This window comes from Pantherophis guttatus, chromosome 4 (genome assembly GCF_059756535.1).
Source record: "Pantherophis guttatus breed Tessera chromosome 4, ASM5975653v1, whole genome shotgun sequence".
Taxonomy (NCBI): domain Eukaryota; kingdom Metazoa; phylum Chordata; class Lepidosauria; order Squamata; family Colubridae; genus Pantherophis; species Pantherophis guttatus.
Window position 1 is genome coordinate 122,111,031 of NC_142066.1, and position 288,358 is coordinate 122,399,388.

At 41.0% G+C, this 288,358-nt stretch overlaps 1 protein-coding gene across 3 annotated transcripts; it reads right to left on the reverse strand.

The window, feature by feature from the left end:
* Positions 1–28,672: 28,672 nt before the first annotated feature.
* Positions 28,673–208,988, reverse strand: HDAC9 (histone deacetylase 9). 3 transcript variants are annotated; one of them, XM_087892713.1, is made up of 13 exons: positions 208,737–208,988; positions 201,027–201,089; positions 84,090–84,331; positions 82,104–82,251; positions 80,104–80,230; positions 78,551–78,669; positions 70,573–70,632; positions 66,107–66,238; positions 64,125–64,237; positions 49,272–49,388; positions 48,596–48,776; positions 47,532–47,749; positions 28,673–31,751 (listed from the first exon to the last, which is right to left on the reverse strand). In XM_087892713.1, exons 1-13 carry the CDS (start codon positions 208,861–208,863, stop codon positions 31,437–31,439), a joined length of 1,962 nt encoding a protein of 653 aa, XP_087748839.1. In that variant the 5' UTR covers positions 208,864–208,988; the 3' UTR covers positions 28,673–31,436. The 3 variants fall into 3 exon arrangements, with proteins under 3 accessions (XP_087748839.1, XP_087748840.1, XP_060541665.1); XM_087892714.1 differs by lacking the exon at positions 70,573–70,632; XM_060685682.2 differs by lacking the exons at positions 66,107–66,238; positions 70,573–70,632; positions 208,737–208,988 and having other exon boundaries at positions 201,027–201,107.
* Positions 208,989–288,358: the final 79,370 nt, after the last annotated feature.

The following is a 288,358-nucleotide window of genomic DNA, read 5'->3' on the forward strand; positions in this document are numbered from 1 at the left end:
ATGACTGATCATCCTTTAACATGAATCCTTTTTTAAAAAAAAGAAAATTCATCTATGTAAGTACATATCAGTGTATGTAAAAATTCAGCAAACTTTCAAACCTATGTATTGTTTGAAAATAAACACAGTCTGATGTTAAGGGAGCAGAGGAAAAAATTGAAACTGATTTGAACTAAACTATAATTTCTTGAACTATTTTTGTCTGAAAACAGTTCTTAGGTTTCTCTTCCTATAAAGGAAGAAAATATTTCAGATTTTTTTCATATATTCTTCACTTTTTTCATTCTGATATGATTGCCACATTCTCCCTGTAATGTCCTTGACTGACTCAAGAGCGCTGAGAGGTGGACAAAGCAAAATTGTTTCCAAACAAGCACTGCAATTGAATATAATTAGCTGCTTTTGTGTGCGCTTTTGGTGTGCGCTTTTGAATTTAGAGTGGCTATTATTTCCATTCAGAATCAGAAAGTAATTATTTGAAGGTTTCAATCCTACTCTGTAGAAATTGGAATGTTATTCCGTATTCACATACAATTAAATATATTCACATTAAACCATGGTAGTTAAGGTGTCCGGTACGATTAGTTAAGATATGCATGTTTATATAATTGCCCATTGTTCCTACTATTGCTCCCTCTTGTGGCTGAATCAAACCAATATATTTAGATAACAGCCTGTTTCAAGGCTATAATTTAATTATTATTGATGTGTTCAGACTTGTAGACATATACAATATTGAAATCCCACTGCTTTACAATAAAGAGATATTAACCATTTATTTTTGTTAGACAACAATTCTCAATGCACAAATAGATACCATAATCAACACCTTAGCTATAATCTTATATGGAAGGGGTAAGCAAATTTCTTGGAATGTCAATTTACTTTAGCTCCAATCAGCATAACCAATGAAAAGCACTCATAGACCAAAATATCTATCTATCTATCTATCTATCTATCTATCTATCTATCTGTCTATCTATCTATCTATCTATCTAACTATCTTTAACTAAAATAAAATCTTATTGGACGAAATGAAATAAAAACTTACTTTGGAGTTATGCTTAGTTGATATAAGTCCTTTTACATACTTACATAGAGAGGACTGAAAAACAGCTGATATGATTCCCATCTCCAAAAAAAAGGGGGGGGGGAATGGACCCTGGAAACTACAAACCAGTCAGCCTTACATCAATACCTGGGAAAATCCTGGAAAAGATAATCAAGCAACGGAGCTGTGAACACCTATTGGTAGAAACAAGCAAAGCTATTACTAGAAGTCTATTGCGTTCTCTGACAAAGGAACTAAATTAATGAATCAGCAAAATGCTGACGACATAGTATACTTGAATTCAGTAAGTATTTGACAAAGTATACCACATCATACTTATTGGTTAGGTAGAAAAATGTAGGAAAGGTAGCATCATCACCAGATGGATTTGTAGCTGTCTGACCAACCACACACAATGTGTAGTTTTCAATGGAACTAATCTATATGAGGAGAAGTATATAGTGACTACTTCAAGGTTCTGTCTTAGGCCTAGTACTTTAAAAGATAGGCTCAAGAAACAGAAGGAACTTGACTGACTTGAATACTGGGCACTATTCAACAAAATGCAATTCAGTTGTGAGAAAAGTAAGGTTTTACACTTAGGCAAAAAAACCCCAAGTGCACAGGTATAGAGAATATGGTACCTGGCTCAGCAACAGTAACTGTGAGGTTTTAGGCATCCTAGTAGACAACTACTTAAATACGCGCCAGCACTATGCTGTAGCTGCCAAAAAAAGGTAATGCAACCCTAGATTGTATCAACAGAGGGATAGTATCAAGATCAGTGTGAAGTGTCACACTGATAAGACCACACTTGAAATATTGCATCTAGTACAAGATACAAAAAAAGATGTTGAGACTCTAGAAAGAGTGCAGAGAAGAACAACAAAGATGATTGGGAGCTGGAGGCTAAAATATATAAAGAACATTTGAAGCAACTGGCCCTGTCTAGTTTAACAACGACTAGGGTAACATGATAGCAGTCTTCCAATGTTTGAGGACTGTCACAGAGAAGAGGAGCTCAACCTATTTTCCAAAGCACTTGAGGCAGGACAAGATGTAACAGAAGTATCTAACAGAAACTTATCAAGGAGAGATCCAACCTAGAACTAAGAAAATTTTTCCAGTGGGAACATTTAATCAATGAAATGGCTTGCCTCTAGAAGTTTTATTGCTCCATCAATGGAGGTTTGTAAGAAGATATTGGACAGCCCTTATTCCAGAATGGTATAAAGTCTCCTGCTTGAGCAGGAATTGGACTAGAAGACCTCCAATGTCCCTTTCAACTCTGTTATTCTGTTATATATTTGCACTCTTTTATTTTGACTCATTATGTTTCAAGTTTATTTTCCATTAAAATATTTCACATTTTCTCTTAGTGTGCAAATAACAATAACAATGACCACAAAAGTATCTGAAATGAGATTCTGGTAAATACTATGACATGTGTTCTGATAGATTTAATTTGTTTAAACTGAACCTTTAACTGATTAGCATCCATATCCTTTCTGGATGATCTCTGAATTGTACTGAAAAAGTTCTAGCCAAAATACAAAACATAAAGAGGCAGATATCTCTAAGGGTTCTTTGAGTTGCTTGTAGTATTTACTATATGATATATACTTACTTCCTTGACACTGTTTTGTCAGAATACAGTAATTATCATTAGGGCAGGCAGTGCTCCTTGTAAGACACTGTGCTACAAATAGAATAGAAACAATTGAAGCCCCTGATCCTTTCATTTCTTAGAAAAATGCTGCTTTACTTGAGTCCAGGCACAATCTGGTAGCAGTGATTGTGGGGAGCCTAATTGCTTATTCCTTGGAGGTCACTTCTAGAATAAATGTTAGTCTAATTAATATGTTCAAGCTTTTCTTTGCCACACTGAAACATATTTCAAGACTGAAATTAACATCTGTCTGTGAAAAAGAGTTTCCATGATTTTTAGAATAGACTTTGTGATCAGTTAACTTTCTAGACTTCTTTTCTGTTTTGCTCATAATCTTCTTTATTTCATCTCTTTTGTTTTACTTTTCTTCTATAATTATCTATTGGTTTAAATTTAGCTTTGCTAGCCTCCCTATTTTCTTCTGAAATATTTTTCCTCTCATGTTAGTCATCATTATATAATACTTTATTGTGGATATGATAATGCAATATACAGTTATTTTAATGACCATTCAAAGTTACCATGGCACTGTAGTAAAATGAATATTTTACCACTTTCTATATAAAGGTTTTATATAATCACTGCCAGTGCCAGAATTCTCTACTAAATAATTTACAAATGCAACATAATGATTTATTTCATTCTTTTACTGAACTTTGTAACAATCACTTGTAGGATATAACATCTTTTATTGAAAATATGAATATTGGTTATTGATCTAATAATTCTGTATCTGTTCCTATATGTTGTTATGACACAAAATGTTATCAGATTCAACTTCCCTATTATTTTAACCATAATTACAACAGTAGCAGAAGAATAACGGAATACCAGAATTGGAAAGGGCCTTGGAAGTCTTCTAATCCAACTCGCTGCTCAAGTAGGAAACTCTAGGCCATAACAGACAAATGGTTGTCCAATCTCTTCTTAAAAGCTTCCAGTGTTGGAGCACTAAGAAAAATATGGCCAAATGAATATAAATAGCTGTAGAAAATACACTGATGACATAACTGCCATTTGTCACTTCAAGACATTTTTTTCCTTTGAAGATAACATTGTATTTACAGTAAGCCCTAAGAAGCCCTAAGAAGCCTCCTACAGGATATTCCATTATCTTATATCTTTTCCTGTCTGAAATCGTCATTGCTTGTGTCAAGATCAAGGCAGGCATTCCCAACAGATATAGTCCAGAATACAATCTAAGAACAAATAACTGCCCCAAAAAATGGATGAAAAAACTCCTTCCTTCCTTCCTTCCTTCCTTCCTTCCTTCCTTCCTTCCTTCCTTCCTTCCTTCCTTCAAAAAACTGTGGCGTTAGTATTTTCTTTATCATTCACCTTTAGGAAAGTTTTAATACAAACAGATTCCATGTTCAAACTCTGAATTGGCCCAATGAAGAACTGAAATAATCCAGCAGTTTGCCATTTCTTGCCCTTTGAACACCTTGGGGCCACCTCCCACTCTTGAACTTTTATGTCATTAAAGAGAGCCAATTAATCATGGGAAGGTTAAGAATTAACAGCCACTGGAACTGATTGTCTTCCAGGCTCTTTGGCTTTTATCTATTATCCCTGGCAAACAAAACTTCATTTCACTAGAACTGGAAAAGCTACTGACTTCTTTGCCCAGGAATGTAACTCTCCTACTTAAGACATCCAGATCCTCTGCTGAAAACTAAGGTGGGCTGAAGAAAAAGGTCATCATTTCATCTGCCTTTCTTGTGCCTGATGTAGTGCTGTTTTCACTTGCAAAATAGGAAAGTGCAAACTGTAATTTATTGCACTACCAGCAATTCAAGATGTTTTGCTTGGATGCTGAACTTGTAATTGGTCACTGGCTTTCCAGCTGCTCTTGCTTTTGTTGGCTGGTACCTTCACATTGCCTGATTTTCATTCTGTAAATTTGCATTTAAGAACAATTTAATGACACTTTAATTTTCTCTGGAATACTTAAAGTGAAGCATCCCTTTCTCTTTATGGCTACTACAATTTCTGAACTTGCCTTTTTTTTAAAGTTGGAAAAGGCCACCTCTTCTGTCTCTCAGACACACAAAAACACTTCCTTTGGATCAGTTTAATTCTTTTTTATTTTTGTCTGCCACGAATTTTTTAGCACGGCATGCCTGAGTAGCGGGGTCACTCCAGTAGGACAGCAGTAGTCTCTTCCATTGCCAAATGAGATGCTTGCATTTATAGTGGACTGCAGAGTCCCAGGCTATGACTGAATTTTATTCCCTTGGAAAAAGATTCTGCCTGCTCTTACAGCAACACCTGCTGGACATACAGGAGGCTGTGCCTGGACTTGCCCACTCAGAAACCACAAAAGAAAAACCTGATTATGCCTCCCTACATTAGCATTGTGTCAGATGGATACTAAAATCCTCTCCCTTTAGAAGAAAGATTTATCTGAATAAGTTTCTGCAGCGTTAGCTCCAAGCTCAGATTGATAAATTTACATTTCTGTAAATAACCCAATTTATCATACATGCATAACAAGCAGATGGACTGAGCTCAGCATTATCCTTTTTTAAAATCACCTTTTTAAAAAAAGCGCTCACAACTAATTCTTGTTTGTTCTCTTGTAAGCTGTTTTAGTTCTTATCAGTAGTAACTTATCCAGGTGTTTCTCTACTATCAGCCTTATTAAAATCTGCAACACAAATAGAATTCATGTTCATTTGCCATAGTGAACCTTTTTTTTATCTCAATTTTCTTTTAGCTTTATCACTGTCCTCTTTTATTATAATGTCAGGTTTTGATGAACAGCCAGCAAAATTTAACAATCTCACAAGGAACAGTTTGATTAAATTTGTTCCTAGTGTAGGAAGTTAGCACCCACCCCTTTCCTGGAAGAGTGAAATATTTTAGGAAATATGAAAAAGGCAGAATATTATATTTCTCTGGGATAAGCATGTTTTGAAGCAGCTCCCATCTTCCTGCCTCCACCCTTTGTCAATGGGCCATTAAGGCTTGGGCCAGTCTATTCTACATAACAAAGATCAACCTCCTTCAGGCAGAGCCATAGTAGGAATTGCCAAAGATCCAATAAAGTTAGGATTAGCCCTCTACACAATAGCAGCAGAAACTCACCACATGTGACCTGGGAAGCACATGTGACCATCAGCCAGCAAGGCTAGCTAAAACCCCCACCCCCTGGGAGTCTGACAACCAATCAGGATACTCTTTCTGGGCCCAGGAAGTTCAGAGCCAGGGAGAGCATAAAAAACCCAGGGACTCACTGTATCTGCCCCTTTTTTCTGTTCAGGAACTCAAGCCATGTGATCCTGTCCACCATTAAACCATCTTTCCAAGCAGTCTCCATGTTTCCAGTGTCTGTTTCCCCACTTGGAGCAGAACCCAGAAGGATATTTCTTCCAACACTAGTTTAGTAACAATGTCTGTTAACCTTCTCATTTATTCCTTTATAGTTGCCTACCTGCCTTCCTCTTATCATGATCTTTGCACTGAAACCTTTTTGTTAAATTTATCATTTTGTTAATCTAAATTTTGTTTAAATTTAGATTAACAGATCACAGTGACAAATCTGAAATGAGAAAGTTTCACCTGTGGTAGCTATGTTCAATTTATACATTTAACATTTTATTTATTTGTCTTGCTCTGTTCTTATCTTATATTCTTTATCTTATTTGTTTTCTCTAAGGCTGGACAACAACCAATATAAACTACACAGAACTTTTGTAGTTTCATTATACAGATGATACTAGCAAAACCATATTACTGGAGTAAAATTCAATCATAATAGAGTTGGAAAGGACCTTGGAGGTCTTCTAGTCCAAACCCCTGCTCACGCAGGAAACTCTCTTCTTAAAAACCTCCAGTGATGAAGCACCCACAACTTCTGAAGGCAAGCTGTTCCACTGGTTAATTGTTTTCACAGTTAGAAAGTTTCTCCTTAATTCCAGGTTGCTTCTCTCCTTGATTAGTTTCCATCTATTGTTTCTTGTCCTGCCTTCGTTCTGGTGCATTTGGAAAATAATGTGACTGTCTCCTCTTTGTGGTAATCACTCAAATACTGGAATACTAATATCATGTCCCTCCTTGTCTTTCTTTTCTCTAGACTATCCAAACCCAAATCTTGCAATTGTTCTTCATGTGTTTTAGTCTCCAGGCCTTTAATAATCTTAATTGCTCTTTGCACTTTTTCCAAAGTCTCAATTGTAGGTATTGAAGAATCTGAACTATTTTATTATAAAAATAAATTTCCAATCCTGATGAACAGTGAAGACATGAGTAATAACCAGCTAAATTTATGTACAATATCTGCTATAATGTTAGGGAGCAAAAGTGGTAGAGTAATGTTATATGATTCTAAAGTAGTAATTCTGGCCCTTCCCCCATTTTAATAATTTCCTTTAAATTAACAACTTTAGAATTTTCAAACTCCAATGCATAAAATGGTAAATAAACATTTCAATATAAATATGCATACTAATATATTTACACCTATATAATATATATTTACCCTATATACTTTATTCTCTCTCTCTCTCTCTCTCTCTCTCTCTCTCTCATACACACACACACACACACACGTGTGTGTGCATATATATGTGTGTGAGTATGTATGTAGGTATAGTGAATATATATTATATAGGTGCAAATATATCCTTCATAGGTACGGAGCATAGTATAGATAGTTTTAACCACGAGCTAATCATGAGTCCAGATCAGTGTTTCGTAATCTCAGCAATTTTAAGAAGGATAGATTTCAACATGCTGGCTGAAGAATTCCTGGATTTTAAAGTCTATACATTTTAAAGTTGCTGAGACTGAGAAACGTTGATTTAGATTGTTGTATATAGCTGAAAAAAAAGAAGCATATTTGACTTCAGGGCAGCTTTCAGGGGAAGACAAGAAAGTCAAGATGGTATTTGACTTCAGGGCAGCTTTCAGGGGAAGACAAGAAAGTCAAGATGGTAGCTGCAATGGCATGATCAAAGCCCCACACCTTTTTATATGCATCATCATACCATTTAAAAAGAAGAGGCAATGGAATAATGAGAACCATCCTGACTTTTCTAACCTGTCTTTGAAGATGCCTGAAACATTGATTTAAACACATAATTTATACATATATTTCATGATGCAACATTTGCCAGGAGGAATTTAGGATTTAAAGATACTTTAATGCATGTTGCATTTTTTATGTATACATTTGCCAAGACTGAATAGTAATGATAAAAATAAGAATAAAATATTTAGAAAGATCGCTCAGCTATCTACTTTATTGCAAAGAACATAGAGCAGTAAAAATATTTGGATTTCATCCTTACCTACCTCCTACTTTACATACAAAGTTGTTTTTTCTGTTCTTAACAAGCTGTAGACCAGATTTCAGAACTAAGATTTTATGAAAAAATGTAATGGAAGCAGCAAACATTTATATTCATGAATATTAAAAAAGCCTTTTTATTAACACAACTAATGTTTTTATTTATAAACAGTTAAAAATAATTTCCTATTCTTACTATCTGCATGATAACATTGAAAAATCTCTCTGAATTTCTTTGAGTAGTAGATAAAAGATACACAAGAAATGGCAGAGTCACATTTCCTTCTTTAAAATAGGCTTAATTAAAAAAAAACAAAACAGGAATTTAATTTAAACAAACCCAACTAGTTTGTGTAGAAAAATAGGCAGGGTGGATCATCTGTATTGATGTCTGGCATGCACTGAAACAGCTATTACTTAAAGTACATGACCAATTCATAGCATGATCACAAATCATAGGGTGTTCAAAGCAGCCAAACCATTTCCAATGCTTTGAGCTCAGCAATGAAAGATGCACAGAACCTTTACATCTGCTCAGTATTTCTCATTGTTGCCATTCCAATGAAGGACTGATATAATTTGGCCCTGGGGGGGGGGGGGATGAATTTTTCAGAAATTTTCTAGTTCTTCAAGTAGCATTTTACAAATAAAATCATTTAATTTATCTCTAATCTGGATTCCAGTTTTCAGTCTGAGGTGTGAAAAATATCAGCTGTTTGTCAGATTTCATTGAATACTTTTTTAATTTTTGCTGGCCTTGAGAAAATAATGATGTTTTTAACAAGGAAAGATTATTGTCTGCAACTGCCCTTAGATCTGCAGTTAAGTCACATGAGTTTAGGAAAATAATCGATCATTTTCTTAAAGAAATTCTCTGTGTTTGTTTTTAATGTATTTTGAGATATCTTTGATTTGAATAAGTGCTACTCATTCTTGCTTTGGACAAGGTATGCAAATGAATGGTTTAGTTTCAGAATTAAAAATATTATCCATAGACTCTTGTCTAGGTTTTGAGTTTGGAGATGCTGTGGCATAGGTGCTCTGGAAAAGGGAACAACTGACTCAGTTGGTTTATCAGTTTTCTGAGTAGTGTGAAACATGTGTTGAAATACAGGAACAAAGTTCTGGGGCATTGTTGTATGGTTTTAATTATTGTTATAGTTTTTGCATCGTTTTGATATTATTTTTAATTCACCTCACAATATACTCTATATAGACTATATAGACTGGTATTATAAATCAATCAATCAGTTAATCAATTATTAGGCTGATTTTGTTTACTTTGGGAGTTAGGACTGTTAGGTTACTAGATTTACTGCTTGCTTTCTTGTCAGTGGCTGTGAATTCTTCAGAATTCTTCCTTCTCTCTGTCCCAAGTTAATGACTAGTTACAACATCATTAATAATTACTATTATGCCTTTCATAAGTTATATCTGTCATTTACAATTATTAATGTAATGGATCTTGAAAACTTGCTGATTGTAAATATCTGGATGGAAAGGAACATCAGAAAAATGGAAGGAATATTATTGGGTAAACTTTCAGCCTGAGGTGGTGTTTTCCCCTGGACTCTTAATTGTAAATTCTTTATGAATTTACAGAGTCATTTATTTAGTAATTACTTCCAGAGTCAACTAGTGCAGCAGTTTCTTTGTGGGAAACTGCAACTGTTCAAGGCAGCATTGGAAATCATACCTATAGGTTTTGTAGCAATCAGATTGCTGAATGAAGCCAGATATTCTGAATATATTAGACTTATTTAACTGCATTAACTTAATAAAATTTTGTGCTTCTTTATAGATACTACTTTTAATGTCTTAAAACACCAAAGAGCTTGATCTTGTGGTGGTTTAAGAATTCTGTATTCCATTGCAGTTCTTAATAGGAACTAATGCAAGATAAGGCAATTGGGGTAAATCCTAACTTTTCCCATAATAAATGATTGAAGGCAGGAAAGGCCTTGGATCCCATGTACAATTCTGTATGACAACTCTCTTTCATTCCTTTGAGTCACAGCACTGATGAAAAACAAGATGATAGTCCTGAGATTGAAGTGAGGAATCTGAGAGAGTCTCCAAAATTATACCTCCTTTGAACCTGGAACTCTTTCTTTTGTATGTGGAAAAAACCAGTGGGTTATAGTCTTACACAGAATTAAATAAACCATTTCAGTATGTTTACTGTGAAGTGTGAAACAATGCAGAGGAAATTCTACTATCTTATCAGAATTGGCCCTGATCTTCTAATTTGATTAATCTTGCAAAATGTTCCTACCACATACACATTATCTAAATCTCCCTGCTTTTAGATATACTTCATATTAAGGCAACCCAGTATGAAAATGATACTGAGTGCTTAGAGGTAATATCCATATGGGGCTCATTTGACACAAAATCTCTTCAGTTATTCCTTTTGTTTCATCGAACAGATCTTTGGAGACCTTGCCTGTAATTTGATATTGTCTTAATTAATATTCTACAATCTGTAGTCTATATGTTGTCTAGCTTTTGAAAAAGGGCATAGGATTGTTGAAAATAATGATGGTATCAATTAGTGCGATACAGTTTGCTGAAGATTTGAATGAAGTTTTAGCTGGGATGACATCAAACACTTAGCTTCTGTTGAAATATAAGCATGAAAATAACCAATGTAATTTATGTTAAGTAGCAGTTGGAGGTAAATATTCATATTGAAGGTGGTCTTGGTTTTTTTCTCTCTCCATTTACCTCGAAGCCAAATACCACAGTCTAGAAACCACCAACCAGCACAGGCTCACAGTAACAAGATATTAATAGACCATAGAAAAAATAACATAACCTTATATTATGCTGCTAACTGCACCTACTCAGTAAGATTTTAAAATCTGAAGTGATTGAAATACAAGAAAAAGCAATGAAATATAGATTATTTAGAAATCTGTATTCCCATTAAATAAGTCCCATTAAATCGGTTTTTAATTTCATGAGACAATATTTAATTGTCTAGTCTCTGCTACATAGAATATTAGACCACTTTTATCAGTTCTGGAGACAATGCAGAATGAAAAACAAGATTATATTTAAGAATGAACTTGTCTAAAATTGCATTTTTCCATCTATCTATTTCTTAAGTAAAGTGTGCAGATTTTGTCTTACCCCTCTAATAATATGGGCTTGCATAAGTGAGTCCTAAGTTAAGACAGGTGTGTTTTCATTTCATGGTACAGAGCATTTGCAGTTTATGCTAGATTGTCTAAAACGTGACTCACATGTGTACAAGCATGTAGGTAGTGTCAGCAGTAGGTGAGTAAAGCCATTATAGATTTCCTTTAAGCATGACATGATCATATGGAGACTTCATGAATGTGGAACTGGAACAAAAAGTAAATATTGCGCTAATTGCATTTCCATACCTTGATTTTTAAATGTATTTATTGAATTTCTATCCATCAACCGAGGCATGGCAATTTGGATTTATGAGCATTGTTCTTGCATTATAATAAGCATAAATTATTATAAAATTGAAATTACATAGCAGGCAAACATTCATAACAAAATGTATAATCTCTTCTCTCCCTTCTGTGCAAGCATTATATTTACTTTATACTAATTTATGCTAAAAAAAGATATTTTGGGAGAAAAAATAGTTATCAGTGTCCTTTAATCCAGGAAGGGAACATTTCACTAAATTTCCCATCAAAAGAGATCTATAAAATCTTACACCTTGCAATTGTTTAAACATTCTGCAACTAAATAAAATAGTTACTAGTTAAATACATTTTTCAAAGATCTCAAAAGAGTAGAATTACAGAAGCATTACAGATTGTAGCACTGCACTTGAAGAAAAGTCAGAAAGGCCCATTAAGCCAGTGATTTACTAGGATAAGATGGTAAATGCATAGCTTTGTTCTCCTGGGCAAACCACGAGTCCCAGTCAAAGTTCAAAGATGCTGTTCTGGGTCAGAGCAGGCATCTCTTTTCTTTTTAAGAATTACAAGCATTTTTTATTCAAGGTAACCCCACAGCTGTATTAAGCTGAATTGCAGCCATAGCCTGTAAGCTTATGAAACTCTTTATGCGTGTGTGTGTCTGTTTATGTTTCAGATGCAAAAAGAAAAAGAAAAAAGAAAATCCAAACCAGATTGGGCACTTGGGAAAATACTGTGTTAATTTCCTCCAGTGTGATTCATGCTGGTTGTCCAAATGGAGTGAGGTCTTGTTGAAAGGATTTAAAAGTAAGCAACCATCTCAAAAGGGAAGCCAAACCAGTAGTAAGAGTCTCTTTTTGGAATACTTAGCAATGTGGTTCAAAATCATGGTTTCCTCCATCTTAGGCAACCTTCCCTCTAAAGAAAGAATACCAGTCCCTACTTGAAATTGCCATGATTTGGCCTTCTGTGATTCTTTTTTAAAGGTGATAAACCACATGAGGCTTTTTTTGGACAGAACTGCCTCACATCCCCATAGAATTTGGCTTCCCCAAAGCTCCACTTCTCCATATCCAAGTATTTAATTTTGTCCTCTATCCAAAACTTGGAGGTTTGGATTTATCCATTTTCCCAGACAGTTATCATTGGCTAGCTCATCAAAAATCTTTCCTTGAGTGAATTTGAGCCACAGAACAAATACACCACCTATCAAACCAAAGGCGCCCTCATTTCAATGCAGCTCATCAGGCAGCCAAATACTCTCATACTGTTATGCTTAGTAAAAGCAATAAATCTTGGATCCTGCTTGTTACCTTCAGTACATAAACTCAGATATTTCAATGATTTCAACAAAGCCATCAGTTATTAGAAGAATGTATTTAGGTGTATATTCTAAAAATCAACTTCTTTTACTATTTTATTGTTTTCTTTTAAACCTTCCAGGATTATATTTCATGCTATTTATCTCATCCAGTCTACACTTTATTCTTAAATCTATAAAATCCAATTGTTTTGTTTTCTGGGGCTGCATGTGTGCTCTTGGTTTTATATATATTGAAACCCATTGGAAACAGAAGAACTTAAGTACATGTATCAGACTGTAGAATTTTATTATTGCAAAGCTTATTTATTATTAGGTGGGTTGCTTAAGAGTCAAGTTATATGCAGGCCTGGAGAGGGGTATTCAGTGGGGTACTTAAGGGCTCTGCCTTTACCCCAATGTTACTCAGTATTTTTATAAATGACTTACAGAAATGATGGAAGGGAAATTTATCAGATTGGAGGAATACACAAATATGGAGGGAGATCACTAACACTTTAGAAGAGAGGTTCAAGACTTGAGATTCAAATGGATTTTAGGCTTCAGCATTGGCTCTATCAAAATAATGCAGTTTATTGTTGTGCCCTTTAAAAGGAAAAAACAGTTGAGTGGTTCTTAGCTTGAATCAATAGAGTGCTGTTCTGCCAAATTTGTTTATGCAATCTCAGGTTGTATCAACAGATATATATAGTGTTGAGATCACAGGAAGTAATAGTTTGATAGTGGACAGATGTACCATTGGTCAAAGCATTTGGACTACAATACAAAGAAAAAAATGAGAAACCAGAAACAGCATAGAGAAAATTGATGAAAATAGTAAAACACTTAAAAGCTAAATCATTTTTTTTTCTTTTAGCAACCCTGCAATCCCTTGCTTCAGGATGGAGTCAGGCCAAGTAATTGGAGCTGAGCAGTTATTGGCTGGATGCCCTTCCTGATGCCTATGCAGAGTTTGCAGCAGACAATTATTCATAACACTCAGAGAGAGAAATATCTCTACTACCTAGGATTGAACTCACAGTCTCCTGAGTGTGAGGCAATGGCTGTACCTCTAGGCCACAACACTGCTCCAGGGCTAAATCATATAAAAAAGATTATAGAGTACATTTAGTTTAAAGAAGAGGCTAATGATAAGGGGACACCTATTACAGTCGTCAAATATTTAGAGGGCTGTCACAGAGAAAAGGAAGGAGATTTACTCTCCATAATTGAGAAGAGAACAAAAATCAGTGGGTAGAAGCTTTACAGAGAGAGATCCAAACTCAAAATAAAGAAGAATTTCCTGATCATCAGCGTTATTAAATAGTGGAATATTTTTCTGGTATCAGGGCTGGTCTATTACTGAAGTTTTTAAGCAAAGGTTGGGCAACTCTTTATTTGAAATGAAGTAATAACCAATGTATACAACTGTAGTTATCTGCTACCTGGATATTTGAAGAAAGCGTTTAACATGGGCCTGACATTTTTCAGGCATCAATCCATTGTCAAAACAATTTGAAACTAAATCTGGATTTCACCCAAGCATTCATACTCAGCATTCTGATTTCTAAAAATGACAGAGGCTTCTTTTCTTTTTGAGAGATCTTTTTCTTGTCACAACATAGGTGGAAAATATCCATTCCAAGCAGAGATTATAAATATGTATTATATTAAATATATTATATTAATTCAATTTGTATGCCGCCCCTCTCCGAAGACTCAGGGCTTAAAATTGTTCTTCTAGTCTTTGCTTCCAGGGGTGGATGATATGTATACAAGTACAATATCTGGAGAGCCACCAGTTCTTTCTCTAAACCAAAGAATGAGGCAAAATATAATGATCTGCTTTCTTTTCCTGCAGTTGATCAACACTATGTTCAATGTCTTCAAGAGACATTGAAGGTTAGAGATCCAATTTGCTCTAGTGGTTAAGATACTCAAATAAGAGCTGAAAAACCTGATTTCTGGTTCTCCTTTAACCATTAAAGCTACCTGCTGACTGGATAGGCCAGTCATTCAACCTATATCATAAATTATTATTATTAGGAAAATAGGAAGCAGGAACATTACATATGTTGAGCATGCTGGCATGTTATAGGTTCCATCAGCCAAGGAATGTTGACTAGCGTAACGAAATGTGCCTTCTCTGCTATAGCCCCTGCCCTCTAGCATTCTCCCTGCAGAGATCAGATTGACCGTGACTCTGCTGGCCATTTTGTAAGGTGATGAAGTCTATCCAGTCCTGGGTCACCAAATGGGCTATGGGTCCCATTTCTTGGCCATAGTAACATCCATAATTATGATGCTACTTGTTATCAAATATATTTACTTTTGTATTATTTTAATGTTTTAATTGTTTTTTATTTGTTTTCATGCTCTGTGATGTACAGTCTGTTACCCAGAGTCATGTATTGAGAATTGGCAGCTATAGAAATCAAATAAATAAATTTTCTGTTCTGAGTTGACCAAAATAACAAAGGGTTAAAAATCAGATAAATAATTAAGGTCAACTAGGAAGCAGAGGCACATTTACATGTCCAATCTCTTTATACTGTATTTGTTTTAATAGGGTCTGAATAAAAGAAGTTTCCGGTTTAGAATCTGTTCTTATTTCACAGGGAACCTCACATGGCCTTTGACCTTCAGTGACAAATGAGTATTTCCATTAAAAAAAAACAACAAAAAAACAGGTGTGATGGAAAAAGCATTTGTCATTTCCAAAATATTTTGGCACCACTGCCAATGAACTCTATTAGTGATGTTTTGTGGCACCTAACACAACAGTTCCACATCTTTGCTTACATTCCATAAAGTTATTGATGCATTAGTTTACCACTAAAGTAATTTGATATCCAAATGTCAAATGAAGGCTGCTTTAGGTATTGGTTATCAGCCCAAAGCAGAATCATAGGCCATTTGGTACAACTGTTTGTTTCTATTTTACGGAAACATTTTTTAAAAAACGCTTGTGTGGCAATTTCTGAAAAGTTATTGCTAGGAGAGTCCAGGCCTTTCTTATTATTTTAACATATTTTCATCAACCTTTCTAAAAACTGGTGAACCACAAAGAAGGTGGGGAATTGCAAACTTCAAATGAAGTTTCAATTATATATCATTTTAAAGTATAGATCTTTCAGCACAAATAGCTTCCACAGATTTTCAGCATTAGACATAATATTCATAAATATTTTTCTTATAGAATAGTTGGTGCAATGGATTTACAACACTTGGACTCTATGTGTCAGCTATTTGGATGCAGGAGAGCAAATGTTACATGTACGTCACCAATGATTTCTTTGCACACCATTCTTCTGCCTTGTATAGTTAGTCTTCGACTTACAACCATAATTGGACCCCAAATTTATGTGGCTAAGTGAAGTTGTTAAGTGAATTTTGCCCCACTTTACAACCTTTCTTGACACAATTGTTAAGTGAATCACAGCAGTTGTTAAGTTAGTAACATGGTTGTTAAGTGAATCTGGCTTCCCCATTGACTTTGCTTATCAGAAGGTCACAAAAGGGGATCACATGACTCTGGGTCACTACGAACCGTCATAAATATGAGTCAGTTGCCAAGCATCTGAATTTTGATTATGTGACCATGGAGATTTTGCAATGTTGTAAAAGTGTGAAAACAATCATGTCACTTTTCTCAGTGCCATTGTAACTTTGAACAGTTACTAAATAAACTGCTGTAAGTTGAGGACTACCAGTACTACATTTCTTCCCTATATAACTGATTACTGATACTATGGCTGATAATTCTGTTCTCATCAAAGAGTGCGATGGGCTAATTGCAGCTTTATTAAGTTTATTAAATGGTTGGACTCTTCAACACTTAATTATGGCAAGATTATTATTGGTTAATCTTTAGTGAGATTCACAGCCTTTGAGGCTGGTTAATAGCTCAGCAGCTCGAGTCCTAACCAAGGACCTAGGAACTGTTAAGGTATCGTCGGAGGATGTAAGCTATTCCGACTAAGGTGGTTTTTTTGTAGAGTCAAAATGTTCAAGTCCGGCAAATTTAGAATTTCTAAATAGCGGGGTAGCCCTTTGGGTATTGCTCTAAGGGCTCCAATTACAATCGGGACAACACACGATTTCTTTTTCCACAGTCGCTCAACTTCAATTTGCAAGTCCCGGTACTTTGTGATTTTTTCTTGCTGCTTATCTTCAATCCGTGCATCACCAGGTACTGCAATGTCAATGAACCATACTTTTTTCTTTTCAACTATTGTTATGTCAGGTGTGTTGTGGACCAAGTGCCTGTCAGTCTGAATCCTAAAGTCCCACAAAATCTTGAGTTTCTCATTTTCTAAAACTTTCTCAACCTGATGTTCCCAGTGGTTTTTGCTGTACTCAAATCCAAACTTCTGGCACAATTTCCAGTGAATGATCTTAGCAACACAGTCATGGCGTTGTAGGTAGTCAGTTTGTGAAATTTTGGTGCAACCACTGATCAGGTGGTCGACTGTCTCATCTTTCTCATTGCAGAGGCGGCATTTGCTGTTGGTGGTAACATGTTGAATTTTTGCCTTTATGCAGTTTGTGGCTACGGCTTGTTCTTGAGCTGCCAAAATAAAGCTTTCTGTTTCTTTTTTCAGTACTCCTGATCTTAACCAGTTCCAAGTTAGTTTCTGGTCAGCTTTGCCTTCAATGCTTTTCAAGTATTGGCCATGCAGAGCTTTGTGTTTCCAATTTTCAGCTCGCTGCTCAATTACTTCTTTCTTATATTCTGCTTTTGTTTTAGTTGTCTTTAACAGGCCTCCTTTATTTACTTCCTTAATCATTGGTTCTTCACTTTTCTGGATGTAATCATTCAAGCTGCATTTTCCTTCTTCCACAGTCTGCTTTACTTGTAGGAGTGCTCGACCATCCTCTGCTCTTGGTAAATATAATCGGTCAACATCACTTTTAGGGTGCAAGGCATGATTCATTGTCATAAGCTTCCTTGTTTTTCTGTCCAAATTGTCTAACTCCATCTGGGTCCAGTCAATTATTCCTGCAGAGTATCTAATCACAGGTATAGCCCAGGTATTTATGGCTTTTATGATGTTTCCTCCTCAATTTGGACATTAATATCTTACGAATTCGCCGAATGTACTTGGCTGAAGTTAATTCCTTGACTTTATTATGCATTAAGTCAGAGGCTTCTAAAATCCCCAAGTACTTGTAGCCGCCTTCTGATTTTACTGCCTTTATCATTTCTTCGTTCTCTAGTTCTATTCCATCCTCTTCTATGATCTTGCCTGCTTTGGTTGCTATTGTTGCACATTTGTCAATTCCAAACTGCATACCAATGCCTTGGCTGAATTCTTTTCTGTTTTCAATTAATAAATTCAGTTCAGCTTTTGTTTTACCAAACAGCTTCAAATCATCCATGTACATCAAGTACGAGATTTTCAGTCCTTTCTTTGCAAGTTCGTATCCACAGTTCATCTTCTTCAAAATGATTGTCAGTGGTAGCATTGAGAGTATAAAAAGTAGGGGTGAAAGGGAATCGCCCTGGAAAATGCCTCGTTTAATTTCAACTTCACCCAGTTCTTCTTTATTAGCCATAAATTTTGTTTTCCAGAGGTTCATTGAAGATTCCATGAATTTTTGTATGTTGCTGCTGATGCCTAAGATTTCCAGGCATTTCTTGATCCAGCTATGGGGAACTGAATCAAACGCTTTCTTATAGTCTATCCAAGCCATGAATAGGTTGGTTCGTCTTTTCTTTGAGTTCTTTAGGATTAGCTTGTCAATCAGCAATTGATCCTTTGTTCCTCTTGAGTTTTTGCAGCATCCTTTCTGTTCTACAGGAAGCAAGTTATTTCTTTCCAGGTATCCACAGATTTGGTTTGCAATGATACCAGTAAGAAGCTTGTATGTTGTTGGCAAAGAGGTGATTGGCCTATAGGTTCCAGGGTCCTTTCCTTTTTCTTTATCTTTTTGGATCAAAAATGTCCTTCCAGTTGTCATCAATTCATCATTTTCAGGTGTTTTTAGGATCTGGTTCATCTTGGTTGCCAATGTGCAGACTTGTAAGTGCCTTTAACCAGAAGCCATGCAGCTCATCCGGTCCAGGTGCACTCCAGTTCTTCACTTTTCTTGACTGTCTTTGCACCATTGCTTTTGTTATTTTCACATCTTCCATTTTATGCACTTTAATAGAGTCCTCAACCTGTTTGATCCATTTTGCATTTCTGCTGTGCTTCTTGTTGTTTTTCCACAAATTCTTCCAAAATTTCAGAGCTTTCTCTTTATCAGGCTTTTCATTTGTTGTTACTCTGTCTCCATTTTCTAAATTCTTATAAAACTGGTGCTGATTTTCTCTGAACTGTGAGTTTTCCTTGAACTGAGATACTTGGTTTTCATACCTTTTAATCTTTTCAGCGATGGCAACAACCCTCTGCTTCAGCTCTTCAATTACTACCGCAATCTCCTTATTCCTCAGATCGTAGCAAGATGATGATGATGATGATGATGATGATTAAAATTTTTATACCGCCCTTCTCCCGAAGGACTCAGGGTAGTGCACAGCCAACACTAAAACACATAGATATAAAAAATTTAAAAGCAATTTAAAAATATATTAAATAATTTGGCCCCTGTCTTATTAAAAAACTAAAACAACCATTAAAATTCATGTTTAGGCCAGCCCAGCTTGTTGAAACAATAAGATCTGGAGGGCACAGCGAAAAGTGCATAGGTCAGGGATCATCTGTATCTCCGGGGGCAATTCATTCCAGAGGGCAGGTGCCCCACAGAGAAGGCTCTCGCCCTGGGGGTCGCCAGTCGACATTGTTTGACCGACAGCACCCTGAGGAGTCCCTCTCTGTGGGAACGTATTGGCCGGTGGGAGACTATTGGTAGCAGAAGGCGATCTCGTAAGTACCCAGGTCCTAAGCCATGGAGTGCTTTAAAGATGGTAACCAACACCTTGAATTGCACCCAGAAGACGACCGGGAGCCAGTGTAGCTCACGCAGGAGAGGTGTTACATGGGTGCGCCGTGTCGCTCCCATAATCACCTGCGCGGCCGCATTCTGGACCAGTTGGAGCCTCCGAGTGCTCTTCAAAGGGAGCACTCGGAGAGTGCATGTAGAGAGCATTACAGTAGTCCGGACGGGAGATTACGAGGGCTTGACTATTCCATGCTTCTTTGCTCTTTTCAACTTCATTTCTATTTTGGGTAGTGAAGGTACATCTTTCAGAGAGTTTGGGAGTAAATAAGTAATGGAATATTTTTGTTTTTGTTTCTGAAAATGAACAGAACCAAAATTAGCCATAAGCACCCTTTCTCTCCCCTCCCCCTCTAGTTAATTCCTTCCTTCCTGCCTGCCTGCCTGCCTGCCTGCCTTTTCAAATTGGTCTTGCAAAAGAGTTGAAATTTATTTATTTAATTGATATGCTCATCTCACTATAGGTAGTCCTCAACTTATGAGCACAATTAAGTACAAGATGTATGTTGTGAGATATTTATCAAATGAGTTTTGCTCCATTTTACAACCTTTCTTGACATAGTTATTAAGTGAATCATTGCAGTGTTAAATTAGTAACATGATTGTTAAGTGAATCTGGCTTCCCCATTGACTTTGCTTGTCAGAAAGTTGCAAAAGGTGATCACATGACCCTGGGACTGTCATAAATATTAGTCAGTTGCCAAACATATGAATTTTGATCACATGACCCTGGGGATGTTGCAAAAGTCATAAATGTGAAAAATAGTCATAAGTCACTTTTTCCCGTTGTAACTTTAAATGGTCATTAAAGGACTTGTTGTAAGTCGAGGACTACCTGCATTGATTTACACTTGAACATCTTGCTTTTTAAATTAGATGAAGGACATGGCACATTAGACAATATACTATACCTAATTTCCTTCCTCAATGTTTTACAAATCCTATAGTTCTGGAGTTTAGAATAATATGGACTTAAAAGAATCATCTAGAGCAATACATCCAACTTCCAAATTAAGGCATTTCTTATTTATTTATTTATTTATTTATTATATTTCTATACCGCCTTTCTCCCGTAGGACTCAAGGCGGTGTACAGTCAAGAAAAATATAGACACACAAACATCATAAAATTGCTACTTAAAATTATTACTTAGTTTGGTCAATCAAATAAAACCCAGAATTAGATAGCATTTAAAAAATCATTCACATGTTCGTATGTTTAGCCCCGCCTGTTGGAACATCAGGGTCTTGAGGGCACGGCGGAAAGCACGGAGATCAGGGATATTCCGTATCTCCGGGGGCAGTTCATTCCAAAGGGTTGGAGCCCCCACAGAGAAGGCCCTCCCCCTGGGAGTCGCCAGTCGACATAATTTGACTGACGGTACCCTGAGTAGTCCCTCCCTGTGAGAACGAACTGGTCGGTGGGAGGATTTCTTGACTGATTGCCCTCTATAATCACCTTGGACATGACCCTTTCCTCATCTGCTGACACATTTTCATGAAAGAGACGCAAGAGAGGTTAAATAACAAAAAAATGTCATATTATACAGTGCTATGCACATTTCAATATCATATTACATGTTGTCCTTGATTTATAACAATTTATTTGGCGACCATTCAAAGTTACAATGGCACTGAAAACATTGATTTATGACTGTTTTTCAGTTACGAACTTTGCAGCAACCCCATAATCATGTGAACAACATTCAGATGCTTGGCAACGGGTCCATATTTATGACCATTGCTGTGTCCCAAGGTCATGTGATCCCCTTTTCTGACCTTCTAACAAGTAAAGTCAATGGAGAAATCAGATTCATTTAACGACTGGGTCACTAACTTATCAACTACAGTGATTCACTTAATAACTGTAAGAGGAAAGGTCATAAAATAGAGCAAAACTTGCTTAACAAGTGTTTCACTTAACAACAAAAATGTTGGGCTCCATTGTGGTTGTAAATCATGGATTACCTGTATATAAAGGCCATTGCTTGCATTTCAATCTTGTGATGCTTAGTTAGTCATTGTGGCAAAATTGTTGGATTCTATAGACAGCTTTGCCTACCTCCTATTAATAAGTAATTCTGGTAGATTATTCATAACATAACATATAACATATCTAAGCAGGATGAAATAATGACAATCATTCAATATGCACTTTATCATATATCTCCAACTGAACGGAGAAATTAAATTTAAAAAGTTCAAAGAAAATTGAATTCCAACATACTATTGGAATTAATGGAAATTACAAGTATGTCTAACATTCATAGTTTTGCTTGTATTTTTCTAGCAAGCTTTTTTCTAGCTTTGCTAGAAAAGACTATGCACAAGAATTTTTGCATAGGAGTCTTCTTTGCACCTACTCCATAAGTGAGTAAAAGTAAAAGTTCAGAACTTTCAGCTCTGCTTTACTCCTGTTCACATATATCATGCAAGTTATTTTAATATTAAACTTTTCAGTAAGGCCTGATTTCCTTTATTAGGTGAAAGACAATGGTCAATAATGGAGTGATACAAAAGGTTCCAGGTTCAGTCCCCATGGAAATCATTTTAAACTTGGAAGAGCTGCTATCAATCAATCAATCAATCAAAAAATATAGGCACTTTCCTCTATGCCTGTAGATTAGTTCAAAGCTCTCTCTCTCTCTCTGTCTTTATTATTTTGCCCATTAAAGATGATGCCACAAATGAAATAGTATTCCCAAACCACCAAAAAATATTCAAAACTTAGTTCATTATAAGGAAACAATTATAATAGATCCCACTTCTCTCTCCCTCTCTCTTTTTTTAATGTTTTTGTTCCATTTGTGCCACGCTAGCAGGGAAGTCTAAAATAAACCGTGATTCATGTCTTTAATTTCTGCTAACAAAGCTCATTTCTAACCAGAACACATTTTCATATAGCAAACCTCAGAAATGTGACAGTTCATCTTCTTATCCTTATGTTTCCCTTTTAGCTCAGCAAGGCCAAAATGTCCTGTCCTTTCCTTTCCTTGCTGGAAAACAAAAAGAAATCAAAGCCAAATGGCAAAAAATGCAAACTTTGGTTAAACAAACAGTCGGTATTTCAGTGTTTTTTATCCACAGCCTCCAGAGCAACTAAACAAAGCCAAGATATTGTCCATCTCTTTGACAGACAAAGAGCCTCACAGGTCCAGAATGACATGCCTGGGGCTGGCACATGATTGGAGTAATTAAATTAAATAGCAGGAAACATGTTTTCCATATGCCATTGCCTGGCCACACACAAACTGTAACAGTAAAACTTTTATACTAGATTAGACTAGGAAAAGTAAAATCATTTGAAAAATGTAAGATGCTCACAAAAGTGAGAAAGTTACTATCTGAACAATAGAATTTCTTCATAATTTCCCTATCATTGTGTTATGAGTATCAGATTGTTATGCAATGAACAGAGTTTATCAAAAAGTTTGAATGTTGGGATTATTCACATTTGCTTCAGAAGTATAAATGATTACTATCAATGTAAGAATGAGATTGAAGAGAATGTACATTTCTTCTTAAGGGCTAGAAGAGCTGTGTGGGATCAAAACCAAGCCCTAGCTAAATCAATAGTCTTTCTTGCAATGATCAGTCAGATGATAAACAGAAGCAATAAGTAGAAGACTACTAACCTGCTCTTGTAATTGTTGTAAATTCAGAGATACATGCATAGAATCTAAACCTCTGTGCTTAGTCCACATATTAAAAGACTAACCTACTAGATCTACATATGCAAAAATAGTATGCAACTCAGTTGGTTTAGGCCTCCCATACAAGGGCAGTCCACTGAACTTATACTTTATTATTTAAAATGATCAACTGATACTTTTCATCCAAGTACAGCATCCATTAAATAACCCAAGGATTTTAATGGATAAAAAAAAAGTTGTCACTGAGAGGCAATGAAAAAAATGGGTGGAAGAACAAAAATGAACATTCTGTCATGTGACAAAGCCCTACCTAACTAATTGTCAAATCTTCTTTTGAACAATCCTCAAGTTTGTTATATCACATTTGATCAGACAATTGAACATGAACATTATGACAGTACAGCAATTCACTTGATAATATGCTTTTAATGAAAGATTTATTCCAAGTAATCATGTATGTGCTTAGACTCCATGCAAGACAAATCTGCTTTTTCTGTGCCTTATCTTTATCTAAGGACATTCAGATACTTTGTCAGCCTATGAACACAACTGTACAATCTTGTACGCTGGTTGTTGGTTATCTCACATTCATCCAAATTTCACATGCATTTCATCATACCCACATGATGTTAGCAATTCCCTGATGTCTTGTATAAGAATGCCAAAAGCTACAACAATTCATGCTGAAACTTCTCTAAATGTGTGATTTTATGTGATCAGAATGATTCTTTAAAGTGTTTATTATTTCTTTTTGAACTGTGAAGCATCCAGGATGTGCTTTCAAATACCATTGGGCAGCCTAGGGTTGCTAATCAGGATGTAGCATTCTGATGAATCCATTGCTAAAACTAGTCCTTATTTTTAATAACACATATGCATATAAATTTGAATAACATACCATATTTTTTGGAGTATAAGACACACTCCCACCCAAAAGTGGGTGAAAATTTCTGTGTGTCCTATAGATCAAATACGGACCTGTTTTTGGCTTCTTGAACCCTCTGCACATCGTGTTTTCATGCTTCCCGGCCCCCAGAAGCACTCTGCAGTGCTCCGCACGTCCCGTTTTTTGCTGAAAAAAGGCAAGTTTTTGGCCTCCCGAACCTTCTGTGTGTCACGTTTTCACCCTCACTGGCCCCCAGAAATACTCTGCAGTGCTCCACACATCCCATTTTTGCAAAAAATGGACGCATTTTCACCTTAACCCCCCGCATGTCGCATTTTTGTCCTCCCCCATCCCCATTTGGGTGTGTTACTTTTAACCCTGACACCCAGAAGCACTCTGCAGTGCTCTGCACGTCTTGTTTTCACTGAAACCCGGCACGTTTTTGCAAAAAATGGGCACGTTTTTGGCAAAAACAGGATGCATGGAGGGTTCAGGAGACCAAAAATGGGCTTGTTTTTGGCCTGCAAAGTGCTTCTGGGGCCCGGAGAGGGCGAAAACTGAATGCCCAGAGGCCAGAAACTATTTTTAAATTGTTTTCTTCCTCTAAATCTAGATGCGTCTTATAGTCAAAAAAATATGGTATGTACTATTTATATTATTTTCTCGTCCATAATCTAGATTCTCCTCTCAGGTTTACAGACTTATACTTCTAGGTATTGTGAGTGAAAGAGATGAGCACTATGCTATTTTCAGTATCCAAAATAAAATAAATAAGAAGTAGTCCTTTCTAAGATGTCTCCCAGTTCCCAAATTAGAAACAATGTAGATCTAATACAGGAACCACTGTAGATATCCATAAAAAGAAATTTAAGATTTCTAGGACCATAGAATTTCAAATGCTATGGGGGAACTTGACAAATCCTGTGACTAGAATTAACATGGTAGACTACACACATACTTTCTTCTTAACTGGTTTCTTATCTACACAAAAGTGTGTGCTATCACTCCATTACATAAAGACTCAATTGTAATCTGAGGCAGTAGCTTTTCAGAAGGACCATACTATACAAATTCTTGATGAGTAGGTTAGCCCTCAGCCATACAATATATTTATCAGCACTTTTGGATATTTCCAGTGACACTGCCAACAGCAGGCTGAAATAATTTGTCACTGTTAGATTTGCTTGGCAATAAAATATTTTTTAAAACCCAATTCGCATGTGTGCTGGTAAATAATATAGCTGAATTCACGAGAGTGCCAGATTAGATCACTGGTAAATTTTGAGGCCGCATCAGCCAAAATTTCTATTTGTAAGGCACTCTTTATCCTTGTTGATCACAGTGGTAAGGCAATATTTAAAAGAGTAATATAGCGGGAAGAACATTTTTCAAATAAGTAAAGTTTTAATATAAACAGGGATACATTTTGAATTAAAAAATAGCTTGTCTCTCTATAACATTTATTTGCCCAGTAATTCTTTTATTGAAGCACTTACAAATACTTTCACATCATTCAGCAACAAATAGGTGCACATAGATGAAAATGTTGGCAATATTTATTTTTATTCTAAAAATAAATATTGTTGGCTATGCCAGTGATACATGAACTGTGTACTGGGCACTTTTAGCCCAGAAACATGTTTAAGGTCAGCCATTCAGTGATGCAGTTCACATGAGATTAAGATTTTTGGTTTCAGTGAAATTTCAAACGAATCTTTTCACTCTTGAATTTCATTGAAATCTTTCAGATGTATGCCTTAAAACACAGTGAAGAAAGCTTTACATTTTAAAAATGAAAGCTACACAAATTTCTATCCATAGCTTTATATGATTTCTGAAGAATTATGGGTGGTGCTATTACACCTGTGGTTGGTTCCATTTTACATTGCCACTATATAAATGAAATTTGTAATATTCATATAAGACAAAGTTGTTTGATACAGAAGAATGGGTGAAATAATAAAATTAATCCTGGTCTGTGGAATGGCATTGTCCCGTTATATCTGGAAAGTACTGTATACGCGCCCTGAATGTGTGTCCTCCACCTATGTCAAGTTTCAGGCGAAAACCATTTCTATTCTCTGAAATGTCCTTTCATTTCCTTTTTTTTTATATATATATAACTTTTATTAATATATTCTATACACTAATACACAAATAAAATATACAATCCTGCCACCATGGTATAATATGATTACATTGTCCATAAGTATAAAATCATTCCTTTATATATACATATTTGCCACCATATATATATACATCATCATATATCTATTCTATCCCACCTTTTCTGGACCCAATCGTACCATACTTTCCAACTGTTATAAAATTCTGAATCTTTTTTACCATTGATCAATCTAGTTAGTCTATCTGATTCCGCACACTCATTAATTTTATATATTATTTTCAAATCTATCCGTAAGTATTGATTTTTCCACTCCTGCGCATACGCTAATCTTGCTGCAGCAATAATGTGAATCAACAAGAACCATATATCTGATTTAACATTCAAAGATTTCATTTCCTTTCTTGATATTCAGAATGTTTGCTCCCAGCAGCTATGTGAAAGGAAGAAAACTTGCCAAAGTTGGAATGAGTTGTTTCTCTCCTCTGTAGAACTTTTGGTTATGTATATTCTGAAGATGCGTATTGGTTCATATTCTAATCTTGTAACAGAGTTCTTATTCCATACACATGTCTATCGCATATGCTTATTCATATAATCCATGGAATATGTATAGGCATATAGGAAATATTTCCTGAATTTTGTCAAAATAATTAGTTCAGCATTATTATTGCTATTTTCCTCCACATGCATTAGTGATTTCCCCCTCCCCCACTACCATTTTGTTCAGATTATATATTTTCATGACGACTAATAATAGAACTATTAGATATTAGTTCTACCATTAGAATAGGTGTTTTGCTGTGTGTTCAAACACAACTCTTTTGCATTATTTTAAATTAAGTATGCCTTTTTCCTTGGATCCAGGACAGACATAAAGAATTGATACATAATTCCAGGACAAGACAGAGAAATTTTCAGGAATTGTGAACAGGGATTATGTTTGTATTCCTGGGTGAAGGAAACACCTTTGACCTTCAAGCAGTGGTGAAATCCAAACTTTTTTACTACCGGTACTGTGGCTTTGTGGGCGTGGTATGGCTTTGTGGGTGTGGCTTTGTGGGCATGGTAGGGGAAACATACTGTAAAATCTCCATTCCCACCCCACTCCAGGGGAAGGTTACTGCAAAATTCCCATTTACTTCTGATCAGCTGGGACTTGGGAGGCAGAGAATAGATGGGGGTGAGGCCAGTCAGAATTTTTACTACTGGTTCTCCAAACTATTCAAAATTTCTGCTACTGGTTCTCCAGAACTGGTCAGAACCTGCTGAAACCCACCTCTGTTCCAAGCCTCAATTTTATTCATACCTGAAATGCTTAGAGTTACTTCTAATTGTTGTCTTCCTTTGTACGTATGATACACCAATAATAGAAAAAGGAAGTGTGTGCATGTGTATGTATGTATGTGGACAGAGTATACAGGCAGAGAAAAATCAAAACAAAATCCAGAATGTGACTTTCCTAGATAGATTTCAACAAGCAAAGTCAAATGGGGAATCCCAGGTTGTTTAATGACTTGATAATGCACTTAACAACTGCAGTGATTCATTTAATAACTATGACAAAAAAGTCCATAAAAGTAGACATGATTCATTTAACTGCCTTACTTTGCAATGGAAATTCTACTTCCAATTTTGATAGGTGATGACTCCATGTATTGTGTCTGCAGGTATATATATACATTAACTATTTCATTCTATTGGCAGTTCCAGTGGAAATGTTCATTGTAGTGTAATTATCTGGGTAAATAAGACCTGGTCATGACTAACTATTTCTATTGATTTGAATGAAGTTGAAATATTACCAATTTATGCTATACTGGAGGTGTTAGTTGTTAATGTGTGATTTTTTTAAAATAAGGTTAATATTGTCACCTTGTATTTGTTAACTGCAAATTCCTCAGGATTACCATCAATTCTGTAATATTTCAAGACCAAATAAATCACTTCCATACTAATTTTTAAAACATTTGGAGTCAAACCATATCCATGGGTCAAAACTTTGAATGACTAGAATCAAAATTCGGGAAAACTGGTGTTTACTTATACTACATTTTTCAAGATGATAAAATGGTTAATCCACAAATTAAGACAAATGTGATGAGGATAAAATGAACATAAACAAATAATTTTTCCATATTTTTTACAATGTGCGATGGTTAATGTGGGATCACATAACAAACCAAAAATAGACTTTGTGTAATTTAAACTGGAGAATAAAATCATGGTTCTAAATCCATTGTTTGAACAGTAATAAGCAAATGTATTGCCAATATCAAATAAAAAGAATTAACTTTAAGAATTAATCAAATTTACACAAAGTCAAGTAGGTGAAAGGAAATCATTTGAGAAAAAAAATCTTTATTTATGAAAGGAATATATAAATTTATATTAGGCAAAATAAGGAACATACAAACAAAATATTTTACAACATGAACAAGAAATCACCAAAAGTGTAAATTATAATAAGTACAATATATTTTAAATGTGGCAATAAAAAATAAAATTTCTTAAACTCAGTTTTCCCTTTTCACTGGTTTCAGGTAATTTCTGAAAAAATTAAATGGCATAGAAATTCATTGGCTAGAATGGGATAAGTTTTCTCAACTGCATTATAAAAATACATTTCTTTCTTTCTAGTTACATGTATTTTTGAAACATTTTATAGAAAACCTATGTTCAGGTTCTTAGCCAAATAAAATATAGTTCAAAAATGCAGTTTTTCTGCCTCTCTGAGCTAAAAGACTATAAGAAAGAAACAAAAATATGTAGGATCAGAATATACTTTATATGCCTTCTTTATGTTATTAACATATAACATTATACATATTATATGCCTACTTGAGGATTTCTGTTCAAGAAATAATAGCTTCCAAAGATGTATTATATTCTAAAATTTCATAATGGTCTATCTGTACATAATATTGATGGAAATACTGTAGCTGGTCTCTACTGGAAAAAAAAATCTGTTCCCAAAGTTCAACAATGAATTAACAGCTTCTATCCTCTCCTCCTCCTGTAGCACATATTTAAGAAATTGAATGGTGGAGGTTGAATGATGGAGGACCTCCACCTGAATAGTGGAGTTTTCTGTTTTAGATTTAGTAAATGAAACTGCTTGTGGGAAGCCAGATACACATATTGAGAAGTGGGGGGAATAGCACCAAATAAACAATCCAAAGTCTAAAGAAAATAATAAACCAATATATGTCACTGGAAAAGGCAACAGTTGTGGTATAGGTATATAGTTTAGAATTTAGAATTGTTTCACAGATTTTTTGCTGTGCTTACATATGATAAATTAGGTAAATATCTACATTTGTGATAAGAAATAACCTGGATGCATATAAATCTTATGCTATGAATTTTATCCACTGTAGGAAAATAATCAATTATAAACACATTGTATTTGCCTGTCTATCTTATGTGTATAGGCATATACATTTATATATGCACACTCACATGAAAAATGTTAGTCTGTACACATTGCAAAATTTTATAATGGTTTTTTTAAAAATAAGGTTAAAATGTAAATACTACAAGCTTATATTGGAAAAACATTCTTCATTTGGCAAAATACCCTTGTTAAAAACTATACTGAATCTTAAAATACCTTAAAATATAAACAATATAACATAAAATTCAAAATTCACTCCAGGTCAGTCCTGAACTATGCATAAGAGGATGTTAATACAATGAATCTTTAGCTAAACAGAAGTAAACTACAACAGAGTAAACATATCAAAAGGAAATAGAAAAGGAAATGTTTCACTGGAAAACTTCCTTAACAATTTCCCTATTCACCATGCTATTTTCTCTTAACATAAATCAACTTACAGAGTGCCTTTACAAAACAGAGAATAAAACACTAGCCTCTGCTTCTCTTTGCTCTGTTCTTACATTCCAAGTGCATGAATTACTTGGACTTCCTGTTTCCACAAGGCACTTCTGTCTACCTCCACACCATTATTATTCTTCAGGAAAAAAGAAGTGACTGATATAGCTGAGTTAAGTCAACAACTGTTTGTACTACATATCAAATTATCTCAATGATATAGCATTTGAAAGGATCACAATCCTTTTGGAGGCACAATTACCTACAAATGCATGCATGCCTTAGGGGGGAAAATATTTTTGGCATATTAGTGTTTGTATTTAAATATTATGTGCTTTTATTCATAGTTCTTAAGAAAAAAACTCCCAATGATATTGCTGTTTTATCATATTTTATAGTTCACATATGACTAGAAATCTGAATAATCACAGATGCATCTATGCTTTGCAGAATGTCCCCAGTTTTTTTCAGGGACTGATATTCTGTGTAATGAATGGTTGTTGCCTTTTAAACAAAGAACAAAGTGGCATACTGACACTGTCATTAGTATGTAAACTTTTCTGCTACAGTGTGTGCTGTGCTGTCACTTGAGAACAAGTCAACTAACAAGAAAAGATCTAATAACTTAAAAGTTAGGTTCCTTGCTACAAATACCTTCAAATGGAATAGAGAAAAGAATGCTTTTAAAAAAAAATTCACATAAAGTTAATGAAAATGGAGAGGAAAAAAATTCATTTTAAAAAGTACATTCAGTTTTCTTGTATTAGTTTTCTACATTGGTTCCCTCATATTATATACAAAGCTCAGATCACTGGTATTTGGACCAGTATCTGTGTAACAGATTTCTCTCCCTTTAACAGTGTGTAGGACTACTATTGTACATATACAAAGTGAATAAATTGTACATTAGGCAATATCAAAAAAGGCTTAGAGATAGGCAAGAGTGAGTATAAAAAGCACAAATCTCAGGTTTGGTCAGTAGTCACTGATCTCCACAGAAAATTTATACAACAATGAGTTCCTTTCTGCTAGATCTAATGAGGCAGAATCCACTATAACTAATATGACTTCTACTGATTACTAAAAGGTGTATATACAACCGCAAGAATTATTTAATTTAACAAGCACCTTTTCGCTATACTTAAAGTATGGGCACATCTATGTTCTTAATTATGCTGAATGTTAAATTGCATAACTCTTGGGGATTCTGAGGATGGAAAAAATAATAAACATTCTCTTTATCAGGAATTTTAAAATGTTAACATAATTGTACTCAAATAATCACTTTAATGATAAAATCTGGAGCTAAATCTGTGCCTATTACCTGTTGCATAAAAGCAGAATGCTCCCCAGATTCCATTTGCTGATTTTGAATATCATCATCACTGTCCTTTGGTTCCTCTTTCACCTTCACAGCTCCAAAAGGTTGTCCCAAGTTGTGCAAAGAAATGCTACTGCTGTCATCCCTAATGCTGACACCAACAGGGACAGCTCCTTTTTCCTGCATCAAATGCTCTCCTTGAAGTTCTTCTTCAGCTTCTTCCAAACTGCCAGGTTGTTTTAATTGTTCTATGGACTTAGAAAGCATCTGAAATACAGAACAGGAATTGGTTAAACAGAGAAATATAAAGATGAAAAGCCACTTGGCTCAATTTTTTACAATGGAATTAGATGAGCAATTTGTAGCACAATAATTTCATAAAAATAAACCACTTTAGATCTCTCAAATATAAAGTGGAGTGGACAATAAAACTGAAACTTGTATATTACAGCAAAATACACATTTTGCAATTGTTGCATTGAAAAAACTACTAGAAAAAACTGTACAATAATGTACCCTGTTTCCCCCAAAACAAGCCATCCCCTGATAATAAGCCCAATCGGGCTTTTGAGCACATGGCAATAAGGCCAAGCGCTTATTTTAGGGTTCAAAAAAATATAAGACAGGGTCTTATTTTCGGGGAAACACAGTATATGTGAGAAATTCATTACAATATATACCCAATTATATTTTCAATTTCATTCACTACTGGCTTGCTCATGGGTGCACGCAACGTTTCTGCACATGCGCAGAGACGTCCAGGTAAAAATGCTTTCTGGTGGTTTGCCATCTCCAACTGGCTAAGATAACTAGCAGGAGTAACAACATATCTAATAGAGTCTGGAGCCAGAAACAACAGAACTTTCCCTAAATCTGCTTGCTTCTTGATGTCCTCTACCCTCTGTCACAAGGTTTGTTTTGCTTGGTCGTAGTCAAACTATGATTTAGAGTAAAATAAGCTTAGTAGTTGTGTTTTCAAATTCTAAATATTAATTTTATTTTAAATGTACTATATTTATTGGATGGTTTATAATAAATATAGTAGCTTTAAAATACAGTGTAGAGTTTTTTGATCTTCTGTCTTTACAAACAAATGTGTAGAGACAACATCGGGAATAATGAAAAAGGATTAATTAGTGTGTGTTTGATTAACATGTTAGATAAATTTCAACACCTTTTGTAACAACTCTGAAGGAGAAAACAGATAATTATTTTTCTATTTAACTTCCTACTAGTTAGCAATATTTATATAAATGTTCCATTAACTTTATCATAAAGTTATCAGAACACTCCCATAGTTTTCAGATTGCATCACTGTCATTTCTTAAATGATAACAAACTGACATTGGCTTTTTTAAATTCTTTTTTTCATTATAAGTGAGCTCTTTACAAAGTTGACAGTCTTGGGCTGTTGATATTTATGTTTACTAGTTGCAATTATATATGATTGAATAAATGAAGAAAATGCAAGAAGAAAATTAAAAGACTGGTAATAATTTCAATTGGGACCCCAGATTTGCTTCTGAAAACAACAGCACATTTGGGTAAGAGCAAGGAATAGCAGCATATTGATCTTTTCCAGTGTGATGATAAAATTCAAGATAAAAGCTATACAAGGAAACACACATTCTCCAATTGCCTCCAAAACTACTGAAATGGATCAGGTATGTAAAGAAACTAGCTGCTTATCTTCAGAATGGACAAGATATTCAGACATTTGAAACATCTGTTGCTGAGCCACCAGAAATGGTTGCCGCTGACTGGTCAGTTGAAAAATACAAGCTAAAACATCTGTGTGACAGATAATCATCTACAGCTACATGAGTCACTGATGCTGGACCATCTGTAAAACATTCCATATGCCAGTTGCTCGACATCAGGTGGGTTACCCTTAAAGAGAATCCAAGAGAGAATGAGATCCAGATTACAGCGCAGTTAGGAAACATATTTATTTCCTCACTGTACTCCTTATGCATGCTTTCAAGTTCAAAGCGGGATTTTTTTTTCTTCTGTGATGCATTATAGTGCTATTCTTGCAGACCTGATAAGGCAGATGTTGCAACCCTCATGTGACATCTGGCATAGTTCACATAAAGAGCACATTTACAACAACTGTAGCACTGATACATGAAATAAATTCCAAGCTTTTTTTGTAAACCTACATAAAAATAGATTTATATATGCAAGTGAATTTTCAGAACATGTGCACATATAAATACACTCACATATAGAGAAAGTAGGCACTGATGTCTGTTTCATCAACCCAACAGTAATATTTTCTCAAGAACATGTTGTGCATCGCTGAAGAAATTTAGATCATTTTTCTGCTGAAATATCCTTTATTGTTTTGTTTTGTTTTGTTTTTAAATAACATTTCAGCTTCACCAAATGTAACTGACTACTTCCTTTCCATGAAATTGTCACAAGATGTTTCTAGCTCCCAGTCAGAAATTCAGGGGGAGGAACCCATATGGCTGTGGAAAACAACTGGAGATCAATCTAATTTTGTAAAAGTAGGCAGGAATCAGGGATGCATTTATTTCTTTCCTAGCAGCTGTAAAGGACTGAGAAACTGACAATTCAAAACAAGCACAAAGAAAAAGCTGGAAAAACCTTTCAAAATCAAGAGTGCATTGTATTTGACCAAAGAGGCCAACCAAGCCATTAGACAATCCCTAGAAAAAAATAAAATCCTATATTCATAAAATAGAGCAGTGTTTCTTAATCTTGGAAACTCCAACAAGATGTGTAGAATTCTCAACCAGGATGAAAGTCCACATGTTTTTAAGTTGCCCAATATGACCAATAGTGGGACATGGCAGGTGACAGGATAGGTCAAGTTATTGGTCTCAGCTCCTACTGAATAATACCCCAAAGGTTATTTGATTACATAATTTTAAGATATGTTTGACAATTGAGAATAAAGCATAGAAATTTTAGGATATATATTCCTAGATACTCAGTAGGAGGGAAAAAAATCATGACCCTCCAAAAGATTTTAGAAATCCTCATTATCATTTGAAGCAGGATTCGCAATGTAAAGTTTATAGTTGTCTTCCTGCATGTTATCTCAAATATACAGATACAGGCTATTCAAGGCTTATTATTTAAATCTTATTCAATATTCAGAACAGCTACAAACAACATACAAATATTTTTCTTAACAGATGCCCAAGGGAAAAAAAATCCTCTCTTAATCATTATACAAGGCCAACTGTTAAGCTACGTTTTATTGTATGTATAATATTTGTGTTGTGCGTACTAGTACATATGTAGCTAAGTAGAGATAGACACTATCTTAACATTAAAGTGAGAAAATTCAAAATGATACATTGTATCAGTAGACAATAAAGATCTTCATATGCTTCAAAAATGATTTGGAATAAGGAGGTTGCACCTTCTGCAAACACACTTGTAATACCATTTATTAAAGCCGCTCAACTTTTTTTTCCATGTGTGCCTGAAAAAAATATGCAAAGTTGAATCTTTGTTAAGCTGAAATTATCAGGCAACATCAATAAATAATGGAAAAGTGCTGTGTTCGTTATCATATAGAGCAGTGATGGTGAATCTTTTTGGCGTTGCATGCCAAAAGTCCGAGTGCCCTCACGCTATCGCGTGCCAGCACCCACAATGCAATACACATCTGATTTGTGCATGCGCACATGACCCTCTCCCGCACATGCACATATGACCTACCCGCGCATGCACGCTGTGCATGCATACGCACCCCACATATGCGCCTCCACTTTTTCCAAGGGGGCCGGCCGCCTCTTACCGAAGGACAACCAGATACTGAACTATTCCCTGGAGACACAGCCGTTCCCGGCCCGCGGCCAGCGCTCTCATCCCCGCCATGTGCAAGCTGGGAAAGCTCCGAACACGCGCCCTTGCCTGGGCTCCTCCCCACTGTGTGCTGGGCTTCCCAGCAAGCCCCCTGCAGCAACATGAGAACTGCCTCCCCCAGGGGCAAAGGGGTGGTGGCTGCAAGGGACTTCCCTGTTTACCCGCATGAGCAGGCTTCTGGCATGGCCCCAGGCCTGGGAGAGGGGAGGATTGAAGCCCCAGCACACCCATCCTTTCTGCTGCCACCCCATTACTGCCAGCGCTTCTCACACTACCGTTTTCCATTCAGTGGCAGGAGCAGCCAGCAGCAGGCCTGAAATGCAATGCACTTTTTTGGCCTCTCCATTTTTGGATTTGGAGAGGAAAGGGTTTTCGGGCAGCAGCACTGCGATCCTCTCCCCGAATCAAAAAAGTGCATTGTGTTTCAGGTGGCAGATCTGGCCAGGAGGAAAGAGAAGGTGAGTCTGTGGAGAAGGAGAAGAAGGGCATCTGGCCAGCCGCGTGCACCGTTTTTGGATTTGCCAGAAAATGCTTTCCTCTGTGGTTCTCCGGTGCACATTGCAGAACTGCGCACCTTCCTCCTCCTTCTCCGCAGAAGGCCAGATCAACTGCCTAAACACACTGCACTTTTTTGTTTCAGGGAGGGGATCTCAGCGCAGTCGCCCGAAAACCCTTTCTTCTCCAAATCCAAAAAACGGCGGCTCCTCCTCCTCCCCCTGCCAGCCTCACCGTAAAACTTGAAGTTTGCCTTATGGGGGTGGGGGGAGAAAAAGTCCTGGTTGGAGGGGGAAATCCTCTTTGCAGAGACAATGGTGTCTCCTCCTCCTCCCCCTGCCAGCCTCACCGTAAAACTTGAAGTTTGCCTTACAGGTCGGGGGAGTCCTGGTTTGGTGGGGGGAATCCTCTTTGCAAAGACAATGGTGGCTCATCCTCCTGCTGCTGCCAGCCTCACCGTAAAACTTGAAGTTTGCCTTACGGGGGAGGGGGGGAAAAGTCCTGGTTGGGGGGGAATCCTCTTTGCAAAGACAACGGTGGCTCCTCCTCCTCCTCCCCCTGCCAGCCTCACCTAAAACTTGAAGTTTGCCTTATGAGGGAGGGAGAAAAGTCCTGGTTGGGGAGGAATCCTCTTTGCAGAGGCTATGGTGGCTCATCCTTCTCCTGCTGCCAGCCTCACTGTAAATCTCAGGGTTTGCCTTACGGGGGGGAGAAAGGTTCTGGGGTAGGGGGAACGTCCGTGGTGCCAGTGACTGCAGCCACAATCTGGAGAAGCCCCGTTGGAGCCGGTCAGGCAATTTCCAGCATAGTCTGCACTGGCGGGGCACAGGGCTTGCCTACATAACTTTGCCAGCAAAGAGCCAGCGGCAGAGGGCTGTTTATGCCAGCAAAGAGGTAGTGGCACAGGCAAACTTATGTAGGCAAGCCCCATGCCCCAGCTCCGTCTGTCTGCAGAGCTGAGCGTCTGGTATCCTGCTTCTCTTGCGCTGGCCACCACCTTGCACACGGCTGATTGGCTCTCCAATGGGGCTTTTCCGGAGAATGGCTGCAGTCACTGGCACCACAGATGTCCCTCCCACCATGACCTTTCTCCTGCCCCTCCCCCCCAGTAAGGCAAATCCTGAGATTTACAACGAGGTGGCGGGGGAGAGGAGGAGGAGTTGCATTTACAAAGAGGATTTGCCCCAACCAGGACCTTTCTCTCCCCCCCAAGGCAAACCCCGAAATTAAGAGCGAAGCTGGCAGGGGGAGGAGGAGGAGCCACTGCCTTTGCAAAGAGCATTCCCCTCTTTCTCCTCCCCCCCCAATAAGGCAAACCTCGAGCAGAGGCAGCGCTGGTTTACCGGCATGAACGGCCTCTAACGTAGATCCGGGGAAGCGGCTGTCAATGGCATGGCCGGTATGCATGCATGCTAAGAGAAGCTGCCCAGTGGGCATGCGCGTGCCAGGAAATAAACTTCTGGTTTCAGGTGCGCGCATGCACATCAGCCACCTAGTCTTCTGGTTACTGCAACCATGCGTGTGGGACTATCAGCTGGCCAGCTGATCTTCTGGTTTCTGGCACATCCGCATGCGTGAAATCCTGCTGATTGTCGCATGCACATGTGCACCAGTAACCAGAAGACTAGCTGGCCAGTGTTTATGCATGCGCCAGAAATCTGGAAGAGGACTGGGCACCACTGTGCATGCCATGCAACATGGCTCTGCGTGCCACCTGTGGCACGCGTGCCTTAGGTTCGCTATCACGGATATAGAGCCTGAAGCACTCTTTTTTTTTCTTTTTTTTCTATTGAAAAAGTTTTTCAAATACAAATTTTCCCCCTTTCCCCCCCCTCCTCCCTAACCCCCCCTCCCCCTCCGCTCCCCCTGTGGCTTCTCCAAAATAAAACCCAAGTTAATAACAGATTATATAATACTTTACCATCCTTTTGTTCCACCCCCCATATACTAACCCTTTCTTTCTAACAATATTATTATATCCCCCTTATACTATACATTTCAAAAACAACATTCAACTGTAAGATTATATAATAAATTCTAATTTAGCAATTTCATCTATTCAACTCATAATCTATCCTTCTAACAATATCATTATATCCCCCTTATACTATACATTTCAAAACAACATTCAAAGCAACTTTCAGCTGTAAAACTATATAATAAATCCTAATTTAGCAATTTCAACTCATAATCTATCCATTTCCTCCTCCCCCATACATATATCTCTTAATTCGAATCTTTTACGTATATTGATATAACATAACATCCCTTCTCCTAAACTAAACAATCAGTAAACTAACCTGTCTCCACCCACTTTCCTACAGGTCTACATACATAATATTTTCAATATCTTTATTCTTCTGCCCATTCCACTTAAAAAAGAATTTATTTACATATATATACAGTATATATAAAATCCTTAAAGTTTAATTAACTTTAAATTTGTAATCCATATGATATCTTCTGTAATGTCTCTCAACTGGATTGTTAATTCCATTACCCATATTAGGGTAACGTCACATCCTAATTCCAACAGTATGTTCGGTATCTTCAATTACCATCTGCCCCCATCAATAGTAAATGTTTTCATATATAAAAAACCACCCGAGTGACTTTATATTTATATTCCATATAGTGTCATCTATAATGTCTTCCATCTAGATTATTAATTCCAACCACCGTGTTGGGGTAACAGCCAGATCTTCTGCATGTCCCAATCCCATAGTTCTCTTGCCTTATAGCTCAGCATAAACGTAATCCATTTGTCAAAGAATCCAAAATAGAAAATTCCAATCCACTCAATTTATGGCCATCTTCACATCCCAAGAGTACAGCACTGCAGAGATCTGTCACTCTCCTCAAGATAATATACACCAATACTTTGCCTCAACTAAATTTCTAAATATTCAATCAGCTCTTAAGTAACTGGCATTACACTGTTGTTTGGTCTAAAATTTTTTATTTTTGTAGGACCTGCTTCTTCTTTTCTTAACTTTTTGTGGCTTAAATCTCCATCCTGGTTTCCTTTCTATAAGTTGTATATCAACTGTTTGGTTTCCATGCTGGTCTGTAGCTTGGTAAGTCATCACATTAGAATCCAAGGCTGCCTCTCTTATATTTATAGGTAATCCAACTGTAGCCTCTGAAGGAGAATCCAGAAGCGGCTCATCCACAAAAGCCTCTGTAACTTGTTGTTTTTCCGTTACCTCCACCTCCATCTGCTTAGCCTGAATTTCAATCTCTTGTTGATTTTGCTTTTCTTTATTCCCCTCGTGTATTATACGTGGAGATGTTAAACCCATTTTAAAAACCTTATAGTAAAATTCTTCCGCTTTTTCAACAGTATTTAGTTGATATCGTTCTCCTTGATATCTCAATATTATACCTACTGAGACATCCCACCTGAATGGGATGTTTTGTTTCTTTAGTTCAGTCACCAAAAATCCAAAATCCTTTCTATCTTTTAACATCTTGGGCTGTAGTTCTTTGAATATCGAGATCTTCCTTCCATGCATTTCAAGAGTGGAGTTGAAAGACTTTTGCACAATATCATTTCTTATTTCTTTATCAGTAAAGTAAATCACCACATCTCTAGGCAGCTGCCTTTGCTTTGCCACCCAAGAATTAACTCTGTAGGCCTTATCAATCTTGCAGGATACATCTTCAGGGCTAACCTTTAAAATCCCAGCCAGAATTTCAGCAGACATCTTTCTCAAATCTTGTCTTTTATCTTCCTGTATTCTCCTAATTCTAACCACAAATTCCATGAGTCTGAATTGCATTATTGTGGCTTCATTTTCAATCCTTTGTTTTATATTATCTACATTGTAAGTCTTATAATCAGCTTCCTTTATTTTTTTAAACTCTACTTCTGAGCTTTTTTCTTGAATCCTTATTAAATCATTTTCAATTCTTTGTATTTTATTATCTAAATTATAAATCTTATCATCAACTTCCTTAGAGTCTATTTTTAAATTTATAATTTCATCCATCTTCAAAATTAGTTCTATGAAACTTTTCATATGTTGCTTCAGAATATCATACTTTTGTTGAACCAACTCTTTAATTTCCTGTCTAAAATTTTCAAGATTCAAATTCACAGTCTTATCATGTCTTGCCATCTCCTCCAAAAGAAATTTCTTTAGGTCTATGAAGCCATTCTTCTGCATCTGCAAACTCTCAACTTGTTCATGCGATTTATAAATGGGAGAGGGCCCCCCCCCCCATGGCTTGGTTATCTGGCTTTGTCAGTTTTAGCGCCATCCTACCACACAACAGATTTTTTTTCTTTTTCCTTTTAAAGAGAAAAAGTTCTCTCGAAACAATATCAATAACAAGTCTCTAAGAAGGAAGAAACATGAAATAAGAGTTTTTTCTCTTCACTTCTAACCAGCACTTTTGCTAGGTACTTTGTAACTTTGTAACGTTATAAACTATTCAAACGGAAGGACTTTTGCTTTCAGCTTTTCTCAAGCCTCGACCAGTCGCCATTTTAAACTCTCCCTTTTCCTCCTTTCACTCTTCTTTAATTTTAAAATCAGTCTTGGGGTTAGAATACTTGCAGTTTAGGATCCCCGATCCGGATTTCATCCTGCTTATTCAGATGATCTGTTAATTTCGTTGATTGGTCTGGTCCCAGTGCCTAGCTCTGCAAAAAGGCAGAGTTCTCCCGAAGCCCGGAGCAGCGGCGAGCGGAAATAGGGAGCCACAACCTGCTTCGTCCCCAAGAGTAAAAAAAGAACTCTGGGGACTTCGCAGAGGGCTCTACCTGCCCTCGCCAGCTCTATCTCACATTTCCTTTAGGAAATGGAGTTTTTCGAGCCGCCTTTCAGATGTAAAGGCGGCTCTTTACGGGCGACGGGGCTGACGGTCTCAGAGGACCGTCTGGAGGCGGCGGAAGCCAGACCGGAAGCCCTGAAGCACTCTTTTTCAATCATTTCTGAAGCATTCACAGTCCTGGCAATATCTATTCTAATAATTAAATACACATTTTTCTAGTTGCAGAAATTAGGCATTAGCTCTTAACACTTTTTAACACTTTTTAGACTGTTCAATACAAGTCCATCTAAAATATGGAACAAGAATCAAAACTTTTTCATCTATTATCTTGTATATTCAATTAATAATTCAAATGTAAAGGTTTCAATATAATTAACTTTTAAATAATTATGTTGAGGAATGTTCCCTGACAAAAATATAATTGAAAATATATGTTTTCATAGAAGAGGCAAACTGTAGGGATCTGGTTTATGTTTAGAGATAGTGAGTTAAAAATGCCACTCACAAATAATTTAACACAACACACACACACACACACACACACACACTTCCCCAATCACACACATCTTCTGTCTACATATTTCTACATTTGGAAAACATTGTTGTATTCAACCTACCTATACTTAAATTCATACTTTGCTTCTTGATCTTTATTCATAGCCTCATAATAGGAATATTATATTATTTTATAAAATCACTCAAAATAGGTCTAGATATATTATAATTTATAATCTTCCACACATCTATAATAATTTAAAATTATATGAAATTTATTTCTATTATCTGTTTTGAATATTTTTAACAGAAACATGTGAAAGTCCCATAGAGATTCTCAGTCATCCAGGTCATGGTTGTCCCAAAGGTGCTTTTTCAGGAGGCAACTGGATTTTCTTGTTTTTTCTTTGAAGATGTTTCACTTCTCATCCAAGAAGCTTCTTCAGCTCTGATTGGATGGTGGGGAATGGAAGGACTATATTCCTTGCAGACATCTGGTCTGCATCCTTTTAGGGGGTCACAAAGGGGAACCTTTAGAGAAACCTCCAAGTGCTTCAACGATCCTCTAATAGAATGCAAATGACCAGCTCTCTCCAAGGAATATAAATCCTTCCATTCCTCACCATCTAATCAGAGCTGAAAAAGCTTCTTGGATGAGAAGCAAAATGTCTTAAAAAAAATAAAAAATAAAACAAGAAGTCCAGTTGGTTCCTGAAAAAGTACCCTTGGGAAAAGAAACATGTGAAGAAATAGAAACAAAAGGTAGGACAGATATCTGCAATCAAGCCAGATTTAAGGAATTTGGAATCTTATTCATCTTAATCAGAATTATTTTAATATTTTTAATTGAAAAGAAGTAGACGTTGCCTTTGAAATGAATATAGGGTTAAAATATGGAATTGTACATACTGAAATTTAATCTTCAAAAAGAAGTTTAACTCCTAATTTATGTGAGTGGAAAATTGGTCTTTTAATCTGAATTTGAATAATCATTTATTTAAAAGTCCAAATATAATATAAGGATTATATAAAGAAATCTTAATGTACAAGCTATTTAGATGTACAAGCTGATCTAGAAATAGTTCTTTAATAAAGAATATATAGTCTATTTGAATTAATGATTAGATTAAAATTTATAAATTTAAATCTTCTTTCTTTATAAAGCAGTGTTTGCAAATTATTAAAATGCAAAAAAAATCAGATTAGTAATATCTGAACAATTTCATTTTTATTTTTTGTATCCCAGAAATTACAAGGAATTTGCATGCCCATCTAAACCAGGGGTGCCAAACTCAAGGCCTGTAGGCCAGATCCGGCCTGTGGAGTGCTTAGATCTGGCCTGCGGGGCCACTCTGGAAACAGTGAAGGACTGGCCTGCGGTAACTCTGCCAGCAAAAATGAAGGTCAGGGGCCTGCACGTGTCCCCCCAAGCTCTGTTTTCTCTGCCTGAGGGTTAGCAAAACAAACTAAAAGCAGAACAAAACAAAAGGAGAAATACTTTCTCTTTTGCATTTGAGCATCCAAGAAGGGACAGGAAAGGAGAAAAGGAAAGAGGAAAGACAAAGAAAAAGATGGGAAGATGGGAAGAGAGCAAAGAAGAAAAAAGGAAAGAGGGGAATGAAGAAGAAAGGAAAAGGAAGGAAAAGGAAAAGGAAAAGGAAAAGGAAGGAAGGAAGGAAGGAAGGAAGGAAGGAAGGAAGGAAGGAAGGAAGGAGATTATAATGAGAGGGAGGGAGGGTCTAGGGGAAGTCCTGCCATAGCAGGAGATTAAATAGCCATGTAGATATTCAAAAGAACAAAACGACCAACTAATAGGAGCAAAATAAAGGACTGTAGAGATAAATTAGGCTGCATGCTCTCTGCAAAGTACTCTAAAAAGCATGACATAAATTCCTAAGGGACATAATTTATACTAGTCAGTTTAGCTAAAAGCAATATTATGTACAGATCCACCCATGCATTTTATCACTTCTGATATTAAGCAGCTGTTTATTTAAATAATGAAAACATAGTTTTTTAATTTTGGCTGTTCACCGCCCTGAGTCCCTTCTGGGAGAAGGGCGGTATACAAATTAAATAAATAAATAAATAAATAAATAAATATAGATTTTTCTTCTTTCAACCTGAATAAAATCCATTAAGAGAAATTGTCTTAAGTAAAAATTAATATTTTATAAAAATAGCAATACCAAAGTAAATATTGCTATAATAATTAAAAAATATCTAGTATAGATGATTAAGAATCATGTGAATTACAAGATGGAATAATTATTTATTGATAACCTTGACTTCTTTACAATTAAGAGTTCTATACCACACTGTAAGATTGCAGTTCACTTCAAGGATTAGGAATCTGCCATACCATTCTAAGGCTTTGGGATAACTCTACAGATATGAATGTTGTTATAATCTTGAGGATGGATTTTTGCAATTTACTCAAGGCGTTTTCCTGACAAAAGCCATAAACTGTAACTTTAGCTGCTGAGTCAAGAACAACTATTTGTGTTTGGTACCTATTTTATAGACATGTGTGATACATGTCTTCTCTAGATTTATGTTTGCTTTAGACTGACAATAGAAGGACTAGGTTGTCAGATTAGGAACACCATCATTGAAGAATTATGTTATAAATTATAAATTATGTCATATTTGTATCTTATAAAAGGGCAGATTTGTTCGAAGTTTTGTTGTTGAAGTGCTCTCAAACTATGGCTGAAACTCAGCTCTACCTCTCATTTTACTGTAGAACTCAGGCAGATGTTTGAGTTAGACAAAGGCAAATAAATTGGAAGTTAATTTGAACAAATGAGGTGCTCTGGATAGGGAAATGGATTAATCTGGATTTTTTTAAAAAAAAACCCAGATCTTTGGTAATAGGTATCTGTACTCCCTTTGAATAATAAATAAATGAATAATTATAAGTGAATAATTTAGAGTTGTCCTGAATTCAACTCTAACAGAGAAACCTCAGGAGGTCAAAAATAGTTTTTAGCAATGTCGACTAGGTATTTTTGCCTTTGCAGATAATGTATAAGTTTCAGTTGAACCAGAATACAAATTTTAATTTCATGTGATCTGGAACTGATAGAAATAAATCAGGAAAAGAATATTGGAATTCTATAAATACTGATTTAGAATACAATCCAGTGTACGGTTCTAGGGGAAAAAACGGAAAAATATATGCTGGAGATTTTTCATTCAAATCTACAGAATCATCCTCAGTTCTGTCAATTCAAGGATGCATGCAACTTGAAATTTACAACAGTGGAAATTTGTAGCTTAAAAATAAATAGATAGAAAGTTTATAACAGGATTTAAATTGGGTAATGATGTGGAAGAAATTGAATAGAATGTACAGTACTTTTTTTCTTTTTCTCACAATATGAGAAAGTGAATCTGAATCAGAATTATCTGTGAGATTGGCAAAGCGGGTCAGAGTGCTAGGAATATTTCACTTTTTTCCTAAAGGTCATGACACATAGAAAGGGCTGGGGCTTGAGGTAAGTTAATGCTTTCATCATCCTGACAAAAATAGTGAAAGTTTATAAATGCCACTAAGCTGAATGGTATGGATTTTAGCAAATGAAAAAGAATATCTGCAGAACATCTAGTTTCAATCATAAGCTATACAGATCGCTATCAATTTTTTTAAAATGACAAAATAATAAAATAAGAACTAATGGTTATTAGTCATCCTGACTATACTTTACGCCCTAGATCAGAGGCAGTATGCCCCTTAATGCTAGGTACTAAAGTAGTAAAGCACTATAGTAATGACTGCTTGAAAGCTTACTTGGGGAAAATAGTTGGCTCCTGGGGAAAGCAAATATGGAACCTGGCAGATTTTATTTTTAATATTTCAGATGACTGAAAATAGTCTAGTGTGCATGGTGTGAGTAGGAATGGCATCTTTTACATCAGAGATACTTGAAACAGTAAAAGTTCTGTTGCAGTGTCAGCCTTTTGATACCTGTGACAATTTATTTAACTGGAACTGCCATAATTCTGTTCTTTTTATTGGGCAGAATGGAGTTCTAAAAATTATGATCAAAGGACTCTAGAAGGAAACAAGCTGTCATCTTGATATAATTATATTAAATCTGGCAACAGCAAAGTATCTTTAAATAGGAAGCCGAGTTCAGGTTTCCACACATCCATTTTTCAGAAAGTGAGGGCAAGACTCTCTGCTGACTTCTAGATGAGATGTCAAAATTTGCATCTCAGCTAAAATGTTTTGAGAAGGTCACTGTATTGCATCCCATAGGTATAAACCTCCAATGAGAAGGGATACTGTTTCTTACATCAAAACCTCAGTTTCTGACAAATGACAGAAGAAACTATCTGGGGTTTTTTTTTTCTTTCACTAAACTGAAATATTGCTAAATTGTTGCTCCAATTTACTTGTAGAATAGTATAATAGAAATATTCCAGAGAAATCTGAATTTTGGGTCTCTGTTAGTTTTTGTAGTTATCATTCTAATAACTGTGTTGGTTTATATCTGGAACTGATTATAAGAGAAGTATAATTGATTCAAAATACAAAAATATTCTTACTGGGGGAAATTTATAATAATATAGTTTTCCCAGTTTTTATTAATAGAAAATAGTAGGCTTCATTATTAGAACTACCTTAGCTTCCTGCTTCAAACTATAAAAACCAGGAGATATTATTTTGCATTTGGCAGACCATGTTGCATTTCCAGATGGCAGTATATGGCTATGAATGTCTGTGTGATATAGTGGTTAAAGTACTGGATTAAGGCTGGGAAGATTCATATTCTAGTCTTCATTTAGGCATAGAAGCAGTCTAGATAAGTCATTCTTCCCCAATTCTTGATAAGAAAACTATAAAGTATCCATCAACTTTCATTAAACTAGCATGGTTGGTTATATTGCAGCCCAAAACCTTCAATGAAGACATTTTTATTCTGGTTTAAATGATGATAATGATCTTAATTGATTAATATAACAAAATAATAACATGCCTGAAAACATAAGAAATTAATATCAATTGAAAACCATTTTTATGGAAAAAACATGAAATGCAGCTAATCATTATGCTATATTCCTTGAGAAAAATATTAGAGAGATTCTGTCTTTCAAACAGTAATAAAAGGTTGCTTTTCTTCAAGCAACTGCACAATGGCAAAATATATTGAAAACCTAGGATCTTCAAGATATACCTATGCCATCTTATTTAAACATATGGAACACATAGTAAATGAAAAGCCCAGTAGAGTTGAAGTTGAGTAATCAAAACATCCAAGTTGAGAGAGGTTAACATGCAAGGATCAGATCTAAACTTTGAAGTTCTCTAGTCTTCATTTTTCTTAATTAAAATGAGATTTATTAATCAAACCACTGTATAAACTATATAGTTAAAATTCAGGTTGTGTTTCTTATTTGACTGGGAATTTTAAGAACATAGAATAATAGGAATGGAAGATAACCTAAGATAATCAGCAGCTCAAGGGAGAAAATTACCTAGTGAGATGAATATAACATATTTTGAAATTATTTTTGTCATATGATTATATCTACTATCCAAAAAGAGAGAAAAATAATTTGTACTCAGGAATCCTAGAAGTTGCCTAAATAAACTCCTATAAGAATAAACATATGATGTGTTAAAATCATGAAATAGATGTATAAAATACATTACAAAATGTTCTATCATTCAAAAATATAAAATGATCATACAATAGATAAATGATGACAATGAATAACTATATTCTGATCATTAAGTGCTTTTTAATCTTTTTAACTGTAACTTTTAACTAATTTTTAATCTTTTTAATTGTAACAGAAATTGTATAGGCCTAAATTAAGTGCCAATGAGTTTCTACATTTTAGAATGGGACTACTTGTTAATTTCTATTTTTTAATTTTATGCCATGTTGTTGTAAATTAAAATAACTGTTTCTGTTGTGTAACATTATGCATAATGGCCTGTTTAGAAAATATATAGGCTGTGTATGAACTCTCAAATTTCAGCTTAATAAGTAGAACTATAAATTAGCCTTGGATTTCATGCTGCTGTTTCCATTCTCCCTACTTGCCTACATGAATATAAAGCAAAATTCTCCCATTAATGTGATTTGAAATCCTGGCTTGTTTCAATACTTACAATTGTAATTTTCTTGTTTAGATGAAATAGAAAGTGATGGTTAATTGAGTTCTGCTCTGCTTTCAAAAGCACTTGCAGACAGAAGAGCATGGTTGCAGAAAAGATGTGTTAATATTTTTATATCATTAAACCAAAATACTGTTGTATAATCACATTCACAGAAAATTCTGATACTTGGCAATGATTTTTTAAAAATTGTGTAAAGGTACCTCTACTGTAAACTGAACTTATATCTAGCCATTTTTGTCTTGAATATATGTGTATTACTTCACTCTGCTATGTACTGCACTCAAATAAAAACTTACTTTGTTCATGTGAATTTGCTGCTGGTACTGTTTCTGCTTCTCCAGAAACTGCTGATGCTGTTGTTGAATGACAAGTTGAGCCAAGGTGCTCTGAGGGAGGGGAGCAGACTGAGTTCTATTTAGTGGCCTATGTCGAGGTAACTTATGTCCAGCTCTTAGGCCAGGTGAGACACTTTCATTGGTTGCCAATGGTGACTGTGGATGAAGAGGCCCTGTACCTGCAGGTCAACAATATACCTCTCATCAAAAGAAAAGCCAATGAAATGTAAGACTATCATTATCGTTTTTCATAAAATTGAACTAATTAAATTAGGCATGTGTGATATTTGAATCACCAATGTACATTTTTCTTTCAAACTGAACAAACAATTTACTGCAAACATCAAACTGAATTTAGTATCGGCAATTTGATTTATCATAGAGACTGCACATATAAACACTTGATTTTAGTGCTCAAATTAATTAATTAGAAATGATAGAAATGATTACACAGTGATTACATTAATATTTTTTTTAAAAAAACAATATAAAAGTTAATGAGTTTGATGAAAGCATAATCCTGGTAAATAAAATGTAAAAACTTCATACTTCTGTCCTTTGTAAATCTTTTAAAAGATTTGAATAACCAGACTGCTGATCCTGACAATTAATATATATTAGAAATTATATGGAGACAGTTCTTTAGCTTGGAGAAATATTTTTTGCTATTTATGATTGCAATGGACTGGTCTTGGATTTACTGGAACTGGGTTTTTGGGAGAATAAGATGGATTCATGCCTATTTTATATTTTAAGCATTGTATGATTCAATGATAATTGTATTCTATTTTGTACCTAAAATTGGGGAAAAAACACACTTGGCAAGAAACTAGGCCATTTAGGTCAGAGTGTATTTTAGGGGCAACATAAAAGCAATTTAGGGTTTGCAGGTGAACTCTGAACTGAAGATTGTTTATCCTTGAGATAATAGATGTTGGGTTAGTTCAAGGCAACTTCCTATTTTTCTCTACAATTGAATTTTTGGTTAAAAATAAAGTCTTTTCCAATAATTCATTCATAATTACCTCTGGGTAGAAGTTTTTGCTGCCTCATTTTCTCCTTCAATAGCAAATGTTGCAAGATAGCCTGATGGCTATAGTTTGGCTTTCCCTCTGGAACAATGGGCTGAGGACTTGAAAGTGAACTGATAGTCCCTCTGGGGGACTGCATCTCATTCTTTTGTTTTTCTGCAAATGATGATGATACCTAGAGAGCAAATGAAAAAAATATTAAAAAAGACAACTTCCAAATTATATAATTAAAAAGTGAACAAAGAAGTTTTATTATTCCCATGGCACAAGATAATATTTAATATAGAGATATGCAGGTAAAAGAGGTATCTTCAGCCCTTCTTATCATTTAGCATTTCATATCTCTATCAATTCCCCCAAATTTACTCCTTGTCAGACAAAGAAGCTGGTAAAAGATAAATACAAAAAGTGGGAGTCAAAAGAATTAAATTGCCTTGGCATATACATAAGTTGAAAATTAATAGATCTATGATAATTTGTTTCTTTACTTTGAAATAACAACAAAATTATTGAGGGAAAATGTAAAATAAAGACTGTCTATTTCAACAGTATATAATTTTTTTCTTTGAAATCATTCTGTATTATTTTAACTCTGCCTTGAAATAACAACTTGAGAGTATCCTAACACATCTCAACTAAAGTCAACAAAACTCCTAAACCAGTCACTTACTGTGAGTGGTGGTTGTACTGCTGGAAGTCCTAAAGTGATATTAGGTAAAGAAGGAGATGCATAGAGATTCAAAAGGTTCATTGATTCTTCATTGATGAGAATGCAGTGTTGTGGAACCTGTGGAAATTTTTTAAAAGAAAAGATTGTGTTTGGCTCTTGTTGGACAAACAAGAAGAAATAGTTCCTCTTTCACACTAGTGGTATTCCATTGAAATTCTGATAATGAAAAACTTTGTGTCTTAGAACACAATTTCACAATTACAGGTAGTAATTTCAAACCATTGGAACATAGAATGGAGAATTAATCCACAGCCTACTTGAAATTCTGAGTTAATCGCCAGTATATCTGGACTGTAATAGCTTAATAGGTAAACCTTCACATTACTTTTTGTTTATTCTGCTTGCATGGAACAGCAAACCCTAGCAGAGTTGCCAAGTATTTTGTTGGCACCTGGTGTGCTGAATGTGGCTGGGAGATAATAAATACTGCAGTCCTGACATTAGCTGGGAATTACTACTTTTTCTTCTTCATCTATAATGGTAACACTATTTATCTAAGCTTATATATTGTGCATTGGTTATTCTGTTCCAATTCATTCCATATAAAGTATATGGCTCCTTAATTTCGGATATCATCCAAAATATTGAAATTAGATAAGGTATTACTATTTTTCTTTCTATATATCTGAGATAATATAACATGCCCTTTCATGATTTAACATGATATTTACTATATCTAAACAGTTTCTAAGTAGTTAGTCACTCTACATCAGATAAAGCATGAAACTTACTTTTCTGGGCATGCTTTTCTGACAGTTATTGCAAGTTCTTAATGAAAATGTTAATTTTGCCCTTTCCTTTTCAGAAATTCATGTTCTTCAACATGGGTCTACTATACCTTCTAGAATTACTTTTTTTTGTTGTTATTGTTTAACTCTTCCCTCCTTCCCAGATTTTTTTTACACAATAAGAGCTGCAAAAGGTCTTACTGGACTTTGGAACTCTGGCAGGATATGGTCCTCAAGGGAACAACATCCTTGAAAAAGAATACCCTCTGTAACAGTATGACACAGGGACTGCTTTCTTCCCAAACAAAAAGCATATGGCACTCCAATAATAGACCACCTCTATGAGGGATCCTGTGTACTCAAGCTTTGACTAAAATAAATATAATAACTTGTCAAGCATGTTGTGTAGAGCTGTAGATTTTCCTCTGGACAAACCTGGGATATCAATTAACGTTGGAAAATACCTAGAGTTAATACAATGCAACCTCAGACCATCAGTAAAGAATTGAACAGCACAAAAACACAGGATGTTATTCCAAAACATAACCTCCCTATAGAGTTTGTTTGGAGACTAAACGTATCATTGACATCATAAAGAAATTGTCTATATAAGTCATCTATTAGAATTGTACTGAAAACACGCAGCAGTGTAAAATATTTTTAGTCATGTGTACGTGAAAATAAAATAGAAACAACAACAATATATATACAAATTATATGCTAGGGCATGACAATAACAATTCTATGTGAAATGCTGTTTATATTTTATAGAAGTTGGAAGCATGCAAGTGGTACATTAACTTGTGAACTGTTCTTTACTCAATACAGTGTATTGAATATTTTTTTTATTTCTTTATATTTCACAACGTGTGTATATACTTTTACCTATATTATTTAATGTATTTTTAAATGCCAAGATTTAGAAATATATGATTAATGATATTTAAAACTAATCTTTAAAGCTTGCATGTGTCATTAAAGTATATCATTAAAAATCATTTTTATCATTAAAATACACTTGGTATTATTCTATTGGTATGTGTTTAATTCAAAAGAAATCATAGTTTTCTGTCAGTAATGTTTCATAATAGTATTCTGAAATGGTGTAAAGAGCAGCATAGCAATATCCAGTGGAATGAATGGTTATCCTCTGTGGTCAGTTGGTCCAGGAAATGTCACACAACTTGTGAATGGTAAGGAGCCATACATTTTGTTTTCTTGAATAATAGAGATCAGAAAAAGCCACAAAATGTCAGGCCCAATGAGCAGGGAAGAATTCAGATTAATTATTACATGTATCTTTAGGCAAGGTCTGTGGGTCCATGGTAAAGCACATACTGATTCAAAATATCCCAAGTTCAATCCCTAGCATGCCTATGTAGGGCATGTTAATATTCATGACAGGAATCCTGGAATACTGTTTCTCAACAAAAGTTATAATAAGATGGGCAATTATTTGACTTGGTATATAGAACTTTCTTTCATTCCCATCTGATATGATTTTTACTGCCAAATCAGATTCTCCCACCAGTTTTGACCATAGACTGATAATTGGATGTTTATACAGAGCATAAGTGGCCTATCGTGAAGACCTTTAAAAAGAAAGGTTTTCTTGATCTTCCTGATCTTTGAGGAGTTGCCATTTAAGAAAGAAATCTAAGATGAAATTCTTATGTAGTTCTTAATTTAAAAAAAACCAATACATAATAAGCTACAGCAAACACACAGAATACTTCAATAAAATAGGTTGTTTCTATAGTTGCATTTAAATACTGAAGCATTTTCTGTTTGGGGAGCTGAAATGGTAGGCAACGTTAAACAGGCACCAAAATCCAAGGGAATTCCCTTGTTGTGCTTGCAAGATTTAAAGTAAAGTTTCCTTAACTGTCTAAAAAGATAAGCACTCTCAGACCAGTTTCTTCTCAATTACTGAGGCCATTGATGAGGTATGGTTAGGATACATGGATCTACAGATATTTTGTACGACTTCTCTACAGAACATTCCCATGTTTCCTGAGAGTTCTTAGTACAATTATATACAGATAATTGAAATAGCTACATATTTAAATAAGTATAACTCTGGTCTATAGAAATTATATAACATATAATACTACAAAATTTTATAAAATATAATAGTAGAACACTGGGGTGAGGTAAGAATTTAATTTGCTATTTATAGGCATTCCTGCAATAAAATAATTTAACGATGTGGATGCATGCACCTAAAACTGTGAGAGCTATTTCTATTGTTATAAACAATTATGTTTCTCCAATTTATTATCAATAGTTCCACTTGAAATAAATAAATGCTTTAAAAAAAACTAATTTCACTTTGTTTAAAATACTGTAAACCTGAAACTGATATAATCCAACTATCCTAATACAATATATAAATAAGCAGATAGAAAATATTTCCATACAATCAAAATATATTTAAAACAACAATGGAATACAGAAAAATATTTATACTAAAGCAGATCCCTTGCTGAATGTGGGTTACTATTCTCTTATCTCTTACTTCTTAACCAGCAGGTATGTAGTATTTTACATCAAAATCCTTTTTAGTCTACAGGTAACAGAGCATGTACACCATTATTTTACCTATTAAATGATGATCTTGTTCCCTAATTAACATTTCAACAGCAGAATAAATATCATATAATAGTAAATTTGTGTGTTTTAATATTCACCCAAAACATTCTTTTTAAAGACTGCAAACATGTTTTCCCCACTCCAATATGTTTTAAAATTAGATTATGAGAACCTATTTTTTCATTAAAGTTGAGAAAGTCTCTTCCATTTTATTGCTTAATATGACGAAACATATAGCAGAATCTTTCCAGAAGGCATTAGTGCTCAAAAATTAACAGATCATTCAGCATTATTTTCTTATCCGAAATAAACTTTCTGTGTTGAAAGTACTGCTGTATAGATTAGTGTATTTTGAGATTCTATATTTTTAACTTCCTGGAATCTTATGCAGAGCTTTATGACTCAAAAACACCACATGTTAGCTATCAATGTAACCTTTTAGGGAAGGGGATTGTTCTGGGCCAAAGAGAAGCTACTTATCAGTGTGAAGAGGTCACACGCCTGCCCTTGGATCAAAGTTCACACATACAATTAATTCGTTATTAGAAAAAGTCACTGTTGGAGACTGAACTGGGCTTTGCAGCTTCAGAGGTTATTGTCCTGCCAATGACCTGAAGAATTATTCCTTTAGCTTTCTATCTGACAAATTACTTTCCCTCATGCTATTTTTTTAATCAAAAGATTTCACAGGTTGCAATCTTACAAATGTTTTTCTATTTCATTTTATTGAATTTAGTAGAAATCAACATAATGCAAGTATATGCAAATTACATGCTAAATAGTAGATTTCACAGGGAAATAGTTTTTTTAATTAAGTTTTAATGTTTTTTTGATGCATGAATCCAAGTCCAGAATGCAGCTAAATACAATTATAATTAATACAATCATATGTTTAAGAGTTACTGTAAATAGTTTGCCTGATGGTAACAAAAATATGTCAGCTTCCCAATTCTTGCCTATCATGTGTCTTCCTATTCTTTTTAACTGAAATGTCAGCCATTTATTTTACTATCTTCTGCATATAAGGAAGTGTTTCACCAAAACAAAAAATCCCTTTATACTAATGGGGTTTAGGCCCTTTTCTTTCATTTATGGAAGAGTTTGGTAATCCCCATCCGTTTTGCAGAGCAACAGGAAATGTCACTAGATTGCCTTCTTGTTAGCATATCATTTAATTATTTTTATATATGAATGTTTATTTTCTCATAATTTAATTCACATGGCAAGGAATATATGATTGCATGCAACAGATCTCAGGTTCAATTTATAGTATTTTCCAAATTTTGAGTGAAGTTTCTAATATAGATGATTCTAAAAGAAATGAATAAAAGACATCAAATTTGAATTGAATTCTTGCCTTCTGATCAACATGTGATGCACGTAATATCAAGTACTTTCTCATTCTCATTCTAGTTTTAGATTGTGTGAGTGTGTTGAAAATATAGTTACAGAGCAAGAAGCTGCTTCGAAGAGGTGTTAAAAAGTGTTTCATTAGCTTTGCAAAGCAACTTACAACTCAATTCTTTTCTAAATTGGTTCTCTAGAAAAGGATTTTGATAACTCCACATTATCTTAAATTATTTAACCAACATTTAGTAGTCCACTTACTAACAAACAACTTTCATCCTAACTACGCACATACACCTATAGAAATCTATAGAAGGATGAGAAGGCTGTTTCAGTGGCCACATCTGAACTGTCTCTTCCCTAAAAGGCTAGATTAGCATAGTAAATGGCCTTTCATCAGTTATGATCTTATTTAGAATTATATGCAATGTAAATTTAATTTGAAAGTTGATTTTATTCTATCAACTGCACCTGCATATTTTGTGATTTTCTAATCATTCTTTTGGGGAGTGGCAGATTATAGTACGTTACTAGCTATCTTGAACAATATCTAAATATTATGGGATATAATATTCAAATAAATAAACATTAACTTCTTATCATACAAACATCAAAGTTTTTTACTGGGGATGTACAAAATTTGTTGGAGTAGTGAAATACAATTCATAAAAATGAAATAATTGGCAAATGTAAAGCATGTTTAAAAACTTGTGCCAACATTATCAACTAGGAATGCAAGAGAAAACAAATGAACCTTTATGCTGGTCAAGAAAGCTAATAAATATCATGTTGATTCTGAACTGAGCTGAGAGAATCAACTAATAAATATAATGCCTTTGATAAAGCTGAATATTTTCATTTCCCTAATTCTATGAAACCGAAAAACATTTCCTCCTGAACTTCAGTTACTGGCCTTTCAATACCACTTTCATTTTATAAGTATTTTAAAATCAAGAAAAAATCAAGGTATACTTGAAATGATTTCAATGTCACTTTTCTCAGAATTTATAAATAGTGCAGACATACTATAAATTAAATTTAAAGCTACACTGATATATTAAATTTGAATGTAAATCAAATAATTATTAACTGTACAACATATTTTGAGCCATAAATGAATATCAGGAAAAATATTATAATTTGTCAGTGAAAATTATAATGTAAAGGGAGTTTTTCTTTCATAATTATTTTATATAAGGGAATCGGCAGAATATACTTCAAAATAAATCAACTATTAAACTAATTTTCTAAAGAACAAAATAAATAATTTTCATGTTCACACATAAGCATTGCTTGATCACTCTGCACTTAGTCAGACAAAATAAAATAAAATAAAAAATCTAAATTGGTTTAAATCAATTTAGATATTTAGATTGCACACGTCTATAATTGAATATACAGTATATGGTTATGCTTTGCATGTAAGCTTCTAAAAATGTATATGCTCTAAGACACGAGAATGGACGTTGGTCTTACCTGATACATCCTTTCTCTGTCAGGAGGAAACGGCAGTCAGGCTGGGTAGATGCTCCGTCTAATGCATATGACCGAGTCTGCCAATCAAACTGGCTCCGCCCTCCTGGCCTTCTCCAGTTGTTCGGTGAGGGCGAAGGTGCAAACCCATGAGACATGTCTTCCTGAAATGAGAGAGAATTAGAAAACCACCCCTCCCCGGCCTAGTGCCCGGATTGGACTCAGCAGGGTGGGGCTCACTGCCGTTTTCCCCTGACAGAGAAAGGACGTATCAGGTAAGACCAACGTCCATTCTCCTGATAGGAGGGAAACAGCAGTCAGGCTGGGGACATACCAAAGCTCCATGTCCTCCAGGGAGGGAGAGGTCCGGATCTGGTCGCTGTCAAGAACTATGAACCGCCTGAAGAACCCGCCGTCCAAAGGCTGCATCCGCAGATGCAAAGGAGCCCACCTTATAGTGTTGTATGAACGGGCTTAGGCTGGTCCAAGTGCAGACCTCCTCCAGAGATGCCTGAGTGGACCAGGCCGTAGAAGTGGAGGCGCTCCTGGTCAAATGCACCGTGATGTGGCGTGGCACGGAAATGTCCAACTGACGGTAGGCCACAGCGATAGTGGCCCTGATCCACCAACCCAAAGTGGGACCTGCAACGCGGGAACCGATTGATGCCGGCTGGAAAGCAACGAAAAGAGCTTCCATCTTGCTCCATAACAGCCGTCCGGGAGTTATAGATCCGCAGAGCAGACATCCAAGGTGTGTCAGGAGCGTTCCAACTGGTGGGATGGGTGGGGAAAGAAATTAGGGAGCACGAGCTCCTGAGCTCGGTGGAAAGCTGAGTTCACCTTGGGCAAGAAGGCCGGGTCGAGGCAGAGGATGACCCTGTCCCTGTGAAAAATACAGAGGTCCACACGGATAGAGAGGGCAGCCAATTCTGAGATACGACGAGCTGAGGTAATTGCAACTAGAAATGACACCTTAAAGGACAGTAAACGGAGGGATACCTGACAAAGTGGTTCAAACGGAGGAGCTGTGAGAGCATTGAGGACCTTGTTGAGGTTCCAGGTGGGGAAGCGATGAACTATCGGAGGGTGCAGGTTGGAGGCCCCTTGGAGGAAGCTCCGGATGACGGGATGCCTGGAGAGAGATTCGGTTGATCCGCACGCCAAAACTGATGCTATAGTGGCCACCTGACGCTGAAGGATGTTCGGTGCCAGGCCTTTCCCAAGGCCATCCTGGAGGAAGGATAACATGTGGGCAATGGAGGCAGAAGTAGGGGGCACCAAGGCCCTGGAGCACCATAAGGAGAAGGAGTGCCATGTGGCGTCATAAATATGCGTAGTAGAAGGGCGATGTGAGGTCTGAATGGTGGAGATGACGTCCAACGGTAGCTTGGCAGCCTTCAAAATGAGCCGCTCAACCGCCAAGAGGTCAAGCGGAGCCACTTGGGGTCCGGGTGGTGCAGCGCCCCTTGCGTCAGGACCATCTTGGAGTCCGGGATACACCAATGAGGAGCTACAGACAGGGATATTAAGTCCGCATACCACAGCCGTCTGGGCCAATGTGGAGCCAGGAGAATGAGCTTGCTTCCTTGTCCAGCAGCTTCCAGATCACTCTAGGAATCACCGGAATCGGAGGAAAGGCATACAGCAGACCAGTTGGCCACCGGCTGCGAAGAGCATTCGTGGCCTCGGCCCCAGGTTCCGGATACCTGGTGAAATACCGGGGAACCTGATGGTTGACAGGAGATGCGAAAAGGTCCACCAACGGAGTCCCGAACCTGGCTCTTATCTCCTGAAATAGATCTGGTGAAATGGTCCATTCCCCTTGATCCACCAGGTTCCAGCTGAGGGCGTCTGCTTGGATGTTTGCAGAGCCTGAGATATGGCCCGCCTTGATTGAATTCAGGTGGGACTCGGCCCACGCATCTCCGCCATGAGGGATTGTAACCTGGGTTCCCCCCAACTTGTTGACGTGGGCCTTGGTGGTGGTATTGACCATGAGGACCAGAATGTCCTTCCCCACTACTTGATCCTGAAAGTGGACAAGGGCCAGACGAATGGCCCACAATTCGAGCAAGTTGATATTGAGGAGGCTTTCCCGTGCAGACCACTGACCTTGGGCCATGTGATGGAGGAGGTGAGCACCCCATCCCATGAGGCTGGCATCGGTGGTGAGATGTAGCCAAGGAGGTTCTCTGAAACAAGAGCCCCGAAAGATGGCAGTTGAGGTCCACCACTGCAAGGAGTGGGTCACCTGGTCCGGCAGTTTGGGCCGTATGAGAGAGGTGTCGCGTTGGTCCTTTTGGAAGGGTAGCAGGAGCCACTGAAGTTCCCTGCTATAAGTGAGTGAGACCACGGTGTGATGCCAAAGGTAGACACCATCTTGCCCAATAGGCGGGAAAGCTCTAAGACGGTCGCTGAACCGGATGACAGACATTTGTGTGCTAAGGAACGAAGGCTATCCTGACGATTGGGTGACATGGAGACAATGGATGACTCCGTGTCAATAAGGGCCCCCAAATGCAAAATACGGGTGGATGGAGAAAGATGACTCTTGGGCCAATTAATAGAGAAACCATGGTTCTGCAGTGTGGAAAGGACCGTGGAGAGATCCTCATGGGCCCCAGAGAGAGAAGACGAGAGAACTAAAATGTCGTCTAAATAAAATTGAATTCGGATAGAGTGAGTACGAAGATGGCCAATAAGGGCCGCCATAATCTTCATAAACACTCTAGGGGCCGAGGAGAGGCCAAAGGGAAGGGCCTTATATTGATAATGGTGACCCTGGAAACAGAAACGAAGGAATTAACGGTGTGCGGGCCATATGGGTACATGGAGGTAGGCCTCGGTTAAATCTATGGAAGATAGATAATCCCCCAGGCGGACGGATTCAAGGATGGAGGAAAGGGATTGCATCTTGAACCGACGATAGATTATATACCGGTTCAAGGATTTGAGATCTAATATGGCTCGCCACCCGCCCGATGACTTCTTGACAATGAAGAGGCAGGAGTAGAATCCCAGGCCTAGTTCGGCACAAGGAATGGGCTAAATGGCCTCAATTTGGAGCAGGTGATCAATGGCGGCCGAAACTAGCTCCCTCTTGGCTCTGTCATGGGATATAAGACATGGGATAAACCGGGAAGGAGGGAGGGAAAGGAATTCTAAAGAAAGGCCAGAAGAGATGGTGCATAAGACCCAGGAGTCATCTGTGGAGGACTCCCATTGGGTGGAGAAAAGGGACAGGTGACCACCAATGGGAGGAGTGGAGGGAAGTTTATCTGGGCCTCTTGTAGAAATACCCCCGCCCCCCGCGAGGGGAACGCTTGGGTGGAAACCTAGACCCTGGTCTAACCTGAGATTCTTGGTGCGATCTGGCCGTAAAGGGTCGTTGAAAATGAGGCTGGTAAGGTTGCGAATCGGAGGCTTGAAAGGACTGGTACCATGAGGGAACCAGATACCATGAGTCACCGCATCTGGAGGCTGGAGGCAGGACCTTGCGTCTATCCTCGTCTCAATGAGAGGGTCCAATGACGGGCCGAAGAGAGTGCCAATTGAATATGGAGCGGAAGCAAGTTGCCATTTGCTGTGCATATCCGCCTGCCAATTGTGGAGCCACAAGAGATGGCGTGAAGCAATGTTGGAATCAAGAGCCCTTGCCAAAAAACGAGTGGCATTGAGCGTTGCATCGGCCAAGTATTTCAGGGCAGCTGAAATTTTATTCAGGTCTTGGTGAGATCTGGTGTCGGACAGAGGAAGATGACTCGGAGTTGTTTCAGCCATAGCAAGGCAGCTCTGTTGAAAAACGATGCCGAGGTGGATGCCTTGATGGACCAGGCAGTAGCCAGGTAGCCTTTGGGAAGTATCTTTTTGGCTCGTTTGTCCTCCGGACGAAGAGAATCCTTGGCCGGACCTGTAGCATGTGTAGTGTTGGTAAGAGCTGGGAGGATCCACAGTAGGAGGGTGGAGAAGATCTGACAGAGGAGGCGCCGAATTGTAAAGGTGCTTGTCCAATCCGTTGGGGCTGGGTCCCGCCCCAGGAAGGGACCATTGACGCTGAAATACGTCAGTAAACAGCTTTGGGGCCGGAATGGTCTCAGGGTCAATGGTAGGTTCCGCGAACATGGCCGTTGCTGGGTCGCTCAACGAGGAGGCAGAAGCAACTGACGGAGGTTCTCCGAAGGGGGTAGTGGCTATAGCTTTGAACAGAAGTGAATGGAAAACTTGAGGCCTGAAAAGGCCTATGAGCGAAGGCTGGTCTGGGCCCAAGCCCTCATCATCAGACCAGGCCTGATCGTGTAAGTCATCGGCCTCAGAGCCAGACGCTAGGTCAGCTGAGAATTGGTAGTCTGCCTGATACTGTTCTGAAAGTGAATCCTCCAGATCCCTGGGCTGGACTTGTTGGTGAGTGCCAGGGGAAGTGGGTACAGTGGCCGGAGGAAGGCACTGAGCCAGGCTCTGCCTGATTGCCCTGGCTATGATGGCCTCCAACGAATCCGCCATGGCAGGAGGCGGAGGGACCGGAGCTGCTGATGGAAGTGAGGCAAGAGCTGTCATCGGACCTTGCTGTGAGGGGGGAGCCGGATCAGGCAGAGTCTGGAAAACTTGGTGGCTATCTGAAAGTGGCACAGAGGAAACCACTGCTGCAATGTCAAGGGATAGATCCCTAGCTGACCTGGTAGAGGCAATGTCAAGATTGGCGGTAGAAGGTCTGGATCTAAGGCCAGGATCACTGGGAACCGCCTGTGCTTGAGCCTTGAGAAAGGCTTTCTCAATTGCCTTATGTCTCCTTTGATCCTCTTTGGAGGAAGAGGAGAGGGAGGATGCTGAGGCAGGCTTCTTTCCCCGTGCTTTTTTAGGTGGGGGAGGTAAGTCTGAGGTACCCTCAAGGGGATCGCTGAGGTGCCTGCGTCTCCCTGAAGCGTTCTGGGGTGCCGTAGGAACGGACCGCATGGCGGCCGCCATTTTGAAAATGGCCTGACGAGCTCGCGCGGCAAAAAAATCTGAAGAAAACTCACCGCCGGCTGCAGAGGAACGGCACCGGACCCGATTCAGCCTGGTAATGAAGGGCGCAGGTCCGCAAAGTCACTAGCCGTCTGGCTATTAGCGCGACTAGTGCTCTCAGCGAGGATCTGCTCGAGCCAAGGCTGGCTGCTAGGCAAAGGCCTTTGAAACGCAGCCAGTTGGAGCCAGTTTGATTGGCAGACTCGGTCATATGCATTAGACGGACCATCTACTCAGCCTGACTGCCGTTTCCCTCCTATCAGGATAATCAAGGAACATATATTATTTAATAAGTTTCTGGTCAATTGTAGTTTATCTTTCTATCAGAAATGTTTCATTACATATACCGTAAATTACTCAACTAGAATACCAATAAAATTGTTTAAAACTGACCTATCTGCTTGTATACGTAATAAAATAATTATAACTTTGGGTTTTAAATTTCTGGCAAATTTTCAATTTTATTTTCCTCCTATTGCATCAATGTTTAGTTAAAAGAAACACAGTATAGCTGAGACTAAAAGATGTTTATTTTAATCAGAATCAGAATAGAGATGGAAGGGACCTTAGAGGTTTTCTAGTCCAATCCCCTGCTCAAGCAGGAAATCCTATACCATTTCAGTGATTAAGCACCCACAACTTCTGAAGCAAGCTGTTCCACTAGTTAATTGTCCTCACTATTAGGAAGTTTGTCCTTAATTCCAGATTGCTGCTCTCCTGGATTAGTTTCTCTCCATTGTTTCTTGTCCTGTCCTCTGGTGCTTTGGAAAATAAATTGGTCCCCTCCTCTTTGTGGCAGCCTCCCAAATACTGAAATACTGCTATCATGTCCTCACTAGTCTTTCTTTTCATTAGACTAGCCAAATCCAAATCCTGCAATGTTTCTTCATATGTTTTAGTCTCAAGGCCTTTAATCATCTTAGTTGCTCTTCTTTGCATTTCTCCCAAAGTCTCAACATCTTTTTTGTAATGTGGTGACCAAAACTGGATGCAGTATTCCAGGTATGGCCTTAATTATTAAAGACAGACTGCTTTGGTATCCCAATATTTTAGATCAGGGGTGTCAAACTCAAGGGCCCTTAAATCTGGTCCGTGGGGCCAGCTTGGAAATATCAAAGGACCGGCCTCCAGTACCTCTACTGGCCAAAACGGGCTGCAGAGGGTGCAGGCGGCCCCGATGTAGCCCATTTTTGGCCTCCCTGGCCTCCAGCAGCACTCTGCTGGGCACAAATGGGCTGTGTGGGGCCTCCGTTTTTGACCGGCAGAGTGCCCCAGGAAGCCGGGGAAGCCAAAAAGGGCTGCATGGGGCCTCCATGCGGCCAGTTTTCAGCCGGCAGAGTGCTGCAGGAGGACTGGATTACAATTATGTGGCTTCAGTGCCTGATCTGCATAGAAAACAAGCAACATCCTATGTTAATACTAGAGTTTAATGCCAAATTGCCACATACTGTAGGTCCATTTAATCTACAATCAACAATCTATAATTGACAGCTACTATCCTGGAAATTTTACCTCTGCTGTTAGATCTTGTATTATCATGTTATTTATGTTATTGTATTTTTATTATTAGTTGAATAATAAAAATACAATAGTATAAACAGCTTTTCTGCCTGGAAAAATAATTTACTATTAAACAATAGGGTATAAATTTAGAAATAAAAAATTTAGTGGAGTATGAAGAATAAGTAATGTTTGCCAGTAATATCTGGTAGAAGAGATAGGAAAATGGTTATAGTAAAGAACTGTGGAAAGAAAGAAGAGAAGGGAATGACCCTGTGTCAAATGCCCACCATGGCCATGCCCACCCTGGCCACGGCCACAATGACTGCACACACCTGGCCAGACTCCTCCCCCCCCTCCGGCCCTCTGATGTCTCCCACCGGCCGGTACGCTCCCATAGAGAGGGGCTCCTCCGGGTGCCGTCAGCCAAACAATGCCGACTGGCGGCCCCCAGGGGGAGAGCCTTCTCTGTGGGGGCACCTACTATCTGGAACGAGCTCCCCCCAGAGATACGGAGGATCCCGGATCTGCGCACCTTCCGCCGCGCCTTAAAGACCTTATTATTTCACCAGGCCGGCCTGGCCTAATTTTCCCCCTCTTTTATAAAAGATTTTTAAAATTTTAAACATTTTTTAGTATTTATATATTCAATTTTAAATTGGTTTTAAAAGTCTGGGGTTTTAAATTTGTCGGGGCCAAAATTATTTAATTTGATTTTATTCTATTTTTTAAATTTTGTATTGTATGTGTTTTTATTGTTTGGCTGTGCACCGCCCTGAGTCCTTCGGGAGTAGGGCGGTATAGAAATCTAATAAATGAAATGAAATGAAATGAAATGATGTCAACCATACCCCTGATGTGGCCATCAATGAAATCAAGTTTTTACACATGTATCTGCCTTTAATCTATAGGACAGCTTTGGAGCAGTTAGTAGCATCAAAATCAGAAGATGGCAATCCTAGTGAGTTACAGTTGTTCTCCTGTGCTTGAATATCCAATAAGCATTTGCTACTATTTCACCCTAGATGTTATGGAAAATCATGCTAGTGGTTTCCTTAACATTTAAATATAGACTATTCACCTACATCTAAATATTGGACAAGAAGTCCACAGATATCCAGCAAAAGGCATTATCCATCCATCCACACGTACCTACATGTTCCTCCAATTATGTTTGACTTTGTGATACTTAAGTCTCCAAAACAATAATAAGATTAAAAATTAAAACATAAGAACTGAATAATTTCCCAAGTCCCAAGAAACAATAATAACTTATATATACAATCACTTTCCCAGAAAAGACATAAACAACCCTCCAGATTCAAAGTTTTGATCCATTGAAAAAAAATTAAATCTTATTTGCAAATTACAAATTTATGTAATTACAAATCCAGGTACTCCTTGACTTACAACTTTATTTAGTGACCATTCAAAGTTACAACAGCACTAAAAAGTGACTTATGACCATTTTCACATGGCTGTTGCAGCATTCCCATCAAAATTCAGATTCTTGGCAACTAGTTCATATTATTGACAGTTTCAATATCCTATGGTCATATGATCAATTTTTGACCTTCTGAGAAGCAAAGTCAATGGGGAAGCCAGATTCGTTTAATAACTTTGTTATTAATTTAACTGTGATGATTCACTTAACAACTGTGACAAGAAAATCAGGCAAAACTCACTTAACAAATGTCTCACTTAACAACAGAAAATTTTAGCTCAATTGTGGTCATAAGTCAAGGACCACCTGTACAGTTGCAGTGCAGACACTCTGAAATTGGAAGGAATGCTGTTCCAAAGATGGATGACAAGCCAGCTGAAAACATCCAAAACGGAGATCTCTGAAGATGACACTGGCTAAAGGTAGCAACCCAGAGAGAATTTTATTTTTAGATTTAAAAGGATAGGCAGAGTGTACTGGAAGAACCACAAAGAACTTTAAAGGTGACAATCATCTCCGAATTCATCTCTGAATTGCATCCAGAAACAAAATTATAATCTGTGTAGTTCTGAACAGATGCATGTTAGATGATAAATCACCTGGTATCCATAATTACTTAAGCATTGCATTTTGGACTTGTAGTTTTTGGTATCTTAAGGTTAGTGCTGTCATCCAAATACCAGATACATAAAACCATTATTTTCTTACCTCGGCTGAGGAATTCAAAGGCAATACTGATGTTTCATTCTCTGTATTTCTTGTAGGACCATTACATGGAGAACTTGGGCCTGATCCTGGAGAACTGCTACCAACTGATGATTCTGGAATGTTGGTAAAATAAATATAAGTATTATTGGTCATCAGAAAGTTTAAGCTACAACAGAAAATAAGTTGCCTATACAATGTACGGTATTCTTTTATTCATGTCAAAAAAAATTTTTACTTCATAATGTTTTCAATACACAAAAACCCACAATTTATTATTACTTGAGCAATATTTTCCTCCTTCCAAGATGGGCAAGTTTCTCAGTGGTAGGCAAAATACTAAAAAAAAGTTCCTAATGAGTAAAGGAAAAGGAAGTACCTTTGGCTGCATTCTCTGCTGCCTCTGTAAAAGACCAGCATGATAGAGATACTGGACTCCCAAAGGTCAAGATAACATGTCATCAATTCATGAGGCCTGCTGCCATTCCTAGGCTGTTTGGATAAACCCCTGGAGGACTCAGTTGTGAACTGGCCTTTATATGAGCAACTACTAAAAAACAATACCTCATTTGCAGTTCAGTCAGTGAATTTTAAGGGAAAAACAGGAATCTTCAAAACTTTAATATAGTATCTTAATGATTTTATCATACTTTGTTTTGCTATAGAAAGCTCCTCTTTTTTAAGATTACATGGTGAGGCAAAACAATACACCACTGTTGAAGAATAGATTAAAGTGTCTATTAAAGTTCTTGATGTAGACAAAGAAAATATATTTTATGAATATACATACATAAATGTATATACATATACATATACATACAAACACACACACACACACACACACACACACACACATGCACACACACACACACACACACACACACACACACATGTTATAGAGGTTTGGCATAGAGGTATGCCAAAGCAGAATGATATGTTTATATATACTATTGATCATGCAAACATAAAATGCCCTTTTTTATATAAAAAGTAAATAAACAGATGGCTCATAAATACTATCTTCAAAAATAATCTTGATGCTAATGACAAAAAGGCACACAATATCATTTGGTTCCTTTAAATTAGCTATTTACTAAGGTGGTGACTGAAATTATTGAGAATTGTTTCAGATCTCATGCAAGCACAAACATGGTACCTCTCTGCTATTCATTAAAGGAACTTTTATGATCTTTTCCAGGTTTCTACACAAACTACAAAATAAAGAATAAGTTTATTTAAGAATAAACTTATTAAGTGACTTTAATAGCACAATCTTTTTCAAACCTTGCATGGAATCTTGGAAAAGTTTGGCCATTTTTAACATTTATATAACTGGAGTTACTGTGGTTCATTTTTACATAAGATATAAATCATTTCTTGTGAATAACTTTTTCTAAATCATTTTTCAAAAGTGAACAATTCTTAGAATTTACTCTGATTTTAAATTTATCTTCCAAATAGTGATCCTCATTAAAAGAAACCAGTGGGAGAAATAATACAATAAGAACTAGTGTTAATTAAAGTTAATTAACTGCCACATAGCACCCCAGACTTAACTGTCAATAAGAAGGACAAAAAAGTCTGGATAGTGAATGTGGTAATACCTGGAGAAAGCAGAATAAAAGAGAAAGAACTGGAGAAGGTAATAAAATACAAAGATCTGCAAACAGAAATAGAATGACTATGGCAAAAGAAAGGAAAGGTAGTATCAATATTACTACCTTTGGGTGAAATCCCAAAACAACTGGAGTACTACATAAACACCATTGGATTGACAAAATCACCATAATCAATTGCAAAAGGCAACTTTACTTGGAACATATTCTGAGATGATATTTTAACCCATCAAACATCAACATCTGCCTATCCCAAGTCCTTGGGAAGGACTCCACAGGTAGATAAAAATGCCAAATCCAGTCTGGATATCTGGCTGACTATGTAATAAACTATAATAATAATTAGATATGATATTTCTAGTTCATTACCTGTCATCTCAATTAATCTTTTCTTCAATGAGCAGACCATTGTTCCATCCTTCCTTCTGAGTAAAGGGCTGCTTCTTCTTTCTGTTACTTTTTGTTTTAACTTGGAGCGAACTTTCAAATTGGGTTCGGAAGCTGAGAATAAGATCACAAAATCTATCATTACAGACTACAAACCTGCAAAGCTTCCTTTTTTGGACCTGCTGCCTTTCCAGGTTTGCAAAATTTGCCTACAACTTCCGACTTAACAACATGGTCATTGAACAAAGTTATACAAATTATTAAATAATAGTAGGTTCACATATAAATGTCTGAACCACTATTTGAAACCATGGTTTAGTTATCTGTTTACATATATGGCTTAATGCAATGAATGATAATTCACTTAGTTTGTATTTACTCATCTTATTTCTGGTTTGTTATTGTCTTCTGCTGAATCCTCAATAAATCTACAAATACTAATTTTAAAAGAAAACCACCAGCAAAATGCAAACAAGTCATGATTAGCTTGTTCTTTTGCAAAAATGTTGGCTTCTTGGACTCCTAATCATCTCTTTAAATCATAAACAGAAGAGTTTGATTTATGAATTATACCTGTTTATATAAAACAAACGTGGTTGACATGGTGTTTTTAATATTACTTGAAATTTCCTTCATCTTTCACATTTGCCATGTAGATAGGGCTGAAGGAAAATGGAATTTAAAATATGGAAAGTCAAACTCTGATATAAAATATTGTTCAAAACAATTTGTTTTACTTTACTCATTTTCCAAATGCCCTGTAAAATGCACTGATATTGTTTTATTATTTTTTAAGTGAAAAAGTATACTTAAAGAATATATCTTGTTCATGGCAACTATCACAACTGAAAAACAAAAAACAGGATAAACCTAATATATCTATTTGTTGTTGTTTTTTAAAGTAAATATATATATTTATTTATTTATTTCTATCAGTGATACTCCATTCCTACAGGCTCTTAACTATATAGTTTTGGCTAACTATCGTCCGGTCTCCAACCTTCCCTTCGTGGCGAAGGTTGTTGAGAGTGTGGTGGCACGACAGCTGCCTGGGTACCTGGATGAAGCTGTCTATCTGGATCCACGCCAGTCCGGCTTCAGGCCTGGGCACAGCACGGAAATGGCATTGGTCGCGTTGCTGGATGATCTCTGGAGGGCTCGGGATAGGGGTTGCTCCTCTATCCTGGTCCTATTAGATCTCTCAGCAGCTTTTGATACCATCGACCATGGTATCATGCTGCGCTGGTTGGAGGGGCTGGGAGTGGGGGGCACCGTTCTACGGTGGTTCTCCTCCTATCTCTCCGACCAGTCAGTGTTGGCAGGGGGGCAGAGGTCGACCCCGAGGCGCCTTGTGTGTGGGGTGCCGCAGGGATCGGTCCTCTCACCCCTTCTGTTCAACATTTATGTGAAGCTGCTGGGCGAGATCATCTGTGGCTTTGGGGTGGAATTCCATCAGTACGCTGACGATACTCAGCTGTACATCTCCACCCCAGGCCATCCCAACGATGCCCTTGAAGTGATGTCCTGGTGCTTGGAGGCCGTGCGGATCTGGATGGGGAGTAACAGGCTTCGACTCAACCCTTCCAAGACCGAGTGGCTGTGGCTTCCGGCGTCCCGATATAGCCAGCTGGCGCCATCGCTGGCTATTGGGGGCGAGTTATTGGCCCCTACGAAGAGGGCTCGCAACTTGGGTGTCCTCCTGGATGCACGGCTGTCTTTAGAAGAGCATATGACGGCCGTGACCAGGGGGCTTTTCATCAGGTTCGCCTGATTCGCCAGTTGCGTCCCTTTCTGGATCGGGACTCCTTACGCACAGTCACTCAGGCACTCGTCATTTCCCGCCTGGACTACTGCAATGCTCTCTACATGGGGCTCCCCTTGAGGTGCACCCGGAGGCTCCAGCTGGTGCAGAATGCGGCTGCGCGGGGGATTATGGGAGCGAGAGGGCGCTCCCATGTGACACCTCTCCTGCGCGAGCTGCATTGGCTCCCGGTGGACTTCCGGGTACGCTTCAAGGTACTGGTTACCACCTTTAAAGCGCTCCATGGCATCGGACCTGGGTATTTGCGGGACCGCCTTCTGCCACCAATAGCCTCCCACCAGCCAGTACACTCCCACAGACAGGGACTCCTCAGGGTGCAGTCAGCTAGGCAGTGTCGGCTGGCGACCCCCAGGGGGAGGGCCTTCTCTGTGGCAGCACCTGCCCTCTGGAACGATTTGCCCCCGGAGATACGGAGGATATCAGATCTCCGGGCTTTTCGCCGTGCCCTAAAAACTTTTTTCTTCCATCAAGCAGGGCTGGGGTGAACCCCCCCCCGCCCATTTTTGAGATACTAGATTTTTTAATTGTTTAATGGGTTTTAGTTGTAAGTTCTTAATGTTTGGCCAAAGGGTATAATTCTTTTAAATTTTTAAATTTTGTATTGGATGTTTTTTACTTGGCTGTGCACCGCCCTGAGTCCACTAGGAGAAGGGCAGTATACAAATTTAAATAAAATAAATAAATAAATAAATAAATAAATATACTGTATAATTGTCAGCAAAAGAATTTAAACACCATAACATTATAATCACAAACTTAACCCACCCATTCCAACAATATCCTCATCAAGGACAGATTCTGTCTTACATCCCCTATTGTTCTATCAAACAGCCATGTTCTAATAGTCTTGTGGAAAGAGTTGATTTGGTTTTGCAAAGGCAAGCTGATTCAGAGAAGGAGATCACCACTGAGAAGGTTTGATTAAAGGTCTTTGTGGGTAGAATTCATTTAGAGATGGGGTCTACAACAAGCCTTCTCTCCCTGTTTACTGAATTGGCAGATTTAGTGAAGGCAGTCAGAGAAGGTACTCTTAAAGACATTGAGGTCCTAAACCATGGGCAGCTTTAAAAATGATAACTATACTCTGAATTCACCCCAAAGCTAATTGGCAAATAATGCAGCTCTTGGAGTAGATTGGGTAAATTTAGAGGCATGAATAGCTACCCAGATGGCTATATGCTGTAGAAGGGTAAACCTCCTTCAATGGTCTTCAAGGAAGTTGCAAACCTCCAATGTTAAAGTAACAAAAATAAGAGTGACACTCATATGTGGAACATCATTCCCAGATTAGTCTAGCACTGACCCTGCTGCCTTTCACAAGGCACTAAAAACTTGGATTTGTGCCTAGGTCTGGAGCTGCAAAAGTGTTAAGTCCATTTCCTGACTTCGTTGATAGTTATTTTATGAAGTTCAGCTTTCATGTGTTTTCATTTTGTATTATGTGTTTTGTTTATTTTTATCTATTTTATTATAATCTGCTCAGAGTCACATATATGAGAAAGACAGCTATATAATTCAAAGAAATAAAAATAAATATAATGATTATGTGCAATGCATTCTAATTCAGGAAAGGACAAAAGTGCTACCCTAGCTATAATTGTGTGAAGGCTGTCCTTGTCATGGCCTTCACCTACTGTTCAAGCAGAAGTTTGAGTCCAAGAGAAACTTAAGATTGTGAATCAGCTCCATATAGAAGCACAACTTTAACATGTAGAGAATCAGGATGATCTTGAAGGAAGTAAGAATTATTATATAAGAAAAGAAGCTAAAACATTCCTTAAGTTCTGAGAAACAAGTATGCAATGGGATGTAAGCAGAAGGAAGGTAAAACGCAATCGGAGTTGCAAAATTCAGTTACTATAGCCTATCTCAAAAAAGTATAGTTCTAATCTTATAAGAACTCTATTTCCTGATATGCTTTAGCCCAAAAGGCTGACATCAATCTTGCAAGACGTATTTGTACTTTACCTCCTCTCTCTCTTACGTTATTTATTACATTATTCAATTTCTATAGCCACCCATCTCAGTCTGAGTCTTGCTGTGGGTGACTTATGATTCTAAAATCATAAAACAGTTAAATAAATAAATAAATATATTATTTAACATATTTATTTTTAAAAATAATAAAAGTATTACAAAAATAAATACATATAACAGCTAAATTAGTTAAGCAATTAATAGTATAGCCGAGAAACGGAGTCCTAACACATTCTAGGCAGATACATAGACAAATTTTTAAAGTCTTATGAAAGGCCAACAGGGTTGGGACCATTCTAATCTCCAATGGGAGGATATTCCACAAAGTAGGATCTATGGCAGAGAAGGTCCATCTTCTGGTTCCTGCCAGTCAGCTCTCTGGATGACAGGATCTGCAGCATGCCCAATCTTCTGGATCAAATTCGATGGATAGAAACTCTTGGAAAAAGATGGTTCCTCAGGTAACATAGTTCCAAGCCATGTAGGGCTTTAAAGATGATAAACAGCACCTTGAATTGTACTCAGAAACACACTAGTAGCCTTTGCAGCTCATTTAGTAGTGGTGTTACATTTGCTATATATCCAGCCATCATTTACTACTTGCATATTCTACACCAGTTTATATCTCAGTGAATCAGGAGGATCCTACCTGAATCTCTTCCAAACACTACCTTTTCCTCAAGATGATCTCCTTGACTCTCCACATAACCTACAGATGGAACATATTCAGATTGATAAGGCCTTTGGATTCACAACTATTCCAGCCTATTAGTGTTCAGTGTAGATGTGGAGCTGGCTATCTTCAGTATACTGATATTATCTCACTCTGTATCAATGAACAGCCTAATCCAACAGTTTCATGTAAATGTTGAATGGCAGGTCATCCTTATAATAGAAAATTGAGCATGTGACCTCTTCCCAGACACATGTTGTTTTCTCAGATACATACTGTTTGCTGTTGACTACTCAGAAAGAATGATAACTACTGTTAAACAATGTTCTACATGTCCAACCCTGAAAGAGGTCCAGTTACCATGGCCAAAAATTCAGCAAAACCAGGACAGTCACACTTCTCCATTTCAGCCTTGCCAGAGATAATCCAGCAGAGCAACCATAGCTAGTTGTGAATCTCAACTAATATGGGAGTAAATAATTCCCATCTCTCTAGAACTCTCTGTAGTTGTAAAACCACTACCTTTCCTAAAAAAGATAGTTTGACTCCAGAACATAAAAATCTAAAATATGTGGGTTTCTTAAGGAAAATTGGGACTGTCTTGGAAAATGACTTGGAAAATTCAAAGTCATCTTCAGTACAGATTACAGTAACCAACTGGTAATGGATTAGAGCCATTTAGTTGGTTTACCTTACTCTTGTTCGCATTGTGTTGAGTACTTTTTCCAGGTCAAATTCGAGTGCTATTTTTCACATATAAAACATTTTCACATTTCCTCCAGTACCATCTGGTCTGAACAGAATTTTCCCATCTAGTATGGCCTACTCAGGAGTTGCTCCACATTCCCATCTTCAGGAAGCTAGAAATATGGAAGAGAAGAAGCAAGCATTTTCCAACCCTGTTCTAGTCCTGTGGAAAGTTTGCCATCTAATGTTTGGAGACACCTTATGCTCCTACCTTTTAGAAAGGCAACATATACTATATTCTTTTACCGTTCCTGGGGGGGGGGGCAATGAGGGTGGGAGGTTGAATTTGCTTATTATCTCTGGTTCTAGATCTTTTGTAATAGTAATGAATACTTTTCTTTCAGTTGCAATAATAAAAAAATAATAAGTAAATTGTTTTGAATCTTGGCAAGATAGATAAACAAATAAATATAATAACCTTGAAATTGTGATGCATTTGCTTCTACTCATTATATACTTAATGTACTTTACATAGTATTGCTTTTTCGTGCAGACAAGAAACTCCAGTTAGTTTAAAAGTTAGCAGTCAGATTTGTCTTAAGAACATATTACATTCCAGCTTAAAACAGTGTATTGATAGCCACTTCATTTCTAGGCAAAAAACAAAGTCCTGGTCATTATTATTACTCTGCAGAGATCCAGGTTATTTTAGCGAATGTCTCTTGCTGCATGAATTTCAATACCTAACAGCATTTAAATGTCCATGAAGTTGTTTCATAATTATTTAGCAGCACTGCGCTTTCTAGACTTTGAAACTCAATCCCTGGATATTTAATTAATTAATTAATTAATTAATTAATTAATTAATTTTATTTAATTGAACTTATATGCCGCCCTATCTCCACAGGACTCAGGGTGGCTCACAACAATAAACAAAACAAATAAACCGTTAAAAACAAAGTCCATGATAAAATTGTCAAAAAATCCAATAAAACCCCATTAAATTCTATTAAAAACCCCATCAGTCTAGGGCGGTTAGATGAAATAGCCACGTTTTCAGCCCATGGCGGAAGGAGCGAAGGTCGGGGGCCACCCGGAGCTCCAGAGGGAGTTGATTCCAAAGGGTGGGTGCGCCTACAGAGAAAGCTCTCTCCCTGGGGATCGCCAGCCGACACTGTCTGGCTGACAGCATCCTAAGTAGGCCCTCCCTGTGAGAGCGCACCAGGTGATGGGAAGCTGTTGCTGGCTGCAGATGGTCCGCCAAGTATCCCGGACCTGAGCCATTTTAGAGTCGCAGTGTATTTATCAGCTTTTAAAACAGCCCTTAAAATACATCTTTTAACCTTTGCTTTTATTAATTATTTTAGTCATTAATATTGCCTATTATATAATTGATATTTTAGTAGTTTATTAATTTAACTTTAAGAAATAATCCTGTTTTTACAAAATTGCTATGAACTGTGATGAATTCATCAAAACATCAAATTGTTATCTGCGTTGTAGAAACATTAAACTCTGTGTTACAGATGGTTGCGTTGTCATTATGACATACTGAAACTCAGTTGCTTGCCTCTACAAGTGAAAAGCAATTCTAAAAGAGTGGCATTATGAAATTGTTTTAGTCCAACCCACTGATTTGATCCAACTCTGCTTATTTTGGGGAATTCATTCACCAACTTGTTATTTAAAGGATAAGCCTGACCTTTGGCTTGGGAAAAAAAAAGAGAGCATGCATGAGTATTATTTTGTTGATGGAAAGTTCCTTTCACTGTGAGGAGTATCCTTCTAAGGCAGGGCTGTCAAACTCCATTTCATTGAGGGCCGCATCAGGGTTGTGTTTGACCTTGGGGGGCTGGGATGGATGTGGCCAGGATGGGCATGACCAGCTCAACATCACTTATGTCAAGGGACACTTGTGGTGGCCTGAGCACTCTGCCAGAGAAAACAGGCAGTGTTTTCTGTTCTGTTTTTTTTTTTTTAATTTGATTTATATGCCGCCCTTCTCCGGAGACTCAGGGCGGCTTACAGTGCGTTAAGCAATAGCCTTCATACTTTTGTATATTTTATACAAAGTCAGCTTATTGCCCTCACAAACTGGGTCCTCATTTAACCTACCTTAGAAAGAATGGAAGGCTGAGTCAACCTTGAGCCTTGGAGAGATTCGAACCAGCAGAAATTGCAGGCAGCTGTGTTAATAACAGGGTGCTTTAAACCACTGTAGTACCAAGGCTCTCCTTCCTTCCTTCCTTCCTTCCCTCCCTCCCTCCCTTCTTCCTTCCTTCCTTCCTTCCTTCCTTCCTGGGAATCTATTGCATTATGCTTGTCCATCAAAATTTGCTTTGATTGTGATTTTCTCTTCTTGAGCATCTCTACTCCCAGTTTATGTATACAGAAAAGATTAGGGAGAAATATCTACAAATTAATTAATAAATAAATTGTCTTTCTTATCAAAATAACGTGTTATTTGCAGAATTATTTTAGGAAATCAAGATTTAAATCTCTCTTCAACCAGACGAGACCACCTTCTGCTACCAATAGCCTCTCACCGACCAGTACGCTCCCATAGAGAGGGGCTTCTCAGGGTGTCGTCGGCCAAACAGTGTTGACTGGTGGCCCCCAGTGGGAGAGCCTTCTCTGTGGGGACACCTACCATCTGGAACGAGGTTCCCCCAGAGATACGGAGGATCCCGGATCTGCGCACGTTTCGTCGTGCTCTCAAAACTTTTTATTTCAGCAGGCTGGCCTGGCCTAACTCTCCCTTTTAAATTTTTTAAATCGTTTGATTTGTTTTATAAATTGGGTGTTTTAATCTGTGTTTCAGCCAAAATATTTAATAATTTTAAGGGACTTTTAATGTTTGAATTATCTGTATTTTATCTTGGCTGTTCACCGCCCTGAGTCCTTCGGGAGTAGGGCGGTATAGAAATTTGATAAATAAATAAATAAATAAACCATGAAGGATCCTGGTGACATTAAGTAAATAATTATTATTCAACCAAGCCTATCTTATAGGATTGTTATGGGGATAATACAGGAAGAACCATGTATGATAATTTGAACTGCTTGCAACAAATTGACATCTATAAATATTAAGACAAAAGTGACAATGTTAATCTGTTTTTGCCTCCCTACAGAATTTAATTAAGATAAAATTACTTTATGATTTGGATTTTTTAATCTGACTTAATTAGCTTCATGCACAGCATAAACTTCCATCTGGTAGACTAATTTTACAGATTTAATTGTATACCACCATAAGTCAATAGGACACTGAGGAAAACTATTGAAAAGCTATTTCCTTTCCTTTGGAAGAGAATTATGTACAATTTCAGCATGATTTGCATTGCTAACACTGAAAGCCAACTGGGAGAAATCACTCTCATTTATATTACTTTCCCATGAGAAAATCAAGAAAGACTATAAAACTAGTGCCATTATTCAAAAACAGCTTCAAGATACTGAGTCTGAGCACATATTTAATATAAACTTTTCCATAGCTTGGAAAAGATCCTTTATCAATAACCGACACAGTCTGCTTTAGAAGTCTTGATATATAGCCATAACTAAGAGGGAGAGCTTTCATCTAAGATGAGAGTTTGTACTGTGTAGACCAAAAATGCCATTCCATGTACAATTTCTTACAGTAGCAAAGAGGATCTGCTTTATTCTTGCGGGGCTCTACAAGATTCCCTCCTTACCCATTTCTGTTACTATGGATCTATCCCATTAATTTATCAAACTATCGGACTATAGCTTCCTGAAAAGGAAAAAAAAATGTTTAAATATCCAGCAACTTCACAATTGTGTGGAGACTAATATTTTGAGGATTTTTTTCATAAGGTGAGTGAGGGGCCTGCTTGATATGAAAAAAACCCCTAAATATTGTACAAGCATTGAATTAAGGTAGTTGCAATTGTAGAAAGACTTTGGCTTCATTCATGCAGAAGGACTCTATGGAAATTTATGCATTTGATTCCCAATTCTGAAATACAATGCTCAAAAAAATAAAGAGAACACAAGCAGAAGACATCCGAGATCTGAATGAATGAAATAGCCCTATTAAATACTTTATTCGTTACATACAGTAGTTTTGTGTTCCCTTTAGTTGTTTGAGCAGTGTATATAAACTACTGCATGTAAAGAACAAAGTATTTAATAAGGCTATTTCATTCATTCAGATCTCGGATGTCTTCTGCTTGTGTTCCCTTTATTTTTTTGAGCAGCATATTTCACAAGGTGTTTGAACAAAGAAAAGTCTTTTAATATCACTTTCAATATATCTTGTCATTTTAATATCAATTTTAAATTGCAGTTTGGCTTTCATTATGTTATCTATCTGAATCACTCCAGTTGTGCATAGACAATTCATAAAACTGTCTGGCAGCATTGCTGGAGAGTTCCAAATTGGAGACAGTTGCCCTAATTTATTTGTATTACTGAATATAAAATAAAAAAGGATTCTTATAAAAAGTTATAATCAATTAAGTTAATAATCAGTAATCAATTTATAAAACTTCAGTAAGTGAACTTTTATAAATGATAAAGTAGCAGACTCACATAGTATTCTACAGCTGAAGACTGGCTTTGATGCAATATTGAAATTTTGAACAAGGAATTTTTAAAAAAATCTGATGTCATATTTGGGGACAATTTGAATTTCATCAATCTGTTTTGTCTAGTGATTCATCTCTTCCTCTACACCTTAATCTATTCTGCAATCTCACTACTGTCTGCCCTCATTAACTTCAAAGATGGAGTCACCTGATACCTACTGAATTTTCTTGTATTCACAGAATCTATTTACTCCAACTAAGCTTCGGTTTATTTAGAAATAGTCAGGAGATAACTTATTTCCCCAAGTTGATTTCCTATCTTTCAATTCAGTTATATAATAGAATTTCTTTTTCTATCTGTACCAACAGTTCAAATGTAGGCAACATTTGCAAACCATCAATTTTGCCTTCTTGGTTACAATTGCCAACCGTACAAAGCAAAGAAGAGAATCAATAGCCAAACTTTTTAAATAATAGACATTTCAACTCATACATTCTGCTTTGAATTTGTAATCATGTAATTTGAAATGCATAGTTAGAGGTAAAAACAGAGATTCCTTGTTTTCTCAGACAAAACAAAGCCCAGTGCTGATGAAGCAACTTCTTCAAAATTAGATGAAAAGCCTACACTGATTGGTTGAATCAGAAACCAGTGACACTCACCATTCATAGGTCAAAGAAAAGGATAAGGAGGAAAAAATCATTCTTGTGACAAAGGTCAAACATTTGGCAAAAAAGAACCTGCTTCTCTCTTTCCTCCTTACTCTCTGAATGTTTCATGGGACAACTTCGTCAGGAATGGTCCCATGAGGATGCAGTAGGCTCCAGAATGTCCCCTTTGCCTAAGGGATGCCCTGTGGCCATCCTGATCAGTTTAGGGTCATTTCACTTGTGTCATCCCAGTTCCGGTTGTTTTTCCTCTAAAATTGTCAAGTACTTATTAGAAGCTGAACATGAATATGTTGCTGAGGGTTGAAATTAGTCGCCTTCCAATTTAGTATTAGTGTCTATTACTTAAACAAAATCTATGTAGAATGGCAACCAAATGATAAACTTGTGATGGAAAAAAACATTATTTTCTTTAAAAAACAGTTACTATGTTAACATTCTGCACACAACTGCATTGATTACAGAAGTAGCCAAAATGAAATGAGTTCATTCTTCTTTTCTCTCACCCCTGAGTTTTTAAAAAGAATCTCATAGTTGTGTATTCTCTCTGCAGCTGACGTGCAGTGTGCCCAAATATTTGGAATAATGTATAGAAAACATCTGTTTTTAATTATGCTGTAGCTCATATATAGACAATGAGAATTGAATTAAAGAATATTTTGAAACCCCCATGGAAATGTAAGAGTATTAACAGCTGCAGTACAGAACAATACTGTTAAAATGTTTGAAAATGTTTAACTTTACCAATCAACAGTGTTATACCTCTTAAATATTGATAATGCCTTTCAAAGGAACTTTTTAAAATGGGAAAGCAAATTACGCACACATACACCCCCCTAACATTTTAAAGGATCACCATATTAGAACAAGGGAAAAGATAATAAAAAGTAGCTTTCAGAAAGTCCTTTTAATTCTTTATATTTTTGTATATATAAAGTATTGTTAAAAGGAGAATTTAAAAAGTATTTCAAAACAGCTATTTAGTTTGGACATTAAACTTATTAACTGTACAATTTATAAATCTACCAGAAAAAGATTTTTTAGAAAATTGAAATATCCACGAACATGATACCTCTTTCAGAAATAATTTTTAAATTCTTTGGACCTGGCACATACGAATGGCACTTCTCTGCTTTTCATTAAAGTAGCCACTTCTTTTTTCAGGCTTACACATCAGTTTGAAAAAAAGATCCTCATACTTTAGAAATTGCTTTAATGAGTTGACTTCTGAAAACCAAAACATACTTTTTTCAAGTATTTTGCTGAAACATTGCTTAATTCAGAGGTCTTCAAACTTGGCAGCTTTAAGACTTGTGGACTTCAACTCCCAGAATTCACCAGCCAGCATAGCTTTAATTAATAGCAGAGAGGTGTTGTTCAAAACATTTCTTGCATCATTTTACACCATATAGGGGCTTCATGCTTTCTACATGATTAATTTAAAATTTAGTAGGTTTTTAATATAAAGCATTTAATTATTCAGATTCATTCATATACTCTATTGCAAAACCCCTCTAAATCTTAAGCACCAAGATTTTTCAACTGTAATACATTTTTCAATCGATCAGTGGTTATAGTATTTTCAAAAGAATCATGCAGAGAGATGGGTAGTAATGGACAAGAATTCTAGACATCTTAGGCATGAAAGCCAACTGGATAACTTTGTCCCATTCATGCTTTATCAGCTTATCTCACAGTTATTTTTTGTGGGAAAAATAGGAGGAAGATGGAGTATTAGGCTTCTTTGCTGCCTTGACCTGACCAAACTATCTATTTAAAAAGTTAGGATAAAATATCATCACCATCCTCGTCCTCCACTACCACTGCCAGCACCACCACCACCACCATCACCATCACCACCATCATATCCTCCACCTGTGTAATCATAATCAGCAGCTGTTGTGAAAATGGAAAATAACATTCCCATTTGGCATATATAATTATGTTTTAGATAAACTCAAATCAAGTATTACATAATATGATTAGATCAAGTTTCATTTGGTTCAGAATTAAATTGGCATTTAAAATCATTTTAATATGCTCACCAGTTTTGCGGAGTGGAAAGTCATCCTTGGCATCGTGTGCCCCTGGCAATGTGTATTTATATGAAGATGTCCCACAAAGGGGAGGAGAAGCCTGATCTAGTGAGGTATGATGGGAAGCCCTAGAGAAAAGTAGTTATAATTGATTAGTATTATGAATCTACAAATTAGAAATGATTTTGCTGCATCATATCATCAAAATGTCCAGAGACCTAACACTTGTACTCTACCAATAATTTAGGTCTGGAGATATGTCCTCTGGAAAAAAGGAAGTTCCTATTAACTGATTTTAATTTTATTGTTTTGACTTTTTTAAATCAAAGGTTGCATGAAAAGGGAAGACATCTATAAACCTTTTAAATTTTATCAAACAGGAATAAGAGTCTCTAAAAGGAGTGGCAGCTTTTCACTACTGTGTTTCCCTGAAAATAACACCCACCCAGAAAATAAGCCCTACAATGATTTTAGCATGCACCTAATATAAGCACTACTCCAAAAATAAGCCCTAGTTAAGAGCCTGCCCACTCAATGGGTAGTCGGATTGCTTCAGCTATGAGGAGCCTGGCCTAAGGATTCCATCACCCAGGCTTTCTGAAGATGATGGGAACTGCAGTCTGCTGCAGCTGAAGAGTTTAACTGAGCCGTGAAGTTGAATGCACCATAAAACATAGTGCGCCTGAGTGAGGAAATGTTGTGACCTTTGAGGGTGCTACTGTCTATATTTCTGCAGCTCATGTGCAGAATTCATACTGCGCCTTCCCATTGGAATTCAAGGAGGCTAATCATGGTAAATACAAATCATTTTTTTGAAAAATAAAGGGATGGATTACAATATTAATGATAAATGTAAATAAAAAGGCAGTTTCCAAAGCCTTCCTCCCCCACCGAACGAAACCTGAAATGCCTCACAGAGTGCCACTGTTGCCCCCTGCTCATTTCCTCCTGTGCACGCATGGGAGGGCTGGGCCTCGTGATAAAAAAATAAGACATCCCTTGAAAATAAGCCCTAATGAGTCTTTTGGACCAAAAATAAATGTTAATAAAGAAACTTGGTTTTATTTTGGGGGAAATATGATAAATGGTATTTTGAGATTGGCCCTTGCCCCACATATTACTTTTTATGTAAACAGATAATTTATTACATGCTATAATAGAGCTCCAGTGCATTGACTACCACTATCATAATGATCAACATCATCATTCATCATCATGAAAGTTTTCCTTAAAAACATACAAAATTTTCATTTAGACAAAAAATGCCACTGTATACATAGAACATAATTATTCCATCTTAATTCAAAAGAGAGTTAAAGGAAACCAATGTTACTGGTAGTTGACTTTTATATCAAAAGTAATGTATTCATTGGACCTATCTGAACTTAATTCAAAAAAAGAGGCTGGTTTAAGTGACATAGAAGGAAAAGTAAGGGAAATGCAGTACATCCTCTCTCTTCTATGCTGAATAGCATATGGTTAAATTCACTTTATCCTGATAAAGAATAGTCTTTTTATTTGATACTAAAAAGATAGCTTAAGATGCAAAAGAATAAACATACATGTGCCAGAGCTTGGGGCGCCGGCTACTGGAATGATTCTTTCCATTAGACAGTGAGTCTTTTGCCGCTGATTTACTCAGCAGGAACTCTTGAAGTTTCTGCTTCACTTCAGTACTGGCCACTGCTCCTAAAACATACAGCATATTTTTATCATTCCATTCATATATGCCCATGCATTCCAATGCAGCTTTCTACTTTTGATTGTGGTCCAAATAAGTATCTACTAAAAATTTAATACGAGCAATGAGCAATTACTATGGCAGAACAAAATAAAATAATGAAAAGAAAAACAGCGTAGATTAAAATTGTACAACATATCTTTTAGCTTCACTGAAACCAAGTAATACAATAAAGGGAAATAAAACCAATGTGGTGTAATAGTTAATGGAAATAGACTAAGAATAAGGAATTCCAAATTAAATCTGATTTCAACCGTGGTACCTCAATGGCTAATTTTAAATCAGTTTTAGGGTTGTACGGAGAAACTGAGGGGAGAAGTACAGTATATTCCATCCTGAACACCCCTGAAGAAGATATATTAATCTAACAAATAAAAAACACTAGATATGGGTTCACTCTTAGTTTTGTGATCTAAACAGAGGTGAATGCAGATATTTTCTAACATTAAAGGTTTCAAGCATTTTCAACTGGAATTGTTTTATACTGCTATTGCCTTTTTCCTTTTAACCATAACAGATCTCTTGAACATTATTTAAATCAGAGGACCAACCTATTGCCAGAAGACAATATTTGGCCTTACCACTACCTATTTCCATATGTGAGACAAACTGCTTCTATTTCCACACTCAATTCCCACCATGTAAAAAATATGCAGAATTTTAGTCTCCTCACCTAAATGATATCACTGGAAGCATTCTGAAGGGCTAAAAAAATATTTTTAAAAACATATTTTTTTTAAAAAAATTAAAAATATTTCCCACCCTTGTTTTAAACTCTATAGCAAGATGATTGACCGCTCTAGAATAAAACTCCACATTATGTTCTAATATAGTTTTCCTGTAATGTCTATAAAGGTATGATTTTCAATTTTAGTTTGCAACTGATGAACTGTGCAATGTTCATAAGTAATATTTTATATGGAAATACTGTATATAATATACTGATTATGAACCAAATTCCTAATAGAGACTAAAGAATGGTTTCATGTATCATTATTTTCAAGGTCTAATTCTTTATATTAAAGAGCAATAAGCATGCATTAGGCTAACTAATACTGCTATAGTCACAACAAATGAAAGTATGAAGTATATGTTATTATAAGCTTAGTATAAACAAAGAGGGCATACTCTAAAATATGTGTTTTATAGTTATAAGTGAAGTAGCACAGAAGAATCTTCATTCAAAATCCAACACTTAATATTATGCTACTGCTAAAATTTATACAATTCTCCTCTAAAATGAAAGCATATAGAAAGAATACAATAAAATTATCAATGTTTCCTCAATATTGGCACACAATACAATATCAGTGAGAAATTCCAGAGGAAAATGAAGGCATCTGATGTTATAATTTGTTTCCTTCTATAATTAGCATTTTGAAATACTGAAATATTTGGCCTTTACTTCCATTCCCTTTTGAGCAGACTTATATGCATCTATCTCCCCCTAGTGAGTATCATATTCCAGTAATGTCTTTCTTTTAGACTTTATTTGCCTTAAAACCACAGAAACACAGAGCTGTGTTATTAAAAGCCAAAATAACTAAATTATGGAACTGAAACAATAGAAGGGATATTTCATGTCCTCTCTAATCTGTGCAGAATATACCTCCCTATTTATGTGCACATTATAATGGAAATACAATAAAATAAACTTAAAATATAAAATAAGATTATTCTATATTTTTAGAGAATTATATATTTAATCTGTATAGAATTTTATTGTCAGGCCATATTTTTATAAAGAGGGATAATGAAGGTTGGTGGGAGAGGTATACAAAACTTAGATATCCTCTTCTAGTTTGATTGAACAGATCTTACTTTCTCGGCTTCTTTCTCGGCTTTTGATTGGTGGACATTGCTCCCTGTGATGTCTCTCCAATTCCTGTTCTTGCCTCTGTTGTTCAAGTTTCTGTTCTTTTTCAAGAAGTTCTTGTTGGTGCTTAATGGCTAAGAGTTCCTTTTGTAACTTGTAAAAAAGACAAAGTCATGAGAATGTTCAGTTTTTATGGTAGTCTTGGTCAAAATAAGTGCTTCACAAACAGTGTGAATATAAAAAAGTAGCTCTTAGAATTCGCAAACTAGAATAGCTACAGCTACAATTCTGGAAGCTGATCCATACATTTGGAGAAATCTGTGCTATAATATTTAAAATGTTAGAAAATACAATTCTATTCTACTCCATTTTGGCATTGATTTGTAAATATTTTCATTAAAAGATCACATGAAATAAGTGCAAGGTTTTTGAATATGCTATTCTAATTTCTGCTTTCCTTTTTGCAATAAATATATCTAATCTACTTCTATATGAAATTTATGTCTACGTGTTTGTATTTAGATCCAAAAGCTGAACTATAAAGCTCAAATCTTTGATCTTTACATTTGTAAAGATCAAAGCTTGGAAAGTTTGATCTTTACAAATGTAAATCAAACTATTTATAACAAATTAAATAAAAGTTCTTTTCCAGATAAAAATAATTCCCCTGAAAGTAAAGAAATTAAGTTATCAACAGCTAAGGTCTGGTTCCATCTGAACTAAAACAATATAAATTGTATAAATTGCATATAAATCAAATAAAAAAAAAATGGATTACTACTAGATGGCAGCAAAGAATTACTCTTCCTGAATTTGTTTGATACCATCTAGTGGTAATCTAGAATTTGTTCATACCATCTACCATCTAGTGATAACCTAGATATTGTAATTCCCTAACAATAGCTAACTCATTCCACTTATTTCAAGAAAAATTATGGCTAGATAGTATTCTTGTTTATAGTCAGTTGTTTAACAGATTTTAGAATGCTATTTTTATATAAAGGGTATCAGCCTTAACAAAAAATAAATTCAGACAGGTGACAGCCATAATTTTCTTTTTTATTAAGGGATTTCCAGTTTCTGATTGAATCTCTCTTAAAAATTGAATCTCTCTTAAAAACATAGACATACATATCTATGATATGGCTTTCCTGGTGGGTTAGTTTTCAAACAAGACCTTTAATCTGAGAAACCTTCTTGTGCTGCTTTTTTTCTCATTTGCTATATTGTCAGCATTCCATTTGTTCATTACATTATAAGCGAAGGATGGTTTTCATATCCAAACTTAATCCTGATACATTATGAGAACCAAACAGAAGCATAAAATTAAAAATAAATAAATAAGACATATCAAGTTTCTTAGAATGCATAAACTAAAGCCACATCATATTAAATTATTTAGCACCAAAAGAGTTACATTTATTGTGTTCATTTTAATGATCACTGATTGTTTAATAATCATTTATTCCAAACATAACAAACATTTTCAAACATAAAAGCATAGAGATAAAAGCAATCTGATAGCTGAATAATATTAAATAATTCTGATATTTAGAAAAATAGGATCTCAAAATTTAATTCAAAATCTAAGCTTTTTAAAAGTTGTGCTGAAGTTTGTAAAGTGCTGTTCAAAGAACCAGTCCTTATATTTTAACTGGTCGTCTGATTCCATTTATAAGTTTTTTTAAGAGACACATAACAGTATATAGTACTTTTTAAGCAGATCAGTATCTTCCAAAAGTGCTCTCAAATTTGCTGACTACTTAATCTTCCAATAGTTTGTTTTGCTGTAATTGCAAATAACTATTCTTATATGTATATCTACATTCAAGTGAGAGACAGATAGATATGGCAGAGTGAGGGACTAATATAAACTTTCATCACATACCATGTTGATGTACAAAAGAAATAACTCTACTGCTACTCAATTTCTACAGTAACCAACCCCTCCCCTCTTCTGATGCACTATGAAGAGAAAATTTTTTTACTACCTTTATGTGCTCTTGGATCTGTGCTTGGTGCTGTCGTGTCAGATTCTCATGCTGTTTCTGAAATTCTGCTATCAAAAGCTGTTTCTGAATCTGCTGCTGATGTTGAATCAGGATTAATTCCTGTTGTAACTGCTTTTCCTGCATCAAGGGATCCATCATGGGTGCCATCATCCTGATATCAGTTCGCAAATCTAATGGTCTGACTTGTTCTAATCCAACAGGAATTTCTGATTTCACATCCACTAATATATATATATAAAAAAGTAGGGAAATAGATTTAAATTTTATGCATATATGAAATGAAGGTTTTGTTTCCTCTCTACTTAAATAGTTGTTGTCTTTTCTGGTATCTTGATAATACTATAAAACTGGAGATTATCATCAACAGTCTTTTAACTTTCCAAAGTAAATTTTGATAATATTTGTTGTAAATTATTTTAGTAAAACCTCAAAGCTCTTCTATCTTTGTTAAACTAATTTAAAATTAATGTGCTATGGATAGAAAAAAAATTAACTGCTGCTAATTTTAAGTCATGTCATTTGATTCTTGCTATCATAAATTAAATACCATACTTTTCATAATATGAGGCAATCTAGATTTCAATATCAAATATCAAGGGAGAGAGGATAGTTTATATGTAAGCCACATATCATTGTACAAACTGAATCTTCCGATTAAAAAAATTATAGGTTTTGTTTTCCTTTTAAATTTAGAGTAGCTTGTTAAAGAAAATAGAATATTAAATATGAAAATATCCACTGTCACTCCCTGGAAGTTCTTTCATTCATTTAATATTATATTCTTCTGCGTATGCATTACATTTTTGTTTGCAATATTCTTTATGAAAGGTTGTTAAATATCCATTGGTAATTGATTAATTGGTAAACATCAGAAAAAAGAGTATTGGGCAATTTATGAAGCAATTCATATGTTTTTATGTAATATTTTGCAAAAATAGGTAAAAACTTTGTTATTTAAATATTATAGCAAACTATGAAACTATAAGAGGCAGTTTATATATGGTACAGAAATATACTTTAAAAATATAGTACTTGTAAAGCCTCTTAATTTGAGGACATTCACAAATAAGGTGACCAGACATCCCGCTTTTGGCGGGACAGTCCCGCTTTTGAACAATTTGTCCCGCGACGTTTTAAAAAAGTCCCGATTTTTGGAAAGAATGTAGGGCCCAGTGGTGGGTTGCTCCCGGCTGCCTCCTGAGTCCCAGCTGATGGCTAGAAGGAAAAAAACTGTTTAAACTCTTGCCGTGGGGCTTCAAAGGGCCACCCTACAGCTGATCAGTGTTAAAAGAAAACAAATGAGTAGACCGATGCCTGCAAAAATAGAAAAAACAGCCCCTTAAAGCTTCAGCATAGGTTAATTAGCACAAGTTGATTAGATCGGCTTCCTGACTCTCAGCTGATTTGCTCTCAGCTGTTTTGTTCAGGGCTCTGTAGTTGCTAGCTGCAGTGCTGGAGATTTTTTCCCCCTAACTATGCTTTAAAAGCGAAACTGAAAGTAAAGCAGGGTCTTTGCTGCAACGTGGCAAAATGAGGCAGAGAGAGATTTCTTTTTCTTTTTCCTCACCAAAAAAGGTAGGTGCAAAACTGCAAACAATGGAAAATTTAGGGCAAAAGAGGAGAGTTCAAGATTTTAAAACACAAAAGAAAAAAAGCTCTATTTAACTAGGGAATTGTAATAATTGAGATACTATTAATTGTATATTGTGTTGAAAGCAGAAATGGTTAAGTTGTGGTTTGGAGGAATATATGGGGGAAATTATTTGGTTTATTATTATTGGTAAATATAATTAATTGATTTGTAAGAAATTGGATTGCATGGAAATAATTGGAATATTCATGTTCATATTGATTAATATACAAAAAAGATAGTTATATAACTAATTGATTTATATTAAAATGTTGAATTTGTATTAAACAACTGTATTACATAATTAACCAATGTGAGGATGGATATAAAAATAGATGACAATGGGAAGGGATATAATATAGAATAGAAGGGGAAAATTGAATTTGATTAAGATTAGAGATGAGGATAAAGGGTAATATTGGTTTTTTTAAAAAAATAGATGAGAAATAAATATGGCAAAAAGGAAATATAGAAATTGTAAATTTAATTGTAATGACTAAACACTGTTTATATTTGTGAACCGGCCAAATACTCTGTTGAAAGAAAATACATTGTATGTTTGTATGGGTGTTTCTAATTTTTGCTATTTATTCATATTTGTTCTCTTTTATTCTTTAAAGTTTAACAATTCATTCTTTATCTTAATACCTTTATATTTGTTTGGGATTGGCTTTCTTCCCTTTCATCTTTTTTTTTTGTACAGCAATCTTTCTCCTCAAACCTACCACCTCTCTCTTTTCTTTCCTTCTTACTTTCTCTTCCCCACCTCTTCTTCTCCTCCCTACTTCCTCTTCCTTTCTTCTCCTCCTCCTCTCTTCCTCCCTCTCTTACCCTCACTCCTACTCTAATTTCCCTTCCCTTCCTTCATCCCTCTCTATTGCTGTATCCTTTTATGCATATGGACTACTCAGAGGGCTGAAAAAAGTTATTTTTGACTGGTCCTCGCACTTTTGACCAGTCCTCAAACTTACGACTGTCCTCACATTTTACGTTTTTTGCCCTATCTTATCACCATGGTAAAGAGAAGCAGTTGTGAAATGAGTGACATGGTTGTTAAGAATGCTGCATGGGCATAAATGTGAGGACCAGTCAAAAGTGCGAGGACCTGTCAGAAATGACTTTTTTCTATACACATAGTCATGGCCACCCGGTCACATGACCAGCTAGCCACGCCCACCCAGTCACATGACCAGCTAGCCACGCCCACAAAATGGTGGGTCTCCCGCTTTACCAATATTAAAATCTGGTCACCTTATTCACAAAGCATGTTTAATGAATCCCCAACGACATTCATAGGAATGTAAATGTATTAGTGTCTGTAACACATTTCTGATATGAATTTGTAAGTTATGTAAGAAAATTTGTATAATTTTCCTGTTTGTCATGTTACGAATTCAGCATGTCATTTACAATATCTTGTATTATTGTATTTATCATTTACTCTCCATCCCTTGCGGAGATTCATGAATATATGAATCTATCTTAGACCACTAGGACATCTAATTCCTTATATTGTATGGATTTACAGCAATTCTTTCTCGTTGGTTAGAAATACCAGGGCCAGAGGGTAAAAACAGAACAAATGAAATATAAATCTTCATTTCCTTTACTCAACTATACTGACATTCCTGCCAAACTAATTTGCTACCTTTGGGCATTCCAACAGAAAGGCCATAGCTCTAAAAGTTTTTTTAAAATTTGTCCCATTTATAGAAAGACAAGAAATTATAAAATATTTAGAAGATTTGATGAAGTAATGCTTCTTCTTATTAGAGATGTCCATGGTGTCTAGATATAGCTATCAGCAGTATCCTTTTGTAATTGTATACCTTTGGAATTACCAATTATTGCTTAGTAGGATGACCGTATATTGGTTACCATGCTGTATTTTATAGCAAAATATAACTTACCGTATTTTTCGGAGTATAAGACGCAACTTTCCCACCCCTAAAAGGGGGTGAAAATTTAGGTGTGTCTTATACACCGAATGTAGCCCTGCCCACCCACTGGCCCCCACCCTTTGGCCTGTGCCTCGCAGCAGTTACCTCCTTGCAAGCAAACAGCAAGAAAAAAACAGCTCCTTTCAGCTTCAGCATAGGCTAATTAGCACAAGTTGATTAGATTGGCCTCCCAATGCTCAGCTGATTTGCTCTCAGCTGTTTTGTGCAGGGCTCTGCTGCTTGCTGCAAAGAGTGCTGGAGCAGATTTTTTCCCCCTTGTGCTAATCAAGCTATGCTGAAAACGAAACTGAAAGTAAAGCAGGCTGTTTGCTGCAAGGAAAAATTAGGCAGAGGCAGAGGGAGATTTCTTTTTCTTCTTTTTCCTCACTAAAAAATAGGTGCAAACAATGGGAAATTTAGGGCAAAACAGGAGAGTTCAAGATTTTAAAACACAAAAGAAAAAAAGGAGAAAGAAAAAGGCAAAAATAAAAATGGGAAGAGAGAAAACGAAAAAGAAATGAAAGAGAAAGATGTTATACATATTTAGAATTGAAATATGAATAGTGGTAAGAAATAAATGGGAAATCATGATTGTAAAAATGAAATGAATAATAATTGGAATATTTGTCTTTGTATTTTTGAAATCTAGACAATGATAAGTTTTTATTTTTTTACTTTTTTTAGAAATATGAATAAGTATAAACTGTAACAATTGAAATACCTTTAATGGTATATGGTGGTGAAAGTAAAAAGGATTAAGTTGTAGCTTGGATAACAGCTAGAATATTTTTAAATTTAATTAGGGAAATTGTAACGATTGAAATATTTTTAATTATATTTTGTGATGAAAGTAGAAATGATTAAGTTGTGATTTGGAGGATTACATGGGCAAAACTATTTGGGTTATTGGGAGTGTTTAAGATGTGAAAATGAGTAAAATAAGGGGAAAGCTCTATTTAACTAGGGAATTGTAATAATTGAGATACTATTAATTGTATATTGTGTTGAAAGCAGAAATGGTTAAGTTGTGGTTTGGAGGAATATATGGGGAAAATTATTTGGTTTATTATTATTGGTAAATATAATTAATTGATTTGTAAGAAATTGGATTGCATGGAAATAATTGGAATATTCATGTTCATATTGATTAATATACAAAAAAGATAGTTATATAACTAATTGCTTTATATTAAAATGTTGAATTTGTATTAAACAATTGTAATATTACATAATTAACCAATGTGAGGATGGATATAAAAATAGATGACAATGGGAAGGTGTAATATAGAAGGGAAAAATTGAATTTGATTAAGATTAGAGATGAGGATGAAGGGTAATGTTGGTTTTTTTTTAAAAAAAATAGATGAGGAATAAATATGGCAAAAAGGAGATATAGAAATTGTAAATTTAATTGAAATGAGTAAACACTGTTTAAATTTGTGAACCGGCCAAATATTCTGTTCAAAGAATACATTGTATGTTTGTATGTGTGTTTGTCTAAAAAATAAAAAAAAACTTTTTATAAAAACAAAAAAACAAAAAAGGTAGGCGCGTTTTATACTCTGGTATGTCTTATACTCCGAAAAATATGGTAATAAGGCCATGTAAAATATGCAGTTATTGTTAAGCGACACCTCTAGCTTTTAAAAGATATTGATTTTATATCTATGTACATATCTGTATACAATATTTTTATTCAAATGTATGATTGAAAGTTCTATGTAAAGATTTTTAATGGTGGATGGAGGGGAATAGCCTGATCAGAAGAATACCCATGGTGCAAAACAGATTAGTTTACATCTCATCCAGAAGAGGGCACAATATACAAGTATATCAAAGAGGTCTTCAAACAAAAATATACCACAGATTTGCCTTATTTCCTGATACGTATTTCAGAAACATAAATTTGGATCAATATGCAGTTCGATTTTTTTAAAGACAACATTGCTGTTTTTGTTCACTTTCAGCTCCCCCTTAGTTCAAAGAAATAAGGATGGAACACAAAAAGGATTCGCATTGCTACATCTTCTGATTTTTAAAAAACATATTTGCAGCAACAATGTGAGCTTATTATTTAGTTTTGCATATCTATTCTTTAATGCATGATATCTTATATTGAGAGTATAGATAGATATGAATCATGGAAGATACTAAACACCTCACTACGGTACTTTCTAGCAACATATAAAATATGATGGCTTGTATTACCATTAGTATTTTTTTTTTCTGAAAGTGCAATTGTAAAGCTCAATGCAGTTTATTTTCCCAGGTAACTATAGTTGTTTCAATGACAATATAAAATCTCTGGCTTTTGTTCTACAATTTATCACAGAATTGCAAATCCTTAAGTTACAAAAATTATCTTCAATTATAAATATTTTTTCCAAATCAAAAGAAAAGCAGGTAGCATAATCCCACTTCTGCTATTCAATTTCTACTGCAGTAAGCTACATTCAATTTCTCCAGCCTAAATATAGCAGCATTTAAACAAGAAATTAATAGTGCTTGGAGTAAAGAAAGCAAAGGCATTAATATTTCACCCAAATCACAAAGAAACAGCAATCAGTAAAATGATAGCTCAGTGAAAGATGACTTTGCCAATCTTTTAGATAAATCTTTTTTGGACAATGGTTTAGTCCCTTCAAGTCACAGTCTTATCATTGACACCTTCTATTTTTAGCATTAATTGCAATATAGGTGACAGAGGCTGGTCATATTTATAGTAGAGCAATGGATTTTCTTTTTCTCTCCTGCTACATAATAGGCCTCACCAGGAGCAATAAAAGTTACTAGAGCTGAGCAAAAATTGTGCTCCTTTGAGATTATCTACAGTGGCAGAGTATAAAATGTTGTTCACATAAAAAAGCAGAAAAATATATCTATATCCCTAAGAGAGTAAATACAATGCAAATATGTAAAAAGGAAAGTACATGTAACACAGAATATCACAAGGAAGACTCAGCTAGAAAAATACTTTCCCCCACCCCACCATACACAGTGGCCACATGCTACATATTCCTAAAATAAAAATCCTAAACTATCAAATGTCTTCATGATTGTCCAACTATTTTGGAGATGATCCAGTGCAAGATATTGAATAGAATCACTTTTAATAGTAATAAGTAGTAATAGTTGCAGAAGGGGCGTTGGTTTTACCTGAGCCACACCTTCTTGTTGGATGGAGACAGCAGCCAGGCATGAGTATGGGTTGTACTTGTCTGTTCAGATTGAAGGACTGAGTCTGTCAGAGCTGTCAAATCCTGCCCCTGTTGCTAGGGCTTCCAACTTTTGGCGAAGATGAAGAAACAGACTTGATGTGTTGGGAAAACAGAAAAGGTTAGTAAGGAAGACCAGAGTGGAAAAGGGTGGGGCTGGCTGCTGTCTCCACCCAATGAGAAGATGCGTCTCAGGTAAGACCAACACCCTTGTCCATTGTGGATGGAGACAGCAGCCAGACATGGGACATACCAAAGCTCACTGTCCCAAACTCCCCTTCAGTGTGAACCTGTTGCAGGACTCTATAGCCAAATACAGCCTCAGCGGAGGCAAGGTTGTCCAATTTATAGTGCCTAACAAAGGGAGAAGGGGAAGTCCAAATCGCCACCCTACAGATTTCCAGCAAGGACATCTGAGTAGCCCATGCTGCTGTTGTAGCCGTGCTGCGGGTAGAGTGCGCTATCAGATGAGCGGGCCATAGCAAGGAGCGCAGCCCATACACCTTGGCGATCGTATGCTGGATCCACCTGCCAATGGTGAACATATTATTCAGCCACCTAGAGAGACTGGAAGAAAGGATATAAACAAGAACTCCGTCTTTCGGAAGGTAGCAGTTCTCTTAAGGTATATCCGAAGAGCCCTCCGGATGTCCAATGTATGCCAGCAGCGCTCCAAAAGATGAGCCAGGTGGGGGCAGAAATCAGGCAGGATGAGTTCCTGCATGCGATGAAATGGGAGTATTGACTTTCAGCAGAAACAAGGGATCAAGACAGAGGACCACATGATCATAGTGAAAAACACAGAGGTCACTTCAGATGGAGAGGGCGGCAATTTCTGAAATCCACCATGCAGATGTAATCACTTCCAAAAAAAGCGATTTTACATGACAGCAGGCAGAGGCTGGTAGTCCGTAAGGGCTCCCGAAAGAGAGTTCAGCACAACTGACAGGTCCCAGGTGGGGTACTTGTGAATTACAGGAAGGCATAAATTAGTGGCCCCCTTTAGAAGTCGCTATATGGTAGGATGCTGGGATAAGAAGGTAAGGGACCCACAAGTTAGAACTGTTGAGAGAGCTGCCACCTGGCTCCTAATGGTGTTGGGCGATAACCCACCATCCAGTCCGTCCTGGAGAAATTCCAAGATCTGGGCTATCGAGGCCTGGAGAGGAGAAACCCCCCACAGTCACACCAAGCACAAAACACCCGCCAGATGGCCGAATAAATCGGTTTGTAGAAGGCTGCCACGAAGCCTGAATAGTCCGGATGACCCTGGAGGAGAAATGGTCCCCACTCACAGCACACCACTCAAGCACCAGGCGGTCAGTTGGAGCCACTGTGGGTCTGGGTGGACCAATGTCCCCTGGCTGAGCGAAGCTACGCCCTGAGGGATCCTCCAGGGTGAAGCCACTGACAATGTCATGAGGTCTGCAAACCACGGCCGTCTTGGCCAATGAGGCGCGAGAAGTAATACCTCCGTTAGTTCATCTAGAATTTTACAGATCACCCATGGCAGGAGTGGCAGAGGGGGAAATGCATAAAGGAGCCCCTCCAGCTATGGGTTGCTGAGAGTGTCCACTCCTTCCGCTTGCAGGCTTAGATAACGCGAGAAAAATCATGGGAGTTGGGCGTTCGATTGGCTTGCAAATAAGTGCACCTCTGGGATGCCAAATCAGGCCGTTAGGTCCCTGAAAAGCAAGTGCAGATGCCACTCTGAGTGGTCGATGGCTTTCCAACTCAACCAGTCCACCTGCACATTGGACACCCCGAATATGTGCTCCGCTGTCAAGAAGCCAAGGTGTCGCTCTGCCCAAAGTCCCAGCCTCCTGGCTTTGAGCATCAGGGACTTGGATCTGGTGCCCCCCTGGCAATTTATGTGAGCCTTTGTAGCGACATTGTCCATGAGCACTAAAATGTGCTTGCCCGAGAGAGATCCCTGAAACCGATGGAGATACACTGCTCTTAACTCCAGCCAACTGATGTTCCGTCGTTGTTCGCAGGTGCTCCACCTGCCCTGAGCAACCCGTGACTGGAAGTGTGCCCCCCAACCGGAGAGACTGGCATCCACCCCAGCTGCTGAGGCCTATGAAACAGACAGCCTTTTGTGAGGGCTGGAGACAACCACCACTTAGGGATCGAAGAAAGTCCTTGGAGACCTGGACCTTGGCCGATGATGTGACTCTGCCCACCTTCTGGAATGGCAAAAGAAACCATTGAAGGTTCTGCACATGTAAGCGAGACCAGGGAATGTGGAAATAGCTGATATCATTTTACCCAGGAGCTGCAAAAGGAGAAGGGAAAACTTTCGTTCCCGTAAAATCCTATCAACAAGTGACACTAAACTGACTTGATGCTCCTGGGACAGATAACTCTGCCCTCAATATAACCAATCACTGCCCCCAGATGGAGCACACGGGTCGTAGGAGTCAAATGACTCTTCTCCAAGTTAACAGAGAACCCATGGGATCTGAGGGTCGACCTGGAGGTCGTCGGAGGCTTGTAGGGCAGAAGGGGACAAAATTAGAATGTCATCCAGGTAACACTGGAGACATACTGCCCTGGATCTAAGGGAAGCAGCCAAGGTGGCTAACACCTTGGTGAAACAATGGGGTGTAGAAGAAAGTCCAAAGGGTAAAGCCCTATAGTGATAATGAGTACCTGCATAATAAAAACGTAGATACTTCCGATGAGAGGAAGGGATCGGAATATGCAGATACGCCTCTGTGATGTCAATAGAGGTGAGAAGTCACCCTTCCTGACGCCATCCAGGATAGATTGAAGTGATTGCATTAACCATCTATACACAACGTACCGGTTCAATCATTTTAGGTCAAGAATGGGTCTCCCCCCCCCTTAAGATTTGGGAACAAGAAACAAGAGAGAGTAAAATCCCTGCCCAAGTTGATCCTCCAGCACCTTCTGGATAGCTCTAATGTCCAGGAAGTGCTGCACAGCCAATTCCATGAGGATCCTTTTGTTTTTATCATTAGAAAGTGGGCAGCATATAAAAAACGTCGAAGGAGTGGAGAGAAATTCCAGGGATAAACCAGCTCGTACAGTATCACTGACCCACGTGTCAGATGTAGTTGACTCCCTTTGGGCGGCAAAGAGGGACAATCTATTGCCAATGGGAGGCTTGGGAATGCAATCAATTACGGCGCCAGAGCAAAAAGCTTCATCCCCCTCGAAAGGCCCATTTACTCAAAAAGGGTCTATGTCATGAGGAGCTATCTTGGATCCCTCTCAGCCTCAAATTGAAACTCCCTTGGCCTCGGGAATGACCTGCACCCCACTCAGAATCCCGGAATTTAGGGCAATATTAAAACGGGAGGTAACGAGAGTCCCCTCAATGCTGGGCAGTTGGCAAAATCTTCCATTTGTCTTTGGTTTCAACGAGCAACAGCTCCAATGCCTCCCCAAATAATTGAGCCCCAGTAAATGGAGCGAAGGCTGAACACCACTTATGGCGTGCATCTGCTTGCCAATGCCTCAACCGAAGTAACCAGCAAGTGACCACTGCAGAAGCCATCGTATGGGAGGCAAAACGGGCAGAATGCAAGGTGGCATTGGCGGAAAATTTTACTGCCGCAAAAATCTTGTTAAGATCCTGCTGGGTTCTAGTGTCCCCAGCAGGAAGTTTCTCTTAAAGTTGCTTAAGCCACAGTAATGTAATCCTGTTAAAAAATGAGGCCGTCGTAGCTGAGCGGATAGCCCACACAGCCCCTTGGTGTGCTCTCTGGAGCAGCTGATCCGCTCTCCGATCATTGGGACGTAAGCTTTCTTCCGGCTGACCCGGAAGAGTGGAGCCGGCAATCAAAGTAACGATGGGATCATTGACCATCAGAGTCTGCAGCACCGATGCTAACTCAGGACCAACGTTGAAGTATCATGGCTGCGGAAGTTGGAAGCGGTGCCACTCCCAGAGATGTCCATTGCCATTTGACCACATCGACGAACAAATGGGGAGCAGGAATAATGTCCACTGCCCGATCCGGTTCAGAAAATAGAGAATCTGCCGCTCTATGTAACAAAAGCAATGTATAATTGGTGGCAGGTGAGGAGAATTGGGCCACATTGGTGGCCTTGTACAATAAAGATTTAAAAATATTAGGTGGGAAAAGACTTATAAAGGCCAGTTGGTCAGGCAATAAACCCTCATCATCAGAGAGATCAGGATCTCTGTGCTCAACCCCTTCAAGGAGCAATGGATATCTCCCAATCGAATGGCTAGGCGAAGCGGGATCACCATATAATTGAAATTTGTCTAAGTCGGGATCAGTATGACGGTCAGAGCAGGGTTGGGAAAATGGAGCCCCGTCAAGAGTTTGATGAATTGTGCTGGCAATGATGGCCTGTAGATGTCAGGCAAGATAAACTCTAGGCTGTCCTCAAGACGCACAACGGCCAGTCTCAAGGGGCCAGGACCGGGAGGATCAGCTGCTGGGGCCCCTTGGATCCCGTTATGTGAACACAGTGCCAAGTAGGCCAAATGAACCTCCCATAGCCACGTTGTAGAGATGGCTAATGGGGCCCTTTGTAAGGAGACTTGGTCAGGCAATCCAGCTGGCGGCTCTGGGCAACAAGGAGGAATGGGCAGATGGCTTGCGTCAGGTGGCTAGGTCAAGGCAGATGAGGTGATGGTCATGGCCTTGTTAGACAGTTTCTGGAGGACCTGATCCCTCCCTTGTTCATCCTGAAGGGACGCCTTCGAAGCGGACTTGCGCCATGCAGCATTAGAATGATGCTTAGAAGCACCTTTATCATGATGACTGCCATTCACACCCCCAGTGGTAGATGGGGCTGGATCGTTGTTCCTCGGGCCAGAGTGTGGTCTCCTAGGAGATCTTGAGGCCCCTGACCTCTTGGACTTGGTCAATGCCTTAGGCATCTCAAAGTGGCCGCTAGCCGTGATGTAGAGGTGACAATCCTTAACAGGTGCCCTGAGCAAACAGCATCTTCAATAAAGGCCGCCTCACAAACATGTTGTTGTTTTTTCCTCAGGCAAGTCCAGGTGATATCAATGAATGCCACCGGAGGCATGCGAGACGGCTACAGGCAGGCGGCTATGTGGGATGGAGCGAGCAGCCCCAGAAATTTACTCGCTGTGGCAGAGAATAAGAATCTGGCACAGCACCCAATAATGGCAGTCATGTCTTTGGAGGGAGCGCGAAGCTCCACGATAAAACTTGCCACTGCTGCTGTGATTGGCGGGAGTGCAAAAGCAACTCCGAAGGCAAGCCGCAGCTGCCGCTTTCAGGGAGGGGAGCACAAAACTCCACAGGCAAAACGCCGCCACTGCTGTCGATGAACAGGAGCGCAACGCTCCACAAGCAAGCAGCTCCAAAGCAGTTGGCAATTGGTTGTCAATGGCCCAGAGGCAGGCAGCCAAACAGGAGCGCAAAGCTCTGCTGAGAATTAGAGGAAGCAGGCGATGTCAAATAGATCAAAATGGCTACCTGACGAGCCGATAGAAAAGGTGCCAAACTTTAAACCGATTGCCCAATGGTCTCGGAAGCGTGGAGCTCCACTATCTGACTCTCAGCTGTCCAGGGAGCGCTGGACTCTACAAGGAGATCCTGGAATGCCTGCTAATCAACGGGTCCCAGGCAGAGCAATCTTTAAGGACTCTGCTGACAGCTGAGAGGCCCCTGTAAATGGCCAGAGCCGAAGCTCTAGCTGGAGGGGACTTAAAGTTCCAACAATGGTATAATGATTAAACTCACAGATTTAGAAAGTCTTGAATAAATCCGTAGTAATAATCCAGAAAGACAAGTCCAAAGTAAAGCAGCAAATAAGTCAGAAATATAGGAGAAATCCACAACACGTGTGTCCAGTCTGATGGACTGAGTCAAAAGCTGGAAGTCCCTAGCAACACGGGCGGGACTTGACAGCTCTGACAGACTCAGTCCTTCAATCTGAACAGAGGAGTACAACCCATGCCCATGCCTGGCTGCTGTCTCCAGCCACATTGGAGAATATAAGCATATTCACATCAGTTTTCTTCTTCAGCCTATTTTACAACCCTATCTGGATGTAGTAATTAATTTTTCTCATCTAAGGCCTATTTTATTTAAAACTATGATTTAAAGAAGACACTTTAACTGGCTAAGTTTTCATAACACACTTTGTCACAGTATACAAACTATAATATCTAGATCCTCATATACTAAGCCAATCTCAAATAAACCAAATGTAACTAAATATGCTCCACAAGGCTATGCAAGTGCTTCTAAATAAATGCTTTGCAATGGATGAAAACATGTGCATGTATTTTCTGAATTATTAATCTATCATTTTATTTTGAAGACCCACGTGAAATTATATTTGCTCAGAGTTGGAAGCTAGATGGACAGGAACTGTGGAGATGACAGAAGCAATGTCTTGCAGTATCATCTGGGAAGTTTTGGTGCCTGTGGACAGGATCTTCTGTGATGTAAGCACTACCAATTGAGAACTTGATCCTTGTCCCTTCTGACTAATTAAAGCAGCACATAAGACAATGGATCAAAACTACAGTCAACATTTAATTGCAGGAAAAATATTTACAACTGCCTTGAGAGAGGTACTGGTCTGCTCTTTCCTCAAGATGCTTGGATTGGATGCACAGACTCCTTATCTTTGGAATAACTAATCCCTGAGGAATGAATGTGTCTTAGTAGTATGACCTTCTGGAAAATAATTAAACTTTAGCTTTTATGGTAAGCATTTAGCAATTAAACAAGTAGATGAAGATTTATATAATTATTGGCTGTTACTGCTTACAAAATTTTAAAGTATTTTTCTACTGGTTTTGATATTGATGAGTTGAATTAAATAGCTGTCAAATATATGATCCTGCCAGCTTGTATAGGTATGTATGTATGTATGTATGTATGTATGTATGTATGTATGTGTGGTGGGTTGCAAATGGTTTGGACCGGTTCGCAGGAACCAGTAGTAAAACCGGTGGGAGGTCCCCTTACCTATGACTCAGTCCCCTCAGTCCCTTGACCCGGACTGAATCATAGGGTGATCTGCGCATGCGCAGAAGAGCGTGCGCAGGCGCAATGCGAACCGGTAGTAAAGGTAAGTATAACCCACCCCTGGTATGTATGTAAATACATACATATATGCATGCATACATAGACCACACACGTATACAAAATAAAAACTATGTAAAGTTCCATACAATATAATCAGCAAATACAAAAAGAGGGAGAGAGGGAGAGGAGCGAGGGAGCGAGAGATACAAAAACCCAGTAATGATCAGCATAATCACTGTATGGAGTCTCACACACAACTAGATCACAAAGCCCAGTGGCAGAACCACATTTTAAGGGCTTATGAATCAGTAGTGTTGGGCCATCAAATTCCAGAATGATGTGGGCAGATACCCCAAAAGAAAAAGTTTTTTTCCTGACCCTGCCTGATTCCCTAACTGGTACGACTCATAGTACGTCTGTTCTGTTGGACACAATGGGCAGGACAGACATAATTGGGGAGGGAAGGAGAGGTCCCTCAAATAATCTGTGGCAATGAAGGGCCTTACAAATCATTAACAGCATCTTAATTTTACACAGGAAGCATATGGGTACCAAAGAAGTTTATGGAGCAGAGAAGGAATGTTGAATAATGAAGGCACATACATAACTGACCTTTGCTGAATTCTGGACCTATAGCTCCCAAATAAGTTTTTCCACAGTGCGTTTACTCTTGGATTGTAGTGAAAATTTTGGAAATTGGGAGTGGCAGTTTATTATTTGGTTCATTATTATATTTTCTTTAAATATTTCTATATGCAGCAGAAAGAAAAAAATAAATGTAATGAATTATACGAGATTTTGATGGTTAATGCTTTTATATCCCAAGAGTCCAAAAGGCAAGCACAGATAACGATATACTTCTAACACTTAACAAATCTAGACCAAATCATACTTTCAAACACTTATATTCAGTCACTTAGAAATGTCGCTTTATATTAAAAGCAGTTTTATATTGATGTTATTAATTGGCAGGGGACTGAATTATTGTGAAACAAAATTACAAGTTATGACAACATCACAAAATAATGTTAACAATCCTAAATATATCTTAGTTTATTCGTTGTTTTTTAACAGAGATTTTAATCCAGAAACAGAACAACTTCCTACATGATAATAAGGCAATCCTCATTTTTTTAATGTTTCTTTTCCTAATAAAGAATCAGAATTTCTTTCCTATACCTAGCTTCTGATGAGTGCAAGATAAAAATAGGGCAGAGATAAACATGGATTTAATCTTCAAATTTACTTGAGTACATTAAATACTAAATTGCCATTCTTCTACCAGCTAGCTGGTATTCAAAAACAAGTCTGCAAAAATGCCTCCTACTGATGTGGGTTTTTCAGCCACGTCAGTGTCACATCCTGAGTTGCTTGGCTATTGCAATGAAAAACCATATGTTATGTAGTTAAATGTGGGTAAATGTGTCCTCATTCTCAAGTCTTAAAGATTATTTGCCAGCAATCAGTTCAGAATATTCAGAAAATAATTCTCTCAATAGTCTAGTTAATGAAGTTCACAGAGTAGGATCCTCCTTTGAATGATGGCAATATGGCTGCTTGCCTTTTCTACTTCATGCACATAACGATGCATTTGAGGAAATAGCTCCAAATGGAAGTTTGTAGTTCAAAGAATACAGGTAAGTACAGGATGATTATCATAGACATTTGAAATTCCTATTTCCCATTCTAATTATACAAATGATAGAGTACATGTTCAACTTCAACTTCTCTCACATGCAAATAACAATACAGTATGTGTTCATGTATCAGCAGTATATCTGATATCGATTGATCAGAGATATTTATAACGAGATTTAATAGTGCTTTCAAGAAATGTAGAACCAGGGAAGCAGATGTAGAGAACAGGCCTGGCTTGAATTTGCCTTCCACGGTTCTCTATATTGTAAAGAGTGATGCACATATTGAATTCTAGAGGCTACACTAGAGATTATGCTAGAGATTATACATGAAAGTTATTGGCAGAGTTCACTTGGAGGTTTCAAAGAAGCTCAATTGCTGTTGGGATGAATAGAAAGTACAAAGATGGGAACAAAGCTATTCCTCTCAAACAAGCAATGACATTATTTGAATTACATAAGTGGTATGGTAGTCTTTAATATCTTCATCAATTATTTAGACAAGAGGATAGAAGGGAACTCATCAAATTTGCAGATGACACTAAGCTGGCAGGAATAGCCAACACTCCAGAAGATAAGGCTTAAAATACAGAAGGATCTTTTTTTTTTAATTAAAGAGTTTTACAAAAAGAAAAAAACATTTTTTACAAGTATTTCCCCATCCCCCCCCTTCCTTACCCCCCCCCCAAACTTCCCAGAACAAAATACAGGGTATAACAATTAACAATCATATGCTAAATTAAGCTAATTAACTAAGGATTCCTATCCCCCCCTTCACACTTTAACTCCCCTTTTACTTAAATATAAATACTCTTAATTTTTCTATTCATTCATAAGCTATTTGATACTTTTTAGTCCGATATTTGTTTTGAATATAATCAATCCATCTTCTCCATTCCGATATATATCTTTCTTGTGAGTGATCTTTCAAATATGCTGAAATCTTCGCCATTTCTGCCAGATTCGCTACTTATGAATCATTTGTTGCATGATTACCATTAACCTATTTGCTAATATTTTAGCAAAAATCTTATAATCAGTATTTAAAAGCGATATTGGCCTATAATTCTTGGGTTGACTACGGTCTTGATCCTCCTTTGGAATCAATGAAATAAAAGCTGTTCTCCAGGAAGGGGGTACATCTCCTCCGACTTGAATCTTGCAAAACAGTTCCTTAAGCGGTTCTACCATTTCTAACTGCAAATTTTTATAATAAATAGCTGTCAGTCCATCTGTGCCTGGAGCCCTTTAACTGTTTAATTGCTACAATAATTTCTTCCGAAGTTATTGGTTGGTTCAGTCCTTCCCTTTGCTCTGGTGTAATTACAGGGATATTCTCCTCCTGTAAATATCTGTCTATATCTTTGCCTTGAATTGTATCACTAGCATATAACTTTGTATAGAATTCTAAAAAAGCTTTTTTAATCATATTTTGTTGATATACCTCTTTACCTTTGTATTCTATTTTTTCTATAGTACATAGCTTTTGTTTTTTCCTTAACAAGTAGGCTAACCATCTACCTGGTTTATTTGCATTACAAAAAGTGTTATGTTTAGCATATTTTTTTTTTTTAATTTATTTTTATATGCTGCCCTTCTCCGGAGACTCAGGGCGGCTTACAATGCGTTAAGCAATAGCCTTCATACTTTTGTATATTTTATACAAAGTCAGCTTATTGCCCCCACAAACCGGGTCCTCATTTTACCCACCTTAGAAAGGATGGAAGGCTGAGTCAACCTTGAGCCTGGTGAGAATTGAACTTGCAGTAATTGCAGGCAGCTAGATGTTAAATGCTGCCTTAGTAGGAAGCATTAGCCTCCTACGCCACTCAGCTCCATATTGTAAGTTAGTTGCCACTTGGTCTGCCATCAACATATTAAACTGCCCTCGCAACAAATTTATTGTTTCCTTTATTTTCTTATCTGTTGGATTTAATATAAGTGCCTGCTCTTTCTTTTTTTATTTCCTATTCTAAGTCCCTCCGTTTCTTTTCTTGTCTACGTCTATATTTATTATTCAAATATATTAAGGTTCCTCTCATATATGCTTTACTTGCATCCCAAACCATTTCCATAGGCGTACCCTTGTGCATATTCATAGCAAAAAATTCTTTCATTTGTTTTTTACATTCTTTCACATTTTCTTCATACCTAAACAAATTTTCATTTAGCCTCCAAGACCTTCTAGCTCCCTTTTCCTGCTCTAATTCCATCCACACCGGACTATGATCAGATAAAATTCTTGAACATATCTTCGTCTTCTTTACCCTAGAAAAGAAATCATTAGTAATTAATATAAAATCAATCCTAGAAAAGGATTGATGTCTATCAGAAAAAAAAGTAAAATCCTTTTCTTCAACATTTCGTTCCTGCCAGATATCTCTCAACTCCATATCATCCATTATATCAAAAAAAAGATTTAGGCAATCTTGCATGATTTTGGGTATTTTGAAGTAATCCTTTTTTGTCCTTTTGGGTATCCAATACGCCATTCCAGTCACCCATTAATATACACGATTTATAATCCCATTGTATTATTTTGGTATGCAAAAGTTTATAAAATTTTTCTTGCTGTTGGTTAGGAGCATATCCTCCAATTAAAAGTGTTTTCTTCCCTTCTATTAGGAATTCAATTGCAATATATCTTCCTTGACAGAAGGATCTTGACAGACTTGAACATTGGGTGCTATCTTAACAAAATGAAATTTAATGGGGAAAAAGTAGAGTTCTACATTTAGGCAAGAAAAACCAAATGCACAGGCATAGAACAGGTGATACTGGCTCAACAGTAGTTACTGTGAGAGGTATCTTGAGAGTCCTAGTGGACAATCATTTAAATATAAGCCACCAGTGTACTGCAACTGCAAAAAAAGCTAAGGCAGTTTTAGATTGCATTAACAAAGGGATGGAATAAAGATGACGTGAAGTGTTAATACCATTTTATAATGCCTTGATAAGATCACACTTGGAATATTGTATCCAGTTTGGTTGCTACGATATAAAAAAGATATTGAGACTCTAGAAAGAGGTCAGAGAAGAGCAACAGAGATGATTAGTGGAATGGAGGCTAAACATATGAAGAACAAGTGCAGGAACTAGGTTTGTCTAGTTTGGGTGTTGGCAACCCATAGTTCCGGAGCTGCATGCGGCTGTTTCATTCCCCTGCGAAGGCTCCCACTGGCTGGTCCCACCCCTTGCCCTCCCCTCCCTGTCACTCCTTGCCTGAGAAGGTAAGGGTGATGGTGGCGGATGGAAACGTTCTCCATATTCCAGAGTGGGAGAGAAGGGGCGTTGGTCCTACCTGACATGCTCCTTCTCAGGGAACAGGGAAGATCATCCAGGATTGGGTAATACTTTGCTTCTCTGCTTGGAGACCAAGTCAATTTTTCTTGGCCACACCTCCCTTGCCTGGGTGCTCCCCAGTTTGACGAAGGTGCAGCGAAGATGATGATGATGATGAGGCTCACAATCTGCAAAACAGAAGCCCCTCCCAGACTATGGACCAGACAGTCATCAGGGTGGGGGTGGATGATCTTCCTCGCACCCTTAGAAGGAGCGTGTCAAGTAGGACCAATGCCCCTTCTCCATATGTGGCGGGGAAGATCATCCAGGATTGGGGCTTACCAAAGCCGGTTAGTCATACGGGAGGGAAGCCGTTTGGTCCAAGTCCCCTGCGTTGCACGAGCGCTCCAGGGGACACCTTTGGTCAAGGCTGACTTAGCCGAAGAGCAAGCTTCCACCTGCAACAGCAGGGACAGGGGATAGGAAGACCAATGGCTCCCAATAGAATAATGCGTGTCCTGCATTCCAGGCGTGGCCACAGCACAAGGCACTGTGCTGTGAGGCATGAGGCACCAGGCGATCCAGAAGGACCCATGCGAGACGATGGCCGTCTGACTCCAGTTCTCAGAGATGACAGCCCGACCTTGGTGCCACTGGAGGACACCTGAAAACAAGAAAAACAAACGCCATCCCCCACCAAAGGAGAAGAACCTTCATGGGGAAATGCTGCGAGACCACCGACAGTCAAGCCCTGCCTGGCCACCTGCAGAGCCGGATAAGACCGTCACTGAAAGGCAGCGGAAGGACCTCTGAACATCTGTGACCCAAAGAATCAGCTTTGGACGAAGTGAAGGTCCAACAGGGACCCCTCCTTGGTGGACTGACCGCTGGTTAGGCCTGCCATCTACAGGAGCCATCAGGTTGACATGGAGATCACTAACCTTCCTAAACTTGCCAGGGTCCGGTGATGTGGTTGAGCACCACTGGAAGCTGCCCAGCCACTCAGTCACATAGGGAACAGCGCCCCATGGTTATTAGGAAGAAACTCCAAGCCCATCTGCCAACACTGGATACAGGGAACCACCCGTCCACAGCGGGTGTCAGATGCCTATCCTGGTAATATTCTGTGGTGGAGAAACTCCACCATGACACAGAGCCAGTGTGTAGCCCCCGCTCAAGCAGGATAATGAAACGAAAGTTGACTGGGTAGGCTGTCACCACCTACCATCGGAACGGCCTGTTAGAGGCTGTAATGACTGGAAATACACTGGGAAGAGAAACCACCCAGCCAGGATTCACAGGACCAGCCAGGCGGACAACATAAAACAAGTGGTCCCAGATCCAAGGTAGGTGGAAGGGAAGCAGATGAGCACCCCTGAGGAGCGAATGGAGGATGTATAGCCCATGTCCCCATTGTTGCCTACCCGTGGTCAAGGTCGCAGTAGTCAACCATGTGTTGTGGCCCGTAGAACCAGGCAGGATCAGGAAGCCAGTCCCAGGCACTGTAGCAGTGACATGAAAGGGTGCCAGTTGGGGACACCAGTTCCCCTGTGCGTGGAACCCACAGAGGAACTGGTGCTAGACTGAGCATTTTGGAGAGCCAAAGGGTCTCACCACCCATAGGACAGGGAACCCATGCCCTAGCAGAGGGCATGTGAACAGGAACTCACAAGGCATTCCAATTCCAGGTAGAGATAGGAAGCCTGGCCAAGCTAGAAGAGTTGTGCCAACCCAGCGTTCCCCAACTCCTTAAGAGTCAGCATTTTGTCCTGTCACTGCGTTTTTGTATTTACCAGCAGAGCTCATTATTTCTGGACTGTCAGACTTTCCGTAGCTTGCCAACTTTTGTTATCAGTAACTGATATTACGTGTATCCGCATTCCTTTCTTCGACTTCACACTTTCCTTTTGTTCTCTTGCCAAGAAAAGTCCGACTGCTGAGAAGCAGCCAGCATGAACTTTTATTCAAAATGTAACTAATTAGATCAGGTAGGTGTTTTATTTTCTTTATAACAAATAAATATGAGTTTAATTAGAAGATGTATTCCGGTTTTATTTTTCAAAAGTATACACAAGGAAAATGCCACGATCCAGGCAATTACCCTAGGAAGGTAACGGGGCTGATTGCCTCTGACATGTCCAACCTACCTGCCCGTGGAGTGGAGCACTAGGCAATGAGTCCCACACAGACTCAGCCTCCCCTGAGAATCGGAGGGCCCGCCACCCTAGGCCTAGGTAATCTTTGCCCTGCCTGAAGCCTGGGAACGGGAACCTGTAAGGCGGCTTATAATACCTGTGCAGAGAGGTAATCCAGAATAAGGGAGACGTGTCCGTCCGACACCGAGCTCCTGAGCTACAGCGATAGGAACCCATCCAATGGTCCTGCCTATTGAGCAGCGGCTCAAGTCAATGAGCCCCCCCATAACTAGTCAGCATGATTGGAAAAGTCTGCCTTCTCCGCCAATGGCTGACTTTTAAAACAAAAAGTTTTTATTGTTTTTTAAATTCAAACAAATAACATTTTCACTTATCTATTTAAACATTTATAAACCCAACCTTCAACCCCCCTTTCCCTCCCCCCTCCCCCGACTTCCCAGAAGAAAAACAGGGTATAAGTTTTACCAAACATACGCTAAAATATGCTAAATTAATGCAAGACATTAAAACTCCCTAGACCCCTTAACTCCCCTTCTACAGATTATTCATCAACCTCCCTTTAAACTCAAAATAACATATAATCCTTTAGCCCTAAGAATTTTTAAAAACCATTAACAAACACTAGTAGATCATTCAAAGCCTAAAAATCTCATAATACATCTGTAGGATATTCTTAGTTCATTTACTTAATCATTTAGCTCTTCCTCCTACTTTTGTTCTCAATATTCAAATATTTTTAAAAATCTTAATACAACAATAATTAAACCTTAATTAATCATTAATTGAACTCTTAATTCATTTACTTAATCATTGTAATTAATCAATAATACATCAATAGTTAGACCAGAGAAAGTTGATCTTCCATTCTTCCTTTCTTTCTGTATTTTTTCCAGTCTTTCTTCCTCCCTCCTTCTTTTATTTTGAGGAGGTTTTGAATTTTTAACTGGGGGTTGATGTATCTTTAAAAATTGTCCCTTTCTTGGAACCATTTCCTCTGATTTAGAGCCCCCATATCGACTCTTCTTGCTTATATAATCAGTCAGTTCATAGAACGAAGAATTAACTCGATCAGTTTGCAAAGAAAAATCCAGTTGTTGCATTTCAATTAATTGTGTGAAAGCCTCTGCCAAATCTTCTTTATCCTCCGAAACCTCGTAGGGCTGGTCAGTTTCTTCTTCTTTCTGCTCCAAGTTATATTTTTGAAAAGATCTGTCAGTTAATTCCAAAAGGGCAGGAAGAAAGTTTGAAGATTCTTGAGAGCCAGCCAGTTCCAGCTTCTCTGTTTTGGTCAAAATGTCTCCTACATTGTCATTGTGCTTTCCTTCAAAAACATCCTCAGTTGCTTTTATATCCTCCACCGGTTCTATAAATTTTTGTTCTATGATTGCTGTTAGGTTATTAATAATTACAATTTGATTATTCATGGCTTCCTTTATAAATTCTGTAAGGTCTCTAAAAAAATCCTCCTGGCTCTGTGATTCAGTTCTCTGTGTCATTTCTGACGCCATTAGAGAGCCTCCACCACTTTCAGAAACTCCTTTCTTGGAAGCCATATTATTTTAAAAGAATTTTTCTTTTCACAGCCATAAAGTCTCTTGAACAGCTTTCTCGGATTTATTTGTAATTTATCAAGCAAGATAGTCTTTTCTACACCCAGCTCTCAAATCCCAGCAGTTTAAATCCAGTCTCTGAGCACAAATCTGTTAACAAGCACTTTCATTTCCAACTTTCACTTTCACACCCACAACGAAGACGCCATTTCCACCTCCAGCTCAGCAACATCAAATAGAAACAATGTATCCCAGGAGTTAAGCATATACTTGCAAAAGCTTGTTCTCCTGCTTCCGTTCTGTCTGCTTTTTGAAATCAGTTAATCTTCTTCTTGACAGCAGAGTCGGTCGCCGGCGTCTGGCTCCATTTAAATGGAGTCGCCACGGATCCGGAGCTTCAGTGGCCTGAGCGGGGAGCTCTCACCCTCCAAGCCCCTGGAATTACTCCAGGGGCTCCCGGGGAGCTCTACCCTTGCCCACCGGCTCTCCTCTCCTTCTTCTCCCAAAGGAGAGGTTTTTAAGCCATCTGACAGCTGATTAGCGCTGTCAGAGCAGCTCCAATGGAATCACGGGGCTGGCGGTCCAAGAAGACCGTCCATGATGCCGGCGGTGCCAACCGAAAGCCTCCAATGGCTGACTTTTAACGGCACGTTGGTCGGGCGGAGAAATGGAACGTTCCTTGGATGTGTAGGATAAGCAGTGATGACCCCTCCCCAGCCGTATTGGTTGAGAAATCCCCAACTGTGGTAGGGACAGCTCCCCTGCAAGACAGGAGCGCCCATTCAGTGGCTGGACTGCAGAGATGCCCTAGTTTGGCCCGAAGCCTGAGTTCAGTATTATAACTGAGAAAGAGATGTCCCGCAAGCTGATGGTCCCTACTCCCCCACGTGAGTAAGCCCATAGAACAATTTGGCTACCTGCAAGGCATGGAGAAGGGACCGGTTCATGGAACACCGTTCCCGGTGTTGTGATCTGTGCCCTGCCAAAGGCCAGAGGATGACTGGAAGCTACTAACATCCAGGTACTACTGGTGGCTTAGGGAACCGCTTACTTAGGTAAGTAGGGGAGGTGACCATCAACCATTTGAGCAGTGTGGGTCCGACAAGAGGCTGAATAGAACGGCAGAGGGTGCAACAGGTCAAGTGACTGACCGTGTGCCTTAATGTATTAACAACTGCCCTCTTCTCCACAGTGGCTTTTTGGTGCTCATAGGATGGCAGCGGAGTCCCTGACCACTGTATGTAGCTCCGTTCCCTGCCTGGGAATGGTAGTGCCCCCCCCCGTGTGGGACTGCTTCTAGAGAATGGTCAGGAAGTGAGTGGTCGATAGGGAATCTGCCATCAGTTCCAAAACTACCTGTATGCAGAACGGATTGTCTTCTGGGAAGTGCCTGGAAGTTGTGTACGATCACAGGCAGGCCATGGCCCAGGTCTTGTAGAGAGTGGACTGAACTAGGAAACACAAAGGGCCTGGAGGTCGATGGAACAGAGCCCTGTCAATATCCGCAGACCATGGGAAAACTGGATCGTCTCCGAAGTGGAAGATCTGCACTGACTGGAGGAAACCTGTGGCAGAAGACTATGAAAGTCTCTACAAGAGCCTGTGGCGTGGTTGCCAAGTATGGCCCATGATACCATGTGTAGCTGTCAGATCAACTATGTTGTAGCCCTGTAGGATTTCTACGGGTGATTGATGAAGGAGTTATGCTTCAGAAGACCAGCTAAACCTGCTCCTCCCCTGGGCCCTGCCCCACTACTGTGGGGGCGAAATCGAGGCCGGAGTGACAAAATCTCCCCGAAAATTCAGAGGCACTGCTTATCTGTAGTTAAGGGAAACCAAAGCTGTCAAGGCAGAAAACGTATGTGAAAGACATGCTGCCTAACACCACCTAGTGGCCTGAGCCAGGTTGATGAAGGGGGACACCAGTTCCTGAAGGGAATGTGACCCCACTCATGGTCTTGTCACCTCAGCCACTGTTGTAGGTGGGCTTAGAACTCCTAGCCTTAACTAGTGAGCCCTGCCACTCAAGGCTACCATGCCAGCCGAGGGAATAGTTGTATGAGAAAGGCTTGAGGAAGAGGGAGCGCTGATGACTGGTAGAGGGCTACACTTAAAACTAAATTAACTTGCTGCTATGAGTTACTCCAACTCATATCCTTTCTCCTCAGCGCTGTAAGCGTGGGAAACACCCCTCTGCAATCGCTGCGAGGCAGACTGGCTCATAAAGAGCAACTGCCGCTTGCCTCGAATGGCGCCAGGACCGCCCACCATGTTATCACCAGGCAGATTAGTTGTCAAGAGACTGCCAACGGAGTGGCTACAAAAAGGCCCCAATATTCCCACTGTTTTACTTTCAAATTTAAAAGGCTGGCTAGCTCTGTGTTTTCACCGGTATGGCTCTAATGGCGCAAATTGCCTCCACTGCGTTACACCTGAGGAAACTGGCAACCTGGCCTGAAAGGGGCTCTCCTGCCACCGTTATCATAGTGCTGGGTTCAGCAGGCGCTTACCTCCTGATACAAGGTGGAGTGGTCTGAGGGAGCTCTCCCACCGTGGCTGTAACTGTGCAGGGCGCTTTCATCGCACTGCGCTACAGTAAAAGGCAGTCTGGCTCACAAGGAGCTCTCCCGCCCAGTAGTCATAGCGCTGGGCACGTCAGCTGCTCACTTCTGTTACAAGGCATACCAGCTCTAAGGGAGGTCTCCCGCCATGGCTCTTATGCCGTGTTGCGCTCCAGTATAAAGCAGCCAGCTCACAAGGAGCTCTCCTGCCACAGTTAATATAGCGCTGGTCGTGTCAGCCTACTTTCAATTACATACTTTCAATTACAAGGTAGACTGGCTCGAAAGAAGCTCTCCCGCCACAGTTGACATAGTGGTGGGCGCAGCATCTGCTTACCTTCGATACAAGGTGGACTGGCTCAAAAGGAGCTCTCCCACCACTGCTATAATGGCGCATGGCGCTTCCGCCACGTTGTGCTCCAGTAAGGCTCACAAGTAGCTCTCCTGCCAGAGTTGACATAGCACTGAGCTTACTCTCTGATACAAGGTGGACTGGCTCGCAAGGAGCTCTCCCACTATGGCTGTAAGGGTGCAGGGCACTTTTGCCGGTTTGTGCTCCAGTAGAAGGCAGCCTGGCTCGCCAGGAGCTCTCGTGCCACCGGTCCGATGCCACTGGATGTATCAGCCACCTTATGAGATAGGCAGACCCGCTTGTCTGAGCTCTCCTGCCTCGTTTGCTATGATGCTGAGTACTGTCGCCGCTGTATCTTCGGCGGGTGAGGCAGACTGGCTCAAAGAACACTCCTGCTGCAGTAATGATTGTGCTGAGTTCTCCCATGCTCGATGAGCAGTAAGGAAGGCTTCCCGTCGTGGCTATAATGTAGCCTAGCACTGTTGCCACCATCCTCCTGTGAAACAAGGCAGCCCAGCTCTCCAAGAGCACTCCTGCCACAGCTAAGATGATGCCGAACTCGGCAGCTGCTTTCCACGTGTAAACCAGGCAGACTGGCTCATCATGAATGCTCCTGCCGGGGCTCTTCTGGCACAAACAGCACTCGCCACAATCAGTGTGTCTGGACGAACCAGACAGTGACAGGCAAGACCCCCTCTACTAAATGCGGGACTGGCAGGGGTCTCGGCTGATCGTCAAGCTGGCAGGGAGGAGTACCAGCAGACCAGTAGACTCCCCAATCGCTCCACTAGTGATCCCAAGCCTCACTCAGTAAGGAAAATAAGGACTTTCCGTTGATCGGTGTGAAGAAATTCCAGGAATGGGTGAACCTCTTTTTCTCAGTCTCAACTTGCTGGAAGACCAAGTCAAACTAGGGAGCACCCAGGCAAGGGAGGTGTGGCCAAGAAAAATTGACTTGGTCTCCAAGCAGAGAAGCAGAGTATTACCCAATCCTGGATGATCTTCCCCACCACAATGGAGAAGCACCCCTATACTTGCCTCTTTTTCCGGCTCTTGTTGGTGCTGCGTGCACCTCAGTCACTCAGGGAAACACAGAACTTTCTCTCCGCCTGAGACACTGGCCCGGCCCAGCTGCAACTAATGCTCCACATTGTAATGGGCTCCAGGAGGAGGAGGGGACGCTGTCTCCCCCATTGTGATGCACACTGAATTTAAGTGGGCTGGGTAAGGCGCTGCATGAGCAGCGAGCAGGCCATGGAGATGGCAAGAGCAACAGCATCAGCGACAGTTGGCCCGGCCCAGTGCTCTCAACTTGCAACTTGCTCTCCACCCTGAGATGAGAGGGAGAGACGAGAGAGAGAGGAGAGAGAAAGAAAGATGAGAGAAAGAGAGACAGAAAGAGATGGAGAGAAGAGAAAGAGAAAAAGAGAGGAGGAAGAGAGAGAGGGAGGAAGAAAGAGAGATGAGAGAGGTAGATGAGAGAGAGATGAAATAGATATGAGAGTGAGAGTGAGAGTGAGAGTGAGTGAGTGAGTGAGAGAGAGACAGAGAGAGACTTGTTTCCCAGAGAAAATATTGGGAGCCACAAAACCTGGGTAGGCATGGCTGAGGAGGTCATGTGACTGGGTAGGAGTGAGTGTCGTAGAGTTGGCCATGCCCACCCAGGTTTTGTGGCTCCCTGTGTTTTCTTTTCTGTGGGAAACAGGTCCAAATGGCTCTTTGAGTGTTTAAGGTTGCAGACCCCTGGTCTAGTTTCATGAAAAAAAAGACTAAGTGATAGGATAGCAGCATTCCAATATCTAAGGGGCTGCCGCAAAAAAGAGGGGATCAACTTATTTTTCAAAATACCTGAAGGCAAGAGAAGAGGCAATAGATGGAAATTAATCAAGGAGAAAATCAACCTAAAACTAACAAGAAATTTCTTGACAGTTAGAACAATCAGTGGAATGGATTGACTTCAGAAGTTGTGAACGCTCCAACACTGGAGGTTTTTAAGAAGAAATTAGACAAATTTGTCTGAAATGGTATAGGGCTGTGATAGCGAACCTATGGCACGTGTGTCACAGGTGGATACAGAGCCCTCCCTGTGGGCATGTGTTGCTGCTCCATGAGACATTGGCCCAACCCAGCTGTGGCTGATGCCAACCTCGCTAACACGAGGGCTGGTGGGGTGGAAATGGGATCCGGGAGAAGGGTACGATGAGCTGAGGAGCGAGCACAAACTGTGGCGGCGGCTTCCTCCTTCTCCTCCTCACGTGACCCCTGGCCGGCTGGTGTGGGGCCGGAGGTTGCGCACATGCGGGGATACTCTCCTCAAGTGAGCAGCTGAGAGCTCACAAAGGCCAAAGAGCAACAAAGGTGCATGGGGTTGGCAGGTTGACAGCTGATGGGCGAAGTTCTTTGGCAAGGGCACTTCGGCTTTTTCCGAGCCTGATCCCTGGGGTGGGTGTGCGAGGTTCAGTGGGGCCAGCCCCCTTTTCCCACTGCCCTGAGCTTCTTTACTCCTCCAGCTGAGCGAGGCTGCTGGCAGCGTTGAAATGTGAAGGGCCTGGCCCCGCAGTGCTTCCTCACTCAGTTGAAGGCTTCATTCAACCTTCAAACAGTAAGGCTGGCTGTGTAATTGGAATTGGCTGGGTGCAGGAACCAACACAGTTCATGGCCCTGGTGCGCTGCTCGCTTGCATGTGTAAGTCTTACTGTTTGAAGGCTGAACAAAGCCTTCAACTGAGCGAGGAAGCACTGCGGGGCCAGGCCTTTCACACTTACATCCAGCCCACCGGAGTTTGCTGCGCCGGAATGAGACCCTGTCCTATGGAGCCTGCTGGGAAAGAGGACAATGACAAAGATGAGGAGAAGAATGGTGAGGCTTTGTGCCAGCCAGCAGGGAGCAGGTCAGGTGGGGCTGGCTGGCTAGTTGGGGAGGGGGCAATTAGGTGGCTGCCGCTGCCAGCAGCTTCAATGCCCTGACTGAAGCTGGAATTCGCCGCACTGGGAGAGAAATGAGAGGCCCTAAGGGACAAGGTCTCTCTGTTGCTGCTTGAGTGGGGAAGATAAGGAGAAAAATGGCTGCTCAGTTGGCTTCATCCACCCCCCGCCATTGCCAGCAGGTACCTCAACTAAAGCAGGGATCGCGTGTTTGCTCTTGGTATTCTTTTTTTTTTTAAATAATCTTTATTTACATTTTTCTTTAAAAAACAGAAAACAACAACACACCATATAAATAACATACAAGACAACATAACAAATAACAAACATATCTGCAAGTAATATCTTAACAACTAAATATTCGGTACGATATATCTACATTACATTCCGAGGGAGACAGAACAACTTATATCTCTTTATATATCAGTTAGGTCTATCCAACCTCACTTTATTTGTATAGTATAGGTTTCTCAATAAATACCTTTCCTCTTTTCGATTGGGTTATGATTTTCTCTTCACTAGCCAAGTATATAGTTTTTCCCAGGATAAACATGTTTGTGTTTGATCTCTTTTAAATTTTTGTCAATTTATCTGCTTCCGCACAGTCCAAAATCTTTTTTATAATTGCTTCCTCTGATGGGATATTTTTGTTTTTCCAAAGTTGCACGTATATCAATCTCGCCGCTGTGATAATGTGTAGGGCCAAATACCATAAGTCTTTTTTAATATTATCCGGTTTGGAGCCGAGCAAGCATGTCCCTGGTGCCCAATCAATCTTTTGATTTAAAATCTCATTAAGCCATTTTTTTATTTTTCCCCAAAACTTAGCTGCTTCCGCGCATGTCCACCATTGATGATAGTAGGTGCTCATTCCAGCCCGCACTTCCAACATTCAGCAGATTGTCCAGTGAACATTTTAGCCAATCTATTAGGGGGAAGGTGCCACCTATATATCATCTTATAAATGTTCTCTTTGTATGCCGTGGAAACTAGTGATTTCATATTCTCCCACCAAATCCCTTGCCATTTGTCTAGGTGGATTGGGTAACCAAAGTTGTTCCCCCAGGCGATCATTGTATCTTTGATTATCTCCTCACCTATCTCTAATCTCATTAACAGTTTATAACTTTTCGAAATCATGCCTTTTTCTTGGCCCATCAAGATTTTATCTAGTTCTTGTAGGTCCACGTGTATGCCTTTCCCATCTCTATCTTTCTTAAATTTAGATTGAATCTGTAAGTAGGTCCACCAATCCATTTGTAATCCTAAAGAATTCAATTCCTGTTTAGATTTTAATTTTCCCTGTGCATTCAGTAAATCCTTACATATTAATTTCTTTGTCGGATTAGAGTTTGGGGTATGTCAGTGCTTCCACCGGTGATATCCAGCACAGTGTTTTAATATAATATTTTTTGTTGACCTTTTCCCAGTTTCGAATTAGAATATTTCTTATGTAATGTCTGGTGAACCATTTACTTTGTGGGATACTATCTCACCAGAGTGCCATATGCCAGCCCTGTTGTAGGTCACAACCTTCTATTTTAAGAAGACGATTGTTACCCAAGGTAATCCATTCTTTTACCCACACTAACAGAGCTGCTGAATAGTAGTTCTCCCAACATGGTAAGCCCAGGCCTCCTCTTTCTTTTATCTCCTGCATCATCTTTTTTTAAATCTGTGGCTTTTTCCCCTGCCAAATAAATTTAGTTATTATTTGGTTTAATTCCATAAAGAATTTTTTGGATAGGTTCGTTGGTGCAGTTTGAAATAAGAAATTAAATTTCAGTAAAATGTAGGATTTAACTGTTGTTACTCGTCCCAGAAGTGAAAGTTGTATTTTACCCCATTTATCTAAATCTTTCCTTGTTTGGATTAATAGTTTATTATAATTGTCTTCTTGTATGCTCGAGCATCTACCAGATAACCAAATTCCCAAGTATTTAATTTTGTTAACTATTTTCAATCCAATCACTTCCTGTAGGCTCCTCTTATCTTCCTCTGAGATATTCTTCGTTAATATTTTTTTTTAATTAATCAATAATCCTGCTACTGCCCCAAATTCCTCAATCAACTCTAATAAGTATGGGCAGGATTTTATAGGTTCTTCTAGAATGAAAACCATATCATCTGCAAAGGCCTGGGTTTTATATACCTGTTGTCCAATTCTAAGGCCTTTTATTCTTTCCTCATTCCTTATTTTTCGCAGTAGAGTTTCTAGTGATAGAATGAATAGTAAGGGGGAGAGGGGACAGCCCTGTCTTGTGCCTTTGCTGATAGAAACTTCTTCCGTCAAATCCCCATTTATCAGTAATCTGGCCGTTTGTTTGGAATAAATAGCTTTGATTGCATTTATAAATCTCAGTCCAAAACCCATATGTTCTAGCTGTAATAATATAAACTCCCAGTTGACTCTTTCAAATGCCTTCTATAAAAACTAGTGCAACCTGTTTACTGGGGTGATCTTCGTAATATTCCAGTATGTTTAGCATAACTCTCAAATTATCTCGTAATTGGCGTGATGGTAAAAACCCATTTTGGTCCATATGTCTAAATTAATTCAGGAAGCCCTTTAATCTATTTGCTAAAATTGTTGTGAAAATTTTGTAATCGGAGTTCAGAAAAGATATTGGTCTATAATTTTTTATATCTGTCGAGGGGGGGGGGTCTTCTTTTGGAATTAAACTAATATTGGCCTCTCTCCATGAGTGGGGGATTTCTGCTTTTCCCAAAACTTCATTAAATAAATCTTTCATATGTTCTCCCATTACCTAAAACATTGTTTTATATAACTCTGAGGGGAGTCCATCTGTGCCAGGTGTTTTCAAATTCCCTTGTTTCTTCACTGCTTTTTCAATCTCCGTTAAGGTAATTTCCTCTTCTAATAATTCTTTTGTTAAATTGGGTATTTTAGGTAAATCCGAATTCTCTATATAATTTTTTGTCACACCTGCTAAAATCTCTTCTTTTTTATATAATTCTTTATAAAAATCCACTGCAATTTTTTCCTTTCCTCCTTTATCTTTTATTAAATTTCCCTCCTTATCTTCTAACTGATCAATTCGTCTATTTTGTTTTTCTTTTTTGAGTCTATATGTAAGCCATCTTCCTAATTTATTAGCTGATTCAAAGTGTTTTTGCTTTGCTGCTTTTATCTTATCTTTCAATTTATCCAATTCTAAAAGATTAAGCTGATGTTTTAGCAATATTATCTGTTCTTTCTCTTCTCTAGATAGTGGGTTATCTTGTAGCTGTTTCTCAGCCTTTGTTAGTTTATTTATTAGATCACCCCTTTCTTGCTCTTCTTTTTTATGTTTAATGGCCATATGTTTTTTTAATAAGACCTCTTATAAAGGCTTTAGCAGCATCCCAAATTATTTGAAGTGGCATTCCTGGTGTCTTATTTTCTTGAAAGAAAAGGGTTATTTCTGTCTTAAGCTTTTGTGTGAATTCAGTTTCGTTTAAAAAATCTGGTCTCATCATCCATCTCTTTCTATTTTTCCCCTCTTTTTTTAATACTGCTAGCACTGGATTATGGTCCACCCAGTCATTCGGTAAAATTCTAATTTCTTCTATTTGGGAGTTAAGTTCCTGTGACATCCAAATCATGTCCAGTCTGGACCACGATTTGTGTCTGGGAGAGTAGTAAGTGAATTGCTCTACAATCCGATTGTGCTCACACCAGGCATCTTTCAGTCCTAATTCGTCTCTCATTTTCTTACAAATGGCTGGTAGAATCCTTTTATCTTGTCCTCTGTTTCCTTTGGGGAGTTTTCTCTTGTTTTATAATCCTGTGCCCTATTACTAATTGCATTAAAATTGCCCATAAAACATACTTGCTCGTATTCCAGTTCTCGGATTTCTCTTCGTAGTCTTTGAAAGAATAATGTTTGTTTCGTATTGGGGGTATAAATTCCAATCAACAATACCTTATTTTGTAGTAATTCAACCTCTAATATTAGTATTTTTCCCTCTTCGTCTGCGAATATTTGTTTCGGCGAGAGATGTTCTTTTACAAATATTGCTACTCCTCTTTTTCTCTCCTCTGAAGGAGAGGGGCATCTTTGGGGCATTTCAATAAGTTTGTTTGGGACAATTTAATGTGAGTCTCTTGTAAACATGTTATATCCGCTTTGGTTTTAGTAATTTTAGATAAAATAATTTTGTCGGGGCATTGAGACCATTGACGTTCACCGTCAGTAGTCTCACTCCTTGATTCATTTCTATCTGTTAATCTCTTTAGTCTTGGCTGCTAAATGAGTCTCTCCCCCGTATTCTTCTACTCCTCCTTCTTCCCCCTTCCTCCCATTTCGTTTCCCCTTTCCATAATATGCTTGTGCTCCTCTCTCATTTCTCCGCTCCTTTTTCTGATCTCTCTGACTCTCTTTAACTACTTCTTTGTCTCTTTCACTTTTGCTAGATCCGAAAAAGTTTTCACAAAATTCCTGTGCATCCTGTATGTTCTCAATTTTAATTTTCCACTCTTGCCATGTCACCAAGAGTCCTTCGGGTAATAGCCATCTGTACGGCACATTGTGTTTCCTCAAATGTGAGGTTATGAATTGATAATTACGTCTCTGCTCTCTCACTCTTCTAGGGATCTGTTTTAAAATTGTGATCTGACGTCCTTTGTATGTAACACTCTGATCCCTGGCTTTGTGGAGAGTTTCATCTCTCAGCGCCTTTTTAGTTAGCCTCACGTGTATTTCTCTGGGCAAATTGTGACATCTTGCATAATTGGTGTAGACACGATATGCTTCATCTATATCGCCACAGACTTCTTTTTTCCTCCCCACTACTTCTGCGATTACTTCTCCTGCAATTTCATCCATCTGTTCCTCTTTGTCCTCGACCACATTTTGGAGACGTAAGAAAAAGGCGGATTTCTCCATCTCTAAAAAGACTACTTCATCCTCAAGTTTCCCCACCGCTTGAGCACATTTCCTTTCACATTTATCAATCTGGGTTTCAACTCTTTCAGTAGTTTTTTCCACCTCTATCAATCGCTCCTCGTGTTCCGAGATGGTTGTTCTCATTTCTCCCAAAGTCTCTTTTATTTGTATAATTTCTCCTCTTAGTCCACTCATCTCCGTTTTCAAATCATCAAAATTTTTAGAAATTGATTCTTGATTTTTTTCCCATTATTTCTTGGATTTTGAAACATCACCTGCATTCCTTGCATCGTAATTGGTTTCTCTGCTATTGGTAAGTTTTCAGATGATTTTCTTAACCCTGGAGGCGTTGTTATTGGAGAAGATGCCACTGTAGAAGCTATATATTTCTTCGTCACTTTTGTAGATGTAACTGTGGTAGATATATTGACTAAACAGAGAAGGTTTTTCCAAATTATCATGCACAGATATTATTTAATTTGCTTAAATTAACACTCCCCTTTAATTAAGCTCTTACTATTATTCAATCTCAATTCTATATAATTATAAATCAATTCTAATTTATCTTATCTATCCACAATTAAATACGATCTAAGCATATAAATATATATGTATTAGTACACCAAATTATACTAAATAGTAAATCAGAAAAGGAAAAGAAAAAGAAAAAAAGGTGAATAATTATATAATCAATCAATTAGTCAATAATCACTATATACAATTAATGAATATTAAAAATATTGAAAGAGCATATACAGGTTCAATTAACTTCAGGAGGGTATTAATCTCCAGTCTCAATTTGATTAATTCAGTTCATCAGAGTGATTAAATTAAACCAGAAAGGGCTCACTATTAAGGCTCCTGGGAGGAATGGGGTTCAGGAGAAGATTTAACCCCTGATCATCACCCACTTCATACGATTAGTAAATCTAAATTTATTGTTCCTTTGTTCGCTGTAATTCAGTACTCTAATTGACTCATATTTCCATTTCTCTCCAGTTCCACAGCAGCAAGATAGTTAAAAAGTTAATAAGTAAAAGCTTCCTTCACTTGTAATCTAGGCTGCCGCTATTATCTCCAGTCGCTACACCGTCCCTTTAACTTTCAGATCAATCTCCTTCTTGTTCTTTCCCTGTCTCGTTCCGTCTTGTCTCCCCGTACCAGTCAAAAATGCAGCGTCATTGGCTTTGGGGCCACTGTTTCGCGGCCCTCTTCCTATCCTCTGGGTCCTTGGAGCTCATGCTTCATTGCGGGGAGGGGTCGCACTCCCCCTCCTCGCCTCCGAAGAAAGCCCCTCTGCTCTCCCAACTTCTCCGGGGCTGAGAACGGCAAAGAAAAAGCTGTGGAGGGTCTGGAAAATCATTCGTCACTGCGGAGCTAACGCAGCGCCAATCTTTCCGCCCTGAAAGCTGCACCGGAAGTTCTCTTGGTATTCTTGAATTGTGAGCTCTTAGGAAAGTATCCCCTCCTTGTGTGTTGCAAAAAGCTATTTCCAATGGGGAAAACAGGACAAAGCAAGTGGTGAAAACTACTTTCCTTTGCTATATTTCCAGGCTGAATTAGACCATGGTAGGGACCCTACAGGAGAACCTTTTTAAGGATTATGTATTAATAGAAAAGCAACTAATTTACCTCTGTTCTTAAATGCTAAAGCTGTTGCGCATAAAAAACAGAGGAGCTCTGATCAACTATCATTTTGACAGTTTTGCTATACTGTAGTCTGTGGATGCCCCCATGAAATGCAAGCATGGGATAAACTGAGCCTGGTTTGTTCTCGGTCTTTTAAGTGGCCAAAAAAATACTAGCAAAAGTGGCATTTGAGGGGAGGAGGCATCAAGAAATGTTTCCCCTTTTGCATTTGAGCATCCAAAAAGGGACAGGAAAGAGACAGAAAAAGAAGGAAAGAGGGGAAGAGAGAAAGGAAGCAAAAAGAAGGAAAGAGGGGAAGGAAGAAGAAAGAAGGAAAGAGGGAAGGAAAAAGAAAGGCAGGAAGGAAGGAAGGAGATTATAATGAGAGAGATGGTCTGAGGTAAATCCTGCCTTAGCACTTGACCACCAGTAGTCCTGCTGCCTTTTGCCATCCCCTTGTCCCCTCCCTCTTGACCTCTCCTGGTGGTCTCCCATCCCAGCACTGAGGATGCTTTGGTTACAAAGCCAGGTCCCCTCATAAGGAGAGGGAGTGGGCCTCCCTCTGACCCACATACTTTGCCCTCCTGCACACACCATGAGCAACCTGGCCAAGGAGAGCGACCACAGCAGCGGTGGGAGCTGGCCGTGCCCACCACGGCCATAGCCACCACGACCCCTGAAGTCAACCACAATCCTGATGTGGCCCTCATTGAAATTGAGTTTGACACTCCTGGTCTAACAAATGACCTGAATGCTGCATGTGTTGCTCTTAAACTTACAAAGTATGAGCCAAGGTTAGAAAAATTATCAGCGTGCATACAACTGCAAAAGTCACATTAATCAAAAGCATGCCAAATGTAAAATTTTACCTTTCAATAAAAAAGTTGTTTGATTCATTGAAACATCTGTTATTGTGTTTGTTTGTTTTTTTCAGAGAAAAGACATTAATCATGTATGAGTTGTTTTTTCTAAACTAAAACCTCATTATTCAAGTTAAATTGCCATGTTGGCACTTTGCAATAAATAAGTGGGTTTTGGGTTGCAGTTTGGGCACTCGGTCTCAAAAAGGTTTGCATCACTGGTATAGGGTCTCCTGCTTGAGTAGGAGGTTGGACTGGAAGATTTCTAAGATCCCTTCCAAATTTGTTATTCTGTTGTTCACACAATATAATCTGGAGGGTGCCAGCTGAGAAAAGCTTTAAAGAAGCAGAATAATTGGTTTGCTTTTAATTAAATTATAGTCAGTCAGTCAATTAGTCTGCCTGTCTAGCTGTCTGTCTGTCTGTCTATCTATCATCGGCTCAAGATTGACTCAGCCTTCCATGCTTCCGAGGTTGGCAAAATCACGACCCAGATTGTTGGGAGCAATATGCTGACTCTGTAAACCACTTAAAGAAGGCTGTAAAGCACTAAGTCTAAGTGCTATTTCTAATCCTATTATGTTTCATTATTTTTAACCTGAAAAAATGATATCTTAAAATCTTCTACTTTATAGTTTTATCTATTTCATGTCCCATTCAAGGTGGCTTACAGGAATACAAATAGTCTTTATTTTGTGATAAATCTATTTATTTAAATACACAATAATGCAGCCAAACTTTGTAGCTCAAATTGTATAATCAGAACTTGCTTTGAAAAATGCCACTGGAAATCATACAAGACTTTCATACAAGTTCCTAGGTGGTTTTGTTACTCAAAAATATTGAATAAAGATGAAAGAAAAGTTAAGGTGATGATTATAGTATATGCAAATATTCATTTTGAATCTTAAATTGGTGATCAAAAATGAAAGATTTTTGAGGCAATCTTACTTAAATCTATACTGGAAACCAATAGCTACAGTATTAGCCTTGATAGCATGGGATTGTTTTTGAAGGGTGTTTGCTGAATGACTAAGGGACTTCCTTGTGTGACTATGACAACTACTGGAATTGATAGGCTAGGGGTTCATCAGGGCACTTCTTATGTTTTTATGTATACTTGAAGAAGTTATACATTACTCATGAAATGGAAAGACCAGTGAAAAGTCATAGGATGTCTAGAAGTGCTGATGCTACTAATTAATGTGGTAAAGTAAAATTTGTAGATGATCAATCATTGATAGCATGTACAGCTAAAGAATGGCAACAACATCTTCTGTCCATGAATTAAGAATACAAGATAAATAATATGAGTATCAACAAAGAGAAAACAGATGTAATGGCAATCAGTAGAAAAAAGAACATTCTCCAGCGCGCTGCTTGGAGAATCCAAAGCATTGGATTCTCCAGCAGCGCGCATAGAAGTGATGTTCAGGTAAGTCAACGCTCATTCTAAACACAATAATAAAGGGGACAAGCATAAAACAAATATCAGAGTTCAAATATCTAGGAAAAACACTCACTGAAGATGGAAACATGATGAAGAGATTAACATACAACATAGTAAAGCTAACCAAGTATTGAGACAGCTAGCTCTACTCCTGGAACACAAGGCAGTAACAATCAGCACAAAAACTTCTCTAGCACGCTGCTTGGAGAATCCAAGAGCATGGGTATCTCCCCTCAGTCAGGTTGATATACTGAGTGCCTGTAACTTTAAGAATTAGTTGACTCCGCCCTCATGGCCTGGCTGAGGCTCAGTTCCTTTCACTCAGTCAGGATTGATAGAGTGCTTTTTCGATAGCTCCTTTGCATTATTTTTTTCTGATTTATTTTTCTTGGACTTTGACTTGTTATTACCTTACTTCATTTTTTTCTCGTTTTCTGACTCCCCTTCTGTCGTTTGGATTCGACCTTCGGATATTCGACTGCCGGCGGGGCAGTGTTGGTCCTGGGGCTCCAGGCCCTCTGCCTCCGCTCGCATTATTCATTTGAAAGCCGCAGAGCTCTGCCGTGACGATCGGCATCTCTGCGAGCACTCAAATTGTTATAACTGGCCGTTAGCTTCTTCGATTGTCAGCCGCAGAGCTCTGCCTCCTGATTGGCATCTCTGTGTGTGCTCCATTTTCTATTCTTGGCTGCTGGCAGTGTGGTATCGGCATTGGGGCTCCAGACTGTTTTGCCTCTGCTCGCCCCTTCTGCAATTGACAGCCACAGAGCTCTGCCTTGCCATCGGCATCTCTGCGAGCATTTCCTCCCTCCTCAGCCGCCTCTGTTCTTGAGCCGTCGGTGAGCGCACCAAATATCCGGATAGCCGCCACGATCGCCACCACCTTCAAATCCTCTCTGGAGGCTTCGGGGTTCCTGCCTGGTGCTCTGCAGCACACCCCGCACATTCTATTTGTGCCCGAAGCGCTTGAAGGCCTGCTGTATCTTTGCGCTACTTACAGACATCAGCTGGCTGGTGCAGGCACTTTGAGGCACTTCTCCTGTCTCGCGCCATTCCGCGGACTCGGTGTCTCCTGTGGAGTCCGGTGAGGACGTCTTACTTTCAGCTAGCCGCCTTGCGCATTACGGCTGGATTTTCCTGCGCTCGCGCCATTTTGGGGACTCCATCGTCGGCCGGCTGTGCAGTCCTGACGGGATCCTTCCTCATGCCGCACCGTCTTGTTCAACAGTAAGTACCGGGACTTTCGTGCTGACCTCTCTGGGCCCCTTGTGGCTTGGACGCCTAACCTTTTGCCAGCTGCCTAGAGATCTACGCCCACGGAGCCACCTCTACTTGTCATTTGGCTGGTTCTGTCCGCCATTTTACCTACGGCCATCATTTTGTGATTGGGCCTTGCCTTTCCATCCCTCTGAATTTCCAGCGGACTCCTTCATCCATGTATTCAGAAGTGACTGTACTGTGGGGTTTGGTATAGGGGTTGTTCCCCCACCACCACAAAAATAAAAAAATAAATAAAAAATAAATAAAAAATAAATAAAAAATAAATAAATAATAAATAAAAAATAAATAAAAAATAAATAAAAAATAAAAATAAAATAAATAAATAATACAACCTTTTCTCTGAGATGGGCAATTCCGAATTATCTTTGGATCTCGAGCAGGCCCCCAGCCCTCCCAAGGCCCGACCATCTGAGCGCTCCTCTCATAAGGGGGCCAAGAAACGCTCCAAACGAGCTTCCACCAAAGACCAGCCCTCGACCTCCAAGGGCTGCAAGCCTTCCTCAGCTGAGGTCAAGGCCGCAAAGCGGCGACATGATGCCTTAGAATGCTGTTTTGACAAAGCACAACACAAGGCCCATCCGTCTGATCAACCTGCCGCACCGACTGCTTCAGTGGCCGAACCACTGTCTCCTTCACCTCAACTGGCCTCCCCTGCATTGCCTCCAGGCAATGCCACCAGGGTCGTCACGCTTCACCAACCGGAGGCGCTTGGACAACAAACAGTGTTGACAGCCCTACCACCACTATTTGCACCGCTTCCGCCGCATCAGCCTCATCTGTCTCACCTGCGCCAGAGGCCACCTTTATGCCCATGGTGGCAGGGCTCCGGTTGCCGGAAGGCCAATAGCCCCTTTATTGCGATCTCCAGGCTATGATCTCAGCAACCCTTTCCAGAATGTTGGCGACCGGTTTTCCTCCAGTGGTACAGACCAAGGGGATCCTACCCCAGAGATGTCAACCATGTTCCACCGCTGCGGCCCCGATCCTCCCGCGTGCCGACATCAAGCCTAGTGATTACTCCCTACAGGAATTCACAGTGATGACTCACAATTGGACTACGACAATGACAGAGACATGGAGTTCTCAGAGGACGACAAGGCTTTGCCCGAGAAGCCAGCTTGTTTCGGCCCTCTCTGTTCAAAGCCTTACTCCACAAGGCTATTATTATAACACAGTTGGCCGCTGCTTGTGCTCAACCCGACCAACCGGGCGATTCATCTCCACACGAGGCCCTTTTTGCAGTGCCCAAAACGGACCAGGAATTCATTCCCTGTCCTCAAATTTTTTCTGAAGTTGTGCAGTGATCCTGGTCTCAACCTGGGGCTCTGGCGGCACCCAACGGTCTCGATAAAAAGCTCTTCTGCTCGGCACCCAATCTCCAAGATTTGCTGGCTCTGCCCTCCGTGGATGCCCCAGTCACTGCCTTGACGTTGTACACAGTCCTCTCCAACGACATTGCGGACGGACTACGCTCGGAGGATAAGAGGGGCGAACTCATCTTTCGCAAGTCTCATCAGGAGGCCACCTGGGCCATTCGGGCAGCTGCATCTGCCTCATTCTTCAATCGTGCATTGCTGATCTGGCTTCGCCAGCTCCAAGAGCGGCTTCTTCCCGATGATAGGCGTCTCCACCAGGATGTGAACAAGTTGGTGGCTGCCACGGAATATTCTGCCGACGTGGCCCTTGCTGCGGCCAAGTTCGCCTCTCGTTCCCTGGTTTCGACTGTTACATCCTGCCGCCTGTTGTGGCTCCGCCACTGGAAGGCGGACACAAAATCTAAGTGGCGACTCACATCCGCTCCTTATAAAGGTTCCAACTTTTTTGTGGAGGTGCTGGACCCTATCCTCATAGAGGATAAAGAGAAAAATTATGCCAACCTTCTACCGAAGAGTGGATCGCTGCTACTCTCCTTATGGCCAGCATCAGCCCTTTCGGGCCGGACCCGGAACCAGCAGTTCCGCCATCTACTGCCCCTCTAGCTTCTCCTCCGATCGCCCATTTGACCCAACAGCCCACCAAGCATCCCTTCCGAGGTACAGGATCCCACCCCTTCTGACATGGCAAATGACGGCCTCGCTTCTCACCCATCGGCAGCCGGCTCGCCCACTTCTTCCATCAGTGAGAGATTTCCACATCAGATGCATGGGTCCTTCAAACAATCAGGCTGGGCCTGACCCTGGAGTTCTCCTCCTGCCCTCCCAACCGCTTCCTTTCATGCCCTGTTTCTGCCAACCCCGAGAAACGACGCCGGATGTCCGAGGAAATCCAACACCTTCTGGACATATGCGCTATAGAGCCGGTTCCCACAGAACATCGTGGAATTGGTCTCTACTCAATATTTTTCCTTGTTCCAAAAAGCTCCGGAGGCTGGAGAGGAATAATGGATTTGAAGGAGCTGAACAAGTGGATATCGTACGATCAATTCAAAATGCAGTCATTACAGTCAATCTTGGGCTGCATCCAGCGGTCGGACATGATGACCTCGATCGACCTGAAGGAGGCCTACCTCCACATTCCGGTACGGCTGTCCCATTGATGATTCCTATGTTTCTCGTACGCCAACCAGGATTTTCAGTACAGGGCCATGCCGTTCGGCCTCTCATCAGCCCCTCGCATGTTTACGAAAATCCTCGCAGTCGTCGCCGCCTCACTCAGACTCATTCCCATCAGAGTCCTTTGTTATTTAGATGACATCCTGATCGTGTCCCCATTCCCGCCATCATACTCTGCAAGACCTGGAGCTTGTACGTGACACCCTGCAACGTCACGGTTTTTCTCTAAATCTGGAGAAGAGCCACTTGCAGCCGACCTCGTGTCTCCTGCACCTCGGGACCATCATTGACTCAGCGTCGGGCTATGTCTTTCTCTCCCTGGATCATCGGCTGAGCATTGCAACCTTGATAGCGCAGGTCTGCTCATCCAACCTTCAATGGTCCCTCGGCAGCAACTCCAAGATCAAGGCGTTCCTCCCTCACTTGATACGACAGTTCCTCCGTTGGTGGACCTCCCCAGCAGTGAAGAAGGGTGTCTTTTTCCAAGAACCGTACCGAGTGACAGTAACAATGGACCCGAGTCTAGTGGGTTGGGGTGCCCATCTTTCTACCAAGGTAGCCCAGGGTCACTGGTCTCCGAGGAACCTCAGGCACGATATAAATTGGTTGGAGCTGCAGGCAGTACACCTAGCCCTCAGGCACTTCCAGGCTGACATACAGGGACAGCATGTGCTTATCTTAACGGACAACACCACGGCCAAGGCACATGTCAATCGAGAGGGCAGCACTCGCTCCAAACCTCTCCTGGACAAGGCCATGTCTCTTCTTTCTTGGGCGGAGGAACATGTGCCTTCCATCATGACACAACACATCTCCGGGTCGGACATCCAGGCGGACTGGCTGAGCCGCTCCCAGATCGACCACGCCGAATGGCGCTTACACCCTGCGCTCTTCCAGGAGATGTCGGCCAGGTTCGGGATCCCACTCGTGGACTTGTTTGCGAGCCCCCACAATACTCACCTTCCTCATTTTTTCTCCAGGTTCCCCTGCCCGACCTCGGAGGGAACGGACACTCTTTGATGTCCCTGGCCCCCGGGCCTGCTATACGCCTCCCCTCCCCTCCCTCTCCTCCTCAAGGTGGTGCGCAAGATCCTGTTGGAGGGAGCGGAGGTCCTTCTGGTTGCCCCACACTGGCCTCGTCAGCCATGGTATGCGGACCTCCTACACCTGTCAATCTCTCGTCCCTGGAGGAACCCCCAGGACCGGATCTCTGTATGCCAGGGGGCCATTTGCCACCTGGAGCCTCAGTGGCTCCAACTGACCGTCTGGCATTTGAAAGGGTCCTCCTGGACCCTAGCATTGTACATCAAGAAGGAAATAAAAGCCGAACTAAAATATGCAGACCCGAAGGGAAGGGTATTAATGGTGGAAGTTAAAAGAGGCAATTATCCAATTTTATTAACAGCAATTTATGCCCCGAATGAAAATTTAGGAGACTTTTATAAAAAATTAGGAGAGAGATTAGGCATGATGGGTAAGAGCAAGATTTGCATAATTGGGGATTTTAATGGGGTAATAGATTCGAATAGAGATTATAAGGGGACCAAAGGTAAAAAGAAAAAGAGGAAAAATTTCCCAAAACCATTTTTTGATATGGTAGAAGAACTCAATCTAGTGGATATTTGGCGGGTTCTGCACCCACATCAGAGGCAGTATACATATTATTCTAATCCTAAAAAATCTTGGTCTAGGATTGATATGATGTGGATAAGCAGAGATATAGGGTTAGATATTAAGTCAACAGAAATCATGCCCAACATTTGGGCAGACCATAATCCATTAGAGGTTAAATGGGAGTGTACGCACAAGAGAAGAAATACAAGATGGAGATTAAATAATCAATTTCTAAAGGACAAGCAAAATGTTGAGAAAGTAAAAAAAGAATTAAATCTATTTTTTGAAGTAAATGAAAAGGAAGTAACATCTCGAGGTATCATATGGGATACAATGAAAGCGTACATAAGAGGACTAGCAATATCGTATAGTGCACATAGGAATAAGGAAAGAAGAGAGAGGCAGAAGGCACTGATAGAAGAATTGGGAAAACTGAGAGGGAACTACAACACAAACCAGATAATAAGGTTGTTAAAGAAAATTGGATGGTTATACGGCACAAATTAAATGTTATAGATCAAGAGGAATTGGCGTACAAAATGAAACGAACCAAACAATATTATTTTGAAAATGCAAACAAACCGGGCAGGTGGCTGTCCTACAGGTTAAAAAAAGAAAAAGAGAAAGGCATAATTCATCAATTGGAAGACCCGGAAGGCCACCTTAACAATAAACAGGAAGATAAATTGGAGATTGCCCGAGAGTATTATGCGGCTCTGTATGCGGAAGAACAAATTCCTAATGAAAAGGTGGTCCAATACTTGTCAAAAGAAAGTCTTCCAAAGATCGGGGAAGAGGATAAAGAAATACTTAATAAAGAAATAACGATGACAGAATTAAGGATGGTAATATCAAAACTTAAAAAGAACAAATCCCCAGGCCCAGATGGACTTCCAGGGGAATTTTACAAAAATTCGGATTTGGAGGAAATTTTATTACCAAAGTTGTTAGAAATTTATAATGAGGCCCTAACAGAATCTAAAATTCCAGAATCATGGAGAGAGGCATATATTACTCTCCTCCAAAAAGAAGGAGAAGACCCAAAATTAATTAAAAATTATAGACCGATCTCCCTCCTGAATACGGACTACAAAATCTATATGGGTATCTTAGCAGGAAGGCTAAAAATAATTTTGAATAAATTAATAACAGTGATCAAAATGGATTCCTCCCTGGGAGGCAAATCAGGAATAATACAAGGATGATAATAGACATATTGGAATACTATGAGGAACACCCGAACAAAAAAAAGGCATTGGTCTTTGTCGACGCCCAAAAGGCATTTGACAATCTTAATTGGCAATTTATGAAACAATAAATTATCCAAATGGAATTCGGATCAAATTTTGTCAATATGATATCCACAATTTATCAAAAACAAAAGGCTAACATATTACTGAATGGAGAATTAACTAAGGCTTTCCAAATTAGAAAAGGGGTCTGACAAGGGTGCCCTCTATCCCCACTTTTATTTATTTTAGCACTAGAAGTACTCTCGAGAAAGATTAGGAACAATAATGAAATAAAGGGTTTGACAATCAGAAAAAAGATATATAAGACACAGGCATTTGCAGATGATGTGGTATTAATCATGGAAGAACCATTAGAATCAGGCACTAAAATTTTGGAAGAATTGGGCAATTACGGGGAAGTAGCAGGCCTTAAATTAAATCTTTATCTTTATCTTTATTCAAATTTCTATACCGCCCTTCTCCTTTCAGACTCAGGGCAGTGAACAGCCAAAAAATAAAACATTTTATATACAAAAGTTAAAATAAATTTAAAATAATTAAATAAATTTGGCCCATTAATTTAAAACATTCCAATTAAAACCATATCAAAATTATTTAAAACCAATCATAAAATCAGGACAGCCCGGCTAACTGAAAAAAATAGGTTTTGAGAGCCCGACGAAAAGTCCGGAGGTCTGGGATCACTCGTATCTCTGGGGGTAGATTGTTCCAGAGGGTGGGTGCTACCACAGAGAAGGCTTTCCCCCTGGGGGTCGCCAGCCAACATTGCCTGGCCGACGGCACCCTGAGGAGGCCCTCTCTGTGGGAGCGAACTGGCCGGTGGGAGGCAATTGGTGGCAGGAGGCGGTCCCGTAGATACCCCGGCCCTAAGCCATGGAGCGCTTTAAAGGTGATCACCAACACCTTGAAGCGCACCCGGAAGTCCACCGGGAGCCAATGCAGCTCGTGCAGGAGAGGAGTCACATGGGAGTGCCCCGTCGCTCCGATAATCCCCCGCGCGGCTGCATTCTGCACCAGTTGGAGCCTCCGGGTGCACCCCAAGGGGAGCCCCATGTAGACAGCATTACAATAGTCCAGACGAGTGCATATGTCGTCTGGGCATATGACGGTCGTGGCCAGGGAGCCCCGATCCAGAAAGGGGTGCAACTGGCGTATCAGGCAGACCTGATAGAAGGCCCCCCTGGCCACGGCCGTCATATGCCCTTCTAAAGACAGCCGTGCATCCAGGAGGACACCCAAGTTGTGAGCCCTTTCCGTGGGGACCAATGATTCGCCTCCAATAACCAGCGATGGCGCCAGCTGGCTATACCGGGACGCCGGCAGCCACAGCCACTCGGTCTTGGAAGGGTTGAGTCGGAGCCTGTTTCTCCCCATCCAGACCCGCACGGCTTCCAAACACTGGGACATCACTTCCAAGGCATCGTTGGGATTGTCTGGGGTGGAGATGTACAGCTGAGTATCATCAGTGTACTGATGGAACTCCACCCCAAAACCATGGATGATCTCACCCAGCGGCTTCACATAAATGTTGAACAGGAGGGGCGAGAGGATCGACCCTTGTGGCACCCCACAAACAAGGCGCCTCGGGGTCGACCGCTGCCCCCCTGTCAACACAGATTGCGACCGGTCGGAGAGATAGGAGGAGAACCACTGCAAAACGGTGCTCCCCACTCCCAGTCCCTCCAGCCGGCGCAACATGATACCATGGTCGATGGTATCAAAAGCCGCTGAGAGATCTAACAGGACAAGGAAAGAGGAATAACCCCTACCCCGAGCCCTCCAGAGATCATCCACCAACGTGACCAATGCCGTTTCCAGATCCAGAACAGACGTCGCGATGTGATCGTAGAGGCCAATGCGCGTGAGGCAAATTTGACGGAATTCAACGAGGCGTCCGCTGAGTATTCAGTGGCGGTCACTATCTTGTTAATATCTTGATGTAACCTCGTTTTCTCTGGTGGAAGTATCTCTTGTAATTGCCTCAGCGAGATAAGTGACACCCAATTGAAGAAGGATGTAGCTGTCGCTGTTCTGATGGCCCAGGACGTGGCTTGGTGTGCCTTCCGGAATGCAAGCTCCACTCTCCAGTCGTCCGTTTTGAGTCCATCCAAAGAGCCGGTAGACAGGACCGAACTTGAGGACAGGTTCGCGACTGGGGCATCCACCACTGGTAACATTAACATGTCCTCTAACTCAGGGGCTGTGTAATACAGTCTCTTATCCTGGCTGCTGGGCGCTGTCAATGAGCCAGGCTGGATCCACGGATTCTGTATCACTTCCTAAAATAGCTGGGGACAGGGAATACAGTCTTTGTCCGACTTGGACAGTTTAAACAAAGAGTCATGAGGACCCAACTCCGATTGAGCTGCACTGAGGTGTGAATCACCCGTCCCGAGATTTGTTGTCATCCGGGCTTAGTGCAAAAGTGACTTGAATAGGGACGGTCTGAAAATCCCAGTAAAGGCGGGGGTATCCGGCAACAAGCCCTCGTCCTCCAAAAATTCAATGTCTTCAGGACAGTCCTCCCCGTGTTCGGAATTATGCAAGGAAGCGGACTCTTTGCGGAGCGGAGAGTGGGATCGTACAGGCAGCTGAACCTGTGACAGAGGCTGAACTGGAACAGCTGTGCCAGGTAGTTGGGTGACCTGCTAAATTCCCGCTGCCAATAAGGATGATAGAGCAGTAGACAAGATCGCTTGTAGGTCCAGTTGGCTCCCTTGCAGGTGACCCATCTTGTCGCGGAGCCCCGTGGCGGTAGGGGTAAACGTAGCCTATGGCTGTTTCTGTTGGGGAGCTGATGATGGCGCAAAACCCACTGCCGAGACGTCGGGCATGGAAAGGGACACCCCTTGTGAACGAGCCAGAGAGTGGCCCGAGCCCCAAGTTGAGTGCACCATCGTACTGGACCGTTGTGTATGTGTAATGAGGGGTGTGGTATCATCGGGTCCCCGCACCAAAGGGGCTTGCTGCAATGGCTGTGTCTCTAGGCCTAGAGACAAAGAAGCAGCCTGCTTGGCCTTTTTAAATTGGCGCTCTAAAGCATTATGCCGACGCAGTGCGGATGTCAGCACTTCAAGGTGACAAGTTTCATCCTTGTCAAATGCCACTGAGGCCTTAGACTGATGTATGGGTCGGCTGGAAGAGGCCAACCAAGTCTGACTTGGCCTTGGTTTTGGGGGGTCTGGGAGGGCTAGGTTCATGCTCCAGATCAGACGATAAGGAGGAGTCAGCCATGAGTCCAGATAAGACAATCACACAATGGAGCAATGGGATAAAGGCCCAAATGGGACCTTGGGGCCAAGAAAAGGCCAATCCCTCCCAGGAGCACAAACCTCTTACTGTGCTGAGCCACAGTAGTTGTCCAGAGAGGATATCCCCCAGTAGTGCTGACCCAAAGGGCCAAAAATGTGGCTTCACTGGCTCTGCTTGCTTCGGAGGTCTTACGGTGCAGGAGCCTTCAAATGGCAGCGGCAAAAAAATGAGGCAAAATGGTGACAGCCCAATCTCAAAATGGCGGGCACGCCGGTAACAAAATGGTGGCCGCCCTGTTCCAAAATGGCAGCCGTGCCGGTAACAAAATGGCAGCCACCCTGTCCGAAAATGGCATCCGCGCCGGGAGCCTGAGATGGAAGCTGCTGTTTCCAAAATGGCGGCTGCGCCGGGCAAGACAAGATGGCGGTCTTGATAACAAGGCAACAACGACCGCGTCCCTTCCGATTGCTCTGCCTCCCACACCAGGCAACCAGCCGTTGAGCTCAGTGATGCTGAGCGTGCTCGGAACCCGAGCAGGGACTCCGGAGCCGCCATTAACGAGAGCTGATGAAATTCAAATGATGTGGGAGGGCTAGCCAGTTGACCAGCAGCCCAGCACCAACACCGGTGGCTGAAATGCCAATCCCGGGACTGCCCCGAAGGGACAGTATCCGGATGCTGCTAATTAGACTGAAAGGAGAGGCGTGGGCTGGCCTGGAGCCCCAGACGCGGCACACGCCCCTCAGCAGCTGGCTGCAATAAGTCCAATCCACAGCTCTCTCCCGAAGATAAAAGAAATAATCAAAAAATAAATAAATTTAGCTAACGAGCCTACAGAAATAGCAGGGAGCACGAAGAAACCACCCAGTCTGTCAGCGACTGAGAGAAAAAGACTGGAGTGCAAGGTGACAGGAGGGCCTGGTTACAGCACGAAGGAACAGAGTTTTTTTCTCTCAGTCGTTGTCAAGATATGGAGAAAGGAACCCAGCTATGGATTGTGGGAGCAGCGCACTGGAAAACAGGTTTATTCGTTCTCCAGGTATGCCGCAGACAACGCTGAGTTCAATAAGTGATAACACAAAGTCGGCGTTTGGATCCGCTGCAACCCAACGCCGTTTAAATAGCCGCGCTAATCAGTCCTCCAATTAGCAATGCTTCCGGGTTTCTAGCCCCAGAAACTGCATGAGCTGTAACATCACCTGAGAGCGCCATCGGGTGCCAGCAAGCAACAGAACGCCCTATCCCATCCGCAGTGACCACCCGCCTACCGAGCCTCTATTACCCCCCCATCACCATGTTCGTGCCCTTTCCCCACTTCAGCCCACGACTCTTCCACAGCATTTCCAGCTTTGTATGGTGACCCTTACGCTTTGCTCCTATCCCCGGTGTGTCGAGTGTGGCAGGTCTTGACACCAGGTATGCTATAGAAATACAGGTCGTGTGGTCCTTAGGGTTATATTTTGAAATTTTTCATTTCTGTCCTTATGAACTGTAACATGATATCTATTTACTCCTGAGTCCTGAATATGCATTGTCTAAAATAAACCTAGTAATAAAGATTACAAGTAAACCTTACTAAAAATTTGAAATGTTGCTATCTGTATCATCACTCCATAAAATATCAAACATTTTGAAATTGATTGTATCAGTATGTTAAGCCTCAACAAGTACATGTGGAGGAGTGCTTTGAGAAGTGAATTCAATGCTCTCCACATTCACTGTTCAAAATGTTGAAGCACTGCATCTTGTTAACCATTCCCATCTAGGAACTTCTTAATTATTTGAGCCTAAGTGTAGGCAATGGTAGCAGCTCCATGGGGATTGTCACCAAAGCAAGCCATTGGGGGGGAGGGGGAGCAGATAATTGTGCCTTTAATAAAGTGCTTTAACATTTCAAGCAGCAAACGAAATGCTTTGCAGCTATACTAAATGAAAAGTATAAAGTGTGATGAAATAAAAATGTACAGCAATTAATTCTAATTTGTGGTATTTTATCATAGATTATCTAAACAAAATCAGTGGTACCTGGTACAAATCCTATTTATGTGACATGTCAACATAGCTATGTGAGACATTCTTAAGGGATGAAATGAGACACCTGTCCCGGAAGCATGAAATAGCTGTATCCTCTGGGAACCTTGGCATGGTTGTTTCACAGGGGTCATCCAGCTATCTGTATGCATAGCCAATTGGATTTGTATCCCAATGGAAGTATTATTTATGTCTGTTTATACATATGTGCAGCCAGTTGGAAAACCTTCAAAGCACGGATGCTGTACTCAAGTTTTTGGGAAGATATAATTTTAATGCTAAGAGGATGCAATTTGAACTTGCAATGCCCTTTGTGACACACCTTTCAATACTTCATAGCCCACAGCACTGAATAACAAAGAGCTGAATGAAATCACTTGCACCAATACTGTGACTTATGTGTTTAGATGAACATATGAATAAAGCTATACATATTGGTGTTTCCAACCAATGAAAAATACTATAAAAACAAAATACAAAATTTTGTTTACATGATATTTAAATATTTAGAGTACTGTAGTAAGAATTGTGGAAGCTATTGTCAACAAATATTGCTGATTAAAAATAAAATTTTATTAAGTAAAAATAAAATTTGATTGTAAAATCATGCACATATATAACATTATGATGTCCATCAACTTTGTTTTACCTACAGATAGTAATTTATTTCCAAAGTAGAATGTTCCATATTATTTACTAGTATACAAAACTATTATTCTACTGTATAATGAATATACATATATAGTATACCTCCTTTGAATATCACAGTATTTTCTATTTTATAATATTAATTAAACAATGTAATTAATAATTAAAGTAAAATATTTTAGGTAACAAAATTTTTCTCACGGGATGACCTTATCTAAAAGAAAAATGGAAATGCCTATAAATGCTTCAGAACAATACCAAAATAAAAAAAGGAAAAGGTGACTCAAATACTGAAGACAATTTGGTTTCTGTATATTAGATCTATAGAGGTTCCAACAACATATTGCTAAATGGTGTGATAAAAAATTCTATCACAATAAAGTTGCCAGAATTAGGATTTTTGGGCTCATAGTTACTTTCATATCAGTAAAAACTTCTGCAAAACTGTTTACTGAGTCCAAAAAGGTATAATGGAGATTATTACGTATTTATGAATTTTTTCCCTCATGCACTACATCATCACAATAGTCAGATCCTTCCGCAACTCTTTTATTTATTTATTTATTATTTATTAATCAAATTTCTATACCGCCCTACTCCGGGAGGACTCAGGGCGATGAACAGCCAAGATAAAATACAGATAATACAAACATTAAAAGTCCCTTAAAATTATTAAATATTTTGGCCGAAACACAGATTAAAACACCCAATTTATAAAATCAAACGAATTAAAATTTTAAAAAAGGAGAGTTAGGCCAGGCCAGCCTGCTGAAATAAAAAACTTTTGAGAGCACGATGAAACGTGCGCAGATCCAGGATCCTCCGTATCTCTGGGGGGAGCTCGTTCCAGATGGTAGGTGCCCCCACAGAGAAGGCTCTCTCCCTGGGGGCTGCCAGTCGACACTGTTTGGCCGACGGCACCCTGAGAAGCCCCTCTCTATGGGAGTGTACTGGTCGGTGAGAGGCTATTGGTAGCAGAAGGCGGTCTCGTAAATACCCCGGTCCGATGCCATGGAGCGCTCTAAAGGTGGTAACCAAAACCTTGAAGCGCACCCGGAAGATCACCAGGAGCCAGTGCAGCTCGCGCAGGAGGGGGATCACATGGGAGCACCACGCCGCTCCCATAACCACCCGCGCGGCCGCGTTCTGGACCAGCTGGAGCCTCCGGGTGCTCCTCAAGGGGAGCCCCATGTAGAGAGCATTGCAGTAGTCCAGGCGGGAAGTAACGAGAGCATGAGTGACCATATTTAACGAGTCCTGATCCAGAAAGGGACGCAACTGGCGAATCAGGCAGACCTGGTAAAAAGTCCCCCTGGTCACGGCCATCACATGCTCTTCCAAAGACAGCCGTGAGTCCAGGAGGACACCCAAGTTGCGAACCCTCTCCGTGGGGGCCAACGACTCGCCCCCAATAGTCAGTGATGGCACCAACTGACTATATCAGGATATTGGAAACCACAGCCACTCGGTCTTGGATGGGTTGAGCCTGAGACTGTTTCTCCCCATCCAGATCCGTACGGCCTCCAGGCACCGGGACATCACTTCAAGGGCATCATTGGGATGGTCCGGGGTGGAGATGTACAGCTGAGTGTCGTCAGCGTACTGATGGTACTTCACCCCGAAACCACGGATGATCTCACCCAGTGGCTTCACATAAATGTTGAACAGAAGGGGCGAGAGGACTGACCCTTGTGGCACCCGACATACAAGGGGCCTCGAGGTCGACCTCTGCCCCTCTGTCAACACGGACTGCGACCGGTCAGAGAGAAAGGAGAAGAACCACTGTAGGATGGTGCCCCCCACCCCTAACTCCTCTAGCTGGTGCAGCATGATACCATGGTCGATGGTATCAAAAGCCGCTGAGAGATCTAATAGGACTAGGACAGAGGAACAACCCCTGTCCCGAGCCCTCCAGAGTTCATCAACCAATGCGACCAATGCCGTTTCCGTGCTGTACCCAGGCCTGAAGCCCAACTGGAACGGATCCAGATACGACGATTCATCCAGGTACTGAGGGAGCTGTTGTGCTACCACACTCTCAACAACCTTCGCAACGAAGCGAAGGTTGGAGACTGGACGATAATTTGCCAACACTGCCGGGTCCAGGGAAGGCTTCTTGAGGAGAGGCCTCACCACCGCCTCTTTCAAGGCGGTGGGGAAGACACCCTCACTCAGAGAAGCATTTATAATCCCCTGGAGCCAACCTCGTGTAACCTCCCAAGAGGCCAGCACCAGCCAGGAGGGACACGGGTCCAGTTAACATGTGGCTGCGCTCAGTCTGCTGAGTATCCTGTCCACATCGTCGGGGGTCACAGAATCAAACTTTTCCCAGATAATACTCATAAGACCTGCCTCTGTCCTCCCCCCTGAATCTACCCAGTCAGAGTCCAGGTGTTCCCGAATCTGAGCGATTTTGTCATACAGATACTGTACAAAATCCTTGGCTCTACCCTCCAAGGGGTCCTCCCGCGCTTCTTGGTGGAGCAGGGAGCGGGTCACCCTAAACAGGGCGGCCGGGCGATTATCTGATGATGCAATAAGAGCGGCAAAATAGTTATACTTCGCCGCTTTTATCGCCACCAGGTAGGTCTTAATATGAGACCTTACCAGTGTTCGGTCAGATTCAGAATGGCTGGCCCTCCAACCACTCTCCAGGCATCTTTTCTGGCGCTTCATCTCCCTCAGCTCCTTAGTGAACCAAGGAGCCAGGCGAGATTGGTGCTGGGTCAGAGGCCGCAAAGGCACAACCCGATCCAAAGCTCCAGCGGCCGCCCTATCCCAGGTGGCCACCAGCTCCTCAGTCGAGCCATGTGCCTGAGCCTCAGGAAATGGCCCAAGCTCCGTCTGGAACCTATCTGGATCCATCAGGCGCCTGAGGCGGTACCACCTCAATGGTTCCGCCTCCCTGCAGCGGGGTGCAGCGGTTCAAAGGTCAAAGCGAAGGAGGGAGTGATCCAACCATGACAAGGGCTCGATCACTATATCCCCTATCTCAAGATCACTCAACCACTGACCAGAGACACAAACCAGGTCTAGCATGTTTCCCCCTGTGTGAGTAGGGCCATGAACTAACTGGGTCAGGTCCATGGCCGTCATGGAAGCCATGAACTCCCGAGCCACCTCAGACCCCTCACCAGCGGATGGCAGGTTAAAATCCCCCATGACCATAAGCCTGGGGGTGTCAACCGCCACCGCGGCTATAACATTGAGCAGCTCGGGCAGGGCTGCCGCCACGTGGCAGGGAGCCATGTACGTAACCAGCACGCCCATCTGCACCCCATGACCCCACTTCACAAGGAGTGTGAACTGGACCCAGAGTGGACCCCACTTCAGCCGTCTGAGGAACAGTGGCCTCCCTCGGACCAAGACCTTCTCTAATGACAACCGCCACCCCCTGTCCCTCCCCTGTGTCCTCGGCTGATGGAATGCGCGGAAACCGGGTGGGCACAACTTTTGAGGATAGTTAGCTGCAATCTTTAATATTTTTTCTGCAATATTTAATTAGAGGAGGTTTACAATGCTCCATCTTTTCTTACTACTACAAACCCATATAACCCTTTATCCAGTTTTCACATGTTCACATTCAAGCATTTATTACATTAAATAGATAAAATATTTGGCATGTAAACACAATGTTCTCTAAATAAATAAGGGAACCTGAATCTGGGCATTAAAATCCATTATATTGTATGTTTTTGCTGTTATGTAGAAAAATGTCAGAGAAAAGAAGAGTAGGAAAATCTAGAATAATGTCAGTTATAATGCTGAAATAAGTAAGTAAACTGACTTCAGAAAAAGAAAACTGTCTTAATGGCAAAATCTGTACATATGTTTCTGGATGGCTGATTCAAAATGTAATAAACATTAAATACTGATATGTGTCATACAGAATGATAGAGAGATAGATTTTCATGCTCAAACTACCTCCTGGGAAATCTGCCAAAAGAAGGCAGTCCTTGCCAGTCATTCTTTGAACAAAAGAGACACTTGTAAGAAAACAAACATTCAAATATTAGGGGAAAAACACACAATTATGGCATAAATAGAATTGCTTGGTTAATTTATGAAATAAAGAAACTGTAGAAAGCAACTGAATATATTACTGAGATTTCATTTTATTACAACATATAACATAAATAATTTTGATAATTATATATTTGACAGTAGTGTTAATATTAGCATAGCTATCTATCTCTCTTTCAAATGAAATTCTTCATTCTTGAACATTAGAAGGAAAAAATCTAAGCCTGCACGATATCAAAATAAATGAATGAAACACATTGTAAATATCCTTATTATTCAGGCTGAATCATTGTTCAAATTAAATAGGGGGAAATTCTTGCATGCTAAGATGCTGCATGATTACAATTGAAGCTTCACACTGTTGTACTTCTGGAAAGAATGGACTCATTAATTGCTCTAGAAAATGCATACTTTTGAAAACACTCATAATTGTGTGTCCTGCTGCTATGATAATTTTGTGCTTGCTTATATTCTTTTTCTACATTAAGTGCTTAAAATTCCTATTTATCATCACCCTGATTATTAACTGGAATTACTAATTTTTGTTTAAGGACTTCTAGATCTGAACTGTAAAAGTCTAAAATCTGATTGTCAGCAAAAAGTTACTGAAAATTTATATCTGTTGCCCTCACTGATCATTTATATTTTTGCATTCTAGAACTGCTTTAAAAAATCAAAATATCTTCCTTTTTGACAGGGCACCTTCCTAATTATTCACAACACTGAATTGTATTAGTATCTATGATATGTCATTTTTTAGCCTTCCTGCATGCCATTTCTCAGACTCAATGAATGATGATAAATCGTCTTTTTGTTGTTCTATTTTCTAATGAATCCATACTTGGGAGCACTTTTTTCATTAGTCAATCTCCAAGGCAAAGATATAACTTTAGATGAAGATTAACTGTGGAGACCTTGAGACTTGGAAGCATTAATCCAGAACCCTTTCAACCAGTGGTAGAATTCATTTTTTTTTTACTACTGACTGGTTCTGTGGGCGTGGCTTGGTGAGCGTGGTGTGGCTTCAGTGGTGGGTTTCTACCAGTTCGCCCTGGTTCGGGCAAATCAGTAGTGATGGTGGCGGGAGGCTCTGCCCATCCACCCGGACATCATCACAGATGTTCTCTGCACATGCGTAGAAGCTCCCAAACTGGTAGCGAAGGTAAATGGAATCCACTACTGTGTGGCTTGGTGGGCATGGCAGGGGAAGGATATTGCAAAATCTCCATTCCCACTCCACTCTGGGTCCAGTCAAAGGTAGTATTTGCCGAACTACTCAAAATTTCTGCAACCGGTTCTCCAGAACCTGTTGGAACCTGCTGAATAGTACCCCCGCCTTCAACATAATAACAAGATTGTCAAAGGAAGCAGAAATTCATTGTTCTGAGAATCTGTTTATAAATATACTTTGGACTGCCATCCTTCCATGAAATATGTGGATAGTCTTATTTATGGGCAGAAAAAAGTGGAGAATTTATTACAGGGATTGAGAATAATCTTGCTGGACAAAAAAAAATTGGCATGGGATTTATCCAAACTACTACTGTGTTTTTTTCCTAAAGTAAAACATAGTCAGTTTTGAAAACTATATGAACTTTTATTGTCAATATCTGCCTGATTTCCTGAGGAAAAAAATGCAAAAACTGTAGAGTGCAGTTCCGCTGCCTACAGTTAGGTTTGAAATGAGAGAGGGACGGACGGACGGATGGATGGATGAAAAAGAGAGAGAGAGAGGGAGGGAGGGGAGAGAGAGGAAGGGCCAAGCAAAGTCTGAGGTTTGAATATCTTGTAAGTTAATAGTGTCTGGTGATGTCTTTTGGCTGGTAGATTTATTCTAATGGAGAACCCCCACCAGTGCTGTGCCCCTGCAATTTCTGCTGAAGAATGGAGAACCACTTGTTGAGGTTCTCCATTGGAATAAATAATAAATAAATAAATAAACTTGTTGGGGTTCTCAGTTGGACAATGTACTGTATATATCTTGGAAGACTCTGAAAGACTGGCATAATCCACTAAAAACCTAACATAAGTCAAGGTGCTGAAACAATTATGTTGAATCTTTCTTAATATTGTTACAGCAACTCCTTGTAACATACTGCAACATAAGGTACACAACATAATAATACTGCAACACTATAATTACAGCTGTATGCTTTGCATTTAGTGCATAGGCAACACAATCACTGTCACTATCCCCATTGCAAATGGTGCTTAACTGTTCGCATTCTGTGCTGGGGAGAATGCATTTTGACATTTCTCACTGTAGGTTTCAACTAGTTTTCCCTGTCATACATAATGACTAGCTTAATGACTAGTTTTAGGCCAGCCCTGCACTAAAGAATATTCTAACCTTCATTTATGTTGTTACCTTGAAGCTATTTATAGCATGATTATGTTTTCTCTCCCAACCATCAGCTTTTTCATTTATAGACTATAAATAGAAATCCCTTAATCCCCATGCACATACTTTATCCCCCAGCCTTTCTAATGGATTTTGAAACTCTCTTTTTATAATTTCAGTGATTTTGCTTTAACTATATCAAGGAACATCATATGGAAATATACTTATTTAGAATATCATATTTTTTAAAACTCAAAATGAAATCTCCCTGTACTACAGAAATGCTATGTTACATATATAAGTGAAACTATTATACAAATATATGTATAATAGAATAGAAGGATTAGGGATGACATGATAGCAGTGTTCCAATATTTGAGGGACTGCCAAAAAGAAGAGTGTGTCAAGCACCAAAAGGCAAACAAAAAACGATGGAAATTAATAAGGAGAGAAGGAATCTAGAACTAAGGAGAAACAGTGTTCTAACAATGAGAACAATTAACCAGAGGAATGGCTTGTCTTCAGAAGTTGTGGCTGCTCTATCCCTGAAGGCTTTTAAGAAGAGACTGGACAGCCACTTGTTTGGAATAATATAGGGCAGTGATGGCTAACCTTTTTGCCATCGCGTTCCGGGGGGGGGGGGGGGCGCGGGGAATAATTCTATGCGCCCCAGCCTATGCGTGTGCACGCAACTCCCCCCTTCTCCCCTGCTCCTGACATGCAATGGCCAGGTAGGCATTTTTCTTTCTCACCTGGTTCCAGATCCTCTCTATGCATCTGGGGAGGGTGAAAACAGCCTTCCCCATTCCCTCGGAGGCCCTCCGAAGGCCTGAAACGGCCCATTTCCCAACTCCCGGAGGGACAGAAAGTGACTTTTTTGCTGTCCCCAGCCTCCAGAGCTTCTCTAAGAGTCTCTGGAGGCTGGGGAAAGCTAAAAACGTCATGTCACTTCCTGTCCCACCGGGAGCTGGGAAATGGGCCGTTTCAGGCCTCCGAGAGTGGGGAAGGCTGTTTTTGCCCTCCCCAGATGCATAGAAAGGATCTGGAGCCAGGTGAGAAAGAAAAACGGGCCTTCCCTACCCCCCCAGGCCTTCTGGAGGCAGGAAACAGCCTGTTTCCCTACTTCTGGTGGGCCCAGAAGGCCCCAAAATCAGTTGGCTGACGTGCGCATGCACGCCAGAGATGAGCTGGCCAGCTCACTGATATGGCTATGCGTGCCACCTGTGGCACGCGTAGGTTCACCATCATGGGTACAGGGTCTCCTGCTTGAGCAGGGAATGGGACTAGAACAGGGGTCACCAACCTTTTGGACCTCAGGAACCACCAAATTCATAATTTTAAATCCTGCGGACCACTAATATGATTTTTTAAAAAAGATAAATAGTATTTAATGCAATATAAAAAATGCAAATAATTTTTCTGCGGACTACCCAAATTTTCTCGCGGACCACCAATAGTCCAAAAACTACCGGTTGGTGATCGCTGGACTAGAAGACATCCAAGGTCCCTTATATAACTCTATTTTCCTGTTATATTTATATGGTTTGGAAATAAAAATGGTTATAATCGTAAATTGAAGCATCTTCTATGCTAAATACTGTATTTGATGAAATAGGACTGTCCTTAAATATTGGATTTGTACATAATTGTAGATAATCAAGAAACTATCAGACATTTAAACTGAAACCCATTCACATAAATATCTAAATGATTACTGTAGTCATTTTAAAATATAATAACCAGAAAATCATATTTTCATATAATTTAAGTTACTGATAGAAGAGAATATTTGTAGCTCAGAGTCAAAATGTGGGGTCTTTAGTGCTCTCTGAGCTTGGTTGTTCTCTTGCAGACACTTCATTATCCAAACTAGGTAACTGCACTGATAATGTTACCTAGTTTGAGTAATAAAATGTCTGCAAGAAAACAATTAAGCTAGAGCGCACCAAGCACCCCTCAATTTTACTTAGCTCTTACCTCTAGATTTAAAAAGGTATGACATTAAATAACAGCTGCAAAGCAACAATTTTAAACACTGTATAGCATCTGATTGTGAAACAAATACTGGTCTAGTATGGCTTTTGGTTAGATCCACTACTAGAGCTATTTTTTTTCCTACAATGATCTTTAAAAGGTTTTTCAGAAGTGGCTTGCCATTGTCCCCTTCCTAGGAACTGAAACTATAAGGGAATAGTCCAAGGTCATCCAACGGACTTTGTGCTTAAGGTGGGATTAATAGGCTGGCTCTCAGAGTTATTTATGTTCCATACAATAAACTGACCTAAAAGGGGCGTTGGTCCTACCTGATATGCCCTTTCTCCAAGAATGTCCAAGGATGGGAGTGGCACCTCTCAAGGAGTCTGGCAAAATGACTTCCGAGGACCTGTGGAACCAGGAGTTCACCTTGGGGATGAAGGAGGGATCCATTTGGAGGACACCCTGTTCTGATGGAAGATGCCTAAGTCCTTTCTGACTGAAAGAGCTGCCAGCTCCGATATGCACCTGGCTGAGGTTATAGCCACCAGGAATGTGACCAGAAAGTGTAAGCTCACAGTCTTTATGGGCTCAAAAAATGCAGATATTAGGTCTGGAGGACCTTCAACAAGTCCCAAGAGGGGTACCTATGGATCACTAGTTTAAGGTTTACTGCCCCCTTGAGAAATCTCTGAATGACTGGGTTATGAGCCAAAGATGTCTGTTTCCCACCCATCAACACCATAGACAGGGATGCTACCTGCCGACAGACAGTGTGTGTGACAGGCCCTCGTCTAGTCCATCCTGGAGAAAGTCCACGACTTGGGGCACCTATGCTGAGGTGGGTGCGATGTTCTTTTCAATGCACCAGCTAGTGAAGTCTGTCCACGTGGAATCGTAAATTCTGTTCGTAGATGGCCTCCGTGAAGTCTGAATTGTCTGAATTACCTTGGAGGAGTAATTGTTCTTCCTCAGGAGACTTCTCTCAAATGCCAGATAGTCAAGTGGAGCCTGACCATCTGTGGCTCTGGATAGTTCAAAACCTCCTGGCTGAGGGAGATTCTTTGCTAAGGAATCCTCCAGGGCCAAGAAATTGAAAGGCCTACCAGGTCCGCAAACCATGGGCATCTGGGCCAGTGGGGGGCAACAAGCAGGATATCCACCCTCTCCAGCAATACCTTCCGTATGATCCCTGGGATAAGGGGGAGAGGTGGGAAGGCATATAGCAGTCCCCTGGGCCAAGGGCTGCAGAAGGCTTTGATCCCCTCTGCTCCCAGTGACAGAAACCTGGTGAAATATCATGGTAATTGAGCCTTCATCAGGGAGGCGAACATGCCTACAACTGGCTGCCTGAACTTCTCGGTCAGTTCCTGGAAGAGATTGGGATGCAACTTCTATTCTGTATGGTCTATATACAGACCTGCTGAGGCAGTCTGCCTGTATGTTTGCTGCTCCCACAATGTGCTCTGCTCTGAGGGAGATCAAATGTGTCTCCACCCAACTGCTCTGCTTCTATCATGAGGGCCTGGGAGTGGGTGCCCATTTGACGACTTATGTGAGCTTTGGCCGTCACGTTGTTGGTGAGAACCACAATGTGTTGTCCCTGGATCAGGTCTCTGAAGTGCCAAAGGGCTAGGTGTGCCACTCGAAGCTCCAGCCAATTTATGTTGTGACTCAGGTCTGCCTGAGTCCAACAGCCCTGAGCCATGTGGGACCGAAGATGGCCCCCAGCCTAGCCAAAGAGGCTGGCATCCGATGTAATCATGATGTGACTGGGCTCTTTGAAGGCACAGCCCTTGTCCAGAGCTGGGGATGTCCACCATTGGAGGGACAGCAACACTTCTGGGGTGACCCTGGTGCATCCCCTGATGCGTGATTGCTGCTGCCTGCCTGCTGATATGGGAGGAGGAACCAGTGAAGGGTCCTGGCGTGCCGCCTCGCCCAGGGCACTATTAAAATGCAAAACACCAACTTCCCTAATAGTCGAGCTAGAAGGCCAATGGGAACCATGTGTTCTGTCCTTACCTGCCGGATCAGACCAACCAGGCTGTCCTGCAGTCCTGTGACAGGAATACCTGTTCCAATATGGTGTCAATCACAGTTTGCAAATCATCTGTCGCTTTTTCGAGAGAGGACGCCTGAATAAGGATGTCATCTAAGTAATATTGCAGGCATATCAATATCAACCAGAGGTAAGCTGCCAGCACCGCTAGGATCTTGGTGAAGGCTTGGGGCACTGATGCCAGGCTCAAGGGCAATGCCCTGTATTGGTAGTGGGCCTGTTTGTAGCAAAAATGTAGAAACTAACAATGTGCCAGGAGGATTGGCACGTGGAGTTAAGCCTCCATTAGATTGATAGACCCCAGGAAGTCGCCCTCCCGAACCCCCTCCAGGATAGATTGGAGGGAGTTCATTTTGAACCTTTTGTCGACCAGATACAGATTCAATTTTTTTAGATTCAGAATTGCTCTCCAGCTCCCTCCCCCCCGAAGACTTTGGAACAATGAACAGAATGGAGTAAAACCCCTGTTCTGTTTGGCTCTCTGGGACCACCTCGATGGCCTGAATCTCCAACAGATGCTGGATGGTAGTCTCCATGAAGCCCTTCTTTTCGCTGTTCGCTGACAGGGCCACGAATAAAGTGGTTTGAGGGAATGGAGAGAAAGTCCAGGCTGAGGCCGAGCCTCATCGTATTGAGGACCCAGATGTCTGTTGTTATCATCTCCCATTGGGGCGTAAAAAGTGCCAATCGGCCACTGATGGGTGGATTGGTTGGGTAGTCATAATGGTCTACAAAAGGCACGACCTCCTGCCCCTCAAAAGGGTCGTTTGGCCTGGAGGTGTTGTCTGGGCTGGTTGCAAAACCACACCTTGTCTGATTGTCATTCTGATCACTGAGGGAAGAATCATTGGTGTTGTAAGGGGTCCGATTCATGTAACCAAAAGGATGATCTGCAGTAGAATGGAGTGGTACGCCAATCTGCTCCTTTAAAGGATGACGGAAGGACCTTCCATTTGTCCTTATTTTCAGTAAGGACTGGTTCTAGAGCCTCACCAAAGAAAGTGCCCCCTGTATAGAGGGCAGAGGCTAGCCTCCATTTAGACTTGCCAATTGCCTAGCCAAAGCATTCTCCTTAATGTTATGGAGGAGGCAAGGGTTCTAGAGGCTTATTTAACCGCAGTTAAAGTTGCATCCACAGAGAATTGTGTAGCTGTTATGAGCTTATTTAGGTCCTAATGGAGTCTGGTCTCACTCGATGGAACTCTCTGCTGCATCTGGTGCAACCAAATTAATGAGGTGCGATTAAAAAATGAGGATGCTAATGCAGACTTGATCTCCCAGGATGAAGATTGGTGTGTCTTGCACAAGTTCAATTCAACCTTTTTATCATCCGGTTTTAACCCTTCATCTATGTTGCCTGACACTAAGGAGGAAGACACCAGAAAAGCCACTGGACCATCTACCTCAGGCAACTGGAGTGGGTCAGCCAACTCGGGCAGCAAATTATAAAGGCGTTGATCATGCCCGCTAGGGGTCATGAATGAGCCTGGTTGTGCCCACTGTTGTTGAACCACATTTATAAATAGTTGTGGTGCAGGTATGTCCCCTTGAGCCATGGCTGGCTGAGAAAACAGATAATCGCTGGGACCTTTGGGCCCCCTCCCCCTGGCCTTGGGTTGGGATCTACTCCCATCCCTAATGTCACCCATGCCTTATGTAAAATTGACTTAAAGATGGCATGAGGGAAAAGGCCGATGAAGGCCAGGACATCAGGTGTTAAAACCTCATCCTCAGATAATTCTGCCTCTCTTTGGCTCTCCTCATGTAGCAGTGAGTCCTCACCATCAGAGGAGTCATTGGGTGATAAAGTATCCTGCCAATAGGGCTGGTCCCCTGCTGCCTGAAGGCCCTGCTGGAGGCTGGTGGAAAGCCCGTAGGCAGGACTGCTGGAACAGGAGTGTGCTGCAATTCAACAGCAATGCCCTGAGAGACAGCCTGCGCTATCAATGATTTAAGATCAGCAGGTAAATCAGAAGTTAAGTTTTCACTTTGCCGTAAGCCTGCAGATATAGGTGTAAAGGTTGCAGAAACAGCCCTTCTGCCATTGGAATGCAGTAATTCAGTTGTTGTTGCTGGGCAGAAAAAAGGAGCTGCTTCAGTTGCAATGACAGCTTGAGGAGATAAATGAAAGGAATGGTCATTTGCTCCCTCTGTTGACCAGGCTTGTGGCATTACCTCTCCTGATGGCAGCAACGGGTCATTTTGGAAAGGGCGGGAACTTTCCCCTTCAGTCAGATGAAAGACTTGCTCTAGCTGTCCTTCTCAGCTCTGAGAAATTATTTTTCCAAGGTTTTCTGTCTCCTGTTGGCATCCTTCACAGAAGCTTTAGAATGCTTCTTAGTACCAGGAGCCTCAGACTTGGATTTGGCCTGAGTGCAGCTTCCACTTTAGAGTGAGAGCTGTCCGTGAGCTGCTTCTTAGATTTTTTCTCAGCAGTTCTGCCCGCCATTTTCTTTTTCAAATTCTAACTGTTGCTGCTGCTGCTGGCTGTTGCTATACAAGTATGCCTACCCTAAACTAGGCAGGGACTTCAAGCCTTCTAAGGCTAGCAGGGGCTTAAAGCTAAATTACTGGCAGATAGTCACTGCCCCAATCTGTAGCCTTAATTAACGGGTGTGCCTAGCCAAAACTAGGCAGGGACTCCATTTACTTTGAGCCTCACCTCAGGCAGTTAAGAAATGAGTGTACCTAGCCGCAACTAGGCAGGGACTCCATGCCTCTCCAGAGGCTGTTTACTCATCATGCCTAGTCTGAACTAGGCAGGGACTCCATATGTCCTGAGAAGCTACTTTAAAGAAGCGGGGGTGCGCTGTAATCTTTGGAGCTGACAGCTCGTGTGCCATAGCTGATTATTTATTTATTTATTTATTTATTATTTATTATTTAATTAATTAATTTTTATACCGCACTTCTCCCGAAGGACTCAGGGTGGTGAACAGTCAGAATAACATACATATAATGTGAAATAAAAATAATTTAAAATAATTAAACCGATTTGGCTCATCAAGATCCTCAGCGTAGAATTTAGATAAACTGAAAATTTATGCCAGTCCGGCTTGGTGAAATAGGAAGGTCTTCAAGGCACGATGGAAAGTACAGAGATCTGGGATCATTCGTATCCCTGGGGGTATCCTGTTCCATAGGGCAGGTGCCCCCACAGAGAAGGCTCTCCTCCTGGGAGCCACCAGCCGACATTGCTTTACTAATGGCACCCTGAGGAGGCCCACTCTGTGGGAGCGTACTGGTCGGTGGGAGGTTATTGGTTACAGAAGGTGGTCTCGTAGGTACCCAGGTCCTAAGCCATGGAGCACTTTAAAGGTAAGAACCAACATCTTGAAGCGCACTTGGAAGACCACCAGGAGCCAGTGCAGCTCGTGTAGGAGAGGTGTTACATGTGAGCGCCATGTCACTCCCATAATCACCCGCGCAGCTGCATTCTGGACCAGTTGGAGCCTCCGGGTGCACCTCAAGGGTAGCCCCATGTAGGGAGCATTACAGTAGTCCAGTCGGGAAGTGACGAGGGCATGAGTGACTGTGTGTAAGGAGTCCCGATCTAGAAAGGGGCGCAACTGGTGAATCAGGCGAACCTGATAGAAAGCTCCCCTGGCCATGGCCGTCATGTGCTCTTCTAAAGACAGCCGCGTGTCTAGGAGGACACCCAAGTTGCGAGCCTTCTCTGTGGGGGCCAATGACTCGCCCCCAACAGTCAACGATTGTATCAGCTGGCTATATCGGGACGCCGGCAGCCACAGCCACTCGGTCTTGGAAGGATTGAGTCAGAGCCTATTTCTCCCCATCCAGATCCACACGGCTTCAAGGCACCGGGACATCACTGCAAGGGCATCATTGGGGTGGTCTGGGGTGGAGATGTATAGCTGAGTATCATCAGTGTAAAGATGGCATTGTACCCCAAAATCACGGATGAGCTCACCCAGTGGCTTCACATAAATGTTGAACAGAAGAGGCGAAAGGATTGACCCTTGTGGCACCCCGCAAATAAGGTGTCTTGAAGTCGACCTCACCCCTCCTGCCAACACAGACTGCGACCGGTCAGAGAGATAGGAGGAGAACCATCGTAGAACAATGGCTCCCACTCCCAGCCCCTCCAGTCGGCGCAGCAAGACATCATGGTCGATGGTGTCAAAAGCTGCTAAGAGATCTAATAGGACCAGGATAGAGGAGCAACCCCTATCCCAGGCTCTCCAGAGATCATCAACCAATGCAACCAATGCCGTTTCAGTGCTGTAACCAGGCCTGAAGCCGGACTGGAACGGATCTAGGTAGACAGTTTCATCCAGATATTGTGGTAGTTGCTGTGCTACCACACTCTCAACAATCTTTGCCAAAAAGCGAAGGTTGGAGACTGGGCGGTAGTTTGCTAATACAGCCGGGTCCAAAGAGGGCTTCTTGAAGAGGGGCCTCACAACCGCTTCTTTCAGGGCGGAAGGCAAGAAACCCTCACTCAAAGAAGCATTTATAATTCTCTGGAGCCAGCTTTGTGTGACCTCTCAGGAAGCCAGAACTAACCAGGAGGGGCACAGGTCCAATAAACATGTGGTCGCGTTCAACTTCCCCAGTTCTGTCCATGTCTTCAGGGGTCACAGGGTCAAACTCATCCCAAATAACATCTTCAAGACCTGCCTCCATCACCCCATCTGAACCCAGAGTCCAAACCTTCCCGAATTTGAGCGATTTTATCGTGCAGATATTGTGCAAAATCCTCAGCTCGACCTTTTAAGGGGTCTTCCCGAGCTCTCAGGTGGAGGAGGGAGCGGGTCACCCTAAACAAGGCGGCTGGGCAATTTTCTGCCGATGCAATAAGAGCAGAAAAATAGTTATATTTTGCCGCTGCTGTCGCCACTAAGTAGGTCTTAATATGAGACCTCATCAGTGTTCGGTCAGATTCGGAACAACTGGCACTCCAACTACTCTCCAGGGGTCTTTTCCGGCACTTCATTTCCCTCAGCTCCTTGGAAAACCAAGGAGCCGGGTGATTTTGATGCCGGGTCAGGGCCGCAAAGAAACAACCCGATCCAAAGCACCAGTGGCCATCCTATCCCAGGCAGCCACCAGGTCTTCAGTTGAGTTGTGAGCTAGAGTCTCAGGAAATGGCCCAAGCTCCGTCTGGAATCTGTCAGGATCCATCAGGCGCCTGGGGCGGAACCACTTAATCAGTTCACCTCCTTGCAGTGTGGTGTAGCGGACAGAAAGTCAAGTCTAAGGAGAGAATGGTCTGACCATGACAAGGGTTCGATGACTATATCCCCTATATCTAGGCCATTCAACCACTGGTCAGATCGAACAAGTCCAGAGTGTGTCCCCCTGTGTGAGTAGAGCCATGAACTAACTGGGTCAGGTCCATGGCCGTCATGGAAGCCATGAACTCCCGAGCTACCTCAGATGTTTCACCGATGGACGGCAAGTTGAAATCTCCCATGACCAGAAGCCTAGGAGTCTCAACCGTCACCCCGGCTATTATGCTGAGGAGCTCAGGCAGGGCTGCTGCTACGTGGCAGGGAGCCAGGTACATAATCAGCAGGCCCATCTGTAACCCATGACCCCACTTCAAAAGGAGGGACTCACATCCAGTTGTCTGACGAACAGTGGCCTCCCTAGGATCAAGACCTTCTTTTATAATAACCACCACCCCTCCACCCCTACCCTGTGCCTTGGCTGATGGAATGCGCGGAAACCTGGTGGGCACATCTCTACGAGGGGACCCCCCCTTCATGGCCCAACGAGGTCTCTGTAATACCCGCCAGGTCTGCTTTCCCCCCTGAATTAGTTCACAAATGAGGGGGGCTTTATTGACCGCGGACCTGAGGTTGCATAACATCAGCCTAAGGCTCGGGCCCTGAGACTCTGAGCAGCCCAGGGAACGAGAAGAGCCTTGGGGGTCGGAGCGTGCCACCACTTGAAGACAGCAGGTACGTACTTCCCTAACATGATGTGGCCCCCTGCTCCCACCGTATCTGCCCCTCCCAATCATGACCTTGATGGAACAGCCCTCTTCCATAGAAGTATTAAGCCCCTCCATTCCCAGCTCCGCAACTCCAATGATGTAACTTTGTGCCGGATCTGGCTTCCCTTTTGAAAAGTCGTCCTCTAAGCCCTCCCTCTGTGGGTTGCCCCCCAAATCCACATGACCCACCCCGCTCCCACCTACCCCTCTTTTAGAAACCTTTAAAATTTTGAATAAGAAATTAAATAAAAAGACCCTCAACCCCCTCTTTGCAAAATGCCACCTCTCGGGATTCCAAAATCCGTCATCAAGGTAGGCCCTCGATAGTGTAGAGGGCCAGGTCTGCGAGAGGGGGGAGTCTCGCAGAGCAAGAAACTCGGCCGCTGAGTACATCCAGTGGGCCAAGGGGTGATGTTAGGATGGCCAAGAAGATGACATAAGTTCTGAAGGTCTAGGAGAGAAGGAAGATGTAGATCTAGGTGTTGGTAGAGTAAGTTTATAGTCCTCTTGCAACAGTAGGAGGAGTCTTATACCATTTACGAGCACCAGGGAAATAGTGAGCAACCCTCTCACGGTGGCTGGCTAGAGTATAACTGGCCATGGAATTTGATGTGCCGATCCTTCTGGTGGTGAATAGAGCAATGCACCAACTCCTGCAATAACCGCATCTTAGATGTTAACTCTCCGTCCGACTGAAAGAGTTGATAGAGTATAGGACCGGTCTATAGAATCCTGATGGTGGTGATGTTATGAGAAGGTGAGATGGATTAGCAATGGAATACAAGGAAGATGTTATTTGCTGTGGGATAATAAGTTAGGTGGTTAGTGATCGATGTGTGTTCTGAGACCAGACCGGGGGGGAGGTGTAACATGAGGCAGCCAGGGTTATCGTTCACAATCATCCGCTTGCCCTTCCAGTTCCTCTAGGTCATTTTTTTTTAAAAAACCTCAACTGGTCTTTATATGGATCACAGGTCATTATGAGCACTGACCCTTCAAGGCAGTCCAGGGGGGTTGATTATGAAACAGAAGCTGATGGTCTCGCTGGCCCATGGCAGACACAATTACGCACCACGGCAAAATTGAGCTTCAAGGGCTTCAAGGAAGAACCTGCCGATCCCACCGGTCCCTGTAGCACGTGGTGACACACCGCGGCAAGTTGTGAGCCCGCAACCACTTGAGCGAAGCCAACAATGCTACCAATGCAGTGGAGGGTGTGGCAGCAAGCCACAGTTCTGTTGCTAACCTGCAGCTCCGAAAAACACCCGCAACTCACAAAACAAAGCGAGGAGTCCAAGAAATGTCCAAGATGTCCAAGAAATGTAGTTGACACATCTCTTCAGGCTGAGACCGAGCCGAAACTGGGCCAGAGAGGAAGAAGATGGGGGCGTGGCCAAAAAGTTGACAGCTTGGTCTCTGCAGGAACAGACGAGTCAACCGATCTTTGGACACTCGTGGGAGCTCTCAGGAGAATAATTGATTTCCCTTTGTTAACTGTCTTGCGCACCAAATATTTCACTTTAATTAATTCTTAGTTTTGCTTAATCTAAACTCTCAGCTACTACTCAATTTGATTTTGTCTACCATTTTATATCATTATCCTACGGTATTACTTTATAATTGGTAATATTCCTAAAACATTTGTAAATTATTCTTACTATTTCAAATTTTGTATCTGTTTTAATCTAAAAATCTAAGTTACATTCTTTCAACTATATAAAATATGAAATGTTCCACAGATCAATGAACCCTAATGAATATGTTGAAAAAACAATTTTCAGAATTTAAAGCCAGTATGATTTGTTAACATTTATCCATTTATCTGGTGTTACATCACTTTAATAAACAATTCACAAAATAGCCAAAATTTATTTTAACAAATTTGGATCAAGTACAAATGGATCTGTTTTTTTCCTTTTCTGACTTTATATATATATATATATAAGGCATACAGAAGGAGGCCCTGAGGTCAAGGGGCGAGTAGGGCATCCACCGCCTCCACTCTGGGAGTCAGGAACCTGGAAAAAATGCGTGGTAACTGGTGATTGGTGTGAGAGACAAAGAGGTCCACCGCTGGAAGGCCGAACTGGGTTGTTAGTTCTGTGAAGAGAAGAGGGTGAAGGCTCCATTTCGCTTGGTCCACCAGGTAGCAACTGAGGGAATCGGCTTGAACATTCGACTTCCCTGAGATGTGAGATACTCTCAAGGAGGCTAGATGTTTTTCCGCCCAAAGGTCCAGGCGAAGGGCCTCCTGCATGAGGGCTCTCAAGCAAGTGCCTCCCTGCCTGTTGACATGAGCTTTGGCAGAAACGTTCTGTCAGCACGAGCACATGCTGACCGCTGATTAGGCGTTGGAACTGAAACAAAGCTAAATAAATCACCCAGAGTTCTAGCCAGTTGATGTTGCATAGCTTTTCCTGCTTCGACCAGAGGCCCTGGGCCATATGGGAATCCAGATGGGCCTCCCAACCCGAAAGGCTGGCATCTGTTATGAGAACTAAGTGGTGTGGTTCCCGGAATTGACTGCCTTTGGAGATTGCAGGTGAGGACCATCACCTCAGGGAATCGAGGACCACAGTGGAGAGAGTAACCCTTCCTAGAGAGGTGCTCTTTTGGGCCCTTTGGAAGGGAAGAAGGAACCACTGCAACTGTCTGCTGTGAAGACGGGACCAAGGGACAATGCCAAATGAAGACACCATTTTGTCCAAAAGGCGGAAAAGAGTGAGCAGAGGGACTGAGCAGTCCCTAAAGCAACGGAGGGCCAGGTCAGCTAAACTGGTTTGGCGGTCCAGTGAAAGTGAAACTTCAGAGGTGGCGGCATCTATTAGAGCCCCCAAATGCTGAATGCAGGTGGAAGGGGTCAAAAAACCCTTGGGCCAATCAATGAGGAACCCGTGAGCCTGCAGCTCCTGAAGGGTGGTGCAGATATCCTGATGAGGGATTCAAATTTAGAAAGGATGAAAATATCATCCAAATAAAAAAGAACTCGAATGGGTAAGGCAGATGAGCAATGAGGGCTGCCATAAATTTAGTAAAAACCCTGGGGGCTAAGGAGAACCCGAATGGCAGGGCCCTGTACTGATAATGATGTCCAGCATAATAGAAATGAAGAAATTTACGGTGGGCAGAAAGGATGGGGACATGGAGATAGGCCTCCGTCAGGTCAACTGACGAAAGAAGGGCCCCCTCCCGGATGGATTCTAAAATTGTTTGAAGGGACCGCATTTTGAACTGGCGGTAAATAATATACCGGTTCAAGGCCTTAAGGTCTAGGATTGCTCTCTAGCCCCCTGAGGATTTAGGCACAAAAAAAAGGCGAGAGTAGAATCCCTGTCTGTGCTGACCAGGAGGCACTGATTCAATGGCCTTGATCTCTAATAAATGACTGATTGCCACGGCCATGTGTCTATGGTAGGAAAGATCACGAGACAAGGAACATGGAATGAAAACCCTTGGGGGATTGGATCAAAACTCTAGAGCTAGACTAGCTCTGATGGTATTCCTCACCCAAACATCAGAGGTAATGGAATCCCAGCAGTTGGAGTTAAAAGATAGGCATCCTCCAAAATGGGAATCCGGAGCATCCTATCTAGACCTACGGAAGGGGTGACCCCTACCACCCCGGAAGGACTTCTTGGGAAAGTAACCGGAACCTTGTCTGACCTGGCTGTCCTGGTGCTGAGCTCCTCTAGCTGGGAATGCACGAGATGATTGATGTTGAAAAAATCCACTGTCTGAGGGACGAAAAGACTGGGAGCGAAAATAACTTTGCTGATGAAATTCAGTTCTTTGAGAAACAAAAGGTAAGACTTTCCGGTGATCTCTGGTTTCAACAAGAATGAGGTCGAGAGATGAACCAGGAGCCTGAGTGGCATAGGAGGCTAATGCCTCCTAAGGCAGCATTTAACATCCAGCTGCCTTCAATTACTGCGAGTTCAATTCTCACCAGGCTCAAGGTCAACTCAGCCTTCCATCCTTTCTAAGGTGGGTAAATTGAGGACCCAGTTTGTGGGGGCAATAAGCTGACTTTGTATAAATATACAAAAGTATGAAGGCTATTGCTTAACGCGTTGTAATCCGCCCTGAGTCTCCGGAGAAGGGCGGCGTATAAATCAAATTAAAAAAAAAAAAAACACCAAAAGAGCTTTTCCCCTGAATAAGGAGAGGAAGCCAAAAACCATTTATTTCTGGTGTTGGCTTGCCAATGCCAAAGCCAGAGGAGTCTCCTTGAGGTAACTGAAGAACCTATATATTTGGCTGCAAATCTGGCGGCATTGAGAGTGGCATCCGTCGAAAATTCAACTGCTGCTAAAACCTTATTAATGTCTTGGTAACCCTATGAATCAGAAGCCAGAATTCTCTCCTGCAGTTGTTTCAACAACAAGATAGAAACTCTGTTAAAAAACGAGGCTGCCGAAGCAGCTCTTGCCTACCAGGCAGCGGCCTGATGGCCTTTGATCAGGGTCCTTTCAGCTCTCTTGTCTTCTGGCCGTAACGACTCCTCCGGAGGTCCTGCCAGGAAAGTAGCTGAAGAGAGTGTGACTATGGGAGCATCCACTGTGAGAACCTGTAGTAAGTCAAAGAATTCTGCAGCCAAATTATAAAAACATTTATCCTGGGCATTGGGAAGAGGACCTAAACCAGGAGACGCTCATTGACATCGCACCACGTCTGAAAACAATTTTGGAGCAGATAAGGTTTCAGTACAAACCGTCTGTTCTGAGAAAAGAGAAGAAGATGGATCAACCTCAGCCGAGGCTAACTCCTGCCCAGAATAAGAAGGCATCATCTTAGTTGAAGATAGAGCTTTAAAGAAGATAGAAAAAGGTGAGGCTTAAAAAACCTATAAAAAAGGATTGGTCTGGCTCCAGGCCTTCATTATCAAACCATTCCTGATCCAAGGGCATGTCTTCTCCAGACACAGAAATCTGACTCCCTGAAGCAGGAGACTCAGGTCTGTCTTGATGCCCTCCTGATTCATCCAAATGATGTGAACGACTGACCTGACTCACATAGTCAGAAACATCCAACACAGATCTCTGTTGGAGATCTTGGACTATTCCTTGGCGAATGGCCTCTGATATCAAGGAGGCTAGAGCCAGTGTGATTATAGGAGGCTGTGGGTCAGATGGCTGAGCAGATGAAGACAAAGGGACTGCAGATGGCAGAGTATTAATCTGACCGACTTCTGACATGGAAGAGGGCTGTGGAAGGTCTTCAGGAGGTAAAGTGGCAAAAAAAATGGCTGCCTCTGCTGAGGAGGATGAAGTTCCTTGATCTAAATGATCAGGTGATAAGGAGGCCCGGGGAAGGGACCGAGGTATTGCTTGGTGATATGGGGATAGAGAACTGGAATCCTGTGCAGAAGCTGGCTCTGCTATGGCAAGAGACCTAGCCTGCTTTAATGCCTCCTATTGAGCTTTTTGAATAGCACGCTCTAAAGCCCTGTGACACCTCTATTCATCCTTATGGGCTTCGGAGAATTTAGGATGAGAATGAGAAATCTCCCCTTTGAACCATTTGGATTGACGCTGGATCCCCAAGGTCCTCTCTCTTGGATCACTGTCATGGCGTCTTCTCCTCCCCTGAGTTGACGCTATGTGGCCTGATCTTGAACAACTGGCGTCCACCATTTTGATTCACTCCGCACCCACAAATTAAAGATCAATGCCCAACCGCTACTCACTGCGCCGTCCAGTGTATCCTTGGATCAGTTAGGAAAAGCTTGGCAGGTAGACAGTGGGGAAATTAGGATTGCTAGACCTCAGGCTAAAAACGCAATCACTCCGGTGCGGTAAGTTCACTCCTCCTTTGCTGCTGAACAAAGGCTGTAAGTGCAACTGAAAGCACCCGCAAGTAACAAGCTTCCGATGACCAGGAAGAAGCAGGGCCGGTGCGGGTCAGCGCTGCGGAGCGGGATCGTGAGCCCTGCCCATTGGACTGCCAGCCAGCAGTCCCGAGCCACCACGCGGCCTTCAGCGGAATCAGACAGGAGTCCTTCATGCTGGAATAGTCTGTTCCAATCTTCTAAAGTGCAGAAACTGAGCTGCAAAACAAGGCCTAATAAAATCTTAGAGTAAGGAGATACGACTGTCCAAGCAGACCAAGTCGACAAACTGGAGAGCAGAAGGAAGGGCGGGGCCTAATACATTTGCAGACTCAGTCTTGATTGGCTAACAGATAGAGTCTACCCATGCCTGACTGCCGTTCCCTCCAAGGAGAACAAAAAGTTCTCCTGTGGGAACCAAGATCATCACAATAGGTGGCTGGTGAAGGATAGAAGCCTGCCAGCTGAATTAATTGGACCATGTGACTGGTGACACTGGGGAGTGGGAAAGGTTCCTTCTTTTAAATACGTGAAAATCACAAGAACTTTCAGAGTTGGTTTTCACCGGCTATGCTGATATGATATATCCAATAAACCTATCCTTTGAGGACTCTATCTGCCTTGCAGTTATGCTCTTAATGGGTGTATTATTTGGAGCGCTGACATTAAACCAACTCTCCTAATTAGCCGCTTCAACCAGAACCGCTCTCTGGGATCCTGAGCCCTGGCTGCTCACCTGATCTTTTGAGGGGAGCAACGAAGACTCAGGGAAGACTGAAGAGATGGAGAAGCAAGGGGAAGGAGCTGCCAGTGCGACTCCTGCAGAGAGCCTGCAGACCCCCACAGAGGTCCTGCAGGCTGTGCTGACACTGACAAAGGCTGCCCTCCTGGCGGTGACCCGGCCCAAGGTCCGAGCAGAGACAATGGTCACTGGAGACTTGTACTGGGCTGATGAAAATGTCCGATGCCAGGGTTCTGTTCAGAGGAACAGAGTTCCCACTGACATCTACGTGGGAGTTGGCCTATCTTGCCCTGCAATGAAGGGAGAGAAGGCCTTCCAAGCTGGACGAGTTCGGAGAATGGAGATATGTGACAGCTCACCCAGGGCCAGCTGTGGAGACCCTGCAGGAGAGGTTTGAGCAGATGAGCATCGAGGGGATGGGCAGGCAGGGAGGCTTGAATGGCCTGGTGGGGTCCTGAGCAGACCGACCCTGACATTCCTGCCCCGCTGTGATCTGGTGCCAGCAGCAATATCACAACCAGTTAGCCCTCCTCCACTGCAGTCGGCTCAGTTGAATCCTGGCCCACAGTGGAGCCTTCCGCAACACCATTGGGCAGCAAGCCTGCCCGGCCATGAGCCCCACCATCCAGGATGGGTGTACTACTCTGGAGTTGGCTGGGCTCCTGGCGCCCAGCTTGGGTGCCACCACAACCTCCTCCTCCACCTCTTCCTCCTAGCCCAGCCGCACCTCCCAACATTAAAGCACTTTTGATGGGGACCCGGAGAAACTGATGTTCTTTATGATCCAGGTGCTGGCTGTTCTAAATGACCACATGATGAATTATTTATTTATTATTTATTTATTAGTCATATTTCTATGCTGCCCACTCTCTGAGGACTCTGAGCGGCTTACACCAAAGACAGTATACTAAATAGCATATTGCCCCCAACAATCTGGGTCCTCATTTTACCCACCTTGGAAGGATGGAAGGCTGAGTCAACCTTGAGCCAGTGAGATTTGATCCGCTGATCTGCTGAACTAGCAGTCAGCTGAAGTAGCTGCAGTACTGCACTCTAACCACTGCGCCACCTCGACTTATCTAATTATCCGAATTATTGGGCGATGGTCCATGCTGTGACAATGAACCTGGAGGCGGAGGCAGCTGAATGGGTGACTCAGCTCCATGACAAGGATGTGCGAGAGCTGGGGAATATTAATGCCTTCCTGCAAGAGCTGAGAACTAAATTCAAGGATGACTCTCAGGCCCTGAAAGCTGAAACCAAGTTTCACAAATTAAAACAGCAGGGCCGACCTATCAAATAATATGTTCGAGATTTCTGGCAAGTGGCTGGGAGGTTGCAGCAGTAGCCTAAGAGACTACTGGTCTACTTCTTCAAAGAGGGAGAAGACCGTGAGCTGCTAAATGCATATATTTACAGAGGGGTCCCTGACCAGTTCCACAAATGGTACCAGATGGCAGTAGTGCTGAACCTTGAATTTAGATGATTCAAGCAGCATGGAGCTATGGGGCCAAAGCCAAAGACCTAACTGGAGAAGTGACAACTGGATCACTTCTCCAGTTCAACCCCCATTCAAGCCACAGGTGCCTTCAGAGGAGCTTCAGGACCTCCTATCAAATGCTTTTGCTAGGGCCACCGGGCTGCTGAATGCCTTGCTCCTGCTCCCCAATCTAGGAGGAAGCCTCCAGAACCTGCCAAGGCAAAGATTTTAGAGAAATTAATGGAGTTTGTGTGGAAAACATGTACTTACCCCCAATGAAAGACATGCTATCTCACTTATCATAAGGAAAAATCTTCACCAAACTAGATTTATGAGAGGCATATTACAGAGTGAGGCTCAAAAAGGGGACGAATGGAAAATTGCTTTCAATTACCCCGTGGGAAGTTTACAATTTAAAGTCATGCCCTTCGGGCTGCAAAGCTCGCCCGCAGTATTATGCAACTAATCAGTGAGGTGCTGCATGAACACCTATACAAGGGGGTCCTTGTATACTTAGATGACATCCTCATCTTTAATGAGACACTGGAAGAGTACATCTAACTGGTGCGCCAAGTACTCAAGAAACTCTTAGCGGTGAACCTGTATGCCAAATTGTCTAAATGTGAGTTCCACAAATCCAGCCTAGACTACTTAAGGTATTGTATGTCTAGTGAGGGGATAGAGATAGATCCAGGGAAGGTCAAAGCTGTCCTGGACTGGCAACCCCCCTGAATCCACAAGCAGCTCTAAAATTTCCTGGGGTTCGCTAATTTCTACAGACAGTTCATTCCCTCCTTTGCAGAGATCGCCCTCCCAATCACTAAACCACTAAAAACAGGAGGGGGGAGTGAAGCCACGGCCAGGGCAAATCATTAAACGGACCCAAGAATGCCAAAAGGCATTCGAGATACTCAAAATACTATTTGCCAAAGAGCCGATTCCTGAGCCCCCAGACCCGGACCAAGCATTCATGGTCCAAGCGGATGCCGGCAATGTAGCAGTGGCCGCAGTCCTCCTCCAAAAAAATGCAGAGGGGATCCTTCAACTATGCATGTACACCTCCGCAAAACTAACAGAGATTGAAAGGAGGTGGGCAGGATAGAAAAAGGAAGCATACACAGTCCCCTGGGCTCTGCTAACCTGGCGCCACTTTCTTGAAGGGAGCCAAGTGCCATTTGAAGCATGAATGGACCATAAGAACCTGGAGGCACTTAGGACCCCGCAGAAGCTCTCACCAAAGCAGGTCCGATGGGCACATACTTCAACTGTTTTAATTTTACTTTAAAATACATCCGGGGGGGGGGGGAGAAACCTTTCAGCCGATGCTTTGTCATGAATGCCACAATACAACAGCAAGCTTGAGGGGGTAGCCCATACTATGATGAAACCTTCCCAGCAAGCCAGCTAAACCACAACCAGGCAACAAATGCAAAGGCAAAAATCTGACGAGAGCGGGGGTTTGACTTAACAGTTAAAAACCGAACTACCTACTGATCCTTGATACCAAGACAACAAGGAGCTACTAATCCTCAGAGATGGACTGCCATGAAAGGGCTCTAAACTGTATGTCCCCAGCAAACTGCGCCTCCAAGTACTGCAAAGGAACCATGACAGACAGGAGGTTGAACAACTAGCCTTGTGGTGTGACCGGAACAATCTGGAACTGAACATACTCAAAACCGTAGAAATGATGATGGACTTTAGGAGAAACCCTTCCATATTGCCACTGCTTACAATACTAGACAACACAGTATCAACAGTAGAGACCTTCAAATTTCTAGGTTCTACCATATCTCACAATGGACACCCAACATCAAAAATGACATCAAAGAAGCACAACAAAGAATGTTCTTTCTGCGCCAACTCAGAAAGCTCAAACTGCCCAAAGAGCTGCTGATACAGTTCTACAGAGGAATTATTGCCATCTGCACCTCTATAACTGTCTGGTTTGGTTCTGCAACCCAACAAGGTAGACACAAACTTCAGAGGATAATTAGAACTGCAGAAAAAGCCTTCCCTGGACCCGGCTGAATTAGCCAACTATCGTCCAGTCTCCAACCTTCGTTTTGTGGCGAAGGTTGTTGAGAGCGTGGTGGCACGACAACTGCCCCGGCACCTGGATGAAGCTATCTATCTGGACCCGTACCAGTCGGGCTTCAGGCAGGGGTACAGCACAGAAACGGCATTGGTCGCGTTGGTGGATGATCTCTGGAGGGCTCGGGACAGGGGTTGCTCCTCTGTCCTAGTCCTATTAGACCTCTCAGCGGCTTTTGATACCATCGACCATGGTATCATGCTGCAGCGGTTGGGGGGGTTAGGAATAGGGGGCACCGTTTTGTGGTGGTTCTCCTCCTTCCTCTCCGACCGCTCGCAGTTTGTGTTGGCAGGAGGACAGAGGTCGACCTCGAGGCATCTCGCATGGGGAGTGCCGCAAGGGTCGGTCCTCTCGCCTCTCCTGTTCAACATTTATGTGAAGCCGCTGGGTGAGATCATCCGTGGTTTTGTGGTGAAGTGTCATCTGTACGCTGACGATACGCAGCTGTACATCTCCACTCCAGACCACCCCAACGATGCCCTTGATGTGATGTCCCGCTGCCTGGAGGCCGTGCGGGCCTGGATGGGGAGGAACAGGCTCAGACTCAACCCCTCCAAGACCGAGTGGCTGTGGCTTCCGGCGCCCCGATATAGTCAGCAGGTGCCATCGCTGACTATTGGGGGTGAATCTTTGCCCCCCACAGAGAGGGCTCGCAATCTGGGTGTCCTCCTGGACGCACGGCTGTCTTTAGAAGAGCACATGACGGCCGTGGCCAGGGGGGGCTTTTATCAGGTTCGCCTGATTCGCCAGTTGCAGCCCTTTCTGGATCGGGACGCCTTGCGCACGGTCACTCATGCCCTTGTCACCTCCCGGTTGGACTACTGTAATGCTCTCTACATGGGGCTCCCCTTGAAGAGCATTCGGAGGCTCCAACTGGTCCAGAATGCGGCTGCGCGGGTGGTTATGGGTGCAACTCGTTGCGCCCACGTGACACCCCTCCTGCGCGAGCTGCATTGGCTCCCAGTGGTCTTCCGGGTGCGATTCAAGGTGTTGGTTACCACCTTTAAAGCGCTCCATGGCATAGGACCCGGGTACCTTCAAGACCGACTTCTGCCACCAATAGCCTCCCACCGACCAGTCCGCTCCCACAGAGAGGGTCTTCTCAGGGTGCCATCGGCCAAGTTATGTCGGCTGGTGACACCCAGGGGGAGGGCCTTCTCTGTGGGAGCCCCAGCCCTGTGGAATGAACTGCCCCCGGAAATACGTAAGATCTCCGACCTCCGGGTGTTTCGCTGCGCTCTGAAGACCCTGTTGTTCCGCCAGGCCGGGCTATGAACATAACGTTTTAAATTGGGGTATTTTTAAATTCCTGGGATTTTAATTGGAGCCTAATTATTTAATGATTTTAAATTTTAACTGTTGTTTTTGTTTTTGTGTTTTTAAATAGGCTGTACACCGCCCTGAGTCCTTCTGGAGAAGGGCGGTATAGAAATAGAAATAATAAATAAATAAATAATAAGATTATTACCAACCTGCCTTCCATTGCGGACCTGTATACTGCACGAGTCAAAAAGAGGACTGTGGGGGACTTCCGGTTTGCGAGCTTCGGCGACGGCGGTGACTTTTTAAAGACCGCCAGCCCCGCCGCCTGTAGAGCCGCCCCGCGAACGAGGTGCGGCTCGAAAACTCCGAAATCTTGAAGATTGCAGGAGCAGAGACAGCAGGGCACAGGTTGAGCCCCTGTAACCCCCCCAGGGAATTGCTTCTGGGGGTGAAAACAGGTGTGGCTCCCTCCCAACCTGCGGAGACTCCGGGCGGCGTGGGACGATTCTGCTTTCAGCAGAACAAGCCGGCAGCAGCAAACTTTTAAAGTGAGAGGAATTAATTTTAACAAACAGCGGAAATATCAACTTGAATCCAGAAACTTGAAAACTGCAAGTATTGGCGCTTTGTTGACTTTTTAAATTAAAAGAGAAAGTGAGCGAGTGAAAGTGATTTGAAAAAAAATGGCGTCCAGCGTTTGAGTTAACGAGCTAGTGAAAGCGGATTTGTGAAGCCTCCCTGCTTTGCTACAAAGTTGTAAAATTGCTACAAAGTTGCTCTATCTAAAGAAAAAATTTCTTTTGCTAAAATTTGACTTTGCTTTACTCTAGTTCCACCTGATTAAATCTGGGGGACTTCTTTAGAAGTTTCTGTGGAAGAGGGAAAGGAAAAAGAATTTCCCTCTTCAAAAAAACTAGCTTACGTGGCACGATGGCTTCAAAGAAGCAGGAAGGGAAGGCATCAGGGGGAGGATCCCCCACACATAAACATCAAACGCAACTTCCCCCTGCTCAACAGTTACAAACTCAGAAAAAAGAATTTGATGTGGCAGATTTAAAAGAATTTATTTCTAAAACTTTGGATGATAAATTTCAAGAATCACAACAGGAGATAGATGATAAACTTCAAAAATCACATCAGGAGATAGATGATAAACTTCAAAAATCACATCAGGAATTTTTGCAGGAAATTAATGAAGTTAAAGACATGGTGAAACAGAATCAAATTATGGTGACCAAAAAAATATCAGAAGTGGCGTCTGGCCTGGCAGATTTTATTGGGAAAGTTGATTTTAAAGTTGAAGAATTTAAATCAGAAGTTAATGTTAGGATGAAAGATAATGACTATAAAATTGATGAAGTTGACAATAAAATGCAGAGAATTGAAGATGAGATTGTTATGATACAATTCCGGGCGATGGAATTTGCCATACGGCTTCGGGGAATTCGAGAGGAGGAAAGACAGGACTTGAGACAAGTTTGCTCTGAAGCCCTGGCTAAGATTTTACAAGTTAATCCTGATTTGGTATTTCATAAAATAGACAAAATTTACAGAGTGAACTCTTGGGTGGCCAGGCAAAGACAATTACCCAGAGATGTGGTCATATACTTTACTGAGAGAGAAATTAGAAATGATATCCTGCAAAAATCTTTTCACACTTCTATACAAGTGGGGGGCTCACGGCTTGTAATTTTTAAAGAATTACCTCCTAAAATGCTGAAAGCTAGAAAAGAATTTGATTTTCTTGTTAAGGAATTGAAAAATTTACAGATACCCTTCCGGTGGGATGCACCAGCTGGGGTAATTTTCAGATATAAGGGAGAAGGATATCGGTTGAATACCGTGGAGAAGGCGCAACATTTTTACAGTACTATTCTTAAGGAAAGAACACCATCTCCACGTACATCTACAGTTTTGGAGATTAAGGAGAGTGAAGAGAGGCAATTGAAAGAACAGTCTAAGCAGGAACTAGAAAACGTGCAAGGTGCAGAAGGAGGTATTCTGAGTGAGCCATTGCTGGATTCTTCTCCAATTTTGGATTTGATTCAGTTGACTGAAGTTAAAGATCAACGTATAACTAGAGCTCAATCCAAGCTACTTAAACAAAAGCAACAACTACAACAGGAAAGACAAGACAAGAAGGCAGTTAAGAGCACTGCACAAGAGATTGGCGCTATGGGAGGAGCGAGATCGAAGCTCTCGGATGAACTTCAAGCATATTGCTCTGCGCTCCAGAAAGAGGCTAATGACCTTTAAGTGTTTATCTTGGAATGTCAATGGGTTGAATTCAGCACAGAAAAGAAAAAAATTATTTACATATTTGAAACAATTTAATAATGATATAATATGTTTACAAGAAACGCATATTACAACTCAAGATCAAAAATATTTGATAAACTCAAAATTAGGAGTACATTATATATCTTCAACTTCGCAGAAAAAGAATGGTGTGGTTATTTATGTAAATAAAAAATTAACAGCAAAAGTTATAGAAGTAGATCAAGATGGTAGATTTGTAGCAATTGAATTGTTTACAGCAAATGGGCAAATTCTTTTGATTGGAATTTATGCTCCCAACCAACAACAGGATTATTTTTACAAGATGTTACATACTAAAATATTGCAATGGGACTATAGATCTATTTTAATTATGGGAGATTGGAATGGAGTAATTGATTCTAAATTAGATAAAAAGAGCTTGGCAAAGTCTAGAATTAGATTACCACAGACCTTTTTTGATATGAAAGAAGATATGGAACTAAAAGATGTTTGGAGAATACATAATCCAAATGAATTGGATTACACTTTTTTTTCTGATAGACATAGATCCTTTTCTAGGATTGATTTTATTTTGTTGTCAAATGATCTACTTGTTAAGACAAAAAGAACAAAGATTTTTCCAAGAACTTTGACTGATCATAGTCCTGTATGGATAGAAATCGAGATGGATAAGGTTGAGAGACGTTCTTGGAGATTAAATGAGAACTTGTTTAGATATGAAAAAAATATAATAGAACTTAAAAAGCATTTGAAAGAATTTTTTGAAATAAATTTGAATAAAGGTACCCCAATTGAAATTGTTTGGGATGCAAGTAAAGCTTATATGAGAGGGGTACTCATCTACATGAACTCTAAACATAGACTGTTCCGACAAAAGAAAAGATCTGAGTTGGAAATGGAAATAAAGAATAAAGAACAGTTACTTATTAAAAACCCAACAGATGAAAGAATACGAAGTGCTATAAAACTTTTGAAAGACCAATTCCAAATGCTTATGGCGGAACAAGTTGCAACAAGCTTACAATACGCGAAGCATAATACATTTTGCAATGCTAATAAACCGGGCAGATGGTTGGCCTACACATTGAGGAAAAAACAAAGTATGCGGACTATTGACAGTATTGATATTGGAGGGAAAGAAATTTTTCAACAAAAATTAATTAAAGAAGCTTTTGTGGATTATTATACTAAACTATATGCCAAAGAAGAGGTGCAGAATGGACTTATAGAAAAATATTTAAAGGATAAGAGAGTTACAAAAATTACTGATCAACAAAAGGAAAGAATGAATTATCTTATAACAGAGGAGGAGATAATAGTAGCAATTAAACAGCTAAAAACAGCTAAAGCTCCTGGCACGGATGGTTTGACTGCAGTGTATTACAAAACTTTACAAGCTGAAATGGTGGGACAACTTAGAGATTTATTTTGCAATATTCAACAAGGGGGTAAAATACCCCCATCCTGGACAACTGCTTATATATCTTTGATACCAAAGGAACAAGTTGGTCCTAAAAAACCAGAGAACTACAGACCAATATCTCTTTTGAACACAGACTATAAAATTTATGCGAAGGTATTAGCCAACAGGTTGATGCCAGTAATCCAAAAGGTGATTCATGAGGACCAAGCGGGATTTATTGAGGGCAGATACATGAAGGACAATGTAAGGCAAGTAATAGATTTATTGGAATATCTTGATAAGAATAAACAGATTTCTGCAGTGCTGGTTTTTTTGGATGCGGAGAAGGCCTTTGATAGAGTGGATTGGAATTTTCTACTAAAGACTTTAAAAAAGATGGGCTTTGGGGACCAATTTACACAGGCGATCTCAGCAATTTATCAAGAGCAAAAAGCACAGATTATTATTAATGGAAGTTTGACGACAGAGTTTAAAATTGAAAAAGGAACAAGACAGGGATGTCCGTTGTCCCCACTTTTATTTATTTTAACATTGGAAGTCTTGCTAAACACAATACGGGACTCAAAAATTTTGAAAGGCATAATGATAAGGCAAGAGGATTATAGAATAAAGGCATTTGCAGATGATCTGGTGGTTACCCTATCACAACCAATGGAATCAACAATCCTGATGAATGACATTATACAAGACTATGGTAGAGTTTCAGGTTTTAGACTGAATTCAAAAAAGACTAAAATGATAGTCAAAAATATGACACAAGATCGTAAACATGAGCTTGAAAGGAGGGCAGGTTTTGAAATTGTACCTAAGGTAAAATATCTTGGAGTTCAGGTTGCAGAATCAAACATGAAATTGTTTCAAAATAACTATGAGGTGTTGTGGCGAGAGGTTCAGAAAGACATGGAGACTTGGAAAAAGCTGCAACTGTCTTTACTTGGAAGAATAGCAGCAGTTAAGATGAACATTTTGCCAAGATTTCTGTTTTTGTTTCAAATGATTCCGGTGCTTAAAAGTGATAAACAACTGAAAGTTTGGCAAACTGGACTTAATAAGTTCGTCTGGAACGAGAAAAAGCCGAGAGTGAAATTGAAAATTATGCAAGATGTTCCAGAAAGAGGAGGCCTTAAACTTCCAAACCTACAGTTATATTATGATGCAGCAGCTTTAACTTTAACAAGCGATTGGTTTGGGGGTAAAAAGGCTGGAATATTGAATGCAGAAAGTTTTGATCTTGAATTTGGATGGCATGCTTACCTATTTTATGATGACAAAGTTGATAAAGTATTTAAAAGTCATATACTTAGAGACTCTTTGATGAGAGTTTGGAAGAAGCACCGACTCAAATGGGATTATAAAATACCGCTATGGCTGGATCTTGGTCATACCTTGTGGAATACAAATATAATGTCACTCGGGGGGTTTTTATACAAAGAGGTTCTTTTTACAGATGCGGGCAGATGGCAGCTGAAGACATTGCAGACACTGTTGGATGAAGGGATTAATTTAACCTGGTTACAATATAATCAATTACAATTGAGATGGAAAGAGGACCAAAAAACTGGTATTATGTTGCATGAGGAAGAATTGGTTAGACATATAAGAGAGAAAGGTCCAATGCATATTAAAAGGCTTTATAATGTTTTGCTAGAAAGGGATTCAGAAACGGAATTAGTTAAAGATTGCATGATTAAGTGGGCACAAAATTTTGAAGAACCAGTGATGTTGGAAACATGGGAAAAAATTTGGGTTCAGAATGTTAAATTTACACAGTCGCAGAATCTGAGGGAAAATTTTTATAAAATGTTTTATAGATGGCATTTAGATCCTAAAAAGTTGTCATGTATGTACCCTAATGTTCAGCCAAAATGTTGGAGATGTGAATGTTTGGATGCTACGTATTATCATGTTTGGTGGACCTGTAGGAAAGTTAAGGCTTTTTGGATAAAAATATGGTGGGTCATGCAGAATGTTTTGAAGAAAAAAATTCAATTTTCTCCACAATTGTTTTTATTGGGCATAGTTAAGGGTTTTACACAGGATGAAACAAAATTAATATTGTATATGATAACAGCAGCAAGATTGTTGATAGGTAAATATTGGAAGAATGAAGCTTTGCCTACTATCGAGGAATGGACTTCGAAGATGGCCAGTTTTGCAGAGATGGCGAAGATTTCAGCATATTTAAAAGATTGTTCACAAGAGACTTATGAATGGGAATGGAAAAGGTGGATAGAATATGTTCAGAACAAATACCAAATTAGAAAGTATCAAATAGCTTTTATTTGAAAACAATGTATTAGAAATATTTTAATATAAAGAGACAAAGAGGGAAAATTATATAGGGGGAGGGATGGGTTCAGGTATATATATCAGTGTTATTAGTCATGAGTACATAATAGGGAAGTCTGGGGGGGGGAGGGTTAGGGAGGGTTAGGGAGGATGGGAAGTTTGGGGAGGGAGGTGGGGGGGTGAAAAAAGGGGTGAAAATGTAGTTGTAAAACTTTTGCAATAAAAAAAAAAAAAAAAAAAAAGAGGACTGTGAAAATATTTACAGACCCCTCATATCCTGGACATAAACTATTTCAACTCCTACCCTCAAAATGACACTATAGAGCACTGCACACCAGAACAACTAGACACAAGAACAGTTTTTTCCTGAACGCCATCACTCTGCTAAACAAATAATTCCCTCAACACTGTCAAACTAGTTACTAAGTCTGCATTACTATTAATCTTCTCATCGTTCCTATCACCCATCTCCTCCCACTTATGACTGTATGGTTGTAACCTTGTTGCTGATATCCTTAAGATTTTTTTTTAATTTTAAAAAACAAACTTTATTAAATTTAAAAATATTAAAAAAGAGAGAAAATATACAAATTTTCTCAATCATAAAATTACATTTTCAATCCACAATTACACTAACAAACTAAATACATGTGATTATATAAACACATATATACAAATAGTGACTTATTTACCTATTCTATCTATCTGATGGTGCAGTCTTTATTGCTTAAATTTCCCCTAATTCTTATCTTTACTCTTTTTTCCTTTGGTTTATCCACTTATACCATCTATTCCATACTATAAAATATTTTGAGTTTTCCTTGTCTTTTAATTCTAGAGTTAATTTATCAATTTCTGCGCATGTATAAATTTTTTGAATTACTTCCTGATATGTTGGCATACGATCTGTTTTCCACAATTGTCCTAATGCCAGTCTGGCCACCGTAATTATATGTAGTGTTAAATATTTTATCTCTTTTCTAATATTCCTTTTTATCATGCCTAATAAGAAAACTTCTGGTTCTAATTCAATTTCTTGATCTATTATTTCTACTATCCATGTTTTTATTTTTTTCCAATATTTCTTTATTTCTGGGCAAAGCCACCAAACATGGAAAAAAGTACTCTGAGCTTGTTTACATTTCCAACAAACAGAATTTACATTCGGGTACATTTTCGCTAGCCTCGAGGGAGCTATATACCATCTGTACCACATCTTATAATGGTTCTCCTTATATGCTACCGATTTTGTCATACTATAATTGTTTTCCCATACCCTCTCCCATTCTTCTAACTGTATGTTATGCCCGATGTTCTTTATCCTTTAAGATTTATCTTTAAGATCTATATTGACTGTTTCCATATGACTATCATTAAATGTTGTACCTTATGATTCTTGACAAATGTATCTTTTCTTTTATGTACTCCAAGAGCATATGCACCAAGACAAATTCCTTTTGTGTCCAATCACACTTGGCCAATAAAGAAGTCCGTCCGTCCGTCCGTCCGTCCGTCTACCTACCTACCTACCTACCTACCTACCTACCTACCTACCTATCTATCTATCTATCTATCTATCTATCTATCTATCTATCTATCTATCTATCTATCTATGACACAAGTAGGCAGGCCACTTCAGCTTCCTGAAGACTCTGCACTTGGCCAGGAGGCAGTTTTGGTGGCCAAAGATGAAAGGGGACATTGAGGACTATGTTACGAATGGTGCTACATGTGCCACAATGAAAAAACAACTGGGGAAGCCCCCAGGACTGCTCCAACAAGTAGCTGACCCCTCCTGGCTGTGGGAGGAAATAGCTATGGATTTTATAGTGGAGCTTCCTGAGAGTGGGGAAAACATGGTGGGCAGTGATTGACCTCTTCTCTAATCAAGGCCACTTTGTAGCCTTTTTGTCTCCTGCCAGCCCACAAGCTAGCCAAACTATTCGGTGAAGCACATTTATAGGCTGCCCGGAGTTCCCTGGAGAATTATCTCAGACCGAGGTGGGGGTGGTCCAATTTACTGATAAATTCTGGAGGGAGTTTATAAGGTCCATTGGGTCCTCTCAGGGACTTGGCTCTGCATTCCATCCGAGCACTAATGAAGTCACAAAACATGCAAATGGAATGGTAGAACAATAATCAAGATGCTATGTTGATTATCAACAAACCAATTGGGCAGACCTGCTACCATTTGCTAAGGTAGCATACAGCAAAATGGTGCACAGCAGCACTGGGCTAACCACTTTCCAAATCACCAATAGCATTGATTTCATCCACATGCTAGAACTCCCTAGAGAGCCATCCTCCTCCATGACCTTAAATGAGTGGATGGAGTCACTGAGGACAGCATGGGAGAATGCAAAACAAGCCCTTCAGGAAACTGCAAAAACTCAAAAAGTGCAAGCCAATAAACATAGATCCCTTCAGCCATCCTTTTGAATAGGAAGCAAGATTTACCTCTCCACCAAGTATTTGAGACTAAAACTACCCTGTCAAAAGCTAGGGCCCAAATTCATAGGTCTGCGGAGCTGGCAGCAGAGTCAGACAGTGAGGAGGTTGGGGAGGAACTTGGGCCAGTCCTGGGGGCTGAGGAAACCTTGGATAAGGGCTCTGCATTGGAAGCAGAGAAACAGCAGCGAGGCAGAGGAACAGTTGGAGCCCGTTCCCAGTGTGTGCATGCCAGAAGACAAGAACAATTAAGAATGAAGGATAGACTCGGGAGTAAGGCCATACCTTGGAGATGATTGGCCCCTCCCATAGGACACAAAAGAGAGCAAACAGGATGTGGGCTTTTGCAGGAAGCAATTAGTTCATCTCATTTCAAGATTGGACTCTAATTGGATTCGTGACTCTAAAAGACTCGGTGTCAAGTTTGGCCTTGCTCTGCATTTGGAAATTGGTTCTCTGGCAGCGTTCCAAGTTAGATAAGGTGGGGGTTGATAAACATTCCTCTGAAAGACTGTTCACCAAAGTCTTGTTGACTGTGAATGAACGGAATTCAGTCATATTAATAAAAGAGGTTTTACCAGAATTAAGACTTTGCTTCATGCTTTCTAAGGAAGCCTAGATCAGAACAAGGTCCCTTTCCTATCGTGAAGATTATAAATCCTATAATAAAGGGAATTAGAATTAGACAACATGAGTATAAGCTACAAGCATTTGCGGATGACCTGGTGGTTACCTTAACCCAACCGGTACAATTGATTACAGCCTTGATGGATATAATCGGCTCATATGGACAAGTATCTGGTTTTAAAATAAATACAGCTGAAACAAAGATAATAGCTAAAAATATGGTCAGAAGCCAGAAAAAAGAGATAGAAAGGCTAACAGGAGTTGAAATAGTTAAGAAGGTTAAATATTTAGGGGTTTATATTATGACTGCAAATATGAAATTATATCAGTATAATTATGAACGGTTATGGTAAAAAATACAGAAAGAGATGGAAACTTGGAAAAAATTACAACTGTCTTTGCTGGGTAGGATAGCTGCTGTAAAAATGAGTATTTTACCAAAATTTTTATTTCTTTTTCAAATGATACCTATACTTAAAAAAGATGAAAATTTGAAGGAATGGCAGAAGGGCATAAACAAGTTTGTGTGGGCAGGGAAGAAACCGCGAGTTAATCAAAAGATAATGCAAGACACCCGAGAAAGAGGTGGTCTCAAAATGCCTAATTTAAGATTGTATTATGAAGCCGCTGCCCTCTCAGCAATTACAGATTGGATAAATTTAACGGAGGAAAAGATATTGAATATTGAAGGATATGGTCTGGTCTACGGCTGGCATGCTTATCTATTATATGACAAAAAAGTAGATAAGACTTTTAAAAGTCATATATTAAGAAATGCTCTATTGCGTGTCTGGAAAAAGTATAAATATAAATTAAATGATAAGTTACCAATATGGACAGTACCCAGACATGCGATAGAGAATATAAATTTGGAGCAAAAGCAAGATAAGATTACATATAAGGAACTCCTTTATAAGGAAGGAGTCAGATTACAATTAAAATCTATGGAGCAATTAAGAGAAGAAGGAATTATTAGGACTTGGTTTCAATATGGTCAGCTGCAGGCCAGATGGAGAGAAGATAAAAAAACTGGTATTTTGCAGCAGGATGAGAATTTGATAAAGCAAATAAAGAGATAAAGGTCAAATGCATATAAAAAGGTTGTATAACGCACTAGTGGAAATAGATTCAGAAACAGAGCTAGTCAAGGATTGTATGATAAAATGGGCACAGAACATAGGTGAGCCAATAATGATGGAAACATGGGAAAAGATATGGGTTAGAAATGTAAGATTCACACAAGCTCAAAATTTAAGAGAGAACTTTTATAAAATGTTTTATAGATGGCATTTAGACCAAAAAAAAACTAGCCTGTATGTATCCAAATTTACAATCTAAATGTTGGCGATGTGAGTGTGAAGATGCTACATATTTTCATATATGGTGGACATGTAAAAAAATTAAGGCTTTTTGGATAAAAATATGGTGGATTATTCAAAATATTTTAAGGAAAAAAATTAAATTTATACCACAGTTTTTTCTGCTGGGAATAGTTATGGATTGTACTGTAGTAGAGACTAAGTTGGTTTTGAACTTAATAACAGCTGCCAGGTTACTGGTGGCACAGTACTGGAAGAAGGAAGATACACCCACCATTGAGGAATGGACATTAAAAGTTGTGCATTTGGCAGAGATGGCCAACTTTTCATCATACCTTAAAGACCATTCAAATGAAAGATACATATTGGAATGGAGAAGATGGATTGACTATATACAAAAAAAATACCCGAACAAGAAGATACATATATCTTATGAATGAAATATTTTTAAGTAGTTCATGTTTATAGTTTTTTGAGTTATAAGGAGTTAAAGACTTAGGGAGAATATGAATGCAATAATTTGTTAGCATATTTTAGCTTTATGTTTGTGAATGCTATACCCTGTGCTTGTTCTGGGAAGTCTAGGGAGGGGGGTGGGGGGGAGGGGTTGAGGGGGAGAAAATGTTTGTATTTCCTGTAAAATTTTTCAATAATAATAAAAAAAGATTATAAATCCTGTCACAGTGGAATTGAAGCTTCCCTGCCTGCTAGGGAAAATGCATCCGGTCTTCCACAGCAGCTTGTTAAAACTGGCAATCGGGTCTCAATTGAGACTGGTAGACCGGGCCACTCCAAAGCAAATTGTAGTACAGGGAGAAACTACATTATGAGGTAAAGCAAATCCTAGACTTCAGACTGTATAAGGAAAGGCTTCAATACCTAGTGCAATGGAATGGGTAACCATTATCCGAAGCCACATGGATAAAGAGCTGGGATGTCAAAGCAGATAAACTAACTAAGCAATTTCATGATGAATACCCTCAAAAGCCAAAGACACCTCTTGAAAATCTAATGTCTCTCTGTCAGGAAATTCTCTCCAATTAAAGTGGGGAGGTCCGACTGTCAACTCTGAAGCGAACCCGGCTGAAGTCATCTTGTGCTGTATCAAAGTTGCCACAAAGCCTGAGAAAGAAGGGGAGAGAGCAAGTAGATAGCCCGGTTTATAGTCAAAATAAAATGTTTTCCTGTGGGAACCAAGATCATCGCAATAGGTGGCTGATGAAGATGAAGGAGGAGAGGAGCCTGCCAGCTGAATTCATTGGACCATGTGACTGGTGACACTGGGAAGGGGAAGGTTTCTTCTTTTAATTAGGTGAAAACTGTGGGAACTTTCAGAGTTGGTTTTCACCAGCTGTATTGATATGATGTATCCAATAAACATATCCTTTGAGGAATCTATCTGCTTTGGAGTTGTGCTTTCAATAGGTGCATTATTCAGAATGCTGACACTTAGTAGCTATGAAATTGAATCTATGTCCTTGTTCATTGCAATGTAAGGCTACTAATGAGATTGGGTCTCCTCGTCTGATCATTCATTTGTGTTCCTGCAATTCGGTGGGGATCCAGGAGATTACATTATAAATATTTCCATCTGCAAGTGATATTTGCAATATATAAACCAATATATCATATGTGTAAATTAATGCATATGATGAAGTGAGCTGCAGTTCATTATAGTAAAAGCTATGATTTTTTAATAAAATGTGTCAGTCAGCAAAAGATATTATCAGACTCCATCAAATTTTTAAAGAAATTGAAAAATACATTTTACCACTGCTCTTATAATTTAACTTTATGCATTTAATTTTATTTAATTTCAAAGTAAATTATTTATATTATCAAAATAGCAATGTTTATGTTTGTGTCCATGAGTAGTTTATGTATTAGTCTCTTTGTTATCTGTGCTAATAAGAAATGAAGCTATTATAACTGTATGGAAAACTTTATTTCAGTATATTGCCTGACAAATTTGCTAAAGAGAATCAATTCTACCAACACAAATTAGGATTTAGACTGCCAATTTATTATTCTGAAAACCTCTTAACTTTAACATTGAGCTAGAAAGGCACCAATAAGAAATGAAGACATGCATTAGCAAATTCTGTTATAAGAAATCTATTTGTCTAATTATTTTTACTTCTGTTGGCAGTTAAACTACTGTAACTAGATACTTTACTCACACTATTAGGTAATGCTCCCCCACAATTAGGTGGTTGAAGTCATCATCTGATACTACCCTTCTAACTCCTAAGAAAAGTATTTGGAATTGCAATCAATGAAGAATGTGCATATTGGGGGAAATGGATCTTATATGATTTTGCTTTCTTCTCTCTCTCCAAACTTTTTAATGAATGTGGTTCTCTATTGCTTCAATGTATTTTTCATATTATCAAATTTCATATTTTGTAAAATGCTTTATATGTGTTTTGCATGATATAAAGCATAAAATATACTACTTAATAAATACTTTTGTTAGTTTCTGGTAATAAAAGATAGGGGCAGTCATGGCTATTGAAACAAAAGGGGCGTTGGTCCTACCTGAAACGCACCTTCTCGTTGGGTGGAGACAGCAGCCAGGATGGGGTGTGGTCATCTGTTAGGCCGATAGACTGAGCCCATCAAATTTGCTAAGTCCCGCCCTTGTTACCGGGCAAACCCAGCTTTTGGCGAGGACAAGAAGACAGGCTCGGTGTGTGGGACACCAATAACAGAGCAAAGAAAAGAGGCAGATGAGAAATCAAAGGGCCAGACTGGCGAAAGAGAGGGAGGGTCTGGCTGCTGTCTCCACCCAACGAGAAGGTGCATCTCAGGTAGGACCAACGCCCCTTCTCCATTGTGGGTGGAGACAGCAGCCAGGATGGGACATACCAAAGATCCACGTCCCTACAGTCGGGTGGAACCAGTCTGGTCCAAAGTACCCTCCCCGGAGACAACCCGCTGTAACACTCTACGACCAAAGGCGGCATCTGCTGAAGCAAATTTGTCCAACTTATAGTGTTGAATGAATGGAGAAGGCGATGTCCACGTAACCTCTCTGCATATTTCGAGCAATGAGGCCTGAGTAGCCCAGGCTGCCAATGTCGCAGCGCTGCGGGTAGAATGCACCGTCAGTCAAGGAGGTCTTGGGAGAGGTCGTAATTCGTATGCCTTGGATATCGTCTGACGGATCCAACGGCCAATAGTCAATGAAGATACCTTGGAGCCCAAGGATACCGGTAGGAAAGAGACAAAGAGAGATTCCGTTTTACGGAGATCCGCCATCCGCTTAATATAGATCCGCAGGGCCCGTCGGACATCCAAAGAGTGCCACCGTCGTTCGAGTCTGTGGTTCGGACGAGGACAAAAGTTGGGCAGGATAAGTTCCTGCATGCGATGGAAAGTGGTATTAACTTTAGGTACAAAGGTTAGGTCCAGGCGGAGAACCACACGGCCGGCATGGAACACACAGAGGTCCTCCCGGATTGAAAGAGCGGCCAATTCGGAAATGCGTTGGGCCGAGGTGATTGCAACCAAAAAGGTGACTTTGCACATCAAGAGGCGAAGGCTAATCGTGCCCAAAGGCTCGTATGGGGCTGACGTAAGGGAATTTAGAACAATAGAAAGGTCCCAAGTTGGATACCTATGCAACACAGGAGGGAAAAGGTTTGTAGCTCCTCGTAGGAATTGGCGGATTAAAGGGTGTTGTGACAAAGAGGATAAGGATCCAAAGGTAAGGACCGATGAAATCGCCGCCACCTGTCTCCGCAATGTGTTGGGGGACAGTCCTTTGCGAAGACCCTGCCGTAAGAAAACGAGAATATTAACGATCGAGGCCTGGAGTGGAGGAACCCCAGCCCGATCACACCAGGCACAGAAAGACTTACAAGTGGCCGAATAAATCCGGTCCATAGACGGCCTTCTGCCCACGTCTGCAGGGATGCTGACCTCCCCAAGCGCATGCCGCTCAAGCGCCAAGCGGTCAGACGGAGCCACTGTAGGTCTGGATGCGTCAAGGTCCCTTGGGTTAAAGCGTCCTGCGGCTGAGGCAACTGCCAAGGTTGGGTTGTCGACAACGACACTAGGTCCGGAGCAGTTTAAAATTCAAAATGGCCACCGGGAGGTTTGAAAAGGGGGCGCGAAGCTCCACAGATGCTAGAATTGCTCCCAAGACCCGAAACGGCCAGCTGCGATGATAAAGGGAGCGCGATCACTCCACAATGCTCCCAGGGGTTCCCCCAACTCAAGGGAAGGGGCGCAGAGGAATTCCCCCCCCCCCCAAGTAACAGGCAAAGCCAGTTACTGGGGAATCTGCTTACTGAGAAGTTGAAATTGAAGTCCAAAGGAGATCCAATAAACAGTCCGAGTCAAACCAGAATAGTTGTTAGGAAAAGCTGAGAAGAAACAGCCAGGAAAGGAGAAAATGATCAAGAGGATCAGTCCCACACGCCTGTCTAGGCTGACAGACTGAGCCAAAAGCTGGGTTTGCCCGGTAACAAGGGCGGGACTTAGCAAATTTGATGGGCTCAGTCTATCGGCCTAACAGATGACCACACCCCATCCTGGCTGCTGTCTCCACCCACAATGGAGAATTATGGTTTTATCCAGGGGTGAAATGCTCCCAGTTCGGACCGGATCACCCGATCTGGTAGCAATGGTGGCGGGTGGTTCGGAGAACCAGTAGCAAAAATCCCTGCCCCCCCTCCCCATGTCCAGCTGAGCCACACGATCATCAGAGGCTTTTTTTTTTTTTACTTTTAAAAGCATTTTTTCTACAACTTCTTCGGCGGAAAAATGCTTTTAAAAGTAAAAACAAAAAGCCTCTGAAGATCGCGCGGCTCAGCTGGGATCGTCAGAGGCTTTTAAAAGCATTTTTTCTACAACCTCTTAAGGTTGTAGAAAAAATGCTTTTAAAAGTAAAAAAAAAAAAAGTTGGCCACACCTACCCAGTCACATTACCCTCCCATCAAGCCACATCCACAGAGCCAGTAGTAACAAATTTTACATTTCACCACTGGTTCTATCCTAGATGATATTTTGATTCCAATATTGTAAATCCACTTATGGAATTAAATTTGCTGTTTAGCACTAAAAATATGAATTATGAAAATAGTTCTAATATTTTGCAACTGAGGAGCTGGATTGTAAGATAGTAGTAGTAGTAGTTTCAACCATTCAGTAGTGTCTGACTCTTGGCAACTTTATAGACAGGTGCTCTCCATGCTACTCTGTCAAACACATCTTTCAATTGTTGAATGTTCATCTTCGTATCAGCTAATTAAGTTCTTTGTTTTTTCTTGATCCACTAACCCAGGGGTGTAAAACTCAATTTCATTGAGAGCCGCATCAGGGTTGTGGTTGGGCGGCTGGGTGGGTGTGGCCCGGGTGAATGTGACCAGGGTGAGTATGGCCAGCTTCCCTGCCTCCCTCCTTTTCATCCATCTGCCTCCTTCCTTCCTTCCTACTCTACCTCCCTTCCTTCCTTCCTTTCTCCCGCCCCTCCTTCTCCTTCCCATCTCTTCCTTCCATCTCTTTTCCCCCCCTCTTTCCTTTCTGGGGGGAGAAGATGAATCCCCCCCATTTTTAAATGTGGCCCTTCTTAAGAGCTGGGTATTCCCACTCAATACCTACTGCTTGTTTTTCCCAAAAGAAAAAGAGAAATCACTGGCCCAGGGTCGACATCATAACTTTTTAAGGATTTGAAAGCCATTCTTTTAATTTTGGGATCTCGCTTTTGGGGACAACCTCCTCCCTCCTCCCCACACCTCCTTTGTTTCCAAGAAAAAAAAGAAATCAGAGGAAGGGAGAAGAAGGGGGGGAGCCACATACACACATGGAGGAGGTGAATCCAAGTCGGAGAAGGAACCCTTACAAGCCCAAGTCACTGCCTCCTCTGCTCTCATCGCCTTTTCTTCCAAAGGAAAAAGCCACCAAGTGGCCTAACCCATAAACTATGTTCCCAGAACCTGCGAAGCGAGGAAAAAGAGGAAGAAAAACCTCACGACTTAAAAAACCCAGAAAGAACCCCCACAGTCTCCTCCTCCCCCACGTGACTGCTTCTGCCGAGGCCAGCCAGAATTAGTCTCTCAGTGTCTTTCTTTAACTTTCCTGCCCTTAGCCATTGCCAGGTCTTGTTATTATCTGCTTCCCCTGCTGTTTTTTTTAATGTACTGGCCATGTACTGCTTTCTCTTCCTATGCCTCCATTCTGTTCTTCATATGGTCTTTCTTGTAGATCAGTTTGATCTCTCTGATAGTCAGTAAGGTTTCCTGGCATACTGACTTGTGCATTTTCTTCATTATCCCTCAGATATTCTTCCAAAGACCATTTTTCTTCTTCAACTGTCTGATGTACTTGCAACATTCCAGGCCCACCTTGGTAGGTAGAGTCTGGCAATGTCGCTGTGAGACGAAAGGCATGATTCATTGTTATTATTTTTCTGGTCTTCCTATCCATTGTTTTTAGCTCTGCTTGAGTCCAGTCCACTATTCCTGCTGTGTACCTAATGACTGGAATTACCCAGGTGTTCAATGCCTTGATGATATTTCCTCCATTGAATTTGGACTTTAAGATCTTCTTCACTGACTTGATGTATTCATCTCCAATCTTTTTCTTGATTCCAATGTGTTTGATGTTGTCAGCTTGAAGCATACCTAGGTATTTGTAGTAATCATCTTCATCCAGACTCTTAATGTTATTTTCATAGGGCAACTTGATTCCTTCAGTTTTCATTATTTTTCTTTGTATGATGACAATGATGATTTAACATTTAATCTTTAATTCAATTCACAGTCTGGAACTGGTAAAAACTTAACAATTCAAGTCCTAACCAAGGATCTAAGAGCTGTTTAGGTAACATCTGAGAATATAGACAGTTCCGAGAAAGGTGGGTTTTTATTATTATTGTTGTTGTTGTTGTTGCTGCTGACAAAACTTTTGAAGGACCTAATATAAGATCAATTAGAGCTATAATAATGGTGATGAGAATCTTCTTATTCCTCTCTGTTCACAGGACAGTTGTTCCTAATGGGTTGGTGAAGGAGAAAAAACTCAGTTACTATGTCAAAAAGATATGAAAAATATGGTGATAGCTGATGTATTCTTTTCTCTTTCACAGGGAAGTTGTCTTCTATACAACTGAATGTCCAATCTTTTCCTATATTACTAATATAAATATGAGTGTGTCAGTAAGTTTGTGCTATTGCCTATTTTTAGATTTTTTAAAGATATGCAATCCAGTGGCTAAGATACCAGGCTAGCAACCAGAAGATTGTGAGTTCTAGTCCCACCTTAGGTATGAAAACCAGTTGTGTATTTTTAGGACAGATACTTTCTTTTAGTCCAACCTACCTCACAGAATTGTTTTTATGGGTAAAATAGAAGAAAAAGGAGTATTTGCCACCATGAGTTATTTATATAAGTAATAAAGACAGGATTAAATAGATAGATAAATAAAATAATAAACAATAAATAAAAACAAATAAATATTTTATTTTCCAGTCTCGCTGCCCTGACAATCCACGCATGGGTATTCTTCACTTCTATTTGCTAGAGACTGAGTGCAAAACTTTTTCTGTTGGTCTAGCCACACCTCCCTGCTCCTGCTCTTCAGTCTTTTCACTCAGTCTAGCTGAAGAGACTTGAATTGGATTTCTCTAACATTGTCAGTTTGTCAACCGATTTTATTTCCATTGGTTTGTGGATTATTGGCACCTCGGGCTGCCGTCGGCGAGGGCATTCTCTGTGGGTGCGCCGACCCTCTGGAATGGTTTAGTCACCGGGCTTCGCACGGCCCCCAATCTCCGCTCCTTCCATAGGGTCCTGAAGACATGGCTCTTTAAACAAATCGCCTGATCTGCTGGGAGTTTTTTAGTTTTTAGTTTTTCTACGGGTTTTAATTGGAGTATTTTAATTAACTAAAATTAATTTATTATTTTAAAATGAGGATTTTGTACAATTCCTGCATGATAAAGTCGCTCAGATTCGGGAAGGCCTGGACTCCGATTGGGTAGATCCAGGGGAGGAGACGGGGGCAGGTCTTGAGAGCGTTATCTGGGAAGAGTTTGACTCTGTGGCTCCTGAGGACGTGGACAGGATTCTGGGCAAGCTTAATGCTGCCACATGTTTATTGGACCCGTGTCCCTCCTGGTTGGTACTGGCCTCCCGGGAGGTTACATGAGGCTGGCTCCAGGGGATTATAAATGCTTCTCTGAGTGAGGGTGTCTTTCCCACCGCCTTGAAAGAGACAGTTGTGAAACCCCTCCTCAAGAAGCCTTCCCTGGACCCGGCTATATTATCAAATTATCATCCAGTCTCCAATCTTCACTTTGTTGCGAAGGTTGTTGAGAGTGTGGTGGCGCGACAACTACCCCGATACCTGGATGAAGTTGTCTATCTGGATCCGTTCCAGTCGGGCTTCAGGTCACGATACAGCACGGAAACGGCATTGGTCGCATTGGTGGATGATCTCTGGAGGGCTCGGGACAGAGATTGCTCCTCTGTCCTGGTCCTATTAGATCTCTCAGCGGCTTTTGATACCATTGACCATGGTATCTTACTGCACCGGCTGGAGGGGTTAGGAATAGGGGGCACCGTGCTTCGGTGGTTCTCCTCCTTCCTCTCTGACCGTTCATAGTTTGTGTTGGCAGGGGGGCAGAGGTCGACCTCGAGGCACCTTATTTGTGGGGTGCTGCAAGGGTCAGTCCTCTCACCCTTTCTGTTCAACATTTATGTAAAACCGCTAGGCGAGATCATCCGTGGTTTTGGGGTGAGTGTTCATCAGTATGCTGATGACACACAGCTATACATCTCCACCCCAGACCACCCCAATGATGCCCTTGCTGTGATGTCCCATTGCCTGGAGGCCGTGCGGATCTGGATGGGGAGAAACAAGCTCAGACTCAACCCCTCCAAGACCGAGTGGCTGTGGCTTCCGGTGTCCCGGTATAGTCAGCTGGTACCATCACTGACAATAGGGGATGAGATCTTGCTCCCCACAGAGAGGGCCCGCAACTTGGGTGTCCTCCTGGATTCACGGTTATCTTTAGAAGATCATTTGACGGCCGTGGCCAGGGGTGCCTTTTATCAGGTTCGCCTGATCCGCCAGTTGCATCCCTTTCTGGATCGGGACGCCTTGCGCACGGTCACTCATGCCCTAGTTACTTCCCGTATGGACTACTGTAATGCTCTCTACATGGGGCTCCCCTTGAAAAGCACCCGGAGGCTCCAACTGGTCCAGAACGTAGCCGCGCGGGTGATTATGGGCGCAGCTCGTTATGCCCATGTAACACCTCTCCTACGCGAGCTGCACTGGCTCCCGGTGGTCTTCCGGGTGCGATTCAAGGTGTTAGTTATCACCTTTAAAGCGCTCCATGGCTTAGGACCTGGGTACCTACGAGACCGTCTTTTGCCACCAATAGCCTCCCACCGACCAATTCGTTCTCACAGGGAGGGACTACTCAGGGTACCGTCAGTCAAATTATGTCGACTGGCGACTCCCAGGCGGAGGGTCTTCTCTGTGGGGGCTCCAACCCTTTGGAATGAACTGCCCCCGGAGATACGGAATATCCCTGATCTCCATGCTTTCCGCCGTGCCCTCAAGACCCTGATGTTCCAACAGGCGGGGCTAAACATACGAACATGTGAATGATTTTTTAAATGTTATCTAATTCTGGGTTTTATTTAATTGACCAAACTAAGTAATAATTTTAATTAGCAATTTTATGATGTTTGTGTGTCTATATTTTTCTTGACTGTACACCGCCTTGAGTCCTACACGAGAAAGGCGGTATAGAAATATAATAAATAAATAAATAAATAAATAAATAAATAAATAAATAAATAAATAAATAAAATTTTATTGTGCAATGCTTTTTATTTTTGTGAGCCACCCCGAGTCCTTCGGGAGAAGGGCAGCACATAAATTTGATTAAATAAATAAATAAATAAATAAATAAATTTGAAGAAATTGTTTACATAGCAGGGAAAATAGAAGTGTTTCAACTGCCTATAATATTCAATCAATATGAATTCAGGATTGTCACTGCGTTTTTTTATTTACCAGCTGAGCTCTCATTTCTGGACTATCAGACTTTCCGTAGCTTGCCAAGAAGTTCGACCACAGATAGGTGGCCGGCACGAACTTTATAAAAATGTAACAATTAATTTTAGATAGTTAGATGTTTTATTTTCTTTACAATAAATATGAGTTTATTAGAAGATGTATTCCGGTTTTATTTTATCAAAAATATACACAAGGAAAATGCCACGATCCTTAATTACCCCAGGAAGGTAACGGGGCTAATTACCTCTGACACTGGTAGCAGGACAATGGTTGATTTATGGCTTTTCCTTGCTCGGTACTTTGATAATTAGACCTCTAGGCTAGTTCTCTAACCAAGTTAGAGAATTACATGCATCTGAAACACAAGTATATTTAGCTTCAGTAGATGAACAAGAAACAAAATTCTGTTTACGTACTTGCCAATAAACAGGACATCCATTTAAGAACATCATATAACCTGAAGTACTTTTATGTGATTTCTTATCACTTGCCCAATCAGAATCTGCATAACAACATAATTCTGCATAATAAGTATGCGTTGGTTCTAACAATAACTTCAAGTGTTTGGTGTATTTTAGGTATCTCAATAATTTCTTAATACATGACTAATGAAACTGTTTTGCCTTACTTACATGTCGAGACAAGAGATTAACACTAAGTGCAATGTCGGGTCTGGTCCAACTACTAATATACAACAGTGACCCAATAACTGAACGATAAAGTGTTTCAAGTTGTGAAAATCTGTTTGCATGGGTGTCTTTGTTGTGTTAGCATCCTTCATGTTGCAATGATGCAAAATTTGTTCAATTTTATCCTCTTGTGAAAGACTAAACCCCTTCTGTGTTTTTTCAATCTGAACACCTAAATAAGTGCTAATATGACCCAATGATTTCAATGTGTATCTCTGCAAAGCTTTGGCAAAAATTTCACTCATTTGCTTATTTGGACCAATATAAACAATATTATCAACATAAACAAGAACTATCTCATATGCATTGTTAGATCTTTTTGTGAACACGCACATCAGTTTCGGACTTAATAAAGCCCATTGAATTTAGTTTGTCAGTAAGACATAAGTACCACATTAAACCAGACTGTTTCAGACCATAAAGACTTTTGTTTAGAAACCAGGTATCCCCTTCTTGCTATCAGAATCCTGGAGGGGCTTTCACGTAGATCTCTTCATCTAGGTCTGCATGTAGATAAGCTGTGTCAACATCGAACTGGAAAACTTCTAAACCAAGAATAGTTGCAGTTGCTAAAGCAATTTTTACACTCTCCGTTCGAACTGTCGGTGAGTAGGTATTTGTGTAGTCCTCAGGATAACGTTGAGCGAAACCCTGAGCTACAAGTCTGGCCTTGTACAATGACTCACCATTTGGCTTCTTTTTGATTCTGTAGACCCATCAAGTGCCAATGACCTTTTTGTTTGCTGGAGGTTTTGCAGGTGTAAACACTTCAAATAATAATTTTACAAACCTGCATAGTAAGTTTCCATTAGCTAGGCTAAAGCAATTGACATGCTGATGTTGGATAGTATTATCAAACACTTTAATAATAAAGCTTTCTAGAATATATTAGACACAGTATATATCTGCAAATTGGGAAGGTTCAAGGTGGCTTACATTATAAACTCAATAAAAACTTGCAACAAGAATACCAGAGGTACAAAAATGAAATGAAATGATAGGGACGTATCCAAGTATTCCTTGGATTACTCAGGTTGTTATCATTATTCAATATATGCTCTAACTGTTTGATTCATTTTTATCTTCTTCTCTCTGCCCATTAGAGAAATGACTACACCAACAGTTAGTACTTTTTAATAGAAAGTGGAGATAAAGTGCTGTCATATTTGCAACTAATGCATGGTTAAAACAGTATCATTCTCTGTCTACCAGCAGTTATCATGTTGTTTTGGCAGCAGGAAGGAATCTGTGGTTTTTCTTGACTTATTCTTCTTTATTTAAACTACCAAAAATAACTAAAAAATGACAGAATGCTCAGTCTATAAATAATCATTCCGGTGTAGAGTTATATTAGGAGGTAACTCAGATGGTATGATAACGCCTAACTGACTAATCTTAGACCTGTAACACCATAAGATAAAAATAAACTACACTAAGAATAACTGACCCAAGGGAGTCAGCCTGCTCCACAGAAAATGATGCTTTAGATTAGTATCTAACAGAACAATTTATATTATTCATCCATCTAAACTTTTCTTCTAGAAAAATGGAATAAAGTGAAATAATGAAGAAAAAAATCAATGTAGCAGAACTATGAAACATATCTAGTCATCTAAATAACTAAGTGATAGTTACTAATCAACATGACAATTATATTTATCTGTTAATAAAACTTCCTAAATTTCATGCTGATTGTGTAAGAGGAATTCTTGTTCTTTTTCTAATCCAGAAAAAAAGGAGCATCTTTCTTTACTCAATTCACTCAATTTTATTAAATTCCTAGTTATTCATGCTCAAATGACAAGTTATTAAATATATCACTGAGTAAAATCCATATTGATATAACCTGTACGCAGATAATACACTGTATATTTCTTTAAAAAGTATGCATATTTATATCTCTCTCATCACATATAATTAATTACATATAATTAAAATGAACAAAAATATTAATAATTAACCCAAGCATTATATCAACAATGGCAGGCTATTTTTCATATAACAATTTTTGCTGCATATTATTCATTCAATGAATTTACTGGATTAACTACTGGATCCAATATTAAATACAAATTATTCCTCAGAAAGGGAACATTATCTACTATTTAATAAAACAAGACATATTTTACAGGTGAAAAAACAAAGTGAGGTGGTTTTTGGTTTGGTAAGAAATGTCATCTATCTCAAGCAAAAACTGGTTAATACAATTAAAAAAAACTTTTTAGTAACAAGAACTAATTTTGTAATTTAAGATACCCATAAGCATAGGGTTGTTGTTAATTTTAAAAGAAAAAACAAAGTATTTGGGTGGAGTGTTTGTGAAGGGGGGATTATATATTTTCCCTTCTGCAATTAATAAACAGCAATTCCCTACTGAATTTTGACTTTTAATTATTTGTAAATGTTTTTGCTATTATTTGTATTTTTTACATCCCACTTCTATATTTATACTTTCCAATTTAATAGTGATCATCAGGATGACTATATTCTAGTCTTGGAAAGTGAATTTATCTGTCTATGCACATAAGTCATTATATGATGTCTAAAATGCAGATGTAGTTACTTGGAAGAACTGATGAGTTCATCAAGGTAATAAGCAAAACTCTAAAACATAATATTAGCTAGGGGTGAGGGGAACTATGTAAAAACGTAGTCTGCAAGTTGCCATCAAAACATTTTATCTCAAAATGAACCGAGATAACAATAATAGCTTCTTACCATAAACTCAAACAATATTTCTTTTAAAGTATTTTTATACATATCAAAAATTAGCTGATTCCATAGATCTGATAGAGCACCTCTCCCACTAGCCTTTAAATATTGGGTATAAATTAGCCATTATCCAATTCATTGGATATAAATTACAGTATAACTGCAATTTACTAGAATATATTGATTGATTTATATCCAATATTAATGTCCTTAATTGAGCTGTAGCAGGGAAAAATGACCATATCCTCTTTCTATATACAGTATCTTTAGAACGGACGTTGACGTACCTGAACATCCCTTTTCAGGACGCTGTGACTCCAATCCATTGGCTGGGATGTTCCTCACGTTGCTGGGGAAAGTGAGCGTAGATTTTTTTCTCTTCTCTCCTTGGCTGACCACCCCCACCCTGGGTCCTCCACGTCAGTCTTTCCTCACGAAGGCAAAGAAACTTGGAACTCAAGCAATCCAACCAAAAAAATGAAAAAAAAAACTGGTAAGTAACTCAGGAACAGGAAGCCCAAACAAGGACAGGCATGGATTGGAGTCGCAGCGTCCTGAAAAGGAACGTTCAGGTGCGTCAACGTCTGTTTTCCAGTACGCTGCTCCTCCAATCCATTGGCTGGGATCTACCCAAGCTTAAACATTAGGGGCGGGAGGCTGACTGCTCCCTGAGTCCTGGTAGGTAGCCACTTGCTGTAATACACGACGTCCAAAAGAAGCCTCCGCGGAGGCAAACGAGTCAATCTTATAGTGGCGTATGAAAGAGGATGGTGACGCCCAAGAAGCCACTCGGCAGATATCCAGCACAGAAGCTTGTGTCACCCAGGCCGCTGTGGCCGCCGCACTGCGGGTGGAATGCGCAAATATCCTGCCCGGAACAGGTCTGTTTTTGCTGATAGAAACAGTTGAAATGCAGGCCTTTATCCATTGACCGACGGTAGTAGCAGACACCTTTTTCCCCATGGTGGACAGATGAACGACACGAGCAGAGCTTCTGTAAGCAAAGGACGCTGTCCGCCTGATGTACCAATGTAGAGCCCTCTGCACATCTAAAGTGTGCCAGTTTCTTTCATAACGGTCCCGAGGATTTGGGCAAAAGTTCGGAAGTATGAGCTCCTGGGCCCGGTGAAACCAGGAGTTTACTTTTGGCGTGAAGGACAGATCTAGCCTCATCACCACCTGGTCTGAATAGAAAATACAAAGGTCCTTCCGAACCGACAAGGCAGTGAGCTCAGAAATTCTCCGAGCAGAGGTAATAGTGAGGAGAAAGGTAAGTTTGAATGTCAGGAATTTCAAAGGAATAGAGGCCAGCGGCTCGAACGGAGAAGAGGTAAGTGCCTGAAGTACAAGCGACAAGTCCCAAGAAGGAAAACGATGAACCACCGGCGGAGAAATGTTGGAGGCTCCGTGCAGAAAACTCCTAATACGAGGATTCTGGTTCAATGTACGATGTGGCTCGCAAGTCAGTACGGTGGCGAGAACTGCAACCTGGCGCCTCAAGGTAGCCGGAGCGAGGCTTCTCGTCAATCCATCCAAAAGAAAGTCCAGCACATCCGGGATGTCGGCAGATGTGGGATCCACATGATGGGAAGCATACCAAGTCGAGAAAATTCTCCACAAAGCTTGATATATACAAGTCGTTGACGGGCGTCTGGCTGATTGGATGATGTTAATGACTGAATCAGAAAGCCTGTCCTTCCTCAGCAGGAGCCTCTCAAGTGCCAGACAGTCAACTGGAGCCCCTGGGGCTCCGGATGGGCAATGACCCGCTGGCTGAGAGAGACTACGTGCTGAGAGATTGTCCATGGTGGCGAAATGGACAGATTTAACAGGTCCGTGTACCACGGCCTGCGCAGCCATCGAGGAGCTACCAAAAGAATCTCCGCCCGCTCCGATAACAGCTTTCGAATCACTTGTGGAATCAGAGGAAGGGGCGGGAAGGCATAAAGAAGCCCTCTCGGCCATGGACATCGAAGGGCATTGCAGCCTTCCGCCCCGCTGCACTGGTATCTCGTGAAGAACCTGGGCAGTTGTGTATTTTGAGCGGTGGCGAATAAGTCCACGAGAGGCCGGCCAAACCGGTGAACGATTTCGTTGAAATTGTCCGGATGGAGCCTCCACTCGGGTGGGTCGATACGTTCCTGGCTGAGCCAGTCTGCTTGTGTGTTTGAAGTTCCGGAAATATGATCGGCCCTTAGCGACGCTGTGTGTCGTTCTGTCCAGGCTAAAAGATGTTCCGCTTCGATCATCAAGCGCTTGGACCGAGTCCCCCCTTCTCGGTTTACATGCACTTTGGTCGTCATGTTGTCCGTCTGTATCAACACATGTTGACCTTCCAGAATGGGACGGAAGTGACGAAGAGCCAAGCGAACAGCCCTCAATTCCAGCCAATTGATGCTGTTCGCCTTCTCTGACTGTGACCAACGGCCCTGGACCACCTGATCTAAGAGGTGAGCTCCCCAGCCCACCAAACTGGCGTCTGATGTCAGAACAAGACGGGTGACTTCGAGGAACACACACCCTTCCAGAAGAGCAGGGGACGTCCACCACGTCAGGGACAATCGTACTTGTGGTGGCAGGTGGACCTGTGATGTTGATGTACGGCGTTTGGACTTCTGAAAAGGCAGGAGAAACCACCGCAGTGGTCTCATGTGTCTGCGTGCCCAGAGAAGGATAGTGATACAAGACACCATCTTCCCCAACAGTTGAGATAGCTGGAGAAGAGGGACTGATCGCTTGGACCGTATCGTTGTTACCAATGTGCTGATATCGTGTATTCGGTCCGGTGACAAGAAGACTTGGCCTTTGGTCATATCTATCACCGCTCCCAGATGAAGAATCCTGGTGGTTGGGACAAGATGACTCTTTTTGTAATTGATGGTGAAACCGTGACTCTGAAACCCTTTTAATACAGCTTCCATGTCGCTCAACGCCTGAAGTGGAGACGTTGACAGGACAAGAATGTCGTCTAAGTAGCATAGTAGACGTATCGGTAGAGTCCTCAGAGATGCAGCCACCACTGCAACCAGTTTGGTGAATGTTCTGGGAACGGAAGAGAGCCCAAATGGCATCGCACAGTACTGGTAATGATGGGAATTGTATTTGAGCCTCAGATACTTGCGATGCGCCGGATGTACCAGGACGTACAAATAAGCTTCCCGAAGGTCCACCGACTGGAGAAGAACGTTGCGCCTGATACAAGCGAGGATCAACAAGAGCGACTGCATCTTGAACCTGCAATACAGGAAGAACTTGTTGAGATGTTTCAGGTTCAAGATGGCTCTGTGACCCCCCCGAGGCCTTGGACACCAGGAACAGAGTGGAATAGAAGCCAGTCATTTCTTGACCTGCAGGTACCGGTTCTATCACCCTGATGGACATCAGATGAGAAATCTCTGCCTCCATCAACTGCCGCTGGTGGGGAAGGTATGAGACCTGACCGCGACAGAAATGACTTGGAGGGACCCCGATGAATTCGAGACATAGTCCGTGATGCACAGTGCATCGGATCCACTCCTCGGACGTCGAAAGCTCCCATTGGTGGTAAAATAGCTGGAGACGACCACCAATGGGACCTGGGAGACGGGAGTCATTTGCCACGTTTAGAGGAGCGGAGGCCTCTGGCCCAGAAAGGACGTTTACTTGCTGTTTGAGAGCAAAAACTGTCTCGGAATGGTTGACCGTCCTGAACTCGTTCCCCTCCCTGGGCAAAGGATCGATGAGAGAGGGACCCAGATGTCCCCAAGTTAGGCCAAAAGGGCTGCCGTTGACTGTAAGGCACATACTTCCGGTCTGGTCTGCGAAAGGAGGAAGGAAGAATTTTACGTTTTTCTTTGTCCTCCACCAGAAGAGGCTCTAAGGCTGCTCCAAACAAGGCGGGGGCTTTGAAAGTCGAGGAAGCAAGCTTCCATTTAGCTTTAGAATCAGCCTTCCAATTACAAAGCTAGAACAGGCGTCGATTGGTGACTGTCAAAGCCAAAGAGCGAGCGGCAAACTTGGCCGCATTTAAAGAAGCATCTGCAGAATACTCCGTAGCTGCAACAATTTTATTGACGTCTTGATGGATTCGGGTCTCGGTAGCCAGGAGCTGCTCCCGTAGCTGACGGAGCCAAATCAACGATGCTTGGTTAAAAAATGATGTTGCCGTGGCCGCCTTGATCGCCCATGCGGCTGCCTGTGCGCTTTTCGAAATCCCGTCTCTGTTTTTCTTTCATCGGATTTCAAACCATCCATCACATCAGCAGATACCACTGAAGTTGATGAGAGGTTTGCCACCAGCGTGTCCACTGATGGTAAGGCTAAGATATCCTCTAATTCTGTAGCAGCACAATAAAGTCGCTTGTCTAAGCTGCTCGGTGCTGTCAAATTTCCAGGCTGGTTAAACGCACTCTGGACCACGTCAGCAAAAAGCGGAGGACAAGGAATAACGTCCTTGTCCGGTTTGGAAACATTGAACAAGGCATCATGGGTAGACGAAGATGGAGCAGAACCGTCAGCAGAGGAAGGTGCCAGCAGGCCAAATTGTGTAGTCAATTTAGCCTTGTGTAAGAGGGACTTAAAAACCACTGGCCGAAAAAGACCAGTAAACACTGGTTTGTCGGGCGGAAGGCCCTCGTCCTCTGAGAATTCCATGTCCTCCGGACATTCCTCCGCCTGGTCAGATTCCTCAGATGATACATAGTCAGTTTGACTCTGGGCAGGCGCCTTGGCAGGCTGAATTGTACGGACCGGTACCTAGGGTGCTATAGAAGGTTGTGAAGCTACCGTACTCTGCTGCAGACTGGCTGTTAAAATTTTTGCCAAGGTCCGATAACAGGGATTGTAAATCCAATTGGGTGGAGGGCACCTCTGGATGCAACCTGGCAGCAGTCAGAGTGAAGGTAGCCGAAGGCAATGTTCTGGGTCTAGCAGGTTGATCAGGGTGAAGAACCAATGAAACATTGGGTAAAGAAGCAGAAACCCCTCGTAGAGATCTCAGATTCGAGGTTGCAGTAGGTTGGCAGTCAGTAGCCACAAACTTAGCTGAGGTGGTCACAGAAACACTGTCTTTAGAAAGATGGTGGGAAGAGGATCCCAGAACAGGACATCTGACCTTGAGCTTTCTTGGCCCTCTCAAACTGTTTCTCTAGCGCCTTATGGTGCTGTAGTTCAGATTTGTGCTGGGACCCAGTTCGCGAAGAGCGCAAAGTTCCAGATGATTTAGCAGTAGGTTTGGACTTGGTACGTTTGCAAGTAACAGGGCGCTGGCTCAAGGTTCTAGGGGGACTTGTCTCTTGCTCGAGGTCTGATGAAAGATCGGACTCAGCTATCATATCAAATAAACGTGACCACAGTAATAACAAATTGCCTGAGCAGAGGTCAATTGCCTGCTAATGCAACACAATGTTAAAGCAAGGGAGTAATGTGGCTGATCAGGTGACTAAACTGTCCCAAAATAACAGCCAAATAAGCCACAGCTGTAGTCCTCCAGGTAGTCAGGCTAAGCAGTCCAAAAGGTGCCGTAACAGCCACTCCCCAGTCTCAAACAGTGGCGATAAATGGTGGAAAAACCGCCAGCTGTCAGTTTAATGGCTCAAAATTGTGATCAGCAGCAATTCGCTCTCAAAATGGCGGCCGCCCACAAACAGGTCACCCAAATGGCGGCCGGAATCTAGGCAAGCGGCTATGAGGGCTCCAGAATGGCGACCGCCAACTCACAGTAGTCCAAAATGGCGGCTGCGCTGAAATTGAAATGTCCCAACTGCCTATTGCCCTTGCAGGTAGAAACCGCCGTTAGTAAATCGCTGGGGAGCCTTCCTGGACCTCAGAGTTTGCCTGTATGTAGCATAGGCATTGACTCCGGAGCCGCCTGATCGAACGGAGCTGGGGCACTCGTGGCTTTCCCAGCTCACCAGGAAGCCAACGAGGCGCCGGCGGCTAATCTTAGCACGGAACCGCCCAGCCGGGTTGGAATCCAGCTAGCTGCCTCACAGATGAAACGTAACAGTCAAATAAAGGAGCAGAACGGCCTGGAGCCCCAGACTTGTTACCGCTCCTTTAGCAGCCTCACCAATCCCACGGAGCAGCTCCTGATCGCAATTCGAAGACAGCGAGTAAAAAGAAAGTAAATTAAAAGAAATAAAAGCAAAAAAAGGGTCAGCCAATGCAATTTGAACTAGGAGAGATGTCAAATACAAGTTTCCCTGAGAACTGAGTGAGAAAGACTGACGTGGAAGACCCAGAGTGGGCATGGTCAGCCAAGGAGAGAAGAGAAAAAAATCTACACTCAGTTTCCCCAGCAACGTGAGGAACATCCCAGCCAATGGATTGGAGGAGCAGCGTACTGGAAAAAACTATGTTTGCCAGTTTTGAAGTGAATAAGTAAAATGTTAACCACAATTTACATATTTTCAAGCCATATATTTTAATTACTGCTATTCAATATTTCATATGGTTTACAGTAGAAAAAAGAATTAAATTATGCTTATTTCAATGTTATTTCATATCTTTAATTTATTAATCTGATGCAAGTATATAATTTACAGTAAGACTGTAAACCATCAAGTTACCTTGTGCTAAGATGGGTATTCAATAAATTTTACAAATAGATATAACTAACTAACTAACTAACTAACTAACTAACTAACTAACTAACTAAGAAAATACTGATTATAGGAAAATGTATTTTTGTGCATTGGTGACTGGTACAAAGTAGTATCTCTACTTGCATGACATAAAACAGGTAGACACTCAGCACTGCTTTTTCCTAAAGGATTTATTTACAGATATGGATCAAAACCTCACCCTTTTATTATAAAAGTCACAGTACACAATACATTGAGTCAGAAAACATATTCCCAGAAATTTAAACAGCTTTTTAAGTGAGTTCCATATTAAATTGGAGGGCTTTGGAGCCCAGATGAATGGGTTGAGTGTAGCTGATATCCAAGAAAGTTAAAAGAGTTTAAATCTACTGGACTTATGGATATCATTTATTTAAAATTTAATAATTTTATTTAATATTTAATATCATCACACTGTAAGTTTCCAAAGTTTTGTTTTTAAAAAATAATCTGAAGAGCCAATGATTCTTCAATCCTATTCTGTTTCATTGGGTACTTTTTGGAATAGTGATATTCATATTGAAAAATTGTTTTATTATGTTTGGAGGCAGTCCACAGAGAGAAATAATTTATAAAACCTAATATCTGTTATTATTAGGCACTTTCCCCTGCATTTCTAGTTCAGTGTTGGATGGGACTGAAGGATGCTACCTATTTAGTGGATAAATAAACTCTGGATAAAATGAAAGTTAATTTGTATATGAAAAGCTATTTAGTTATTTAAGAAAATTTATAAGGCCACCCAACTCACTCTTAGTGGCTCCAAGCATTTACAAAGATAAAAACATAATATGAAATAAATAAAATAATAACACACACATACACCAGCAACAACCACCAACCAATCAAATAAGCCACTTAATGGGCTCCATCCCACTCTGGGTTCCCCAGGTCCTTTGGCAAAACCAGGTCATTAGGGCTTTGTGAGAGTGAGGCCAATCTTATTCCCACAAGAATGTTTTATAAGGAAGGGGCCACTATGGAGAAAGCCCTTCTTCTTGATACTAGGTGCACCTCCTTAAAGATAGAGGACCCCTAACATTCCCTGCTCTGGTGGGTTGAGTAGATGTGGCTAAGAAAAGACAATCCTTCAAATAACCTGGTCCTACACCATGTAAATGTTTAAAGCTATGAACTTATAGCTTTCTAGCACAAATATAGCTGTTCAATTTATTTATTTATTTATTTATTTATTTATTTATTTATTTATTTATTTATTTATTTATGTTTGTACTTCTATATCATTTTCTTTCAGTATTGCCTTTTTGTATGTCACTTAATTGATAATCCTCGAATCCTTCAGACACCCTTAAAATTGCCTTGTATGAAATGCAATTATTTCTGTCTTCCTCACATAATTTTCCTGTACAACTGCTTTACATAAACATGCAACACAGGTAGTCCTTGTTTAGTGACCACAATTGGGACTTGCAACTCAATCATTAAGTAAAATGTTTGGCAAGTGAAAGTGTGACTATACTTACAATCTCACTTTAGCTTTCCTTTGCTTGTGAAAGTTGTAAATGTGAGGACTGTTTGCAAAGTTACTTTTTCAACACTGTCATAACTACAAGCAATGACTAAACAAATCAATTGTTAAATAAAGATTACCTGTAAGTACATAATGATAATTGGCAAGAGCAGAGGAACATGTAAATTTTATATATACATAATAAAGGTATGATTGCAATTTTCCCAATATTTATCACAGGTAACCTTGATAACTCAGAATCCTCTTTAAATGTATTCTATAAAACATATTTTCCTATGTAGGAATAATATATTTAAATTTATAATAGAATTTTAAAATTCATTATATCCAATTCAGACTGATTTGAAAATACAAATCATATGGCTTTAATCATACAGGTAGTCCTTGATTTAAAACCATTTGTTTAGTGACCATTCAAAGGTACCATACCTCTGAAAAAAGTCACTTATGATCTTTTTTCATACTTATGACCATTGCAGCATCCCCACGGTCATGTGATTAAAAATTTGGACATTTGGCAACTGGCGTGTATTTATGATGGTTATAGCGTTGAGGTCATGTGATCACCTTTTATGACCTTTTGATAGGCAAAGTCAATGGAGAAGCCAGATACACTTAACAATCATGTTACTAACTGATTCGCCAGTTGCAGCCCTTTCTGGATCGCGACGCGAATCCAAAAACCTGTATGTTTTTTTTTTTAATTTATTGTTTTACCCACTCCCTGTTTTTGGTACCATGATAATAAGTGTTGAATCTAGGGCTGCCACTGTGACCTAAATATTTCAAATCAGAATTGGATGCTTGTAATTTTTAAAAAGTGTGCATCTTCTGCCAATAAATTTCAAAATAACTATTCTCAGATGGTAATCTGCTAAAAAGAATACTTAGGCTAGACTAAGTTAGCAGAAAAATGTGGAAGAAAACAAAAATTGACAAATATTTTGAAACTGGCTATGTCTAATGGTGAACACCCAAGCCATCTAATGTTGCTGTATTTTACATTCTGAATTCTCTACTACAAACTACTAAAAACAGTGGTTGTATAAATAAAAGATATCTTCATCAGGCCCTGAAGACCAACTGAGAAGAGAGAGAAAGTATGAGATGGGAATAGCAGATAGATTTGAAAGGAATGTGTGAAATTTGCATGGGAAGAAACAAGCAAAATAAGATTAATAAGCATTTTTTTAAAAAAAATGTTTCTATAATGACAATGAAATCAGATTCTGCTGGCATAGTAGTTGTTCACTGATGTTGATGTTGATTTTGGAAGATGTAAAATCTGTGTAGACTCAGAGGGTCTTTGGACCTACTTTGGAGCAGTGATTCAGTGCAGCAGAAGACAGTGTTGGTAAGTGTTTGTGAGGCATGGAGCTTCTGTAATGGCAAGGTAACCAGGCTGGATGATTTGCTCAGGAGCTAACATTTGGCCTTTTGGGATTGTGGGATGAGTTGATTGGGATAAGTGGCAGATCAGCAGATGTGAAGCACTGGGTTAAGGTACCACCACTTGGCTGATGATTTGGCAGTACTGAATTAGTGACAGAATTGTCAGTATGACTAACTGGAATGGTTTCTCCATTTCTATCTGAGAGATGGACATGATAGTAATTCAGGGATACTAACTGTTAGTGCACTGTAGAATGCAAGCACTCAGGTAACGGTGCTAAAGAAGTTATGGAAGCAGACTATGGATATACTGGAAGGCTGTACTGTATTTTCCAAATGCTGCAAGGTTTGTCTTCCTGAGCCATTTGGAATTGTTCCTGATGCTCTGATGAGCATCAGGAAGCATGATTCAACTGAGGCCTTAGTTGGCACTTCAAATAAGGGGACAGTCTTGTTCTTGGATCACATCATTCTTATATGGATTCTTCCTTTACATTTCCAGAAAACTCCTTAATTTTTTTGGAGACAAAGTGACAGAAGCAACATCTAGAGAATCACTGGAGGAAAACAAACAGCAAAAACAACTGAGCATAGTAAAAAGTCTATATTAAGAATTATATTGTGGTAATTAGAGTAGCAACTGATAATTATTTTTCTATTCTTATCTTGTCTACAGATAGCCAGGTTAAGGTTCTGATCTAGGTGACCCATTCCCTCCTGGGCAGGGATGAGCTGGAGGAAAATTATAGAACTATTGTTGTCAGCTAGGCTTCCTAAGAAAGCATAAATCACAATCATAGTCCCAAAAAACCTCGTTTATTGAGACAGCTGTAATTATGGTCATTCACAGTCCGTAATGATTCACAAAGAGTCTGTGAAGATTCCAACAGATGTGTGCTCGAGTTAACAGTCTTTCAGGGAATATTCATAAGCACCCACCTTTATCTCCCCTGAAACTCTGCCAGAGACTTAATTGTCAATTAGTTTTGCAAGGCCAAACGGAGCACAGAGTCAAACGGACATCTCAGAGCTTGAATTGACTAAATGAACTAATTGCTTCCTCCAAAGGTTCACGTCTGTTTGCTCCTCTTTTATGTCTTATGGGAGGGACCAATCATCTCCAAGCCTTATTCACGAGTTGCCCTTTTTTTTTCTTAATTGTTCTTGCCTTCTGGCAGCTCTGCGCATGCGCACACTGGGAACAGGCTCACACTGTTCTTCTGCCTTGATGATGTCAAATTCCGGAGGCTCTGGAGGCAGCACATAACTACCAGATGGCCCTGGCCCCCTCTCTGTCTCCGATGCAGAGCCCTCGTCCGAGCCTTCCCCAGACGCCAGGACTGGCCCACATTCCTCCCCAACCTCCTTTATGTCTGAATCTGCTGCCAGCTCTGTTGGCCGCTGTCGAGCCACAACAACGTCGTATAAATGTTTGCCGTAATTTGATTAGAACCTTTACTGATTCTTCTTGCCACATTTTTATAAGAATCCCATCAATTCCTGTAACCTTCCATTTGATAAAATGAATTTCATATTTTAGTAATGGAGAGAGTATTTTCAAACGTATTTTTCTTACAGGAAACTTGTAATATACTGGTATTCAAAAAAGATGTTTCTAGTGATATAACTTAAAGATGTATTATTAAACAGTAATAAGTCTATCCTTATTTGGTACCAATGTAAAATATTCTAATTATCATCTGTCTTTTCATTTGTACATATCTGGTTTGTCTCATTGCAAAAACTAAGTAGTAGTAATTTTAGATATGCTTTTTCAAAAAAGGAAACGTTTTATTAACCCATAAAGTTCCTGTACTTGTGCCTATTATATTATATACATTTTTATTTAAGATAAAGAAGTCTTATTGAGGAATATTTATGTACTTTTAAGGATTTTTAATTCCAATGGAATCTGTTTAATGTGTAGTTAAATTGCCTATTTGTATACATGCATGCTTGTATCTATTTTATAATTTTTTTAAAAAAACAAGTTTTATTAAAATTTTTCTTTCATCATACATATTTTATGAACAGAATGTTGACCAGGTCACATCTTATACATAATCATTTTTATAATGTATTGTAATATTCCCTTTTTTTCAATATTCATCTCTTTTGTATAATCTATTTTATAGATTATAGATTAAAATCTATGTTATAATTTATGGTAGATGATTTATATATATCAGGTTGTATTATATAAACAAAAGTGTATTATAATTTTCAACTAGCAACATTCTGGAGACATATAGCCTCTAAATATAAATGCCTAGCATCCTTGACCAATGGTCTTGTTGCCAGTATTGTCTAAAGTCAGCAAGCATTTAAAGGCTATAGGTTCCCAACCCCTGATTTAGCTCAATCAATATACAGTATATAACTTAGTAAGGTCTACAGTTGTAATTACTAACCTGATTTTTTTTTTTTTTTGCTACATTATTATACCATTCTGTGAATTGTAGCCCCAATATATGTGAAAGCACTGAACTGGAGAGTTTAATTAACACCAGTTAGCAGCTATTCTCCAAGATTTTAAATATATATCTTGGATGTAAATTTGATGGAGATCAATACATTTTTTGGTTTACTGCCCTATACATCAATTTTTAGATCTGACCATGAAAACATTGAATGTCTTTTGGCTACTGATGTAACTAGTCGAGAAATTTTTAGATGTGTAATGAATCAAAACAGATTTGCTGTTCTTCCGTGATGCCTTCAATTTGATAATCCAGACCAAAAAGAACGATGGGCATTGGATCCCTCCACCCCGATTGCAGAAATGTTTGCACAATTTGTAAAAAATTGTCAGGAGGCTTATACGATTGGGACGTCAGCCACCATTGATGAGATGTTAATTGGATTTCATGGAGATGCAAATTCAAAATGTACCTTCCACTAAAACCTGACAACTATGGGCTAAAGCTCTTGCGCCTTACAGTTTCTCACAATAGCTATTTTTTCAATGGTTATTTATATTTAGGCAAGAACTCAGATGGACAATCTTTATCAGAGGAAGAGCGCAATTTTCCAAACCTACTCAATTTGTATTGGGATTAACCAAACCTTTGTTTCGTACTAATAAAAATATAACTGCTGATAACAGGTTTAGTTCGATTGAGGTAGTTCATGAATTAAGAGACAGAGCCTTGACTTATGTAGGGACTCTGAAGAAAAATAAAGCTGAAATTCCTCCTTCATTTCTTCTACATTGAAGGAAAGCTGTTGGCTCTTCCATGTAAGCATTTACAAAAGAAATAACCCTCTTGTCATATGTTCCGAAGAAAAATTGTACAGTATGTTTAGTATCCTTGATGCATCATAATGAATACACCGATCCCGATAGCAACAAACCTGAAATTATTATTTACTACAACAGTAATAAAGAAGGTGTTGATTCATTGGACCAAAAGTGTGTCATATATTCTAGTGGGAGGCATACCAGAAGATGGCTTATGGCAATATTTTTCAGAATACTGGATATTAGTTCAGTACATTCTTTTATCCTCATGTCTATAATAGTGTAGCCGAAATAGTACGTCTGTGGTTAAGGGTTAAATATGTAATTATTAATTAAAATAATTCAAAACAGAGTCAACTACATATAAATTGTCCATATAGTCAGGCTGGCACCATAGGAAATATTGTTAGCCATGCTGATGTAAGTAAGTAAGTAAGCTTTTTATTGCGGTCAGAGACCAAATTAAAATACACATAGAAGGGGAGTATATTTTACAAATATGGATAGATCATGCTGATGAATATACTGGGGACTGAAGGAATAGTTATATATCTGAATTAATTACAAACTCATTAAATTATTTACTATAAACATGACATCAGTGATAATAATGGAATCAAAGAACTTATAATAAAAGATCAAAATAATATCTCATGCCACTACTCTTTTGCTAATCCATTGCCTTTCCAGGATCTCTACTACTGATCTTTTTATTTTACTTGAATTCCTTTCTATGGCCCATCATCATTTTTCTGTTTAATAAATCCTTTAAAATATTTTATTCAAGTGTCTGTTAGAGATTTCATAATTGATTAATTCCTACTAATGTTTTGGAAAAGGAAAAATGTGTTGACTCTTAAGACATATAAATGGCAGCCTGAAGTTTTAAATTTATTATAGCTCTATATCAGGGGCGGGTTCCAAATCCTGTCGCTACCGGTTCGCTCGCATGCTCACTTTTGCTCATGCACAGAAGTGTCTGGGTGGAGCCTCCCACCGCTGCCTGTTCGCCTGATCCGGTGCGAATTGGTAGCAACCCATCACTGCTCTATATGTCCCAAAAGTGCTGTTTCAAAAAGGCAATTGGACTTTTTTTATTTTTTCCTTTGAAAATATTTCACCTCTCATCCAAGAAGCTTCTTCAAAATGTAAGTTATCTTTTGGAAAAAGGACCTTTTAAACAACCATGACCTGGATGATCAAGAATCTCTATAGTGATATACCTGTGATATACATATTGTTAATTTTAGAGTTAATTACTATTTGCAATTTTTTCAAGACTTTTGAAAAGATGTACATTTAATGTACCTCAGTAGTAATATGTTATTTTTATACTCATTCCTTTCTCCTTTCCCAAAAGAATTGTGGGACCAGGTTAACTTGAATATTTTTCTCATACCCAGAGATCAAAAGCCCTCAAAAAAAGTGTAACTAATAGAAAACATGACTTTTTCTAGTATGGAGAAAGTAATAGAAAACTTCAACTGGCATTATTTGCCTATTGTGATTTTAATGAAGTTTCTTTTTTTTTAAGAATGTGTAAAATTAAATCATTCTCAAAAACAAAATTAAAAGGGAGAGGGAACAGACATTCACAATTCCTAAGAAACCTTGTTTCCTATTGTTCTGTTTTAATTTTTGTTATAAAGATATAATTCCATATGTTTTGCCATATAAACCAGGAATAATAACAGAATACCAAATGGCATATATTTTAAATACTGTGAAGTTCAATAGGTGTACTGGAAATATAAATATCACAGTAGGCAAGCTATCAATCATTTTTTAAATCTCAAAAATCTTTATAAATTACTTGCAGGTATGAGTAAATATTTCAAATGAAGAAGATGGAGAGAATTTAAAATGAACTAATTAGAGAAATTAGGATTAAAATAATCTCATTAAGATTTTGGAAGTACCTAGAAGCTCCACAACATTTATTGCACTTAAGAGCATTTATGTATTTATCTGTATTTTAAATGACTGGCAAACACATAAAATACTTCCTCCAAGATAACATCACCTTGATGATTTTACAAAATATCTAAGCAGAATATAAATTGAAGAAGCCATAAAAGTTGGCCAGGCAGGGTGGGGGAGGGGAGCTTTAACCATTTGGTAACTGCATCTTTAAAACACCTGTTCTTTAAACACTTGCAGTGACTCATTGCTATCTAATTTTCCCATTCAACTTTCCCAAGTATGTTTCAAGTACTAGAAATGAACTCAAATGTAGTTCAAACCAAGGCACTTAAGAATAATCTTTCAAAACATCACTATAGAATACAAAAAAACGTTTTAGTAGAAATCATACAAATTTTTCAGCAACATTACAGTGGGAACATGCATCCAGGACATCAATAACTTGCACCATCTGAATTGGTATTGCTGTCCATTGGTAAAAATCAACCCTAAGAAAGGTTTTACCAGACTTTCTAGTTGCAACAAGGACATAACCCTCTTCAGCAAAACAAAATTTTAAATTTGCAGCTAAGAACTGTTACCTTAAGAACTCATTGATTTGAATAGTTAAGTGTATTTGGAGCAGCTCAGCCTATTGGCTTTATTTTAAGCAGACAAGCTGCTAGGTAGGTTTCCTATTATAACCTGTAATGGTTTCCCAAAACACCACTACCATTACCACCAACAATAATAATAATAACAACAATAGAAAAAAAAACTGTCTCCCAATCCCACCCCCAAGAATCATTCCCAAAATGATATGACATTCAACCAACAAATAATTAGAACAAAATATTGGAAAGAATAGAATAAGAAACTGAACATAAGAGATGACAAATCCCTCTCCCAGCAATGTTATTAATGTTTATATCTATATTTTATAGATAAATTACTCTGAATTTCCTACCTGAGTTGATCATGCTGTGCATTCTTTGCTGAGCCAAGAGCTGATCACGTCTTGAAACTCCATCTGAGGAAAAACAATTCACTCTCATAAATTGTCTGCAGCATATTCCAATCAGTCTGCAGTGCAGCTACATGAAAGATTCATCACCAATCGTTCAGGGATGTTGGAAACAAACCTTTCTGAGGGATTTAAACAATACTCATTGTACAACTTGCCAAAATGAATATATATGAACTACTTTCATACAGACGGATTTCTAAGTTATCAATCCAGTTCCAATTACGATGAAATCTAATTCTAAGACAATTCATTTTGTTACAGAAGAATAAATTCTCTTTCTGTGTGCATGTGTTTGTTTGTTTGTATGCATGTATGCATATATGTATCTGTGTATGCAAATGAGAGAAAACATATTATGTACCTTAGTTGTGTTCTGCATTCAAAGAGCAGGTGGAAGAAAGATAAATTTCTCTTTCAATTTATTCTTGGGAATTGAATAAAAGAAAGCCACTGAAATTCAAAGACTAGCAGGCATTTTCTAGGGATTGTATTCCCTATAGATTTCAGTTTCAATTACTCTCAACCCTGGCACATGTCATTATCCTTGAATCTAATGCTTCATCTTCCTCCTCCTGTTCTGTCTTTGCCTTCCTGCCTGCCTCTCTTCTTCTCCTTGGCAAAATTGGCTGGAGCTAGTGAGTGCTCATTTGCATACAGATCAACAACAGCAGAGCCTTAAAGCAACAGAAATAGAACAATGGCTGGTCTGAGCCAAAAATAGGTCAAGCGTGGCCTGATGATCGGAGCCTGCATGAATGCATTTAAAAATATTTCAGCAAACCCAGCTGGCGGGTCTCCGTCTTAAAAAGCTGCAGGTCTCCAATGTAATCGCTCAGAAGCAATTCTTTGTCCTACTGCCAAACCTGCATGCATCTCTCACTCTCTCTCTCTCTCCCTCCCTCCCTCTCTATTTGCATGTATGTTTACATTTCTAAATCTGTTTATGCATGTGATGGAGAGAGATCAGTATTTTAATTCCAGCCAATGACTCCTCTCTTTGGTGGATACTAAACTGGATTGACAAAGGAGTACAAAGGAAATAGACCTGTGTAAGTTCAGAAATAACACTGTGGAAGCTCCTACTCATACTGTGGTTTTTGCTTCACCCTCACACAACAAACCTGGATGTTCTATTTTTGTTTGCTGTTTCTCCTGCTTTATTGCAGAGGGTTGGCTGGCTGGAGCAATGCTATTTTGCTACTATGTAGATGCAGGGCAGGACGATTTTTATTATTTTTTTAAAAAAAGGCATTGTACCATATGGAGAAAAAACATGAACAAGAAGTTGCACTTTGATTTTGAAATGGATCATTCTCCCTTTTGTTACTTTTATATTGCATTCAGCACAGCATGTTAGAATGATGCAAGCTACAATATCCTCTATTTAAAAGAAGAAAAGCATTAAACAGTTTACAGACACATTTAAATATAAAAATAAATATTGGCTTAAAATAACTGTTTAAGTCAGCAGCATAATGATGTTTAAAGGTACTTAAGTATACCTTGCATTCTTGCCCTACTTTTTTTTAAAAAATTGAAATATATTCATCATTTATCTAACATATATTTTCATTAAAAAAATGGGTGTTTCATTTCAGATTTTTTATATTCTCACATATTTTGGACATTGACAGACATCAGAGCTTCCTAAGGATCCCATTGCTTTATATACGGTATTTTGAATAAACTAATGATATTAATGGTTCATGCTTATTTCAAAGCATGAATGCTTCGGGAAATTGCTATGTAGAAATTATGGCCCTTTCTTCTTGCAAACTCTCAATTCAGAAATATTTGTTCTTTATTAATCTGCCATATCCATTTTAGTTTCAACTGAAAGTAGATGTTCTGGTATGATCTTGTAGAATTCTCACGCTCCCTTTAGTTATAAGTCAAATGGATTCTCAGGTTCTCAAACCATGATTTTATTACCTATATCCTTGAGATTTGCTATGAAAGTTTTTAGGCTGTAACATTGTCTTTTTCACTGAAGTAATAATTCCTCTTATGCAAAGATTTCCTATTTTCCCAGGTCTTCTTATTTCAAGAGTATGTCTGTGACAGTGGACTGATAGAAGCCCTTTACACATGGTTTTATAACTGTTTCTAGATTGATAAGAGAGCCACTTGGTGGTGTAATGCATCAGGTTAGAAACTGGGAGACCATGAGTTCTAATCCTATCTTAGGAACAAAGTCAGTTGGGTGGCCTTGAACCAGTCCTCCTCTCTCTCAGCCCTAGGAGAGGTTGACTCAGCCTTCCATCCTTCCGAGGTAGGTAAAATGAGGACCCGGATTGTGGGGGCAATAAGCTGACTTTGTATAAAAAAGAACACCGCTTAGGGGGGGCCAAAAGCCCTACTAAGCAGGTATATACAAAAGTATGAAGGCTATTGCTTAACGCATTGTAAGCCACCCTGACTCTCTGGAGAAGGGCGGCATATAAATCAAACAAATAAATAAATAAATAGGAAGTACCATATTTTTGCGAGTATAAGACGCACCTTTTTATCCCCAAAAGGGGGGTGAAAATTTAGGTGCGTCTTATACACCGAATGTAGCCCTGCCCATCCACTGGCTCCCACCCTTGCAGCAGTTACCTCTTGCAAGCAAATAGCAATAAAAACAGCTCCTTTCAGCTTCAGCATAGACTAATTAGCACAAGGTGATTAGATCGGCCTCCCGACTCTCAGCTGATTTGCTCTCAGCTGTTTTGCTGCTTACTGCAAAGAGCTACATTGCTGGAGCAGATTTTTTTTTCCTTGTGCTAATCAAGCTACGCTGAAAATGAAAGTAAAGCAGGCTGTTTGCTTTTTGCTGCAGCAAGGCAAAATTACGCAGAGACAGAAGAAAATTTCTTTTTCTTCTTTTTCCTCACCAAAAATGGTAGGTACAAACAATGGGAAATTTAGGGCAAAAGAGGAGAGTTCAAGATTTTAAACACAAAAGAAAAAAAAGAGAATGAAAAGGGCAAAAATAAAAATGGGAAGGGAGAAAAAGAAATGAAAGAGAAAAATGTTATACATATTTAGAATTGAAATATGAATAGTAGTAAGAAATAAATGGGAAATCATGATTGTAAAATTGAAATGAATAATAATTGGAATATTTGTCTTTGTATTTTTGAAATCTAGACAATGATAAGTTTTTATTTTTTTATTTTTTTTAGAAATATGAATAAGTATAAACTGTAACAATTGAAATACCTTTAATGGTATATGGTGGTGAAAGTAAAAAAGGATTAAATTGTAGCTTGGATAACAGCTGGAACATTTTTAAATTTAATTAGGGAAATTGTAATGATTGAAATATTTTTAATTATATATTGTGATGAAAGTAGAAATGATTAATTTGTGATTTAGAGGATTATATGGGCAAAACTATGTGGGTTATTGGGAGAGTTTAAGATGTGAAAATGAATAACATAAGAGGGGAAATTATTTGGTTTATTATTATTGGTAAATATAATTAATTGATTTGTAAGAAATTGGATTGCATGGAAATAATTGGGATATTCATGTTCATATTGATTAATATACAAAAAAAGACAGTTATATTTATTTAATTATTATTTATTTATTACATGTATTTATATGCCGCCATTCTCCCAAAGGACTCAGGGCGGCGAACACAAGTTAAGAAACAAGTACAATAAAATCCTATTTTAAACCAAATAACTCATTAATAGTAAATAATAAAACCTGGAATCAGAGTCAGCCTATTTGTTCAAACAGCCAAGTCTTCAGGTCCCGATGGAAGGAACGGAGATCAGGAGCTGTCCGGAGCTTGGTAGGTAATTCATTCTAGAGGGTGGGAGCACCAACAGATAATGCCCTACCCTTGGGCACAGCAAGACGACATTGGCTCGCCGTCGGAACCCTGAGGAGAGCGGCCCTATGTGAGCGAACAGGACGGTGAGAGGCAGGCAGGAGAAGGTCCTGCAAATATTCCGGAACTAAATCATGTAGGGCCTTATAGGTGAGAACTAGCACCTTGAAGCAGACCCGGAGAACCACTGGTAACCAGTACAGCTCACGCAGGAGGGGTGTTATATGGGAGTAACGAGGGGCTCCCGTAACAACCCGTGCGGCTACATTCTGGATCAGCTGGAGTCTCCGGGTGCATCTCAGGGGCAGGCCCATGTAGAGGGAATTGCAGTAATCCAAGCGGGAAGTAACCAGGGCATGAGTGACTGTGCGAAGGTCATCTCGGTCCAGGAAAGGGCGCAACTGGCGCACCAGGTGAATCTGTGCGAAGGCCCCCCTGGTCACGGCCCTTAGATGGTCTTCCAGGGACAGCCGAGCATCCAGGAGGACACCCAAGTTGTGAGCCCTATCAAGGGGGGCAAGTTTTTCCCCATCTATCAAAAGTGATGGGGCCTCTGAAGCCCGAGATGCTGGCATCCACAGCCATTCAGTCTTAGAGGGATTGAGTTTGAGTCTGTTTCTGCCCATCCAGGCCCGTACCACCTCCAGGCAACAGGACATCACGGAAAGGGCATCTCTGGGGTGGTCTGGGGTGGAGATGTATAATTGGGTATCATCAGCATATTGATGATATTTCACCCCAAAGCCATGAATGATCTCACCCAGTGGCTTCATATAGATGTTAAAGAGTAGGGGGGAGAGAACCGACCCCTGAAGCAACCCACAATTTAGGGGCCTCGGGGTGGATCTCTGCCGTCCCGCCCATACAAACTGAAAGCGACCTGAGAGGTAGGAGGAGAACCACTGTAAGACAGTGCCTCCCACCCACATTAGTTAATATAACTAATTGATTTATATTAAAATGTTGAATTTGTATTAAACAATTGTAATATTACATAATTAACCAATGTGAGGATGGATATAAAAATAGATGACAATGGGAAGGGGTATAATATAGAATAGAAGGGAAAAATTGAATTTGATTAAGATTAGAGATGAAGATAAAGGGTAATATTGGTTTTTTAAAAAAATAGATGAGGAATAAATATGGCAAAAGGAAATATAGAAATTGTAAATTTAATTGAAATGACTAAACACTGTTTAAATTTGTGAACCAGCCAAATACTCTGTTCAAAGAAAATACATTATATGTTTGTATGTGTGTTTGTCTAAAAAATAAAAAAAAAACCTTAAAAAAAATCCAAAAAAGGTATGTGCGTCTTATACTCCGGTGCGTCTTATACTCCGGTAGGCTATGGCAAATGACTTCATGCAACTTGCCAAGAAAACTGCAGAGATTTGTCCAGTGATTGGACAACAAACACAACTTGAAGATACAATAGATAATATATAAAAGCTGAGTAGGTACATGCTAAAGTGACAAATTACTATCAGGCACATTCATTGGGAAGTCTAGGAGTCAAATTTCTGTAAAGCAAAATAAAGCTTGCTTGTTTACTTGATTTATTTATTTATATTTGATTCCTGCCCATCTCAAGTGACTCTGGGCAGCTTATAAAGTTAAAAAATATATAACAACATGCATATAATAAAACACTATAAAATACAAATTACCATCTATACCTAAATGTTTCTATTTTGAAGTCTAATACAATTAAAAGTCAAAAATCTTCTATATTTTGATTTCATTACATTTATTTACAATATCCATAGAAGTCCTCAAATTATATTGTTTCCTGGTGAGTCAGATAGTATGTGTAACTCGAAAAAGATTGAATAAACCCCTTCATCATAATTTATCCATAGCAATGGTAGCATGCACTTACATGCATTAGTTCTATATTTTTTTCCTGGACCATTTTGTTGGGATCAAATACCTTAGTCTCACATCTTCTTATACCTTATAATTTTATTTCATATCTCTGTGGCTATACTTTTGAGCATTCAAAACTTGTGGCAACACTTAAGTTGTTCCAAATTTTGAGATATAACACAGGTCTCTTAGAAGGATGAAAGTAAAACCAAACAAATCATCCAATCAAATCAACTTCAGTATACGTGATGCCAATAAAAACGTAAGTGCAAGTAAAGCAAAGAAACAAATTGCTCTGTTTAGAGTGCTCTTATAAAAAAACAGAATTGATGTACATATTAGAGAGAGGGAATGTAAAAATATACCTAAAAACTATTGACATGTATAAATCTTAGCACTATTTCAAAGTAGATAGCAGAAGAAGCTAGTGGTGGATAAAACAATGCAATTTTAAGGACATAACAAGTTTAATAGAACATGTTATTATGTATGAGGTATAGAAGTGTGGAAACCCAGCCCCCTCTTAGAAGAATGAAACGTTTTAAGGAATATTTAAAAAGGCAGAATATTATATTTCCCAAAGGGAGAAATGGAGAAACATGTTTTTTTAGAGGCAGAAAGCAACCCCCACTTTCTTAAGCAGATATTTTGTGCCCATTAAGAAAGATTGAGTCAGCCTATTCAGAAACCAAACTGAGGAGGCCATCTTTTAGAAATGCAGATTTGTTACTCCATTCAAGACAGGTTATTTTGAAACAAAGGCAGAATGGTAGGATTAGCCTTCACTCAAGATGCAACAGAGGGCAAAGTCATTAGGAATTGCCTAACACACTTTCAGAGCAGTGTGTTCAAACTTCAACCAAACTTGGTCAGACAAACACCTAGGATTTACTTTGCCTCTAGAGCCAGCTATGACCCCTACATGGCACCATGGGAGTCTGACAACAGCCAATAGAATACATGTTCTTCCACAGGAACAGGAAGTTCAAGTGCAAAGCCCAAAGAAGGTATAAAAACCCCTCACTCTCAACTCCATTTTGTTAGCTGCATCAGAATTATATGCTTAGCGATTCTGTTCATCATTAAACAATCTTTCCAATCAGCCTCCAGCCTCCATCTTGTCTCCAGTGCCTTTCTCCTGGCTTGGAATTGAACCAGATGGATATTTCTTCCTACAGAAGTATACTTAACCATGCCCCCTTTTCATTCATTCTTTTCCTGGGTTGATTAACATAACTTCAAAATAACTGGTGAAAATATAGTATATATGATTATTTATTGCATATTTAGCTTGCATAAAATTATCTAAATATCATTTGAATAAAAATATTAATATAAAAATAAAGCTTGTTTACTAGTTTCTTCCATGACTGCTAACAAGTCATTAACAAAACAAATTTCTGAGTGATGTCAAGAGAAACTGGAATGTTACTATGTCCTCTGCTTGAATGTGAGCAGTGTATAATCACTCTATACCTGTGAAACACAGAAAATTATAGGTTTCATTTAGCCCATAACCAACACAATTCACTGGAAAGATATATACCAGAGGTCACCAATTGGTGGCCTGTGGCCCACTGGTGGTCCATGAGAAAATTTTGTTGGTCCGCAGCACACTGGAGCTGCTCCGGGATGACCAATGGCCAGTCCTGTGACTAGAGCTCTGGAATATGGGACCAGCCAGGCAGCTCATGGTGGGACTGGAAATCTCTGCCATAGAGGGAGGTACGTCCAACTTGCAACTTTGCAGGATGTGCAACGTGCAAGGATAGGGCAGCCCTCGCTGGCTGGAATGAGGGATTGGTGCAAAGGGGGGTTGGTAGCGCAGGTGGGCCGAAGCAATGGGTGTCGGCAACCCGTGGCTCATTCTTCCCTCTGCTGTGGCTTCCTGTTGGATGATTCCATCAGTAGCTGGCCCCGCCCCTCACCCTCCCATTCACTCTTTGCCTGACCTGAGAAGGGAAGGGCGGGGGATGGAGATTCACTCCATATTCCTGAATGGATGTGAAGCTTTATCTCTTCCTGGGTCTCGTGGGTGTTTCTTATGGCCCTTGTTGGCCCTGAGAGGCCAAGGTCCATGCACTTTGGCCTCTTGGGGAGACACACAACTTCCTCTCAGCCCCAAGACACTGGCCCGGCCTGGATGTTTCTCTCTGCTGCTGCTGCTGCTGCTGGTGCCTCCATGGCCTGCCCGCTGCTCTTCAGCGTAGTTAAATTTAGCACATTTCACAATGGGGGAGATGATGTCCCCTTTTTCTCCTGGAGTCCATTATGACGTGGAGCATCAGCTGCAGCCAGGTCGGGCCAGTGCCTTGGGGCAGAGAGCAGGTTGTGCGTCTCCCCAAGCAATCAAGGTGCATCCAGCACCAACAAAGGCCACAGAAGCGCCCGTGAGACCCAGAGAACACCGGAGAATCAGAATGAGAGAGAGACAGAGAAAGAGAGAGAGAGAGAGAAAGAAAGGAGGGAACAGAGATGAGATAGAAAGAAAGAGGGGGGAGAGATGAGAGAGAGAAAGAGAAAGAGTGGGGGAGAGAAAGATGAAAGAGAAAGAGAGTGAAAGAGAGAGAGAGAGAGAGAGAGAGGGAGAGAGGGGGGAGAGAGATGAGAGAGAGAGGGAGGGGGAGAGAGAGATCAGAGAGAGGGAGAGAGAGGAGAGAGAAAGAGGGGGGAGAGAGAGGGGAGTGAGAAATGAGAGAAAGAGAGAGGGGGAGAGTGAAAAAGAGAGGGGGTAGAGAGAAAGAGGAGGGGAGAGAAAAAGAGAGATGAGAGACAGACTGTTATAAGCTGGATCTAGCCCAATAACTCAGAGACAGACTCCAACTCTTTTCTGTAGCTTTATTATTGATCTATTGGTACTGGAGGTCACTGACCTTGTACCTTTCTCTTTCAGGTATACATCTGGAATGAACTGTGGACCATGTGGTTGGACCTTTTGTACCCAGGAGGAGGGGCTAAGAGGTAAGGAGTGGTTATAAGGATTATGGGATATGTGGTTAGTTAACCCTTGAAGGTCCGGGTGATCAGGGAGACATAGTAGTTAGGCATTTATCATGACAGAACCCCCTCTAAATGCCTAACTGGGTACCTGAGGCGGTGTTTGCATACATACAGAGAATACACTGGTACAGGCATGAATTACAAGCAAACACGCATTTTTGACATGAGGTAAGCATGTTGTTTATGTGGTAGGGGTTTAGTGAGAATATCTGCTGTTTGCTCCTCTGTGTCACAGTGCACTGCCCTAATGAAACCTATCTCTGAAAACTGCCTGACGTGTTTGTATTTAATGTCAATGTGCCTAGAACGCTGACCTATGGCATCAGCCCTAGAGATCTCTATCGCTGCCTTGTTGTCTTCGTGGATAACTATTGGATATGAGGGTTCAGCCCAGATGTCGCAGAGCAGGTCATCGAACCATACTAAATTGTTTGCGGCCTTTGATAGGCAAACAAATTCTGCTTCCGTAGTTGATATGGCCACCAGTTTTTGCTTTCCAGTGTACCAGTGGATGGGGCAATTGTTGAGTAGTAGCACGTAGCCTGAGGTGCTTTTTCTGCACTCTACGTCCCCAGCCCAGTCAGCGTCAGCATAGCAGGTTAGCTTTGGTTCCTCGGATGTTTCTGGTTCTAGGCAGAGTAGGGCATCCGCACTGAATTTTAAGTATCTAAGTAGTCTTTTGATGGCGTTCCAGTGTGTTACCGTAGGTTTGCTTACATGTCTGGACAGCAGGTTGATGGCTAAGGCGATGTCGGGCCTGCTCCAGTTGGATATGTACAGCAGTGACCCTATCGTTGATCTATACAGTTTGTTGTCTGTGAAAGGTTCAGATTCCTCATACATGGTCTTCAGGAACTCGGGTTGCATGGGGGTTTCGCTGGGTTTTGCTTCGGACATGTTGCATTTGGACAGCAGCTTGATGATCTTTTCTCTCTGGGAGAGGCGGAAGCCCTTGTTGGTTTTTATCACTTGGACCCCTAGGTATCTGTCAATCTTTCCAAGTGACTTTAAGGAGAAGTGGCTACCCAGGTCAGTGGCGAACTTGTCACACCTGTTCTTGTGTTTGCTGATGTACAAGATGTCGTCCATGTAAACGAGCACACCTTCGAATGTGTTGTTTTCTCTCCTCGTAAAAAAGCATTTGTCAGCTGAGGTGGCCTCGAAGCCCATGGATCTGAGGGCCTTGGCCAAGCAGTCATACCACCTTTTGCCCGACTGCTTGAGCCCGTACAGGCTTTTGTTCAGCAGCCAGGTTTGGTTCTCGCCTTTGTTGTACCCAGGCGGCGCTGGATTTCTTTATCCAGCTCGGCGTGCAAGTACGCTGTTTGTACGTCGAATTGGAAGACCTCCAAGCCCAGGATGGTGGCCACCACCAGGGCGCTTTTGACGCTCTCCGCCCTGACGGTTGGCGAGTAGGTGTCCGTATAGTCTTCGGGGTATCTTTGGGCGAAACCCTACGCGACTAGTCTTGCCTTGTATAGGACCTTGTTGTCCTCTAATGTCTTAACCCTGAACACCCATTTGGTTCCTATTGGTTTTTTGTCCTCTGGAACTTGGGCAGGTGAGTATACCTGGAGGTTCCTTAGGCTTTCCATCTCCTTCTCCATGGCAAGCATCCATTTTTCTTTCTCTTCCCGGGGGAGCCCGAGGATGTCTTCATATGAGCTGGGCATGAAATGGGTGTTGTGGATGGTCATAACGTAGTCCTCTAACTTCTTTGGTAGCTTGTTTCTGGTTTCTCTGATTGGCCTGCTGGGGGTTGGCTCGGTTTCCTGCATGATGTCTGCCTCTTTGTCCGTCAGGTCATCTATCTTCAGTGAAGGGTGCCCTTCTTTCCAACCTTTGACGCTTGCCTTGCGATGGTTGGCTTTGTGCCCTGTGACCTCTCTGACCTCCCTTTCCCCTTGGCCATGCTCGAACGTGACCCTATTGGCTGGGATGTCATTGGAGTGTACCCTCGACCAGTTTGCGTTTTCGTGGAAACTGGCTGATCTGGAAACCACAAAACGGTTATTGTTGTCGACAAATCTGTAGCCCTTTGTGCCCGGTTCGTAACCCACGAACCTTAACCTTTTTGATAATTTCTCCCCTTTTCTTCTTAGCTGTCTGGGAATGTGGACATCAGCTGGGGCGCCGAATATGTGTAAGTGTGCAATGTTGGGCTTTCTGTTGTATAGCATCTCGTATGGTGTCTTATTGATAGAGCTTGACCACAGTCTATTCAGGGTGTAATTAGCGTAGTGTAATGCCTCTGACCAGAAATGCTGCCCCATCCCAGCATCCTCCAGGGCGCATCTCATCATGGTTTGCAACACCCCGTTTTTTCTCTCTGAGACTCCATTTTGAAAGGGGGAGAAAGGTGAAGAGGTGTAATGCGCTATGCCCTGCTCCCTCAGCCACCTTGTGAATTCTTTGGCCATGAATTCTGAGCCCCTATCAGTCATTATCTGCCTTATTCTCATGTTATGTTGCATATCTACTCTTCTGTGGAATTCCTTAAACCTTTGGAACACTTCGTTTTTGTGTCTGAGGGAGTAGACATACCCGTATCTGGTGTAGTCATCCACAATCGTGAGGAAGAATCGCTTCCTATGTCCTACAGAGGGTTTCATTGGCCCTACCAAGTCCATATGCACCAATTGGAAGGGGTATTCCATGGTTCGTTTGGATCCCCTGGGGATGGCCTTAACCTTGATCTTGGAACGCTTACAAACTGAACACTCTAAGTAGTTTTCACAGTTCTTTACTTTGAGACCTTCGGTACATTCCGTCATTTTCTTTACAATGGGGAAGCTTATGTGTCCCAGTCTCCTGTGGAGGAGGTGGGCGCAGTTATCATGCAATGGCTTGCATGATAGATACAGACTTGTTTGTCTTCTCATGGCTACATCCTGCCTCCTGCTGCACCCCTCTGTTTCTGGATACTTATCTACCTTGTGGTTTGTGCTGGCATCAATGCCTTCTTCCTCCCTTGCGTTGGGTGTGAAGTAGGGAAGCCCCTCGTGTATGGTTACCTTTCCTATCTCTTTCCCTTGCTTGATCAAGTGTGCCTTTCCATCTTTAAATTTTATTTCTATATTTGTGTCTCGTGTCAGCTTTGTGATGGCTAGCACGTTGTGGGGAATTTCTGGTACGTACAGTACTCCTTTTAGGTCCCCTACCTGTGTGATGTGTACGTTTCCTTTCCCCACTACTTTGACCTTGCTTTGGTTTGCCACCTTTATTTCTGAGTCTATTTCTGTGAGTGAGTCTAGCAGCTCTGGGTTACAAGTAGTGTGACTTGTGGCCCCTGAATCCAGGAGCCATGTGTTTCTCTCTGCCTTATGTTTGTCATTTGGGTCATCGTGCCTGATCCCATACATGGAGCCAGAGTTACTGTCCCTGGAGTGGTCTCTGCGCTCGTGGTGTTTCCTGGGGTTGGGTGACCACCCTCGCCCTCTTTCCTTTGGGTGCCTGCGTTCAGGTGACCTTCCCCCTCTACTGTCGTGCTGTCCCCTATCCCTATGGTTCCTGGGGCAATCCTTCTTTAAGTGGTTCCTTGATCCACAAGAATAACATTCTGAGGTATCCCTGGCCCTATCCTGGAATTCCACCCTCTTTGTGGGTCTAGGGTCCCCTTTGGCTAGTTGGCGTTCCCTCCTCAGAGTGTCCTCTGCAACGAGCTGACTGGTCAGTGCGCCTAGTGTGAGGTATTGCAAGTTGAGGCTATTTAGTTGGGTCATGAAGATGTCCCAGCTGCTATCAAGAGAGTTTATGATTATGCTTATCATGCTCTCTTCAGTGATGATTTCCCCCCCTCTGCATGAGTTCTGCCCTTGCAGCATTCATTTTTAAGATGTGCTCACTCATGGGGACCCCTGCCTTATGCTTGGTGGAGTGGAACTCCCTAGTCTAGTGGTAGTGGCTCTGCTTTGACTATAAAACAGGTTACATAGTTTTTGCATAATATCATAAACAGTTAGATTGTCCTCAATAGATGGATACATAGCAGATGGAATGGAGGTTAACATGATACAAAATGCCCTGTGATGAATGCAGTCAATTTCCAGTGACCAGGGCTTTTGGGGAGGTCTGTTAGCTAGGAACAGTGCATTCTCTCTCATGAGAGCAACTCTTAATTGCTGGCTCCATTCCATAATATTACCCCCATCTAACTGCAATTTTGGCAAATTGGTATAATTTGCCCCAGAAATATTAGTAAGGTTACTTACTGGGGGGAGCTGTCCATGGTCCAAAATGTGATTAAACTCACAATAAGGCTTTGGGATGTCTGTGGCCATTCTGTACTTGCTTGGATCTATGTAACTTGCTTCTCTTGTTACAGGCAGGTACTGGGCATGCGCGAAGCTCATTCCGCGTTGGAGTCCATCGGGTGAGGTTCCTGTTGCTGGAGCTCCCAGGCCTAGGCCTAGGCCTGTCGGTGGGAGGCTGGACCCACCCCCGGTGGGTCCAAAGATTCCCCCTGAGGCTGGACACCACTGCTGGATGGCCGGATCCCCGGCGAAGAAGGGCAGAAGGTGAGGAGGCGACGCGGTCGCAAGTCGAGGACTTTCGCGGGTCGGCGGCGCGGCAGCAGCGGAGGTCGTAGGTTGAGGATTCCCTGCACTCAGCGGCTCAGCGGTAATGGCGGCGGCGGCGGATCCTCCCTCGTGGTCGCTGGTCCCTGGTCGCGTGGACTGGCCTGATGGATGTCGTGGCGTGGGTGAGTAGCCGGTTCTTCTCTTCTCCCTCGGGCCTCGCGTTGTTGGTGTAGTGGGTGGCGAGTTCGAGTCCTGCGGTTGATTCTTCCTGCAGGTGGGCGGTCTTTTGTGCCGGTTGTTGGTGTGTGCGGTGTTTTTAGTTGGTTGTGACTCGGTTGCCTGGTCTTTGTTGGTTGTCCTGGCCTTCTTGTGCTTTCCAGGATTTTTCTTTGGTTTATTGAGTGCCGCGGGAGGCTCGAAAGCGGAGCCTAGGGCAGCGGTGATGGTCTCGATTGCCTTTTGCAATTCGAGATCGGTAGGCGTTTTTCTTTTTATTATTGTGGTCTCTTCGTGGTCGCTTTCAGAGCTGGGCTCTTCGTAGTCGCTTTCTGAGTCCCCCTCGTCTGTTTCGGGGTTCGGGCATTTTCGCGCCAAGGGATTCAAATCCTGGCTTCCCATTGGCTGGTGCTCGTCCCAAGATGGCCGCCGGGAAGGGGGCGCGGAAATGGGTTCTGCCGGCTCAGGATCATCAGGTTGGGGTGGCTTACCCTTTTTTGCTGGTTTTTCTTTCTCGGTGGTCTTTGGGGCCTCAATCGCTGCTTCTTGTTGCTCGAAGAGGCTTTGAAGGTCCGCGATGAGGTTTTCTTTGTCGCTGCTTGCCTCCATCAGTTTCAGGATGGAGAGTTTGAATTTATTCATTTTCTGTGCTGTTTCTTCTTCCGGGGCGGTGATCTCCTTGGATGGCCCCTCTTCATCTGATTGTGAGTCCAGGCTGGAGTCCTGCTCGCTTCCAGCTTCTGTCTCCTCCATGGCTGTGGCTTTGGTTGCAAGCTTCTCAGCCATCTTCTTGGTAAGAGCTCTGGTCTGTGCTCTGTTTGCTTCTTCAGGGTAGGTGTTGGGTTCAGTCATTGTCTGGAGTTATGGGCAACCGACCTCTGCTACCATTTTGTTATAAGCTGGATCTAGCCCCATAACTCAGAGACAGACTCCAACTCTTTTTGTAGCTTTGGTACTGGAGGTCACTGACCTTGTACCTTTCTCTTTCAGGTATACATCTGGAATGAACTGTGGACCATGTGGTTGGACCTTTTGTACCCAGGAGGAGGGGCGAAGAGGTAAGGAGTGGTTATAAGGATTATGGGATATGTGGTTAGTTAACCCTTGAAGGTCCGGGTGATCAGGGAGACATAGTAGTTAGGCATTTATCATGACACAGACAGACAGATGAAGGCAGGGGGGGGGAGAGAGAAAGACTGATAAAGAGAGAGGGGGGAGAGAGAGAGAGAGAGAGAGAGAGAGAGAGAGAGAGAGAGAGAGAGAAAGAGAGGGGGAGAGAGAGAGATGAGAGATCCTGGTGTTTTGTTTTCTGTGGAAAACAGAATGGCTCTTTGAGTGTTTAAGGTTGCAGAAACAAGCGGCCAAACTAAGTGCCTGAAGGACCCCATCCCGTCACTGGGAGTCTAGGCACTTCAGCAAGCATCATGCTGGATTTGTATTAGTGGTCTGCGGGATTTAAGATTATGAATTTAGTGGTCCCTGAGGTCTGAAAGGTTGGTGACCCCTGATCTAAATGATGTAGTAAACAGATGTAACTTTTATTTCATTGTTACTTTCAGCTCTGAGAAAGTATTGGATAAAGCCAACTCCCTCAGAGAAAACAAAAGATAGTATGACAGAAAAGAACCCCTCCTTATTCTATGCCAAATATAAAGCTTTTAGCAATCTCTATTAAATGTAAAGATAGCAAATCTAGGGTTTTACAATCCAGAAAAATAAAGTTCCTTTCATAATTTAGATTACAGCCTTGAAATGATAGTGGATAGATTAATTTCACTTCAATCTATAGTGATCATTTAGCCATTGCAGAAAAGGAAGGAAGGAAGGAAGGAAGGAAGGAAGGAAGGAAGGAAGGAAGGAAGGAAGGAAGGAAATCATTTAAAGAAAATAACAAAAAGAAAATCTAAATGTATGAAGAGAAAGATGAAGTTGTATATATAATTACCAGAATGTAAATAGAAATATGTTCCCTTTCCCCACAGAAGTGTATTTGCGATTTATGTGCTGAATTTAGTTTGTTATTAAAGTGCTAACTATTGTATTGAATGGTAACTTAATCTCTGATTTCCTTTCTTAGAGTTTGTCAAATATACTATATACAGTCAGGTCCAGAAATATTGGGACATTGACACAATTCTAACATATTTGGCTCTATACACCACCACAATGGAGTTGGAATGAAACAAACACAATGTGCGTTAACTGCAGACTGTCAACTTTAATTTGAGGGTATGTACATCCGACTCAGGTGAACGCTGTAGGACTTACAGCAGTTTGCATATGTGCCTCCCACTTGTTAAGGGACCAAAAGTAATGGGACAGAATAATAATCATAAATCAAACTTTCCCTTCTTAATACTTGGTTGCAAATCCTTTGCAGTCAATCACAGCCTGAAGTCTGGAACGCATAGACATCACCAGACACTCAGTTTCATCCCTGGTGATGCTCTGCCAGGCCTCTACTCCAACTGTCTTCAGTTCCTGCTTGTTCTTGGGGCATTTTCCCTTCAGTTTTGTCTTCAGCAAGTGAAATGCATGCTCAATGGGATTCAGGTCAGGTGATTGACTTGGCCATTGCATAACATTCCACTTCTGTCCCTTCAAAAACTCTTTGGTAGCTTTTGCAGTATGCTTTGGGTCATTGTCCATTTGCACTGTGAAGCGCCGTCCAATGAGTTCTGCAGCATTTGGCTGAATGTGAGCAGATAATATTGCCCGAAACTTCAGAATTCATCCTGGTTCTTTTGTCAGCAGTCACATCATCAATAAATACAAGAGAACCAGTTCCATTGGCAGCCATACATGCCCACGCCATGACACCACCACCACCATGCTTCACTGATGAGGTGGTATGCTTAGGATCATGAGCAATTCCTTTCCTTCTCCATATTCTTCTCTTCCCATCACTCTGGAGCAAGTTGATCTTGGTCTCATCTGTCCATAGGATCTTGTTCCAGAACTGTCAAGGCTTTGTTAGATGTTGTTTGGCAAACTCTAATCTGGCCTTCCTGTTTTTGAGGCTCACCAATGGTTTACATCTTGTGGTGAATCCTCTGTATTCACTCTGGTGAAGTCTTCTCTTGATTGTTGACTTCGACACACATACACCTACCTCCTGGAGAGTGTTCTTGATCTGGCCAACTGTTGTGAAGGGTGTTTTCTTCACCAGGGAAAGAATTCTTCGGTCATCCACCACACTTGTTTTCCATGGTCTCCTGGGTCTTTTGGTGTTGCTGAGCTCACCGGTGCATTCCTTCTTTTTGAGAATGTTTCAAACAGTTGTTTTGGCCACGCCTAATGTTCTTGCTATCTCTCTGATGGGTTTGTTTTGTTTCTTCAGGCTAATGATGGCTTGCTTCACTGATAGTGACAGCTCTTTGGATCTCATCTTGAGAGTTGACAGCAACAGATTCCAAATGCAAATAGCACACTTGAAATGAACTCTGGGCTTTTTATCTGCACATTGTAATTGGGGTAATGAGGGAATATCACACACCTGGCCATGGAACAGCTGAGAAGCCAATTGTCCCATTACTTTTGGTCCCTTAACAAGTGGGAGGCACATATACAAACTGCTGTAAGTCCTACACCATTCACCTGAGTTGGATGTACATACCCTCAAATTAAAGCTGACCGTCTGCAGTTAACGCACATTGTGTTTGTTTCATTCCAACTCCATTGTGATGGCGTATAGAGCCAAAGATGTTAGAATTGTGTCGATGTCCCAATATTTCTGGACCTGACTGTAGCCTTTCATATTCAAGCAGATGGTTGGTTTTTTAGGAAGTAGAAAACATGACTTCCAGAACTGGCCTATCAATTTTCTTCTCCCTTCTTTGTTAAAAACAAACTGTTGGAATTGATCTCATCCAGTAGAAGTATAGAGAATGGGTAGGAAATTCATTGGCTGTTCAAATATAAGCACCCAAATCTATAAACTATTAGCTGAATACCCGTACTCCACTACGAAACTATGTGATTGAGCTTGATAAATTGACACTTAAGAGTTTGAAAATTAATGAGTAATTACAATCAGCCTCTCCTCTCCCCTTCTCTCCCTCAAGCTGGCCCCATAGATCCTCTCCTCTCCCCTTCCCTCCCTCAGGCTGGCCCCATAGATCCTCTCCTCTATCCTTCTCCCTCAGTCTTGCCCCACAGAAACGTCTCCTATCCAACCCCCATCTCTCCTTCAGGTTTTCTAGCCCCTTCTCTCCATGAAGCTTGCCCCACAGAAGCCTGTCCTATGCTATCCCATTCCCTCCAGTTATTTTCAAGTTGGGAAGGGGAGTAGAACGTCTAACTAATTAGCATCAGAGCGTGTTATAATAATATAGGAAATACTAATGCTCTGATGGTCATTTCGAAAAATCCTTTCTTAGTGAGCACATAGAAGCCAAGAGAAACATACGTGGCAAATTTCAAGTTTGTAGGCTTTATGGTTCTTGAGATTTCGTGATTAATGTGTGAGTGGTGTTCACTTTTATATATATACTGTAGATTCTATGGCCTTAGCATGACAAAACTGAATCAGAGAATTAAGATGGCAGAAAAGAAACTTTATTTTAAACAATTTGGGACTAGATATGTCTTCTAGAGATGCTTGAGCAAGTCAAATCTTATGCTTCATTTGACCTGCTAGGATAATTACTAACCTATGGTTATTACCTCCCGCTTTCACACTGAAATACTTTAAGGTATTTTTATCTTTGGGAAATTTGAAGCTTGTTTTGTTGCGATTCATTTGCTCTGTGAAGAAAATAATATGGTGTAAAAATAATAGAGCAAAGATACCTAGTGTGCTTGCAATTGGTGAAGTACAGTAGTACAGCATCCATAGTGAGCTCAAAAGTAAAACAAGGAACAAAAAAAGAGAGATTTATCTCCCTATGTGAAAAGTTCTGCCTGTTTTCATAGCACAGTTGATACTGCTATGGCTAGAGGCAAGTGCTTTATACTGATGCTCAATTTAGTTGAGCTGGGTTTAAAGGAGGACACTGGCTCTTTGTCTGATTAAGTACAGATTGACTTGATACTTGGTATCTTGAACTCTGTTAAATAAAACTCCAAACTTCTCTGCAGTCAAATTCTGAGAAGTATTTTTGTTGTGTTTATTTCTCTTTTTATGCTATATTTGTCTTTTAGTTAACTTTGAAGTAGTGAATCTCAAAGGTGCTTTTTCCAAAAGGCAACTGGAATCATGACCTGGATGATTGAGAATCTCCATAGACCTTTGGACCAGTAAATGTACTTGCCAGATAGCCAGCCATTCTTTAGGCAATTTAACCACCCCATCAAAATTGAATAATCTGAATTATCTGGCTGAGTTTCAATAACACACTAGTCAGTCAGATTGCAGTTCTGTATGTTGTACAAAGCCAAGTCATTTAGTTTGGAAACATGGATGTGGAGGGTGAGGTTTTCTGTGTGTGTTTGTGTATGCGTGCACATACACACCTTAAGTCAGTCTTGGCTCCTGGACAAATGCCTACAGTTTTATTGTCAAGAATTTCCGTGATGGTTTGCTATTGCCTTTTTCTAGGGCTCAGAGAGAGACTGGCTCAAAGTCACATGTGGCTTTATGCCAAAGGTAAGACAAAGTCTTCCAGTTTGCGGCCTGGTACCTTAACCATTATACCAAACTGGCTTTCTTAATTTATATTAAAAGGTTCCCCTCGCAAATATGTGCTAGTCATTCCCGACTCTAGGGGGCGGCGCTCATCTCCATTTCAAAGCCAAAGAACCAGCACTGTCCAAAGATGTCTCCATGGTCATGTGGCCGGCATGATTAAACACCAAAGGTGCACAGAACGCTGTTACCTTCCCACCAAAGGTGGTCCCTATTTTTCTATTTGCATTTTTTTTAATGTGCTTTCGAACTGCTAGGTTGGCAGAAGCTGGGACAAGTAACAGGAGCTCGCCCCATTACGTGGCACTAGAGATTCGAACTGCTGAACTGCCAACCTTTTGATCGACAACCTCAGCATCTTAGCCACTGAGCCACTGTGTCCCTAATTTATATTAGGCCTGTGCAAAATATCAATAAAATGTTCCTTTATCTTAACATAATTGTTTTTTATTCATATGTAGGCTATCTTGGGTGGCCTTAAATTAGTCACTTTATTTTGCTGTGGTACAATAGGTAAGTGTTGGAGCAGAACTAGAAATCCTAAATTCAAGAACACTGTCAGATATGAACAGTCCCCAGAGTTACTTTGGATCAATCAACTCTTTTAGCCTGACCTATTATACAGGATTGTTGTTGAGAAATACAATTAATGGAATCATATAAGCTGTCTTGAGCTTCTGAATGAATGGTGAAATATGTATCAAATCATTTGAAATGTTTACTCACAGCTTCAAGGAATGGATATTTTAACTCACACAGCACCTTGTTGAATTTATTTGAGGAGATCTAATTTATGGCTCACTGTGTTTGTATAAAAACAGTTATATAAAAAAACAGTTAACTGATGTATTTGTATATTATGTAGATAGCCTCTAAGTCACTGTACATTTATTGCAAATGAAAAAACAGTGAATATGTAGTATACACACCTCTATTTGCATATCCGTAATAAAGCCTTGATAAGCAATGTTATAATTTTGAAGCATGAATATTGAATGTTGATATTTTAAAATTGGATGTTATTAAAATATCAACAGTGTTTGTAATGTTTGTAATTTCACCAAATCAAAATTACAGTATTCTATTGCTTTTAGTATTGGTAACTCTATTGCTGAATTCTATAAACTAAGGATGAATATAAGAACAGCAGTTATAACCATTACATAGTATTTCAGGAATTCTCAGAATGTTTTTTTTTCCAGAGTGATAAATATTACTGCAATTTCTTTCTCATTGTCTGACATACAGAAATTCCAGAGTTCCACGATTATAGTAAATGTATGGATACTGAAATCTGATCCTTTAGTTAAATCATCTGGAATTGGAACCCAGTCCAAAAATGCTGACATTACTGATCTTATAGTACATAGCATATTAGAAAGAGAATTGTTTGTTTTAAAGATAATTTTAACTTTCATTCATTTAGTTCATTTAGGAACATTCAAGGAAGACGGACGGACGGACGGAAGGAAGGAAGGAAGGAAGGAAGGAAGGAAGGAAGGAAGGAAGGAAAGCTATTATAGTAGAAGAGAGTTAATTGCATATTTTCTTTAATTTTAATTCTCAAAGATTTGAGATTCTCTTATTTTCTTTTACAACTGTTAAATAGCTAAAGAATCTGTATCATGATTTTCCAGCTAAGTCTCACAGTCTTACCAATTTCCTCTTACCCGCTCTATATGGATTACATTCCTGTAGAAGGGGCGTTGTCTTACCTGAATGCCTTTATTTAAATGAAGTGAGGATTTTATTTATTTGTTTAAATTTATTTATTTTATTTATTTGTTTAAATTTCTATACCGCCCTTCTCCAATATAGGACTCAGGGCGGTGAACAGCCAAAATAAAACAAGACATACATACAAAACATACAAAATCTAAAAACTGATTAAAATAATTAAATCTTTTGGCCGTAATTAAAACAATTCCAATTTAAAATCAGTTTAAAATTTGACTCAAGCCAGCCCAGCTATTTGAAATAAATGGGTTTTCAGGGCCCGACGAAAAATCCGGAGGTCTGTTATTATCCGTAACTCTGGGGGGAGGTTGTTCCAGAGGGTGGGCGCCACCACAGAGAAGACTCTCCCCCTGGGGGTCGCCAGCCGACATTGTCTGGCGGACGGCACCCTGAGGAGGCCCACTCTGTGTGAGCGCACTGGCCGGTGGGAGGCTATTGGTGATAGAAGGCGGTCTCGTAAGTATCCCGGCCCTAAGCCATGGAGCGCTTTAAAGGTGGTCACCAACACCTTGAAGCGCACCCGGAAGACCACCGGGAGCCAGTGCAGCTCGCGCAGGAGAGGTGTCACATGGGAGCGCCTCATCGCCCCCATAATCCCCCGCGCGGCCGCGTTCTGGACCAGCTGGAGCCTCCGGGTGCACCCCAGGGGGAGCCCATGTAGAGAGCGTTGCAGTAGTCCAGGCGGGAAGTGACGAGTGCCTGAGTGACTGTGCGTAGGGCATCCCGATCTAGAAAGGGGCGCAACTGGCATATCAGGCGAACCTGATAGAAAGCCCCCCTGGCCATGGCCGTCAAATGATCTTCCAAAGACAGCTGTGCATCCAGGAGGACGCCCAAGTTACAAGCCCTCTCCGTGGGGGCGAGTGATTCACCCCCAATAGCCAGCGATGGCATCAGCTGGCTATATCGGGACGCCGGAAGCCACAGCCACTCGGTCTTGGAGGGGTTGAGTCGGAGCCTGTTTCTCCCCATCCAGGCCCGCACGGCCTCCAGGCACTGGGACATCACTTCAAGGGCATCATTGGGGTGGCCTGGGGTGGAGATGTACAGCTGGGTGTCATCAGCGTACTGATGGAACTCCACCCCGAAGCCACGGATGATCTCACCCAGCGGCTTTACATAAATGTTGAACAGAAGGGGCGAGAGGACCGACCCTTGTGGCACCCCACAAGCAAGGTGCCTCGGGGTCGACCGCTGCCCCCCTGTCAACACAGATTGCGACCGGTCAGAGAGGTAGGAGGAGAACCACCGCAGAACGGTGCCTCCCGCCCCCAACCCCGCCAGCCGGTGCAACATGATACCATGGTCGATGGTATCAAAAGCCGCTGAGAGGTCTAACAGGACCAGGATAGAGGAGCAACCCCTATCCCGGGCCCTCCAGAGATCATCCACCAATGCGACCAATGCCGTTTCCGTGCTGTGCCCAGGCCGGAAGCCGGACTGGAGCGGGTCTAGATAGACAGCTTCATCCAGGTACCGGGGAAGCTGTTGTGCCACCACACTCTCAACAACCTTCGCAACAAAGCGAAGGTTGGAGACTGGACGATAGTTAGCCAAAACAGCCGGATCCAGAGAGGGCTTCTTGAGGAGGGGCCTCACAACCGCTTCTTTCAAAGTGGCCGGCAGGACCCCCTCACTCAAAGAAGCGTTAACAATCTTCTGGAGCCAGCCTCGTGTCACCTCCCGGGAAGCCAGTACCAACCAGGAGGGACACGGGTCCAATAAACATGTGGTCGCGTTCAGCCGTCCCAGGACCCTGTCCATGTCCTCGGGAGCCACAGGATTGAACTCCCCCCAGATAACACTCTCAAGACCTGCCTCAGTCATCCCGTCCAGACATACCCAGTCAGAGGCCAGCCCTTCCCGAATCTGAGCGATTTTGTCATACAGATACTGCACAAAATCCTCAGCTCGACCCTGCAAGGGGTCATCCCGCACCTCCAGATGGAGAAGGGAGCGGGTCACCCTAAACAGGGCAGCCGGGCGATTATCTGATGACGCGATAAGAGCGGCAAAATAGCTAGTTTTCACTGCTTTTATCGCCACTAGGTAGGTCTTAATATGAGACCTCACCAGTGTTCGGTCAGACTCGGAGTGGCTGGTCCTCCAACTACTCTCCAGGTGTCTTTTCCGGCGCTTCATCTCCCTAAGCTCCTCGGTAAACCAAGGAGCTAGGTGAGTTCGGTGCCGGGTCAGAGGCCGCAAAGGCACGACTCGGTCCAAGGCCCCGGCAGCCGCACTATCCCAGGCGGCCACCAGGTCCTCAGCCGAGTCATGAGCCAGAATCTCAGGAAATGGCCCAAGCTCCATCTGGAACCTATCAGGGTCCATCAGGCACCTGGGGCGGAACCACCTGGTTGGTCCCACCTCCCTGCGGCGGGGTGCAGCTGTTAGAAAGTGTAGTCGAAGGAGCGAGTGGTCAGTCCATGACAAGGGTTCGATGGCTATATCCCCTATATCAAGGCCACTCAACCACTGACCAGAGACAAAAACTAAGTCCAGAGTGTGTCCCCCTGTGTGAGTGGGGTCATGAATTTACTGAGTAAGGTCCATGGCCGTCATGGAAGCCATGAACTCTCGAGCCACTTCAGACGTTTCACCGATAGATGGCAGGTTGAAATCCCCCATGATGACAAGTCTGGGGGTGTCCACCGCCACCTCGGCTATAACGTTAAGCAGCTCGGGCAGGGCCATTGCCACGTGGCAGGGAGCCAGGTACGTGACCAACAAGCCCATCTGTACTCCACGACCCCACTTCACAAAGAGGGACTCACATCCGTCTATCTGTGGAACAGTGGTCTCCCTTGGATCCAGACCTTCCTTTATAATAACCGCCACCCCCGCCCCTGCCCTGAGCCCTCGGATAATGATGACTTACTAACAGACTTGTCTAAATAATAGGGATATGATATGTATATGCAAAAATCTGGATAACTAGTAGGCAATTAAGAGATGCAGAAGATTTCAGTTTTGTGTGTGGCCATCTATTGGCCATCTATATTTTTGTAGGCCAAATCTAGCAGATCTATTAAATAAGGAAATTGAATCTAAGGAGTTAAGAATGTAATAAAATATTTGGATGTCAAAAAGGATCAAGAAATCTGTAAGAAATAGAAATAGTAGGCACCAATGCACAAATTACCATATTTTTTTGCACTACAAGATGCATTTCCTTCCTCACAAAAAAGTGGGTGGAAATGTCTGTGTTCTTATAGAGTGAATATTGCAGTGGGGTGGATGGGGGTTGGTGCCTGTAACTGCTGCCGCCATTCGCCGCTGCTGGGGAATGCTGGAGCCTTCACTGCCGAGCAGCTGCTTGGCAATTGGATCGGCCTCCTGGAATACTGCCGATCAGCTGTTCTAGGCGGTGGGGATTGTCAGTGCCACTGCCGATGGTGGCGAACGGCGGCAGCAGCAGTGGGGAGTGATGGCAGTGGCGATCAGTGATCGGCAGCAGCAGTGAATGGTGGCAGCAGCGATTGGCAATGAACAGTGGTGGCAGTGGCTGTGAAGGAAGCAATTGGCAGCGATAGGCAGCAGCGATCCCCACTGCCTAAAACAGCTGATCGGCAGTATTCCGGGAAGCCGATCCAACTGCCAATCAGCTGCTTGATAGCGAAGGCTTCAGTATTCCCCGGCAGTGGCAGCAGCTCAGTTCAATTGACAGTTGGTGGGCGCAACAGAGCAGAGCCCTGACGAGTCACATGCTGGGGCTGTGATAAAATACAGAAACTGACCAGGCTGTTTGCTGCAAGGATCTAGCCAGATGATTGCTGGGAGGCAGAGGCAGATTTTTTTGTTTGTTTCTTTTCCTCCTCTAAAGCTAATGTGCGTCTTATGGTCCAGTTTACCTTATAGTGCAAAAAATACGGTAACTTCACATTAAACAGCTTCACAATCTACCTGGGCTAATGAATTTACCTAATGAAGCAGCATATCAATAAAAAGCAAAGCCACTTCATTTAGATGAGAAAGAACAATGTTCACAAATAATAAAGACTCTTTTGCACAGCTTTCTTTTTATATTATCCTCCTCCTCCTCCTCCTCCTCCTCCTCCTCCTCCTCCTCCTCCTGCTGCTGCTGCTGCTGCTGACAGTTAAACAAAGCAAATCATGGTAGTCCTCATGTTTATTTTTTCCCCAGCACCAATGGAGGAGAAATAGGAAAAAAATAAAACAGGAAATGCTTCACTTTATGATATCTTTTGGATTTGGATAAGGATGATGAGACAAGGAAGTTTTATCCAAAACAAATCCAGTATTGTTCTGTTAACCGTCTCTCATCTCTATACTGACTGAATTTTTCAAATGTGAATTCTTGATACCTTTCAACAGGTCATATAAACAGAACCATGAAGTCAGTGGTGGGATTCAACCAGTTCCCACCATTTCGGGTGAACTGGTTGTTAAATTGCTGGCTAGCCCGGCCCTGCCCAGCCACCACTTATTGACAGAGGTAGAATTCAGTCACTTCAGAGAACTGGTTGATCTCACCATTGGCTGGCCCCATCCCTCGCCTCCCTGGGACTCCTAGCCTGGGCCAGCCTCTCCTGTGGACATTTTGTTATCTCGGCGCTTCTCTAACCGGCCCCCTAGCCCCTCCAAGCAAGCAACATCCGTACAGGCAAAAACCCAAGGCAGCTCTGACAAGGCACTCAGAGGGAGGGGCTGGAGCTACTAAACAGGCGGCCAAGCTAAGTGCCTGAAGGATCTCATCACCAGGAGTCTGGAGGTGTCTCAATGGGCGGTGGGCGAAGCCTCAGTTGGGCTCCTCGGCAGACAACAGGCATCTCAGGGGGCCAGTCTAGTGTCTGGAGCCAGCTCTGCCCTAAAATGACTGGAGGCATTGTTGGGGCTCCTGTGAAGAGGGGCTTAGGCAGGCCCGGTCCCTGTGCAGCGCCATGATCCAGGAGCTATTGCTGGCGCTGTGCAGCTACCCGGGTGGCCTCTTCATGGGTGGCGGCCTGCAGGTGGGTGCCCCTCACCCCTCTTCTTCCAGGCCCAGCCAGTCACTCCTCACCTGGCCTGAGAAGGTAAGGCCAACGGCGGGAAGGGAGACCAGCAGCTCTGGGCCCACCGTGCTTGGCCAAATAGGTGCTTCTGGGGGAACATGGTGAGGCTCAGCCATCTTTCGGGCCTGGCTCACCCACAACCTGACTGGATGGAAGGGTGGGGGGACATGGAGTCCTCGCCAACTACCGGCCTTGCCTGCCGGCCTCTCCGCCCCTTGGGACAGTGCAAATATTGCTAATTTCAAGTGCGGAGGCATGCATGTCTCCTTTGCAGAAAGGAGTGGGGGGAAAAGGTCTGTTTTGATCAGTGTGTAGCAGCATAGTGCGAGGGTGGGAGGTGTGAGAAGAAAGAAATCCTCTTGATTCCTGTGCATGTCTTTTCACTTTTCATTAAGTGTAAATGTGTGTGTGTGTGTGTGTGTGTGTGTGTGTGTGTGTATGTATGTATGTATGTATGTATGTATGTATGTATAGTGGAGCTCTTCCTGAAAACACACAGCAATTGCCGAATCTCTTCTCTAAAAGAGCTCCGCTCCCCACCACACACACAGAGACACACGTTTAAACTTAATGAAAAGACATGCACAGGAATCAAGAGGCTTTCTCTCTCTCTTCTCTCACACCCAGAGCTTGTAAGCCGGTTGCCATTAAAAGGAAACTGGTGCTTGTTCCTCTGCCCTCCATAAGCCCTCACTACCAGTAATAAACTCTCTGTGCAGAAGCGGATGAACCTCTTCAGAATCCTGCCATGTGCCAAAAATGCAGCTTCTGAGGAATTGAAACATGCTGCATCTGCTAGCACTGCAAGTTGGAGGATCAGCTTGCCTGGCGCACAAGCCTGGCTGGGGGAAGTGCTGCCTATGTCCCTCAACCGCAGCCATGTTTGAGACCACAGCGCGCTGAAAGTGAAGCACGAATTCCTTTCTAGCTGCAGCAGAGCCAATGAGTCAAAAGAGGGCCAGATTGGGGGGTGGGGTGAGGGCTCTGTGAGCCGGGGTAGGGAGGGTGAGCGAGAGTGAAGGTGAGGAGCTGCGTGTTAACTCAGCAGGAGTGGGAAAGGTTTTGTGGGCATTGGTTGTGGCTCCGCCTTCTGCCTTCCTAGCCAAGCAATGGAGCAAACCACACACAGCTGGCAGCATGACTTTCGCTCAACTTTTTCTGGGCACGGGGCTTCTGCTTGTTGGCACCAGCAGCAGGTGGAGGCAGAAGCATGGGTAAGGCAGGCAATCCCAACGCCCTTTGTTGGTGCTTATTTGGCTTGGCCGCAGGCAAGCTGAGAAACAGTGGGATGGAATGCTACAGACGCCCTTCGCTCGCTCCTTTGCCTGGCTCCCTCCTCCTGCTGCTTGTGCTCTCCCTTCCCAGTCTAACTTGATGCAGGTGGAAATTCACACTTGCCCTTTCCAAGCCAGCTATTGGTGAAGCTGGGCACCAGTGAGGACTGGCTTTTTGCCTAGTTTTGTCTGGTTGTCAGGGGGAAAACAGACAGGGGCCTGTGGAGGAAGCCATTTCCCCCCAAAAGCTGGACAAACCTAGGCAAAAAGCCAGACCTCACCGGCACCCAGCTTCACTGTCAATGGGCTTGGAAAGGGCAATTGTGAACTTCCACCTGCATCAAGTTAGACTGGGAAGGGAGAGCACAAGCAGCAGGAGGAGGAAAGCTAGGCAAAGGGGCGAGCAAGGGGCGTCTGCACTTGCCGTAGCACATGCACTTTCTGTCAGCCCAGCAGACTTTCTAAGGGAGAGAGAGAGAGATATCCAATCCAATCTTGGAAAGTTATATCAGGGCTGGCAGCAATGTTCTCTCTCTCCCTCTCTCTCTCTCTCTCTCACACACACACACGGGGGGGGGGAGGGAGGGAGGTTGGTTCTTTCTTTTTTCCCTCCTGCCTATCCCACCGGAGATCCCTTGATTCCCTCCCCAACTCTGCCTGGCCCATACAGGCATCACCCATGTGAGTGATGTAAAATTGGCCATGCCCACTCAGTCACATGACACCCCAGCCACGCCCACCCAGCCAGTCATTAGGAAGAACATGTTGTTAAATTATTTCAATCCCACCACTGGCCTTGGCCACCTAATCACATGACCACCAAGCCACATTCACCAAGCCTCGCCCACAGAACCAGTTTTTTAAAAATTTGAATCCTACCACTGCATGAAGTATACCCAGAACATGACATCTTAAAGTCCTACACAGTGTGGAGCCTATTGATCTTCAAAGCTGCCTGCTCCAAATGTGCTGGTGCAAAATACATCCTGACAATTCATGCCCTTGAATTCATAGGTAATGATAGGGAGCACCCAAGAAAAGTGGGGTCTACAGCTAGTGGTTGCCTATTTTTGTCCTCAAATTAAATTTCCTATGTAGGCCTGTTATTTATACATTCAAGACTACCAACTCACTTTTTTAACTATGTTAGGTATAAAATAGTATATATTAATATATTAATTTATTAATATATATTAATAACAAAATAGTTATGAAGAACAATAATAATAAAAAGACAAGATTAAAATTCCAAAGCCTCTGTTAATAAACTATTATTGTAATCAACTTGTAGAAAATTTATCACAGCGTTTTACCACATCATCCCAAGAATTAACAATGATTGGCCCTGGATCAAATATCCACATTTATTTCTTTTATCAATTGACTACAATAAATCCAATCTCTGAAGCCAGTCTATCTTCCCAAAGAAGTCCAGATATTATTCTCCAGTTAAATTTGATAAATCCATTCCCAATCTCCTTCAATCCACTTTAAAAAGAACAATTTATCATTTAACCATTGAGATAGTTTTCTGATGTTGTGTAAAAGTACAGGCTTGACTTCAGGAAGGTATATGGAGTCAACTCTGATATTTCTAAGTCTAGGTCCATATTTCTTCTTACTGAATCTACTGGTTTGAAATCACATTCCTTTGGTGGGTTTAATTTATTTTGAGTTGTTTGCCTCTGAATGTTTCCACAGTCTTGATGAGTTCATCAAACTTTTAAAAAAAGTTTTCAGTTAAAAATTGCACGTTGCTAATTCTTTTTCCAATGTCAGCCTCCTTTCCTTGTCTATAATCTGATATGTTGTTGCTCAGTATAGTAGATGGGCCATTGGTCTTACCTGAGACACTCCTTCTCTGATGGACAGCGGGAGGGTCCAAGAATGGGATCTTAACATGTCCTTTCTGCCTAGGGACTGAGATTAAAATAGCAGCCGCACCCACTTTGCGTCTGTTCTGGTCCAGTTTTCGAAGATGATGTAGCTGCAAATAAAAACCTTTTCAAACCATTAGTTGCCCCGGGCTCCGGACCATGCAGAGCCAGGGCGGGATTGGATTCTCCCGCTGTCCATCAGAGAAGGAGCGTCTCAGATAGGATCAACGCCCCTTCTCCTGAGAGACAGCAGGAGGGTCCAAGAATGGGATTTACCAAAGCCTACTGCTCTAAGGGCAAGAAACCATCTGGTCTGGAGTCCCATTTAGGAATGCACCTTCTGTAAGACCGTCCTACCGAAGGATGCATCAGCCAACGCAAAGGAGTCTAATTTATAGTGCCTAATAAATGGTGACGGGGAAGTCCACGTCGCTGCCTTGCAAATTTCCTCAATGGAAGCCTGTGTAGCCCAAGCTGCTGTTGTAGCTGCACTCCTAGTGGAGTGAGCTGTTACCCCTCCAGATAATGGTAGGACCTTAGATTGGTAGGCAAGGACTATACAAGCCTTCAACCATTTACTAACTCTAGATGGGGTTAACCTAGCACCGAGGGACGATGGTTGGAAAGATACAAACATAGATTTTGTTTTTCTTGATGGTGCCATTCTCTTGAGATAAATTCAGAGAGCCCTCCGTACATCTAAAGTATACCATTGTCTCTCCAGAGCACGGGAAGGCCCTGGACAGATGTTAGGCAGGACAATCTCCTGGGCCTGATGGAACCAGTAGTTGAGTTTTGGGATGAAGGAGGGATCCAGCCTGAGAACTACTCTATCAGAATGAAATATGCAGAGGTCTTCTCTGACCGAAAGGGCTGCCAACTTTGAGATAGGTCTGGCCGATCTTATGGCCACTAGAAACACAACTTTAAAGGTCAGATAACAGAAAGTAGTTGTCCTTAATGGCTCAAATGAGGCAGACCTAAACGCCTGCAGCATCGCGGACAAATCCCATGTGGGATATCTATGGACCACAGGCAGATGCAAGTTTGCTGCACCTCTGATGAATCGTCTGATCACCAGATGATGAGAAAGGAGGTTTCCCTCCCCACAAGTCAACACTGTGGAGAGGGCTACCACTTGCCTGCGGATGGTATTGTACTGTCTAGACTGTCCTGGAGGCACCAAGGCTGCAGTGAATTTAATGGATATCTTTGAACACCAAGTGGCGAAAGCCCTCCAGGTGGAATTATAAATTTGGATAGTTGATGGCCATCTGGAGACCTGAATGGTCTCTATTACCCTGCAGGAATAGTTGTTTTCCCTCAAGAAATTCCCCTCAAGTGCCAGACAGTCAACTGGGCCATTGAGGCTCCGGATGGACCAGGACCCCCTGGCTGAGATCCTCTCCTGAGGGATCCTCCAGGATCGAGACACTGACAAACTCACCAGGTCCACGTACCATAGACACCTGGGCCAGTGAGGGGCCACCAGCAGTACCTCTGCCCGTTCCACCACTACTTTCCTGATGACTGTAGGAATGAGGGGTAGGGGTGGAAATGCATACAGAAGGTTGATGGGCCAAGGGTTGCATAGAGCATTGAACCCTTTCACTCCTGGAGTAAGAAACCTGGTGAAGAAGCGAGGTACTTGAGCATTTGCCGGGGAGGCGAACAGGTCCACAATCAGTTGACCGAACCTCAGAAACAATTCCCGAAAATGTCTGGGTGAAGCCTCCATTCGGAGTGGTCGATTGTGTTCCTGTTCAAGGAGTCTGCCTGCACATTTGCTGACCCAGGCTTTTTTCTGTGTTGTTAAGCTGAAAGCAGGGAAAAGGAGATAGCTCCCTTGCTCCCTCTTGTTTAAGTCCAGCAGAACTGCACCCTGAGGCTGAACCATTTGAAAAGCGTGCAAAGTGCTTGGAGCTGTCAGTGGAGAAACTGGCTGTTTGCCATGTTCCTTTACAGTCTTTGAAAATTGTTTTTCAAGTGCTTTCAGTTGCCTATTAGTGTCCTTCTCCTCAGCACTAGTTTTCCTGGTCCTAAGAGCCTTAGTCTTAAGCTTATCGGCTGCACGCTTAGAAGCCAAACTCAATTTGGCTCCCTTGATGGTCTGTTTCAGCGAAGCTGTGGAGCGACCATTAGCTCTGTTCCTGGCCATTTTGACGGCTTAGCTCTCACAGGGGAGACAGAGTGCGCCTTAAGGCAAGGCAGGGACTCCCAAGGTGGTCAGTCTGGCCGACATAGCAGGAGAGTGGAGGCAGCTGTTGTTGGAAGCCGAACTAGTCAGCACACACACAAGCGGCTTGAATTCAAAGCTGGTGCCAAAGGCTGTCAAAAAAACGGTTTGGAATCTGAAGCCAGAGCTGAAGCTGTTAAATAGAGCATTGGAAGCGATCCTGTGGGTCAGCGGCTGTGCCAGATGGACTGGGCTAGCCAGCACGATCTACATGGTCCCTGATTAATTGCTTCTAGGTTGGTGGCATTGCCAGAGTCTCTGGAGTGGCAGTGTGACCGTTTGGCACGGAGCTGAGTTCCGGCGGTAGGAACACAGGGCAGAGGCTCCTGCTTTTTCCGCTTGCTCTAAGCCTCCAAATCGCAAGAAAAAACCTTATTCAATTAAGGAGTCCAAGAATGGCATTTTCTTTTTTTTTGATTCAAAAAGTTTTTTTATTTTATAAACAAATAAACAAACAATACATAATCAATCAGTCAATATATCTTCTGAATACATCTTTTGTGTCTTCTTTCTGCTCTTCCAATATTTATCATATCTTAATATTATCATTTCCTTTATTATAACATTTCCCCCACTTTTCTTACTTCTCTATTAATACATTTATTAATAATATATTTATTTATTAAAATATCTTTTAATTTTATTAAGAATTAGACAACCATTTTATCCCCACACAACCTTCAACCCCCCACTTCCCCACCCCCACCCCGACTTCCCAGAGCAAAAACAGGGTATAGCATTAAACAAGCGTAAGCTAAAATATACTAACTTACTACAAGATTCAAAAGCCCCTCACACTCTTTAACTCCTCTTTTAAAAATTGTTCATCAGCCTCCCCTTTTAGAATTCTAATTTAAACATTATAAAACTTTCTTTAAAGCATATCTTTTAAGAAGAAAAAAAAATATTATTTTATATCCATTCAATTTTAAATTAACCATTTTAATACTTCAGTAAGTTTTTTAAAAAAAAACATTTCAATAGAATATTTTTCAAAATCTAACCTTAAAAATACTATTAATCCATTGAGTTAAATTATTTCTAACTCTTGAGTTCATCCTTCAAAATATCTGTTTCAAAACTTTCAGAAAGTTATCAATTAAGTTTAAAGTTAACCATTTTAATACCTTGATAATTTTTTAAAAAGCTATCCATTTTTAGTTAAACATTTTTACTTAAAGTTAAAAAATACTAATTTCAGTAGACTTTTCAAATTTAGTATTAAAATCCTCCTCAAAAGAAACTAATCTTCAATTTTTCCTTTCTTTCTATATTTTTTCCAGTCCTTCTTCTGCAATAGTACTTTCTTCAACATTGCTCCTCCCCCTGCTTTTATTTTCGAAAAATTTTGAATATAAATTTGAGGCTGATGCATCTTTGGAAATTGTTCTCTTCTAAAAGTTATCTCCTTCAATTCAAAACCTCCATTTCGACTCTTCCTGCTTATGTAATCAGTCACTTCCTTCCTTGAAACAGTCTGCGGAAAAGAGTCTATTTGTAGCTTTTCAGTTAACTGCATAGAAGCTTCTGCCAAAACCTCTTTTTTTAGTGTGCCAACTTCCATCGTGATCCTGACTGCTTCTTTTCCCTGCTCCAAAGTCGAAATAAGTTGATTTTCTTCCTTTTTTCCAGCCAGCAAAACACTGTTGTTCTCCGGATTATAATTTTGAATTGTCCTTTCAATTGATTCCAATATAGCAGAAGTATAGAAATTTAAAAGTTCTTTACAGTCTTTACAGTCACAACTTGTGAATTCGCTTGCTCATATAGTAATGATCCTCCATCCTTGATGTCAGCCATAGTTCAATTTCCACTTTAAATTTATTCAGCTATCAGGTCAATAAATCCAATAATTTTCACACAATTTAGAAGTATAAAGTAGTTGGAATCAATACCATAGTCTTTTTCATTTCATTAGCACTTTAAATCCTTTTTCTTGCCGGGTAATCCAGTAGCTTTTACAATGTTGTAGCTTTAACAATCACTTTCACTTATAAATTTCGTTTTGCCGCCCTTAAGCGCCATCTTTTTTTTCTTTGTTTTAAACGGAGTTAAAGTTTAATACTTGCATTTTCTGTTCTCCTGATTTTGCTCTGCCAGCATCCAGATTCAAATTTTCTCATAATCCTTAAAATTGCACTGCTGGTGTGGTCGCGACCCCTTGTTCTGCATAAAGCAGAATCGTCCCGGATCCGGAGCACTGAAGGGCTTTCAGGAAGCTCTCACCCTGCAAGCCCCAAGCTTAAAAAAAAAAAGCCTGGGGGTCTAGGGGAGCTCTACCCAGACCCTTCTGCTCTTCTCTCCCCCTTTTTCCCTGGGGGAGAGTTTCAAGCCACTAGAACAGCTGATTTTCACTGTTCTAGTGGCAAACGGAATCACGGGGCTGGAGCTCCTGAAGGAGCATCTGTTCGGGGAACGCGGAGCCACCAGAAGTCCAAGAATGGCATTTTCGATGTCCAATCTGTCCAGAAAAGTGTCTCTCTTCGGCAAGACTGAGTTGAAAACTGGACCAGAACAGATGCAAAGTGGGCGTGGCTGCTATTTTAATCTCAGACTCTCGGCAGAAAGGACATGTCAACATCCCATTCTTAGATCCTCCTGGATCCTCAGGAGAAAAGAGTTCTTCAAAGCAGAACAAGAAAAAAGACAAAGGAACAGGGAAGACATTTTCAGGATATTTCAATCCAAAATTAAAAGAAAGATTAAGAAAGATACACTTCAACTTTTTGCAAATTGAAAAAATACAAAATACCTATAATGAATGTCCAATAAAAATGTAAATTAAGTAAAAGTATTTTCACTATGAAAGGACACACAGTGTTTCCTTATGGATAAATGAAAATTATTCAAAACCACAAGCTAAATCAAAAGGGGAAAAAACAGATAGAGTCCAGCAGGGGATTAAAATAAATCAGCATTCAGCCAACTTTTAAAGATAAAAAACAAAGAAAAACAGAGGATTCAAAAAAAACTATAGACCTATTTCCCTTCTGAACTCAGATTACAAAATTTTTACCACAATTCTAGCGAATAGACTAAAAGGATTTTTGAATGAATTCATACTTCTGACCAAAACGGATTCTTACCAGCACGACAATTAAGAGACAATATGAGAGTTTTGTTAAACGTACTGGAATACTATGAAGAACACCCTGGCAAACAGGTTGCTTTAGTCTTTATAGATGCCCAGAAGGCATTTGATAGAGTTAGCTGGGACTATATATTATTACTAGAATATATGGGCTTTGGGCAGAGGTTTATAAATGCGATTAAAGCTATCTACACTAAACAAAGGGCCAGATTATTGATAAATGGGGACTTGACAGAAGAATTTTCTATTGATAAAGGCACAAGACAAGAATGTCCCCTGTCCCCCTTACTTTTTATTTTATCATTAGAAACACTACTACGTAAAATAAGGAATGAGAAAAAAATTAAAGGCCTTGCAATTGGACAACAGATATATAAAACCCAAGCTTTTGCTGATGATATGGTTTTTATTTTGGAAGAGCCCGTAGAATCTTGTTTAAATTTATTAGAGACAATTGAAAAATTCGGAGTTGTAGCAAGGCTATCAATAAATAAAAAGAAAACAAATATAATAACTAAGAACATTTCAGAAGAATCAAAAAGAGATCTACAGAGGACAACTGGATTAAATGTAGTGAATAAAGTTAAATACCTGGGAGTGTGGCTTACCAATAGGTGTTCGAGTTTACAGGAGGACAATTATAACAAACTACTAGCCCAAACCAAAAGAGATCTAGAAAAATGGGGCAAAATACAACTCTCATTACTAGGACGAGTAACAGTAAAATCTTACCTTTTACCGAAGTTCAACTTTTTATTCCAAACTGCCCCAGTGAACCTATCTAAAAAATTTTTTATGGAGCTAAACCAATTAACAACTAAATATGTTTGGCAGGGGAAGAAACCGCGGATCAAAAGAAAGATGATGCAAGAATTAAGAGAAAGAGGAGGTTTAGGATTACCTTGTTGGGAGAATTATTATTCGGCTGCATTATTAACTTGGGTAAAAGAATGGATTACCTTAGGTAACAGCCATCTCCTTAAATTAGAAGGGTTTGACCTTCAACAAGGTTGGCATAAGGCACTTTGGCGTGAGAATACCCCACAAAGTAAATGGTTTACCCGACACTACTTAAGAAATATCTTAATTCGAAATTGGGAAAAAGTCAGTAGAAAATATTATACTAAAACACCTTGCTACCTCTAGAAGCAGTAACATATCCCAACCTTTACAATGTGGCCAAAAAATTAACATATAAGGATTTGATGAACATACAAGGGAGATTAAAATCTAGACAGGAATTAAACTCCCAAGGGGTGCAAATAGATTGGTGGAGTTACTTGCACATTCAATCTAAATTTCAAAAGGATAGAGATAGGAAAGGCATTAATGGTGATACACAAGAGCTAGATAAAATTCTGATGGGCCAAGAAAAAGGCATGACCTCAAAAACTTATAAATTGCTTATGAAAATGGAGATAGGTGAGGAAATAGTTAAAGACACCATGATCGCTTGGGGAAAAATTTTTGGGTATCCAATATACTTAGACAAATGGCAAGAGATTTGGTGGGATAATATGAAATTAGTAGTATCCACGGCTTATAAGGAAAACATCTATAAGATGATATATAGATGGCACCTACCCCCCGATAGATTAGCAAAAATGTTCCCAGGGCATACGGCAGAATGTTGGAAATGCGGGTGGGAACATGTCACTTATTATCATCAGTAGTGGACGTGTCCGAAAGCAACTGAATTTTTGGGGAAAATAAAAAAATGGCTCAATGAGATTTTAATGGTAAAAATAGATTGGAAACCAGAGGCATGCCTGCTCGGGTCCAAGCCGGAAAATATAAAAAAGGATTTGTGGTATTTGGCTTTACATATCATCACAGCGGTGAGATTGACATATGCCCAACTCTGGAAAAACCAGAATATCCCAACAGAAGAGGCTATTATTAAAAAAATCTTAGAATGTGCGGAAGCTGATACATTAACCAAAAAATTAAAGGAGAGAGAGCAATCATAGGGAGGTTTAGCTTGGGATAAATTTTATAAATGGCTACAAAAGAGGAAAGTACAACCCATATTAGAGGAGGAATGATATTTATTGAGAAACCTATCCTATATAAGATAAGTGAGGTCGGATAGACCTAATTGATATATTAAGGCATGTAAATTGTTTGTCTTCCCCGGATTATAATGTAGAGATATAGTACTGAATATTTGTGTATTAAGGTACTGCAAAGAAGCAAGGAAGTATGTTTGTTTATTGTTGTTTTGTTTTTTGTGTGTTATCTTTTTATGATGTGTTGTCTCTATGTTTTTTAACGAAAAATGTAAATAAAGATTATTTAAAAAAAAAAAATAGAGGATTCAAAAGTTGAAGTTAAAACCTAGGCATGCTTAAGAAAAGTTCCAAAAGGAAGATATATGCACAGTGGTTTTCCAACTGCTCCCATGGGAACTGGAATTTTCAAGACTCCCTTTCCCAGGTGGATCCATAGCCATCCAAAAGGTATCTTGGGTCATTCTTAATTTGCCAAGCAAATTAAAAATGCTTATTGCAAGGAAGTTAAATTGATAAGTGGCTAACATCTGGCAAAATCTACCTGATAATGAAAGATCCAGAAAGAGGGGCAGCATCAGACAATCATAGGCCGATTACCTGCTTGCCATCAACTTTCTAATTACAATGTGTATGTATAATAATTGCCATAATCACACAGATCTATACTTTTTATTATTTTGGATTCAATTTACCTAACACCTTTCCAGCCTTGATAATGTAATCTTCTTTCATATTCTGCATGACATGTGTGCATTATAATAGCATTTAGTTTGAATATGTAAAATTTATGATGACCAGGAATAATTTTAAACAAAAACCTTATTCTATAATTGGTACATAACAACTATATACCATAGATGGAATAATTACTAATACATTCTATTATATCTGAAAATGAAAGAAAAATGTTTTCCAATTTGCAGTAAACATGTCATGAACAGTTAACAAATATCAAATACAAAACATACATTAACTTCAGGAATATAGTGTAGAAAGAAATGCAAATTTTCATTCCAGACAAGGAAAACAGATATAAGGATCACTCACTCAGTTTAATTACTTGTCTAATATTCTTGAGTTTAGGTAGCATCTTTGAGATTACAGCTTCTCTTCTGAATATAAGAAGCATATCATAAAACATTAGGGACTAGAAAATGTTGTGCAGAGTTATATATACTGCATTTTGAAATGCCTTAAGGAAAAAGTAATTCATACTGAAACTATCTTCTCTAAGGTAGAAGTGTTCTAGGTATTCTTTACAGTTCCTCACTTTCTAACAGAAGGAAGGGTTTAAACCTAGAGACAGGAAACATTATGCAAAAAATCTCAAATATTCTGTCTTTGACATTTTTGGACAATTGGGTAAGTAATTTTACCTGAAATCCAGAAATCTGTTACCAATCAATGTACATGATACCAGTTGTTCTGGCTTAATTTAAGATAACTACATGGCATATATTAACTATCTTTGGAGACAAAATGCTTTTGATTTCTTTCATGCTTATGCTTAACAATTGCTTAGAAAGCAAGTGAACATCTGTGTTTTACAGGTCAAGGGATAACTTTTCATATATAAATACAAGTGTACTATTGTTTGCTGTTACTAGAAGTAAGGATAGTTCTGTTATATATGAAAGTATCCTAAGGATTTGAAAGTAAATATTTATGAAATTCATTATATAGAAAAACAAGTTAAATCCTACATTTTCAAAGGAAACATTTTGAGAATACAGGATTGATAATGATATGGTTCGCTGCCTGTGTCAAGATGCAGAGTTATTCTAACATATTTCTTTATAAGAAAAACAAACTTAATACGTTTTATGTATGTGTATGTGTATATATGTAAATTATATAAATATAATTTGTATCTATAATTATATAATTCAATTCATAGTATTATGCTTGCAAAACTCTTAGTTTGGTGTCTTGGTGGAAGCTGGATGATTAGTCAACAGTAGAAGAAAGGTATTACTCCAAGGTATCGTCATAATTATTTGATTTGTACATGACCAAATTTGGTATATGGTGTGAAGGGAGAAAGGAGCTACAAAAAGGAATGATTATATTTGAAAATGACCTTCATGAGATCAGGGGATGCAGAGAAAAAACATTCCAGAAAAAAAGCCGTCACAATACAGTAATCCTTGATTTATAACCACAGTTGAGGCCAAAATTTCTGTTGCTAAACAAGAGATTTGTAAAGTAAGTTTTGCTTCCCTTTATGATCTTTCTTGCAGCAGTGTAATTGTTAAGTTAATAACAAAACTGTTAAATGAATCTGGCTTCCCGTTGATTTTGATTGTCAGGTGGTCACAAAAAGGGATCACATATTCCAGAACATTGCAACTGTCACAAATATGACTCAGTTGCCTAGACCTGAATTTTGAATCACATAACTATGGGGATGCTGCAACAGTTGTAAGTGTGAAGTCATAAATCACTTTTTTTCCTTATAACTTTTTTTAAAAACAAGTTTTACTAAAAGTTTTCTTTCATCATACATAGTTTATGAACAGAATGTTGACCAGGTCACATCTTATACAATATATATATATATATATATATATACATACACACACACACACACACACACATACATACATACATATATATATTTTTAATCTATTCCAATCTTCCAATTTTTTCCATATTCATCTCTTTTATATAGTTCTTTATCATGAATTAATCATTTTTCACTATATCTTGTTATTTCAACTTCTGCCATATTCTTCTTTTTTTCCCCAAGTCCATTTTATATGTTTCCAATTTCAGCCATAATATTCTTTTTCCATATTTCTTTGTCTTATCTTAATTTCTTATTAATACAAAATACATACAGTATCACTATCTGCCCTTAATTCCTAATCTCTTACAACAACATCAATTATCTTATTTCTTGACTTCCGGTTGGCACCGCAGGGACACAGACGGGGAAATGGCGAGCTCCGCAGAGCTTCGCCAAATCCCTGTCTGCTAAGCTGCCGCCGACAGGTCTGCGGACCTCCCCTGTCTTGCAGGGACAGGGGGACAAGAGGGGACCCCTTGGGTGGCCGAAAGGAACGGGCAGGTTCCTCGGGGCCGGAGGCTTTCCGTTCACACCAGTGGCAGTGGAACGACAGCCATGGCGGCTGTCCCGAAACTGCGGCAACCTGGAACAAAGATCGTGCTGGAGGAGAGGAGGAGAAGCAGAGAAAAATAGAGAGCGAGTATCTTGAAGCCAGTGAGTGACACCAACCCAGGCAAAACAACAATTTAAAAAAAAAAAAAGAAGACCCCAAACTTTAAATAGCAGCTACAGAGCTGTGGGGCTTGAAGATTGAAAAGGAAAAAAAATGGAAATGAAGACCCAAAATAGACTTTGCTTTATTAAATTTGGCTTGAAAGAATTGGCTTTTAACAACTCAGTAAAATGACTTTGCTTTTATTGGAACGGATTGGAGAAATGTCTCTTTGGGAGTTTACACCTTTGAAAGTTAACGAAGCTAATGAAGACAGACGGATGGCTACAAAATTGCCATGGAGTCTGCGGTGACTAAGCAGGAAAGTGGATTGAAGATATTTTTCTTTCCATTTGAAAAATAAACTTTTTAAATGGCTTTTTACTTTGGATTACTTTGAAATTAACATTAGATCTATGGACTTTGGAGATTTCTATTCTGTCCCAGATGATTTTAAGAAGAAAGAAGGAATATTTTGGACATTTGACAATGGAAATTAACAAGCTTAGCAAAAAAAATTAGGTGTGGCACAGGAAAAAAAAGACAGGAAGTTGCTGCATCACACATGGAATAGACATTATAAAAGCATTAAAGGAACATACAGAATTTTTTAATTTGAATAGATGAACTTTGAAATGGAACATTTATGGACAGATAGAAAAAGGAAGAAAAGGAGGAAATAAAGTAATAAATTTTAAATGTAACTAAACTGAAATGTAAAGATTAAAAGCTTAAAGGTATATATGATTTTTGGATAAAAACAGAAAGGCTTCTGGAGTAATAAAAAAAGAAAATAAGAGATGGCAATTAAAATAGAGGATGATATACAGGTGGTTAAAAGCAATAAAGAAGAGTATATAGTACTGTAAGACAACTTTAAGAAAAAATTACTGCTTGATGTAATATGTTTTAATTTTAATTTGCAAACAAATGTTAGATTGATGATTATGCTGGATTAAGGTTTTATTGAACAAACTATCAGACACACAGATATTAGCAACAAATTGTGATTTAGTTTAATATATGCTGGAAATGATGATTATTATGAAATATATTGAAAATTAATTTGAAAAACTGCCCTGGAAACTGACATAAAATAGATAATTATATGTTAAAGGGAAGTTAAAATAAGAGGGATGGATACCAACTAGATAAGAGTTTGAGACACCGAGGAAATATGTTGGAAAGTAGTTAAAATGCTGGAAATCAGCCAAACAATTACAGGAGAGTTAGAGGAGACTATGTTGGAAATCAGCCAAACAAGAGTGGGAGTCCTGGAGGAGACTATGCTGGAAATCAGCCAAACATAACATGCTGGAAATCAGCCAATAAAATGCTGAAAATCAGGCAAACAAACAGGAGGAGAGTGGGAGGAGAATATGCTGGAAATCAGCCAAACAATGGAGGGAGTATAGGAGGAGAATATGCTGGAAATCAGCCAATAATGGTGGTAGGCCTGGAGGAGACTATATTGAAATTAGCCAAAAATAGTTGGGGCTCTGGAGAAGAATATGCTGGGAATCAGCCAAACAGAATACGTTGGATAATAGCCAAATAATAGAGGGAGGTATGGAAGAAAATATGCTGGAAATTAGACTAAATAAAACATGTTTTTGTGATAAATCTGTGTAACATGAAAAGTGTAATAGATGATAAGTGGGATAAAATCAAAGATAAATTGATAAAGTTTAAGATATTAAGAATCGAGGAAAGGGTCAAGAGATTAAGAGTTAGATAGAACTTTGTCTTATAAAGTGTAATAAAAATGGAGTGGTACGGAATTTGAAATTAAGATTTGTGGTAATAAAATTGTAAGGTAAATAATTAGAATAAGAAGTTAGAATATTGTTACAAATTTTTTTTTGATGCTGATGGTAAAAGATATAAGGTGAAGAAGAACAAGATATAATTAAGATTGATATATAGATATAAAAATGAGTGAGTTAATTTGAAATTATAATTGTTTTGATATAATGGATTTGTTTAGATCAGCGGTTCTCAACCTGGGGGTCACGACCCCTTTGGGGGTCGAACAGCCATTTCACAGGGGTCGCCAAAGCCCTCTCTCGCCCCCACCCCACGCCTTCACTCACCCTCACCCTCTGCCTCTGTTGGATCGCCAGTCGCCGTTCACTTATCCCGCCCATTCCCAATCTATTGCTGCCTCCGGAGTCCCAGCTGATGGCTAGAGGGAAAAAAACTTTAAATTCTTGCCGCAGGGCTTCAAAGGGCCGCCCTACAGGTGATCAGTGTTAAAAGAAAACAAATGAATAGACTGGTGCCTGCAAAAATAGAAAAAACAGCCCCTTTCAGCTTCAGCATAGGTTAATTACCATAAATTGATTTGATCAGCCTCCCCACTCTCAGCTGATTTGCTTTCAGCTGTTTTGCGGAGGGCTCTGTTGCTAGCTAGCTGCAAAGAGGTAAATTCCTGGAGCAGATTTTTTTCCCCTAGTTATGCTGAAAAAGCAAAATTGAAAGAAAAGCAGGGTCTTGGCTGCAACGTGACAAAATGAGGCAGAGAGAGATTTTTTTCTTTTTCTTTTTCCTCACCAAAAAAGGTAGGTGCAAAACTGCAAACAATGGGAAATTTAGGGCAAAAGAGGAGGTTCAAGATTTTAAAACACAAAAGAAAAAAAGCTCTGTTTAACTAGGGAATTGTAATAATTGAGATACTATTAATTGTATATTGTGTTGAAAGCAGAAATGGTTAAGTTGTGGTTTGGAGGAATATATGGGGGAAATTATTTGGTTTATTATTATTGGTAAATATAATTAGTTGATTTGTAAGAAATTGGATTGCATGGAAATAATTGGAATATTCATGTTCATATTGATTAATATACAAAAAAGATAGTTATATAACTAATTGATTTATATTAAAATGTTGAATTTGTATTAAACAACTGTATTACATAATTACATAATTAACCAATGTGAGGATGGATATAAAAATAGATGACAATGGGAAGGGGTATAATATAGAATAGAAGGGGAAAACTGAATTTGATTAAGATTAGAGATGAGGATGAATATTGGTAATATTGGTTTTTTTAAAAAAACAGATGAGGAATAAATATGGCAAAAAGGAAATATAGAAATTGTAAATTTAATTGAAATGACTAAACAGTGTGCTGGAAGAAATATCCTTCTGGGTTCTGCTCCAAGTGGGGAAAAAGACACTGGAAACATGGAGACTGCTTGGAAAGATGGTTTAATGCTGAACAGTATCACATTGCTTGAGTTCCTGAACAGAAAAGGGGCAGATACAGTAAATCCTCGGGTTTTTATGCTCTCTCTGGCTTTGCATTTCTTGGGGCCCCGAAAGAGTATCCTGATTGGTTGTCAGGCTCCCAGGAGGTGGGGGTTTTAGCTAGCCTTGCTGGCTGATGGTCACATGTGCTTCCCAGGTCACATGCTTCCCAGGTCAAGTGTGCTGAGTTTCGGTTGCTAGATTGGGCCCATTGTGTTAGTTTCTGTTGCTATTGTGTTGCAAATGTCCTTTGACGAAGGATTGACTTATTTATTTATTTATTTTATTCAATTTGTATACCACCCTTCTCCTATTGGACTCAGGGCGGTGCACAGCCAGAACTAAAACACATACCAATACAAAATTTAAAATTATTAAAAGAATTACATACTTTGGCCCAAATTTAAAACAATTCGAATTAAAACCCATTGACAGATTAAAAGCTAAAAAACTAAAAAAAAAACTAAAAAGGGGAGGTTCACGCCAGCCCTGCTTGATGGAAAAGAAAAGTTTTCAGCGCACGGCGAAAGACCCGGAGATCCAATATCCTTCTTATCTCCGGGGGCAAATCGTTCCAGAGGGCAGGAGCTGCCACAGAGAAGGCCCTCCCCCTGGGGGTCGCCAGCCGACATTGCCTGGCTGACGGCACCCTGAGGAATCCCTCTCTGTGGGAGCGTACTGGTCGGTGGGAGGCTATCGGCGGCAGAAAGGCGGTCCCGCAAATACCCAGGTCCTATGCCATGGAGTGCTTTAAAGGTGGTAACCAACACCTTGAAGCACACCTGGAAGACCACTGGAAGCCAATGCAGCTCACGTAGGAGAGGTGTCACATGGGAGCGTCCCCTCGCTCCCATAATCCCCCGCGCGGCCGCATTCTGCACCAGTTGGAGCCTCCGGGTACTCCTCAAGGGGAGCCCCATGTAGAGAGCATTGCAGTAGTCCAGGCAGGAAATGACAAGTGCCTGAGTGACTGTGCGTAAGGAGTCCCGATCCAGAAAGGGACACAACTGGTGAATCAGGCGGACCTGATAAAAAGCCCCCCTGGCCACGGCCATCATATGCTCTTCTAAAGACAGCCATGCATCCAGGAGGACACCCAAGTTGCGAGCCCTATCCGTGGGGGCCAATAACTTGCCCCCAATAGCCAGCGATGGCACCAGCTGGCTATATCGGGACGCTGGAAGCCACAGCCACTCAGTCTTGAAAGGGTTGAGTCAAAGCCTGTTACTCCCCATCCAGATCCGCACGGCCTCCAGGCACTGGGACATCACTTCAAGGGCATCGTTGGGATGGCCTGGGGTGGAGATGTACAGCTGCGTATCATCAGCGTACTGATGGAACTCCACCCCCAAGCCATGGATGATCTCACCCAGCGGCTTCACATAAATGTTGAACAGAAGGGGCGAGAGGATCGACCCCTGAGGCACCCCACAAACAAAGCGCCTCGGGGTCGACCTCTGCCCCCTGCCAACTCCAACTGCGACCGGTTGGAGAGATAGGAGGAGAACCACCGCAGAACGGTGCCCCCCACTCCCAACCCCTTCAACTGGCGCAGCAGGATACCATGGTCGATGGTATCAAAAGCCGCTGAAAGATCTAACAGGACTAGGATAGAGGAGCAACTCCTATCCCGAGCCCTCCAGAGATCATCCACCAATGCGACCAATGCCATTTCCGTGCTGTGCCCAGGCCTGAAGCCAGACTGGAGCGGATCCAGATAGACAGCTTCATCCAGGAAGCTGTCGCGCCACCACACTCTCAACAACCTTCGCCAAGAAGGGAAGGCTGGAGACCGGATGGTAGTTAGCCAAAACAGCCGGATCCAGAGCAGGCTTCTTGAGGAGGCGCCTCACCACCGCCTCTTTCAAGGCAGATGGCAAGACACCCTCACTCAAGGAAGCATTGATAATCCCCTGGAGCCAGCCTCGCGGAACCTCCCGGGAGGCCAGCACCAACCAGGAGGGACATGGGTCCAATAAACATGTGGTCGTATTCAGCCGTCTCAGTATCCTGTCCACGTCCTCGGGAGCAACAGGATCAAACTCTTCCCAAATGGCAGTCTCAAGACCGGCACCCCCATCATTCCGTCTGTACCTACCCAGTCAGAGACCAAGCCTTCCTGAATCTGAGTGATTTTATCATGCAGATACTGGACAAAATCCTCAGCACGACCCTGCAAGGGATCCTCCCAGATGGAGGAGGGAGCGGGTCACCCTAAACAGGGTGGCCGGGCGATTATCTGCCGATGCGATAAGAGCGGAAAAATAGTTACATTTTGCTGCTTTTATCGCCACTAGATAAGTCTTAATATGAGATCTTACCAGTGTTCGGTCGGATTTGGAGCAACTAGATCTCCAACTGCTCTCTAGGCATCTTTTCTGGCGCTTCATCTCCCTCAGCTCCTCGGAGAACCAAGGAGCCAGGTAGACTCGGCGACAGGTCAGAGGCCACACAGGCACGACTCGGTCCAAAGGGTCGGCGGCTGCCCTGTCCCAGGTGGCCACCAGCTCCTCAGTCGAGCCATGAGTCAGAGCCTCAGAAAATGGCCTAAGCTCCATCTGGAACCTATCAGGATCCATCAGGCACCTGGGGCAGAACCATCTGGTCTGTTCCGCCTCCCTGCGGTGGGGTGTGGCGCTTAGAAAGTCAAGCCTAAGAAGGGAATGATCCGACCATGACAAGGGCTCAATCACTATCTCCCCTATCTCTAGATCATTCATCCACTGCCCAGAGACAAAAATCAAGTCCAGAGTGTGCATGGGTCCATAAATTAATTGGGTCAGGTCCATGGCCGTCATGGAAGCCATGAACTCCTGAGCCACTTCAGATGCTTTGCCAACAGATGGCAGGTTAAAGTCCCCCAAGACCATAAGCCTGGGTGTCTCCACCGCCACCTCGGCAATTACGTTGAGGAGCTCGGGCAGGGCCACCGACATGTGGCAGGGAGCCAGATATGTAATCAGCAAGCCCATCTGCCTCCCTTGTCCCCACTTCACAAGGAGGGACTCACATCCGGCTATCTGAGGTACAGTGGCCTCCCTTGGGGCGAGACCTTCCTTTACTAGAACCGCCACCCCCCCCCACCCCTCCCCGTGACCTCAGTTGATGGAATGCATGGAAACCCAGAGGGCATATCTCAACGAGGGGGACCCCCTCCTGGCCCAACCAGGTCTCCATAATACCTACCAGGTCTGCACCCCCCTCCTGAACCAGATCACAAATGAGGGGGGCTTTATTTACCACAGACCTGGCAGACTTTCTGCCTCTGGCCCATTAACAAAGGGTGGGGGGCAGGAAGGTGGGAGCTGCTTTGTCTGTAAAATATGCTTCCTTTTCCTTTTCCTTCAATATTATTTTCTTGCTCCTCATTTATGCTCTCTTCTCCTATTTCTCTGTGTATTCCAACCAAGTTTCTGACTTTTTATTACCATTCAGAGATTCACGCATATTTTTAAACATCTCAATTAATCCCTCTCACTTCCAAGACTCCATATTGCCAATTTAATAAATTGTTAAGACTTTAAAATTATGTCACATTTAATTAGAACTTAAAATCCATATAGTAAGCAAAAAGCAGTTAGATGATTTCACTGGTATTTACAGTGGCAAAAAAAGAGTGGACGGGGGGAATATGCAAAAAAAAAAAAGAATCAATCAAAGGGTAACGAGGGAAATAGTGGGAAGAGGTTAGGAGAAAGCTTGGGAAGAATTACTTGAATAATATATAGGCTCTTTTTATTTTCAAATTCTATGTCTAATTCAAATATTTATCCAGTCCACTCCAAGTTAAAGCTTTGTTATCTTCCACAACCATTGAGAATCAAAACCAAGCAATGTACAAAGACAGATACTCCTTAAAAGTTCTCATTCTCATTCTTCCAATGGTGAGCTACAGCGACATGATGCCAACTGAGTGATCGCTACTCCTCAGCACCATTTGTCACCGCGTTTTGGGGATCCTTTCGGGGGCCCGGAGAGCCCCGCGGACAATAGAGAGTCGGGAGAGCGAGAAAGCGAATCGCAAATGCTTCTCGCAAGACTGGGCAGCTCTGTATATCCAATGCGTGTGAATCAGCACTCAATGGCTGACCTGAAGCTATAGCAGCCGGCAACTAGACAGGAGCTAGGAGATTCGGAGGCTGCAGTGCTGAAATTGGAACATACCTTTCCTACCTAAACCAAAGTGGATATCGGAGAAGGGGCCAGTGGAATAGGGCGATAAGGGGTCAGTGAGGAAAAGAGCAGCGATTGCGATCGAAGGAGACGGAGCTCGACAAGCCGGCGCGGTGAATGAAAAGACTGACGGCATGAGACCAACTGCGCAAAAAAGAGGTTTGGTGGGTTCAGCGAGCAAGAAGAAAAAAGAACCCAGGAAAAATTCTCTTTTTTGTTGTCTACAGCATTGAACTAGCGGAAGACGAGGCAAGTGGGAGATTTGACCATACCCGACTGCAGAGAAGAACAGGAAACACAGCCATTACAGTGATTGGACAGAGCAACAACTAGAAAGACTGGCACAGAGACAATCTAGCAGTGAGATCCACCATAGAGCTTTGACTCTGACCACTGAATTCGGGAAGAAGAAAGGCTTGGAGAAGTCTGGAGGCTGAGTAGTAAAGAACATTACTCTTTCTAAGAAGGAAAAAAAAAAGGAAACCAAGGGATTTGATATTTGCTTTTTCCCCGATACTCTTTTCTCTAGTATTTCAACCTTTTATATATTATTATTAACTCTAACAAGTATTGTAAATTTTTATATTTATCAAATTCTGATCTTTTTTCATATATAACATATTTTTGTACATTCTATCACATATATATTTAACTATATCTAACCTTTTAATTATTTAACTATATTTATTTGTATTGGTAGTACTTATTTATATTAGCTTACCCTATTTATAGCTATATAATATTTTGTATTTGAAATTAATTTTAAAAATCAAGCAAGATATAGGAAATTAAGGAATAGATGACAATTGTATTTTCTAGGAAGTAGAGTGATTTAAGATATTAGGAAACGCTAGATATTTTTTGTGCTTAGAGGACTTGAACTAACCCTTCATAAGTATAATTAATTCATATTAACTAACTAATTATTAGCTGTTAAATTAATCAAGTGTAATTAATTAATTAACTATAATCAATTAATTGCTATTACCAATATTGTAATTTAAGTGTTATTTGTCTAAGACATTGATTGGAAGTGTCATAGATTGTTAGACTGATATTGAGGGATTAGTAGACCTTTCCCATAGTTGAAAACTAAGAAAGATATTAGTACCCTAAAAGAACGGAATTATTAGACAAAAGAGGTGGCAACCAGTGAATGATAATTTGGAGAAACATTGAGAGAATAATTAGAGATCAAAAAATAATTCTGAGAGAAATGACAAGCATGTCATCAACGATCTTGAAAACTGGAAAAAAGACACCCTCCAATCCCACTATAACCATGACCTCCCCAGCTACACAGAAATCAATGGAAGGGCTACCCAAAACGGAAAAATCCACAACAACACCATCACTGCAAACCGTCCAATCATCACTGACGTTAATACAAGAAACTATGATGGCTATGCAGGAGAAATGTTAAATAACCATACTGAACTAAAAACGGACATACATGCACTGGACCAGAAGATGAATGAGATTCAAGTCTCAATATTCAATAATGAGCAAAGGATCCAGAAGGCGGAACAAAGAATTGAACAAAATGAGAAGAAACTAGACCCGGTGGACCAGACATTGACGATGCAGAACAAGGAGTTAGAGGATTCGTTAATCCAATTAGAAATGGATAGGGCATCATTCTATTTACGGTTCCAAAATTTTATAGAAGATAAAGAGGAAGACTTGGGAGAAAAAATGGCTGAACTGATTGCGGAAGTACTCCAACAGAACAAGCAAGAAATTAACAGAGAGTTGGACGATGTTTACAGGGTACAAACAAACTACGTGAGGAGAAACAGGCTCCCTAGGGAAGTCCATGTGAGGTTTGCGAGAAAGAAAATGAAAGACATCTTGTATAATATGGCGAGAGAGGGACAAATAACATATAGAGGAAAAGAGAGGATTATATTAAAACAGGTGCCAAGAAAAGTGAGGGAGGTAAGAAAGGACTACAGATTTTTAGCCATGCAACTGAATAAAAGGAACATACTATTCAGATGGCTCCTGCCAGAAGGGATGCTAATCACCTGGCAGGGGAGGAAAATAAAAATAGACAGTCTGAGTTCAGCACATTCCTCGACCAGCTAAGAGGGGCGGAAGAAAAACAGAGCAGTAAAGAGGAAATTGAGGCAACAACCTAGAAGAAGAAACCTCACATAAACAAAATAGTAAGGAAGAAATCGCGGCGGAGAAGAAGACAGAAGAAGGAGAAGCCAAAGGGAAAAAAACAAGACCAGTAAGAGCCGTAAGAACAAACAGGAACTAGGAACCAGACAAGGAAATCAGGAATGAATGATCTAAAACTAATATCAATAAATGTTAACAGATTGAATGATTACAAAAAGAGGAAGTTAATACTCACAAAGCTAGCGAAACAAAATGCAGATATAATCTGTCTACAGGAGGTTCACATAAAAAAGGATGAGGATATTTGTCTAGAATACACAAAATATGGCAAAGTATTTACTTCACTAGCAGAGAAAAAAAGAGGGGGGTAGTAATCTATGTAAAAAAGGGAATAGAAGCTGAATTAAAGTATAATGATACAAAGGGCAGAACTCTTATGATCGAGGTTACAAGAGGTAATTCCAAAATGTTATTAGTGGGCATCTATGCTCCAAACAAAAAACAGGGAGAATACTTCAAAAAACTCCATGAACAATTAGGAAAATTGGCATACAACGAAATTTGCATAATAGGCGACTTCAATGGCATTGTAGATCCGGATAAAGATCATAAAAGTAATAAATCTAACAAAAATAAAAGAGCAAATCTACCAAAAGCTTTTTTTGATTTAGCGGACGAATTAAATTTAATTGACATATGGCGAACCCTGTATCCAAATGATAGACAGTATACATTCTATTCCAACCCGCAAAAGTCATGGTCAAGAATAGACATGGCATGGGTCACCAGGAAGGTGGGATTAGATATAAGGATGGCAGATATTAGCCCAAATATTTGGGCGGACCACAACCCCCTTGAAATAAATTGGAAGAGTACAAAGAGAAAGAAACAACAGAGATGGAGGCTCAACGTGAAATTATTGAATGATAAAGAATGTATAGAAAAACTGAAAGAAGTAGTAAAGCTCTTTTTCAAAGAAAACGAGAATCAAGGAACACCACGAGTAATAGTCTGGGATGCAATGAAGGCTTACCTAAGAGGGGTAGTGATATCCTATAATGCATTTAAAAATAAAGAAAAAAGGAAATCCTTGGAAGATCTTTTTAACCACTTAGGAGAAGCGGAAAGGAAGCTTCAGGAAAACCCTCGAGATGAAGTAGCAAAACAAAATTGGCTGATGTGGAGACACAAATTGAATATCTTAGACCAAGAAGAATTAGCCCTAAAAATAAAAAGAACAAAATAATATTACTTTGAGAATGCCAACGAGTCGGGAAGGTGGTTGGCCTATAAATTGAAAAAGGAAAATGAAAAAGGGCAAATCCATGTATTAGAAGATGCCAAGGGTAACCTTTTAAATAAAGAGAAAGACAAAGCAGAAAGAGCAACTAAGCCCTATACAAAGAAGAGGAGGTCCCAGAAGAAAAAGAAGAGCAATATCTGGCAAATGCGGAGCTTCCACAAATGATGGAGGAAGAGAGGGAAATGCTTAACGGAAAAATAACAATGGAAGAATTTAAAACAGCCCTCTCCAAAATCAAAAATAATAAATCACCAGGCCCGGATGGATTCCCAGGGGAAATATATAAAAAATTGGAAGAAACAATACAACCAAAATTAGTGGAAATTTTTAATGAGGCCCTGACGGGTGCAAAAATTCCAGATACGTGGAGGGAAGCTCATGTCACACTCCTACCGAAAGAAAGTGCCGATCTAAAACAAATTCAAAATTACAGGCCAATTTCCCTTCTAAACACTGACTATAAATTATTCATGAGTATAATGGCCTAAAGAATTAAAAAAATATTAAATGCCTGGATACACAAAGATCAAAACGGATTCCTCCCGGGGAGGCAAATTAGGGACAATTTGAGAATGGTATTAAACACTCTGGAATATTATGAAGAGCATCCCGGAAAGCAGATGGCCCTAATTTTTTTGGACGCCCAAAAGGCGTTCGATCATTTGAATTGGAATGTTATGATTAAACAAATTAGAATAATGGGATTTGGAATAAATTTTGTAAAAATGATAGAAACTATGATAACCAAAGGGCGAGCATTTTAGTGAATGGCGACAGGACAAGAAGATTTCAGATTAGGAAGGGGATAAGGCAAGGTTGCCCCCTATCACCGCTATTATTTATTTTGGCCCTAGAAGTCCTATTGCAAAAAATTAGAAAAAATGAAGAAATTAAAGGCCTAAAGATTAGGAAAGAAGTCTACAAAACGCAAGCATTTGTGGATGATGTGGCCCTAATATTAGAAGACCCATTAGAATCCGGACTAAAAATATTAGAGGAATTGGGCAAATATGGAGAAGTGGCAGGCTTCAAATTGAATAAAACTAAAACTAAAATACTAACCAAGAATGTAACTGAAGAACAGAAAAAAGAGATAGAAGAATCGCTGGGATGACAGGTTGTCAAAAAAATAAAATACCTGGGAATTTGGATAACTATAAGGTGCTCATCCCTAAAAGAAGACAATTATATTCCCCTAATTTAAAAAGTGAAACAAGATTTGGACAGATGGAAGAAAATTAAATTATCACTTATAGGCAAGATAGCTGCGATCAAGATGAACATCCTTCCCAAAATTCTATTCTTATATCAAAACAAACCAGTGATCCTAGATAATTTTTTTTTTTAGAATTAAAGAAAAACATCAGGGAATTTTTATGGGATGGGAAAAAACCGAGGATCTCACTCAAAATTCTACAGGGAAAAAGGAATATGGGAGGTTTTGGACTCCCCGATTGGGAAACTTATTACAGGGCAGCCAAGCTAGTATGGATAAGGGAGTGGGCCATATTGGAAAATGGGCGTTGGTACTTACCTGATACGCCTCTTCTCTGACTGTCGGGCACGGCAGTCAGGATGGGTGGAGACCTGGTTGAGTCGCTATTGGACCGGGTCTGCTGAAAAAACCAGGAAGTCCCTCCTCCTGACTGTGGCTGTCAGTTTGAGACGAGGGAGTATAAGCAGGAAGACGTGTCTAGGGAAAGAGAACAAACAGAGTTAGGAGAACCCGCCCCCTCCCAAATGAGCTCGTGCCGGGACCGGCCTCCACAATAAGGGTGGGGCTGACTGCCGTGCCCGACAGTCAGAGAAGAGGCGTATCAGGTAAGTACCAATGCCCATTCTCCTCCAGTAGGGCACGGCAGTCAGGATGGGACATACCAGAGCTAGATGTCCAGACAGGAGGGAGGAGGCCGATCCCGAGATTAGGAGGCTGTGTGGATCCCTTGAAGGACTCTCCGGCCAAAGGCTGCATCCGCCGACGCAAACTTGTCCAAGCGATAGTGGCGGACAAAGGGAGAAGGCGATGTCCAGGCTGCCGCCCGACAAATCTCTTCGATGGAGGCTCTGGTGGACCACGCCGCCAAACTGGCTGCGTTCCTCATCGAATGGGCTGTTATATTGCGAGGTACCGGAAGATCAGAGGCTTCATACGCCGCCGAAATGCACGCTCGGATCCATCGCCCCAAGGTGGTAGAAGAAACTTTCGATCCCAGAGAAGCTGGTAAAAAGGATATGAAAAGGGCTTCCGAGCGTTGGAAGGTCGCCGTGCGGGAAATATAGATCTTCACAGCACGGCGGACGTCAAGGGTATGCCATCGCCTTTCAAGGGGATGACGAGGATTAGGACAGAAGTTAGGGAGCACTACTTCTTGGGCTCGGTGGAAAATCGTATTTACTTTCGGGATGAAAGAGGGGTCCAATCTTAGGACCACCCGATCCTGGTGGAAGATACAGAGCTCCTTACGAATGGACAGCGCCGTCATTTCAGAAATCCGGCGTGCGGAGGTAACCGCCACGAGGAAGGCCACTTTGAAAGAGAGGTATTTCAAGGAAACGTCCCTTAAGGGCTCGAAGGGCGGGTCAGTAAGAGCCCGGAGAACCTTAGGCAAATCCCAAGAAGGGTAGCGATGGACTGCAGGTGGACGGATATTGGTAGCGCCGCGCAGAAACTGGCGAATCAGTGGGTTCCGAGACATTGGGTCCGTAGAGGAGCCGGACAAGACTGTGGACAGGGCGGCCACCTGGTGCCGAAGCGTGTTAGGCGAAAGGCCGGAGACAAACCCATCCTGCAGGAACTCAATGACCAGAAGAACTGAGGCTGATGTAGGAGAGATAAGCCGTCGTTTACACCAAAGAGAGAAGGCTCGTCAGGTAGCGTCATAAATTCGTGTGGTCGACGCCCGCCGTGAGGCCTGGATAGTCGAAATGGCGCCTGCCGAAAGGGGGAGCCTGCTCATAAACTCCCGCTCAATCGCCATGCGGTGAAATGGTACCAGTGCGGATCCGGATGCTCCAGTTGTCCCTGGAGGAGGACCATCTGATCGTCCGGTATCCGCCAGGGGGGCATCACCGACAGAGATCTGAGATCTGCGAACCAAGGGCACCGGTTCCAAGATGGGGCAATGAGAATCATCTCCGCTCGCTCCTGCAGTAGTTTCCGTACCACTCTGGGTACCAGGTTGACCGGTGGGAAGGCATATAGAAGCTGATTGGTTGGCCAAGGGCTCCGTAGGGCATCCACCGCCTCTGCCCCGGGGCAAGGGAACCTGGTGAAGAACCGTGGCAGCTGGTGATTGGTAGCATTGGTGAATAGGTCCACTGTTGGACTCCCGAAGCGGCTGACTACCTCCTGAAACAGACGAGGAGAAATGGACCATTATGTGTCGTCGATCGGAGACCGACTGAGAGAGCCGGCTTTGCGATTTAGAACTCCGGAGATGTGAGCTGCTTGAATTGATGCCAAGTGATTCTCTGCCCAGAGACCCAAACGCCTCGCTTCTCTCATCAGGGACCTGGAACGAGTCCCCCCGAGACGGTTCACATGCGCTTTGGCTGTTACATTGTCGGTTAGAATTAAGACATCTCGGTGCACTACCTGAGGCTCGAAGGCCTTTAGAGTGAAGAAGATGGCCCGCAGTTCTAGCATATTGATGTTCATCCGCTGCTCGTGTGCTGTCCATTGGCCCTGAGCTAGGTGGGGACCCAGATGAGCACCCCAGCCCGACAAGCTGGCATCTGTTGTCAGTTGTAGACGGTACGGTTCTCGAAACTTGGTCCCCTTTAGCAGAGCATCCGATGTCCACCAGGACAGAGACCGGATCACCGAAGGGGGAAGGACCAATCTCGTGGACGAGGTGTCCCTGCGTGAGCGTTGAAAGGGTAGCAGTAGCCATTGTAAGTCCCTGCTGTGTAAACGGGCCCAAGGGACTATCCCAAAAGTAGAAACCATCTTGCCAAGAAGGCGAGACAAGGCCAGCAGGGAAGAAGACCCTTGGTTCTGTACCCGGCCAGCAAACTCTCTGAGGCTGTCAATTCGGTCAGGAGATAGAAACACCTCCAATGACAAGGTATCAATTACTGCCCCCAGGTGAAGAATCCGGGTAGAAGGGGTTAAGTGGCTCTTAGCCAAATTGACCGAGAACCCATGATTCTGGAGAATCTGAAGGGTCCTAGTTAGGGCAGACTGCGCTTGGTGCAAAGATCTTGATAAGATCAAAACATCATCTAGATAAAAGGACACTCTAATTGAAAGTGTGGCTACATAACCCATAAGGGCCGCCATTATTTTGGTAAAGGTCCTTGGGGCCGAGGATAAACCAAAGGGAAGGGCACGATACTGGTAATGTTTGTTATTATAACAAAATCTGAGGAATTTACAGTGTTCGGGAAGGATGGGAACGTGGAGGTAGGCCTCAGTTAAGTCCACGGAAGACAAAAAATCCCCTTCCCGAATTGAAAGCAAAATTGTTTGTAGGGAATGCATCTTGAACCAGCGGTAGGTTATGTGCCGGTTCAAGGACTTCAAATCAAGGATAGGACACCAGTTCCCTGAAGACTTTTGTACTAAAAAGAGCCTAGAGTAAAACCCTAGGCCAAATTTGGTGGGGGACACTGGTTCGATGGCTCTTATAGCTAACAAGTGATGGATAGCCATCTCCACTTGGGACCTCTTGGTAGCATTAAGGGAAACTGGACAACGAATAAACCTATTAGGGGGACTAGATAAAAATTCCAGGGAAAGGCCGAATTTAATGGTATCCTTTACCCACTCATCAGAGACAGTACCGTCCCAAGCCTGGGAGAAAAGGGTTAGACGACCCCCAAGCTGTTCAGGTGAAGAACTGCTAGCGAGACCGTCGAAAGGGACGGCCCCTACCACCCTTCTGGCCTCTTCTGGGGGGATATCGAGGGCCTTGTCTGACCTGATTATCGTGATGGAAGTTCCCACGCTGTTGGAAGGGACGCTGAGATCTCTGCTGGAAATAGCCGGAGTCAGATCCTCGAAAGGATTGCATCCGAAAGGAGCCCGACGAACGACCATCTGACCTGCGGGAAATGGCTGGCAATATCTTCCGGTGATCTCTGGTCTCAATTAAGAGGGGCTCAAGAGCAGGCCTCAAAAGCTTGTCACTCAAATATGGCGATGAAGCCAGGCGCCACTTACTACGAACATCGGCTTGCCAATATTTCAACCAAAGGAGACGCCGAGAAGTGACTGCGGAGCCAATGGCCTTGGCAAAAAATCTGGCTGCAGACAGAGTGGCGTCCGCAGAGTACTCCACCACCGCCAATATTTTGTTAGTATCTTGGTGTGTTCTCACCTCAGATGAAGGGATACGTCCCTGTAACTGCTTCAACCAGAGGATCGACGCCCGGTTAAAAAACGATGCGGTGGAGGCAGCCTGTACTGACCAGGCCGCGGCCTGGTGGCCTTTGATGAGGGTACATTCCGCCTTTCTCTCCTCTGGGCGCAGGGACTCCTCTGCGGGACCCGAAGTAGGTGAAGGTGAAGATAATGCCGCCACCGGTGCGTCCACTGAGGGAATCTGCAAAAGAGAAGCATACTCCGCCGCCAAATTATATAAGCGCCTATCCAGGCTATTAGGGATTGGCCCTGTACTAGGATTCTTCCATTGCCTCTGCAAGATGTCCGCAAACAATTTAGGGGCTGGAACTATCTCAGTTTGAACCGTAGGCACGTCAAATAAGGAAGAAAAAGCTGCAGAAGTCCCAGGTTGAGGTTGGTCTGAGGCTGCTGGAATGCCAAGCCCCGTGGTGATCTGAGCTTTATGTAACAAGGAGCGGAACATTTGAGGGCGGAACAACCCTACAAAAGAGGGCTGATCAGGCTCTAAGCCCTCATCATCAGACAAATCCTGGTCAATGACAACCTGTTCTTCCTCGCCCGACAGGGATCCTTGGCTGTCCCTGGAAGGAGAAATTGCCCGAGGAGGGGCCTGAGAAGAGGCTTGCAAGGGCTGAAAACTAACCGAAGGAGCCTGGCGACTCAAATACTCTGAAACTTTTGAGGATGCCCTCTCCTGTAACCCCTGGGCAATAGCTTGTCTAATGGAGTCAGCTATCAACTGAGCTAAGGCCGGGGTAATATCCAGCTTTTGGCTTTGAGAGGGCTGGATTTCAGTCTCCCCTGAACCTCTGGAAACCGGTTCAGGGTTGTGAACTGCCTGAGAAGGATTGACCACCGGAATGTCAGCAGGAAAGATGGTAGCTGTATCAGGGACCCAAGAATCATCCGTGACTGAAATATCTGGAGAGAGAGGAGGTACTGGAGAGGCTTGGGATAAGGCCTCACTCCTGGCAGGAGCAGGTGGAGGCTCCGGATTTGAGGAGGCCTCCGGAAGACCTTTGGAGGAGGAAGCAGCCTTATTGCATGCTTTTTCAATAGCCTTATGTCTTCTTTGCTCATCTTTAGACATAGGAACCTCTTGGGAGCTATGGGTTTTAGGCTTCTTAGCCTGAAAGGTAGAAGCATGCCCTCTCTCAGAATCTAGCTGGTGCTGAGGGCGTTTACCCTTTTTCCCCTTGCCAGAACTGATGGCATCCACCATCTTAGGTGGTTCTATAAAATGGCCGCTGGAACAAACAGTTAAATAGGCCTGAGGATCTCCCACACAATGGCGGCTGAAACTGAGTCCAATAGGCCCACGGGTCTCCAAGGAGAAGTACTCAATGCGCAGGCACCACGAAGCTGAAAGAACTGGAAAATATACTTGCAAAGTGCTAGCCAGCCGGTCGAAGCACTTTGAAACAGCGCGGGATCGCCAACGCGCTAAAAATAGTCAGCCGCTATCTCAATGAGCCGTCGCTCCGCTCTCCAGAGGCTCCTCTGCTGTTGGTGGCTTTCTTTTTTTTTTTTATAAATTAAAGTGCAAACCAGCCGGCAAGACACTAGAAATGGCGCGGAAAGACGTCGTGCTAACAACGAAGCAGCCGGGCGCTCTAAAGCCGATCCTCGCGCTCCCTTCGGCCGACGCGATGGAGCGAACTCGTGCGCGTGGGCTGAGGAATCACCAGCCGGTGATATCAACTCAAATCGATCCTCAGCGGAGCTAGGCAGCAACCACGCTGGAAACTGGAAGCAAGCCTCGCTACGGCTGTCTGTTTAGTAATTCTCTGCCTTTAGTTGTTTTTTTGTTTTTTTTTTTAATTGTCTGACAAAGCTGACAGAGCTCTCCCTAGACACGACCGGTCCTGACTCGACCGAGTCGAAAAACTGACAGCCACAGTCAGGAGGAGGGACTTCCTGGTTTTTTCAGCAGACCCGGTCCAATAGCGACTCAACCAGGTCTCCACCCATCCTGACTGCCGTGCCCGACTGGAGGAGAATAAGAGAATTCTAATCTTAGAAGGACACGACCTACAGAAGGGGTGGCACGCCTACCTGTGGGACACAGATAAAAAAAAGAAAACATATTTCCACAGACATAAAATTAGGGAGTCCCTAATACAAACATGGATTGGAATTAGGCAGTGATACTATACTAAAGTCCCCAAATGGCTCTCCACGATGGAGGCCTTGATCTATCCAAACAGGTGGGGAATGGAGAAAATGTGCAGATATAAAGACATATTAGATGGGGGAGGAAATCTTAAATCAAATGATACTCTGGGAGACCAAGGTATAAATTTAGATTGGTGGACCTACTTACAAATAAAATCAAGATATCAAAAAGATAAGGAAGAATATGGCTTAGAATTAGGATATAATGGACTAGACAAAATTTTGATGGGATTGGAGAAAAAAGTTTTGGCTAAACTATACAACTATTTATTAGATGAGGACAGAGCTGAAGAGACAGCTAAAAACCAATTGAGAGTAGGGGAAAAAACATAGGACATAGTTTAAATTTTAACGAATGGGAAGAGGCGTGGAATAAAAATTATAAATTGACTAGAGCTGCGATGTATAAGGAGAATCAGTATAAAATGCTCCACAGGTGGTATCTAGCACCTGCCAGACTAGCTAAGATGTTTCCCAATATGCACCCTAACTGCTGGAAATGTGGCCATGGTCAGGGCACCTTCTTTCATATGTGGTGGACATGCCCCGAAGTGAAAAGATACTTTGACAGAATTTGAAGATGGCTACAAGAAATAATTGGAGAAGACATAGAATTGACACCGGAAATATTTCTCCTGGGAATAGTAAAGAAGGGGTATGGAAAGAAAAAGATTCATCTGATAATACATATAGCCACAGCTGCTAGACTGGCATATGCACAACTCTGGAAAGAGAAAACCCTGCCACCAGAAGAACTTATAATTAGGAAAGTACTGGAGTGCACAGAGATGAGTAAATTAACGTATGAAATAAACAACAATGAGAACTCAGAGTATTATACTGTGTGGAAAAGGTGGTATGAATGGATGAACAATAGAATTAAAAAAGGAGTATAACGTACGATAAATAAGTAGCAACAAATTGCTTAAGTGACAGCAGATATATTTTATGTACATATGTATAAACACTGCAGATCCGATGTTAATAGAAATGAGATTTCTGTTTTGTATATATATAAAACTTAATAAAGTATACTTAAAAAAAAGTTCTCATAGTTTCCAAATTATCTTTTAGTGGTCAAGGTCACAGCTGTAGTTTATCTTCTTTCTTTCAACAAATATTGCAGTACTCTTTTTCAGCCAGCAGATGTCTCTCTCAAATCCACAATATTCTCAAACCAACTCAATGTCAAAACTGTCATAAATATTTAAAATCCACATAAAAAAATACTTTTCCTCAGGTTCTTTTCTTTTATTATTTTTAATTTCTCCAAATCCAATTATAGATACAAAAACTTTCTTGAGCTTTAGTATTTTAGCCTCCTCTTTGTTCTTCTCTCTCCATAGAACTTCCCAAATGTCAATTAGCCACTCATTTCAGCTCCGGGACACCTTTTAATCCAATTCGTAATTTTCTTTTACCTGTGAGCTGGCCAATCACTCATCCGGTACCAGCACTCTGTTCAAATACCGCTCCTGCACAACAATTTAGTCCGGTTGCCCCAGCTTCAGAGCAATCATTTTAAAATGGCCACCACCCCAGCTGCAGGTTCAAAGAGCTGCCTCCAACCTTTCGAGGAACTTGCCTGTTCCTCTTGGTCTTCCGAGACGCCTCTCCTTCTTTACCATCCCTACAGAATGGTTCAGGTCTGAAGACCTCCCCGACAGCAGTTTGTCTGGCTGGATTTTTGGGGAGCTCATCGGAGCCCGCTATTTTTCCAGCCCATCTCGCCACAACACTTCTGGCCTCTCCTGTGACACTTCTAGTCTCTGTTTCCTTATAACTTTGAACGGTCACTAAATGTACTGTTGTAAATCGAGGATTATCTGTATATCTTTATTAGGGAGGTAGTTGTACAGCAGCTCAGGATCCTGCTGATTGCTGCATTTTAGTTGTCCCTCTCAATATACACTTACAAATAGATATAACCCAGAGATGCACCCACACACACACACAAATATGCATCTAAAAAACATATGATTGAATCCTGTGATCACTGTTGGTAAAGAAATTAGAAAGAAATCCAAACACCATGTCTCCTATTCTGCTTTAACTGGAATTATTTAGTAAAGACTGACAGCTAGTCTTATAAACAACTGCTATTAGACAGTACTGATGTAATTTAAATAACAGTGCCATATTTGGATTGAAAGTGGGAAACTACATTTTTTCAACCTTAATATCATCTAAAAATTAAAACTCAGATAGCTGGCCTGACTCCTTCATGTCCAGTTTTGTGCTGATATGTACACTAGGGAGTGTAATTTTCAGGAAATCATTTTAATAGGACCCCTGTAATAAGGATATCTTCATGATTGCCAATTCCTTGTCTCACTATAAGGCAAATTACTGTAATCTTTTGCTTGAGACGTAATTACCCCCACCCTCTTTTTTGAATAAAGCTGCATTTTTCCCAGTAAATAATATCTTCATCAACCCAATTTCCTATCCACCAGTCTTAACCATGAAATAATTGGAGTGTTGAAGCACTGTCGGATTTATCTTTTTAATAAAATAAAAATCAATGTGCTCATTTCCAGACAATCTGGCAAAGTGTCAAGACAGTCTGCCAACTTTTGAAGTTTGTGAATGTTATTGTTTAATGATTCTGTGACACAAAAAAGGCCATAATAAAATGAAGGAGGAAAGAACGTGAAAAGATTGTTGTGTGTTAAATTATAACAATTTTATATTATTATGTCAAATGACAATTTTGATCTAGTATTGATATGTTCCTTAGATAGACAGAAGCTTATATTTTAAACTATCTGCCTTCTGGTTTGAACAAATTCAAAACTCAACATAATCTCATTATCACTGCAATATAAAGAAACAAGGATATAAAACAGGGAGTCATAGTGACTCACACAATCAAAAGTTGGAAAGGACCACAAAAATTAGGTAGACCAACCCTCTGCAATTACATTGATTTTGTGTTTTTCTGCAATGTGTAGAAAAAAAGCATTCATCAAAGTTGACTGTTCAGACTTTTTTTTAAAAAAAGATTCCAGAGGTAGAGATCCTACAACCTCCATAGGTAGACTATTTTCATGCATCGTTGTGCCGACATTCCTCAGTTCTGGGAACCTTCACTCCTTCGATTTGTCTTACTGAGTGCTTGTCAAATATTTATCTCCCTCTGCAGTATGGTTCCGCCCCCTCCTTCTGCGCATGCTCAGTCTTTTTCACTCAGTCGACTTAACAGGTCTAGAGTGCTTTTGTTCTACAGATAATTTGTATAAATTCATTATTATTATAATTTATTAGAGGGCTACAATTGTCTTAAAAAAGATCGCTATTTAAATTGCGGCGTTAAGGGGCTGCTAGCCGCCTTGCCAATCAATCAGCAGTGATCCGCTGAGGTTCGGACGCTGTTTGCTTATTTCGCCGTTTTTTTACTGAAGTGGAATTATTCTTAGTTCAAATTGCGGCGCTAAGGGGCTGCTAGCCGCCTTGCCAATCAGTCAGCAGTGATCCGCTGAGGTTCGGACGCTGTTTGCTTATTCTCGCCGAGGTGTTAGAGCTGGTGAATAACCGCCAACACCATTGCAGCCCTCTCCTGTTTCAGCGGCGAGTCAGTTACTAAAGTATCTTTCAGGCTCATGTGGAAGTTACATGTTAATTAAGTTACAATGTAACGCTTGGAAGCTGCCTTGTTTATTTGAGCCGCAGTGTTAGAGCTAGTAATAATCGCCAACACCTTTGAAGCTTCGTTGTTTGCTAGCGGCGAAGGAGTTTCTGAGGTTGAATTTCAGACTCCTAATGAAAGAATCAATTTAATTTTAAGGAAAATTGAGAGACTATTTAAAGTTCCTGCCTGCGCCAGGCATACTTGTTTTTGAAAATTGTGTTTTTTTCTTATGTTATACACTCGAGTGTTATACTATTAATATAGCACAAAGAAATCAGTTCGGAACCGTTTGGCTCGAGGAATCTTCGTTAAACTGACAGTTGCTGAGGCAAGCAACTGACAGCGGAGCCATTTTTTAACTGTCAAAACTTCGTTCATCATTTGCTTACATCAACTGACAGAAGTTCATCTCAGGGAAGTTTCTCTAATTAATTGTTTTTTGATAAAAAGATTATTATACCTTTGAATTAATTAATTAATTATATTAAAAAAAATTATTATTATTATATTTAATTATATTGATTGAATACATTTTTAATTAAATATGACAGACGATAATTTATCATCTGACCTGGAACAGGTCGCTTCTCCTCCTAAAGTACATTCTCCTCAGCAATTAAGAAAAAAACGAGCTAAAACAAAAAATGTGACACAGCCACAACAGTCTGCCAATTCATTGTCTGATGACATTATTAAAGCAATGAATAAGATGGAAACACGTAGACATAAAGCTTTAGAGCGTCAATTTGTCAAAGCCAAGTGTGCTGCACAATCGGCTTCTAACATATATCATTCTGAAATGTCTGATAATCAACAACCTATTGATGACAATCATCAGGTTAATGAGGAAACTGAAGAAATTCAGTCACAAGATTCTATGTTTAGAGAACCACAAGGTCAATTTATGATAAATATTCCTAGAGGCTTTGCTCCTCAAGGGCCTATTTCTTCAGGTGTTAATCCACTAAATCAAGGTCCTCCTGAAGCCACTTTCACCCCAACTGCTGCTGGGCTTAGGGGGGAAGACATTCAAAGCAGTGGTCAGGAAATGGATTTCCAAACAATGGTTACACATGCCATTTCTAAAATATTCCAAGCAGGTTTGCAACAGACCAGCTATCCTTGTCATACTGGTGCAGTTACCAGTAATCAATATCATTCTCAATCAATTCCTAAACAGCAATATTTTAGCTGTGGGGATGACACAGAGTTAGAAGACTTTGAATTATCAGAGGATGAGGAAGACATGACCCCAGAAAAACCAGCATTTCAAGGTCTTTTCAAACCAGCTTTATTTAAGTCACTGCTACATAAAGCAAAAGTAGCTACTAATATGGGTTTAAATTTAGATAAGTCATCTGATTCTAATACGCAAATGAACCCAAATGAGAATTTGTTTAAAGTACCCAAGTCTGATTTGGACTTTGTTCCATGCCCAGATCTATTTTCACAAGTTATTAAAAAATATTGGGATCATCCCAGTTCAACTTCTGGCCCCAATGGCTTTGATAAAAAATTATATTGCTCTCCACCAGACTTGGATGAATTGTTGCAATTTCCATTAGTAGATGAACCGGTGGCAACACTTACATCATCTTCTGTGTTAGTCAGTGAAGTTGGAGAAGGTCTTAAAGTTGAAGACAAAAGAGCTGAAATGACATGTCGCAAAACTCATCAAGCCGCGGCATGGGCAATTAGAGCTGCAGTTTCAGCATCATTTTTTAACCGGGCCTCTCTTATTTGGCTAAGACAATTAAGAGATAGGTTACCACCTAAACAATCTAGGATTCAACAAGACGTATCAAAAATTATTGCAGCAGCAGAATACTCTGCAGATGCTTCATTAGATGCTGCGAAATTCGCTTCCAGGGCATTAGCATCTTCTGTAACATCAAGAAAAATTCTTTGGTTACGTCACTGGAAAGCTGACTCAAGGTCAAAGTGGAGGCTCACATCAGCCCCTTATAAAGGCCATTCTCTATTCGGAGAGTCCTTGCAGCAGGTTCTGGTAGAAGGCAGGGATAAAAAGAAGATTTTACCCTCTTTATATAGAAGACCAGAACGCAGATATTCTCTTTTTCAACGACAGTTTTTTCGCTATGATCAAGGAAATTCAAATACCTATACACAACGTGGTAATTTTCAACCCTACTATTCTTCATACTCGAGTAATAGAAATTCCTTTCGAGGAAGAGGCAGCCGTCAATCATCTTTCAGAAGACCCTTTCGAGGAGCGATGTCACGTCAATCTCGTAGAGGCAAGTGACTCGAATTCTTCCCTTCCCATTGGGGGCAAACTTCAACTATTCTATCACCAATGGGAGGAATCAACAACGGATGCATGGATCTTTCGTACTGTAACCAGCGGCCTCACCTTGGAATTCACCTCAAACCCATCGACCAGATTCATCCAATGTCCTTGGTCAAATCAACCTTTACAACAAAATTTGATGAACCTCGAGATCAAGCATCTGAAACAAATCAAGGCTATCCAGGAGGTTCCAAAAGACCAAATTCAAACCTGGTTTTATTCAATCTTTTTTCTGGTGACAAAAAACTCAGGGGGTTGGAGGGGAATTCTGAATTTGAGGCAGCTGAATGTGAATGTTTTATACAGAAGATTCAAGATGCATTCACTAAAGTCGATTCTACAATGTATAAGACAACGAGATCTCATGCAATCCATAGACCTCAAAGAAGCATATTTACATGTGCCCATCCACCCAAGGCACAGACAATACCTCAGGTTTGCATATGTGGACAGACACTTTCAGTACAGGGCAATGCCCTTTGGCCTTTCTTCTGCACCAAGAACATTTACGAAATTGTTAGCGGCAGTGGCGGCCAATCTCAGGTCAATCCCAATACGTCTAGTATGTTATCTGGACGACATTTTAATTTTGTCAACATCAAAAGATCAGGCATGTCGGGACAGAGAATTAGTCATCCAATCTCTACAAAATCACGGTTTTACAATCAATGTGGACAAAAGTCACTTATCACCAACAACTCGATTATTGCACCTAGGTGCAATCATAGATTCAGAATTGGGATTAGTTTACCTGTCTCCAGACAGACAAAACAGCATCAAGAGTCTAGTTTTGCAAGTAATATCACAGAAGAAAACTGCACTATTAACACTGTCTCAACTTCTAGGCAAGCTAATATCTGCGATTACAATAGTGCCATGGGCTCGTTACCACACGCGCCATCTTCAGTGGTTTCTGTTACCTTTTCAAAGGCAAAGACGAGCGGATTCTCTTCACAAAGTGGTGGTACCAACACGAGTAAAAATATCTCTACGTTGGTGGATAACAGAGGCAATTCAGAAAGGTTCTCTGTTTCTACAATCAGAACGAGTAACGTTAACAACGGATGCAAGCCTTTATGGATGGGGTGCACATCTCAATTCATTGATAGCGCAAGGAATTTGGTCTACGTGGGAAAAAAACCAACCAATCAACTGGTTGGAATTACGAGCAGTGCGCCTGGCGTTAATTCAATTTCAACATCATGTGACCAACAAGCATGTCCTGATTTTAACGGACAATATGACAACAAAGGCACATTTGAATCATCAGGGAGGCACAAAATAAAAAATTCTAATGGAAGAAACTGATCGTCTCATGTCTTGGGTGGAAAAACATGTCTTATCGATAAAAGCAAAACATATATCAGGAGAACTAAATGTACAAGCAGACTGGCTAAGCAGAGGCAAAATAGACCAATCAGAGTGGATGTTAGATCCCAAGCTGTTCAAACAGATATCTCTCAGGTTCGGTCGACCAATAGTGGACCTATTTGCTACAAATCAAAATGCCCAGTTAGCAAGATTTTTTTCTCGTTTTCCAACTCAAGGAGCAGAAGGCCAAGATGCTCTAAGATCTCCTTGGCCGCAAGGACTTCTTTATGCATTCCCTCCAGTCCCAATAATTCAGAGTGTAATTCACAAATTGAGGGAGGAAAAAGCAGACATGATATTGATAGCACCTTATTGGCCTCGCAGACCATGTTTTGCAGACCTCTTAGATCTTTCAATCGAAAAACCTTGGAGAATCCCTCCAAATCAGATAATTCTACTACAAGGAGAAGTAAGACATCCAAAGCCAGACTGGTTACAATTGACCGTCTGGCGCTTGAAAGGTCCAGATTAACAAAAGATAATATTCCTTCAGAAGTAATTACAACTATTCAAGCAGCCAGAAGACCATCTACTACACGTATTTACAACGCGTCTTGGAAGGCATTTGTAGAATGGTGTACTACAAGTCATGTAGATCCTACATCGGCAACAGTACTCGATGTACTATTATTTCTTCAATCTGGTTTAGACAAAGGTCTGGCTCCTTCAACATTGAAGAGACAAGTAGCAGCATTGGCTACAGTCATAGATGGACCAAGTAAGAAATCTCTTTCACAAGATATGAGAATTAAATCCTTCCTAAGGGGAGCTATGAATTTAAGACCTCCTATTGTTCACAGATATCCTTCATGGGATATGAATTTAGTACTACAAGCATTAACAAAAAAAAACCATTTGAACCACTGGCATCTATAAGTATGAGATATCTAACTTTGAAATTAGCTTTTCTAATAGCAGTAACATCTGCACGTAGAATATCAGAAATAGCTGCTCTTTCAATTAGGAAAGATTTATGTATATTTTATACAGATAGAGTAGTACTTAGATTAGATCCATCCTTTATACCAAAAATTAATTCATATTTCCATAGAGCTCAAGAAGTAATTTTACCAAACTTTTGTCCAGATCCTAAACATCCTAGGGAAAAAATGTGGCACACACTAGATGTACGTAGATCATTAAGACGTTATATAAAAAGAACTGAATCGTTTAGACAAACTGAAGCACTATTTGTATCATACTTACCTTCTACAATGGGTAAGAAAGTGTCTTCTAATACAGTGGGGCGCTGGATTAAAGCATGCATATCTGTGGCATATAATTCACAAGGGGAAAGTTTACCTGGAAGAGTGTTACCACATTCAACACGCAGTGCTGCAACTTCAGCTGCATGGGCTACACAGGCATCTGTAGATGAAATATGTAAGGCAGCTACATGGTCATCTATTTCATCCTTTGTTAAACATTACAGATTAGATTCTTTTGCATCAGCTGATGCGGCGTTTGGGAGAAGAGTCTTACAATCAATAATCTCCCCACGAAGCCAGGACAATGACAAGGAGTAATTCCCACCCTAATTATTAAGCTTGGGCATATCCCAGAACTGAGGAATGTCGGCGCAACGATGCATGAAAATGGAACATTGGATTACCTGAATGTCCATTTTATGATCGTTGCGACGACATTCCGTCCCACCCTTGGCATATTGCCTGGTGGTCGTGGGGAGTGTCTTTCTTTTTCACCTCTGCAGTTACAGTTCCGTTGAGTGTATTCTTCAGATCTGATGGAGGTAGACTTCGTGAAAAGACTGAGCATGCGCAGAAGGAGGGGGTGGAACCATACTGCAGAGGGAGATAAATATTTGACAAGCACTCAGTAAGACAAATCGAAGGAGTGAAGGTTCCCAGAACTGAGGAATGTCGGCACAACGATCATAAAATGGACATTCAGGTAATCCAATGTTCCATTTATTGCAGGATTCAGACTATTTATTGTTGTACAGATTTTATTCCCAGGAACTTTTTTTGTTATATTTAAAAGAACACTAGAAGACTGGAAATACTATTTGTATTTGACTTGATTATGTCAGGAAACACTAGAGAAAGTTGGCATCACATACCTTGAAAAATCAAGAATAATTTAAAAGAGCTGGCTCAAAATATACTATATTTTATACCCAACGTTATATAAAGGATAGAAGATCCTGACCTATGAAGACATTTTGGATACTCAGGGCAGACTGAAGACACGGGAACAACTGAGGTCGGAGGGGTGTAATATAGACTGGTGGGCCTATACCCAAATAAATTCAAGGTGGAAGAAAGATCAGGAGAGTGAAGGGATATATCATGGGAAACAAGAATTGGATAAAATATTATTAGGTAATGACAGGAAAGTTTTATCGAGATGCTATTCTTACCTATTATCATTGAAAGTGGGGGAGGAAGTCGTTAAAGACTTCATGATTGCCTGGGGGCGAAATATGGATTATTCATTGGATTTTCAAAAATGGGAGGAGATTTGGCTTAAAAATTTAAAATTAACTATGGCATCCTCTTATAAAGAGAATATTTATAAGATGGTTTATAGAGGGCACCTACCTCCAGCAAGATTAGCTACAATGTTCCCCAGGACATCTCCACAGTGCTGGAAATGCAGGCATAGCAATGGAACCAACTTCCACCAATGGTGAACATGTCCGCTGGCAGCTAAATATTGGATGAAAATACGACGATGGTTGCTTGAAATTACACACTGTAGAGTGGAACTGAAACCGGAAACCTTTTTGTTGGGGGTTAGACCCGTAAATATTGGATTGACTAAATGGTATCTGATGCTGCACATAATCACTGCAGGGAGACTGGCATTCGCACAAAAATGGAAGAACGAGGACTTACCAACAGACTCAAAAATAATTTATATAATTATGGAATGTGCGGAGTCCGACAGACTTACAAATGATCAAAGGTAAAAGAGATTCAGATTTTTATAGTAGTTGGAACATGTGGTATGATTAGATCCAGAAACAATGGGAGAGAGACAAAGGATAATGTTGGATTATAATTATAGATGATGGTATAATTATGGTAATCAATAAGTATTGGAAATGTAAATTTGTATATAAGAATTTGTAAATATTTTCTATTTTTACTTTCTGATTTATTAGTGTATATATACATGGATATTTTGATGATGTTACACCGTGATAGAAAAACTATTATACATTTGTCTTTGTTTCTTTTCTTTTCTAACTATAATAAAAAATATTATATATATATCATATTTCAGCTCAAGAATAAAAGGTATATAGCATATTGAGACTCTAATGTAACTTGGGAGATATATTAGTGAAGATATTTATTTCATACCAATGTTTATATGAAACTACAGAGTTTTAGATTCTCAAATGTTTACATAAATTACATAAACCTATGTTCAAAATCCATTAATCATCCATTTGTTGACGAGGTGTGCCGTGCCTATCCTAGCTCTTTATCAGGCTGTGGCAGGTTCTTTGCAGTCTTTATGAGGAGTAGCAGGTATAGCACATTGCAGGGTAAGGGGTGCAAAATGGAAGGATGGGTGGTATGCAAGGTAGCAGGGTTGGCACAGAATACAGAGTGGCTGAAAGAGCAGAATTGACGCATACATTGTGGTCATAAATGCAGACATGCTGCCAAGTTCCTAAATTTTGATCATGTAACCAAGGGGCCCTGCAATGGCTATATCTTGCAGGACTGAGTATAAATACCATTTGTTCAGTACCATCATAACTTCAAATAGTCATTGAACTAATGGTCATTAAGCAAGGACATCCTATATTATCAGATAAAGCCTGATAAAAACATAGAAATATATAAAGAAAATAATAAGCCCACAAATTTCATGTTAAGAGCTCCTTTAAATGGGTTCCATGCTGAAGATAAATACAATAAGAAAAATATTGTTATATATGCAGATATTCTCACTCAGATTCCACAAATGCATTAAAGACACTGCAAAATTATTCAATAAAAGTCAGAATATACCCTGTTTCCCCCATAATAAGACATCCCCTGATAATAAGCCCAATCGGGCTTTTGAGCGCATGGCAATAAGGCTAAGCGCTTATTTCAGGGTTAAAAAAAATATAAGACAGGATCTTATTTTCAGGGAAACACGGTATCATGGTTATATTTATATATATTTATATATATTATATTTCTATACCGCCTTTCTCCCGTAGGACTCAAGGCGATGTAAAGTCAAGAAAAATATAGACACACAAACATCATAAAATTGCTAATTAAAATTATTACTTAGTTTGGTCAATTAAATAAAACCCAGAATTAGATAACATTTAAAAAATCATTCACATGTTCGTATGATTAGCCCCGCCTGTTGGAACATCAGGGTCTTGAGGGCACGGCGGAAAGCACGGAGATCAGGGATATTCCGTATCTCCGGGGGCAGTTCATTCCAAAGGGTTGGAGCCCCCACAGAGAAGGCCCTCCGCCTGGGAGTCGCCAGTCGACATAATTTGACTGACGGTACCCTGAGTAGTCCCTCCCTATGAGAACGAACTGGTCGGTGGGAGGCTATTGGTGGCAAAAATATTGGTTAATGTATGTACAAGTTGCTGGAAGGATAAAATCTGATATCAAGAATGAAGAACAATAAGAATAGACACTTATACAAAACCAACACCATCTGTTAGGGTACATATATAAATTCCTACTCAGATATGACAAAGAGATGGGAAAAAATTAAAAAAAAACATGCATGATAAAATGAATGCAAAACTTTAAAGAAACATTACAACACAGCAATGGGAAAGGTAGACCAAATTCGTAACATTATACCAAGTACAATTTAAAAGAAAAATGTTATAAATTGTTTTACAGATGGTACACAATTCCATCAATAATTTCCCGACGGAAGCCAGACGGTCCTCCGTGACCGCCAGCCCCGTTGCCTGTAAAGAGCCGCCTTTACATCTGAAAGGCGGCTTGAAAAACTCCATTTCCTGATGGAAATGTGAGTCAGAGCAGGTGAGGGTAGGTAGAGCCCTCTGCGAAGTCCCCAGAGTTTTTTTTTTGCTCTTGGGAACGAGCAGAGCGGGGCTCCCTATTTTCCCTCGCCGATGCTCCGGGCTTCGGGAGGACTCTGCTTTTTTTTTGCAGATTACAAGCCTAAAGTCTTTTTAAGAGGATTTTATTTACATAAAGGAATATTTTTTAGGGGAGTGGGCAGAAGAATAAAGATATTAAGATTTATTAAGTATGGTAGTCTTGTAGGAAAGTGGGTGGAGACAGGTTAGTTTATTGATTGTTTAGTTTAAGAAAAGGGATATTATGTTTAGATATGAATATATGTAAAAGATTTGAGTTAAGAGATATAACGATGAGGGTGAAGGAAATGGGTAGACTATGAATTGAATAAATGTTAAATTAGGATTTATTATATAGTTTTATAGCAGAAGGTTGTTTTGAAATGTTAGATTAATATACATAAAAGATTTGATTTATTATTATGCTAAATTAGGAGTTATTATATAATGTTATAGTAGAATGTCATTTTGAAATGTATAAGGGGGATATGATAATTTTATTAGAAATAAAGGGTCAGTATATGGGGATGGAGTAAGGGGATGGTAAAGTATTATATAATCTGTTATGAATTTGGGTTTTATTATGAAGAAGTCACAGGGGGAGGGCAGGGGGAGGGGGGTTAGGGAGGAGGGGAAAAAAAAGGGGGGGAATTTGTATTTGAAAAACTTTTTCAATAAAAAAAAAATAATTTCCAAAAGACAAATATACTGTATAGTAACAAATGTTGAAAATGCCTGGAAATAGAAGAAACAATTTTCACACATGATGAATATGTAAAAAAAAAAAAGCCACTTCAAAAGTATATACACAGTTCATCTAGAGAATTTTAGAAATTAATTTTGAAATAATATCACATTTTAATTAAGTATAATTCCAGAATATATTAATAAGAAACATCACAATTTAAGATACCTGTTCACAGCTGTGAGAAGAAATCTTGTCTATTATTGGAAGTAAGATACAACACCAGTGATATTTGTTGGAAACTTAAACTTGAAAAATAAATAGCAATGGCAGAACTAATACCTTATGTGCACAACAGAAATTTAATCAAATAAATGTTTAAAAATACTCTAAATAGATTTAAGCAGGGGTGAAATGCTCCCAGTTCGGACCAGATCGCCTGATCCGGTAGCGATGGCGGCGGATGGTTCAGAGAACCGGTATCAAAAATCCCTGCTGCCCCCCACCCCACCCCATGCCCAGCTGAGCTGTGGGGTCATCAGAGGCTTTTTAAAAAACTTTTAAAATCATTTTTTCAGCTGAAGAAAAAGTGCTTTTAAAAGTAAAAAGAAAAGGCTCTGATGATCCCACGGCTCAGCTGGGATCGTACAGCTCGAAGAGGTTGTAGAAAAAATGCTTTTAAAAGGTTCTGACAATCCCAGCTGAGTTGCCTGATCGTCAGAGGCTTTTTTTTCTTTTAAAAGAAAAAAAATGCTTTTAAAAGAAAACAAAAACCTCTGACAATCAGGCAATTTAGCTGGTATCGTCAGAGCCTTTTAAAAGCATTTTTTACAAGCTCTTCGGCGGAAGAGGTTGTAGAAAAAATGCTTTTAAAAGTAAAAAAAAAAAAGTTGGCCACACCCACAGTCACATTACCCAATACCAAAGTAAGCCACGCCCACAGAACCGGTAGTAACAAATTTTACATTTCACCACTGGATTTAAATATAACAAAAGGGTAGATTAGAAATCAAATAATTACATATCTCTATCCATATCTATATCTACATTTATATATCTCTGTACCTATAGCTATATCATCACTATCTGTATATCTTTTGTCTGTCTGTCAGTCTCTTTCTACATATATACCTATTATATATATCTTATTATGGATGTTGGACTTGTTTTTAGTACCATCAGGATCTTTATTATGTTACTATGTTTTATTACCATTATTCTATCTTTACTAAGGGGATGGGGATGGGGGTGGAGGTGAGGGATGTTCAACCTGTGTTATCTACCCAGAGTTGCTTTACAAACAGGTGTCTATATAAATTGAATAAATAAATAAATATATTTGTATATACAAAATATTAGAAAAATAGATCTAATGACAAAATACTGAAACAATTTGTTATGTCTCTTACCATTCTATCCATAAAATTGCAAGCCAGTATATAATTGATTAATTTATGCTGTTACTCCAAACCATTTAAATATCAATATTATTTTACTAAATGCTTTCACTTAAATGTGTTCAGCCAACCACAACTGTTTCCTGCTATCTGCTGGAGTTTTATAGTCTACAGTGCACAGGCCTAATCTCAATCTCTATTACAAAGTGATGGATAGATATTTCTTACATTCATCCAAATATCCTAAGGTTCATATATTTCAAGATCCAGTTTAGGCATTGATTTTACCGCACAGATCAGAATCTTTTTATGACTGGAATTCTGGAGGATCCTATATTTTACTAGCTCACCAAACAAACCATTTAACATGGTTTTTGTACACTGGAATAAAGAACAATTCTGTTTTTCTAAAATTGAAAAATCCAGAAATTATTCTGCTTATGAAATAATGAATATGAACACTTGGTTCATTTGTGCTTCTGAGTAATTTATCTTTATTACTGAAATAAATAAATGATAAACTGATAAAATAAATTAGTGTGGTGTAGAATTTTAGGATGCAGAAATTTCTCAGCACCACAATAGAAGAAACTACACAATCTGATGGAAGAATTTTGCATTTTCAACCTACTTCCCAAACTACAAAGTCTAGCAATCTGAATTATCCCTTGTCTTAAGCATCACAGCTAAAATATCAGGTTTCATGGATTCTGCTACCAACAGAATCAAAATCAGGCACTATAAACTTCCTAAATGCCTGAAATCTATTTGCAGCTTCCCTAACAACATCATTTAGTCTACATAGTTACCGACATTGAAGACATCAATAGCACTATCATTGATGCCTTTTTACTAGATTGATAATTTGTATTCTCCATAGTGGTGGAGTTAGCATCCAGGGATGGGTTGTCCTTGTCTGCTCACCTTACTGAGGTCCTAGGGAGCTGTGAGGACACACTTCCTTACCAATGGTCCCCAGCTTTTGGTGAAGGTGTAGTGACAGACCAACATGCCTCACTAATGTTATCCATCTCTGGACTCAGGACCAGACAATCCTCAGGGTAGGGCTGGATGCTATCTCCACCCAACAAGAAGGAGCATATCAGGTAAGACCAATGCCCCTTCTTCATTATGGTGGAGATAGCATCCAGGAATGGGACATACCAAAGCTGGCTTGTCCTACAGGTGGGCCGCATTCTGGTCTAGAGTCTCCTGATCAGTGTGGACCCTCTGGAGGACTCTCCTGCCAAAGGCCGCTTCAGCCGAAGTGATGGTGTCCAGCTTGTAATGGTGGGGAATGGAGAGGACCATGTAGCTGCTCGACAAACCTCCTCGATAAGAGGCTTGTGTCGCCCATGCCGTTGTCGTGGCCACACTCCTGGTGGAATGCTGTTACCCGCTGCAGTAATGGAAGAGCCTGGAGTTCGTAGGCCTTGGTAATGCATGCCTGAATCTAGCGGCCCATGGTCGATGGAGTGACCTTGTTGCCCAGAATAGAGGGCTGGAAGGCAGAAAGAATGACTCTGTTTTCCTGAAGGAGGAAGTCCTCTTGATGTATATGCGGAGGGACTTCCTAATGTCCAAGGTGTGCCACTTCTTTTCCAGGGCGTGTCTTGGGCCTGGGCAGAAGTCTGGCAGTATAAGTTCCTGAGCCTTATGGAACCAGGAGTACACCTTGGGAACAAAGGAACGGTCCAACTGCAAGACCATCCTATTGGGATGGAAGATACAGAGGTCCTTCCTGACAGAGAGAGACACCAGCTCTGAAATCCATCTAGCCGATGTGATGGCTATCAGGAAGGCCACTTTGAAGGTTAGGAAATGCAGTGTGGCCCATCTCAGTGGTTCGAAGGGGGCCTCAGTCAGCGAGTGCAGAACCTTGGTGAGGTCCCATGTAGGGAACCTGTGAACCACTGGAGGTCATAGGTTCATTGCGTCCCTAATGAACCTGTGCATGGTCGGGTGCTGAGCGAGGGACTCCAGATACCTGCAAGATAGACCGAGGACAGGACAGCCACCTGTCTATGGAAAGTGTTGGGCAATAGCCCTTTGTCTAGCCCTTCCTGGAGGAACTCCAGTATCTGGGCCATAGATACCGATACACAGATACCTAACCCGACCTGGAACACCAGGTATAAAATGTTTTCCAGATCGCATCATATATCTGATTAGTGGAAGGCCTCCTGGAAGCCTGTATAGTCTGAATTACCCTGGAGGAGTAATTGTCCCAGCTCAGAAGTCTCCGCTCAAATGCCAGATGGTAAGTTGGAGCCACTGTGGGTCCAGGTGGTCCAAGGCCCCCTGTCTGAGGAAGATTCTGTCTGGCAGTATCCTCCAATGTCTGGTCACCAGCAGGTTGACCAGGTCAGCAAACCATGGCCTTCTGGGCCAGTGTCGGGCCAGAAGCAGGACCTCCACCTTTTCCACCAGTACCTTCGGGATCACCTTCAGAATGAGGGGAATTGGAGGGAAGGCGTAGAGGAGCTCTCGGGCCAAGGACTACGAAGAGCATTGACCCCCTCCGCCCCGGTACCGCAAACCTTGCGAAGAATCCAGGCAGTTGCATGTTGTCCTGAGTGGCAAACAGATCCACAGCTGGAAGTTCAAAGCGAGCCATCAGCTCCTAAAATAAAGCCAGATGTAGACACTACTCCTAGTAGTCGACTGTGGCCTTGCTGAGCAAGGCACCTGCCTGCACATTCATCAATCCAGAAATATGTTTTGCCCTGAGGGACAGAAGGTGTCTCTCCACCCAGAGGTCTAATTGCTCTGCCTCTTGCATGAGGGACCTGGAATGGGTGCCCTCTTGGCGGTTTATGTGGGCCTTGGTGGCTACATTGTCTGTCATGACAAGGATGTGTCTGTCTGACACCATGTCTGAGAGCCACCTGAGCCAGATGAACTGCCCTGAGTTCCAGCCAGTTTATATTGTGGCCTCCACTTACGGCCTCCAATGAGGTCGAACTAGGCTTTTCATGTTGGGCCAGTGTGGAAAGAGAGCGATTACTGAGGTCCTAGGGTTAGCAGTGTAGAGCCAGGCTCATTCACGCTACCCTGCAATCACAAAATACCTTTCTGTGATTATGTTGATTGATAGGCCTTCAACGGGCTCAAGCTGAAGCTTTTCACGCTAGTATCGGAGACCGAGCAGGGACTCAATATGCCTCCGCGAACTGCTGGAGGCTAAGGGCTTGGGAGAGCTGTTTGAAGGGGGCCCAGAGTGCAGGAAGTACACCTAAATAAGTGCAGCTGCTGCCCATTCCCTTGGCTTATAGCGGGCCCAAGCTGGAATAATGAGGAGCTGCAAAAACTCCCGCCCTTACTAGTTCCAGGGGTGGTAGTGCTGAGCTGAGCTTGTTCACGCTCACCCATCAGAATTACTTCGCTGAAATCTGACGCACAGATCCAGCCTTCAGCGGGCTTGAGCTGAAGGCTCTTCACGTTGGTTAGAAACCTGCGGCTCCACCGGCTGAGACCAGAAGATAGCTGGGTGATATTTTGTTCAACAATCTCTACTGCTGAAGAGAATCCTGGAGATTTGTAAGGAGTAATTGTAAACACGCTTTCCAGAATGGACTGGAGTGACTGCATCTTGAACTGCCCGTAAATTAGGCGATTCAGCCTTTTCAGGTCCAGAATTGCCCTCCACCCTACCCCCCACACCCGAGGCCTTTGAGATTACAAAGAAGATGGAATAGAATCCCAGCCCCTGTTGGTCCTCTGGAACTGGTTGGGTCATCTGAATGTCCAACAGATGTTGAATAGCAGTTTCCATGAGGATTTTCTCTGACTTGTCTTTTGAAATGAGGCAATAAATGAAAAACCTTGGAGGTGTGGAGAGGAACTCTAGGGAAAGGCCTGACCTTACAGTCTGCAGGACCCAGGCAACTGTAGGGATGTCCTCCCAATGCCTGGTGAAAAGAGCCAGGTGGCCCCCAATGGAAGGGTCGGCTCTGCAGGCACTCTGAGCACCAAAAGGGACAACCTTCTCCACCACAAAAGGCTGCCTGGACTGAAACTGTGGCTTGTTCCAGCCCGACCTGTCCTGCTATTGTTCCTGTCTCAGAAAATAAGGTCTCTGGGGATGTTGAAATCCAGATCCGCTGTCTGCCATTCGGTAGTAGTAGTGCTGGAGGTAAGGCGCGGGATGGTAATCCGTTTGCCTGGAAATGGATGGCAAGATTTTCCGCTTGTCTCTTGACTCTACAAAGTTAGGATCCAAGGAGTCTCCAAACAATCTGTCCCCTGTGAAAGGGGCAGAGGCGAGCCTCCACTTGTGCCTAGCATCTGCCTGCCACTGGCAGAGTCACAATAGTTGGCGGGTCACTACAGAAGATTTGATAGCCCTGGATGCAAACCTCGCCGTATGAAGCGTGGCATCTGCAGAAAATTCTGCTGCTGCCATCAATTTAGTTATGTTCTGGTGGAATCTCATGTCTCCTCCAGGAACCCTCTTCTGCATCTGTCCCAGCCAGATGAGGGAGGCCCTATTAAAAAAGGACGTGGGTATGGAAGCTTTGACAGTCCAGGCAACATCCTGATGGGCCTTTCTCAGTGATTGTTCTGCTGTTTTGTCCTTAGCCCTGAGGCTCTCCTATGATGAATGCGCCATAATAGAAGGTGCAGCTAACCGGGGCATCCATCTCAGGCACATGAAATGCCTTAAAGAGGTTCTGGCCCAAATTGTTGGAATTGGGCCCCATCCCTGGAGAGACTCATTGCCTCTATACCACATCAAGAAACAGCCTAGGCGTCGGAATCACTTCGGCCTCTGTGGCCAGTTCTGAGAAGAGCGAATTTGTAGGATCGTCTGACTCTGAGGCTGGATCTTGGGACGCCTGTGTCGTTCCTAGGCATGTAGTATTCTTTGCTATAAAAGGTAGAGAATTGAATAATGCCGGGCGAAAGAGGCCAGCGAAGGCTGGCTGATCTGGCAATAGGCTCTCATCTTCAGAGAGTTCTAGGTCCTGTTGAACCTCTTCCTCTGAAAGTGAGGAATGACTTGGCCTGGAAGTAGCTGGGGAGTGAGGCCTCTGTGAGGCTAAAAATTCCCCTGAGACCTGATGATGACCGGAATGCATGTGAAATTCCAACTGCACTGACGCAGCTCTCTGGCTTTGTTGTAAGCCAGCTGCGATGCCCTGCTTAATGGCCTCCTAAATTAAAGCCCCCCTACCTGGAGGAATTTGAGGCTCTTGACTGCTCCCTGGGCAGAGCCCACCATTGTGGGGGTGAAAGTTGCCTCTATAGAATGCCTCAGAGGCTGTTCCCACTAAAAGAACAAGGCAATTCCGCATAGCGGTAACAAGGACAACTCTTGCCGTCTGACAGCTGCTTAAATAGCGAGCTGTCAGACGGTGCGAACCAATACGCGAACAGGGATTTCCTGCTAATTCAGTTGCTCGCGTCTTAATCAATCTACGGCGGCTGGCAACACAGCCTGTGTGAGTGGAGTCGTAACTGTGAGGACTCAACACCAGCAGTATTTCAATATCTCAGGGGCGTTGCCATAAAGAAGTGGGAGTCAAGCTATTCTCCAAAGCATCTGAAGGCAGGACAAGAAGGAATGGATGGAAACTAATCAAGGAGAGAAGTAACCTAGAACTAGTGCCCAGTGGGCAACGAATCTGACAGTGAGCTGAAGTAAGCATCACTGCTGCCAGGCTGATTAGAGCCTAGAAGAGAAGGCTGCTCTCTGGCGCCATCTGGGGACCAGGCTTGAGAAGGCAGCCTGTCAAATGCTCCAGACACAGTAACCAATGGCTGTGAGGTAAAAGAGCAGGAACTGACCGGCTCGATTCTTTGGAACTGTTCCCTGCCCTGCTGCTCAGCAGCTCTCATTCCCTTGGTGACTTGGCAATCTATAGTCTTCTGGGGTCACCTTATAAACTCCGAGGCCGCTATCTTCCTGTGTGCCGCAAAGCGGTTTGGGTTGAGAGAGCTGTGCGGTCTGTCGGGCCAGTGGCTTCTCTGCTAGATATGGCTGTCAGGTTCGCCATTTTGTAAGGGTTCCGACCTTCACGCTGGTTCCTCTCAGAATTGCCTCCTGGCAATCTGACCAGCTGCTTTGTAGACCTCAGCAGAATTGAGCTAAAGCTCACCATGCTGGAATAACACAGCGGCTCTACCGGCCAAGACCGGGAGACCGCCGTTGTCACAGTTCTCTGTGGAGAGAAGAATCCAGGAATTCAGGATTGTAGGATTAAAGAGAAACACGTCTGTCCTAGCTGAGACTGAGTCAAAGGCTGGGGACCGTTGGTAAGGAGGCGTGTCCTCATAGCTCTGACAGACTCAGTCCAATCAGCTAGCAGACCGAGGACAACCATTCCTGGATGCTATCTCCACCACAATGAACTTAAGTTTTTGCTTTACAAATTATTGACCTTGATATATATATATTTGTTTTTCTTTCTTTTTCGTAGGTTTTATGTGTCTTTAACATAAAGTGAGTGAGTCATAATCTGGCCACATGGGAAAGAAAAACTGGACAACTTCCTCACACACCTCAACAGCCTACACCCCAAAATACAGTTCACCATGGAAACAGAAGTGAACACCAACTTCCCTTCCTGGATGTCTTAGTCTACAAAAAATCCAATGGCTTCCTAGGACACACTATCTACCAGAAGAAAACACACAAACCGCTATCTGCACGCACTCTCACACCACCACCCAGTACAGATCAACTCCATAGCCAAGACACTCATCTCCAGAACAAAACGCTTAGCTGACGAACAACACCTAAAAACTGAATTACACACTCTCACTAACGTACTAACATCCAATGGATTCCAAAGAAATAAGATTACCAACCTAATCCAAAAAGAAACCCCCACTAAAATCCAAGACAGAGAACAAGAAAACGGCAAAGCCCTCCTCCCATACATAAAAGGCACCACAGACAGAATCAGCAAGATCCTCCACAAACACAACATCAAAACAGCATTCTGCACAAACCGAAAAATATCCACCATCCTAAGAAACCCCAAAGACATAATTGAGTTAGAAAATCAAGGAGTATATGAAATCCCATGCACCGCCTGCCCCACCACATACATCAGACAAACCAACAGAAGAATAAGTGCACGCATTGACGAACACAAGAACTCAGTCAGAAAAGAGGAACCAACTTCTTCCCTGGTCCAACACCTCAAAGCCACAGGACATGATATTGACTTTAAAAAGACCAGAACTATTGCCAAAACTGAACACTTTAACAGAATAATCAGAGAAGCCATCGAGATAGAAAAACATCCACACAGCATGAATAAACGAGATGATACCTCCTGCCTACCAGCCATTTGGAAACCCGCCCTTATTGACAAACGAGTCCCTAACACAAAGAATGATATCAGACCCACACTCACAAGAGCCACACAGGATGTAACCACCACACATCCAAGCAGAAAGCAGACTCAAACCCACACTGATGATGAGGCACAACCACGGACCAGAAGCCAGACCACAGCTGCATCATTAGCCATTTTAAACCCCTCCAATCTATACATGAAGCAGACTGACACCCACCATGAAGAGGTGGCACGGCCATGAACATGAAGCCAAACAACAGCAATACAGCTCACCAGCTCAAATCCCCCTCCTACTCAGACTAACCCGAGCACAACCAAGCCCCCACCTAAACAGAACAGGCACCCAGCCAATCAGAGCCCAGCCAACCCCCGATCCAATCAGAGCATAGCCAAACCCTCTACCAATCAGAACACACCTCCACCCAATCAGAACACAGCCAAGCTCCCACCCAATCAGTTCACACCCCCACTGGCAGTTAAAAGGAAGAAACAGCTGCGATCACACACATTGCTCCTAGAAGCATGAAGCCGAAAACACCAGCCTGAAGATGACAAATGAGACTTCGTCGAAATGTTGCCAAGACAACTCCAATTTTACATGGGAGAAAATCTGAATAATCAAAGACATATATGTGTGTGTGTGTGTGTGTGTGTGTGTATACATATACATATATACACATACACATACACATACACACACACACACAGAGTTTACGTAGGAAGAACCTGGCTAAAGAGAAATACACATAAAGGCCTACGAAAAGAAAAGATAAGATATATGTATGTGTGTATATACATATACGTATACGTATACGTATACATATCAGGGGTGAAATCTAAAATTTTTCCCTACCGGTTCTGTAGGCGTGGCTTGGTGGGGGGGGTCCTATGACTGAGTGGGCATGGCCAACTCGATGTCAGTCACAGCCACGCCCACTCAGTCACAAGACCCCCTTCCACCAAGCCATGCCCACAGAACCCGCTGGGAAAACTTTTTAAATTTCTTTCTCCCGCGGCTCCACCCACCCGCCCCATTCCCCGGACTCCTACTGCTCACCTTTCTCCCACAGCTCTGGTCCAAATGCCGGCTGTGCAAGCGCAGTTTATTTAATTCAGCGGCAGGTTGGATGTGCGCTTGCGCAGCCGGCATGTGGACCAGAGCTGGTACCTTTTGGGTGCTTGCCTTCCCTGACAGCCAGCCGCGGGAGAAAGGTGAGCAGTAGGAGTCAGAGAATGCACCATTCCTCAATTCAGCCTTGCCGCAGAGCCGCTGCCTGCTTGTCCTTTGTCACGCGGCTCTGCCCACCTGCTGGCTTTCAGGGAAGGCAAGCGCCTGAAAGGTAGCAGAGTCACTCACTCTCCTTCTTGAATGAGCCGCTTTGGTCCACGCACCGGCTGCGCAAGCACATACCAACCTGCCGCTGAATTAAATAAACAATGTGCACTTGCAGAGCCGGCATGTGGACCAGAGCGGCTCATTCAAGGACAGTGAGCGACTCTGGTACCTTTCGGGTGCTTGCCTTCCCTAACAGCCAGCTGCGGGAGAAAGGTGAGCAGTAGTCCAGGAATGGTGCATTCCCCAAGTCCAGGGAATGGGGCAGGTGGGCGGGTGGGCAGAGCCTCCAGCTGCCACTGCTACCGGTTCTCCGAACCACCGGCCATCATCACTACCTACTCGCCCGAGCCGGTCCGAACCGGGAGCATTTCACCCCTGCCCGTTATCCATCATTTATAATCTATAAATTATTCTTCCTTCTCCAAATTTTACTCCAGCAATTAGAATAAAAAGAAGCTGTATATTTATATAGAAAGCAAGTATATTTATATAGTAAAACACATTAAGTGCCTGTCTTGAAAGTCACTTTATGGGTCAGTTTAAAACTACTTCCATTGCATACTATACCATAAAGTAAGGTTTTAAGCATGAAGAGGTCTATAAGTTTGAGCATATGTATTTGGCAGCCCATGCTTAATACAGTGATAATAAATGGGGAAGTATATATATAAAGCACAGCATATTCAGAAATAATTTATTTTTGACTAAACAAGTTGTGCCATGTTGGCTTATAATTTCAGGAATATTTCTTACTTAATTAAGACTGACAAGGGATGGGCAAAAATGTAGTGGAAGTGACTTTCAACTTTCTGCCAGATTCCCCATTGAAAGTGAAACTGGCAGGGAGCATCAGAAACCAATCTGCTGCTCAGACCGCTTCCTCCAGCAACTGCCGCCTCTAGCAACCGTGGCTGCTTTTGAAGCTGAAAAAGCGGCAGGAGGCAAGGCCGGAGGAAAGGGGGGAAGGAACATGCCCCACGCACCCGACATGCACATGCCATCCACATGGAATAGCCTTGTGGTAGCTGCTCCCACAAACCCTAGCTACCACACCCCTTCTCTTAGGCTACAAAAAAAAGCGGCAGGCCCAGTGATGCACCTCGCATGTTGCATTGTGGCTAGCCCTAGCCCTATTGACCTGGGACTCGGGGGAGGGGGGGCTGGCACTGGAACTCCAAGCAGTAACCAGTGTGGGCTCTGTCTGCACAGCCATGAAGTGGAATCAGCGTGACCAGTTCTTGCCCACAGCACTGCCAGTGTTCTGTCCCCGTCGCACACACAGACACAAACAGACAGCCAAGAGTTAATGAATCAAAGAGTCAGGAATTCCTTTAAGATAACAGCTTTGGCAGCGTTCCATGAACTGCCTGCCAAGAGATTTTACTCATTAAGGAAGGTTTTTTCTCCTCAGTCCGATGTATCAAATTAATTCCACAAAGCAAAGAATTGTCAAAGTCCAGTCCGAAGAAATCCAAAAAGAGCTTCTAACAGGGTTCTAGAAACACGATATGACTTCCGAGCTTTTCAACTTGTCTGTCACAAGGCCTGAATAGCCAATACACCCCCTTTCATCCCTTGTAGGGTGTGGTCCAGTGACTCAATCTCTGGCCCGCCCACACCTCTTTCTCTGCTGCGCGCGCTTATCCTTCCGACGCTGTCTGGGATCCAGCCAAAACTCATCCCCTTCGCTCTCTATCTGTGGCTGCTCTGAAGTGCCTTGCTCCTGGCATATCTCTTGGCCTTTGGAGGAAACCTGAGGCATTGCCAGAGCGAAGGGTCCTGGAGAGGGAGGTCTTGCCAAATCCTCTCCTTTACCTTCTGAGTCCTCTCCCTCTGTTAGGACAGGCTTGGGGGTCAGCCAGGATCAGGTCAGAGCCACTGCTGCTGCTAGCCAAGTTCAGCAGGCCAGATTCGATGAGCCGGATAAACCACCGCTGCTAGGGAGGAAAAGAGAAGAGGCGCTGCGAGTGTCCATTTCTTACATTCTTCTCCTCCCAGGCGGCGGTGGCGCATTCAGCTCACTGAATCTAGCCTCATGATCTTGGTCAGCGAGGGGGACTGGTAGGTGGGGGTAAGATGGGGCTCCTCTTGCCGTTTTATCTGACTTCCAGCTCCATCGCATTTCTTGCCATTGTGTGCAGGGAAAGAAGTTGAAACCATTAAAAAAACCCTTTTCATGAGTTCAATCAATTAATTCCAACTTCTTGAACTTGTGAGAAGTTTTTTTTATGGTACAACTTGTTTCCATGCACACGATAGTGAGAAATATGACAGAGCTGGAAATCAGGTAAGACAGCAAGAGAAGCTCCGTCTTGCTCCATGAGCCCCAAAATAATAAGACCCCCTTCCCGAAAATAAGGCCAAGTGCTTATTTCAGGGTTCAAAAAATATAAGACAGGGTCTTATTTTTGGGGAAACCTAGGATTAGCTATGGTTCATTTTGCTGTGATTATTTAAATTAATAGTTTCTAATGTACTGTATCAAACATAGTGTATTCATTTGAATCCTTTTAATAAAAAGCTTTGTAGCCAATGCTTTGGCTATGTTAATGTACTTGCATAAATATTAATGCCAAAGTCAAATGAAAACTCATAACTTAGTTATTTTTATAAAGCATACAACAAGGTTCATTTAGGAATTTCTTGCCAAGTATCAAAAACTTTAACCTTCCTTCTCAGTGTAATCAAGATAAAACACTTTTTTTGAGACAGAAGGGATGAAATGAAACAATTGCATAAACCCAGTTCCCAGATCATTAATATGGATTGATTCACTGAAAAATTCAGGTTATCTTTAAGGTGACTTATGTGAATATATACAATATGTAGAATCTAATTACACCTTCGGTTTTAAGAGAGAATAATCAATTGTGCAAACATGCAAAAGAATAACATAAAAGACAGATGAGCATACAGAACAACAGCATAACAGAATAATGGAGCTGTAAGGGACCTTGGAGGTCTTTTAGTCCAACACCCTGCCCAGGCAGGAAATCCTATATCATTTCAAACAAATGGTTGTCCAATCTCTTTTAAAACTTCCAGTGTTGGAGCATTCACAACTTCTGGAGGCAAGCTGTTCCACTGATTAATTGTTCTGTCTGGAAATTTCTCCTTAGTTTTAGGTTGCTTCTCTCCTTGATTAGTTTCCATCCATTGCTTCTTGTCCTGCTTTGGTGAATAGCTTGACTCCTTCTTTGTGGCAACCCCAGAGATATTGGAACACTGCTATCATGTCACCCTATTTCTTCTTTTCATTAATCTAGACATAACCAATTCTAGCAACCATTCTTTATATGTTTTAGTCTCCAGTCTCCTAATCATCTTTGTTGCTCTTCTTTGCACTCTTTCTAGCATTTCAACATTTTTTTGTGGCGACCAAAACTGGATGCAGTATTCCATATGTGGTCTTATCAAGGCATTATGAAATGGTATTAACCGATTCTATCCCTCTATTAATGCAGCCTAGAACTGTGTTGGCCTTTTTTTGGGCAGCCGCAGCACACTGTTGGCATACAGTTATCTCTAATTTTATTAAGCCAGTTTGTATCATATCATTTTGTATCGTATTAATACAATTAGATTGTATGATGTCATGTGATCTAATTCATATAAAGATGAATTTAGCTGTGTTACAAATTAGATACAAGATTATGCATAGTTTCTCTGTTAATTTTTGATGACATTTCTAGTATATCTGAGATTAAAACTAAACTAAATAAATTCTCCTAGGCATTAGTCTAGAACAGGGGTATCAAACTCGTGGCTGGCCCCACTCCTGCCCGTTTTAGCAAAGGGGAAAAAAGTCCCGATACATCATGTGATGCCACCGTGACAGCACGAGTTTGACACCCCTGGTCTAGAAGATTCATTTGTTTTTAGTTATGGAAATGCTTCTATAGATGTTTTTCTATTTTTTATTATTATTTATCAGCTTGTGTTTAGCTGTTTAATTTTAAATTGCTCCATTTCATTTTTAATGTGATACTCTTATATAAATTGATAAAAAATAAAATTAAATAAAATGTAAAATTATTATTAAATAAAAGCATTTTCTCCCTGCTTTATCAATTGGGTTACACCTATATATCTATTTCAAATATTGCCACCTTCATACCAGTTCCCTTTTAGGAGATCATTTTTTCACATAATTTAAGTTTATCTTCAGTAAACTTAAGAATCATATTTGCAGGAACATTATTTCTTGACAATATCACCTTGCCTAAAGTCTAAATGGGACAGGTGAAGTTGTGGCACTTTGGATGAGGTATTGATTTACAGCTCTCTTTAAGCAGTTCAGAGTCAGCATATTGTCCCCAACAGTCTGGGTCCTCATTTTACTGACCTTGGAAAGATGGAAGGCTAGGTCAACCTTGAGTTGATGAGAATCAAACTGCCAAATTGCTGGCAGTTGGCAGTCAACAGAATTATTCTGCAGTACTACATTCTAACCACCATTCCACCACAGCTCATTGTTAACTTTTACATCCATTTCAATTTTTCCCACAGCAGCTGCTCCTACATTTTGCTGTTAATCTATTTATCTCTCCATATTTTCTGATTGCATCTGCACTATTCATTTGACAGCAAGCTTCAATTCTGACAGGACAATTTCTTCTCTATTCTTGACTATGCTAATGAAATTATTAATTTTGTTTTATTGGAGTGCTCATAGCTACTTCTTCTTTTCTTTCTTTCAGTGGCCAAGGATCCAACCACTTCTCAGTGTCTGACATCATTATCTTCCCTGTTTTACTTTCTTCCTTCCGTTAAAAATTGTAACATTGAGACAAGGAGAAGAATTGCTTTCTTTCATCATATTCCACAGCATAAGAGGCTGTGGGAAGGTAGAAAGGGAGATTCATAACTTAATTGAGAAGAACAGAGAAGAAAATCGTTTTCTATGGAAAGGAATAATTTTAAGGACACTCCACCGTAACTAATTCAGTAAACATCGACTTCATAATATGTGCGGTGGTGGGATTCTATCAGTTCGCACTGGTTCAGTAGAACTGGTTGTTAAGTAATTAAGCAGTTTGGAGAACTGGTTGTTAGAAGAAATCTCCTTTTTTTCCCCACTTTACAGGGGAAAAAAATTCAGTAAGGATTATGGTGTTTCCTAGCCTAATCTTTATTGCCCTGCTTACAGAAACTGCCTCTCCATTAACCCTTATTACATTCTTGGCAGTAGGCCTAGACTTACTGTTGCCTGAGCTTCTCAGAGGTTTTTTTGCTTGACTTTCTTAAAGGGGAAGGGTTGTTTTAAGCTTTTTACACCCTGTTGGGAGGAAATACTCTCCTGTTGGAGTTCTTCCAGCCAGGATGCAATGATCAGCACTTTGAAGAAATAATTAAATAACGAAGCAGAAGCTTTTAATGACAAGGAATCAAGATATTTTTTTTAACAAGTTTTATTGGTTTTTTTTTTCTTTTCTCCTCTCCCTCCTTCATCCACATCTTTTTTTTTTTTGAACAGAGTGTTGGTTGTTTCTTATCTTATACAATTAGTCAAATTCAAATACCTTTTACTCAATTACAATTTTTGTCAATATCGTCTTCCCCCCTTTCCTTTTTTTGGAATATACCTCAGTATTTCTATACTTGCATATATAAACACCTTCTTCATTTATCCCTAAATTCTAACTTTGCTAGTTGTACATATTTATCCTCTCTTATTCTTTAACAATTCATTCTTTTTCTTAATATATTTATATTTGTTTGTTCAGAGCTGCCTTTCTTCCACTTCATCTTTTTTTATTGTACAGCAATCTTTCTCCTCAAACCTAGCTTTTCCCTCTTCTCCTTCCAACTTTCTTTCCCCATCTTCTTCTTCTCTTCTCTATTTCCCCTTCTCCTTCTTCTCCTCTCTTCCCCCCTGTCTTACCTTCTCTCCTACTCTACTTTCCCTTCCCTTCCTTCCTCCTTACTCTTCCATCCCTCTCTCTCCTTCCTACTCTCTTCCAATTCCTTCATCTCTCTCTATTGCTGTATTCATTTTCAATTTAATGTTTTCCATTGTGGAGTTCAGGCAGTCCCGATCCCTTATCTTTTTAGTTATTAACAATATATTTCCTCTTATTCTCTTTTTTCCTTCAAGCCTTTACTCAAACACTTTTCTATTCTCTTGTCTTTTTTACTTTTACCAATATATTTTTTCTACTTTCCTTCTTGCAAGTATAACATTTAAATCATTTTTATCATTTCAATTTCATTCCGTTTTACATTCAATTTCAATCATTAAATATATTTCTCAAAACATTTTAACAATATATTTCCACTATTC

What these genes read in the sequence shown, in the direction of transcription:
- HDAC9 (XM_087892713.1), bottom strand. Translation starts at nt 208,863, where the DNA reads ATGGACCTTGGCCTCTCAGGGCCAACAAGGGCCATAAGAAACACCCAC. An exon ending in AGTGTTTGGAAGAGATTCAG is followed by an intron (nt 66,239 to 70,572) that starts GTAGGATCCTCC and finishes TCTTATTCTCAG; the next exon opens with CTTCCGAACCCAATTTGAAA. An exon ending in AAGATTAATTGAGATGACAG is followed by an intron (nt 64,238 to 66,106) that starts GTAATGAACTAG and finishes CCAACATTCCAG; the next exon opens with AATCATCAGTTGGTAGCAGT.